Source organism: Myotis myotis, unplaced genomic scaffold (genome assembly GCF_014108235.1).
Source record: "Myotis myotis isolate mMyoMyo1 unplaced genomic scaffold, mMyoMyo1.p scaffold_m19_p_15, whole genome shotgun sequence".
Taxonomy (NCBI): Eukaryota; Metazoa; Chordata; class Mammalia; order Chiroptera; family Vespertilionidae; genus Myotis; species Myotis myotis.
The window spans coordinates 18,384,482-18,672,032 of record NW_023416319.1 but is presented as its reverse complement, the minus strand read 5'-3'; the positions used below and the strand labels follow the sequence as shown (position 1 = coordinate 18,672,032).

Genomic DNA, 287,551 nt, shown 5'->3' with positions numbered 1-287,551 from the left:
CTATTCACCCAAAGGTATTATATGGTATTATATGATTTCAGCTAAAATCATAGAAACAGAAAGCAGAACGGTGATCACCAGGGGTTGAGGGTGGGGGCCACAAGCCAAGAAATGCTGTGAACCAACAGAACTGGAAGAGGCAAGGAACAGATTCTCCTCTAGAACCTGCAGGAGGAACCAGCCCTACAGAATCTTGATTTAAACCCTATAAGACTCAGTTCGGACTTCTGGTTTCCAGAGAAGCTAAGAGAATACATTTCTGTTGTTTGAAGCCACTAAAGTCTATAGTTTGTTACCATAGCTGTAGGGAAATAATACAGAGAACTCATTATGTCATGAGTTTCCTTTACAGCCCAGCGGGATCTTCATGGAAGTGAGAGGAACAAGAATCCTTGGGGATAAACAGAGATATTCACACTCTTTGGGAAAAACGCATTTTTGGACCTGTCTTGACCATTGGGGGAATCCAGTTAAACTTTCCTTTGCCTTGGGTCTGGAAGGAGGCAAAGAGCTGACACTCCCAATCTATTTACAGTCATGCAAGAATCAACAGCTAAAATTGTCATTTTTGCAGCTTTTAAAACAATAGAGTTTGTTATTTCTTTTCTAAACGCATCAGCAGGGCCAGTGGAGAAGGTCTGGAAAGCGACAGCTAAGATTAGCTTCCAACCTCCCCACTGAGACCTTGAGTGGCTGTCAGCTCTGCAGGGAACAGCAGCAAACCCTCACGCAAATGGCCTATAAAAAAAGGCCTTGTCAGAGGCACCTTGACCTGCCAGGGCTTCTCTGGGACTCGGATTCCCAGTGGCCCTCCCAGGGTTACGCTCCCTCGCATGATGTATTTCCCCTGCCTTTTTTAGAGCTGCATTATGCTTGCTCCAGGAAACAGCCTCTTCCTTCTCATAAACACAGCCTTGGGTTCCCGACCAAGCGCCCTGCCACTCCGCAGCTCCTTGTCCATCCATCACACCTTGCTGTCACCCTGGCTGCGATTGTGGAGAACTGGTCCAATTCCAGAGGTGAACCCAGGGTGGGGAGAAGGAAGGGGAAAGCGCTGGGAGCCGCTGAGGGTCACACACACCCCAGTTCCAGCCCACTGATAAGTTGCCTGGAAACTGGCTGGCCTGCACAGTGAGCAAGCCTTTCCGATGACCCAGCGGGTGTGATGGAAATTCTTGATAAGGTCGGCACCAGAGCGGGGCTCTCAGTGTGCAGTGCTCAGGAGTCGGCTAGGACAGAGACCCTATGAAGAGCCAGGGGAGATGTAGTGAAATGTCCTGGCTCCTTGTAAACAATGTGGAAATGGCTAAGGGGGGGATTTGAAGGGTCATGATGACCCACCCCCAAGTATATGCTCCATCGCCTCTGGCGGTGCACCTGGAATTCCCATCAATGGCTTTAAAAGAGATACCACTTGTTGAGTACTTACTATGCACCATGTGCCAGGCACTATTCTTAGCACCTCACTTAGTTTTCTCCATCATCCTATCAAGTAGCTACCATTTGCCCCATTTTACAGATGAGGAAACCAAAGTACAGAAATGTTAAGTAAGTTGTCAAAGGTCACAGAGCTGCTCCTCTCCACTTTCCCTGTCTCCATCCATCTCCTGCCATGGGCTCTACCTACCATTACTTCAATGATCCCTAACTCTACAGTCATACAGATTCCTTTCAACCAAACTCAAGTCTTGGCATCTTCTCTGATGCCTCTTCCTCTTTCCCAGTGTCCAGAAAATTCACAAATTCTTTTAGTTATCCCTTGGCAAAAGCTCCCCAAATGCTTCCTCCCCCAAAGCAGGCCCTCATGTGCTCACCTCCAATTCCAGGTGAAGGAAGCAGGGACTGGTCTATGCAAAGATAATTCTTTCCCAAATATCTTTCTCAAAAGCACAGAATCCCACACCACCAATTCATCACTGTGTATAAAATATCATCCTCTCCTGCAGCCCTCTTTCAAGATGTAAAACTCCTGGGAGGAGTAATATTTGGTTGTGAAGTAAGAAGGTGAGTTAGAATCCCACCTCTGTTCTTTAGAGTGTGGCCTATAGCAAGTTCTTAACCTCATAGAACCTTGTTTTTCTGGACTGTAAGATGGAATATTAATGTCTTCCCTAGCTACCTCATAGCTAACATTGTTTTAAAGAGATATTTTTAAAAGACTGACATTATCTTCAATATTTATCATTTTTAAAGATTCCCAATAACTTTATGTAAATGGTTGTGTTGGGTCCCTAGAAAAAGAACAAGGAGCTAGCTTGTTTCTATTATTTTGCCTCAGGGATGCCCTGTAATTCTATCATGTAGTTTTGTATATAATTATACATATAGCACCACATTATTTTATATATATAATCACTTGTAATAATATCAGATTAAGGAGAGAATTGAGAAAGAGTGGTTTTACTAAAATCTGGAAAAAATGTATATAGGGTAAAATATCATTATCTTAAAATACTCAACAAAGAAAAAGAAATCAAGGAAATAAGAGAGAAAATGTTAATTTTTAAATTTAGATTGTGTGGCCGAAACTGGTTTGGCTCGGTGGATAGAGCGTCGGCTTGCGGACTGAAAGGTCCCAGGTTCGATTCCGGTCAAGGGCATGTACCTGGGTTGCGGGCACATCCCCAGTAGGAGATGTGCAGGAGGCAGCTGATCGATGTTCCTCTCTCATCGATGTTTCTAACTCTCTATCTCTCTCCCTTCCTCTCTGTAAAAAATCAATAAAATATATTTTAAAAAAAATTTAGATTGTGTGTATATGAATGTTCATTATCTACTTTGACATGGTTCAAATTTTCAAGGATTTTAATATGTTATAGACAGAAAAGTAATTAATAATATAGAAAATGTTCATCATATGTTATTAATTTTGAAAAGTGAGTTAAGGGGCAATATATGTAATATATTACCATATTTATACCCCAAAAAAGGAGAAATAGAAAATAAATTATACCATGAACAGCAAATGCCTATCAAATTGTAACTTGGTCATTGCTGGAATTATGTTTTACATCATTGAAACTACACTGTGAGTACATTTTTGACATATACCTTTCTTGAGAGACTATTTAACATAAGCATCTTATGTTCTTCAATATTTTGCCTATTTATCATTTTAAGAATCATTGTAATAGTGCATGGAAACCCTTCCCTGCTTCAAAGAGCATATAGCTCCTGATAATGACAGATTGAATCTTTGCGCTGGTGGTGGAAGCTTGTATCTTAAAATACTTTCAGGTTAATCCAGAATTTCCTCCCACCACCATTCACCCTGTTAAAATTCCACCCTCCTTCAAGGCCCAGCTCAAATCCCACCACCTCCAGGAAGCCTGCCCACCATCCCGGGAAGCCTCCTTCTTCAACCTAAAAGGTACTTGCTAGCTAGTCTGCCTCTGTTTATAGCTATTTGTGCTTGTTTCTTTTCTCCCCTGGTACACTGTAAATTTTGGGGGACAGAGACCTGTGTCTAGAGGCCCCGGAAAATACTAAGTGCTCCATAAGTAACAAGTAAATAAATTTGAAAGACTTTTTTTATTCTTTGCTTCCATATCCTGCATTACCAGTAGTGTTTGTCTATATAATTAAGTCACTTATGGGCTTTCGCCCAAATTGAAGGTTCTCAAATGGAAACACATTCTGTTTGTCCATAATTGCCACATCCAGAAATTGGTAACATGACCACCCCTGCTGTCCCCGTTAATAGATTTGATATGTGCTTTGAGGGCTGGATTAAGGAATGTTTGTGCTCTAAAAACAACAATTCATGTTTATCGGGGGCCTATTAAGTGCCAGACACCAGCGTGAGCAGTTGCATGCATCTGTGGTTTCATTCTCACAGAAATGCTATGAGAGAAAAACTATTTAGTTTGTTCATTTTACACCTGAAGAAACCGAGCCACTTGCCCAGAGTCAACCAGGCTACATACGGAGGAACTAGGACTCCCAACTCAGATCTACCTGAGTCTAGTATTCCTCACTTCCAGGCAAGGCTGCCTTCTCAGAAGAAACAAAATATAAAATCCAAATCTTGATCTCCAGCTCTCAGCTTCATATCACAAAACTAGCTGTTTTGAAAGCTAGTTTTGGAAAGAAAAGAATCGATAAAAAACAAACAAACATATCCTCGGGTGAGGATTAAAAAATGTAATAAAATAAGATAAGAGATAAGAAAGAAATCCATAGTTTTACCACCTAATAAACACTATCATTTTGTAGTACTGTCCTCCAGTCTTTTTCTGTGTGTGTATAAAAAAAATCCTCAGACAGTGTGTATGTGCTTTTAAGCTGAAGAGTCTGTTTAGTGGTAAAGACAACAGTGGCACCAATGACAAACGTCCGCTCTCCCGCAGCTTTGCCTGGGGCTTATCTTGCATCAGATGGAAACCGGGAAATATGACAAAGATAAAGTGTAATTAACAAGGAGTTGATTTCCTACACACTCCAACAGAGCTTGTGTGCAGCGGGGGTTCCTGGATGAGAAGAGGGGGTGGACGTTAATAGCACTGGTTTGTGCTCTGAGTATCATACGTTATGTCTGCAAGCTGCTGAAAGTGAAGCAAAAAGCAAAATGTAATTTACTAGAAAATGTTGAACTGTATAGCTGCATTCCTAATTGTTCAATGATGGAAGTCGTTTTTCTGGGAAAGACACCAGGCAGATGTTTCTCTCGTAGGCAGAATGATGGTCTCCAAAGATTGCCCGTCCCCTAATCCTGGGGACCTGTGAAATTGTTACCTTACGTGGCAAATTTGCACTGTGATTAAAGGTACAGACCTTGACATGGGAAAATTAGCCTGGATTACCCAGGTGAACCAACCTAATCATATGAATCCTTCATCTCCAAGCTGTAGTCAGAGAGACTTGACTACAGAAGAAGGGTCAGAGAGAGAGCCAGCAGGACAGCAGCTGAGAAGGACTGAGCCTGTCATTGCTAGCTTTGAAGACGGAGGTCAGGAACTATCAGCCAAGGGGTGTGGGCAGCCTCTAGAAGCTGGAAAAGGCAATGAAATGGATTTGCCTCTAGGGCTTCCAGAAAGGCTAACACTTTGATTTTAGCACAGTGAGACCCATGTCAGATTTCTGACCTATAGAACTGTAAGATAATAAATTTGTCTTGTTTTAAATCACTAAGTTTATGGGATTTGTTACATCAGCAATAGAAAACAAAATTTTTTTTTCTCCCTTGCCCTCTCTCTCTTCCTCTTTCTCCCTCTGTCAATTGTGTCCTTGTTAATGACTGTATGTGATTATGCTATGCTTGATTTTCCAATCCAGGCTCAGCCACTGCAGCAAGTTCCTGGACTTGCTCCAGATTCTCAGATCCACTCATCTCAAAAAGAAAACAAGAAAAGAAACAGAAACTCTAGGTGTCACTCTTTGCACTGGCTAAAGGGACTAATGGCTGAAATCTTGTCTGCCTTGTTATTATTGAGTCCCCAACACCGAGAACAGTGCTTGGTACACAGTACTAGCTCAATAAACATTTGTTGCTGGCTGGCTGATTGGCTGGCTGGGTAGATGGATGGATGGTAATTTAGAAGCTTGTATCTTACTCCTAAGCCATGTGTTGTTGCCATAGGCTGCTACTGACTCTCTGAGTCTCATCATAACCCCATCTTTCTCCAGGAAGAGGGGTGAATGCAGTGGGCCACTGGAGTAAAACTGAGGTTGAATTAACATAGGAGTAGCTGTGCGTGGCCAATGAGGACTTTGTGTAAATAAATCTTATGCGAGGCTTTGTGACATATATACAAAGCTTCCTTATTCATTCAACCAAAATTAAGAATCTACTATGTGCCCTGACCGGTTTGGCTCAGTGGATAGAGCGTCGGCCTGCGGGCTCAAGGGTCCCTGGTTCGATTCCAGTCAAGGGCATGTACCTTGGTTGCAGGCTCGATCCCCAGTGGGGAGTGTGCAGGAGGCAGCTGATCGATGTTTCTCTCGCATCGGTTTCTAACTCCCTATCCCTCTTCCTTCCTCTCTGTAAAAAATCAATAAAATATATATTTTTTTAAAAAAGAATCTACTATGTGCAGGACTCTTTGCCATGTTCTAAAGACACTAAGATAAATAGAGCACAGTTGTTGCCATTCCAAAATCGACAACCTAGGAATGGCTGTTAGCTGCCTTACAATGCAATGTGGTGAACACTCTTTTACATACAATGATTTCATTTAAATCTTAGAACAATGTTCCAGAGAATTCGGTATTATTAGTATCACTTTATGGATGAGAAAACTGAGCCTAACATACAAATGGCAAGTCAGTGGTTCATTGTCAGGCTTGGAATTAGGCTCCATCTGGCTCCAAAAGCATATAAGAACTACTCGCGTTGCATAGTAACTTACAGTTTACAAAGCACTTTTATCATACATGATTTTACTTACTCCCTCCAACAAGTGTATGAAATAGGCATTGCTGTACTCATTTTACTAAAGAGAACATTCAAACTCAATTATTTGCCCGAGGCATGAGTTTTTATGAATACAAAGACAAATGGTATTGCTAGAGTTGAAGCTCATGCCAGGTGAAAATTTGTTAGTTAGAGCTGTGTTGACTGTGCAGTCGATTATAATCACTTGCTTGATCTGGGGCCAGCACTTTCATAATCATCCTACCTGTCATGTTGGGTGTATCCTGCACATTTCTTACATTTGGAAAAGCCCCACTTTGTTCAACACTTTATATTACAATGGTGTTCATCAAGGCTCTGGGTCTAACTAATTACTTACCTTTTGCTAGTAAAATAGAAAAGACAGGTACCCAACCAATCAACATGCTACAAGCTTTTCCTCCCTTCCAACAAGACTTCTTTAGCCCTTGGTGATGGTACAAGCATCAAATCAGGCCTGGGACAAAAAGAGGCTGATGCTTATCAGGGTTACGTAAGGTTGACAGTGATGAGAGAAGGTAACTGAAAATTCCTTATGGGTAGCAATCACCTCTTTTCTCATTTCTGCATCTTTCAGAGCATCTAGCATAAGATGTGATCGATGGTATTCACTGAGTGAATGAGTGAGTGAGTGAGTGAGTGAGTGAGTGAGTAAATGAATGCAAGTTCTAAAGGTGCCAACATGGAAAAATTCTATAAATTTTCCCGGGTGCTCAGCACTTGGGAGCTCCTGAAAGCAAAAAGGAAGCCAGTGCAGAAAGCTGACATAGGACCACAGTGACATGGCTTGCCACTGGCCATGTGTTATGCCTTGACCTCACCACCAGCAAGTGTGAGGATTAAACTTGGCATTTTACTGTAATGGACTATAGACCTACCTCTGCCACTAGCAATATGGCTTTTGGCAAGTTTCTCTTTTTATATATAAAATACAGGGTCAAGGTGGGGGGAGTTAATTTCCGAAGTTTTCCCAGAGCCTCTGCCAGCATGTTGGAATCCTCCATCAAAATGTCCCATGCCAGCCCTAGCTGGTTTGGCTCAGTGGATAGAGCATCAGCCTGCGGACTGAAGGGTCCCAGGTTTGATTTTGGTCAAGGGCACATGCCTAGGTTGCAGGCTTGATGCCCAGGAGGGGACATGCAGGAGGCAGCCAATCAATGATTCTCTCACATCATTGATGTTTCTCTCTTTCCCTCTCTCTTCCTCTCTGAAATCAATAAAGATATATATATATATATATATATATATATATATATATATATATATATATAAATTTTTTTTAATGTTCCATGTCAGCTTCCGACCAAGATGTTCTCCCAGGCCCCAGCCTGCCGTGCCCACCACGTTCATGTGCACCACCTCAAAGTAGTCTCCATGGAAGAGCTTCTGCCCAGAGTTCCTCTTCTCCGTTCTACCTCCCACATCTCCAAATCATTCAAGCAGCCAACCAAAATGATGATGCTAACCAGTAGTGTCCAGATGCAGGGAGTCCCACACTTTACGTGAAAATAATCCTCGGATAATTCAGTTAAAAGCAGTTTTCTGTGTCCACCTATAGAGTAGATCTTAGAAGGGGTCCTAGAATTTTCTAACAAACACTCCTAGGTAATTCTGATACAGGTGATCCAAAGACCATTCTTTGAGATGAAGTGATCTAGACCAGTGGTTCTTAACCTGCAGTTTATGGATTTCTAAGGGAGCTGAGGATAGAATCCAGGGGTCCTTGAATTTGAAAGGGAAAAGGACATCTTTATTTTGATTAGTTCTAAGTGTAATTTAGCATTTCATTCGCTTTTAAATGCAGACAACAGCCCAGCCGGTTTAGCTCAGTGATTGAGCATTGACCCAGAAACCAAGAGGACACTGGTTGGATTCTCAGACAGGGCACATGCCTGGGTTGTGGGCTCAATCCCATGATGTTTCTCTCTCTCTATCCCTCTCCCTTTCTCTCTCTGGTTCAATTTCTGGTCAGGCACATGCCAGGGCTTTGGGCTTGGGAGTATGAAGGAGGCAGCTGATCCATGATGTTTCTCTCTCATCAATGTTTCTATCTCTCTATCCTTCACCCTTCATCTCTTTAAAAACAATAAATTAAACATATTAAAATAAATAAAGTAATTAAAAAGTGAAATAATAAAAAGAAGTACTTATATTACTATACTACTATTTTTATTTTAAAATTTTTTTTGTTAATATTCATTCAAGGATATTTTTTCCATTGATTATTAGAGTGGAAGGGAAGGAGATGGGGAGAGAGAGAAACATCTATTTGAGAGAAACACATTGATTGGTCACCTGCAACCCAGACAGATGCCCTTGACTGGGCATCAAACCCAAGACCCTTCAGTGTGTAGGCTGACACTATAACCACTGAGCAACACTGTCCAGGACTATATTACTATTTTTTTTTAAGATTTCAATAACTGCATTTCAATACCATTGTGTGTATTTTAATGCATTTAAAAATATTATTCTGGCCGAAACCGGTTTGGCTCAGTGGATAGAGCGTCGGCCTGCGGACTCAAGGGTCCCAGGTTCGATTCCGGTCAAGGGCATCTACCTGGGTTGTGGGCACATCCCCAGTGGGGGATGTGCAGGAGGCAGCTGGTCGATGTTTCTCTCTCATCGATGTTTCTAGCTCTCTATCTCTCTCCCTTCCTCTCTGTAAAAAATCAATAAAATATATTTTAAAAAATATATATTATTCTGCCCTAACCGGTTTGGCTCAGTGGATAGAGCATCGGCCTGGGGACTGAAGGGTCCCAAGTTTGATTCAGGTCAAGAGCATGTACCTTGGTTGCGGGCACATCCCCAGTAGGAGGCATGCAGGAGGCAGCTGATCGATGTTTCTCTCTCATCGATGTTTCTAACTCTCTATCCCTCTCCCTTTCTCTCTGTAAAAAAATCAATAAAATATATGAAAAAATAAAAAATAAAAATATTATTCTGAGAAGAGGTCTTGGTGGGGGGAGGTTAAAAGTCCTTGCTCTAGATAGAGCCAGGACCAAAAACAATTTCTGGAACCCTTCTGCTCCCTGTTTTTATTCTATTGTCCCTCCCCCGGAGCCAACCCTTCAGCCAGGTGGAAGTCCACTCATAAGTTACTAACTTCTCTGGGCTGAAGAAGGAACAGCTTCCCAGCACAGACGTTTCTGAAAGTGACCTTGGGAAAGGTTAGGAGAGGCTGGCTCCTCCTTCGGCTTCCCTTGGCTCGGAGAGCACGGCCTTTTGTTTTCTGATCAATCTGAGCCACTTTTCCTAGTTCAAAAGCCACTGTCTTATCACTATAAATATTGACTTGAAGGGGTAAGAAAACCACACTCCACACGAGCAGACACTTCCTGGAACAGGTCACTGGATACTCATCTGAAATGGAAACTCAGAGAGGTGGAGAGCAAGGACCCTCTAATCTGCTGAGTGCCAGCACCACCCTCCTCATTTGACTTCATAGATAGGCTGGCCCAAGAGTAAAATAGGGGAGCATTTCCTTTGGGAAGCAAAGCAACAGCAAGGCCACACAGGCTGTCCGAACCGATGGCCCCAGGTCACAGGGTGTTTGGGCAGTGCCCACCCATTACAGATCTCCTGTGCTTTGTAAACTCCCAAGTAGCTGCTGAAAGCACTATCCAGTTTACAAATGGGGAAGGAGCCTGCAACACAAGCACCCTGGCCCCTGGCACCGGCGACAGGGCTCTCCGCTAAGAGTTTATCTGTATATCCACAGCCGGAAAGAAATCAGCATTCCTGGGCTCCTGGTTTAAAGAAAATTAATGACTGGACTAGCCGAGCTCTGGGGACTCCCTACCCTCGAAGTCTTAACACCCAGGGCGGGATTTCTAGGCTGAGGGAATGCCCCACCTTCTGGCTTTGGTCAGGACAGGGATTTCTTAGAAGGTTGGGGGGGCAATCAGCGGCCATAAATCTTGGGGGACCTTCACCGTTTTACAAGGGAGTTCGCGGGGCCGCTCTTCTCCCTCTCCAGATCTATTTACAACTCCAAAATCTCCGTGTTAATGGACCTGGGATAATGGTGTTTACTTTACCGCGATAAAGAGCTCGGCTTCCTGGGAAGCCGCTGTAGAATGTCCTGGAGGTAGGGGTGCAGAAGGGCGCCCTTAAAGTGGGCGCTGCAAAAACCGGGGCACCAGGTTCTCTTCCAGGCCGGCCCCCGCCCTCCACCCGTAGGCCGGTCTGAGCAGCCCAGGCCTCGCGGGTGAGGACGGTTCCCACATAAATCACCAGCGCCAGAGTCTCGGGAAAAGGCGCATTTTTCATTGCTGGCTGCAGGGCAACTCCCGACAGCGAACGAGAAACAGAAGTTGTCTTTAGATAAACCGTTTACGGAGCGCGGGTCGTGGCTGCACGGCCCACAGAGCACAGGGCAACGGGGTCCTGGCGCTATGTCCCCCTCCCCCTCCCCCTTCCCCCTCCTGCCAGCCAAGCACCCAGCCAGAGGCCCCAAAGAAAAACCCAGATACTCCGAAGTACTGGCTCCATGATCTCCCGCCCATGGAAAGTGAGAACCAGGAGGAAAGGAGAAGAACTTCAAGGTCTGGGGAGACTGGAGAAGCGGAGTCCAAGACGAAGACTCTAGAGCCCGATTCCACATTTACGGGCTTTGTGGTCTCCAGCAAGTGACATGAATCTTCAGTTAGAAAACGGATGTAAAAAGCACTGCCTTCCTAGTCTATGTTCAAAATTAACAAGTTAAGTCAAATGCGACTTGTATAACCTGTAAAGGCAAAGTTATGAGCCAGTGGATGGGCCTAGGGAGCTCCGTGAAAGCCCTGGAATTGTTGACAAAGGGTTGCACGTGCCCATGCGCGCTCTGCGGGGAGCGGGCTCATGGCTGACATCAGTGATCCAAACAGTGGCTCCAACCCCAAAACGTTAAGAACCCCCGCGCTGATGCTGCCGTGGGACTGCAGGGTTGCAGCTCTGGCTCTCACTAGCTGCGAGACCTCGCCATGACTTAAGCCTCCTGTTTCCTCTTCTGTAAATGAGATAATAGTTCCTAGGATTGTTGTGGGAGTAAAAACGCTTAGCGTGGTGTCTGGCACTAGTAAACACGAACTAAACGTTATTTTTACGCATCGGCCCCAGCGCTGCAGCAAAGACGCGTGGCTGGTCTTTCCAGGCTGAAGGCGGCCAAGATCGCAGAAACCCTCGTTGGCCCTGGGCGCCAGCGGGTGACCCGCCTGCCCGCTGGCAGGTGGCGGCCTCTCCACTGCGCGCGGTGGGCGCACAAGTCGCGTTTCGGTCCAGAGCGCGCCGTGGGCACGCTGGTGGGTCGGGCGCTGCGGGGCCTCCCGACTTTGGGGAGCATCGCGATGGCTGGGCGGCCACCCTTTGAAGGCGGCTCTAACCCCGCCGACCGCCAGGCGCCCAGGGCTCAGCCAAAATCCGGATTTGGAGGCCGCAGCCCTACACTGTCCGCCACCGACTGGGAGAATCAAAGCGGCCGCCATCCCGGGAGCTGCAGGTCTTGTTTACTTGTTGACGTGCGCGCACCCGAGCGGGACGACCTCGAGTTTGGAATCAGCCTTGAAAGGAGAGAAGTAGGGGCCTCCCGGGAGAGGCACCTCCAGCCTCCACCCCACCGGAGGCCCGAGCTTCCTATCGCGGGCAGACACGTTTCCTTCCCTCCTGAGGTCAGAGGTCAAGCCCGGGAGAGGCCTGCTCCATCTTCCCTGCAGGCCCACCCCGCGTGGTGGCCCGGAGCCCCGTTTCCAGCCGCGCCTCCTTCCCCCTCGCCGCTCCCCATCCATTAGTGTAATCCCCTGTCCAAACACTGCGGCTGGGGCCGCCAGACGCTGGTGTAAACAGACCCAGGGGGACAATTCTAACGATATAAATAAAATAACCATTAATAGCGCAAATTATTCGATGAGCCGGAGGCCGAGCACTCGGGGCTTCAGTTTCGCTCGCGTTTGTGTACACAGCGTGGATACCACGTACTCGTCAGGTAAACCGAAGGTTCTTGCCGGGGCCAAAATATAAATCCCGCGCAGGTGAGGTCCCCGCAGGCGCGTCAACAGGGACCCTGACGCGCACGTGGCTTTGGACAGACGCACACGCCGCCCCGCCACGGCTGTTCCAGTTTACGTAATGGCCTAAGCCCAGCCCCAAACACAGCAGAACCTGAGTTAGCGGGCCCTTCTCCAAAAATTCGCGCACCTATGTGCCACCGGGCACCATCCGCTGCCTGAGCTCATACCCAGAAGGGGGAAAAGTCAGCCTCCACTAGTCCCGGATTAATACTGATAAATATTTGATAGGTTATTGTGCCAGTCACCACACTAAGTGCTTCACAGAGGTCATTTTTAATCCTCAGAGCGACCTATGAGGCAGGTACTTTTAGTATTGCCAGTTCTACAAATCAGAAAAGTAGGGCTCAGAATTGAGGAATTCGCCCTGAGATGGAGTGGAGAAAGGATTTGAACCCACCACTCTGAACCAAGCAGCGCGGTGTGCACACCCGAGGTGCAGGCACTTGCTCAGATTCCCACTGGGCTGGTGTCCAAGGTCTGGAGCCTGTTCCCAGGGACCAGGAGTGGGGGCCGGAGGCCCTCCTAGCGCTAGACCTCTGGGCTCAGACACTTGAAGCTGAATATTAGCTGGCTTGCTGGCTAGGGAGAGGTCTCCCCGGGAGCAGGTGGCCCTGGATGTTTCTCCAGCCCACCCAGAAGGTGGAGGGCAGGGTATAGCTCAAGCACCTGGAAGTGCTGCATCCATCGGTTGCCTGCTTTAGGACCTTGGACAAGTCATTTCACTTTGTGGGCCTCAAGTTTCATGGCGCTCATTTGAGAGGGGAAGAGCAGCATCTGTCTCAGGGATTTAACCATGTGCAAGTGAAACGTTTTGTTCACCCACGGGAAGTTCAGTATCATGATTAATGTTAACTCCATGGCAGGCACGTCAGAAGGCAGAACCTAGGGTGTGGCAGTACCCTCTTCTTTTTAAAGAGAAAGCTAAAAAGGACGCAGATGGGGGGACAGGGAGCAGCCCTGAGCAAATGCCCTTAGTGGGTTGGGGAGCTCTACATGGCTCCATCCCACCTCCCAGCAGTGTTTATCTTCAAGGCAGCTTCCAGTCAATCCTGTCACCTGGGCACATTCTAACATTCTTCTCCAGGACTGTGGGCTGCCACCTGGGCCCTACAGGAAGGTTTAAGGTGGGGGAGGGCTGCCGAGCTGGAATCTGCAAAAGCAGAGGGAACAGTGCCTGGGCAGATAGACCCTGCGTCGCGCTCAGCCTGGTAACGCTGGGCTGTGCAGGAAAGAGACAGGAGCGAAAAGAGGGAGCTGAATGTGGAACATAAGGAACTTAAACTCAGGCAAGTTATCTCACCTCTCTGAGCCTCAGTTTCCTCCTCTGCAAAAGGCTTACATGAACAGGGCCATAGACAAGAGCTGTTTCAAGAAGCAGAAATAATAACAATGGTGGACACTTAGGGAGGGTTGACAACACTCCTGGCACTGTTCTCTGATCTTCATAGCCATAGCAGGGAGTTTCCCAGCCCCCAGTCCTACTGGGGTCGCTTGCCAGCAGTCTGACAGTTTGTGGGAGTTGGGAGTGAGGAGGTTTTTACTCTGAGCCCATCCATGTGCTTGTAGGAAAGCCGTAAAAGGTAGCTAATGTTACCTATGTGACCACTGCTGGTGGGAGTATTATTGTTGTTATTGTTATCAGCAGTATTCTTCTATTATTGCTGTTCACGCCTCCCTGAGAGGTAGTCATCAATAACTTTTCTTTAAGGAAAAGGAAACAGGCTCAGAGAGGGAGAGTGACTTGCCTGAAGTCATACAGTGGATCTGGGACAGAGTGAAGAGATTAGAAACCATGCAAATCCAAAGGCCAGACATTCTCACCCACACCAGAAGGAAAAGGAGAAAATGAAGAGTGTGGGACATTGCACCAACGCAGGGTGGGGAGGGGGACACCATGGGCTGGCAGAGGTAAGACTGGGCAGCTGATTTATTTACATTCCAGTGTGTACACTAATTGGCCAGATCTTTATCTAAACATGATAACAATGACGTGAGGCTTCGGGGATTTGTTTACTGCAGCTAAAAATGATGCATTTGTGGGAGCGGAAAGCTGGGTCAGGGTACAGGATTTGTTTGCTAGGGCTGTGTGTGGGGGGTAGGGGAGAGTGAAGAGGAGGCTGTTGGTGGTTCCAAGAATATATCCTAAAATTCCAATGATTAAGAGAACTAGTCTTGTTTGGGGACCAAATTTTTTTCCCGAAAATTGATTGATGGTTAAATGATGCTTGGTTTTTCCCCCAAGTGAGAAAAGGAGGCACCTGGGAATCCTGCTCCCTGAGCTCTACTCAGTGGAGGAGAGGTTCAGAGCCTTCCTCGTTGTGCTTAATAACCACCCCTCATACACACCCTCAGGCCCAGCGCAAGACCATTTACTGCACGCCCCTCTGTGCTGAGGGCTCTGTAAGCCCTTTCCTTCCATCATTTCTCTAATCCTTACTGCAGGCCCATAAAGTCTGCACCGTTATTATCTCCTTTTATAGGTGAGAAAACTGCTGCTCCCCGAGGCTAAAAGACTGGCTCCAGGTTACAAGACTACAAAAGTGGCCCTGAATTAATGCTGTAGCCCTAGACAGAGGCAGGAGATGTGATTATAGAGAAAGCCACGTCTTCCCAGACCCCCACCCCAAACCCAGCCCCCCCCCACTCTGTGGGCTCTCCCTGCCGAGGAGGGTGTCACAGGTGCCAACTCTTACACACACATGCTCCTGAGGTTTGTGTACATCCATTCACAGACATGCTTCCTGGTTGCGGGTTGTGGGAAGTGTAAAACACTCATATGTGCGCACATCTGTGCTCAGCCGGTGTGTGTGGGGGGGTGGGGGTACAATACGTACACACACATACACACAGACCCCCCCCCCCCACTGTAGTAATGGGAAGAGGGGCATGTGGAGTTTTTAAAAGTAAATTGCAGAATCATTTCAATGTGGTTTTATTACTTTCAAGAACACACACAGTCATTACAACGCTGGTAATAAAGATCTATTCCCTCTTCTCTGCAGCTTAGACAGGTCCTTATGGGACCACTTTGGACAAGACTAATTGTAATGATCCCATAAACTGCCTGTATGGGTGTAGTGCATCTGATACTCATGAAAGCTAGTTTTCATCTTGGATCATATAAACATTTCTCTCCAAGCTCATGTAACGACCAGTAATTCACATTTTTGTGGAGAAAAGCGGAGGGAGGGGCTTCAGAACAGGTGTTGGCCCAGCCCTCCTGTTTTGGCCACACTCTCTGAAAAGAGCAGAGCCCTGATGGGAGTCTACGTGTAAGGGGCGTCCTGAGTGCCTTCTTCCCAGGCCTCTCTGCGTGTGCACACTGATGTGTTCACACAGGAAAGCACCTGCCTTCTCATGCAAGGAGAAAGTAAGTCCATAGAAACATGCATGCCGGGTCTGCATGCCTCTGTTGGAAACCCGTATTTATCAGAAGGTGACAGTTGCCACCAACCTCAGAAATGTGGTTGCAGATACGGGGGAAAGGAACAGAGATTGGCTGGCAGCCTACTATGAAGCTGGAGAGCCTGACTCACCGGGGAGAAGGCCAGACCCTGTCTCCTCTCCAGAGGCCAGTGACTCAGTGTCCTCTCTGGCCCCCTACCCAGCAGCTAGGAAGAGGGAAGAGATTCTAGGTGGGCCGGGAACACAACTAGACTGCTCAGTCCTTGTCTCCGCTGGCTGGTGTGAGAGCTGGGGACTTTGCTCTCCTCTCCCAAATTTGGTCCCTGCATGTTAAGGCAGCCTGAGAAACACTTCCCCAGTCGGAGTGATCTCAAGACTAAACAGTGCCCCCCCCGCCCCCACCTTTAAAGTGGGACTGGCAAGAAAGAGAAGGGGAGGCCAGGTCAGTCTGCTCTTGCCTGTGTGTGTAGTGGGGGAAGGGCTGGCCCTGGCCAGGGAGCCCCCATCTGTGTCCTCAAGGGATGCCCAGGGCCCTGTGGTCCCCTCCAGCTCCTCTGTGATCCTCTGGGGACTGCCACAATAGAAGGAAACGGAGGACCTGCTGGATCTGCCTGGAGAGGGGATTTCCACAGGGAGGGTGGCCAAGTCTGCCACCTGGAGCCCCACAGGTCCGTCAGGGTCCACAGCTGAGGCTGCTGGAGGTTGGGGGCCAGGGAGGTGGGAGAGGTCGTACAGGTTGGAGCAGGGTGCAGAGGGGCGTCCCTGTCACACACCCAAGGTGCTTGGACATTTTTATGAGCAGCTCCCAAGACAGAGTAGGCCCTGGGGTGATGTGGGGGAGAGGGGTCTGGGACTCAGGAGTGGGGCTGGGTTGTACTAGTGAGATCCCACCTTGTACAGGCCTCCAGTGCAAGGAGGGGGGATTCCCTCCATACCAAACACCAGCAGGGCCCAGGGACAAAAAAATATGAGAGCTTCAGAGTAGAGGAGTGAGAAAGGAGGGAGAAAGAAATACAATAAGGTGGGAGAAGAGAGGAGGGAGTGAAAAAATAAGGCAGAGTGAAACAGGTGGGGAGGAATGGGGACCTAGTGAGAAAGGAGGCCAGGGAGAGGAGGAGGAGGTGGTGAAGGAGAATGGAGGGGCCTGGGGTGGCGGGGAGAGAGAGTGAGGAAAAGGGGGGGATGAGGAAGAGATGAGGTGGGGGAGCCAGAGATGGGCCCAGTGAAAGAGGAAGGGGCCACAGGAGAAAGAGGCTGACTGCGAGGGGGAAGAGGAGGGACTGCCTGAGGGACTGTCCGAGGTTCTCTGGGGTCTCTGAGTACCGGGAGTCACCAAAGGTAAGGTCTTTCTCCCCCGTAGGTGGGAGTCCAGAGAGGCCGAGTGGAGTCGGAGAACCTTCAGGCAAGTTCAAGGACAGAAGCCCGGCGGCATCTTCGCGGGCTCCAGGTTAGGGTCCGGACCAAGTGCGTGGGCTCGTAGACGCGCCCTGGCTGGCACGGCGGAGTGCAGCCTGGCAACGTCACAGTCCCGCAGCCTCAAGGCCCCAGTCCTTGATCTCCGACCTGACACCGCGGCGTCTCTGCGCAATGTCGAGGCTCCCAGTGCTGGCCTGGACCCCGCTTCCCAGGTTTGTCCCGCCTTCTGCCGCAGTAGCTGTGCGCCTTGGTCTTCCCACCTCAGGTGCCTAGCCTGTGCCGACTATGGCCAGCAATCCATAGCACTTCCCTCACCCCCCGCCCCCCCCCCCAAAATAATCCCCGCGGGATCAGGCAAGCTGGGACTCCAAGGCAGTGGTCATTGTTGGGTGCCCCCCGGAGCTCCAGAGAATCAAGGGCAAATTGTCGGCTGGGTCCCAAGACCCGGGGGGTCGCCCAGGGACCAGCAAAGGTCCCGCTGCACCTTGGGAACCGCTCTTCCCCATCGGGGACCAAAGACCCGAATCCCAGGCTGAACACTGCGAAAATGAGACAAGGTGTTGCTTTAAAGAGATAAGAATGTGGCAAAAGTTTCTTTCCAAGTGCGAACGGTCTATTTCGTTCCCAAACGCTTTGAAGTTATTTGCTCTAATTTGACTCTCACGGAGATTTGAGAAAAGATTTCTATGTCAGTGGCCAAAGTGCCAGGGCTTGGGGTGGAAAGCAGACGGGGCTGAGGAGATCGCTGTAGGAAGAGTCACAAAGAAACTCTGCTTCTTGGAACTTGATGGCCACATCCCCCCACCTCCCACCCGCACCGCTCAGAGATCTGCAGAGAGCTCTGGTTTACGTGAATTTATTCGCCAAAGACTGCAGCTGCAGTTCTGAAGTCAGGCTATATTTTAAAAAGTCTATAGACATTGAAGTCTTGCTACAGGAAGTTAAACTCACACTAAAAAGAAGTTAAGGAATGCGTCCAGAATTCCAATTTAATCCCCAAGTTAAAACTTCACTGCACTCCCAAATAGTACAAATAAAACGTCTGTGTTTAGGCATCCTTTCTGTAGGCGTGGTTTTTTTTTGTTTGTTTGAAAAAATATGCATTGATTTTCATTCGACAAAGTTAGCCTTTCTAACTGGTGTGTTTTATGGGCAGAATAGAACTTGTTTTGGTGACGAAAGCTGTATTTACATTGTTATCTTAAAATGTTTTGGAGTGGAGCAAATACACATAGATGCGGACAGTCCTCTCCCCGAGAAATCGAAACTCACTTCCTCCGCAAGGGCCTGTAATTTACAAAGATTTACAGGATTACTGAACCTGGACTGGTTTTCTCCCAGGGAAGGGACGTGGTGGCTTCTTTAGAAAACTCAATTCCAGACACAAAATGGAAAAATACGGCATTTACACAAATACATGCAAAACAAGCTAAAATGACTTTTCAAAATCGCTTACAAAATTACCAAACTGAGGAAATATTTCCTCTGACAGAATTAGATCAGTTCGGTGCTTTCTGGGACTGACCTACCAAGTTGATGTTTCTTAAAAAGTAGAAAATGTATTCAACCTTCTCACAAAACACTATTGCCTCTAGATTGATCAAAAAATTTGAATAGCTTCCTAACATCCCTCCACTAAAAATCAAACCAAAACACATGCACCCATACACACCACCAACAAAATAACAAAAGCCTATTTAGTGCTGCCGCTAAAGAGGAAACTTTTTCCTTTTATTTATTTACTTATTTATTTAAGAGCCATTAAAAATAAAATTTCTAGGAGAGCGGTAAAAAATTTTAAAATTCTATGAAATATATTCTGCTGAAAGGTTATCTATCATGTGGTTTTGGCTAGCTGTGAGTTCATCACAGGAAATTTTTATGCTTTAATAGAAATATCACTTCTGACTTTGGTGCTACATTGAGATTAGAAAGCCGCAATAACTTTCAACCTTTTTATGGGTTTGGTTACAGAATTAACTGGTTATTTGAATAGTTCGAAGGTAACAACAAAAACAGTGGCATATATAACTAAAATGATCGATGATCTGCCTATATTCATATGGATATTAATGAGGCAATTTTTGTGTAGACAATAATAACTTATGGGAACACTTTAAAGTTTTCAAAGAAGCATCACATTTTTATTTGAGAACATATTTATTTTCATGGTTAGCACATGACTTTTCTCCAAAAAAGGTACAGGTTTTTTTTTTTAATCTCTTATGAACCTATATAGCACTTTCCCCTCCTAGAATTTGCCATCATTTTACTATGATCTCTAATCGCATATGGGAGGAAGGGGACTTAGACAGCTGCATAATGTGACAAGCTGACATTCACAGGCAGATACTACCCTGCCCTACACTCGATTAAAATAAAACCAAACGCTTCCATGGGTGCAGTGATATTTACTTTATCTGACAGTAATTAGCTAAACTGTCTGGAACGAAAACCTATTATTAGTTGAGCACAGCTCCAGGATTTTAAAGATCCTCGTTTCAGACAAGAGAATGCAAATGCCCCAGAACACAATCGTAACTGGATACTGCTTGGAAGCAGATTCCACATTCTGATAAGTGACTCCGGAGAACCCACGGTGGCTGTAAGGTAACTGGTGCTCTGGGGTTTTCCTCCTGGGCAGGGGTGCGCAGCTGGTGGCTACACTCTCTCCTGTCTAGGGGAGGGCTGGCTGCCGGCTGGTACAAAAAGGCAGGCCACTTATTTAGATGAGATCGGCCTGGTGAGGATCCCGGCTGGGAAATTCAACTTTCAGGGAACCAGACGCACCAAAAGCAGGGGAGGGCAGCCAGAGATGGCTGGAGCCCCTGCTTTAGACCAGATATCAGGTAGAAGTCTCCCCCGCCTCCCGTTCTCCTCCCCACCCCACCCCCGCCCTCGCCGCCATAGATCAGCCCTGCGCGGGGCTGGGTATGAGAAGAGCAAAGGGGAACAGGGCGCAGAAACCGGCTGCTAAGCCCCAGCACCTGGGCTCCCCGCTCCGGATCCTCACCAGCCTTCAGCCCATCGACTCTGAACTCGTCCCCAGGCGGCCCGCTGAGGAGCAACACGGTCAGGGGACGCAGGAGATAACCCACTCAGGCCTGGCCCAAGGGTATCTGGGTGGGTATTGGTGGCAGCGGGTGGGGAGGAGAACGGACCGAGTGGGCCTGCGGGTGGGGAGGAGACAGCCTTCTACGTGCGCAGGGAGGAGGCAACCGGACAGACTCCAGAGGGTGCGTGGCCATACCTCGTTGTTCCCTGTGCCCAGCCGCGGGATCTAAGATGGGGGTCTCAGAGATGAACTTAGGGAAAGCTTAGGAGCGAGGTGCTGCCGAGAAGCCAGAGAACGTAGCAAGGGAAAATGCAGGCTTCGGTTGGAAATTCGAGAGATAGTGTCGGTGGCTTTTGTCTTTTTTCTGTTTTCTAAATCTTGGAATTACGTAAGGAAAGCACCCAGAGAAGCGTAAAAAAAATATGAGGACCAGAGGGGAGCCAAACATTCCCCCGCGAGGCGTCTAGCCCTGGAGATGGGGGCGGAGGAGTGAAGCTGGAGCGCAGCTTCCTTCGCCTTCATCTGCCTGACTCCACAACGCACACGCTCAAGGACTCGCAGCCGGCCGTGCCGTGCACTCACCCCCACCTCTTTCTCGATCTTTGCGCCCAAGCTTTCTCGATCTGCCGCAAAACCAGGCGCATCCTCCTTTCAGCAACACCACGGCCTGGTTTGGAGACGCCGGCCCGCCTGGGGCGTCAATAGTCTGAGAATTCAGAGCTGAAAGGCACAGGGTGCCCCAGTAGCTGGGGAGCGGTCTTCCTGGCGCAAGGCCCTGCCCACAAAGCGTCCCCCCACAGCCCACGGGCCACTGGCACCTAAGAACTCCCCAGCGCACGTGGCCCGCGCGGCCGCGTCCCAGCTCCCCGAGCTCCCCAGGAGCTGACTCCCCCACCATTTCCGCTCCCTCTTGAACCGCCCCGCCTCTCCCCACCTCCCGACCGGCTGTTCTTTCTCTCCCCAGTCTTGGACACCCACTCCTCCTGCTGTTGCGGGGGAGTGAGGAGAGAAGGGGGGGGGGCTGGCAGCTCTCCACCCTCATTCCCCACTCCCATTCCATGTCTGCCACCGCCCAGGGACGTTGTCCACAGTTCCTGCGCGGTCCACCCCGCTCCTTCCAGCGGAAGCCGATCTCCCCCAATTCCACCATCTCGACTGCCAAAAAAAAAAAAAAAAAAAAAAAAAATGCTTAGGGCAGCTAAGGCCGGATGGAGCATCAAGGTTGGTTGGGAACAGATCTCTGTTCTTTCAAGGCCAGCGCTATGCAGGGTCTTTAGCTGCGCCGCGTTCCTCATGGGGCTGGGCGGAATGGCAGGCGAGCGCCTATTGTGGGGGAAGATGATCCCTACCAGCGTGGAGTGTCCTGTATCTCAGGAGACCCCCACAGATTCGCCTAGAATACACGAAGGGGGCCGCACGAGGGCGCCAGAAGGTGTGTGGGTTGGGAAAATTAGAGGCCTCCAAGGGTCAAGGCCTAGAAACTGGCCCCCAATTTCAATAGGCGGAAAGGACAGTCTCCACGGCTGGTTTTTTCGCCTCCCTTCTGAGGACAGATTCTTCATCTAGACTGTATGAAGCCACCGTGTGCGCAGTGCTCCAGCTTTGTCTCACCAGTGCAGTCAACAAACACTGCTTGACCTCTAATGTTGAATAGCAGTAATTGACATGTATTTGAGCACTTAACATGTGTGGGGCCTTCCCCTGGCTCCTGGCATGTTTTGCCTCATTTATCCCTGGCAACAACCCTGAAGAAGGTATTATTGTCTCCTTTTTGTAGACAAAGAAACTGAGGCTTAGAAACGCCCAAGGCCACACACTGACTAGGCTAGGATTCAAACCAAGAGTTGTGAGAAAACAAAGTTCAATAATAACTCCATCGTACTGTCTCTCACACACCTGCTTAGTGCAGTTGCTGCAAGACAAATACAAGGGCAAATGCAACTGGGACCCTGCCTTGGGGGGCTCATAGTCTACCTGGGTGGGGCAAGTAGGCAATATAGCTATAGTGGGAAGTAATAAGTGGCCGAATGTCCTTTACTAACACACGCTGCAAGTTCAGATTCAAGAGAGATGAGCTCCGGCCAGGCGACCAGGGGGGCACACTTTCTTGGAGGAAGTGGTATTTGAGCAGAACCTTGGAGAACACTTTTGACTCGTGGAGACAAGCGTGGGAGCGTGGGGAAGGCGTTCCAATGGGAGGGAGCAGCTTGAGCAAAGTCAATGAGGCGGGAACGGACACGTCGATCATCTATAGGTATATAAAACATTCTGCCTCCTTGGGGATCTAATGCCCGATATTTATAAGCAAGGAAGCTCTCCTGCCCCGCAGCAGCTGGAAAAATCATGCTCCTGGGCCATCCATCCTTCCTAGCGTTGGTCTGCGGACAGGAAACCTCCCAGAACTGGCGCTGGCCGGGAAGGTGCGGCCAGAAGGGGCGGGAAGTGGTGTTCGGGCACCCAAGGCGGTGCAGACTCACCAGCAGCGACTCAGACTTGGAGACTCTCTCGTAGTCCTTGTCTATTTCTGGTCGGGTCACTACTCCCCACGCAGTGGAAGTGGGGGGCGTGGTCCGCATGAGCTGGAACCAATGGGAACGGAGGCTGAGGCGAGAGCCCCGCCCCTGGCATGACGCACGAACCTCAGACACAGGCTTCACCACCGAGGGCCCAGACCCTGCAGTGGCTGTAACAAAACCCAGACTCCCAGGTCCGGCCAATGGAGCCGATTTAGACTGGAGCAGGACCGCGTCTGTCAAAAGCCCCACTCGGCAGCCGCGGTGGAGTTCAGAAGGAGAGCTGGAGCGCTGCGCTGCCTCCCCGCCCCCGCCGGGATTTATTGAGTATTTGGGCTGGAAAATTAAGTGGCCCTGATGATGTTACCAAGCCCGGTCACTTCCACCCCTTTCTCAGTCAAAGACATCTTGAACCTGGAGCAGCAGCAGCAGCAACAGCACTTCCACGGCGCCCATTTGCAAGCGGACTTGGAGCACCACTTCCACTCAGCGCCCTGCATGCTGGCCACCGCCGATGGGACGCAATTTTCTGACGGAGGGGAAGAAGATGAGGAAGAAGAAGGGGAGAAATTGTCCTACTTGAACTCACTAGCCACGGCCGACGGCCACGGGGATTCTGGGCTCTGTCCGCAGAGCTATGTCCACGCGGTCCTGCGAGACTCATGCGGCGGGCCTAAGGAACATGAAGAGGACTCCGAGGTCGTGAGGGACCGGAGCCAAAGTGAGTAGAGGGGGGAAGGAAACGCACCCGCACATCTGGAGCAATGGCGGAGCGCCCCCAGATACCTCCCAAAACCTGCCCCTTTAGCCCTTGGCTGGGGTCATGTCTCGCCCTGGTCCAGGACAACTCCGCCAAGAGCAGGTGCCTGGGGTGGAGGGAGAAGGACCAGGTGACCCCGACAACTCCTCCTCCCAGAGAGGGGTCCATGCAGCCCCTAAGGGAAGGGAAGGTCGGTGTTGCCGCCCTAATGTAGATAAGCAACGGGCCCAGCCGCTGAGTCCGGGCAAACTCACTGTATTTTTGCTCTTTCCAAGAGCTAAAGGGGCCAGGGCTTGAATCTTTCCCACCTTCCCTCTAGCATGAGACCAGTTCTCTGATGCCAGAGCAGTGGTCCCTCTTTTCAGAAAAAAAGGGGGCTCCAAGCAGGTTGTGTCCAGCATCCAGGAGACACAGGAAGTTTGCTAGAGACCAGCTGAGTGATTTCCTCTTCTCTTTACTTGGAGCTCAGCATCCTCGAACCCACAGCACCCGGCAGAGAGAGGTTGCGTGGGAACACAGTCTGTTCCGCAGAGCACTCACACCCCTGAGGCGCCGGCCTTTTTTTTAAAGAATTCTTAACGTTTTGCTTTGTGTCCCAGGCAGTGCTGCTTCCGGCCGAAGGAAAACCGCGCCAGACTTAGTCTAGGATCCTGGCGCTCCCATCGATGGGAGGTGACTCGGGCAGGGAACTCAGATAACTGAATACAACCTCCAAGGAGGTGTTTGTGTCTGAGGAGACACAGTGGAATCTCTTTCCCCAAGAGGAAATTTGATCTGGCCAAAGCCGAGGCCTGCCTCCCCTCTGACAGCTCCCCTGGGCCTAAAATCGACGTGAAGCTGTCTATATCAGTCAAATTTTCTTTCTCTCTAAGGCAGCACGGACATCATCACACAGGCATTTAGCCGTGAGCATGTAGTGCTTTAGGAGCACAAATTAGTCGTTGGGCAATGCACGAGCGTTACACTTTCTATCAGAAAGATGTCCGTGCAACTCTCGCATACCGGCTCCCAGATACCAACACGCCTCACACCTTCCACTATCTGTGACGGCGTGGAAGGCAAACAAGTTTGCAAATACTGTAGTTATTATATAGTTGCAAACGTGCATCCTGAAAATAGTCATTAGCACACTGAGCCGCACATGTAATACGGGGTAATCTCCTCTCTCGCAGATGCTCAAGTTCTAAATAAACGCCGCGCACTAACTATAACTACCCCTCCCCGTGGAACGTGCCTCGAGGGCGTTCTAGCTGTACTTGGACGGAGCCACAAACTTTCCAAAAACTCTAGACATTTACTACCGCACGCTCCGTGCAGCTACCAACAAGGGCACCGTGCTCCGGGGTCGGAGCTGCCGTGAGGTCTGGCACATCTAAGGGACGCTGATGTTTTGCTTCTTCCGCAGAAAGCTGCCCGCTGAAGAAGCCTCTGGAGGCGACGGGAGACTGTAAGGCGGCCGAGGATGGCGAGAGGCCGAAGCCACGCAGCCGCCGGAAGCCCCGGGTCCTCTTCTCGCAAGCCCAGGTCTTCGAGCTGGAGCGCAGGTTCAAGCAGCAGCGGTACCTGTCGGCGCCGGAGCGCGAGCACCTCGCCAGCAGCCTGAAGCTCACGTCCACGCAGGTGAAGATCTGGTTCCAGAATCGCAGGTACAAGTGCAAGAGACAGCGGCAGGACAAGTCCCTGGAGCTGGGCGCGCACGCGCCCCCGCCGCCGCCGCGCCGCGTGGCCGTGCCGGTGCTGGTGCGGGACGGGAAGCCGTGCGTCACGCCCGGCGCCCAAGCCTACGGGGCGCCCTACAGCGTGAGCGCGGGCGCCTACTCCTACAACGGCTTCCCCGCCTACGGCTATGGAAATTCGGCTGCGGCCGCCGCCGCCGCCGCTGCCGCCGCCGCCGCCGCCGCGGCCTACAGCGGTAGCTACGGCTGTGCGTACCCCGCCGGCGGCGGCGGCGGAGGGGGCGGCGGGGCCCCTGCGGCGGCCGCGGCTTTGCAGCCCGCCTGCAGCGCGGCCGGAGGCGGCCCCTTTGTGAACGTGAGCAACCTGGGCGGCTTCGGCGGCGGCGGCGGCGGCGGCGGCGCTCAGCCGTTGCATCAGGGTGCGGCGGCCGGGGCAGCTTGCGCGCAGGGCACCTTGCAGGGCATCCGGGCCTGGTAGGGTCAAGGCGGCGGGCGCCCCACCACAGCCTGGCGCCGCGGGACTGAGTGCGAGAAAGGCTGGATCCAAGGGCCAAGTCCCCTTGTTAAAAAACAAAAAATAACAAAACTCGTCTTGCTCACTAGAGAGCCCTGAGCGCAGCTCACATTCCGCTTGAGGAAGGGGTCTCAGGGGCGAGGAGGATGCCCAGGGCCGGTGCGGAGACCGACTCCGAGGCAGAAAGGCCGCTGGTGCCCGGGAGGACGGTGGCCCCGACCTGGCCCCGAACGGAGTGCGAGAGGCTGGGAATCTGGCTGCCGCTCGGTTCTCCCCGAGCGAGAAGCTTCTCTCCCTCGGCCTTCCCAAGGCCTCCTCACAGCGTTGGCGGAGAACCCAAAGACACACACACAAAATAGCATGAAGGAGAGACAAATGGGCGTCGTGGCTTGAGAAATCCCCAAGCCCCACGGACCTTTGGCCCCCTTTGCGGGCCCGGAGCGCCACACTACACTCGATTTTCCTTTTTCCAACCGCCTGCCCTCAGCAGAGATCCTCGGCCTGGATCTCCGGATTGTCCGGGGGGTAGAACTCTTCAAGAAAAACCAGCGAAGCGAGATAAACAGTCTGGGGGCTGAACAAATCCGGGACCTGGTGGCCCGTGGAAGGTGTCACCGGGTTCCTTTCTGTTTCGTATTCTGTATTCAGCACATATAATATATATATAAAACTATATCCACATGCCGTGTACACACCCGCTGCCATACACTACAGGAGTCAATAAACAAGGTGCAATATTTCCAAACCATTAGCCGGCTACAGACTCTGTTTAGCCCCCTACCCACCCCCCAGTGCGGAGGGATCCTTTAAACCCGGGGGCAGGGGAGGACCAGGTGAGTAAGGGAGAGCAGTATTCCTTGGGCGATCGCAGGCCTGTCGGGCCCTGCGCCAGTCCCCAGGCTGCAAGTCTGGGCTCCTCGTGGCTTTGTTCGTCAATTTCTTTTTGCTTAGTGGGGAGAATAGGTCGGAGCATCCCGGCCTTTTGAGGTCCGGGGCTTTGTAATCCCCGCCCCCACAATTTTTACCCAGATGTTTGGGCTAGTGCCTGAGTCTGCCTTGGATCGAGGCTTAGACTCTGCCCCACCTGGAGGGTCGCCCGGGGAAAGGAAACTTCCCCAGGCCCAGCCGCAGGCGGCGCGAAGGTAGCTCCTTCTTTGGCCGCCGGGGCTTACAACGCGCCCGGGAGCGCTGCGCCCCGCCGCGGCCGCGTTCTCCCCCTCGGCCGCCCTCCCTTCTCCCCCGGCGGCCGCGGCTTTATGCCGCTCCTTGTCACTTGCGGAGAATGCCTGCGCGAGGTCTGTGCTGCCACACGGCCGATTGTGAGCGTGCCAAGGCGGGTGAATGGGGAGGCCTCAGAGCGCCGCGCCATTGTGGGGCCGGGCCTCGCTGAAAGGCGGCTCCGGGCCGGGAAGGTGCGGAAAGAATGGCTTTTTATTGGAGTCCCGAACAAAAGGTGTGGTAGGAAGGCGAAGTCCCCTGCGCGAACAAAAACCCCAGCATCGGGATTGACGTCCCCCCTCCCCAACTCCCCATTGCTGCTTAGAGCGGGGGCTTTGTGCAGCAGTCTGCTCAACAGAGGGACGGAGAAATGCGCGGGGGGTTTTGTTCCCCACTTTTGTGCGCTGGGGGAGGGGGCGGCGTGGGGGGACGGAGGCTGGGCGGGCAGCAGGGAGGGCCGCGCTGATTAGGCCCGGCTGGCCGGGGCGCAGAGACGTTCAGCGGGAGTCGGCCGCCTGAATGCAGGGTCATTATTGCTACAAGTTTAGCAATTTCGCCCTTACAGGAGGGGGCGGGGGCCGCTGGGCTGCAGCGGGGCCGCGGGGCTAGGGCGCGGCAGAGACCACGGAGAGAAGCAAGAAAAAAGGTGGGGAGAAGGAGAGGGGAGGCCGGCGAGGGGATCCTCCCCAACCCGCCGCTGACCGCCCAGGCTGAGGCTCGGAGGCAACCAGAAGGGCCCAGCGGGAGGCTTGAGAGGCGGTGCCTGGGGAGCGAAGACCCTCCCTCCCCTGGCTTTTCTGGAGGCAGAAAGACCCGGGAACGCAGCGTGAGTGACTGCACGGGCTGCGGGTCAGTTAGCTCTCGGCGGCCAGTTCCCTACTTTCTGAAAAGCCGACCTGGGCCTGGGACACCGCCTCCCACCACCGCGACGCCCCAAACCTCGTCCCTAGGAGCCCTCTCTTCTGGAGCTAGTATCTTTCATGAGTTGCTTAGGGGGGAATTCTCGCTTCCTAATACGTTTCTCACTGCCTGCAGCTGCACACGACTCATTCCTCCACCCATCCATTCAACAGCATTTACTGAGCACCTAGTAAAGTATGTTCACTTGCACTGTTCTGGATGCTGAGGACAGCGAGGAAAAAAACACACACACAGTGTCCGAGGGCGTATAGAGTTTATTTTCAGGGGTGTGTGTGAGGGAGGTAGACAACAACAACAAAATGTAAAATAGTAGGTAAATTCTAAAAAGGAACTAGAACCAAGTGCTGGAGAGAGGGTTCTGGTGGCGTAGGTGGTCAAGAAAGCCTTTTAAGTTGAAGCCTGAACGACGAAAAGGAAGCCAATCCAAGCTGTGCTTTGCTGTTGCAGCCTCCATGCCTCTGCTATTCCGAGTCTCCCCTCCACCTGGAATGCCCTGCACCCCATCTGTCTAGTGAACTCTTGCTTCTCCTTCAAGGCCAGGCTTCTTTCCTGAACCACCCAAGTGTTGGTTATCACTCCCTCATCTGTGCCACCAGCGTTTTAGGTACTTTCCAATATCACAGCACAGTGGCGTGCAAAGCTTTGTTTGTCTCTCTCCCAACACGTGAGTTCCCAGTGAGGTGTGGAGGGGCAGGTTGGCATCTTTTTCCTTTGGGACAGATAACACAGTAGGAGATCATGGGGCCTGGCTCCTTTAGGGCCACCTTCCCTGGTGCTCCAGGGCCATGAGGATAGCCCCAATATGGTAGAGCTGCGGGGCCTTGGGTGCTGGCTGCAAGGGAAAGTAGGGCAGACTCTCCGCTCACTTGGGCAGAGCCAGGACAGCTGACATCCCGGCAGGAGAGGTGCAACCCCACCGACCCCAGGGGAAGATCCAGCCTTCATTACCCCTCCCTCCAGATGCTGCCTGGGGACATGGCTTCTCTAGGGAGTTGTAGTCCTTTGCTCTACACAGCTCAGAACCTGGTAATGACCTTGACACCAGTTCACAAACTTTAGGCGATGGGGAGGAGTCCAGGATAAGGAAGAAGGAGGGTGGGGACAGCATAGGGGGTGGAAAGCTGGGATGTATAGGAAAAACCCCTGGCCCTACATTTGGGAACCAGTTTGACTTCCCCTTCATTCACTAGGTGAGGAGTATGGTAGGTGATGAAGATGATGCCCGCACCTCGGGGCATCATCTTCTAAGGTGGGATTTCAATGCCTGCACACCAGGCCTTCCAAGGCTCTGAGAGCAGACACCCTGGTTCCGCTGGGTGTTTCCTAAGTAAGCAACTTTTCCTCCAACCTCATCCGTATTCTGTTGGCTGTGGCCCCTCAGGGCTCCCAGCCCCAGATACCTACCTTCCTGGTCTTGCTTCCTTCTAGCCCACGTTTATCTTCCTTCATTCTGTATCGCCTCCTGTTCTGGAAAGGAGATGTGTGACCCTCACAGAGGAAACAGCCGTTCCATGGGCTGGCTTCCCTACCGTTTGCATGTCTTGAGATACTGAAAGCCAGCCTGGACCAGCCCTTCCCCACTGGATACCCCTTCCCAGGGCCTGCAGTCTCTGAGTGTAAATAGCTCCCATCTCTTTGCTGAAAGACTTCTGTACTGCTCCTTGCTGGGGCTCCAGGGCCCTGGCCATTAGAGGGCGAGAACCCTTGACCAATGCAACTACCTCTCCCTAGGCTCCCTCTGCAAGGGGAAAGACTCTCCCAGGCCCAAACTGCTGCTTCGCTGGATTGTCCTGTACGCCAGGATGAATTGCAAAACCCAGGCAGGCTTTCTAATGAGCCATGAGATTTTGAACAGGCGAGGTAAATTGTCCCTTTGGGCTCTGGTTTCTGAGCTCTCAGATAGAGAAAAGGATGGACGATATGATTTCAGAGATTACTTTTGGCTCAGGCCTTTCTTGCTTCCCTGAATGGGTGGCTAATCCCTCCCCACCCAGTGACTGTGCCACACCAAGTTTAAGGACTGAATAGGCGCCAAGGGTGGAGGAGGTGGCATAGATTCTAGAAGGCCAGCTTTTTTTTTTTTTTTTTTCCCCTTCAGAGCCCAATCTCGAGGGGTTAAGAGGCTGGACTCTGGAGTGATGCTGCCTCCATTCTAACCTCAGCACCACCACAAACAGCGGTAGAGACCTTGGTAAGTTAGGAGCACTCTGAACCTCAGTTTCCTCCTCTGTGAAATGGGTATGCTTACAGCACCTCTCTCATAGGTTTTTAAAAATGCACACATTTTAAGCATACAGCTCAAAGAATGCTTATATAAGTAAACACTCATGTACAACTCACCTTGGCTTTGAAAATCAAATGAGATGATCCATGTAAAAGCAGCGTATCCAGCTGGTACGCATCAGGCATTGCATCAATGTTACAGGCCTGGCCTGTTGTACTGAGAAGTCCAGGACTCTATTCTGCCCGCGAGGCACCTCCAGGCCGGGGTTTGGGGGACGGCAGGCGGGAGGATTCAGAACCCCAACACTGCAGGCGCGCATCACTGGTGAGGCGGGTCAGAGTCCCTGCGGGCAAGCCAGGGGCAGGTGCTTCCTCGCCGGGTTTGTGGAAGCCAATGAAGGGCCAGGTGAAAGGAGGTTTCAGGAGAACCTCGGGTCCCCTCCACCGCGATTCTGCAGGCAGGAAAGGTGCGGGAGGGGAAACGCAGCCCCTCCCGGCGGGGCTTCTCCCCGCCCCGCTCCGGGTTCCCTGGCGCCGCCACAGCGCACTGCGGCCGCGCTCTCCCCGGGGTGGGGCCGGGTGGGGCCCGGGGGCGGGTCTTCCCGGGCCAAGGGCTCTGGCAGGAGGCGGGTGGGTTCAAAGCCTCGGTCGCAGCCTTCTCCCCCTTCCCTGCTGAGTTCAGGGCCCAAGAGGGAACTCTCCGGGCGACCTCTCCCAAGTGGACCGGGGCCCTGGACGGACGGCGGACTCCCCGCGACCAGAAGGGGTTCGCCGAGGGGGACGGAGCCTGGAACCGGCGGGAGCGGCGCAGGTGACGCGGGGCGGTCAGAGCCCGCGGGGCGGGGAGCCCACACCGGGATGGGAGCCCGCACTTGAAGAGCCAGCCGCCCTGACGGGCGCAATCCGGGCGCAGAGCCAGGCCCGGCGCGCGGCGAGGAGGCAGCACGTCCCGGGAGTGTGGGTGAGTCCACCGGCCTCGCTGGAGCCCCGGGGAGGGGGCTGCGGAGGCCGCCCGGGACTCACACCCACGGTCGCTGTATTGAAAGGTTTGCTTTGAAAACCTAGACTGCAGGTAACGTCCATCACAGCACCGTTTCTAAAGGGGCTTTTCGGAAATGTATTGAAGAAGCAGATGCAGAAAAGACGGATGAGTATACAGCTCGCTGAATCTTCATGAAGTAAACACTCCCCTGAGACCAGGTCCCAGAGCCCACAAAGTCCCCTCTCGCTCCCTCGCGTCACCACCCCACCGCTCTCCTCGCAACCACTATCCTGGCTTCTAACAGTAGCCAGATAGGTGAGATTTGCCTGGTTTGGAACATAATGTAAACGGAGTCATATCGTATGTGCTCTTCTGTGCCTGGCTTTGGGCGCTGGGAGATTTATCTGTGTTGCTGCGTGACCTTGTAGATCGTGCCCTTTCCTTACTTCACAGTATATTCCATTGTGTGACCACGCCACAATGAATTCGTCCATTCTGCTGTTGATGGGCACGTGGGTAGTTTCTAGTTTGGGTCTGTTGTGAATGGTGCTGCTACAGACATTCTAGAACAGTCTGCAGTAGAACTTTCGGCGTGGAAATGCGCTGTATCTGGGCCGTCCAGTGTGGCTCCTCTGCTAGTCATATGTGGCTCCCACAGGTCACATGTGGCTAATGTGACTGAGGAATTGGACTTTTAATTTCCTAAAATTATAAATAATTCAAATATAAAGAGCCACATGTATTGGACAGCACAATCCTGGTATGTATGTCTTTTGGTGACTGTAGTAAACATTTCTATTGACCTGCAATTGCTGTGCCATAGAGCACCAATATCAGCTTCAGTAGATCCTGCCAAGCAGTTTTCTAACATTGGCCATATCAGTTTACACTCCCACCTGCAGTAGCACCACATGCTCCACAATACTTAGTATTTTTATTTTATTTCGTTTTCATGTTAGCCACTCTGCTGAGCGTGTAATTAAAAGAAGCCTTTGCTCACTTTTAAGTACAATTATGAAAATTGCCACTTAGCCATAGTAAAGACGATGCTGATGATGGTTGGAGAGATTCTTGGGGACTGAGAGGTGTCATAGGGCTCTAAAGTTCACCACTTACCCCACCCCTGCAGTCCCGTCTCCCATCCTGTCAGCTTCTCCCCTAGGAACTGGGTTAGGGTTAGCAGGGCATAGGGAGGGGCCATGTATTTAGAGGTGACCTCCCACAGCTCCTGTTACTCTATGTCTTCTGAAAATCAGCAGCGCTCTTCTCTACTGTCACTTATTGGAATCTCCTGCCTGAGGAGATGGTGCGATTGCCTGGCAGGCTGCAGCCATGGCAGAGAAGCCAGGTTTTGTGCTGCTTTAATTTTAGTGCGTAACTTAGCTCTGCTTTGTATAAAATGGCATTAACAGCTGTTAGGTGTGCTGCCTCACTGGCTTGTTGTTGAGGAGCAAAGTAAAGGCAGCAGAGGACCTGCCTGCCGTGTGTGTGTGTGTGTGTGTGTGTGTTGCTCTGTAGACATTCTCTCTAATCCTCAGAATTACCCACGTGTGTTAGGTAATCCTTGTTTACACCTGTAGAAACTGAGGCTGAGAGATTAAGTCACTCCCCTCAAAGCCACATGGCTAGTAAACAGTTGCAGCAAGCCCGTTAGGGCTTTCCACCCAATGCCACTGAGAACATTTCTGACGTTTTCTACGTCCCTTCTCTGGGTAAACAGAGCCCTGGCTAGTGTAGATCTTAAAATTCTGGATCAAATGAGATGTCCTCTGCTAAGCCTCCCTTTGAACCCAAACTGATCTTTGATCACTTGTGTGCAGCCAATTAAGCAGGAAGTGTTTTTTATGTTGCGATACTACTGCAATTCACTTTGTGTGACATACAAGTTCTTGGAAAATTGTGTGTAAAGAACTTTTTGTTTGTGGGGAAGGAGAAAATTGAGTACATTTTTAGTTCATTCCTGAAATTTGTGGCTTTAAGTATCCCAAAGTGAATTATTTAGTAAAGTGGGGGATCCTTTTAAAATATGGATAATAACCAGCATTTGCTTTGTAAGTTTGGGTTTTTATGTAATAAACAAGGGTGAAGAGCAACTAAAATTATATACAAGATTTATCGAGATTTCCTCTTTCATTGAGAAGGGTTCTCATGTAAGTTTCACCTAGACCAGTGGCCGACAAACTGCGGCTTGCGAGCCACATGCAGCTCTTTGGCCCCTTGAGTGTGGCTCTTCCACAAAATACCACGTGCGGGTGCGCACATACAGTGCGATTGAAACTTCGTGGCCCATGCGCAGAAGTCGGTATTTTGTGGAAGAGCCACACTCAAGGGGCCAAAGAGCCGCATGTGGCTCGAGAGCCGCAGTTTGCCGACCACTGACCTAGACCATCTGGGAGGTCCACGAATTAGTTCCCTATAGATTCAGGCTTAGCTTGGGTGCATTTTAAAGTCCCTGATCACTTGGTGAGCACATTGTGGGAGGGGCTCAAGAATCAAATGGGTTATTAGATTAGATAAACTTTAAGGTCCGTTCCAGCCTTGGGGTTCTTTACATTAAATTGGTTCCATGCCTATAGATTTCATCTGTGCTGGAGGGAAGGGCCTTAGAACTCACCAAAGTTTAACTCTTTGCTGATACTAAAGCTTTTTGCAGCATCCTAGGCAAGTAACTATCCCATATCTTGTGGACACCACCTCTGGGAGAACCACTCACCTCTCCACTCCACGGTGTGAGCAAGTTTTGCCTTAGGTTCATGTGGAATCTGCCTCCTGTAACTTCCACCAGCTGGTCCTCCTATTCCCACAGATGTTTACTCCTTCTGTTTAGTTCCTCAAATATTTGAAGCCAGCCATTGATTCCTATGTAGATCTTCCCTTTTCCAGGCAAAACAGCCTCAGTTCTTTGACTGTCCTCCACCTCCTGGCCCTTCTTTAGTGGGCGTTCTCAGCCTCCCCGTTTCTTCTGTGCCTGGGCTGTTCTGGTGTATCCCCCACAGGAGGTTCCCGCTTCCTAAACATTTGAACACTTCCATCGTTAAGTATTCTTCTAAGAAGGCTGCGGCCCACTGGAAGGCTCTCCCTCATGGATCCCATGCTCCTCAATTTATGTTTTTATTCTTAATTTTCAGAGGAATAAATATCCATTCTCTCTCAAAGTAACACCTCCCCTTAAAGCAGTGGTTCTCAACCTTGGCTGCACATTAGAATCACCTGGGAATCTTTTTTAAAATCCTGATTTCTGGGCCTCATCCTCCGGAAATTCTGTTTCTTTGTTATGGGGTGGGGCCACAACATTAGTAACAAACAAACAGAATTTCCGGAGGATGAGGCCCAGAAATCAGGATTTTAAAAAGATTCCCAGGTGATCCTAATGTGCAGCCAAGGTTGAGAACCACTGCCTTAAAGCCTAGATAAAATTATTTTCTTCTAAAAACAATGCTGCTTATTTTGAGTTCTGAGGTTCCCCCCTCCCCACTCTACAATTTAATATTCTCTACCTTTCTTCTTTTCACCCTCAACATGTGGCAATCTCTCCGTATTATTTTGGGGGTCAGACTTTTGAATATTTGTCTTCACCATTGACTTTCCTTCCCCTCAGCCTGAATGATGCTTACCTCCCAAGTGGTGAATATTGATGCCAGTTGGAAGTTACCTTGCAGTCAGCTAGTTCAACTCTTTCCCTATTGCCTGATTCCCTTCTCCATCTTTCCCCAGGGGTTAAAGTCCTGCTGCTTCCCCTAATGATCTGAGATGCTATCTTTGAGATCAGATGGCTTCTCTTCAGGCTCGTGTTCTCTTCAGTATTTGGCATAATGCCTTTTTTCCTGGAAAGTCTTATTGCAGTTTTGACACCCTGTACTATCCCAATCATTTTCTTTCTTTTAAATATATTTTTATTTATTTCAAAGAGGAAGGAAGAGGGATAGAAACATTAATGATTAGAGAATCATTGACCGGCTGCCTCCTGCACGCCCCCTACTGGGGAATCAAGCTTGCAACCTGGGCAAGTGCCCTTAACCAAATCGAACCTGGGACCAGTCAGTCTGTGGACTGATGCTCTATGCACTGAACCAAACCGGCTAGGGTTCATTTTCTTTCTTAAAGAGTAGTTACTCCTCTTCCTTCTCCAGCCCCATTTAATACACCCCTCCAAGTCTGAGTGACTTTTTTACACTCTTGCTGTCCTAGAGTTTGTCATCACACACACAGTGTTAGCTATCACTTTTATACTAAGAGGCCAGAATCTACAGATTTAGCTCGGTCTCCCTCTAATGTCCTGTTTTCAAATACCTAGGGGATAATTCTGCTTCTGCCTATACCACTGTCATTTCAAGTTCATCACCATTCCCCCAAACTACTCACCTCTCAACTTCTGCCAACGGAATCACCTTTCCTTTTTCTCTTCCCTTTGGGTGGAACCAGTCAGTTAACAGAGGATTTCCCTGAGAGTCTCTCTTCACCTAGACCAGAAGGAAGGAGAGAACTAACATGGACTGAACACCTAACACATTTCAGGCACTGGACTCTGCATTGCCTGACCAGTTTAATACTGGAACCATCCTGAAAAGTAAGTGCCATCATCTCCATTTTAGAGGTTAAGAAATCAAAATTTGAGAATATAAATATCTTGCTCAAGGACATTCAGTTCTTAACTGACAGACTCTAGGGCAGTGGTTCTCAACCTTCCTCATGCCGCGACCCTTTAATACAGTTCCTCATGTTGTGGTGACCCCCAACCATAAAATTATTTTAGTTGCTACTTCATAACTGTAATTTTGCTACTGTTATGAATCGTCATGTATTTTCATTGTTACAAATTGAACATAAAGCATAGTGATTAATCACAAAAACAATATGTAATTATATATGTGTTTTCTGATGGTCTTAGGCGACCCCTGTGAAAGGGTCATGCGACCCCCAAAGGGGCCGCGACCCACAGGTCTAGGGCTACCTGATTCCAAAGCCTAGCACTTTACTAAAATGGCCTCCTAACTTGTCACCTTGGCTTGGGAAGATTGCTGATAAACGCCATTCTCATACCAGCACCAGATTCATTTTTCCCAGATGCCTCTTAATCAAAGGTACCCATGTTTTCTCAATCATACTATGGCTCCTCATTGTGCAAGAATCAAATATACTCTCAAGACCACTAATGACCCCTTATTACTGTACCTAATCAACCAAATTTCTCATTATTTTTAAATGACCTATACAATCTCCTTACTACCCCATATGAAGTCTTTCCCAGCCACCACACTCACAATGATGGCATGTCATGTTCTCTTAATATAGATGAAATGGCCTTGTCTGCAAAATTTAGCTCTTGATCCAAGTACTTTTATTGATTGTCTCATTATCTCCATCCTCCATTAGAAAATAAGTTCCTTGAGGGTAAGGATCATGTTTTATGCTTCTTTTCTATTGCCTATAGAGAAGGATATAAATGAAATCATTTAGGAAAAATGCTTAGGAAAGTATAAAGTGAAATATAAATGAAGTATGTTATTCTTAAAATTACTAATATTATAAACGTTGCCAAAGTGTATTGCCTAGTTGCTGTTGGGCACAGGTTCAGCAAACAATCAGCAGAAACTTGAGGGATTCGATAAATAAGTCAGACCCAGAGTTCCTCCTCCTCCTCCTCCTCCTCCTATTTAATCCTTAACAATATCTTCCTGCCCTCTTAGACTAAACGTGTAAAAGGAGAGACACCTACCTTGCCCACTAGACGACTGGCTTCTTAAGGACAAGGATCACTTATCTTGTCCATCCAGTTTCCCCCCCTCCCACCCCCCAGTACCTTAGTATAGTGCCCAGAACATGCTTGATGTTTGAAACATGTTTAACAAAAGGATGAACAACTGGAAATATGACTTGGAGCAGATGTTGGTGTTGTCCTACATGTCTGCTTCCTTTGGGATTCTCTTCCTGCCTCTCCATGTGAAATGAGAAAATGTCAGAGCTAGAAGGGATCAGCCCAATCTCCCATTTGAAAAATGAGGAAATGATCCCAGAGGGAACAGTGTCTGTCCCCAGGTCACCCCTCCTGTTCACGGCTTTCTGATGTCCCATCCAGTCCAGTGTTTCCCCCACGGTGTCTCACTAACTCCCTCTTTTTAATGGCCTGTCCCTCCACCTCTCCCAGCTCTGCACTCTGCATGCCCCCAATTTGTGTTTAATGTTGTGCACAGTGCTCTTGGGAATGTAAACAAAAAATACCTCCAAGGTTGTAACGGTGACTAAGTGGGAGGGACACAACCTCCACCAGAAAGTTACAATTCAGAATCTCTTCATGGCTTCTCTCCAGGGCTCAAATACCCTTTCAGAATTTCCTTAAGTCCAGAAACATAGTGAGATTTTTATAACAATAAACTGTAGTCCAGACACTTAAAGTGTCAGGAAGTGTACTGGACTTCTAGAAGGCCCACGGCAACTCTGCAGTCCCAAGTCAGTAGCTCCATTTTACAGATGAATAAACTGAGGGCTCAGAGACGTAAAACAACTTGCTTAAGGTCACTCAGCCAGCTAGTGTCACAGAAGGGGATTGAACTGATCTATTTGCCTTCTCCAGAAAATTTCTTGAGACCCACTGACTGACTTCAGTTGGATGTTCACTTTCTCTTTTATGGCTGCTCTTGGTGAGGTCTCTCCTCTAAGAACTGACTCCCTACCTTGGCTCTATCACCGGTCCCATCTGTTTAGCATCTCTGGAGCCAGAGGAATGCCCTGCCTGCGCCTTCTAGTGGTCACAGGGAGATGCACAGCTCTTTCTGACGCTGTCTCTGAGGACCTCTGTCAGCATCCTCTGGCATTGGACAGGGACCCACCGCCATGTAGATTCAGGCTTCAGAGGTGCATTTGTCTCTCAGGCTTCCCTGGGCTGAAGAAGGACCTGGATTTTCTGGGTCCCACATCCCTACTAGTTCTTTAAGGAAGACCCACCCACGCCTGACAGTAACCAAATTAGCATCAGAGAGGGACTTGGCAACAACCCCAAATTCCTCTTCAGAGAGTCAGCAAGAGCATCTGACTTGGAGTCTATATAACTGATGTCTAGTCTTAGCTTCCATAGTTCTTTGTTAATTGATACACCTCTGCCTGGTATTGTGCTAAGTTCCCAAATTTACTTACTTTGCGTGCTCTTGAGTAGATCTAATCTCTCTGAGTATCCCCTGTGCAGATCGAGCCTCCAGAGCTGCCCACAGTCTCGCAGCCTCCTTTCAGATAAGTAAGCAAACCTGCTCTGAACGGAGTCTGGGTCACACAGGACCACTGCTCTTTGGGGAAAATTAGAAAAAGGCATTGCTTCCTCCAAGTGGACATGGCTTTGCCAGGTCGTTGGCTTGGTGGGTGGATATGAGTGTCTCTTGGGCTGGCCACCCTTATTCAGTGAACAGCTCTCACAACCAAACGTGATGGCTTTGGTGCCACAAGCATCTACTCCTCTCTACTCCTGTAATAGCATGTGCTAAATGGATATGCCAACCACCTTACAGGACACCAACACAATCACTGTTTGGGGGAGAATTCGGAGGAGGGAAAGTCCAGCCCTCTGCCTGGGTTTGCTTGATTCCTTGGCTCTGGGACAAATGTTGCTGTTGTCACTACCCCTACAGCCCAAAGAAGAATTCCTCCCTTAACTGCCTGCAATTCCTACTGTAGAATGAATCCTCACGTCACTAAAAGCACAGAAGAAGACGGGTTATAGGCAGTGGTGAATTAGAGACTTACACTTTGAGGGCAGGTGTGAACAAATAACCCTGTGATGAAAGACAGCCGCCCTGGTCAGTAGCAGGGCTGATCAAGGGCATTTTTGACTCTGTTTTCTTCTGTTTCCCCTGATGCTCTTTTCTCTCTCCCCTTCTCTCCTCTCCTCACCTCCTCTCTCCTCTCCATCTTTCCTCCTCTCTTCTCTTCTGACTTGCTCCCTCTCTGTCTCTTCCTCTTGAAACCTCCACTTGTCATTCTGCCTTCCCCTCTCTCCTTTCCCCTTCCTTCTTTCTTGCCTCACTTCTCTTTTATCCACTAACTGACTTATATTATGAACTTAAAGAATATCTGATAGCTTCATACGTTCTAGTATTTGTATTTAAAAATAAGGCATCATGAGCCCGTCATAATTCCCTCATGAAAGAGCAACTATATTAAATTGCTTTTTATTTGTGTCTAAGCCATATTGTTTTTCTGTGCATCAGTGACCTTTGATTAAAGAAAAGCCCTCCCCCCTCCCCCCCCACACACAGAGTTTATACCAGAACAGGGAGGGGAGCCAGCAAGAAGGCACTCATCTGATTAGCACCACGGGGAAATCCTCAGGACACCAGCAGCGAGGAAGGCATAAGATCATGGAATGTGGAAGGTGGGCCTTCTACTCCAAGCTCCCTGCTTCATTTCCAGGCTCCCCACTCCAGAGTTTTTCTGGAGAAGGCAAATAGATCATTTCAGTGCCCCCGACAGAAAGCGGGGTGCCAGAGAAGTCACATGATTTCTCCAAAGCCACACAGCCAGCTATTTCATGGCCAGACCTTGCAAAGAACCCATTTGTATTTGTTGAACACAACAAATATCTAACATGGAGTACATAATTTGAGAACATTATAGGAGCTACAAGAGTTCGAACAGCTTAATAAGACCCAGTTACCACTTAATGGAATAACAACCTCCAGGGAGAAGATGGATCATTTAACCAACAAATGCGTACTCACTTACCGGGCGGACAGAATCAGATTCAACCCCAGTCTATAGATTACATGTCAAATTCACATTCACGCACAATAGGTCACGCTAATGGCGGGGTCAGGGATATGGCACACAGAAGATGATCTGTTTTCCTTTCAGCACTCAGCACACACACCGCAATGACATGTTGGACAACAGCTCACCGCAAGCAGCTGCTCCCATTACTGTCCGCCCTCCTGCATCCTCTAAGTACCTTCTGCAATAGCCATGTGATTCCTCTTCCAGGGTAGGTTGTGATCTGCATCGGCAGGCAGTCTCGCTGACTGGCTTTTGAGCTTCTTGAGTCCTGAATCCTAGAACCCTTTCTTCTTCTTTGTTTAATGGCGCTGATCACTTTTTGTTTAGTCTAATATATATATGGAGTAGTTACTATCACCAAGCACTGTGCTGGGCACTAAGAACAGGTACAATAAGCCAATATCATGGAGGGGGGTGATGGGGATGGCCACATTCATAAAGAACATTTCCCTCCCTTGGAGACCGGAAGGGAGAACCTGTGGGTTCACAGGGTGCTATTAGCCCAGCCAGGAGGCTCAGGACTAACTTCTGGGAGGAGGTCACATGAGAGCCAAGTTTTAGGCATGAGTAGGAGTTAGTTAGCTGAAGGAAAGAAAAGTAAAACTAGTTCTGGAAAAGGGAAGGTGAGGAGTTTGAGAGAGGGGAGGTGAAGAGAGAGCTAGGGGCAGGTTGTGCTTACTGTTGTGTTACTACAAAGTACAAAGTTTTCCCATGTTAAAACCATCTCTCGCCCTGCCCAGTGTAGCACAGTTGGTCGTGTGTTGTCCAATACACTGAAAGGTCGTCAGTTCAGTTCCAGGTCAGGGCACATATCCAGGTTTGGGGTTTGGTTCCCAGTCGGGGTACCTACAGAAGGCAACCGATCAATGTTTCTCTCTCTCTTTCTCCCTTCCTCTTTCTCTGTAATCAATAAAAAAATATATTTTTGAAAAAACACCTCTCTGTTTTGAGAAGAAATAGGTAGACATGCATAGACGTTTGTTTTGACTCTATGAACAATTTCCTTTGGCTTTAAAACTTACGTTGGATTTCATAGAAGGAATTGTGTGCAGAGGAGAGATATGGGAATTATTGTACTATCTGTTAACTTTTTCTGTAAACCTAAAAGTATATTAATTTTTAAAACCCTTCTGTTGGGTTTTAATTTAATTTATTTATTGAGGGCGCAGCCAATGTTGTCTTCATTGTCATTGAGAACATGGACCTCCATGGAGGTCATGACAAGGAGCCTTGCCTCTCTTCTCACCCTGTTTCTCCCCAGTGCTTCCTCTTCTCAGTGAAAGCACCACCATCACCCTGCTCAGACCAGCCTGCCTGATCACCCTTGTGCCCTCCGTCTCCCTCACCCCACATTAGACCATCACCGAGTTCTATAGATTGTACGCTAAGCTCTCTCTGTAATTCATCCAGTTCGTTCCATCTCCTTTTCCTCCGCTCTGGAATGAGCCACTTCATCTTTCTCCCAGCCTGGCTTTTTCAATGGCCTCTTACGTAGACATCCCAGTTGTATTCGTCTGCTTAAGCTACCAACAAAGCACCACAGACCAGGTGGCTTCAACAATAGAAACTTATTTTCTCACAATCCTGGAGACTGGGAGTCTAAGATTCTGGTGTCTGCAGGGTTCTGCGGTCTCTTCCTTGGCTTGTAGGTGGCCGTCTTCTCCCTGTATCTCCACATGGGGAGGGGGTGTGTGCATCTGTGTCCTATGCTCCTCTTGCTATGAAAGGGCACTTACAAGGCTCCCCTTAAAGACAGTGACTGTGTTGAAGTTCCCATTTTAAAAAATGGCTTGCACATAGTTGGCACTCGGTAATCCCAGTTGGGGACAGTGTATGCAGGCCTTGGTCACATGCACAATGTCACTTGTGCAGACCCTCACACCTGCCCTAACACCCTGGGGATGTTGGTTCTTCAAATGCCCATGTCACTCATAGCCTCCAGCCCTGCTCAGCCTGCTCCATTCCTGATGGCCCCTCATCCTTTGCTTGTTTTCAACCCTGGCAGAAACAAAGCAAGCCCAAAATACACCAGCCAACTGGCAAGTGATGAGTGATTAGCTGCCTAGCTCTGAAAGGCTGGAATGAGGTGGCCTTTCAGTGCTAAGTGCAGTAACCCTAGCTCTGGCTTGCTGTAATTCTAGATGGAGGTGGTCTGGGCCTGGGCGTGGACGGGGCAGCACGCACAGACCCCGGAGGTCCTCAGCTGGGCAGTGGGAAGAGAGTGCATCTCCCTGTGGTCAATTGAAAATGTGAAATTAACACTCGGATGGAGCTGAAGAAGATACACTGGATTGTGTGAGGGGATGGGTAATTCTATTTACTAAGGGAAGGCTCTCTGCAAGAGATAGGGTGGCAGGATCGGGGGGGCCCCCACTTAATCTCTTTCTTGCTCTACACTTAAGGTGAGATACCGCATATACAGGAAGATTCTCATTTCTTTTTTTTCTTCACTTAATTTCTGCCAAATATTCTACAGCTCTGTAGCTTTGAACCTCAATTTCCTCACTGATAATGTGGGGCGTCATAGCCCTCCCCTCCAAGGGTTGTAGTGAGAACCTAAAAGAGCTAAAGGATTTAAAAGAATGACTGGCTCACAGAGACATTCCCTAACCGAGGTGGTTAGCTCCTACTGAAAGCAAGCCTCTCTTTCAGGAGTAGCGGGGCAGTGGGGAAATGCAGTCCGCCCTCAGATGTCTGTGGTTTACAGTGTGATCGTAAATACTAACAAGCGTTCGTTTAAACTATGCTCTAGGGAAGGTCGGTGCCTTAATCACGAGCACACAGGCGCGATCCGCTAGTGTCTAACAAAACATTCACTGTTATTCCGAGGGCTTATTAGGCCATTATTTTCTCCCATTAGCATCAGCACATTTTAATTAGTATAATAAGTGTTTAGATCAGTTTTCACTGGGGGAAATGTGGCTTGTTAATAAACCCAGTTGGAAATGAGTTTTTATCACTAAAAGCAGGAACAGGAAAGATACACATTACAGTTATTCCCCACCCATGCAAGACAGAAAAAAAGAGCCTGCTGTGCCCTGGGTATTTTGCCTTTCTGAGTGGTACCCGAGGCTAGATGCTTACACGGTCCTGTGTCCAGCCATGGTGTCAAAGAATTTGATTTACTCCAAGCCTGAAGGTTGATCTAATCCTGTTTCTAGACTGTGGATTTCCCTCAAGCAAACCTTTCACACAAGGCTTGGTTAGAACATCTGAAAGGACAGAGCTGTGATCAGCTTTTAGAACAGATTTTGTCTATTTGCTGATAAAAGTGTGTCTAATAAGTATCCAAGATGTGGCACAATTTGATCAGAAACTTGTGTGAAGCAAAGTCGTAGGGGTATGAGGGGAGGATGGGGAGCTGCAGGCCTTCAACAGCTCATATTTGGGAACTACCTATATCTATCCAAACAACCTAATAGTTTGTACATAATTAAATTTGTTTAGGTCAATTTGCAATTTTTAAAAATATATATTTTTATTGATTTCAGAGAGGAAGGGAGAGAGAGATAGAAACATCAGTGATGAGAGAGAATCACTGATTGGCTGCCTCCCACACGCCCCTCATTGGGGATCTAGACCGCAACCCCAGGCATGTGCCCCTGACCGGAATCAAACCTGGGACCCTTTGGTCTGCAGACCAACGCGCTATCCACTGAGCCAAACCAGCTAGGGCTGCAATAGCTACTTTTAATGTATGTAGAGTTAAGGACTTTATTTACCTTACTTCATGTAATCCTTAGAACAAATCTGTGAAGCAAGTCCTATCATTATTCCAGTATATATTTTTTATTTTTAAAAATCCTCACAGGAAAATATGCCCATTGATTTTTAGAGACAAGGGAAGGAGGAGAGAGAGAGAGAAACATCAATGTGAGAAAGAACGTCGATCGGTTGCCCTTCATACATGCCCCAACTGGGGATTGAGCCCATAACCCAGGCAAGTGCCCTAACCAGGAATCAAAGCCACAATCTTTTGGTATACGGGGGGACGCTCCAGTCAGCTGAGCCACACCAGCCAGAGCTATTCCAATATTTTAATCAGGAAAATGGTGGCCCAGAGATCTTAATGCATTGTACAAGGTCACACAGCTACTAAGTAGCAGATCAGAATTTGAATCCAGGATTGGTGAACCCAGAGCCTTCGTTTAATCACTGTGTGAGACTTTCCAGTAGCACCTGGGGGTTTGAGTTTGAACAACTTTCCCCCTCAAATAGGCTCAGCCTATAGTCTGGCTCTGCTAACAGCATGCCTTCCTCATCTCAACGCCCACTTGCCAAGAAGCAGCCACCTTCAAACTGAGAGGGAGCCACCCCACACTGACGCCTCTGTCACAGATTCTGGCCACGTCCCTCTCTTGACCCCCCCCTTCTCACAGGTTTATTTTTTCCTGTTTTCCTCCCTAACATACCAGTAGACACTTAGGAGCTCTGAGTTGGAACATACAGTCCCCTGCTGGAGAATATGTAAATACACAAGGTCCAGGAGCTGGCTCTCTGGCCTTGCGTGAATGCAGCCAGGTGGGCCCTTGTGCCATATTCGCCGGCTCTGATTCCTCTGGAGTCTTTTTTCTTATTGGCCAGACCGTGCCTTCTTGTCACTTCATCCACTGGCCTGATTCTGCCCAGTGGAGTCACTGCCTGTGTCACATGACAGCCCTTTAGGCGTGTTAGGATGGAGTCATGTGTCGCTAAGCGTGCTCCCTTTGGGGTGACAATGCCTTGAGGTGAGGTGGGCTCTCTCCAGTCCCTGCCCGTCTCCCACCGGAGGCTTTGGCATCTGAAAGGCTCTGGCTTCCCAGGGATTTGTGCTGTCCTCTGGGCAAAGAGTGCTTCCTGAACAGCCCTCCAGAGTCTGAGGGGAAGCTGCGAGAGCCCTCTCCCCTTTATTATTATTTATACTAGAGGCCCAATGCATGAATTCATGCATGGGTGGGATCCAACTGGCCAGCCCCAACTGGAGCGTAGAGGGCTGATTGGGGGTGGGGCCTGCAGCTGGGAGGGGCCCCAGGCAGTTGGCGGGCCAGCCCTGCCACCTGGTCGAACTCCGGTAGAACTCCTGTTTGAGGGGACAATTTGCATTTTACCCTTTTATTATATAGGGTGGAGGTGTAAGTTAGTAATTATTTACACAGCTCTTTTTTTTCTTTTTAATCCTCGCCCAAGGATATTTTTTCCACTGATTTTTTAAGAGAGAGGGAAAGACAGAGAGAAATACAATGTGAGAGAAACACATTAACTGGTTGCCTCTTGCACATGCCCCGACTGGGGCCTGAGGTATGTGCCCTTGACCGGAATCAAACCTGGGACCTTTCAGTCCCAGGGACCCACCCCACACTGACACTCTATCCACTGAGCCAAACTGGCTAGGGCTACACAGCTCTTACTGTTTTTAAAAATTCTAATTCGGATACAATTTATATACCATAAAATTCATCGTTTTAAAGTGTACACTTCGGTGATTTTTAATATAGTCACAGTTACGCAACCATCCCTACTCCCTAATTTCAGAACATGTTCATCACCCCAAAAAGTAGCCCCATCCCCGTTAGCAGTCACGCCCATCCCCCAGTCCCCAGCCCCGCAGGCACTAATCTGCTTTTTGTCTCTAGGGATTTGCCTATTGTGGACATTTCATATAACGGAATAATACAGTATGTGGACTTTGGTTACTGACTTCTACTTCCCATAGTGTTTTCAAGGTTCATCCACGTTGCAGCATGTATCAGAATTTCCTTCTTTTCTATGAGCAAACGGTATTCCATTGTATGGACATACCACCCTTTGCTTATCCATACATCAGATGGGCATTTGGGTTGTTTCCACTTTGGGGCTGTTATGAACAACGCCGCTGTGAACATTTGTGAACAAGCTTTGGTGTGAACATGTTTGCAGTTCTCTTGAGTACACGCCTAGAGTGGGATTGCTGTTGCTTAGCTCTTGAGTGTATGTTTTGGTGCATTTCACACCGAGCCCTTTTCACCCATAAGGTTTCAGTCTGGGCTTGGGACTTGGGTGAGCAATCAGAACTTCTCTCACCAGCAGGGTGGTGGACCGAGTCAGCTAGAAAGCCCTGCCAGAATCCCACCAGCAGTTCTTTCTTCCTCTCTCCCAGGCCCTGAGGGGCTCAGTGGATTCTTCAATTCCAAGATGCTGTCTATTTGATAACAAGTCAGAGGATGGGGCAGGGGAAGTGGTGATGGGGACGTTTCTTTTGGCATTGATTGTACAATACTTCCTGATTTTAAAATATTAAATTGTTGGGGAGGAGGATTATTGCATTTTAGATTTGGGGAGATTATAGCCTTAATCAGAGTTCAACCCAGCATATTCATACAGAAGGCAAAGGAGGGTTGGCTCCACATCTTAGCAGCCATAGGCAAACCCTTATGTTAAGGCTCACAGAGAAGTGCCGACACGGAAGTGGCAGAGGGGGCTGGGCTGTGGTCCATTCATTGAACATCTCTGAATTGGCCTCTAGGGACACCCAGTGGAGAGAGAGGTTACTGAGTGTGACATCAGACAACAAAGGTTAGGGATCTGCTCCTTAATTCTCTAGACCAGTGGTCGGCAAACTCATTAGTCAACAGAGCCAAATATCAACAGTACAACGATTGAAATTTCTTTTGAGAGCCAAATTTTTTAAACTTAAACTATATAGGTAGGTACATTGTTAGGAACTTAATTAGGGTACTCCTAAGCTGGCCTTTGCTAAAAAAAGTCCTCAATCTGATTGGGGTACGTTCGCTGAGGTCGACCCCTTCCAACTCTCCCATCCACACTCCTAAGCTGGCCTTTGCTAAAAACGTCCTCAATCTGATTGGGGTACGTTCACTGAGGTCAACCCCTTCCAACTCTCCCATCCACACTTGTCTTGTATCCTTGTTTCGTCTACCACCTTTCCGAAAACCGACTTCTGCGCATGGGCCACGAAGTTTCAATCACACTGTACGTGCGCGCCCGCACGTGGTATTTTGTGGAAGAGCCACACTCAAGGAGCCAAAGAGCCGCATGTGGCTCATGAGCCACGGTCTGCCAACCACTGCTCTATACCATGAAGAGACTTAGGAGCCCCAGGTGGCAGAACCCAGAGAACTCTGGCCTCCAAGCCCAACACTGCTCCTTCCATAATGCCAGCTCCCTGGGTCTTGGTCTCCTGACCTGTACAGTCAGCAGAGTGATCCTCCCCAGCCCGATTCACTGGGTTGTTATCAGGACCAAACCAAATGAGATCATAGGGAGGGGAGCACTTTTTAAAATGAAGACTGTATGGCGGGTGATGACTTATTATGGGCCTGGATTCATTTAAACTCATTCCTCTATTCATGCCACAGATATTAATGAGTACTTATAGTTTAAAATTAACTACCTCTTAAAGTAGCTACACAACATTTTTTATTACCTATTATATAGTTTTGTTTATCCTAAATCACTCTAACTCCAAAAGCTATTCCTTAGGCCTCCCTCCTAGTACTCATGCCTACTACTCCCTGCCTGATGCTCACGCCTTCCTACAGCTTTGGTCTTTCCAGTAGTCTCCCTCTCAGGACTGTTTCAATTCATTTATGTTTTGGCTGAGGTCTCAAGGTCAAAACCACATGCAAAATGCATCATGATCTGTAAAAATCAATAAAATACTCTCTGGTTTACTTGAGTGCTTTCTCCATCCGTGCCCAGGAGACACCTTCTAACATGGTAAATCTTGCAGCCTTTGGTAAATATTTAAGACCTCAAGGTAAACGTCTTCAAAACATTCACTTCATTGACGCTTTTCACTACTGTTTGTTGGGCTCACAAATGAGACACATATCACCCCTCGATGTTCTAATGGCTTTGTAATTATTCAAATAGCAAGAAAAAAAATTTGAAAAGTTAAAGGCTCAACACAAATGTCCATCGATGGATGAATGGATAAACAAAAGGAAGCATATCCATACAATGAATATTATGCAATATCAAAAGGAATGAAATTCTAATACATGCTACAACATGGATGAACCTTGCAGACATGCTAATTGAAATAAGGACAAATATTGCATGATTCTACTTATGTGAGGTACCTAGAATACTCAAATAATTCATAGGAAAGTAAAATAGAATAGAGATTACCAAGGGCTAAGGGCAGGAGCTAATGGGGAGATAGTGTTAATGGGTATAGATTTACAGTTTGGGATGGTGAAAAAATTCTAGAGATGGATAGTGGTGATGATTGCACAACAATGTGAATGTATTTATTGTTGACCTGACTGAATTGTACACTTAAAATGGTTACAGTGGTAATTTTATGTTATGTAACTGTATGGCTTCTTTCCAGTATTTGACTATTGTGAATAAAGCCACTAAAAAAAAAGTCAAAGGCAGCGTTTAAAATGTTGTGATGTAGTAAGGGGAACGCAGGTTATGAAAGACTCACGCTCTTTTCAGCATCTGTGGTGTCATAATGGCCAAGTCTCTCCATGCATCAACATCAGGTTGAGAGAGAAGCAAACACCACGTTCTTTCTAGTCCTGTTCCAAAGCCACCCTCTGGTTTCTAATGACTGATAATGTCTATTAATGATCACAGAACTGGGCAAATTGTTGTGAATTTTACAAGCAGGTTTAACAAGTGTGGAGTGATCAGCACCATATTTGGTGTGCAATTCAATAATCTAGAAAAATAACAGAGAATCTGCTCCCATCCATCAGTCCGGTTTTATTGTACTAATGACCTTAGCTGGGATCATGGACCAGGAGGAAGCAAGATAAAAACTCAAAGGAGGGAAAATCTTGGGATTCTTTTTTTAGGATGTAATTCATACATATAAATACAATGCCTCAATGAACAACAAGAGGACTATAATTTCTATCTTAAGAAAACAAAGATAGTAAAAACTTTTGCATAATCTTCAACAAAATGCAAGTAGTGAATAGATCTGCATGGTGGGATTATGAATAATTTTGTTTTCCTTGCTTACTTCTGTCTTCTAATTTTTCTACAAAGACTTTTAATTTTGTTATTTGTATGGTACAAAAATTCCATAAAATTATTTTTGTGTGTATATCTCTGATTCTCCCTGGCCACAACAGAGAACTTGAGGCACAGATTTTCCTTTCGATGATCTTACTGTTTCTTTTCCATTATGTTCTACTAGAGGCCTGATGCATGAAATTCGTGCAAAAGTAGCCCTTCCTTCCCCCAGCTACCCACCCGCCACAGCCTGCTGGTCGGGGCCTGGGCCTCCCTCTTTGGGGTGATTGTGGAGCCCCCTGATTGATCACCCTGCAGCCAGTGGCTTGGGCCTCCCTCCTCGGGGCGATCATGTGGCGGTGGCGGGGCCCCCGACCAATCACATCGCACCCGCCTTGGCTGGCCTGGCGCCAGTGGGTGTCATAGTGTGGTCCCGGATGGTCATCTGGATGGTTTTCCACTGTTTGGCCATTTGGTCGATTTGCATATTACGCTTTTATTATATGGGATGAGTTTACATGTAGAGAGCAGATGTGGTACAAGAGTGGAGCTGTTGACCTTGGAAAAGTCACTTAATCCCTCTGAGCTTCTGTTCCTTCGCCCATTGTATAAGAATAGCAATAATAATAAAACAACAATGAAGTCTTTCTGTGTGGTGCGGAGGACTGTGGAAGCACTCAAGAAATACAGCGGATGTCACTCTTCATTACAGAAAATACTGCTGTGTACAGATCATCACAGGAGATAGGGTTGAGAGGAATAGTTTCAAAATTCTCCCCAACCCAGCCAACTGTAATGAATTGAGGCTGTCGCTGGCCCCCTCCATCAGTCCATTCTTCACCTTCTTCTCCCACTCTTAACTTCAATATCCTAGAGAGGGACCACTAGGGGGCACAATTTCACCACTTGGAAACCTGGGTCCCATTTCCCCCCAATTTCTGGCCAGTGCATTTTAAGTAGTTAAGGAAGCTTTCAGGTGAAGGGAAACTCAAGGTCACAGGCTCACCGTTCCACCCTTCTCTGGGTCTCCTCTCCCTGGCCTGCGTCCCTCCTGCCAGTCATATCTGGCACCAGCTCCCCTGGCCTGTGGTGGCAGGGTCTCGCTGTGCCTACTCAGCAGACATTGCCAGGAACTTTTCTCCCTTGTGGACTGTGCGGTTAAATGTTATTTGTTGTTTTAAATACTGCTCACGGCTGCTGTGGGGCATTCTTTGGTTTGAAGGACTTTTTTCTTTGCTTTAAGCCAGTTCAGGGTGGCTATCAAATTCAGAAACAGTCTCCCTATTTCTCTTCCACCTTCTGACTTCTTTCTAGGTGGTTTAAGATCATTCCTTTAAACATTTTTTCATTTGGGGGGGGGGATGTTCATCAAACTTTGCCCTTCTCTTTAATATTGATGGTGACACTGTAGCCAAATCTCTGTTTTGCTTCTCAGAAAACTCACAGTCTCTTCTCTTTCTGCTGCTAAGATTTCTAAAGAGGAGCGATTCTCAACCTTTGGTGTGAAAAAGAACCAAGTGGAGGATCATGTTTAAAGTGCAGATTCTACCACTTCACATCCATTAGGACAGCTGTTATGAAAATGAAAATCAGCCCTGGCCAGTCGGGCTCAGCTGTTTGGGACGTGTTCCTGGGCACCGAAGGGTCTCAATTCTGTTCCCAGTCAGGGCGCATACCCAGATGGCGGAGACAACCGATCGATGCTTCTCTCTCACATCAATGTTCTCGCTCTCCCTCTCCCTTCCTCTCTCTCTATCCTCCGGTGAGGATTAAAAAAAGAAAAGAAAATTTACAAAAGTAAACAGAAACTAAGTATTGGAGAGAATGTGGACAAATTGGAACCCTTGTGCATTCTGTGGGGAATGTAAAATAATGCTGCCGAGAAGAACAGTATGGTGATTCCTCAAAAAAGCAACAACACAGAACTGCCATTCGATCAACAATTCCACTTCTAGGTATATACCCAAAAGAACTGAAAGCAGGGACTTGAACAGATATTTTCACATCTGTGTTGACAGCAGCATTATTCACAATAGCCAAAAGGTAGAAAAACACACACAAATATCCATTGATGGATGAATGGATAAACAAAATGTGGCATCTGCAATGGAATATTATTCAGCCCTAAAAAGGAAGGAAATTCTGACATATGCTACAACATGGATGAACCTTGAGGACATTACGCTCAGTGAAATAAGCCAGCCACCAAAGGACAAGTATTTTATTATTCCACGTATCTGAGGGACCTAGAATAGTCACATACACAGAGGCAGGATGTAGAAAAGGGTGCTGTTGTTGAATGAGTACAGAGTTTTGGTTTGGGGTGATGAAAATGTTCTGGAGATGTATGGTAGTGATAGTTAAGTATAACAATGTGAATGTAGTTATTGTCACTGAATGGTCCACTTGGAAATGATCAAAATGGCAAATTGCTGTCAGGTATATTTTAGCACTAGGAAATAGTTCAAGATAATTTTTTTAAAGTGTAGATTCCAGAGTCACACACTCTAGATTCCATAGGTCTAGACCAGTGGTTCTCAACCTTCCTCATGCCACGACCCTTTAATACAATTCCTCATGTTGTGGTGACCCCCAACCATAAAATTATTTTCGTTGCTACTTCATGACTGTAATGTTGCTACTGTTATGAATCGTCATGTAAATATCTGATATGCAGGATGTATTTTCATTGTTGCAAATTGAACATAACTAAAGCATAGTGATTAATCACAAAAACAATATGTAATTATATATGTGTTTTCCTATGGTCTTAGGCGACCCCTGTGAAAGGGTCGTTCGACCCCCAAAGGGGTCGCGACCCACAGGTTGAGAACCGCTGGTCTAGACTGAAACCCAGGAATCTGCCTTTTTGAAGCTGCTGGTGTGTGCGCGTGCGTGTGTGTGTGCGTGCGTGCGTGTGTGCGTGTGTGCGCGTGTATGTGCGCGCGTGCGTGCGTGTGCGTGCGTGTGTGTGTGTGTGTGTGTGTGTGTGTGTGTGTGTGTGTGTGTGTTTTAATGGAAGTGCCTTGGAGAAACATGGCATTCTGTGGTGGTGGCTGTGTTCATGCTTCCCAAAGCCCTGCCTGAGGATTACCCACCACTGGGGCTTTAAAATACAGACCACACTTAGCAGTGAGTGACAAGCATTAGACCTCTCTGTGCCTCAGAATCCTCATCTCTGAAATAGGACTACTTACGAATCCTACCTACCTAATAGGCTCTTTGTAAAAACCGAACAGGCAATACATGCAAAATGCTTTGAAAATTTTTTCTAACACTAGTGTCAGGATCTGCTTTTTAAATGACTCTGAATATTCTCAACAGCCAAGAAGCAGTTGCATTGGGCAATTCTTTTAATGAAGCAGGGCTGGGCGTTGGCAGCATCTCTCTTTCTGCTAAGGGTTTAGTGGTGAGCATCTTATCCCATGAGAAGGAATGGCATTCTCTAAGGTGGAGGAGGGGGACATGAGACATCCCATTGAATTCTAGTGGTTTTATTTTAAGTTATTCAGAGACATTTAAAGAAATCAGAGGAATAGGATTTGTGGCAGAAGGTAAAGGAGAACTTTTACTTTTCACCCTATTTACTTCTGGATTGTTTATTTATTTTACATTGTGAGGCCCTGTATTACTTTTGTACTTAGGCAAAAAATAAATAAAAAGGTTTTCTTAGTGTTGTAAGTATTAAATGTGGCTGCCCTCTCTTATTCAAAACTGCACTGGCAGTAAAAACACAAATACTCAAAATAATGTCCTTACATAATACTATGGATGATGATACATTAATCATCAACAATTTACAAAGCATGTTCACATCCATTATCTCATTTAATCCATGGCATGGTTTTGCAAAGTAAGTAATATTTTACCCATTTAACAGCTGAGAAACTAAATGCACAATAAGTACATGCCATAATTGTCTAAGATGACTATTTCTCCTTTCTTATGGTTTGAGTGTTGTCTTTGGTTCACTTTGCTGTAGTGTTGCTGGCACTTATTCCAGTCCTGTATAAATGTATTTATAGATCATTCACTTGTGAATAAGCATCCTTTTTTGAAACTGCCTTATCTGATCCTCAATTTCCTCATTTTGAAAACAGAAACAAATATAGTACTTCTCCCATTGAGTCAGTTTAGAAGTAAATGAGTGTAAAGTGCTTAGAACAGTGCCTAACACAGAGTAAATTATTATCATTATTATTATTATTTACGATGTGACCAACTCATCTTGTTTGAGATTTTTCTGATTTCACCACTGAGAGTTCCAAGTCCTGGGAAATCCCTTAGCACTGAGAAAACTGGGGCATTTGGACTCCCTTCACCCTATCGCCATGTGCAATGTAGTGTTTCCCCCCTATCAAAACCACTCTGTTGATCAGTTCAACTTTTACAGAAGTATCACAAAATGCAATTTTTTTCCATAAACATAAAACCCATGCTCTTATCTTATTCTGACTGCCCTGCCTGAGGCTGGTAGACATTCTTTGGCCATCAGAGCTTAATCTAGGATTTCCCCTGGTTTTCACCTGAACCAAGATCAAAGAGCACCCCCACCTTCAAGAAGGAGAAGGTGTGAGGAGAAAAGATGTGAGGGGAGTCAAATGAGGGCTAGGATGACTCCAGGGCATTGGAGCCCTGGAATACTCTGCTCATGGAATAAAGAAACAGCACTCTTCCTGGGTCTGAATTGCCAGAATGTAAAAGAGCAGTTGTCTTCCTCACTCACTGGTCACTCTAACTTCAGCTCTATAATAGATTAGGGCAATATATATCACAGGGGAGGTGGTACAGCATGTATTTCTCAAATCCTGCCACTGAAGATGTGCCAACTCTGCAAAGGTATGTAGAAGGCTGAATCTAAAGGACAAAGGTGCCGGGTCCTGGTTGGTTGGAGGAGAGAAGAGAGGGTTATTTGTGTTGGGGAAATCAAGTCTTGGGCTTAATTAGACTTAGTTTAATGGTGCAACAGAGAGAGGGGCCTGGACTGAAAGTCAGAAAACGAAGTTCTTAAAAGGTTAAAGTCGGTGGTGATGTGCAGTCCGGCTAAATAGCCATCTCAGACAGTGATGAAAGAAAATTGAATTAATTTAAAGAAAGGGGGATGGAGATTGGCGATATCCATATGGAAGGGCTACACAGCACTGAGCCAAAAGGTATTGGGTTCACGACGGCATCAAAAATGTACTTAAGACAATAAAACAAGGAAGGGCATAGAACAGTGGTTCTCAACCTTCCTAATGCCGCGACCCTTTAATACAGTTCCTCATGTTGTGGTGACCCCCAATTTCACTGTTACAAATTGAACATAATTAAAGCATAGTGATTAATCACAAAAACAATATGTAATTATATACGTGTTTTCCGATGGTCTTAGGCGACCCCTGTGAAAGGGTTGTTCGACCCCCAAAGGGGTCGCGACCCACAGGATAAGAGCCGCTGGCATAGAAGAAGCAACAGGAAAGCCTAGGCTGGGCTGCTTTGGCTCAAAGGGGGCCTTGGAGACAAATTTAGGGAGTAAGCCCAGGATGAGCTGCCCCTGCCCATTGCTCCCCTGGTTGCAAGCCTCATGGGGCCCCTTAGAGGTTGAGAGATCAGTGCCTGCAGGGGAAGGAGAGGGGGTCAGGAGTGGCACAGTGTGCTCCTTGGAGGGAGAGCACTCACTGGGTCCTTGGTCCTGAGCACATTTACCTCTTTCTTGCAGATGGAAATCTTAGGGGAGGTCTCAGGGGAGGATCATAGTAGAATATTCATCAGCCTTCCAGGTGTGCTCTTTCAGGGTCCTGGTCTCCACTGATTGGTCAGGGCCAGGGCGGGGGGGGGGGGGGGGGGGCGGGGTGTCATTAGTCAATGTAGCTGTTCCTGAGGCAGCCAAGGGTCGCTTGTCTGGTTTTGCTGCTTCTCTGTACCTAGAGCTGAAATACAACTGAGGCCTAGATGTTATCTTTAGGGAGGAAAGATCATGGGCTCAACCCACATGACCAGTGTGCTATGCTAGGGGAGGATAGGTTACCCTGGGGGCAAGGTTCTTGTTTTCCCAGTTTTGCCCCTCGCTAGGCATCCAGATCCAGAGCTTTCTTCCCTTGTGAGTTTCAGTGCCTGACCCATTGACTTTGCTCTGCTCATGTCTAACAGCTCTCATCCTAGGCTGGGCTGCTTTGACTCAAAGGGGGACTTGGAGACAGGTTTAGGGGTAAGCCCGAGACAAGCTGCCACTGCCCGTTGCTCCCCTGGTTGCAAGTCTCATGGGGTCCCTTAAAGGTTGGGGGAAACGTGCCTGTGGGGGAAGGAGAAGGGAGCGGGAATGGCCTTTTATGAACTCACAGCCCCAAGCCACACACTTCTCCCAGAGCCCTGTACAACTCCAGCGGGTGCGTGTCATTCACAGAGACATGTGGATATGCCCTCTTGGAGCTGGCAATGCAGGAGGCTCCGTAGCCTCTCTGGTCCTCTGTTTCTCCCTCCATAAAATGAAGGGTTAACTTTTATGACAGTCTTTATCATTCACTTAACTTTCTTTATGGTTCCATTCTAATCACCAAACTGGGAGAAATGGGATTTGAGTGTCAGTTGAAAAAATACTATAATCTGATGCTAGTACCACCTGCATTTTTTTACTCCTTCCCTAGAGGGTAAAGTGGTAGAAACTAACAAGACTAGAAAAGAAAATCAGAAATTGCTGAAACTGGTTTGGCTCAGTGGATAGAGTGTCGGCCTGTGGACTGAAAGGTCCCAGGTTCGATTCTGGTCAAGGGCATGTGCCTGGGTTGCGGGCACATCCCCAGTAGGAGATGTGCAGGAGGCGGCTGATTGATGTTTCTCTCTCATCGATGTTTCTGACTCTCTGTCTCTCTCCCTTCCTCTCTGTAGAAAATCAATAAAATATATTAAAAAAAAAAAAGTTAAAAAAAAAAAAAGAAAATCAGAAATTGACGTGTGGAACATCTATTATTTCAGCCTCATCTGCTTCCATGCCTCTTTCTTTTGGTGAACTTAATTTTGCTTTGTGGAACCGCTCCCTTCTAATTGGATAAAGTCTGGCCAGTCCAGGCACCCCACCCTCCCCTGGCCAAAAAATGAACAAGTGACTCAAGTTCTGCCAATAGGATGCTGTCTCCTTTGAATCTGAGTCTTGAGCCAATGATGTGAAATTAAAACTAGTTAGAGCAGATCCATGCCAAAGGATATACCCTAAAGCAAGAATCAACAAACTATGGCCCTGTACCAAATCTGGCCCTCCAGCAATTTTTGTAAATAAGGTTTTATTGGGACATAGACACAATCATGTATTGTCTATGGCTACTTTCATGCCACAAAGACAAAATTGAGTAGTTATGAGAAAGACTGCCCCATAAAGCCTAAAATGTTTACTATCGGGACCTTTACAGAAAAAGTTTGCTAATTTCTGTCTAAAGGGGTTGGCCATGAAAGCGGCTCCATAGATCCCAGGAGCGATCCTGGCTCCTTCCCATTCCAAAGCCTGGGTCTCCAGGGTTTCCTTGGATTCTGTGAGTTACTCCTCATTTTTCTGAGAAATTCATTTTTTTGCTTAAGTTAGAGTGACTCGGTTCCTATTGTTACAACCAATGAAGCCTAAACTTTGGGGGATTTAAATATTGTGTTTTTTTTTTTTAATATATTTTATTGATTTTTTTACAGAGAGGAAGGGAGAGAGATAGAGAGTTAGAAACATTGATGAGAGAGAGACATCGATCAGCTGCCTCCTGCACATCTCCCACTGGGGATATGCCCGCAACCCAGGTACATGCCCTTGACCAGAATCGAACCTGGGACCTTTCAGTCTGCAGGCCAACGCTCTATCCACTGAGCCAAACCGGTTTCGGCTAAATGTTTTTTTTTTGTGTGTGTGTGTGTGTGTTTTTAATATATTTTATTGATTTTTTACAGAGAGGAAGGGAAATGAATAGAGAGTTAGGAACATTGATGAGAGAGAAACATCGACCAGCTGCCTCCTGCACACCCCCTACTGGGGATGTGCCCGCAACCAAGGTACACGCCCTTGACAGGAATCGAACCTGGGACCTTTCAGTCCGCAGGCCGACGCTCTATCCACTGAGCCAAACTGGTTACAGCGGATATAAATGTTTTTAATTTTTTAAAATTACTTATAGAAATTAGTATTTGACTTGACTTTTCTGTCTGGCTAAGTGTGACCATTTAGTGTAGCATCGATGGGAGAGGAGCCACATCCCTGTGGAGCAGCACTAGGTGGTGATGTCAATGACCCCTGCTCTTTAACCTTATGCAGGATTTTAAGAAAAATGGCCAATAATCCAAATCAAAGTCACAGTGACATCTAATATGACCACTATTCCCGTTTACCCAGGACAGGATTTGTCCAAGGCTGAGGGGTTTCCTGGGACTAAGAGGTTTGTGGATTGCAGGACTTTCCATTTTAAAAACAGTCCCAAACAAAACCAGGACAATTTGATCACTCTGAGATATTGTATGATTGATGTTAAATATATGTTGTTTTAAAAAAATCAAAACAAGAGTAGTATTTTAAAAATAAAGAGCATTTAAAAAATTATCATTGCTTTGCTTTGTTTCTAGCCACAATATTTTAAGAATTTTAAATTTTCAAGTAATGTTAAAGGAGAGCACACGATTCAGTTAAAGAGGACACAAGTTTACTATGTTTAAGGAATTCTGTTATAATGGAAATAGTACTAATTGAATCATGACATCATGGAATGAACATGGGGTTAGGAATCCGGAGTTCTACGTCCACATCCTGGCTCTGGGACAATAGCATTTTGTATGTGAACATTACTTCTGAGAAGCACGAAGTGCCACACACACAAATGCAATATGTTATAATTATTGGTGGAAGGAACAGAGAGTACAATTGCAGATAATTTCTGAAACCTCGGCCAAGAACCAGAGCCTGGTCGGTGCCGGTGATTTCAGAAATGAATCCAGTGCCGGTGCTTGTGCGAAGGAAGGAGACTGATCCTCTGGATTTGCAGAGTCCTGGAAAATACCTTTGGTGATGAAAAACATCTATTTGGACAAGGCAGCCTCCAGTAAGTAGGCGGATTACCCAGCTTCCTTCGTTCAGAACTGACTGGACTTGTTAGACGACTTCCTAACTATCAGGAAGGAAGAAGGAGGGATGTGCATGTTAAATCTAGTGCAAATATCAACTGTGCTGAGGTGGAAGATGGCAAGATGAGCTTCTGTCTACAAATGTGTAGAGGCTGGCCGGGAGTGAAAGTGGTTGGGGGCCGGGCAGATGCCTAGAGATGGGAGAAACTCCAAAATTAATTCTGAATATCTCATAGTCATGGGGGCTGTCGATGTTGGTAGTTTGGGTAGAAGGGATAGAAAAGATGAAAACCTTTCCCAGGCTAATAAGTGTAGAAATTCTCTGGAGTAGATATCTGTTGACCTAGAACCCATTACCCTTGTATAGAATTCAGGAGATCTATGAATGTGGGTGGGGGGAAAAGAGGTCTTTGTTTTTGCTAACATAAAATGAAATGTAGCATTTCCTTCACTTACAAACGTATGCAAGTGATGCTGCAGTATTAGTGAACCTGAGGCTTGTCACCAGTGGAGATCACAGATGCTTTCAAATCACATTCTTATGTTGTAGAAATATTTGTGTTCATCACTACTCTGAAATTATGATAGAAATTAGACTCACTGCTAAACTTGTTTCTTAATACACAGGAAGTACATATATTATTGCTATATTGCATCTTTTCACCTAGATTATTGTATTTCAAAGTTATCCATTTCTTTTGTAGTCCTCTATATTTTGTTTTATACATTTGAAAGTATTATTCTGAGAAGGGGTCCAGCAGTTTCACCAGATTGCTAAGGGCTCTGGCCCTGGAGCTCTGCTCTGGAGGCTGCCCTGTGGAAAGCCCAGCGCCTTCCTCCGCAGCCGGGCCCTCCGGCCCTTCAGAGACGCTTTTAAGGCAGCTCTGTAGACACATGGACAAATGTTTCAGATGCCATGATAAAGGAGTATTTCAGCATGGTTATAGCTTGGTAAAAATATTTGTTCTAGCTCTTGTACTAGTATGTGGACAAGAACTGAAAAATAATTAAGAAAAATGAAACTAGCTATGTTTACTTTTCAGGTCGTCACGGCGGGGTATTGGGAAAAGTTTTCAATTAGCAATAATCGCGCCTCGGATAAACCTCATTGGCTACGATACTGCCACTGCGCAAAGCTAGCTATGTTTACTTTTAAAGTGTTATCTCTTCAATACTACTTTTTTTTTTTTAAAGCCTGTATCATCTTTTTTACCTAAGTAATATATCTTCATTGGTGAAAAATTACAAAATGCAGTTATAAAAAAAAGAAAAATGTTCAGTCTTCCTTAACCAGTTAAAAAAAAAAAGTTAAGTGCTGCATTTTTAAAAAATGCATCATAGCATTTTTTAAAAAATGATATAGAGCTATATGCTCTGACCTGGAAAGATTCCTATTGCATATTAAGTAAAAAAGCAAGAATAATACATAAAATGGGATCCCATTTTTGTTTTTTAAAAGAGGATGTATGTACACATATGAAAATGTCTAGGAGGCCACACATCAAACAGGCATCAGTGTTAACAGTCTACGATGATGTGGTAATATTAGCCAATACCAGTTTTGTTCAAGGAAAGGAAATCCTCTAAGGAAAAGCACAATGTTGATGCTAGGATTAGCAGCTTCAGGGTGTCCCGGGTATATCCTGTGGCAGCCTATAGAGGTGGCTCCATGCGTCAGATGGCTGGTGCCTGGGAGGGGCCCCCTGGACACCCCCACGGAGCCCTTTACGGCCTGAGCCTCAGCTTTGCAGGCTGGAAGGTACTATATGGTTTAATACCCAGAAAGTGGTTTGTTTCTGGAGAAATGATTACATTTACAAGGAGCAAATGCATAAACCAGAATCCAAATGTTTTAAATTAGAATGATAACAGCTGCCTAGCAGGGTGTATGAAAACTGGACAAGAGGATGAACTCAAATCTCTTAGCAGAGAGCGTGGCATGTGGGAAGCCCTCAGTAAAAGAAAGCGATTGTTGTTAGGAGGTTTCCCCGGAGTTATCTGAAGGAAGGCGAAGCTGGCCAGTGACCATAAGTAACGGTGGAGGTTTACTTCCCCCGTGCATGTACGCTGCTGAGGGCTTTGAGCGTATCCTCTCGTTTCATGTTCACACACCCTCAGCTGTTATTCCCATTTTCCAGACGGGGGACTGGGCATAAAACAGCTAAGAAACTGCACTGTGACAGAACCAAGGTTTGACCTCACTCTGCTGACTCAGCCAGCATTGCCTTTGAGGATGACTTGGTGTGCATGAGCTTGGAGCATGGGTGTCATCTGGATGGTCTTAATGGCAGTACCATGTAGCTGTAGTGCCAGATACCTCCATATCCACTCTCTGGGTGTGGCTGGCAGTGGGTCACTAACCTTGCAGTGGGTCCAGCTAACCTCTCTCTGCCTCAGTGTCCTCGTGTGTAGAATGAAGATAATATTAGTATCTACCTCCTAGGTTGTTGTAAGGGTTAAATGCTTTTAAAATGGTGATTGGCACATAGCAAGTATTCGGTTAACGTTAGCTGTTGATGTGATTGTGTTTGTGGTTGTGAATGTTATCTACCACCAGGACTGATCAAAGTGCCCAGTTGTGGGTCTGGGCATTTTGTCCCCTACTTCACACTGAAGATATAAACACCAGTTCCTGGCGCTTCCACAGGGGGAGTGCCACTCAGCCAGAAGCCGGCTCATGGCTGGCCAGCGCAGCGGTGGTGGCGGGAGCCTTTCTCGCCTCCGTGGCAGCGTTAAGGATGCCCAACTAATGGCTTAGGCCCACTCCCCACGGGGCTCCCGGGCTGCCAGAGTGATGTCTGACTGCCAGCTTAGGCCCGATCCCCTGGGGAGTGGGCCTAAGCTGTCAGTCAGACATCCCCCAAGGTGTCCCGACTGGGAGAGGACACAGGCTGGGCTGAGAGACCCCCCCACTCCCCCAGTACATGAATTTTCATGCACCGGGCCTCTAGTGCACAAATAAAGGTGTGAACTGAATATACGTGGGTTGGCCCCACATATATGGGTATGTCCTTTTGGGCAGTAACCACTCTGAACTTAGTCCATCCAGGCTCCAGGCAGGAGCTGTGAGACGGAGGAAATCCAGTCCTTGCCCGGCTGGGACCAGGCTCTGGGGCCTCCACTGGGACCTGTCCTTGGACACCGGACTCGGATGAGCACAGTTCTTGCAATGTGCCTGCAGCAGGGCTCAGGTGTTGGGCTGAGTGTGGTCTCACACAGGCCTGTAGGGGCTGGTAAAGTGGCTAGTTCTCCCCTCAGCTGGACCTCACTGCAGGCCCAGGAAGCTGGAGGCTGTGCTGTTTTCATTCCTGGCCCTTATTCCAAGACAATGAATTTCTCCTCAGCAACAGTAATTCTTTATTATTGAAAGACAGCTGCTGACAAGAATGTTTGCATGAAAACCTTCCCTTCCATCTCCACCTTCTCACAAAGTACACGTCCACCCTCCCACTGCACCCTCAGGGTACACCCAGGCCATCATCACCATGTTAGCCATATCCAATGGCTATTGTACTATTATTGCCTTAACATTTTACTTTGAATGTACTCCTTTTTTTCTCAAATAAATTAATTTGCCAGGAACTTTATATCAGAAATACTGCTAAAATTACAGATTTAATGAGCTGTACTTTTCTTAATATACATTAAGATAAATATATATATATAAGTATTAAACATTTTTAAAGTTTTCCCATGGATCACCTAAAATCACCCTCGCTGTGTGGCCCTTGCCAGTGGTATCCCAACTCTGCCAAGGGAAACCCTGGCAAGGTTTGTAAACTCTTCGGGGGGCCCTTCCCAGTCACCCAATTTGACTTGTCTTCCCAAGACCCCTCGCCTGTGCCCTGTGGGCAGCCTCAGCAGGAAGGAGCGGGTCTGTTCCACGCTGCAGGTGGTGCCCTCTTCCACTCAAACCTGGATGTCCTTCTTTTCAGATGGAGAAAGACCCATTCTTTTTTTTTTTTTTTAATGTATTTTATTGATTTTTTTACAGAGAGGAAGGGAGAGGGATAGAGAGTTAGAAACATCGATGAGAGGGAAACATCGATGAGAGGGAAACATCGATCAGCTGCCTCCTACACACACCCTACTGGGGATGTGCCCGCAACCAAGGTACATGCCCTTGACCGGAATTGAACCTGGAACCCTTGAGTCCGCAGGCCGATGCTCTATCCACTGAGCCAAACTGGTTAGGGCACATTCTTTTATTGATCACTGATGAAACAGGGTGAGGATTCTAATTGGCTCACCTCCCTAGGGAATGATGTGGCCAGACAAGGCCCTGAAAAGGGGGGCATTAGAGAAAAATGGAGGTTGGTGGCAGCTACAGAGAGAGGATAGACATGCCCAATTGTCTGATTGGAGGAAAGATATTTGCCTCTTTTCACAAAAACAAGTGATGGATAACATTTGCCTCTTTCTCAAAGAATCTGAGGCAGAGAATGGATGTGGAAGCACAAGGGCGTTGCGGGTTCTTGCTCCATCCATTACTAGCTATATAACCTTGGGCGAATCCCTTCACCTCCCAGAACCTCCCTTTACTTCCAGTAAAGTGGGACTGGTGACATTTAGTCACACTTGTCTGATCTGCTCTCCAGGCTGGGTAAGGATTGAATGAGCAAAGGAAAGCATGAATGCTCTGCAAACCCAAAGGCAGGGTCCTCATCTATGGATGCGCTTTGGAGTAACCTGGGAAACTAAAAAACAAAACAAAAAGCAATACCAATGCTCCAAGACCCAAGTCAAGAGATTATGGTTTAATTGGTGTGGAGAGGGTATTGGGCATCTGTATTTTTAAATGTGCTTCCGGTGGTTCTGATGTGCAGCCAGTATAAGAACCACCTCCCCAGAGCTGTGTCATCCAATGTACTTGCCAGTAGCCACATGTGACTATTTAAATGTAAATTAATTAGAGTTAAATAAAATTTAAAATTTGATTCCCCAGCCACACTAGCCACATTTCAATTATGCAATAGCCACATGTGGCTAGCGGCCGCTATGTTGGACAGGGCAGATATAGAACAGTTCTATCATTACAGGGAACTCTATTGCCTCTGAGAGTGTGGTCCATGGCCCACAGCATCAGCATCACTTAGAGCTTGTAAGGAATGCATAATCGTAGGCCCATGCCCAACCTGCCAAATCAGAATCTGGATTTTATTTTATTTTTTATTATTATTATTCTTTAAATTGTTTTATTGCTTAAAGTCTTACAAAGGGTATTACATATGTCTCCTTTTTCTCCCCGCCCTTGACAATCCCCTGGCCTCCCCTACCCCCCAGTGTCTTATGTCCATTGGTTATGCTTATATGCATGCATACAAGTCCTTTGGTTGATCTCTTAACTGCCCCCTGTTGCCCCCCCTCAACCCTCCCCGGCCTTCCCGCTGTAGTTTGACAGTCTGTTTGAGGCAGCTCTGCCTCTGTATCTATTTTTGTTCGTAAGTTTATAATGGTCTTTATTATCCATGAATGAGTGAGATCATGTGGTATTTTTCCTTCATTGACTGGCTTATTTCACTAAGCATAATGCTCTCCAGTTCCATCCATGCCGTTGCAAATGGTAAGAGTTCCTTCTTTTTTACAGCAGCATAGTATTCCATCGTGTAGATCAGGGGTCTTCAAACTACGGCCCGCAGGCCACATGCAAATACAAATATTGTATTTGTTCCCGTTTTGTTTTTTACTTCAAAATAAGATATGTGCAGTGTGCATAGGAATTTGTTCATAGTTTTTTTTTTAAACTATAGTCCGGCCCTCCAACGGTCTGAGGGACAGTGAACTGGCCCCCTGTTTAAAAAGTTTGAGGACCTCTGGTGTAGATGTACCACAGTTTTCTAATCCATTCATCTACTGATGGGCACTTAGGCTGTTTCCAGATCTTAGCTATGGTGAATTGTGCTGCTATGAACATAGGGGTGCATATATCCTTTCTGATTGGTGTTTCTGGTTTCTTGGGATATATTCCTAGAAGTGGGATCACAGGGTCAAATGGGAGTTCCATTTTTAGTTTTTTGAGGAAACTCCATACTGTCTTCCATAGTGGCTGCACCAGTCTGCATTCCCACCAGCAGTGCACGAGTGTTCCCTTTTCTCCACATCCTCTCCAGCACTTGTCGTTTGTTGATTTGTTGATGATAGCCAGTCTGACAGGTGTGAGATGGTACCTCATTGTTGTTTTGATTTGCATCTCTCGGATGATTAGCGACTTTGAGCATGTTTTCATATGTCTCTTGGCTTTCTGAATGTCCTCTTTTGAAAGGTGTCTATTTAGGTCCTTTGCCCATTTTTTGATTGGATTGTTTATCTTCCTTTTGTTAAGTTGTATGAGTTCCCTATAAATTTTGGAGATTAGGCCCTTATCAGATATAACATTGGCAAATATGTTTTCCCACTGCAGTGGGCTTTCTTGTTGTTTTGTTGATGGTTTCTTTTGCTGTGCAGAAGCTTTTTATTTTGATGTAGTCCCATTTATTCATTTTCTCTTTAGTTTCAAGTGCCCTAGGAGCTGTATCAGTGAAGAAATTGCTTTGGCATATGTCTGAGATTTTGTTGCCTTTGGATTCTTCTAGAATTTTTATGGTTTCCTGTCGTACATTTAAGTCCTTTATCCATTTTGAGTTTATTTTTGTGTATGGTGTAAGTTGGTGGTCTAGTTTCATTTTCTTGCATGTATCTGTCCAATTTTCCCAACACCATTTATTGAAGAGACTATCTTGACTCCATTGTATGTTCTTGCCTCCTTTGTCAAGTATTAATTGAGCATATTGGTTCGGGCTGATTTCTGGGCTCTCTATTCTATTCCATTGATCTGTATGTCTGTTCTTGTGCCAGTACCAGGCAGTTTTGAGAACAGTGGCTTTGTAATACAGCTTGATATCTGGTATTGAGATCCCACCTACTTTGTTCTTTCTCAGGATCGCCAGAATCTGGATTTTAATGAAATTAAAATCTCTAGAGTTTTTGTTACATTTTGTCAAACACTGTTCTAAAGCATACATTCCACTCATTTGTCCTTTCAACAAATATTTATTTAATGCTTGGTATACGCCAAGTATATTCAAGTGATGAAGGGTGATTAGGGAAAAAGACAGCAATGTCTTCCATCTTAGCAGGAGGAAACAGACATTAAGCAAGAAAACCAAACTCAGAAGCAAACTTATTTCAGAGTTAAAAAAGTAATCCAAGGGAATATGCTAGCTAGAGAGTGACTCTGGGGACAGGGTGACCACTTTAAATTGGGGTGAGGGAGGGTCAGAGAGCATCTCTGAAAGGAAGAGATATTTGAGTGGAGCCTGAATGACAAGGAACTGGCCAAGAGAAGATGTGGGGGCAGTGTATTCTGGACAAAAATAACAGCAAGTAAAAATATACTTAAAGTAGGTTGCCAGATTTAGCAAGTAAAAAATACAGAATGTTCACTTAAATTTAAACTTCACCTAAACCAATACTTTTTAGTATATCCTAAATATCACATGGGACATACTTATACTAATCAAAGTTTTGCAGTTTACCTGAAATTTGAATGTAACTGGACACCCTGTATTTTATGGAGACCTTAGCTGAAAGAGGACTTGGGGGGAAGGGCAGGGGGGGAGGGGGCGCAAGCTGGAGGAGCACAGGAGGAGCAGGGCGACGGGGTGGGTAGTCAGGGAACAGGGCCCCACGGGGCAGGGTCGGAGAGAGAGCAGGGCCCAAAGCTGGGACTACACAAAGGCGAGTTTTAAACGACAAAATGGTCATGAGGGACCGTACTGACCGCGGCTGTTACTTCCCCTCGATGAAGTCATTGGCTTTACCTTCCTGCAACCCTATGGTTTCTGGGAAGGGCTTCTGGGAAGATGAACAATTGTCCGGGCTGTTATGCCTGGGCGGTGCTTGGGGAGACCTCGGGCCGCTGCTTGACCTGCCTGAGCATAGCGTGCGGTATATATTGTTTGGTCTGAGCTTTTAAGTGCTCTTTCCCTGTTTGTTTGTTTAATTCCTGTGCTTTTGTATGTGATCCCCTATAAATCTTCCTCTCCTTAAGGACTATGTTTGACAACTTCATTTCCCCCCAACTAGAGACATTTCCCCTGCTAGGGGTCAAAAAGATTAATTACCCTAAACTGAGCGTTACAGGCACCCTCCGGTTCACACATGACCCCGCAGCGCACGGCCCCTGCCATGTTAGTAGAAGAACGCAGCGAGAGCAGACCTGTGCCCAGGAGCAGTGACATCCTCGAAGCCCAACTGTATTCCTGTCGGAAAATGAACTCCTGACCCCACAGCACATGTGAGGGATCCGGCAGTAGGAGAGGCCTTGAAGAGGTCCTGTTCAGACACTTCAGTTCCCATCTGAGGAAATGAGGCGCTGGGGGGATTGTGATTTACCAAAGGTCCCCAAATCGACGGTGGGGCCGGAACCCAACCCCAAAGCTCCTAACTCCCTGTCCAGTGTTTTTTCCACCCAAGTTGGGCTTTCGGAGGGGGTGGAAGTTAGCGGGGCGGGAGGGGGTCAGGGGAATTGGGGAGGGAGGTGGGAAGGGCAGCAAAACAGCAGCTGACTCGCAAAAAGTGCTTCAACATTTCCAGAGCACTTCCCTACATCATCTCATTCAAGGCAGGTACTATTTCCATTTTGCAAGTGGGGAAGCTGCGGCTCAGAGAGGTTCCGTGACTTGTCCAAGATCACACAGCTGTTAAGTGATGGAACCAGGAGTCAAACCCAGATTCAGACTCCCTTGGTCTGTTCCCGCCATTACCTGGGAAAAGTGGACCAGGAGAGAGCAGCGTGTTGGTCACCGGTGTGGTCAGATCAAAGGCAGGCAGGTGTGAGACGGCTTGCCTGGAGCCATGTTGGGCACTTTACATGCACAATCTCCTTCAATCATCTCATTAAGTTTATGAAAGGGGTATGGCCTCCACCTTACAGTAAAACTGTGGAACTGAGGCTCAGAGAGGGTAAGTGGCCGCCCAGTTGGTTAGTGACAGAGTTAGATTTCAATCCAGATCTGTCCAGCTTGAGAGCCTCAGCGGGTCCCCACTGGGATTGGGGGGTGGGGGTGGGGGTGTCAGTGAAAGTCTGCAGAATGAAACTGGTCATGAGAGAGGCACAGAGAACATGCAGGCTAAAAGGACCAGGAAGGCTTAGGTGTATAATCAATGAACCTTTCAGGGATGGGGGAGGAGTGGAGAGAGACTCGTCCTCCTCCGTGGCTCTCCTCACCTCTGTATGCACGGAGTGTCCCGAAAGCGTTAGACCAATTCCCTCTTCTTTTTACAGTCTGTAGATTTGCGTGGGGGCTGAAATGAGGCTCCACCTGTGTTGTGGGTAGGCTCCACTCTTAGCACTTCAGTGTCCTGGCCCTCTGCTTCTCTGGCCACACCTAACAGGGACCCCTTCCCCCGGAGCCGCCCCCCTTCCAAAGACCACCAGCATTAGGCAGGAAACAGAGCTGGATTGCCTTGTTTTTACACAAGAACTTGTCCCATCTTGTCCTGCCTCTTTCCTCCCACCTCCCGGCCTCCTAATTTTGTTTCCAAAATAATTGTGAGTTTTTCCCCAGCTGAGGTTCCTGATCTGGCTACTAGTGGGGAAATTCCTACCACGCCTCCCTTATCTTTTCTAGTCAACCATCTTGGTTTTTCTGTTGGTAAAGGCAGCATCACTGACAATCTTCCCATTTGCCCCCGTACTCAATTCAGTCCCTACGCATAGTAGGTTCACAGTAAGTCTTTCTGTTCTGAACTGACAGCTCCAGGGAGTAAGAAGTGGTATTATCCTGAGGGGCTGTCATGGCTAGTGTTTCCCTTGTTTAGACATCTTTTGTAGCTAATGAATTTCTCAAGCCTGGTGTCTGGGACATTCCTCAGAAGCCTCCCCATTAGGACAGTCACTGGATGACCCTCTTGTCCTCCGCAGGAATGCTGGGAGTCAGCACATCTGTTCCAGAGGCTCAGGGCTCCCACATGGTCAGTGGAGCCTGTGCCCACCGGCCAGCTGCCACATCACTTCTTCTCCTTGCCCTCAGTAGGGGTCTGTGGTTCCCAAAATACAAATAAAAATTTAAGTCCAAAGGACTATAAAAATGTAGTCTGGAAATCTAACCAATATTAACTCCCTGCAGTAAAAGGCCAACATTTGGGGCATGTAGATGAAGGATAGATATATGGAGATAGTTTGTACTGTTTTGGTGAAAACTTACGTTCATCTGAAAATATCTATATATATAAAGCCTCAGCGACCAGAACTACCGGGACAACTGGTCACTATGATGTGCACTGACCACCAGGGTGCAGACGCTCAATGCAGGAGCGGCCCCCTGGTGGTCAGTGGGCTCCACAGCCAACCTCCCCCGGCCAACCTCCCATGGTCCCTTCCTCCAGCCGGCAGGGCCCGATGCCTGATTGGGGCCAGCCCCTGGGCTGGGATGGGGAGTCAGGGGTAGGTGGCAGTAGAGGTGGTCCCTTTCCCAGGGGGCCGAGGGATGGCTCCAACCTCCCGTGTCCCGTCCCTCCCCATGGCCAGCAGGCCCATATTGGCCAGCCGCCCGCCCGCCCGTGGTGGCAGCTCATCAGCAAGGGAAGGAGGAGGAGAGGAAGCAGGAAACCGCATGGTGGTGGGGCACCAATGATGGAAGCATCAGTGTCTGGCGTCTGTTCCTTCCACACCCGGCCCGGTGACCATCACTTTCTCTCTGGCCCAGCCCTGATTGGCCTGGCCCTGATGGGCGCTGATCCCTGGCCAGGCCTAGGGACCCCACCCATGCACGAATTTCATGCACTGGGCCCCAATCTCATAATAAAATGTTAAAGAGATAAAATATGTTTCGTGACTATGTTGAGTAAGAACATGGGGACGGTGTGGAGCAGATAGAGGCAGGGAGTGGAGTGATGAAGATAAGGGGAAGTTGGGTGGCATCTTGAATTCCCACTTAGCTATTATACCTTGAATGGGTTACTTAACCTCTTCAAGTTCTAGTCTCTTCATCTGGAGATTGGAGATGCTAATGTCTCCCTCCCTGAAATATCAGGTTAAATGAGATCATGCATGGATAGCATTTAGGACCATGCCTGAGACTTAGTAAGGGGTCAAAAAATGGTGTGGAAGAAGGCAAAAAGAGACACAGAAAGAACAAAGTCCTTACCTTATCCAATCTCAGTGATTTCTCAGTCTCTGCCATTTAGGGCTCTGAACCTCACACGAGAGACCACATTGTCATAACCAGCCACTGGCTTCAACCTGCAGTTGGCCATATGATGAAATAGGCAGGATTTGCTTCTCATAGAGTGTTTCCTGACATTCCCAACTGGTCATCTTAAAGGCCAGCAGGAAGGTGCTTATGGATCCTTCTTAGCTTGTGACCTCATCCATCCATCCATCCCTCCATCCAATAAAAACTTCAGTGGGTAAGAGTGCAGGGAACCATGAACCAAGCACTGCATTTTGCATGGGGATATAGCATGGAATGAAACTTATTCCTTGCCCTCAAGCTGCTTATGTTCCAGGAACTAGCCTTTCCCTGTGTTTTCTCTGGCTCTGTTCCTCAGCAACACCCAGCCTTAGTCACTCCTCCAGAATGCAAGATTCGTTTCCAAGTCAGGCACACACAGCCACAGAAGGCAGGGCACGCGATGAGATGTTGGCAGTTACTGGGCCTGATCATTCCGTAGCTGCAGTGCTTGGGAGTTTGGGAGGAGCAAAGGGTAGCCAGTCAGGCAAATCTGAGACTGCCTTATCTACAAACACTTTAATTCCAGTTGGCCTCCCATCACCCCCATTCCATGACCACTGTGCTTTTTTAACCTAGTCTCTCTCTTCCTTCTCTGTCTGCAATCTCTGTCTGAAATCCTTTTTTTCAAACAGCTTTCCTTTTGTAATCAAATATGCTCTCCACTCACCCACATCCCCATCCTGTCTCACCCTTACCCTGCCTCTCCAACCAACTCCACCAAGAGTTCACGCTTCCTAGCCTCATAGTTACAAATTGGTCACAAAATTAGCATTAGCAAACCTGCCCAGGTTCTATGTGGCAGTTTTTCCATTCATTTGTTTTACAGGAAAACTGGAGTAATAATCCGATCGGAGGAGGAAGCATTTCTTCATTTTTACCTTTCTTCACGTTCACAATTACTTCAGTAACCCTCTCATTTGTGAAAACTGTTTATATTGAATGTTCTCAAACATAAATTATTTTTTTCCTTTCAAACATCATTTTAATATTATTTATTGAGAACTGCCTGTATTTTAAAACCTATAAAGTCTTATATATTCTTCACAAATAAGACCTACCATAAGCCAAAAATATACAAGTAAATACAGTCTAAAGGAGAGACTACAATGAGTTCTGTACGATGAGATGCAATTTCAGAAACTATAAGATTGTGTGCCTGTGTGCGTGTGTGTGTGTGTGTGTGTGTGTGTGTGTGTGTTTGGTCAAGGGGAAAAAGATATTTTCCAATTATTTTGTGATTTTTATATCGTTAAGTCTCCATGAAGCCTAAAAATAAAAAATTTTTAAAAGAGCCGAGGCTCTGGACTCAGATATAGTTCAGGTTTTACTCTCCTTTCTACGAGGTACTTGCTTGTTGAACTGATATAAAAATGAAAAGAGATAATAGATGTAAGCTGATTAACACAGCACCTCAACAAATAGTGGCACGGACCGCTAGCTGTGTGCCTGGAAATCTGTTCCCCTCTTTTTTTAGTGACATAACTCTGATTTTTATCTGAGCCTACAGACTTCCTCGCAGCCCTGAGACCACGCCAATGAGTTCTGAGCAGAAGCATTGCCTGGGGCTTCCAGGAAGGCTTCCTGAATAGGGGAGACACTCTGGCCCTGGCCAGTGTGGCTCCATTGGTTGGGCATCATCCGGGCACTGAAAGGCTGCCGGTTTGATTCCTGGTCAGGGCACATGCCCGGATTTCAGGCTCCGTCCTGGGCGAGGGTGTGCAGGAGGCAGCCGATCCATGTTTTGCTCTCACATCACTGTCTCTCTCTCTCTCTCTCTCTCTCTCTCTCTCTCTCTCTCTCTCTCTCTCTCTCCCTCTCCCTCCCTCCCTCCCTCCTTTCCTCTCTCTCTCAAAATCAATAAAACTTATTCTTAAAAAAAAAACTAGAGGCGACACTCTTCTTCATCCTTCTGCCTGTTATTGGTCTGGCCTCTAAATGTGATGTCTGGTGCCCCAACTGCTTTTTTGGAGCATGTGGGGGCCACACCCTGGCGATGGCATTACAGAGAGCTACATTAAAGATCTTGGGTCCTTGATGAGCAGGGAGATGCCATTCTGGGTCTGGACTTCCTGAAGATTTTTTTTTTCGTAAAATATAAATTAATTGTTCTCATATTAAACCATTATTTTTCAGGTCTTAGCTTCTCAAAGTGAAGCTAATCCTAACTAATATACTATAATTATTATTGTCATCATTATTTTATTAGCCCTAGCTCACAATCCTGCTCTCGCACAGATCCCCTCTTTAGGCCATTAGGAACAGCCTACATGTACAAAGAATTTTGCCTTGGTTCTTCTAATATCTGCTGCCAACCCACTGGCACATTTAATGTGGGGGCGCCCTGCTGGCATGCATGGCATTCCCACTACATTCCCTCCATGGCTCTTCTTTCAGAATCCTCAACTGAGTGGGTGGGACTGAACCACCCCGAAAGTGGAGGATTTGGACCAGATAGAAAAGAGGTAGGAGTATTCCAGGTGGAGAAAACACTATCAAAAGGGGAAAGCAGATGGAGCGTAATTTGGGGACTAGAAGGAAAGTGACCGAGGGTTCCTGCTGAGGGTGGTAGGAGTTGGGAAGGGGGGCAGGACCCGATTATGGAGGGTCTTCAAGGCCCAGTAGAACAGTTTGGACTTGATCCTGGAGGAAATAAAAAGTCAATTCAAGTTACTGAGCAAGGCAGTGACAGAAGGCAAGTGATGTTTGCAAAAGAATTAATCTGGCTGAAGTGTGCAAAACAGATTGAAGGCAGGAAGAGCCTGGAGACAGGGAGACCAGTATAAATCTTCCACCCAGTAATCAAATGGTCAAACATTGTCAACAGACTTTGAAAGGGGCTGTAGGAAACAGCAAAGTTAAAGGATAATGTAGTGGTTTTGGTTAAACAGAGTAAGAAGACGTAAACAAAGCCTCTCCCCAGAACGACTCACCCAGAGAAAGTAGCAAACTTCCAAATGGAGAAAACCGGTTCGGTCCTTTCGGAAAACAATTGGGCACTATGGATCAAGAGCCTTATGAATGTTCACACCCTTTGACCCAGTAAGTCAACTTCTGGGAATGCTAGGGAAATAATCCAAACCATAGAAAGAAAAAAAAAAATGCGTGGAGATCTTAATCGCAGCAAATAATTAGAAACAATCTAAATGCTCAGCAGTCAGGGGTGGTTAAGCAAACTATGGCTCTGACTCAAATGTCGCCCAGGCATTAAGTCCGAGGGATAAGACGACCAGGCAGATGACACAGAAAATGCCCCTGACATTATTAGAGGAAAGCAGGCTGCAAAATACGCCCAGTGCCTATCACACAACAAACACCCCAAGTGCAGACAACACCAGACTGAAAAGTAATATTCCAACTCACTCCCAGTTGTTTCATTGAGGTGGAGGGATAACTGTTTATTTTCTCTTTAAAAATTTTCTCCAATATGCTCTTGTTACATCTATGTTTTTGAATATAGGGAATGTCAAGGAGAAGTCTTACTTTTCATTCCATTCACTCTGAATTGTTTGGCTTTTATAAAAATGTATTAAATATGTACAGCTTGTATGTTTTTTACTTTTTTTGTTGTTAATCTTCACCTGAGGATATTTTCCCATTGATTTTTAGAGAGAGTGGAAAGGAGGGGGAGAGATAGAGAGAGAGAAACATCAATGTGAGAGAGACACATTGATTGCAGCACACGCCCCAACAGGGCCGGGGACCAAGCCCCCCACTGGGGTATGTGCCCTTGACTGGAATTGAACCCAGGACCCTTCAGTCCCTGGGCCAATGTTCTATCTACTGAGCCAAACCAGCTAGGGAGCTTGTATGTTTTTAAAAAAATAAATGCTTTTTCAAAGACAAAAATAGATGCATAAACATGGGAAACCACGAGCCATGCCCTTGTCTTCATAGGCAGATACTTATATTCATCTTCTCTCTATGATGTGTGTGTTTTTTGTAAAGGTATAGGCTTTGGAGTTTAGAGGGTCTGAGTTTGTTTGTTTGTTTTCAAAATAATTTGTAATTGTAGTTGACATTTACTATTATATTAGTTTCAGGTGTACAGCATAGTGGTTAGACATGTATATAAAACTTACAAGGTGCTCCCACCAATAAGTCTAGCGCCCACCTAACACCATACATAATTATTAGAGAATTATTGCCTATAATCCCTACGCTGTACTTTATATCCCTGGGTGTGTGTGTGGCGGGGTGAGTTTAAACCCCACCTTAGCTAGCTCATCGGTGAAGCAGGGAATAATGCCTTCCTTGCGCAGTCATTGCGGAAATGCAGGGAGAGAATGCAAGGAAATCTCCCAGCACGGTGCTCTGCAGTTAGGGAGCACACAGTGAATATCAACAGCCATGGTTTTCTCTTTTCTGTCTTCTGCCTCTTGCAGGTGGGGAGCTGTGGGTTTCCGAGGTGACTGTCTGAGGGCGGAGACAGGGCCCCTGAGCAGTGTCCTCGGCCTCAGCCACCTCATGTCCCTGTGCTGCAGCCACAGGACTTTTCCCACTCCGAGCCCACTGGGCAGTTTGTGCTCCTCCATCTGCCTTCGCAGTGCCTCCCCCTCTGCCTGGACCGCACTTGAGGGGTACAATGAACTGACTGTGGAAGACAGAGTTTATTTTCATAAGGCAGTTTGATGTTTTCAGGTAATCAGTTGGCATGTATTTATTAAGAATGGTTTTGCTAGTACGTTTTCAACATTTAGGTTGGAACAGAAAGTGGCCTTGGCAGAAATCATTTTATGTCTCCCTCGACCCCAGGTTTTATGTAAGTCCCCGTTGACAACCCTGCTCAAAGCTGCACAAGTCCCTTTGGAGGATGTTATATGATTTTAAAGGGTCACTGAGATTAGGACACAGAGGAGGAAGAAGACAAGAATGGTTGGAAATCACCTAGGGCAAAGCAAATTCATGCCAAAAAAAGATTTTGGGGGAGGAGCTGAATGGTACCACTAATGTCTCCAACATCCTGCTTAATAAAACTTTCATACTCAGCCATATTCCCCAAGTTTCTCAAGGACTGCTTCAGTGGGGACCCATTCAAACTAGGTGGGGACTTATTAAAGTCCAAGGAGATGATGTGTATTGGCTCTGCGTGGTCAGCTACGCCTGCAGGCTATCAGGGATCGCAGCTCACTGCCTCTTGGGTGTCTGTCCCCAGCACACGGGGCGCTGATGCTTTGGGAACATCCTTCCTCCCCAACCCCCATCCTGGATTCTGGTCTTGAACCAAGCATGTGGCCAGCCTGGGAACAAAAACACTGTATCTGACCCTTGGACCACAGATTCTTCCCCTCCAAGACGAAGAAAGCCAAGGGGGCTGGTCACAGGAGAGGACAAAGCTGGGCCGGGGCTGTGTGCTCATCCCTCGCTGCTGCCCCTGACTCCTCTTGCCCAAGCACTGGCCCTCTCGCTCACTGGTTTCATTTTTCAGTCAGAGAGATGCTGTGACGTGAGCTGACTGAACAGAGGCAGGGACCCTGGCTTAGGTGCTGTTGAATTCCCAGCACCAGCCACCTGCTGGCTGTTTGCTGACAGTTTGATGAATCAATTAGTAACACTGCTTTCCATTCACTTCTACGCTCCCAGCTGTCCTCTCCCCAGGTCTTAGCTTCCCCTGGCAGATGGATGTTATGGCTACGCACTGCTATGTTCCAAACCATCTTTTCTTGTTACGGATTTTTAAAAGAATTATGGCTTTAAAAGAAAAAATATATAATGTTATTTAAACGCAAACAGGAAATCTGAATTCTGTTACCACAGAACTGCCTGGTTAGGGGGGAAAAAAATATATATGTTTTTGAAATAAAGAGAAAAATGGAAGAAGGAAGGGGGAAGGGAGAGAGGGAAGAAAGAAAGAAGCAGAGAAAGATTGAAAAATAAGTTTGAGTTCTGGTCCTGTGGTCCTGACTCAGTCACTCATGGCATTGTAACTTGGGCCTCAGTTTTTCCATCTGTAAAATGGGAGTTTGAACTGGATCAGTTTTTAGACAATGAGTGCATCAGAATCTCATGCAGGGAGCAGTTAATCATGCGGGTCCCTGAGCCCCATCCCCAAAGACTTTGGCTCTGGGCTGGGGGCCCGAGAACGTTCATGTTTAACAAGCCCAGCTGCAGTTGTCACAGAGTCAGGTTGGGAAAACAGGATTTGATGATCTCAGAGAGACTGTGGCTGACTCCAAGGATAAGACTCTGGAACTGGGAGGTGAACCAGTATTCCTCATCTCTTGGGGTAATAGTCAACCACTTTGGAACTTCCTTTAACTCTGGTTTAGATGGGAATGACTCATTAGTAAGTGCTGGCGGCGAGGGAATGGTACATTAGCATCTTAGAAATGAGCAGACTCTCAGGGTAGCCTTTGCCTTTCCTTGTTAGGACTTGTTAAATGGGATCAGGATTAACAGACACGGACTATAGTTACCTGTAGAGATGGGTACAGTCACTCCCATCAGGGAATATTTGTGCATTTTCTACGTACTTTCCCCTGTGAGATATCATCTGCTCCTCAAGGCATAGGCCAGTGGTTCTCAACCTTCTGGCCCTTTAAATACAGTTCCTCATGTTGGGACCCAACCATAAAATTATTTTCGTTGCTACTTCATAACTGTAATGTTGCTACTGCTATGAATTGTAATGTAAATATCTGATATGCAGGATGGTCTTAGGCGACCCCTATGAAAGGGTCGTTCGACGGCCAAAGGGGTCGCGACCCACAGGTTGAGAACCGCTGGCATAGGCTATCACTCCCATTTCACAGATGGGAAAACAGAGACACAGAGGCTTCTTGCCAGATTAGACAGTGCTCTTAATTGGCAGACACAGGGAAAGAGCTCAGATCTCCCGATTCCTAGTGTAATGCTTTTTCCAGAGCACCATGTTGCAGATAACTGCTTATTTATTAAACAAAGGCCTGAGGAATTGTTAACAGTAGGTTTCTGAAACTTTTTACTTAAACTACTGATAAAGTTCCAGTGTAGACTGAGATGACTACTCTGATGAAATCAATGATAAAAATGCTAAGAAACGCTGGGGGTACAGTTCATGCAATCCAGTCTCATGGTGATGGGGCCTATGTGTATATAATATATATTTGCATACTTGTGCTTTGGATCAGAGATTGAAAGGGATATACAAATGGTAGCAGTGACTAACCATGAGTAGCAGCATCATAGGTGGTTTTTATTTTCTTCTTTATACTTTTTATATGTTAATTATATTCATGATATTTTCCATAATGAGTCATTTTTCCTTTTTTAATCCGAAAAATATACATGTAACCTGTTTATAGATACTTCAGAGTTTCTGAGATGCTTTTACATATTTGTTATTTAATGTTATGACCGTTTTGTAAGTACTTTCAGCGGGTATTATTTTATTATCTCCAGTTGACAAAGGAAGTAAGTTCCCTAGTGTCAGACCACACAGATACAAGAGGATGGACTGGGACACAAACCGGATCTCCCAGCTGCGCTGACATTTCTTCCCCGTCTGATCCCTGTGTTTGTATGAAGCGCTTGGCCCCTCACACACTCCTTTCGTCCTGCCCTCACTTCCCCTCCCTCTGGGTAGCCTCTCCTAGTGTAAGGAACCCCAAAGTGGGTCTTTCCCTGGGTCTCCATCCTCACGGTGCTGGGAGAAGCCTGAGGCCCTCGGAGGGGCGGATGTCCTCACGTTGGTGGGTTGGATCCTTTCCCTCAAGTGGGCCTATTGAGACAGAAGCACAGGTGCCCTGCTGCAGGGCCCCAGGTGAGAGGCCAGGAGGGAGAGAAGCAAGTGTCCCTGGCAACACGGGTGAGGTTGAGCCACTCTTGCTATTAGAGGGTAATCCAGGCGCTGCCCACTGCATGAGCTGGACACTAGGTGGCCACGGTAGTGGTGCCGTGCTGTGCTTCTGTGCTGCCAGGGACTATAGATGGCTCTCTGGGTGTTGGTTTCTTTCCTCCTACAATCTGCCTATAGTCCCTGGACCACAGAACTGTGATTTTTTAAAATATATATTTTATTGATTTTTTTATAGAGAGGAAGGGAGAGGGATAGAGAGTTAGAAACATCGATGAGAGAAACATCGATCAGCTGCCTCCTGCACACTCCCCACTGGGGATGTGCCCGCAACCAAGGTACATGCCCTTGACTGGAATCGAACCTGGGACCCTTGAGTCCGCAGGCCGACGCTCTATCCACTGAGCCAAACCAGTTAGGGAAGAACTGTGATTTGAGTCAAAGTAGGAGAAGAGGGCAATGCTGGGTTAAGAGGGTGGCGTGGGAATGGGAGGGACCTGACCGGGAATGGAACCTGAGGCCTCTTGGTGCATATGACGATGCTCCAACCAACTGAGCCACACCAGTCAGGGCCTGTTTTGACGTCTTGTTCTCAGATGAACAACCTGTCAAGCCATTAGCTTGTTAAGAACAGATACAGTGCCTGATCCCCACCTGAAGCTAAGAAGCAGCCCATTTGCTTCCCACCTAGACCTCGGCTATCTAGCTCCTGCACATGGGGCCTCCCCGAATCCCTCCCTGGTGCCTTGTGTGGGGTTTGTACTTACTCCCCCTCCCCCATACCCAGCGCTTCATTGTACCTATCCCTGCGATTTGTGGAAGGCAGTCTTAGAAGCAGACGAGCCAGGTAGAAGTTAAAGCAGAGATCTCAGGATTTAGCCAAATACAACATATACCTTAAGTTCATATGTTCCAAAGGTGTGACCAGCAAGAACCATCTTGGCTCGCAATTATCCATGGAATTGTGTGGGTTATTAAATTTGAAACAAGCAGCTCATGGTCCTGGAAAATAGAGGATTTGAGGGGGAAAAGGGAAGAACACCTCAAACGGAAGAACTTGGTGCTTGCAAGGCTGTAGGTGGGTGGGGAGTGGGTTCTGAGTAGCTGGCAGGAGTATGTGCTGGACAAGGCCTAGGAAAGTGCCCCCCTGGGGATCTCCTCCTTGCTTGCTCTAATTCCAAACAACAGGCAGCGTTCTGTTTGCTCTCCCAAGACCCAATCCTGGCATGAAGAACTAATGGCGACCTTGAGGCCTCCCTGCCCTCTGTCTGCCTGTGTCTTGTGCAACCTGATGCCATGCAGATCGAATGTGTCGTCCACCTTCTGAAGCCCCCCTGAGCCAGGAGCGGGAGAAGGGGAGAGGGTGTCTGTCTTATAAAGAAGATGGGAGGTGACTGGGAGGGCTGGTTCCCTTGCCCTCGCCTCTACTTCTGTTCCTTGGACACTGTCCAGGTGGCCCAGACTCAGCGGAGTGACCCTGAACCAGCTCAGTGTCTAACCTTTGGCAAACCAATGCCAGGAATTTGATGTGTTTGGCTGAAGTGGGCAGCAGATCTAGGTCAAAGCGGTGTTTTACACTGCAGGGCTCTGTTAACACTGTGCACATGAAGTCAGAGTGGCAGTAAGGAGTAAGGATGCCCAAACTAAGGGTTCAACGAGCTGGCTGAGGGCCCGTGACTGCGTGGCTGTTGGCAGTGCCTTACCCTTCCTCAGCATCTGATTTCTCATCGATAAAATGCAGATAATAATTCCTGCCATGCCTAACACACGGGATTTTTGTGAGACTCCCAGTTGAGCTGATTTACAACACGTGATATAAAGTGATAGGGCCGAAACCGGTTTGGCTCAGTGGATAGAGCGTCAGCCTGCGGACTGAAAGGTCCCAGGTTCGATTCTGGTCAAGGGCATGTATCTGGGTTGCGGGTATATCCCCAGTAGGAGGTGTGCAGGAGGAGGTGAATCGATGTTTCTCTCTCATCAATGTTTCTAACTCTCTATCTCTCTCCCTTCCTCTCTGTAAAAAATCAATAAAATATATATATTTTTAAAAAGTGGTAGAAAGCACACAGCTCCCCATATATTTCCCTCAGACAGTGGTTGTGAAGGTCACCCAAGTAGTTAACTCAATGACCAGCACATAATAGACACTCAGTAAATTATTATAAGTAATTCTCATTGTTGCTTATAAGAATTCTAGATATGCAAGTGTGATCTTAGACCACAGAACCATATAAAATGTAAATTCTTATTTTTATCTTTTATTTTGCTGCTAGTAGGATCACACGGCCATGGGTCCCAGCCCAAGCAGATTTCTTCATCCAGGTGACATTAGTAACCCCCCTGCCATCCTCCTTGCATTTGGCAACTCCCCATTTCAGCCCTCTGCACAGCCTCTTCCTCAAACATCACTCCCATCGCACTGTCCCTCTTGAAGCACAATGTCTTTGATGGGCGTCGAACTCAGCACCCTCCAGTTTGGTCTTTGAAGCAACCTCCCTTCTCCACCCTCCGGAGCGGTCATTTATCCTCCATACCGCTGCTATTCCTTGAGTCATCACTGACAGATGGGACACTCTGGTCTCTTCTCCCTTCTTCAGACTCAACTCTTCTTCCAAATCCAAATCAACTCCTTCTTTTGGGAAACTTCCTCTGACTTAACCAGTCCACTTCACCCAGCTGTGTTGGCTCTGTTTGTATCCTCTGGTGTTGCTTTTGCCTGACTGTGACTTTCTAAATGTTCTTTGTGCCATGTGGCAGGGACCGGGTCTTCTGTTTCTTTGGATTCCTGACCAGCACTTAGTGGGATGTGCTGCACCTGGAGGCATTCTGCAGAGACTGTCCTTGACCATGAGGCCCTCGCCTCATGATCTACATGCCTAGGCCCCTCTTTCACAGCAGAAGTTCCTTGAGGAAAGGTGCCGCCCTTCAATGAAATATCCTTGTCAGATGCCAGGGTGGGTCCCTACCTCTCGCCCCACCCAGGGAAAGCTTTCAGCTGGTGCCTGCAGAGGGCAAACCCTGCATGACTCACGGTTTCCCTACTCAGGTAGAATGGTTCCAGTTCTCCAGTTAGACAGAAACCTTGCAGCCAAAAGAAACCCATGCAAGGAGTACATTGGGGCTGTGGATCAGTGTTTCTGTAGCAAACTGAGATTTTTTTTCTCCTTGTTCATTTTTCTGTGTATATCTGTGGGTAAATGCCAGGATGTAACTCCCCCAGACACCTCTGGTTTGGTTCCAGGCCTCCCTGGGAGGCCCAGAATCTAAGACATCTGATGCCATGGTGTCATTGGTGGGGAGGCGCTTAGGAAGAAAGTGCAATCCTGAGCTTGCTTCGGTGTGCAGATTTGCTCCCAAGTTTCTCTTCTCTCCTTTGGTGTCTGTTCACGTGGCATTTGTGTGTGTGTTCGGCAGTGGAGCTATAAGATAGGTAAGATCCTGTCTGCCCTGGAGAGTCTCACCATCTGATGGAACTTCTAGTCACTGGTGGGAGGCCTCCATGAAGGCCCCGGAATTCCTGCTCTTCTCTCTCCCATAAACTTTTAAAGTTCAACACCAATTTGAGAATATTTTGAAAGTATGGATTCTTTCCCTGGGGAAAAAAAAGCACACATATCCAATAGTCTGCATAAAACTCCAGGAAGTTTACAGACCCCATGAAGCCCATCCACAAACCCCCTAAGCCCCAGGTAAGGAACACTCCTGCTCTTAAAAAAAAATCAACAAGGATGAGGAGAGGAGGGGGGGGAAAGAACACCTAAAAATGGAATACAAACAGAAACAAAAGCAACTAATTCTATTTCAAATAAATAACATTACCACATCGAAGGGAGAGTAAGCAAACCAACAAATTAAAACTAATGAATATTGAATTCTAGTTAGAAAGAGTTTTTGCTACAGTGGTATGGTTTAGCAATCCTGAAATACTTTTTGTGTGCTGTTGAGTTGAGCAAATAAATAAATATACTGGGGATAATGGGAGCCAGTTCTTGCTGGTGGAGAAAAGAGTTGTAAATATAAAGAAAGGGCTCTAGCCGGGTTGGCTCAGTGGATAGAGCTTTGGCCTGTGGACTGAAGGATCCTGGGTTCAGTTCCAGTCAAGGGCACGTTCCTCGGTTGCAGGTTCCTCCCCAGCCCGGGCCCTGTTTGGGGTGCCTGCAGGAGGCAACCAATCAATGTGTTTCTCTCATATCAATGTTTCTCTCTGTCTTTCCCTTTAAAAATCAATGGAAAGCCGTAACCGGTTTGCCTCAGTGGATAGAGCATCGGCCTGCGGACTGAAAGGTCCCAGGTTCGATTCCGGTCAAGGGCATGTACCTTGGTTGCGGGCACATCTCCAGTGGGGAGTGTGCAGGAGGCAGCTGATCGATGTTTCCCTCTCATCGATGTTTCTAACTCTCTATCCCTCCCCCTTCCTCTCTGTAAAAAATCAATAAAATATATTAAAAAAAAAAATCAATGGAAAAATATCCTTGGGTGAGGATTTAAACAAAAAAGTACTTTCTCTAGAAAAAAAAATAAATGTAAAGAAAGGGAAGACTAAAATGAATCTTGGATTGGATTGGAATGGAGGTATCTATAGGAGTTCCTGGGTGTGTGTGTGTGTGTGTGTGTGTGTAGATATAGACCTGAATTAAGATATACACACTTATTTATATTTCTTAGTTCTGTTTGCTAACAGGCTCAGAAGTAGACACTCAGTCACACTGAGTACTCATGGCATCCAGATCTTGGTTTCTAAATACTGTACTATTCTCCACTAAAAGGAACCAGGGCTCCTTGGAGAAATGGCTGCTTTTAGGGCTGAGAGAGGGAAAGTACAAAATGAGCCTAGTATCTTGTTGTACCAGAGAGCAAGGAAGTGCTAAAAAGATAATGGTGATATGTCAAAAGAACAGAGGAGTCAGAAGGGGCTCCTGTTGGTCAAATCTGGTACAATCTGTAACAATAGTAATATTACCATAGAGTAGTCATAGAATAAAATAAGAATCTATGCCTCATACCAACGTAAAGAAAGAAAGAAAGGAGAGCTTTTCCTTATAGCAGATTTAATAAACTAGTAAATATAGAAGGAATAATGAAGTTAGAATATCATCATTGTGCAACTGTTATAGCAATAAATGATGTAGACAAGAATTATCAATGGGCCCAAACCGGTTTGGCTCAGTGGATAGAGAGCGTCGGCCTGCGGACTCAGGGGTCCCAGGTTCGATTCCGGTCCAGGGCATGTACCTTGGCTGCGGGCACATCCCCAGTAGGGGGCGTGCAGGAGGCAGCTGATGGATGTTTCTCGCTCATCGATGTTTCTAACTCTCTATCCATCTCCCTTCCTCTCTGTAAAAAATCAATAAAATATATTTTAAAAAAAAAAGAATTATCAATGGATGCCAAAACATGGAAGTTTGATGAAGAATAGGATATTTATATAAACTGAAAGTTCCTCCTTACAAATTATTTATTAACTACAAAAGGAAAAAGTGAACACAACCATAAACAGCTGATCAAAACTAACAATACCAATAAAGAGACAAACTGACCTCATGTGCCACCTGATGTGAAGTCCTGAGAAGGACTCAACATCATTTCTACGGTGCATCTACCCAAACTGTATAACCTGAATCTAATTATGAAGAACATCAAGCAAAACAAATTGAAGGACATTCTACTAAACAACTGGCCTGTAATCTAAAAAATAAAATAAAGTAAGTTCATGTAAGAAAAAGGAAGGCTGAGGACCTGATCTAGAATAAAGAGATATAAGTGCAATGTGTGATCTGCACTGGATGCTGGATTATCAGGGAAAATAGCTATAAAATAGGACATTATTGGAACAGTTGGTGAAATTTGAATATGAATTGTGGATCAGATAATAATTTTGTATCAATGCTACATTTCCTGATTTTGATAATTGTGGGTATATAAAAAAAGTTCTTAGAAAGTACACACTGAAGTATTTAGCAATAAAAAGGGCATAAGTAGTTCAGAAAAATGTGTGTGTGTGTGCGCGTGCGCGCGTGCACAGATATATATGAATAAAATGGTAAGCCACCTGGGGCAAAATTTTAGCAATTAGAAAATAGCAATAAATGTTTGGGGGACATTTTTATAATCATGAAATTATATACAAATTAAAAGTAGAAAAATATTTGCACTAAGTTGGAACTATCACACATTGCTGGCAGCACAAATTGATATGAGCACTTGCGGAACTCTGATAATATCTATTAAGGCTAAACATATACATCCCTAGGTCCCAGCAAGTCCACTCTTACATTTTTATTTTTTTAAATATATTTTATTGATTTCTTACAGAGAGGAAGGGAGAGAGATAGTCAGAAACATCGATAGAGAGAAACATCGATCAGCCGCCTCCTGCACATCCCCCACCAGGGATGTGCCCACAACCCAGGTACATGCCCTTGACCAGAATCGAACCTGGGACCCTTCAGTCCGCAGGCCGACACTCTATCCACTGAGCCAAACCGGTTTCGGCACATTTTTATTTTTTTAAATATTTTTATTGATTTCAAGAGTAAGGGAGAGGGAGAGAGAGATAGAAACATCGATGATGAGAGAGAATCATTGATCGGCTGCCTCCTGCACACCCCACAGTGAGGATTGAGCCCGCAACCCGGAATCAAACTGTGACCTCCTGGTTCATAGGTCAACACTCAACCATTGAACCATACCCGCCATGCTGAACTGCTAAAGACATGGGTGGTCTTGAGCAGCAGAGGGCTCCCAAACATGGAGTGGGGGTGGGGAACCTCTCTGTCCAGCATGCTTTAGAGCAGCGGTTCTCAACCTGTGGGTCGCGACCCCTTTGGGGGTTAAAGAACCCTTTCACAGGGGTTGCCTAAGACCATAGGAAAACACATATATAATTACAAATTGTTTTTGTGATTAATCACTATGCTTTAATTATGTTCAATTTGTAACAATGAAAATACATCCTGCATATCAGATATTTACATTACGATTCATAACAGTAGCAACATTACAGTTATGAAGTAGCAACGAAAATGATTTTATGGTTGGGGGTCACCACAACATGAGGAACTGTATTAAAGGGTCGCGGCATTCGGAAGGTTGAGAACCACTGCTTTAGAGTGATGTTAGGCAAAGCAGTAATGTGAAGCAAGATGACTGCTAAGAAATCATCCTACCTCTGACATTCCTGCTGGCCAGCCTCATCCCTTCCATCCTGCACCCTGCACCCTGGTCTCCAGTCGGGATCTCTTCAGCACCTGCCGAGAGGTGGCACCAAGCTGTCTCCTCATTCTGACCGTGTCCACACCCGCCCTACCTACTCTCCTCTTAGTCATTCAGCAACGCTCTTGATAATACATTACTACAAAGGTGCAGCAAGGGCTGGCTAAGCTTTTGTGCCTTTTTACAATGGAACATCGTGGTTATTCATATTGAGGTGATGGAAGAAAACTTAATAATGTGGAAAGACAGGCACCTATTATGAAGTTGTTTGCAATGTGATCTGCTTTTGGAAAATTTTAAAAAATGCATGAAAATACTAGATGTACTTGTAAACCGGGGGGGGGGGGGGGGCTGAAAGAAAATACTAGATGTACCTCAAAATGTTGTCATATTCTCTGGGTAATGGGACTAGAGGTATTTTCTTGTTAAGTGTGATTTCTAAATTGTATAAAAATTAGCATTGATCAACTTTTATTGGCTTTTATGAAAGATTTTTTTTCTACTGTTCAGCAAAGCCACCTCTTTTCTGTTAACTCTGACCTGCACTTATCTTTCTGTCCCTAAACCTCATTATTGGTTCTGTATAATCCAGTATGAAGCTATAATGTCTTGTATTATCACAAGATACTTTCATTCCTGTTTATCTTATACCTTCAATGAAGAAGTTTTCTCTGGTCAAACTGTGACTTATTTTTTCCCTTTCCCCATCACGTAGCACTATGCAGAAAGTGGCCACTTGATTGCGACTTGGTCCTGGGTCCTTAAGGCTCCACATAACTCACAGCTCTCATGGGGATGGTGCGCCCCAGGGAAGTGAGGCTTACTTATTCCTGACCCAGGTGTCCAGTCCCTGCCATTCCAGGCTGCTCAACCTATAGTCTATTCTGCCTCTATCTTCTCTAGTGACTGGGCTAATGCCCTGTCCAAAATCCAAACTGGCTGTTCTCTAGTAGCTAGAGCACAAGCAGGATTCGATGGTCACCTTTGCATTTTTTTCTCATCATTTGTGAACTGTATTAGAGCTTGGGGGTTTTAGTGACTACCATTCTTTGAGAAATTACCCATACCCATTCTTGAAAAATGGGCCTTATTGCCATAGTGCCTACTGTGGTCCGGATCCTCTGCCAGGCAGTAGCTCTGCAAAGGTGACTGATTGCAGGGAAAAGTCCAGAGAGGCATCCCCTTGTTCTCATGCTTAGTCCGTGCTGGGAGGCAGCTGTTTTACTAGCCAGCCTTCTGGACTGACCTCCGCAATGCTTTTTACTTCGTGAGTCAAACTCCAGAGACCACCGTTTAACACTATTAACATCTCTCTTTTCCATCGCTAAATCAGAAGGGTGACATAGTTTACTTAAACAAGGCTTAGAACAGGCGACCCTGATTTTTCTTGACAGTTTTATTTCAAATGCACTCAGACATGATTCTCCATAGATACTTGAAGGGCTGTCAGGTAGAAGGAGGACAAGATTTGTTCTGTAACCAAATCCTATTGATTCTACAACCCTAACGTTGCTCCAGTTTTGCTCTTTCTCCATCTCCCTTGCCACGGTCCTGGTCCAGACCACCTTGCAGCCTTGCCTGGATGGCCGCGATGGCCTCCTAACCCGTCTGCCAGCCTGTCCAGTCTTGCTCCTCTAATCCTTTCTCAGAGAGCCTCAATAATCTGTTTAAATTGTAAATCTGATCACACCACGCCTCTGCTTCAAATCCTGTAATGCTTCTGCATTGCCTTCAGGATAAACTCTAAACTCCTTAGTGTTGCTTTTAAAACCCAGTCCCTGCTTAGCTCGCTAGCAGGACGCCTCCCAGATGTCAGCTTTACCAAACCGCTTGCACACCAAACCCCCAACACTTATTCTCTTACCTCCAGATTTTGCTGAGAACATTTCCCCTCCCCTCTTCACGTAGTTAGCTTGTCTTCCAGGTGTCACCCTGATGTCACTTCCTCCAAAAGCCTACCCCAGTCATAGCCTCTACGAGCTTTGCTTACCTATAAAATAGATACCTGCACTACCTACTTCTCAGATTTTGAGCAAGATGAGATCATGAATGTTAAATTACTTGTAAAAGCCTTAAAATGAAAGATATTATTTATCATCTAATCTGCGACTTGCCGCTTGCTAATTTTAGTTTTGCAACTGCATTAGAAAACGAAGTGCCACATGGGAAGTCTGACTGCTGCAGGCAGAGCTGAGAATGAGAACAGAGAGATCTACTTTCCCTGTGTCACAACACTGCCCTCGGGAAAAGACAACAGTGGGATCAAGAGCGCCTATTTAGCCTGGCTGGCGTGGCTCAATGACTGAGCATAGACCCATGAACCAGGTCACAGTTTGATTCCTGATCAAGGCACATGCCCAGGTTGTGGGCTCGGCCCCCAGTGTGGGGGTGTGCAGGAGGCAGCCAATCAATGATTCTCTCTCATCACTGATGTTTCTATCTCTCACTCCCTCTCTGAAATCAATAAAAATATATTTTAAAAACAAAATAGGAAATCCATTAAAGCTATATAAAATAAATAAATAAAAGAGCGCCTATTTAGCTAAGCTCTGTCAAAGGCCCACTGTTCCTGCCATTAGGGAGATTCCTTGGAGCCTAATTACTAAAACAAGAGGAGTGGGACCCCAATGTTTTAAATCACCGTGAAAATCAGCAGAAACCAAACTGTACACATATGCAATAGACCTTCCTTCTGGGCCCCTTCATTGATGCTTCAAGTCAAGAATAGTTGATGCATTTCACCTCCCCTTTGGCTAGAAAAACCCAATGAAACCATTTAACTTAAACGTTTTTTATTAGGAACCAGGGGATTGAGCTGCTTATCCCTCTCTAACAGTCGAGAACAGGTCATCAGGCCCAGGATGGAGCGGTTGTCCACGTGCTGTGGTGTGCTTTGTTGCACTTGCTTAGGGCCTGGAAGGAAAGGTGGCGCATCGGAGGTTGGCAGTAACTGGTGTTAGCCAAAACACCAACAGCCTGGGGAGAGCCTTCTACTTTCCTTCCAACTCCACTCAAGGCTGGAGCATGCCAGGAGACAGAGAATGCGGCTGGAGTGGGTAGAGCACAGCAGTGTTGTCTGAACCTCCGACTTCATTCAGTGCTACTTCACTTGCCTGCCCTCCACTCTTCTTGCCGTTTAGTGATCAGGTATTTGAAGAACTCATACACAGACCATGCAATGGCTGTGGAGGGAATCTGGTAAATTACTCTAGCTTGCACCCCTCGGAAGTAGGCGGTCACACCACCTACTTGATATACCGTCCTGAAGGCACTAGCCATGCCTGTAATATGTCCTGTGAAGTTTGAGTTCAAAGCCAGGGATTCCTGGGTGTTGAGCAGTGTTTTGCAAACGTCCAGTGGGGTTGTGACAGCGGCAGCTACAGCTCCTGCACAGGCTCCGGAGACAACATGGGAGCTGGGGTTGTACCGTCTCTGGGGGTTAAAGTGCTCCTGCAGGAATTCATAGGTCATGAAGTGAATGGCTTGGAAGGGAACGTTCATGGTCAGCTGGGTGGTGTAGCTGCGGTAAAAGGCTCCGGCCCCTTCATTTTGCCACACTGCCCGTACACAGTCTGTCACCCGGTGGTAAGGTGAGTTGTACATCTGCATCCTTTGCTTGACCACTGGCAATGCCATCAATGAGAAGGAAGAAACGGCGACAACAACCAACCGGTGAGCAAGTGTCCAGATTCAGAGTCCCAGGGGAGCGGATCAGCCAATGGAATGGAGACAGAAAAAAATGTGAGCGAGCTGTCAGCCTGATATGGTTTCCCTTCTTTGAGAGAAGGGGATCTGAGAGGGTTTGCAAAAAGCCCAAAAATAATGGACCCACTTTCAGCGGGATTTCTTTAAAACCAGCTAAATAACACCTAAGATAGAGGGTTTCCTTGAAATAAGTAATTACCTCTGATTGTATCATGATTATGTGACCTTTTTGTAACTCCCGAAACAAGAAATGACTTGGTGGCAGTGAACACGGTGCATCCTCAGGTACTACGAGCACCTAATCGTACCACATGAGGATGGTTATACCTCCCACAGAAAGAAAACAGAAGTCCTAGCCAAGAGTGTGGCTTCAGTTCCCAAACATGTATCTGCTGCTCCCTCAGGTAGACATGGTATGAGCTCTGTGGATCTTCACTTTAGTTTTGGCCCTTGCACACCATGGCCTTGCCCAGACAGGCAAAGAACTGGAAGTTAAGGAACATGGCAATTATGCTATCCCTTCATATTTGCTTGAGTACCTCATCATCCAACTAAAATGCCAAGATCCAAGCCACAGTGCAGGGACTGAACTCTACAATTCACCCTTTCATTCCTATCTCAACGATCTTTATTCCAACAAGGCAGTATTTTCAAATATGAAAATCCATCTTGATCTCTTTGAAGTGAAATAATCTGCTAATCTTTCAGATGAGATCAATTGCACTACAAAGGGGACTTCCAAGAAGGCCTAGAGACAGGCCAAGTAGAGCCATATCTTTTTCCAAGGAAGCCCTAAAGATGAATTAAACTCAATGGATATGCTACCAGTCCAAGGGGCTCTTCCTAAATTCGGACATGGACGGAGCACCCTCTAGTGGTAAGACAAGGTAACGTGGCAGGAGTTCCCACCAAAACTCAGGTTTCTCAGCTTTCTTCTGCAAACCAGAAATAATAGATGCAGATGCAGGTGCCCACAAAGGGAAAGTTTGAGAAATGATTACCTTCAGCTGGATTCATGGCTGCATCATGAAGTAATGTAGCTACACACCCGGCTGCACCTGCAAAGGAGAAAACAACTGCCACATGTGAGGTCTGGAGAGGGCGACTGATTCACTGAGGCTCAGAGCGAAGGGAAGTGGCTGTGCTAAACCACAGTGGGGTGAGGGAATGCTAAGAGCCAGTTCAAAAGATGGGAACCTACTGCTCCTAAATTCCTGTTCTGAGAAATGATGATATTTGTTCCCACCAACTTAGTAAGGTCACCAATGTACTTTCCACATCTAGAATACTAAGGGCAGAAAGAATCAAAGAAAATGGCCCAGATTTTATCAATAAAGATTCCAAGAATAGGCCCTGGCCAGGTAGCTCAGTTGGTTAGAGCATTGTCCTGATACACCAAGGTTGGGTGCTCAATCCCCGATCAGGGCACATACAAGAACCAACCAATGAATGCATTAATAAGTGGAACATCAAATAGATTGTTCTCTCTCTCTCTCTCTCTCTAAAATCAATTTTTAAACTTTCTTTAAAAATGATGGTTCCAAGAATAAATTCACTTCATGCCCCAAATAGAAAGCAGATACACTGCTGCCAAGGAATGCCAGCACATCAACTGCCTCCAGAGGGGGGAGGACATGAGGGGCAGGTGCCAGATCATCACCAAAGAATCTCACCTTCTATCCCGATGCCCCTATGCAGCCCAGCCTGCCTCCAAATCCTAACATCTGTCCATCTACCTTTCTTCAAGTCCCGAACTACCATATTCCTCACCCTCTGCTCTCTACACTCATTTTGGTTTTTGGGCGATCCTCAATCTCCAGGCTGCTACTGGAGATTCCCTTACTTCCATAACTTCAACCCTCTGGTTTCTCCATACAGAAGTCCCTTGGCCCCACCCCCATTCACTTGTTGAGGTCTTGTCATGTCCTCAATGACAAAAACTGCCACTAGTCAGTTGGGATCCTGAAAAGGTGAGGCGAAGAGCTGGGGCTCCATTAGTGTCTTCCTTGGGTGGCTGGGTCACCTCCGATCCTGCCGAGGAGCAGGACACCACCCGACTACCAAGAATATACAACGGGGTAGTTCAGTGTGTGTCTCCACATTACCAGGGCATTAGCAGTTGATGCCAGGGAGATGATGAGAGGAAAGAGTCAAGCTGGTAGGTAAGGGAGGATATTGTAACCCTTTGTTGAGGTGCCCCAAAGGAGGGGTGGGGTTGAAGCGGCCGGTTGTCTGAGAACATCAGGTTTGGAAGTCCCTCCCCTATAATCTGGCCTACCCCAGCCCAAAGCTTCAGCTCCAAACCATGCTGAGACTGGAAAGCATTGATAGCAGCAAAGCCCAAAGAGTTGGGAAAATGGGGGAACCAGCACAGGAAGGCTCAATACCATTGGCAATATGGCTATTGCCCCCAGGATGGATTACATCACTCAATGTCTTTTTTAATTTTTCGTAGCAGGCAAAATAGAGGGCATGGGCAGGCCCTGCGCCTGTTGCTGTGACATTCAGCCCCCGCATGGGCCTCCACAGGCCCTCGGTTCTTATAATCCTCCAGAGAGCCTCCAACACATTGCGATAGCGGGCCGCTGGGTCGGGCTGTAGGCTCTGCATTCGGGTCTGAAATTACAGAAAGAAGAAGTGCAATGTCAGTAAGGACAAGTTCTCACTCAACCTCAACATTCAGGCTTTAGGCACTATGCAGACCTTCTTTGTGGCATCAAGCCAGTGGGCAGGAGTGATACCTGCCATCCAGTTTTGCTTGCTTCCAAATTTATATCCGATCTTTCTAACCCTTGGACCTTTCTTTTCCTACTCATTTATGACCCTAAGAACAGAATAACATTATTTTCCCCGAGAATATCACCCCTTGGTAAGTGTCCTGGAACTCCAAAGTGATTCACAGCCCCAGCAACAAATATCAAGCCTGTGTTTCAGATGTTTTTGTGCCTTAATAACTCAGGCTAAGAACTCTACAAATGGATTCTAAAGTCAAGTATTTAATGTCTGCACATACTGATGCATTTCTGAAGGTTGATTGTAGGCCTCCTTCCTGACCAAATACTACACTGATTAATGAGATGAAGATGGCTCATCTTTTGATAAAATTGAGAGTTGATAACCTGACTTTTTCACAGTGTTTGGCATTGACAGCTGGGTCTGTAAGATCAAATCTCGGCAAAAGTAGCATTCCTAATAGATACTGCTCTAACTTCCTGGGAAGAAAGTTTACCCTGAAACTATAAAGTTTGAAATCAACCTAGTCTCTAAAATTGAAGAGGCTTTCAAAATTCTAATCTAAATTGACCAAATCCCCAAACTGGTATCAGTGAATAAAATCAGTCTCCATAAAATATGATCTTTGGAACCTCCAGAGGGTTCAAAAGATTGGAATGAAAGTTTATTGTAGATACATTTTTTCTTTTAACTTCTGTTACATGTAATACCATGGACGAATCCAACAAGCATAATATTAAATGAAGTAAGTCAGACACAAGAGTGTATACTGTATGATTCCATTTACAGTATACGAGTCTGTCAATGTACCAGTAAAAAAATGTCCAAGCTTGTAGAGAATTTTTTTAAGAGGTTATTTGAGCCAAACTGACAACATATGCCAGGGAAGGGAGCAAGATCTCAAATGTTCCCAGTAGTCACTTTGTATGATATTCCTTGGCAAAGTTTTATTAAAATTTGGAAAATGAATCTTATTTGAAATACTTCCCACAGAGGAAGTTTCTCTGAAGGTTATGTCTCTCAATGAAGATCTCTTGTCTATTAATCCATTTCAAGATTAAGATGGCACAGGGACTCACAGAATATAAAATCAGTATCTAGTGCCTGGAACACAGTAGGCACCCAAAATGTGTTTGTTGAACGAATAAGTGAAAGACTTAATGAATCTTAGCTGTGTCTGCACCAGTTCAAAAAGTAGCAAATCAGCCACTAGTGAGCCAGTAGGGATAACTAAAGCCCAAGTACAGTTTAAATTCCTACTTCCATCTAATCACTGACTGAATCTGTATTTAAAAGCTTGAATCTTGCCCTAACCGGTTTGGCTCAGTGGATAGAGCGTCGGCCTGCGGACTCAAGGGTCCCAGGTTCGATTCCAGTCAAGGGCATGTACCTTGGTTGCAGGCACATCCCCAGTAGGAGGTGTGCAGGAGGCAGCTGATCGATGTTTCTCTCTCATCGATGTTTCTAGCTCTCTATCCCTCTCCCTTCCTCTCTGTAAAAAAGCAATTAAAAAAAAAAAAAAAAAAAGCTTGAACCTCCTGTTGGCCATCTGGAACCCAAGAGTAATGCCTTTTAAAAGGAAACTAACTGAATTAACAGAATCCAGATTAACAGGTCCTAGTTAGCCACAAGCAATCCACATTCCTCTATATTATTTCTCTATTTTCCTGCCTGCTACCAACAAAGAACTGGAAGCTTGAAAGCTTAATTACTGTAAGTTCAATCAAAAATACACAGTGTAACAACACATTTGTTTCCACTTCTCAAAAAAAAAAGGAACTCTAATCCAATATAGGGTTGTGCTTACTGATCTTTCACATCACCCAGGGGCATAAAACCCATCAGATGAATTATTCAGAGAGACTATACGTCTTTGTTGGCTATGGCTACTAATAGATAAGTTGGGCCCAGTGGCTTAACAATTATGTGTTTTCATATATTTGTTTGAAACTGATCTTATATAGGGAAAATGTTCAGAAATTGTACTGCTTTACTGGAGTCAATAGCATATTTAGGTAACCAGTCTACTTTTTAAAAAATATTTTTTTATTGATCTCAGAGGGATAGAAACATTAATGATAATGCATCGATTGGCTATCTCCTGTACATCCGCACTGGGGATCAAGCCTGCAACCCAGGCATGTGCCCTGACCAGGAATTGAACCATGACCTCCTGGTTCATAGGTCAATGCTCAACCACCAAGCCACACTGGCTGGCCTAGGCAAACAGTTTTGAAAGATCTGGCCTCAGAGGTAAGACCTTTGAAAGCTGGAGGTAAGCTACTCTGAATATTTTACACACATCTAAACCTAACTCACAATTCTAATTCAATGAAAGTAAGCCCTTATAAAGAGGACCCAGGCATAAGTTTGCCAATTATAAAAATGAATATATTTTTCCCAAATGTGTGGGCCAATAAATCTCAATTTTGGAAAAAGATGAAATCTCTAAAAATTAATAGCCTTCAATATAAAAATCCCGGCTTTGAAGAAAAGCCAAACAAACTATTAGGGAGATCAGTGGTTTGGTAAGACAAGCCACATGTGAGTCAGAAAGCCTGAGTTTAAGCCCCAGCTTAGCTAAATGTGTGGTCTTGGGTATGTCAACCTTTCTGAGCTTCAATATTAAACATACTACTGCAGAGTCTATAGCATAAGATTAAGAATGGCTGGCTCATAGAGCTGTTGTGAGGATTCAAAGATTTAAGGCATGTAAAAGCCATTGGTAATTTATAAGGTATTAGAAATAGGCTTTTTATTGTATTCAAATATGGTTCTCAGAAATATTAGTTCATATCTTAGAATTTACAGATCATGGCAGTGTTGTAAATTGTATGTCATTCCACAAATATGCATGGACAACTAACTGGTCCTTAACCACTAATAAATCAAGTTTAATTTAGTTTTTTGTTTTTTGTTTCATTTTTAAGGTTCTCTGTGCCCTGGCTGATGTGGCTGTTGGAGTGTCATGCCATATGCTGAAAGGTCTTGGGTTTGATTCCCAGTCAGGGCACAGATCCTGGTTACAAATTTGACCCTCAGCCTGTCCCGTCCGGGAGCATGTGGAAGGCTACTGATCGATATTTCTCTTTCACATTGATGTTTCTTTCTTTTTCTCTCTCCTCTTCCCTCCCCCCCCACCCCCCTCTCTAAAAATCAATGAAAATGTCCTCGGGTGAGGATTAGTTTCTCTGTAGCTATAATTGTATGTCCAGCTTTTAATCCATAGGCCAGGTTCAGGAACCAGCACTACTGTGAAATTCTGTGCTTTACTTGGTTCTGGAAATCTGCTTCTGAGATGCTGTATGGAAGGCTTGGGAGTCACAGTGGGTTCAAGTCATGACTGTACCACTTAAATTATATGACCTTGGACAAGTTATTTAACTTGCCTCCTTTTCTTCATCTGTAAAATATTGAAAATGGTGTCTACTTCATGAAGTTGTTTCAATGATTACATAAATAAATGAATATAAGGCATGGCAGATAGTGCTTGGCAAGTAAGAACAGTTGCCATTTATTGAATATTTATTGTTATTATTAGATGCAAGAAAATCAAATACGCCAATGTTTCCATTTCTTAATCTTTCGTCAAATGTGTATAGATATCCATTTACATCTGGAGTTTAGAAAAATGCCCCTCTAACTTATGGGAGTAGATTATTTGCTTCACTATTACAAAGCCAAAAAGTGGCACCTTGGTGACTGGTGGGTACTTTGCTAGATGGTTTTGAGAAGAGTTCTGTCTGCTTTGAGTTGCAGAGCCTATCCCTATAGAGCCTGGTACTTGCCTCCCAGAAAAGGAAAACTGGGATTTATTTGGGTTCTCAAACTATCCTATGACTATGGAAATAGTTGGCTGAATAATTACGGCCTAGCAAGGCTATGCTCACTTCCCATGGTCCCTCCCAAGGACATTTTAAGTTGACTTGACCCAGATAAGTGGCTGGGGGTACACAGAGTAGCACGGCAAGAAGCAGTGTCAGCTTTCATTTGCTAATACTATGGTTGCACTAGAGGCTCCAACACAGATAACTGCCCCTAGCCTTCAGGTACAGTTGGGTCGCTCTTCTTCACTACCACTCATTTATGGTAAAGAGGAAGAAGAGCTGCCAGGGACAAGTGAACTGTGAATGTGAAGCCTTTTCTGAAGGAAGAGGTTTGAATTTTACTTTCATGTCTGCACAAGTCTTTAACATACGTCCTGACACCAAATCCTACTGATCTCACCTAGTTCTTCCCTCTAGTCATTTAAGTCCCAGCATTAATGACAAATGAAAATGATTCTTCTAAAGTAGGTTTTGTGTTTTTGAAGACTCTTTAGCATTTTTCTTCCAGATTAAAAAATTATGTCTTTTAATGGGGGCAATGAGGCATGACTATAATGTTGTATGACTAAGTGAAAAAAAAATTCTAAAGCTTATGTAAATGAGTTCTTCAAAAATAACTGTAGTTCCCTTGGAAGGCTAGAAGTGACTCCTGGCAATGCTGTGGTTATGCAAAACATTTCTGGCACTCTTCTTCAGAAGGGGTTCCCTCAGTGGATTTCTCAGTCTAGGAGTTCATAGGTCTAGCTTTTTGGTCCCACCTTATCTTTGACCCTAGTCAGTATTACACATTTTGACCTCCCACCTTATCTGACATACTTGATTCTGAATGGTCTCAGTTACTAAAAATTCAATTCCATTTTGTCACAGGACAAAGATTTGCCCCCTCCAAATATTCTAGATTGGCATTTCTAACAGAGGAATTTGTAAAATGTTTACAACAACAATAGCATTATGTAAATACATGGAGTAAGTAGTTATAATATTTCCAAGTTAGTTACATTGCATTGTATCTTTCAAGTCATTAAATAATTTTCATTGCATTCCTTGATCTAGTTTTCATTTGATACCTAGCCTGAAACAGAGCACCCTAGACCCTGCTCTTCACTCACAGTCTAAGTATAGTGACGTTATTTTGCAGTTAGATCATATTAACTTTTGGATATACAGCACTGACAATTCAGTCATTCAGCCTAGCCTCTATTACATAAATGTCTGAATCTTTTTCATTTCAATCCAATTTACATTTCAATATTGTTAGAGCATTAACCATCTTCTTACTCCTCTCTGGTGGATTTTACTGTTTATTCCTATTCCTCCCCATTGACAAGGGCATTTAAAATTCTAATGTCCACTTTAGCCAAGGGCATTCACCCTTTCAATGGGTATGGCTCCTGTTCGGAGTTACCTTTGCAATGTACTAGAATCCTACTACCACCTCAGTGTCATCCACAAAGCTTACTAAGCCCTTTCCCCATTTCCGCATCCACATTACTAATGAAAACATGAAACGGTACTGGAACCAGGGAAAAGCAGAAGAGACAGACTGCATTTCTCAAACTGATCCCCTCCTTTCGAATATATAACATTTTCCTTATTTGAGGCAAAAGCATACATCAAAGAGCTGACAGGATATTGTGTGACTATACCCTCAACATGGAAAGGAGCCACCCGTCTCTGTCGTATTTATTTCAAGAGACGCCCCTCAAGTTTACTTCTCAATTTAGTTCTCACTTCTTTTAGCGGCTGGTACCTTAGCTCATGCACAAGAACTGTAACGAATAACCCGTTTCCCCTCTTCGCCCAGCTTTCTTCAGGAAGGACCTGACTTCTGTATCCACTAATCAGCCTGCGTAATTCCACCCAAATCATGCCCTCGAAATGAGCCCATATAATCTTCTTCACACTTACATCCTACGTCCTCTTTCTGATACCGTAATGCTTCCCTCCTAGGCCACTTTCCCCCTTTGGTCAACTCCAGATGGCTCAAGAAATACACTGTCCGCTCCATCTCTCAGCTGGGAGCTGATGTGCTCCCTGCATACAGCACACAATCCTGATCCCAGCTCAGTCTTCACGTTCAGGAAATAGGTGGGGTGTCGCGCTTGCTGCCCAGAGAAACCGAAACCTCTTTCCCACGTTACTCGCAGGCCGGCACTCTGCACAATAATCCCCAACCGCTCCCCGGCTACATGGATTAAGTAAACCTTTCATCTAGCTGAGCGGCCCCAGATTCTGATCCCTGCCCCGTCACTTTTGGGGGAGACACCGCAAGGAGCTTGTAAAAGCGCTGGACCTCCCCAGCCGCTAAGGGTCTGGTGCATGCCCGTTGGCTTCCCCTTAATCAAGTCAGGGGCGCTTAGCTGTTCTCATCCCCTCCCACCCTATTCCTGCTACATCCCAGCTGAGATCCAGGGCTTGGGCTGACGGGTTTTCGTTCCAGCGTCCCGAGTCCCGAGTCAGATCTCACTGACGGGTGCCAATGGGTCCTGGTTCCTGGCTGGGGTCAACTCCCAGCCGGGACCTTGCTTGCATGGAGCACCGGTCGAATTGTGTGCTGGTGGCAGAGCCAGGAAAGAACTCATGTCGGCTGCGGCTCTGGGCCTGGGTCCCGGCTCTGGACTGGACCCCGGGGGCGGGTCAGCCCTACGTCGGGTTCGGAGCCGGTCCGAGTCTCACCTTGACGCAGTCGATAGGGTACATCACGCAGTGCTCCAGAATCCCTGCCACGGCGCCCGCCACCATGTGCGTAGTGACAGTGGCTCCAGCCGGCAGCGCCTCGTAGTCCGGGCCGGAGTCCGGATCCTGCCGCACCGGGGGCCTGCAGGCCCCGGCCTCCCCGCCGCCGGCCCCCCGGCCCACGCCCCGCTGCAACCACCCGTCCAGCAGCGCCGACTCCCCGGGGCTCCGCCCCGGCGCAGCCGCCGGCCCCCCCGCCACACCGCCAGCACCCCTCCCCTCTAGCTCCATCCACCCGGGGCAGCCACGGCGCCCACCCTCGCCGCCGCTGCCGCCACCGCCGCCGCCGCCCCCCGGCCCCGTTGCGTCGGCCTCAGGCGCGGCCCAGCGAGCCCCTGTCCTCCCGCTCCCGCGTAGCCCCGTGGACACGCCCCCCACCCGTCATTGGTGCGGCGGCCAAACTAGCCCAGCCCCTTTGGTTACGTAGAAAACTATACCTGCGGTATTGGTGCAGGGGCCTGTCATTCTTCCGTCCGCAGGCGAGGCTCCCACCCCTTTCCCTTTGATCTTTGAAGCTTCTTGTTTATTGGCCGCTGATTGGCCGACATGTGAAACTTAAGGCTGAACTTTGAGAAGCTCAACCACCCTTGATACTTGGCCGCACCACGTCGGGATCCGATTGGCTACATGAAAGAGAGCGAAGCGCCCAGGACCCTAGAGGCCGGGTTTCTGCCTGGGACCGGCGCCCGCGGGGCTCTCGGCGCCGCGGGTCGGGTCGCCTTGGGGAGCGGTGCCAGGCCTCAAGGTCAAACCGCTGACTGCGGCCGTTACGACCCGCGCTCGAGCGCCCGCCCCAAATCCCGAGGCGCGCGGGTGCCCAGGCCGAGACCTCTGTTCCCGCGGGATCTCCGACTCGCGAGGCGGAGCCGGCCAGAGCCGGGCATCCGCTGGCAGGGCTCGCGGGTCTGTTCGGGAACCTGTTGCGACATGCGGGCGGCGGCCCTTTCGACTCCGGTCGGGCCTGGACTGCCGGCCCTGCTGGCCGCGCGCGCGCGAGCGGACTCCCGAGGGCACGGCGCTCCGCAGGCCCCACCCCGCACCCCGCGCCGAGTTTGCACCCGAAGTAGCCCAGCAAACCCCACCGTCGTTGAATGAATGAGTTCCCCGGGTGCCCGCTGGCATGGGGCCCAGCGCCTGGCGAAGAACTGGAGGCCGGGAAGAGAGATGTCGAAACAGGGCGGGACGATTTCGAAATGTCAGCAGGTGGAGAGGCCGGACTGGAAGCAGCCGCTCTAACACAGCGGGGAAAGGACAGCAACCGCGGGAAGCTCGGCCGCACGGCTGGTTGCCGAGCCGACGGCCTGATGTGACCTCCACCTGGTGTGACTCCTCCGCCTGGCGATGCTGGCATCTCTTGTGAAAAGACCGCTCCCTCTCAGGCGGGTCGGCTGGAGTCCGAGGGGCGATCACTGGCTAAAGAACGGGGCCGGCCCGCCCAGCCTCAGCACCACCTCCTGGGCCTTGACTGCACCGAACCTACAGGCTCGGTTGGTAACAAAGGCGTTTCCCCACTCCACCCTCCCGGCATCGGCAGTCTCCATTCGCCAGCCTCCACACTGCTGCCCGCTGTCTTCGCCGCCTGTTTTACTGGGCTGATGATGCAATTGTGAACTTTTCAATCTGATGATGGCTTTTCTTAGATAAGGAAGGGGTTTTCCTTTTTTCTCTCTAACACTTAACCCTTCTCTGGGCCTCCGGGTTTTTGTTTTGTGTAAAAAAAAATTTTTTAAACTCATCTATTATCTTCCTCTTAAGCAGTGGTTATTAACTTTTGAGTCTAGAACTAGAGTCTCATTGTTACCCAAAAGGTCAACTCATTGACCTTTTGGGCAACAATGAAGCTACAAATCCTCGTCTCCCCACCCGCCTCTCCCTCCCCGCAAACATCTCCTCCCACCTGTCAGGCGCGGGCAAAATTTTGCTTGTAACTTCTGAGTTTGCAGATTCTCTGAAAGTGACTTGTGGACCCCCTAAGGTCCCTTAATCTCCCATTCCCTTCTCCCTCTCCTTTGCCACAGGCATGTACCCCCTAACTTCTAAGAGACCCTATGAGATTTGCAACCAGGAGAACAATGGGCAGTGACAGCTCATCCGAGCTAACCCCTTGAACCTGTCTCTAAGGCCCCCTTTTTTCTGACTTGTCAGTGAGCCAAAGCAGCCCAGCCTCGTCTTTCCTGTCGCCTCTTCTATGCTCTTCCTTGTTTCACTGTCCTAAGTATATATTTGCTGCCAACCCTGGACCCAACACCCTTTGGCTCAGGGCCTGCTGTGTAGCCCTTCCCTTTGGATATCCCCATCCTCCAACCCCCTTTCCTTAAATTCAGTTTCCTTTACCATCTGAGAAGGCTATTTAGCTTGCCCTCACATCACCAACTTTAACCTTTCAGTGTCAACAGGCTTTACTTATGGGCTGGATGTGGGGTTGGGAGCAAGAGAGGGATTAAGAATAACTCCCAAAATTTTGGACCTGAGCATCTGGAAGAATAGAGTGGGTTTTTACTAACATAATGCATATCAAACAGTTTAATCTTTTCCAGCCTGGTAGTTGAGAGATAGTATCAAGTGTAGTCCCCCACCTCCCCCCCACACACACGTTTGATTGTGAAAATTGTCAAACATACAAAAAGTTGAAAGACTAAGTACTCATTTCATATTGATTTAATAAAAGATATTAGCTCAAACAGTTGGATGTCCAGACATAAAATGAAATGCAGGTTTGTTTTGACTCAGTGGCTTAACCATGCATGCCATTAAGAATCTAGGGAGTGGAAGGTCGGGAGAGAGGGAATTGCTCCCTCATACACTCCCTAAGAAAAGCAAATAAACTTTTTATTTGCCCTAGTAAATGTCTCTTTGCCCTGGCCAGCTTGGCTCAGTGGATAGAGCGTCAGCCTGAGGACTGAAGGGTCCCGGGTTCAATTCTGATCAGGTGCATGTACCTGATTTGCAGGCTCCAGGGCAAGTGCAGGAGGCAACTAATCTATGTTTCTCTCACATTGCTATTCCTCTCTGTCTTTCCCTCTCTCTGGGAATCAATGGAAAAATACCCTCGGGTGAGGATTAAAAAATAAAAATGATGTTGGAAAAATGAAACAGATAAATAATAAAATAATTTTTTTAATGTCTCTTTATCTGGAATTGAGCTACATGCCCACTCCTAAAAAAGAATTGTGTCCAAGGGATGGAATTTTGCCTCATATGTTAGGCCTGGCTTACATGTTCCCCTCCTAGAATCAGGGGTGGAGTCAGAATCCTCAAATGCACAAGGTACCTTCCTCACACCCAAATAAAATTAGAATGGATGCCCAGAGAAGGGGATCAATAGCTTTTTCCTCATGCCTGGCTCCCAAGTACTGGGAGCATTTTAGACAGAGTTTGCAATACTGCACCCTGCCTCCCCTGCTGGTACCCCTAAAGTACAGCCTTTCACTTATCTGAATGACTATTGATTTCCTGTGATTGTCAACTTTTCTTTCTTTTTTTCATATATCAAGCATTTCTTTTTTTTAAAATATATTTTATTGATTTTTCACAGAGAGGAAGGGAGAGGGATAGAGAATTAGAAACATCAATGAGAGAGAAACATCAATCAGCTGCCTCCTGCACACTCCGTACTGGGTATGTGCCCACAACCAAGGTACATGCCCTTGACCGGAATCGAACCTGGGACCCTGGCGTCCGCAGGCCGACGCTCCATCCACTGAGCAAAACTGGTTAGGGCTCAAGCATTTCTTATTGTACTAAATATTAGGGCTAATTTAAATTTAAACTCTTTTTTTTCCAAGTATCCTACTTGTTAATTCACCTCCCACAGTTGTCATCTTTTTGCACTGCTATGCCTTCATTCCTCACATTCCTCAAAGAACTCTAACACATGGCTGTAGTGTTATCCGCTTTGATTAAAGTTTTGGGGTCATGGAAAGGATTATACCATAACACAGAACTCAAAATTGAACTCTAGATATCTACACTTTTATTTGAAATTTCTTTGACCACATCGTCTTAGGGACTGTGGTGATTTTAAAATGTCTGCATAGTGTTTGATAGTCCTCCCTTCAAAAGGTAGAGCCTAAATACCTTCCCCTTAAATGCTGGCTGGGCGTTAGTGACTTGCTTTTAGTAAGTAATATGTGGCAGAGTGACTTTTTATTTCCATGGAGGCATTTTATTTGCACATGTGGATTGCACCCCTAGAAAAGGGATCCCAGGATTTTCCCTCCTGCGAGTTTTTGTCTTCTTTGTGGTCCATGACGCCCACCCAGGTTGTCAGTACAGTGAAACCGAACCGATGGAAAGGGAACGGGTTATTTTGTCATTTTTCTAGATCTTTGAGTTGCACATCAAATCTGGGCCTGTTCACTCCACGGTCGTTTAACTGGCTTATGTGACGTTCACCATTCTCCCAGCTCTGTGATCATCGATGACTTCAAATTCACCCGTGTAGCCATGCTTCCTCATCACGGTTAGAAAACTGACTATGACTTTGGAGCATGGCCTAGTAAGAACCTGGTATTTGCCTCTCTTTCCGCATTGTTGATGCCCTTGAGAGCAACAGCCAGGACTTCCACATGCACCATTATGGTGGCACAGAAAGATGGCAAAAGATTGATATGTGACTTCTGAGGCTAATTCAGAAAAAGCATAGAGCTTCCACCTAGTGTTTCTCTCTCTCTCTCTCTCTCTCTCTCTCTCTCTCTCTCTCTCTCTCCCTCCTCTCTCCCCCCCCCCTCCCTCCCTCGCTCAGATTGCTCTGGGAGAAGCCAGCTGTCTTGTCATAAAGACCTCAAGCTTCCCTGGGAGAATCTCATATGAAAAGGAACTGAGGTCTCCCACCTACACCCAGCATCTACTTGCCAGCCATACAATGTGCCATCTTAGAAGTATATCTTTGAGTCCCAGTTAAGACTTCATATGACTATAAACTCCAGCTGACATTGATTGCAATCTTATGCGTTTGAGCCAGCTGTTCCCAAATTCCTGACCCATGATAACCGTGAGAGACAATAATGCTTGTTGTTTTAGGCCACCAAGTTTTGGGGTAATTGGTTATGCAACTATAGACAAATAATACAGGGACTCTCTCATAGGCCCTTCTCTTTAGTTCCGTCTGCCACTACCTTGCTTGGGTCCCTTCTCTTTTCATCTCTCTTTTTTCCTTACCAGAGCTGCCCAAACCCAGTATCTAGAGGGAATGCTCAAAATTCCTGTAGTTCATTATGCAGAGTAAGTTATCTTGGTCTAAACCTTTCCCATTTAGGCTAAGCCCAGGGGATCCCACCTTCTCTGACCAAATACATTCATTGAGTTCTAAAACCTAGATATGCTGTCTTCCTACGAGGTCAACTGATAGCAGGTCCACTCAAACAGCTGCCAGCTTTTAAAATAATTAGTCTTGCCCTAAACAAGTATACATGGCACTAGCCGGTTTGGCTTAGTGGCTAGAGCAGTGGTTCTCAACCTCGGCTGCACATTAGAATCACCTGGGAATCTTTTTAAAATCTTGATTTTTGGGCCTCATCCTCCAGAAATTCTGTTTCTTTGTTATGGGGTGAGGCCACAACATTAGTAACAAAGAAACAGAATTTCCGGAGGATGAGGCCCAGAAATCAGGATTTTAAAAAGATTCCCAGGTGATTTTAATGTGCAGCCAAGGTTGATAATCACTGGGCTAGAGCATCAGCCTGTAAACTGAAGGGTCCCAGGTTCTATTCCAGTCAAGGGCACATGCCCAGGCTGTGGGCTCCATCCCCAGTAGGGGGCATGCAGGAGGCAGCTGATCAATGATTCTCATCATTGATGTTTCTATCGCTCTCTCTCCCTCTCCCTTCCTCTCTGAAATCAATAAAAATATTTTTTTCCAAAAAAGTATACATGAGCAAAGGAAAAGGCACCTGAGCTGACTGGGGGAGCTCACAGAATAGGCGATATATGAGCTGAGTTTTGAAGGCTCAGTATGATCATTACGAGTTTGTTTGATAGAGAAATGAAAGTCATTTTTATGCAGAAGTAACAGCAATTATAAAAGCTCAGAGGTGAAAAGGGCATAATTCGGAGAACTGTAAATATGGCAGGGTTGTGGGTAAGAATATTTATTGGGGTGCTTGGAAGATATTGGGAGCTAGATCATCTTAGGCATTGTAAGCCACATGTATTAGTTAGGAGTCAACAAGTAAGAATCCCCCGATTCATGTGACTTAAAAATAAGAACAATGATGAATTTACATCTCAAATAATATGTCCATACATAGGGCTGCTCCCACATTGGTTAACTTAGCAGCTTTATGATGTTATCAAGGACCCAAGTTTTTCCTGTTACTCCCAGGCCTGTCCCCCCACCATAGTTGTAAACTTTGTATTGACTTATACTCTTTTTAGGATAGAGAAAACTTTTCCAAGAAATGTCATCTCTCCTCCTCTCATTCCTTCCAACAGCTGACTCCCCTTCAGTGTCATTGGTTAGAACTGCATCAGATATCCAGGTTCAATATTTGGTGTTAGAACAGGCCATCATGATTGACTTAGACCAACCATAGTTTCTTCCCTGGGGGTGGGGTTGGAGCCTAGCTCTCTTTAATCACATAACCAAGTATAGTATTGTAGTTACTCAAATGAAATTGGGATTCTGTTAACAAGGTGAAAGAGAGATTGTTGGCTTTTTGGGTAGGCAGTCAGCAGAATCTGCCACAACATGCCAAAGGAATTTGGACTATATTCCATTGGGATGGGGAAAACATGGAAAGATTTTAAAATAGGAAGTAATACGATTATATTTCACTAGTGTATCAGAATGGAGGGATACTCAGGAGGATCATGGATCTGGAGGCAGGGCCACAAGTTAGCAGGCAACATCAAAAGATATTGGAGAGGATTTTAGACATTTTAATTAGGAACACCTAGAGAGTAATTGGATAGAATAGTGAAAGGGAGTAGATGAAAGAGATTCTAGTATGACTTGCAAATTTGTGCTTGGGTGAATCATAGGGTATTTAATCAAAGTTGGTTAAATATGAACAGAGGAGGTTTGAGTAGATAAGGTAGGTGAGAATAAAGAGACAATGAGCGCCGGGGAGGGTTGGGGGGCAGGAGGGAGGGGGGTAAGAGATCAACCAAAGGACTTGTATGCATGCATATAAGCATAACCAATGGACATAAGACACTGGGGGATAGGGGAGGTTAGGGGACTGTCAAGGGCGGGGGGGGAAAAAAAGAACACATATGTAATACCCTTTGTAATACTTTAAGCAATTAAAAAAAAAAGAAAACGTACTCAATGTATCAAAACAAAAAAACAAAACAAAACAAACAAAAAAAAAAGAGACAATGAGCTTGGTCTTGGATAATGAGGTGTCTTCAAGACATTTGAAGATAGATGAGTAAACTTGGAAGGAAGAGTGAAGACCACATTACTTAAGAGATTATGGCAGGATGGAGTGTGGAATGAAAGAAAATTGATTAGAGAAATAAGGCAATGCAGACAACTGGCACTGAGTGTGGGGACTGGTTTGGCTGATTTTGCTCAGGACTGGGTAGAGTCAAGAACTTCCTGAGAAAACTGCAAATGTAATTGTAGACAAGCCTTTAAAAAGCAGTTAAAAACATGTTTTGAAATATGGATTTCTGTAATTTGTTTCAACATGTTGACTTGACTTACGGCAAATAAGATGGAGAAATTATCTCAACGCCTTTTTTTTTTGCTTTCTAACTGGAAACCTCAGAACTCAGCTCAGTGAGCTGTTAATCAGATAAACAGTGCAGGTTTTTGTAGACTCATGCTTTACAAATGCCTGAGGGCATACGGACTTATTGAAGGAAGTACTGTCCAAACCAGTCAGACAAAAGAAAAGGAGAAAGAGTTGGGATTAAAATGCAGGTTTGGCCCTGGCCGATTTGGCTCAGTGGATAGAGTGTCGGCCTGGGGACCAAAGGCTCCTCCCCTGCCCAGACCCTGGTTCTGGCACGTGCAGAAGGCAACCAATCCATGCGTTTCTCTCACATAGATGTATCTCTGTCTTTTCCTCTCTCTTCCACTCTCTCTAAAAGATCAATAGGGCCAAAACCGGTTTGGCTCAGTGGATAGAGCGTCGGCCTGCGGACTGAAAGGTCCCGGGTTCGATTCTGGTCAAGGGCATGTACCTTGGTTGCCGGCACATCCCCAGTGGGGAGTGTGCAGGAGGCAGCTGATTGATGTTTCTCTCTCATCGATGTTTCTAGCTATCTCTCTCCCTTCCTCTCTGTAAAAAAATCAATAAAATATATTAAAAAAAAAAAGATCAATAGGAAAATATCCTTAGGTGAAGATTAACAAAAAATTAAAAATAAATAAATACTTAAAATGCAGGTTTGTTTTCTGTTTTATAATAGATGTGAATGTAAATTAGAAGCTGTTTCAATGCAACTTCAAGTTCTAAGTTAATATAGTTCACAAACTATATGAATTAAGTACTGTTTAAAGCATAAATAGAAATTCTGTTTCCATTCAAAAACACTAGAGTTGGTGGAATACTAGAGTTTGAAATATACATAAATTAGATTTAGAACCGCACAGTTGGAAGGCAACTTCAATAATAATAAAAAGAATCCAAAACATCTGTTGAGTTTTTTTCCATGTCTATCTTGTTCCAGGCACTGAACTGGGCTCTAGAATAAAAAAATACCTGATATTTGTATAATTTTGTGGTTAATCTTAACTTTATGCAACTATTTTACTCAATGTGGTTTCTGGGGGTCCAGATAAACTTGAAAAAGAGTAGGGACTGCCGAAACCGGTTTGGCTCAGTGGATAGAGCGTCGGCCTGTGGACTGGGGGTCCCAGGTTCGATTCCGGTCAAGGGCATGTACCTGGGTTGCGGGCACATCCCCAGTGGGGAGTGTGCAGGAGGCAGCTGATCGATGTTTCTCTCTCATCGATGTTTCTAACTCTCTATCCCTCTCCCTTCCTCTCTGTAAAAAATCAATAAAATATATTAAAAAAAAAAAAAGAGTAGGGACTGAGGGACCGAGAAGAACACTGAAACTGAGAATCAAGGGAGAAAGGTAAGTGAGGGAGCCAATTAGGTTGGGAGGGTAATAGAGGGAAAAAACAATACAGTTGATCCTTGAACAACAAGGGCTTAAGGGTGCCAACCCTGTGCAGTTGAAAATTCGCATATAACTTTTGATTCCCTCAAAACTTACCTACTAATAGCTTACTGTTGACCAGAAGCCTTACAGATAACATAAATAGTCCATTAACACATTTTTATATGTGTGTTATATACTGTATTCTTTTTTTTATATATATATATATTTCATTGATTTTTTACAGAGAGGAAGGGAGAGAGATAGAGAGCCAGAAACATCGATGAGAGAGAAACATCGATCAGCCGCCTCCTGCACATCTCCCACTGGGGATATGCCTGCAACCCAGGTACATGCCCTTGACCGGAATCGAACCCGGGACCTTTCAATCCGCAGGCCGACGCTCTATCCACTGAGCCAAACCGGTTTCGGCTATACTGTATTCTTATAATAAAGTAGCTAGAGGAAAGAAAATGTTACTTAACAAATTATAAGGAAAATATATTTATAGCACTGTATATATTTATTGAAAAAAAAATCCATGTATAAGTGGACCTGTGTAGGTCAAATCCATGTTGTTCAAGGGCCAACTATAATCATAATACGGAATATACAAACTGGACAACTGCCAGACTATACTAGTATATCACAATTAGAACTCTGACCCACAACCTCTGATGCAATCAGCCCAGAACTGTTGACTGATCAATGACTGTCTGCTTCCCTATTTTTTGCTCCTCCCCCTCCAACTCAGAAGCAATTAGAGAAAGCCAAATATGCTCCCCCCCCCACGTCCCCCCCCTGCCCTGCGCCACCCCGCCTCCCAACACCATTACATAAGGTGCCCTGCTTCTGGTTAGTCCGCCTCCAGCTTCCTCATGCTAATACTCTCAAATCAAAGCAAACAGGAAACCTAAACCCCCACCCTCATTTTACTTTTACTTTAGCTTCCTACTCCCCTGACACTCTTTGAGTCTCTGCCAGACACAAATGATGGTGGCTGACTGCCTTGTTATAGCAGACATGGAATAAATAGCCTCTTTTTGTTCTCATTTGGGTTGTCCTCATTTAATTCCAGTTATTCGTTCACTTATATATTAAGTGTATTTTATGTGCCAGGCAGTGCCCAACATTGAAGTGGAAGCACACACTCCCTGCCCTCAAGGATATTCTGTCCATTTGGACAGACAGACAGACACATACATATAATTGCAATTCCGTGTAGTAAGCGAAACAACAGGTATATGTAAACGGGGTGTAGGTCAAGTACGGCTTTTACAAGAGGTGAGGCTAGCTGGCCTGCTAAAAGTCAGGGAAGGACATTCAAGGCAGCTGCAGGGGTGGGGAGAGGCAGAAGGAGCAATACCAGAGAGGGCAGAACCCACAGAGGTGCTGCTGGAGCCCATTAAGGGAGGTAAGGAGCCGCGGAGATGATGCACGGGCGGGTCGTGGACCGCCATGCCTGTGCCACGTTTGTAAGGACTTGGACTTCACCCTTTCCGAGCGGCTCCCTCCTGGAAAAGAAACGGCTGTGTCAACAAGAAAGAAAAACCGCATTAAGGAAACATTACGTTTTGGCTCATGTCTGGCACACAGCAGACAATCAATTAATGTTGAATGAATGGGTATAAGCGCCTCGGTGTAGACGTCCTTGTCCCCAATTGATATGTTTTTCTCGCGGGACAAAACAACGCAGCCAAGGCATCCGTTTGGGAGGCTATAGGACAGGTTTGAGTTGGAAGAACTGTCATTCTGCTGGGCAGGGCTGGTGGACACAAAACCTCCAATAGGTTGTGGGCAAGGGATGCACTGCTGTCGCAGACACCCCGAGAGCCACCCACCCACCGAGGCCGCTCTGTCCTGGGAGCAGCCGCGGAGAAAGCAGCCGGCGGACACTTTCCGCCGCTCGGAAGGCAGAGTGAGCCGGCTGTCCGGGTGCCGGCCACACCGCTCACCTGTGCGCCCTCCGCCGGCCCCTCCGGGCGGGGCCGTGGCACGACACCCTTCCGGATTGGACGCACTCGGAATCCTGGGGCGGGCGTTAGAGGCCGAACACTCTTGGGGATTGGCTATTCCGATGGACGGACGTGCGGCCCACGAAGCTGGTTCGCCGGTGGCTCTGGCTGGGCGGAGGGCGGGTCCCTTTCCGTGGGTCCCCTGTCAGTCATTGGCTCCCTGCGGTTTCCTTGGGGACGTGGCGCCGCCGCCGGCGCAGGCCTCCTTCCGGCTGGGCTGGAGACCGTGGGCATTCGCCCGGGACCGCGCGGAGAGGTGCTGAGGAGCGGCGGGCCCCTGGACCCGTGAGTGTGAGTGCTGGAGGGCGGCGGGGCCGAGAGGGACGGGAAGCGAAGCGGGAACCCCCACCCCGCCACCCGGGGGCTGCCGGTTCCTCCCGGACACCGCTGGCCCTCGAGCACGCCCCGCTCCCAGGGAGCCGGAGAGGGTCCGCCGGGCCCCAGAACCCGAGCGGACGTGTCTGGAATGGGAGCTCGGGGAGTGGGTGGGCGCCTGGCCTCCTCCTGGAGGTCTGGTCTCGTGGGCACTGCTGGAGGTAAGCCTGAGACCCATCCAACTCTCCCCAGGCTGCAGGCTTAGGAGATGCCTGGGACAAGGAGACCGCCTTCTCAGGGCAAAAGGAAAAGGAGGTGACAGGCGTTGGGACCACTGAGGGGAACCCATGGCGAGGTAAGGCTGTCACTTCCTTCTCAGCTGGGCTCGGTGCGGGGTGGCCGGCAGGTTGAGGGGTCCTGGGAGGTGGTTACAAAGTGAAGCTCGTCCTGGGTCTGCATCTGGACTTTGCATCGGGACACATGGTTGCAAAGCTCAAAGTTTCATTCTTTTGAAGGCAGATACAATAGTTTCCAGCCCCTAACCCTCGGCCCAGGTCAGTGCTTGCTCAGCTCAGAAAGGGTTAGACTGTAATATTCTTTCAGATTTCCACTTGAGTGAGACTAGGTTAAAAAAAGATTTTTATTTTGTAATGAACCTTGAAAACAGACCGAGGTCCTTTTGAATCAATATAGAAAATGAACTGCACAGTTGAATACACTTGTCCAACCATTGTAATAATACTCTGAAGCGTTCAGAAAAGATTAACGTGGATCTGTGGATACGGGACAGTTGTCAAACAGAGTAAGTGGGGAAAGATGCAGAACAGTATATAAGGTGTAAAACAAAACAAAATGGAGATGCATACACACACACGGATGTGTTACCATATATTACATATATCTGTGCTTGTGTATACATAGAATATCCCGGAAAAATACATAGAAACTGGGTAGTAATGGTTGCCTCTGAGAGGGAAATGGTTGGATTAGGGCAAAAGACTCACTTTCCATTATATGTATACACACACACACACACACACACACACACACACACACATACACACACACATATATATATACACACACATACACACACATACACACACACACATATATTTAAATTGTTTGATTTTTTTTTACTGTGTGCATGTATTACCTATTAAAATATTTTTTTAATCAGTGGAATACATTTCCTGACTACCCAATTTTTTGGCAGCATTTTTGGTGGGAATGTCGTAGTGCTCTGATTCTTCAACGTTATGAAGTTGCTCAGGGAGACGCGATCTTTTCAATAAAATAAGATTAATTCTTTGAATTGCACCCCAAAGTGCAGACTTGGAAAAAGATCAGATACAGCTTTTCTGACTTACATGGTAGAAGCACCATGAACCCTATAGGTCCTTTTCTAAAATTTGAGACTCGAAGAACATTTAAGTTTCTGGTGTCATGAATTTTTGCATTTAGTAGGAAGGGCTTTAATCCAGTTTAAAAACTCTATTTTAGTACTCAATTGTAGAGACTTTTCTTACTCATGTTTGTCTCATTTCAGAATCAGTTTTTCCTACCTCTGCCCAGCCTCCTGGTACTTTACTGTGCCCACAGTGAGCCCATTTTCCCGTCAGCGGGTGGCATTCCTAGGACTCTTCTTCATATCCTGTCTCCTTCTACTTATGTTAATCATGGACTTTCGACATTCGGGTGCTTCATTACCACGAGATAGGCAATATGAAAGGTGAGTCAGCTTTAGATCACTTTCCTCAGCTTTGCATTGAAGTCATAAATATTTTGATAAGCTGTTTAACACATTACTACCTTTGACCTGTTAATGTAAAAAAAAAAAAAAACCATTGAAACCTGTAAAGAATTTTTGTGAGTTTATTTGAGCCAAATTGTCGACATATGTCGGGAAGCAGAACCTCAACGAATTGAGATATTGCTCCGGAGAATGGCGGGGTTACATTTGTATTTATACATTGCAATCAAAGGAGGGACATAGGTGAGTTACATGAAATTCATTGGTGATAGATTAAGGAGGAGGGATAAAGCAAAGCAGGGAAACCCCTGGGATTGGATAAAAAGTAAAATGATGGACACATACTTAGGTGGGTGCAGGATCAATTAACATGATAATGAAGGAATTTGTGGTATCTGTCCTGGTGCCCAGCACATTTGGTTGTGCCCCAGGGGCTCCAGAAAAAGGGAAGTTACAAGTTACCCAGACATTTCTAGGGTATGTTATCATAGATGCAAAAAGACAGATAGGCTCAGTTAAGGTAAAGGTTGACCTTGTCAGTGAATATACTGGCCTAGGACGTAACTGCCCACCATAACTGCTTTTAGTTAAAGTTTAATTTCAGACCATCCTTTGTGGTTACTTTAGGTCTCTGAGTTTGCAAGACTGCCATGCAGGCCTCCCCTGAGCTTATCAGGTCAGCATGTGGCCCCTTTTGTACACAGACCCTTTTGGGGAAACTGTACTTTTGTTAGTAAAATTGCATGAGACTAATTGCATAACAATCTTGACAATTTTCAGGGTTGTTTTTGTTTTTTTTAGGTTCTCTTCTTTTATTGTCCTATGACAATTTTCAATTTTGATTCAGGAATGATGATTCTGTGTTTTAACTTTGACAGGCATCTTTCCTATTTTCCTGTTTTTGTGGGCTAACTTATTAGTGCATAAATGTTTACTATTGTTATGTACTCTTGATGAATTGACCCTTTTTATTATTATTGAATGACTCTCTTTATCCTTCATTATATTCTTTGCTATGAAATCTACTAGTCTGGTATTAATGTACTTAAGCTTTCTTTTGATTAGTGTTAGCGTGACAGGTGCTTTTCCATCCTTATAGTTTTAGCCTATTTCAGTATTTATATTTCAAGTGGGCTTCTTGTAGCAGCATTTAGCTGAGTCTTGCTTTTTATCCTGTCTGACAGTGTCTGCTTTTTATTTGGGGTGTTTAAGCCATTTATATTTAATGTGATTATCAATTATGTTTAAGTTTGAGTCTATCTTGCTATTTCTTTTCTGCTTGTCATATCCGTTCTATGTTTGTTTTCCCTCTTTTTCTCCCTCTCTTCTTTTGACTTGAATATGTATTATTCCATTTTGTCTCTCTTTTTAAAATTTACTTTTATTGTTGACAGTATTACAGATGTCCCTCATTTTCCCTCCTACGCCCTTTCCACCCACCCCTGCCCCACTCCAGGCCTTCACCACACTATTGTCTGTGTCCATGGGCTCTGCATATAATGTTTTGTCTCTTGTTGGCTTCTTAGGTATAACTCTGTTTTTACTTTTTTAGTGATTACTTTAGGATTTAACCTTTATAGTATACATTTTTAACTTATCATGGTCTACCTTCAAGTAATATACCACTTTACACATATTGTAAGAATCTGCCCTTTTGGCCTTGCCCTTTGTGCTATTGTTGCCATATGTTTTACTTTATATAAGTGCCACCATATATTGTTTTTATTTTTATTTTAAATATTCAAGGTGACTCTAATGTGCAGCTGGAGTTGAGAGCCATTGTTCTAAGGTAGTGATTTTCAAGTGGTGTGCTGCAATAATTTTCTTTTCTTTTTTTAATCCTCATCTGTGGATATGTTTTCATTGATTGTTAGAGAGAGAGGAAGGGAGGGAGAGAGAAAGAGAAACATTGATCAGTTATCTCCCTTACATACTCTAACTGGGATGGTACCTGCAACCTGGGTATGTGCCCTGACTGGGAATCAAACTCTTCAGTGCCTGGGACAGTGCTCCAACCAACTGAGCCACACCTACTCGGTTGGGCACTGTAAGAATTTTTAAGGGCACTGGTCTCTTTTCCCTTAGATTGTTAAAATGAAAAAAATGACAATAGCCAACACAACAATAACTGCAGCGGTTCTCAACCTGTGGGTTGCAACCCCTTTGGGGGTCGAACGACCCTTTCACAGTGGTCGCCTAAGACCGTCAGAAAACACATATATAATTACATATTGTTTTTGTGATTAATCACTATGCTTAATTATGTTGAATTTGTAACAATGAAAATACATCCTGCATATCAGATATTTACATTACGATTCATAACAGTAGCAAAATTACAGTTATGAAGTAGCAACGAAAATAATTTTATGGTTGGGGGACACCACAACATGAGGAACTGTATTAAAGGGTTGCGGCATTAGGAAGGTTGAGAACCACTGGTCTAGTGTGAATGAATCAAAATTATACCTATTTTTTGTCACATTGGCAAAAAATATAATATATGAACCAGGTGGTTACGGTTTGATTCCCAGGCAGGGCACATGCCTGTGTGCGGCTCAATCCCCAATAGGGGGCATTCTCATCATTGATGTTTCTATTTCTCTCTCCCCCTTCCCTTCTTCTTTGAAATCAATAAAAAAATTTAAAAAAAATCTTTAAAATTTTCCTTCCGCCAAAACCGGTTTGGCTCAGTGGATAGAGCGTCGGCCTGGGGACTGGAAGGTCCCAGGTTCGATTCCGGTCAAGGGCATGTACCTGGGTTGCGGGCACACCCCCAGTGGGAGATGTGCAGGAGGCAGCTGATCGATGTTTCTAACTCTCTATCTCTCTCCCTTCCTCTCTGTAAAAAATCAATAAAATATGTTTAAAAAAAAAAAAATTTCCTTCCAGAATTTCTTTTTTTTTTTTTACGGCAGCAGCTACTGCTTAAATACAAGTGACCTCTAGCTGGTGATAAAATCATTAAGCAAATAATTAGGAATTTATGGCAACACATATCACTTTAGTTCAACAGCTTATAAAAAAATTTTAAGCTAATGTTTGTGGTTGTGATTTTTTATTATATACATATAGTCTTATTTTTTCCTACTTAAAATGTTCCTAATTTACACAATGAAAAAAAATATATATATATATTCATACACGTATATATGAAAGGCTAATATGCAAAGTGTCCCCTCCCGAGTTTGACCGGGAGACGGGAGTTCAGTCGCTTGCTATGACATGAGCTGATCACCAGGAGGCGGTATGGAATGAAGGAAGGCCCCTGCCCTGCCAGGAGCTGGAAGGCCCCGATTGGCCCTGATCGCTGGCCAGGACTTGGGACCCTACCCGTGCATGAATTTCGTGCACTGGGCCTTTAATATATATATATATATATATATATATATATATATATATATATATATATATATATATTATCAATATATATATATTGATTTCAGAGAGGAAGGGGGAGAGAGAGAAAGAGAGAGGGAGAGAGAGAGAGACATCAATGATGAGAGAGAATCATTGATTGGCTGCCTCCTGCATGCCCCCTACTAGGGATAGAGCCCGCAACCTGGGCATGTGCCCTTGACCAGAATCGAACCTGGGACTCTTCAGTCCACAGGCCAACGCTCTGTCCACTGAGCCAAACCAGCTAGGGTTATATCAGTATTTGCGATATTCCACAAAGAGTGAATAGCAGGTCCTCAAGTAAGATTGTTTTGTTCAATGTTGATGAGAAAAAAATAATTGATTCCTGGCTGGGGCCACTGTGTATAGTTTGCATGTCCTCCCCATGTCTGTGTGGGTTTTCTCTGGGTGCTTTGGTTTCCTCCCACATCCGAAGATGTGCACATGAGGTGAATTGGATGTCTAAGGAAACCTTTGGAGCAGCGGTTGCCAACCGGTGGTCCGCAGACCACTGGTGGTCTGCGAGGTCCGAAAGGTTGATGACCGCTGGTCTAAATGGTCCCAATCTGAGTGAGTGTGGGTGTGTGTGACTGTACCCTTGATGGAAGGTCCAAATGGGCTCCCGTCTTGTGCCCTCAGCTGTTGGGTGGACTCAAGCCACCTGGGACCCTGAAGTGGAATCAGCAGGTTGGAGCATGATTATCTTACTTGTTTTTATTAACCTTTCTTAAATATATGTATAGCTTACATTTATTTCAGTGTTTAATATTAGAAGTGTTTTGGGCTTTATTTAGAAGTTGGTGATGTTTTGGTGGCCAGAAACAATAGGAGCTTAACTCTTGTTTATATCAATTAGCCTATGGTACAGCTGGTTTTGCTACATATTCTTTTACTTAAAGTCATCCAAGTTTCCAAGAACCTATCCATGATGTTAAGTGAGGACTTACTGTACTTACTGGTGCCTTCATGGGAGTAAGCTTGGAAAACCTTGACCAAGAAAATATGCCCATAAGAACACTGAATTCATTCTATGGTCTTGATAAATGATGCATTGCTTTAATTAGAAATTATAATCTCTGTTACACATTCATCTTTGTATTTGAATATGTATGAAAGTAGCTAATGTTTAAAAAAATCTTTATTTTTGTATTGAAACAATGTTTTAATTCAAAAAATTTTCAGCTATTCATGGAACTTAACTTATCACTTCTGGGTGACAGCATCCCAGAACTTTATAAGCCTGTGTGTGGGTTTCCCCCTCAGTAGTTTCAAAACTGAGGAGTTGCATTTTTTTTCTTTATTATGTGCCCACCCACAGTGTGTTTGAAAGGAGAAGGGAGGTGGTTTGCATTAGAACTAGAAGTTAGGGAAAGGCAAATTTAGAGAGCAATGGGATGTCAGTAAGGATAGAATCCAGAGCTGTTTTGTTAATAGATGTTATTTTTTTAGAGCAGTTTTAGGTTCACAGCTAAATTGAGCCTTCCTTAGGAGTTTCATTTCTGCTTAAAGCAAGTCAAAAGAGGCATTGTTTTTGGTTAGAAAAAAATTTATTAACTTTAAGATATTCAGGTAAGTTGTGTTCTTATGTACAATAGAACAATTCAGAGATTAAAGGCACTAATTCACATTTATTTATTTATTTATTTATTCTCTTACTTGTCCGTTGTAGTATTTATAAGCAGAGCTTTAACATATGAATGTTCCTGGCTGCCCTGATTAAATCTTGTTAGGAGATAAAGAGTAACCTTACAAGATGCTTTTCTGGGCATGTATTACTAGCATCAGTCATGCACAGCTACTTTGGCTATAATGTCATTATATTTGATTCTGACCCTTGAACAGAATTGAAGAGTATGTGACATTCAGCAAAGAGCTGGTTGCCCCGTGCTGATGAGGGCCACTTTGCCTGACCTTTGGCGCACTACTGAGTTCTATTTGAACTCTAGGAGTGGTATAATTAGTTTTGATTTTTGTAAGCTAGGTATTGGTGTGGTCAGTTAGTGCTCTAATGCTGTTAATGTTTTCAGGCTAATGGAAGTGAAAAGCCACTGTCTTCCAGTTCTACCCTGGGTGATGTATATGTGGGTAGCTTTCTTTTCATTGACTCGGCAGTGACCAGAGGGAAGTCATGTTTCTCAAACAGAGAAAATATGTGTGTGATGGGGAGAGGGGTAAGTGTGTGATGGTCAGTCAGATCTCTGGGAAGGTGGATGGATGTGAGGGACTCCAAGGCTTTTAGGACTTTTCTCTTGGGCTTTAGTTCCCCTTCAGGGCGTAACTTAGTGCAGCGTCAGCAAAGCAGGAGGGTCCACCATTGCAAGCAATTGACCATGGTGGCTAAGTCCAGGACTGCAGATCCCAAAAAGGCCCAGCCATCCATCCACCCATGTCAGGAGCCTAGCCAGAGGAAGACCTTCAGGTACTTGATAAGCGTAAGAAGTCTTATGGGTCATAAGATGCCAGAGTTCCATAAAGAGGTGATATTACTTTCCAGAAAGGAAAATTATTCTTCAGTTACTTATTTATATGCAAGATGAGAAAAATGGAGGTTTTCTGTTGCCTGAAGCACTGATCAAAGACTCAAATGGGAAGTGTAACCTAAATGCCTCTGGTCCTATCTTTCTCCCTTGTGTTCTAGTATCAGTGGACATTTTTCTGCAAACAGGTAGATTCCGAAGGGAAAAGAAAGAAAAGCTGAATTGCACCCAAATTAGAGCTTAAAGTTGTTTATCTTGACAGGAACCAAAGAGGATGACAGGATGCTTTGGGAAGCCATTGAAACTTTCTAAAAAGGAGACCAATTGATTTTGAGTATAGCGATACAAAGACATCAGGAGTTAGTAACACAGCAATAGCTCTATATCATGAGCTCTAGGACAAGACTAATCAGCATTGATTGATACATATCAGAGAAATTCAAGAGACACTGTGATCATGTCAAGGTGCTGCGTATTAGATAACTACTCTTGAGAAACTGATAGCCGAAATGGAGAAGTAGAGCAAACATATGTGAAAGAAGCCTTAGGGGTTCATACTGCAATACAAGTTCTCAAGGGTAATAATGACACTCCACGTTTTACAACAGAAGATGGAGGCCTTTTCAGATCATGTGGCTACTACGTGAATCAGCCACTGTGGAATGGAGGCTTCTTAAGAACTGGGAAGCTTATGTCAAGAAGAGAAAGGGGAATGAACAGGTAGAGAAGCAGATGGATGTTAAGAAAGAAAAAAGAGGTCACATTAGAACATTGGTGCTCAAAGTGTTTACTAACCCTTTGAAGTCTCTGAGACAAAATTATGCAAGGGTAAAAGTCATTCAAAGTGCTAGATAACCAATGGATTTTAATGTTATGGAGTATAAAACGTTCCTAGGTAAAGTTTTAGATTCCTCATTGCAGCTAACTTAACGGTCAGTTGCAAAATAGCAGCCAGGAGCAACAAGGGCTGCTATGATAGGAAATGAATTATCTTGCCTGTTTTCTATCTGTGGTATCTTTCGAGGTCAGTATTTGCAAGAGTTCTGTAATGAACCCAGACTGCTGCCCAGCCTTCATGTGGTAGATGTGAGCTGTTCCGAGTTTATTGGTAGATCGTGAGCCCAGTTCAGCCCAGTAATTTGATTAGCCTGGGAAAGAATGTGGTGAAATGTAATCTTTAGGACTATGAACTTTCCAGTGTGTAACAGATTTTTACCACCTGTTTCATTTCCCATAACTTGTTCTCATATCAAATCCAGAAAAAAGTTCTACCTGACCCTATACTATGTAATAATTTACAACATTGTATTGAAGCTTAACTGTATCTTCTTCTCTTTCTCTTTTTTTTTGTTAATCCTCACCTGAGGATTTTTCCATTGATTTTTAGGGAGAGTGGAAGAGAGAGAGGGAGTGACAGAGAGAAACATTGATGTGAGAGATATCGATTGGTTGCCTCCTTTATGAGCCCGACCAGGGCCCGAGCCAGGGAGGAGCCTGCAACCAAGGTACCCTTGCCCGGAATTGAACCGGGGACCCTTTGGTCTGCAGGCCGATGCTCTATGCTCTATCCACTGAGCAAACCGGCTAGGGCTCTTCTCTTTTTAAAAAAATGCATTTTGCATTGTAGAATAGGAAAGGTACTCAGCTCTACTTTTTGGTTTTAGAACAGTTTTCTACATGTTCTTCTTTTTTAATCCTCATCCAAGGATATTTTTTAAAAATTTATTTTAGAGAGAGAGGAAGGGAGAGAGAGAGAGAAAGGGAGAGAGGAAGAGACATTGATGTGAGAGAGAAATATTGATCAGTTGCCTCTTGTGTGTGGCAGGACTGGGATTGAACCCACAACCTAGATATGTGCCCTGACCAGGAATCGAACCAGCAACCTTTCAGTGTATGGTATGACACCCAACCAATTGAGCAACACCAGCCAGGGCTACATGTTCGGTTTTAACAACTTTTCTTTTTTTGTCCAAAGTAAGGATTTGTGGTCTATATAGCAATATGAAATCACCAGTAAACACAGTCTAGATTGTTCTGAGCGGCATGACATGTGGCTTAGTGTTCTGATCATAGGTGGATTTACTACAAAGCTAATGATACCTACACTTCTATGAAGCTAATTATACCTCCATTTTTTAAGGTTCCTCATTTGCATACGCCCCTTTTATATTTGTAATGTTGAATCTTTTTTTTTTTTAAAGATGCCCATTCAAATTTAAAAGGCTTCTGAGACAAAATTTTAATCTACCACACAGTATATATTCTTAGCACCAAGAATAGTAATCCTTTACTGACTAATAAGCTAAAAACCATTCTCATGGGGCTCCTTTTCAAGTGAAACTTTTGAGGAGGCAGCAATATTTGTCCTTTTCAGACCCTCAGGCTCTAAGGGAACTTCATATTTTTTAGCCTTAGTGCTCATAAGTATTCACCAACTCTTAACTGTCTTTTCTTTCTGGATTTTTCAGCCCCTTGCTCCAGAGTCTTCTGTTCTTTGCTCTCCCAATGTTATGTGATAAGAGCAGTGGCGGCAGCAGCGCAGCACTGTGCTAACTGCTCCCCATGCCTGCCTCTCTGAGGGTGGAGACTCCCCTGTCCGCATCTTGCAGACGAGGAGACAGTCTGAGAGAAGTTCATTAGCTTGCTGAGGTCACGCAGCATGGCCAGTGCTGTCGCTGAGACTCAAACCTGGGTGTTGCTGGTAATAACTGTTACTGGTTTCATCTTCCTGCTCTCAGTCAGATGTCTTGGGATGAGAATCTAAGAAAATCTCAACACAAAGTACCGTCTTAGGGCCTAGAAGCTTTTATTGTTTTACAGTGTAATGTTTTATTTTTAATCTGGGTGTTAGGCACACAGGCATTCTTTTCTTCTTCTTTACATCCTATGCTACATATTTTATGAACATTCTTTTTATAGCTACAAAACGTTTAAGAGATTGTAGAAAAGAACAATTATTATTTTTATGAAATACATTTTTTTATTCATGTAATTGCAGCAATTTATTTATTTATTTTTTAATTGTAGCAATTTAAAATGCAAAGCAAAAAGTCCCATAGAAAATATCACCACCCTGCCCTGGCTAGTGTAGCTCAGTTGATTGGGCGTTGTCCCAGGCACCAAAAGTTTGCTGGTTCAATTCCCGGTCAGGGCACATGCCTGGGGTGTACGCTCAATCCCTGGTACTGGGCGTGCAGGAGGCAGCCAATTGATGTTTTCTGTCACATTGATCTCTCTCTTCCTCTCTCTCTCTCTTCTCCCTTTTCCTTCCTCTCTCTCTAAAAGTAAATAAAAATAAAAATCAGAAAACACATGTCATGTCAAGTGATACATCATTCTATAGTGTTTTTATGTTTATATACAGAAAGGATAGAAATTATTAGAATTATTTTAGTTATTTTGTGTGTCTAACAAACCGCCGCAGAAGTTAGTGGCTTATAACAACAAAAACCAGGTATTTACCTGGGCCTAGGAGCTCTTTAATGCTCTGAAGAGCTTGCCACAACCAGTTTCAGACTCCCCCAAACACGGAGGAGTCTTTTAGTTATCTAACTTCATTGGTCTCTAGGCAAACAGATGAGCAGTTGCCTCGTATACATCAGGACATATGGTCAGTATTGCTTCACTCCTTTGTTAGGACCCATAGCCCTATGCACCTGGCATATGTAGACGTTTGATGAAGATTCATGAATAATGAATTAAATGGTGGTGCCTTTTGTGGACCTGGCTTCTTCACACTGAGCTGTCTTTTTGCCCGGCTTAGGTATTTGGCTCGAGTAGGGGAGCTTGAAGCTACTGATACTGAAGACCCAAATCTAAATTATGGACTTGTTGTGGACTGTGGCAGCAGTGGCTCCCGGATTTTTGTTTATTTTTGGCCAAGACATAATGGGAACCCCCATGATTTGCTGGACATTAAACAGATGAGAGACCGCAACAGCCAACCGGTGGTTAAAAAAATCAAGCCAGGTACTAACCGGAATATATTTGTTGTCAATCTTTCTTATCTGTTACAGACTTGGGAGAGGAGAGAAGAGATACCCTTTTCTCTTGGGAGTCTGGATAATGGGTGGTATATCTCATTCATTGTCTCCCTCCCTCAATTAAATAAAAGTTTAGGACCGTAAGCAGAACCTTGTGGGGAATCAGTTTCTGAGTGCTTCTGAGTGCATGTGATCTGCTTTTTAAAGAAAGTATTTTCTATTTCTGAAGGAATCTCTGCAATGGCAGACACTCCTGAACATGCCAGTGATTACCTTCGTCCTCTGCTGAGCTTTGCTGCTGCTCATGTGCCTGTGAAGAAGCACAAGGAGACCCCCCTCTACATTCTGTGCACCGCGGGCATGAGGCTTCTTCCTGAGAGGTGAGATGCAGGGGCTGAGAAACACGGAAATGGGTGGCAGGAGAGAGGAGAGGCTGATTCCAGGCGTGTCCCCTGTGGTTTCCTGGTCTCAAGGTGGGATGTGGATTCACCACAGAGTTGACAGGTGGCACTAAAAGACTCCTTGCTCAAAAATAGGGCAGATATACCCCTGCACCCAATGATTTCACAGGAAATTGTTCACACCTTTATGTCATTTGCTTCTTTGGGATCCATATCTATCTGAGATGGCTGTAATGATTCTTAGTTTTGATTGAGGGTTTGGAGCAGTGGTGATGGTGTTAAATTTGGATCATGAGGCACCCAGAAGGAGAGCATAGTAACAGAATGGTAGTAGGAAGGTCACCTGAGGGACCGGGTACCTGGGGGCTAGTAGGATGGCTCGGGTAGGAATGTTGCTTTCTGTGTAACTTTGCCTGGCTCCCTGGTGATAGTTGGTGCTACGTGCAAAGCTCAGGCTTCATTGCTACACTGACAAGTCTTTTCAAGCCCAGCCAGATAAGTCTTTTCCACTTGACCATAGCAGTTAGGCCTGGCATCTTGCTATCTGATCCCGCTTCCCTTACTGGAAGAGGAGGAGGAAGAGGAAGAGGCAGTGGCTATACTTGGGCCAGATCCCTCTTTGTGATGTCTCCCCTTCGAGCACTTCCCTGGCCCCTCCACAGATACATGATCATGGGATGGGAGTGAGCTCCCTTAACTTAGAATTCATCCTTCTAGAATGTTCATCATCTCACAGGCATCAGGCATTTTTTCTTGGTAAACAGCAGTTCCCTTTTTCACAGTTTCATTTTGTATACTTGGCCAACAATGAAACATCAGCTATACATTTAAGGCTGCATGCTGCTTATGCCAGACATGCCAGACAATATAACATATGTCAGCGCTTCTTTCAGTAGACTATTTCCTTCTGTTGAGACATGCAGCTACTGGTTTACTATCTGGTTTGCTGTCAAGAAGCAGATAATTTTATACAGCCATTCATCAACTTGGGAGGCCTTCTAGCTCCTTATTTTCCCATCTATCTTGGTCTTTAAAAAAATTTTCTTTTTTAAACTTATTTTTAAAACCAAACTTTATTATACCTGCAATCGTACATCATTAAAGGAAATCTTTTTTTTTAAAAATATATTTTATTGATTTTTTACAGAGAGGAAGGGAGAGAGATAGAGAGTCAGAAACATCGATGAGAGAGAAACATTGATCAGCCACCTCCTGCACATCTCCCACCGGGGATGTGCCCGCAACCCAGGTACATGCCCTCGACCGGAATCGAACCTAGGACCCTTCAGTCCGCAGGCCGACGCTCTATCCACTGAGCCAAACCAGTTTCAGCTTTAAAGGAAATCTTAAAAGTAAAAAAACAGAAAACAAAACACTTACAATCATACTACTCTATCAAACTGTTTCATTTTGTCACATTCCCTTTTTCTCTGTATGTAATTTCTACAAAGTTGCAATCATACTGTGCATGCAATTTAGAATTTTTGTTTTTGACATAAGTAATATTTACATTGTTCAAAATTTTAGAAACCCAGGGAAGAGTATAGATCAGCAGTCGCCAACCTTTCGGACCTCACGGACCACCAGTAGCCCGCGGACCACCGGTTGGCGACCGCTGGTCTAGATAACACAGTAGTGCCACATCACAAGTCTGTGAATAGCCTTATTTATGTCTCACCGTGAAGGAGTGGGTAGGAGGGCCAGAGGAAAACTGACTTGGAGGTAAAACATTAGACAACCAGCAGGGCGATGGTTTGGCCACGTTTTGTGTGTCTGGAGCAAAGGAGAGGATGGCCTCATCTCCTGGCACTCTGTCAAAAAATTCTGTCCCAGCAAACCCCACTATGTTGTTTTACTTCATTTGTCTAAATGTTAACTGTCAGCGTGGAAGCTCTGAACATTAATATCTATTTTATCTTAAGAATTTTTAACGAACTTGCCTTTTCTTTTAACTTTTTTTTTGATCACCTCTTTTAATAATGCCTAACTGTATCCTGGGTTATGAAGTCATTGCTACCTCTAAAGCAACTGTAGTTATTAACGTAAGTGTAACTACCACTGCAAAAACCTGTTTTGTATTAACGATGTTTTACTAATTTGTTAGCATTTGTAAGCAGTATTCAACATGGATTTAAATCAGCTGGACTGTATTTTGAATTTATTGGCACTAGGTTTTATTTTTTTGGCAAAGGCCTGGACTAGTAGACTGTTTCACCAACCTTTTATTTTGTAATAAAAAAGCCTTTTAAAAATTATAAAGATAATACAAGGTGATACTTAAGGGGAAAAAAACCTTTTTATTATGGGAAATTTCAAACATATATAAAAGTAGAGAGAACAGTGTAATGAATCCCCATTAACCCAGCTTCAACAGTTGTTAACATTTAGCCATTAAACGTTTTTTAAAAAAACAACTTAGAAAATGAAAGTTAGTGTTTTGTTTTTTAATATAAATTGGAATCATAGCATATGTTGTTTTGTAACCCATTACAACTCAAAATATATTGGACAAATTTTCATGTCAATACATGTAGATATAAATTGACCTCATTTCTTTTAAAATCTGTATAGTATTACATTGTGTGGATGTACTGTAAATAATTTAACAAATTCCTATTGATGTAATTTAGGCTACTTCCAATTTTTCATTGTTATAAATAATGCTGCAGTATTTTTCCTCTTTATATTTTTACTAGAGGCCCGGTGCACAAAAATTGTGCACTTGGGGGGGAGGAGGGGTCCCCTCAGCCGCCTGTGCCCTCTCGCAGTCTGGGACCCCTCGGGAGATAATGACCTGCTGGCTTAGGCCTGCTCCTGGGTGGCAGAGGGCAGGCCCAATCCCTAGGTGCAGTCCCTGGTCGGGCTCAGAGCAGGGCTGATTGGGGATTTGGGGTGCCACCCCCTGTCATGCACAGAGCAGGGTGGATCAGGAGGTTGCGATGCCACCCTCAGTCACACTCAGGGTAGGGCCAATTGGGGGGTTGGGGCACCGCCCCCTGTCACACTCAAGGCAGGGTCAATGGGCAGGTTGCGGTGCCACCCCCTGTCACGCACAGAGCAGGGCCGATCAGGGGGTTGAGGAGCTCCCCCCTGTCACTCACAGAGTAGGGCCGATAGGGGAATTGGGGCACCGCCCCCTGTCACACACAGAGCAGGGCGGGTCAGGGGGTTGAGGCGCCGCACCCTGTCTTAGGGCAGGGCCAATGGGGAGGTTATGGCTCTACCCCATCACAGAGCAGGGCCCGTGGGGGGCGGTTGGGGCGCCACCCTCTATCACCCACAGAGCAGGGCAGATCAGGGGGTTGGGGCGCCGCCACTGTCACACTCAGGGCAGGGCTGATGGGAGGTTATGGCTCTACCCCATCGCACAGAGCAGGGCCTGTGGGGGGATTGGGGTGCCGCACCCTGTCACACACAGAGCAGGGCCGATCAGGGGGTTGGGGCACCGCAGCCTGTCACACACAGAGCCGCAGGGCGATCAGTGGGTTGGGGAGCTCCCCCCTATCAGGCACAGAGCAGGGCTGATCAGGGGGTTGGGACGCCTTCCCCTGTCACGAACAGAGCAGGGCGGATAGGGAGGTTGTGGCCCCGCCCCCTGTCACACACAGAGCCGCAGGGTGATCAGGGGGTTTGGGCGCTGCCCCCTGTCACGCTGATCCCAGTGCCGGGAGGCCTCGCGGCTCCGCTGATCCCGGTGCCGGGAGGCATATTACCCTTTTACTATATAGGATAGAGGCCTGGTGCACGGGTGGGGGCCGGCTGGTTTACTCTGAAGGGTGTCCTGGATCAGGGTGGGGGTCCCCACTGGGGTGCCTGGCCAGCCTGGATGAGGGGATGATGGCTGTTTGCAGCTGGTCACACACCCTTCAGGGTGGGGGTCCCCACTGGGGTGCCTGGCCAGTCTGGGTGAGGGGCTGAGGGCTGTTTTCAGGCTGGCGGGTGACTGAAGCTCCCAACCGCTCCTTTTTTTCTTTTTTCTTTTTTTATTCTGGGCCAGCTTTAGATCTGAGGCTTGGCTACAGCTCTTAGGCCTCGCCTGCTGAAAGCAGGTATCTGGTTTGTTTGGATTTTATAATCGAAACACTGTTTCAACTCCAGCTCTGAGATCCCGGCTGGCTGAAAGCAGGTTTCTGGGGTTTTGTTTAGCTTCTATATTTGTAACAATGTTTCAAACTGCAAGCTCAGAGGCCTGCAGTGGCAGGCGGGGAACGTTGGCGTCCTCCGTGACTGAAGCAAGCAAGCCTCATGTTCGCTTCAAGCTGCCAGGCTGCCAGCTGCCATCTTGGCTGGCAGTTAATTTGCATATCGCCCTGATTAGCCAATGGGAAGGGTAGCGGACTTACAGCTAATTACCATGTTTCTCTTTTATTAGATAGGATTTGATGATGTCCTTGCAATAAATTTCCAAAAGTGTAATAGGTGGGGCAAAGATTAAGGACATTAAAATTTTTGATAAGTAGTTCTGGATTGCCCATTAGAAAGGTTGTACCAGTAATTTTCATTCCAAACAGCAGTGTATGTTGCCCCTTCTTTCATAGCATGACTAAAACAAGCAAGCCCTCTTCGTTGGGTACTTAAGAAGCATAACCAATAGGGAGAGTGAAATAGCATCTCCTGTTCCCAATGTGAAATCCACGTTGCATGAGTTTTATATGTATAACAATGAATTTTTTTTAGAAACTATATTTGAAGAAACTATACTTATATTGGAAGATTATTACATTAAATTCTTCGCTTTGAAGTGCTAACAACATACTTTACTAAGTCATGCTGACAACTATCTAAGCCCATAGGATATTTTTGTAATGAGTAATTTTAAAAATACAAAATAATTGGTCTTTTTTTTTTAAAATATATTTTATTGATTTTTTACAGAGAGGAAGGGAGAGGGATAGAGAGTTAGAAACATCGATGGGAGAGAAACATCGATCAGCTGCCTCCTGCACACCGCCCACTGGGGATATGCCCGCAACCAAGGTACATGCCCTTGACCGGAATCGAACCTGGGACCCTTCAGTCCGCAGGCCGACGTTCTATCCACCGAGCCAGACCAGTCAGGGCATTGGTCTTATTTTTAACCAACATTTTTCTCTAGATTCTTATTATTACTTCTAGCTTTGTTTCTTTGCTCTTTGTCTGATAACATGATGATATAACACTAGGAAAAACTACCCTATGGATACTAGGCTTCAAATGTTAATCCCAAGTTGTTATAATCTTTGGATTTTGATCCTGATTTGGGGTTCTCAAATGATAAGATTCTATAAAGAAAAATAATTCAACAATGAAATATAGAAAAGGAGATTAAAAGTTTATTGTAAGCTTATGTGCAGGATTATGTAAAAACCTGTGGCCTGACAGTGCTGCTTGTGTGGAGAAGTGAGGCATTGTTACTGAGACTGTGCTCCACAGTGTAGCAGCTTTCTTTCATAGTAGTTAGGAGTCATGTAATTATAGCTGTTTTATAGATTGCAAAACTGTACTTCACCTTCCTGCGGTTTATGTAGCCTGTGAGAGGCATAGAACCATAGTCTCATCATCACTCTGACTTGTAACATTATATAAAGAAAATGTATTACTATTGCCTTTTAAGTCAGAGGCTATATTTTGGAGGCAGTTGAAACCTTTGGAATCAAAGGAGCTACCATAGAAAAGCACGCCTGACAAGGGATGGGGTGGATGAACAGTAAGGTCATAACAAGGCTATGAGGAAGGTCAAGATGAGGCTTTGTGAGAAGAGAATTTAACAATTAATTTTGAACTTTTTCTTCTCTCTTACAGGAAGCAGTTGGCTATCCTGGCTGACCTAGTGAAAGATTTACCACTGGAGTTTGACTTCCTCTTTTCACAGTCTCAGGCAGAAGTGATCTCTGGGAAGCAAGAAGGTACTGGGCCTTGAGGGGCACGCTGGTTCACCTCCCAGCCAACCATGACCTAGTGTTTAGGATTATTTTATATATCTGATTTTTATTTTTCTGAAAAAACTTTTCTTGATTATGCTATCTAGTTTATTTGCACACTATGCATTGGTATTTGCTTTAGAATGCTGCCCTCTAGAAGTCATAAATTTGTATCTGTTTTTACCTTTGTGCTAAGGACTATGTTTATAAGAATGTATTAGTATTTAGTGGTGATTCCAAATGGATCTTTGGTTACCTATTAGTAGTTTTGAAAACATACATACATATAGGGGTTGTACTGAGTTTGCCAAATTCAAATGTAAAGCAAATTATGAGTTTAAAAGTAAGGGGAAACTTTAATCTCAGGCACTGATCAAGATGAGTTACTTTTTTGTCATGGGCGCTCCCTTTTTCACACTTACAGTGCAGTATAGATGCTTTCCTAAAAACCCACACTGTTGGCTTTGTAGTTTTGAGGTGGAGTTGAATGTGTGTTCTCATTGTGTCCTATATGATGGATTGTATTTCATTTCTTGAAAAAGAGTTCTAGTTGCAGTCTACATAAGGGAAAAGATTTACCTTTTTCAATTTCAACATTGCGTTTTTCAGCCTTAAAATTTTCATTTGGGTCTTTTTATATTCTATTTCTTTGTTGAGACTTTCTGCCTTTCCATTCATTATAAGGCTGATTTTATTTTTTCGTATGTAGCTGTTTTAATATCTTTGTCTGATAATTCTAACACCTCTGTCATAACAGGGTTGGCATCTTTTGGCCATCTTTTCCCTTATGAGTTGAGTTTCCCTAGTTCTTTGTATGCCAAGTAATTTTATATTATATCCTGGGCATTTTGAATATTACATTATGAGAATCTGGGTCTTGTTTCACTTGTAAGAAGAATATTGATGTTTGTTTGCTTGTTTGAGCAGACAGTTTACCTAGCTTGGTTCTGGCCTCAAAGCCTGACCTGCCTTCTGTGGGCTGTGATTCTATTAGTTCATTTTCAAAGCCATGGCACTGTTACTGAATTTGTCCCATGCGTGTGTCAGGCGTTGGCCACTCTGGAACCTGGGCTTAGTCCATACAAATTGGTTGTCTAGCCCCTACCTCACTTCTCAATAACTTTGATATATTGTTTAGAGTCAGATCCATGCATGTGTAGCTTGGAGGTGAGCCCAGGAGTTCACCACTTTATTTCTTCTCTCCACGATCTCCTCAACACTTTCCAGTTCCCCAGGACTCACTATCATGGTCTTCCGGTTAGAAAACTAGAGTCCAGTTAGAAAGCTAGAGTTTTAATTTGTCCACTCTGCCATGCATTCCCATGATGTGTCTGCATCCAGGGCCAAGTGGTGGAGGACAGAGGGGAAGAAATAAGCAATAGGGATTTGCTGCAACTCTTTTTTTTAAAATATATTTTTTACAGAGAGGAAGGGAGAGGGATAGAGAGTTAGAAACATCAATGAGAGAGAAACATCAATCAGCTGCCTCCTGCACACTCCCCACTGGAGATGTGCCCACAACCAAGGTACATGCCCTTGACCGGAATCGAACCTGGGACCTTTCAGTCCACAGGCCAAAGCTCTATCCACTGAGCCAAATTGATTAAGGCTGCTGCAACTCTTAAGGCTACAGTTCCTTTGATCAAAGAGAAGGACTCACATCCTTCAGAGTTTTAGGAACCTGCCCAACATTCACCTCTGCTGCCGAAGGATTGCCCGGTGGGAGAGAACCAAATTAAGGAAAAAAAGCAGGGATTTTCCCCACTCTCCCTAAACCTTTGGAGCCCCCTCTCCTGCTCCTCAGAACAGAAAGCAAGGACTTAAAGTTCTTTCTGTCCACACTGGTGTGTACTTCGTGTTTCAATCAAGCTGCCTGTGAGTCCAGGCCAGGCAATGTAAGAGAAAAAAATGGGACGCTCATGACTGGTTTGGTGCTTCTTTAAATTCTGATCTCTGTTCCAGTGTGTCTACTGGCATTTCTTTCAGACTTCTCAGAAAGCTGCCCCCAACATTCTCTCCAGAGTTTATATTTGTATTCAGTGGGGAGGCTGGTGGAATGTGCTTACTCCATCTTGTCCAGAACAAGCATTCTAAGATTTACTTTGTGTAATATTTGTTTCTACACAGTAATCCCTATTCACTGTAGGAAATTGAGAAAATGCAAATAGTTTTAAAAGGAAAAACATCACAAGATAAAAGATTTTATATTAATACACTGAGAGTGTAAAGTAAAATACTATTAGCACTCTTTTTCCAAGAAAAGGAGAATAGAGCAGTCCTGTGTGAGAGAGGTGCACGCATGCTGTAGCCGTGGAGAACTAGCTAAGCGAGGGCTTTTCTGTTTCTCTCCTAGGGGTTTATGCATGGATTGGAATCAACTTTGTTTTGGGAAGATTCGACCATGTGGATGGTGAGTAATGTTTTCTTATGAAGTTCTTTAAGTAGGGCTGAAGGTTTAAGTCATACCCTACCAGTAGCATATAAGCACTAATGTTGAATTGTTTTTCTTTTTTTTAAACTTAAGTCGCAAAAAAAAATACATACACAAAAATCCCCCAAAACTTAAATTGTCCAACCTAATTTGCTTTCTTTTATTTCTTTTAACTTTTTAATATGGAAAGTTTCAAACTATCACAAAAGTAGAGTAAATAATGAAATGAACCTCTATGAGTCTGTTACCCAGACTCAACACTTACTAAGATTTTGCCATTTTTGTCCCCATACTTCCTCCATACAACACAAGTTTTTTTTCCTATTGGATTTTTTTAGAACAATAAACACCTTTATTACATGAGTTAAGATAGGAGGGAAGAGGATATATTTGCCCTTGTGGGCCTCATCCGAGGTTATGTTTTATATTGATTTTTTTTTTATTAAATCTTTATTGTTCAGATTATTACATTTGTTCCTCTTTTTTCCCCCCCATAACTCCCCTCCTCCCAGTTCCCACCCCACCCTCGGCCCTCACTCCCCACCCACTGTCCTCATCCATAGGTGCACGATTTTTGTCCAGTCTCTTCCTGCATCTCCCACACCCTTTTCCCCCCCAAGAATAGTCAGTCCATTCCCTTTCTGTGTCCCTGATTCTATTATAATCACCAGTTCATTCTGTTCATCAGATTATTTATTCACTTGATTCTTAGATTCACTTGTTGATAGATGCATATTTGTTGTTCATAATTTGTATCTTTACCTTTTTCTTCCTCTTCCTCTTCTTAAAGGATACCTTTCAGCATTTCATATAATCCTGGTTTGGTGGTGATGAACTCCTTTAGCTTTTCCTTATCTGTGAAGCTCTTTATCTGACCTTCAATTCTGAATGATAGCTTTGCTGGATAAAGTAATCTTGGTTGTAGGTTCTTGGCATTCATCACTTTGAATATTTCTTGCCACTCCCTTCTGGCCTGCAAAGTTTCTGTTGAGAAATCAGCTGACAGTCGTATGTGTATTCCCGTGTAGGTAACTGAGTTTCTTTCTCTTGCTGCTTTTAAGATTCTCTCTTTGCCTTCTGCTCTTGGCATTTTAATTATGATGTGTCTTGGTGTGGTCCTCTTTGGATTCCTTTTGTCTGGGGTTCTCTGCACTTCCTGGAGTTGTTCGTCTATTTCTTTCACCAGGTAGGGGAAGTTTTCTGTCATTATTTCTTCAAATAGGTTTTCAATATCTTGGTCTCTCTCATCTTCTGACATCCCTATAATTCTGATGTTGGTACGCTTGAAGCTGTCCCAGAGGCTCCTTACACTATCTTCATATTTTTGGATTCTTTTTTCATTTTGCTTTTCCGGTTGGGTGTTTTTTGCTTCTTTGCATTTCAAATTGTTGCCTTGATTCTTGCGCTCCTCTGGTCTGCTGTTGGGATTCTGTATATTATTCTTTATTTCAGTCAGTGTATGCTTAATTTCTAGTTGGTTCTTTATCATAACATCGAAGGTCTCATTAGATTTCTTGTAGATCTCATTAAGTTTATCGGCAGCTTCTAGACAGTTCTTGAGAGACCTTAAAAGTGTGGTTCTGAATTCTATATCTTCCATTGACAATTTGTCCTGTTTCTTTGTCTCCGCATTTTTTTATGCTTTCTTGGTGCACCCCCTAGTGGTCTTTGTGCGCAGTCTTGTTGTAGTTAAGCCTTGATCGTTGTAGTTAATACTGGGGGGATTTGACCTCCAGGCCAACTGGCTGTGAGAGTCAGCTGTGTCTGCAGTGGGAAAACTTCTGTCCTCTGGGGAGGTGCTAATCTGGCCTTTGCCTGAGGCTATCCAGCAAATGGCTCTGTGCAGGGCTTGGGCGGGGCGGGTTGCATGGGATCAACAGGGCGGGCGGAGGGAGCAGTTATGGCTGCTCTCAGTCCCATCCCCAGAGGCTCTGCCTCTCAGAGTCCCAGCAACCGCTGCAAACCTCGGAGAGAAAGCTGCCCTCGCATTCCGACTGATGCCAGACAGTCCCGCTTCTCCCGTTTGAGTCTGGGTCCCTAGAGACTCACCCAGAACTGGAGCTCAGGGCCTGAGCCTCCCTCCCGATTGAAAACGACAACCGCACCCTCAGCCACCAGCCCGCTCCGCGCGCACCTCCGCACCTTTGTATTTTCCGCACTGCGCCTCCTCTGAGTCTTGGTATGCTGTTCTCTTTCCTTCTAGTTGAAGAATTTCCCCTCAGCCAGCTTTCCTGTGGTTCTGGGTGATGTCCGTTCCGTCTTTTAGTTGTATTTTTGAAGTGGTTGTGCGAGGCAGCATTCTCTTTTATTGATTTGAGAGACAGAGGAAGGGAGGAAGGAGGGGGGGAGGGAGGGAGGGAGGGAGGGAGGGAGAGAGAGAGAGAGAGAGAGAGAGAGAGAGAGAGAGAGAGAGAGAAACATTGATGTGAGAGAGAAACATGGATTGGCTACCTCTCATATGTGCCCCGACTGGGGATCGAACCTGTAACCTAGGTATATGCCCTGACAGGGAGTAAACTCTCAAGCTTTTTGGTCTATGGGATGATGCTCTAACAACTGAGCCACCTGGCCAGGGCTGCCTTTCTGGGCCTGGATTTTTCTCAGAACTCCAACTTCCTGCCCTGCAGCATACAGTCATCTGCCTGGCCACACTGGTCTGGTCTTGAAATGATGCATGCAAGAAGCTTGTTCTGCTGAAACTGCTTCATGAGAAAAGTGCTGATTTTGGTATTCTTTTTCCTTTCATCAGAATTCTTTTGAATTTTCTTTGATTGTTTTTTGTTTAAAATTTATTCCTCCTCAGTCTGTTTGGCTTCCTTCTTGCAGCCCAGGGGCAGTGTACCACTGTTAGTATGGTGTGCTGTCAGTGAGCACAATGCAGTTCTTTACTTGGGGCTTGGTGTGGACCAGTTTATTGTTGGATGCATGTAGACAAGATCAGTAATCCTTGTTTGTCATGTACAACACTCGGAGCCCCAGGAGAAGTTGTTCATGTCCAGCCTCAAGGCTCAGTACTTCCTGTTGCTTCCCTGCCTGTGGACTGTGTGAGTGCGGTGGGGGCCAGTCTTAGTGTGGGGGCAGCAGGGCATCCCAGCTCATTTTTTTGCTTTTTTGTGGTAGGGCTTTCTCTTGCCCCCAGTCTTGTGGCACTTGTGCCAGTTGTTTCAAGAGCTACTCGTGGCTTCGCGCATGCAGGAAAGAACTGTCCTATTGGATTTTTAAAAGCAAACTCCAGATACATCATTATTCCTTAACTAGAGGCCCAGTGCACAATATTTATGCACTGGGGGAGGGGGACCCCTCAGCCAGGCCTGTGCCCTCTCGCAACCCAGGATTCCTTGGGGGATGTCTGCCTGCCGGCTTAGGCCGGCTCCAACCACCACCGCTGTGCTCGCCAGCCATGAGCCTGGCTTCTGGCTGAGTGATGCTCCCCCTGACCACCAGGAGCAGCTCCTGCATTGAGCGTCTGCCCCCTGGTGGTCAGTGTGCGTCATAGTGACCGGTCGTTCCTTCATTCGGTCGATTTGCATATTAGGGTTTTATTATATAGGATGTTCTTTACTATATATCTCTAACAGATAAGGAGTTGCTAAAACAAAACAAAAACATATCCACAATGCCACTTTTAAATTTAACAAAATTAACAATTCCTAGTATGTAATACCCATCTGATACCCAGGTAGAGACTTCCCTGATTGTCTCAAGAATATTTATTTGTATCTATCTTCTTCAAATCAGAATCTGAACAAGAATCACAGACTTTGTTTCACTGATATGTTTTCTTTGATCTGTAACAGTTAACCTTTTCCACATCTTTTTTTCAAATCATTCATTAAAAGCAAAACAAAACAAAAAACTAGTTGCTTGATAGAATGAATTTGCCATGTTCTAAATTTTTTTGACTGCATCTTTGTGGGGTTTTTAACATGTTTCGCATCCCCTTATATATCTTCTAACCTGGAGATTAGATATAGAACCCTTATTAGTCTCAGATTCAATTCTTTCCACAAGAATTAAGCATAGATGGTGCTTAAATGTTTCTTACTATATCACATCAGGAGTCTGGTTGTCATGTCTGGTTGTCGCACTTTTAGCCATGTTAAAACCTATCAGGTATTCATGGTTCAGGTATTGTCAGCCTGACCTAATCTGTTATAAAAGTTTCCCATTCACTTTTCACCTAATGGTTTAGTAGCCACTGATGACCTGATGCTTAGATCTGTTTTTTAACTGGAAGTTGCAAAATGAGGGTTTTGATAATTCTTTCATTCCTTCTGCATTTAACAGCTGGAATTTTCATAAAATGAAATCTTCATCAACTATTTGGTTGTCCTGAAATACAGTTCTTATGGGAAAGACAAAATAAATCCTTGGTTCTTTCTCTTTGTTTATCATATTTTTAAGTAATGAGTTAGTGTCCTAGCAGCTTCCAAAAGTAACCAGTGAAGTTTTATTTCTTCAGTATTATTATGAACTTGTGGATTTGAATGTAGTTGATGGACTATAGTGCATCACTATTTTTGGGGGTGCTCAAATTATACCATCATTGATGAGCAGGAGCACCTTTAGGTTGGCTCTAGTATCCTTTTAATATGATTGCAATCCTATATAATAAAAGTCTAATATGCTAAGTGTCTGACCATTTGACTGTTTGACCAGTTGCTATGACAGGCACTGACCACCAGGGGGCAGGTGCTCTGACTGGTAGGTTAGCTTGCTGCTGAGGTCCGGCTGATAGGGACTGGGCAAGATGGGCCGGACAAACCCTGGAGCCCTCCCACGGTCCCTCCCTGGCCCTGGTCATGCACTGGTGAGGTTCCTCAGCCTGGTCTGTGCCCTCTCACAATCTGAGACCCCTCAGGGGATGTCGGAGAGCCGGTTTCGGCCTGATCCCCATAGGCCAGGCCGAGGGACCCCACCGGTGCATGAATCCGTGCACCGGGCCTCTAGTAGTTTTCTATTTCCGGTACTGTTTGGCACACTGGGTAGTCCATGCTCATGTTACATGTTTTCTATCCTAGACCTGATATCAACCATTTTTTAAAAAGGACCCCTGTTTTCTTTTTGTGGAAAATGGTATTTAGAGGCTGTAGTCTAAATACCAGGGTGCTTATTAAGCTCCTGTGTTAACATTGCTTTCAGGCCTAGGAAGTATGTGCTTTTTAAAAAGAGAAAAACAATTCATGCGTTCATAGTGATATCTTCAATTCATATTTAAGGTTATAAGATTATTATTTAATTTCTTTGATTTTATACTTTTATCCCTTTTCTCTTATGCTGAATATTTGTTCCTAAAGATGTTAACATAATATTTATTTGTTTTATTCCATAATACATGTTTAATGGTTTTAAAATAATATCAATAATATTACCAATAAGACTATTAGAATGTGGCTTAAGATGTTTATTTGTTTCTTTTGTCATTAAGATATGCTCTACAAGGGATATATGATCAAAATACCATGTTTTAACTCACTTGAAATGATACAGTTAGATTAATTTCTTTCAGTTTGCTTTCAGTTTTTTAAGGGATTGCCTTTCCCCCCCTTTTTGACTTAATTCGGTTTTAAATTACTAGACCCTTTCTGTTCCCTTGTTTATTTTAGAATCAGATGCTGAAGCCCCGCAGGAATTGGCAGCAGGACGCAGAAGGACAGTAGGAATACTGGATATGGGAGGAGCCTCTCTCCAAATTGCTTATGAAGTTCCTACCTCAACCTCAGTCCTTCCTCCAAAACAGGTATTTTACCTTTTAGGGAAAGTCCCTGGGAATGTCAGTATTTAAAGAAGAAGAGCACTGTCTTTGGATGTAGACCAACTTGCCTGGGTACAAATATTTGTTCAGAGACTTGCGAGCTTGTGTTCTTTCTCTGAGCCTTAGTTTCCTAATATGTAGGAAGGGAACAACAACAATATCTACTTCATAAAGTTGTGAGGATGAAATACATCCATGAGTGTAAAGCACTAAGCAGACTGCCAACCACATAATAAATGTTTAATACATTTTAGCAATTATAAGTATACTGCCTGTCTCCTAAAGTTGCCTTAGAGTTAAACATGATAATGCATATACATCCCAGAGCACAGTGTTCAGTACATACTTGTTCATTAAATTTATTCCCTTGTTCATTAAATGATTACCAAATGATCATTTATTACCAATGATTTCATTCTTATATTTCTTATCCTGACTAGAATGTAAAGAATGTACGTTGAGCCCTGGCCAATGTGGGTCAGTGGTTGAGCGTCGTCCCATGCACCAAGAAGTCACTGGTTCGATTCCCAGTCAGGGTACATGCTTGGGTTGTGGACTTGATCCCCAGTAGAGGGCGTGCAGGAGGCAGCTGATAATGATTCTCTCTCATCATTAATGTTTCTATCTCTCTTTCGCTCTCCCTTCCTCTCTGAAATCAATGAAAATATAAAAATAAAAACTTAATCTTAAATGCCTAATGTATTTTTTATACCATTCACAAAATTATGCAACCAAGTGAAACTTCATATTCATTATTAGTCATAAGTAGATAGATAGAGCACCTTTTCAGTGGAGGTACAATAAAATTGAACTTTCCCAATTCCAGTGTTACAGGGAACATTAGGACTTCTTGAATAGTTTCAGAAAAGGCCATAGAATACATCTCATGATGATTTCCCAAATTCCTTAAATTTATTTTTTTCAAAGGATTTTTTTCTAACTATGAAAACAGTGCATTCCCATTTTAGAGAATTGGAAAATGAGAAAAGTACATGCAAGATAATGACATCTGTAGTATTTCTACCTTCTGTATAACTATAAATTGTGTTTTAGTCTCTAACTTGGTATTTAGCCTCCCTGATTTGTTCTTTTTTATACAGTCTTGTCACTTTATGGTTTTGTTTAAAATAATGCTATGAGGATGAAAGAATGTTACAAGAGATTTTAAAGAGTAGTCATATCAAATGAAGCCTGATGTATAACAATCTCATAGCTTTCTAGAAATCAACCTAAACTAAAATTCCCTTTTCATTGTATTACAGGAAGAGGCTGCGAAGATCCTGCTGGCTGAATTCAACCTGGGCTGTGATGTGCATCACACTGAACATGTATATAGGGTTTACGTAACCACCTTTTTGGGTTTTGGGGGCAACTTTGCCCGACAGCGCTATGAAGACCTTGTGCTGAATGAAACTCTTAACAAAAACAAGTACGTTTGACATGGGGCCTGTGCTTCTGAAATAGAATGTTGTCAGATTGCAGATATTAGAAATATTCATATCCTACTTAGATACGTCCTTGCTTTCTCCTTCCTGACCAGCCCTGCCAATGGGGTAGCATCTCGTAGAGACCCTCCGGTAGTTGAGACCCTCTGGTAGATGATCTGGGTGAGAGTGCATTCGGATCTTTGTTACATAATAGGGTTCATAAAAAAGGATTCATACAGCAGCTTATTGTGGTGACCTCTTGCTGTGTCTCACTTCAGACCTCACGGGATCGAGATTAAGTTGTTAATTTTAAATGTGCAGTATAATATAGATTCTAGCAGTTCCTTCTACATGGAAATGCTCAAGACATGCTTGTTGAATTATAGTGTAGTTGCATGTTCTGCGGGGAGTTAGGTTCAGTAGTGCGCTTAAAAGATAAAAAGCATGTGTAGGCAAAATTAACCTTTAAGTTATTCTCTTATTATTTCTAGAATGGCAGGTTTTCCTTCAGCATGGACCAGATCACTGATTTTTTTGTTTGTTTGTTTGAGTACCAGATAAAGTAGTTAGGCCATAATGTACAAACAATTGAAGGTTTCTTTCTTTTTTTTTTTTTTACAGAGTTCTTTTTTGAAAATATATTTTTATTGACTTCAGAGAGGAAAAGAGAGGGTGAGATAGAAACATCAATGGTGAGAGAGAATCAATGATAGGCTGCTTCCTGCACGCCCCCTACTGGGGATCGAACCTGCAACAAGGGCTTGTGCCCTGACCAGGAATTGAACCGTGACCTCCTGGTTCATAGGTCAACGCTCAACCACTGAGCCACGCTGGCTGGGCTACAGACTTCTTGACTTACTAGCAGCCGATCCTCCATAGAGTTACAACTGGGCCTCGGGATTGGGGAGACTCCGGTTGAGAGATGGGCTCTTGGTCGCTAGAAGATCTGTGATGAACTTGGCTGCCTGGTCGGAAAACCAAAGGTTCACCCACTGGCTGGTTGTGCAAACGATTGGTCAAATCCTCCTGTTCCCAATGTCTCAGTGACTGTAGTGATGTCTCTTCGACAGCCTGGATCGGGGCCCCGCCTCTTCCTCTTGGCTTAGTTCACTCTTCCACTGGGATCTTGGCAGGAAACAGATGGCTCATTCAAAGGAGTAATTGCAGGGATGATTAGCAAACGTGTGAACAGATTAAGGAACCCAACAAGGGGATGATGAAGCACCCAGGGACCTCCACGGCCCTCGGGAACATGGCTTTCATCTCAGCCTTTTCATATCGTTCTTCCTGTGGAGGGAGCCCATCACTGGCAGCTCCTCAGCCTGGCTCACCTGCCTCCTTCCCCTTCCAGGGGACTTGCTTGGCCACCTCATTCTTACCGCCCTGGGTGTTAGGGACCACAGTTTCCCAATTATCTGGAAAAAAAAAAAAAAAGATTTGTGTGGCTTCCAGAAGGGACAGGCAGCCTGGGAGATGTCTAGGTGCCCCTACATCCCAGAAGGCCTGGGCATTTCCGCGGCTTTGGGAACAGACCATCTGAGCTCAGAGGATCCTGGGAAACTGTGGGCCACTTGGTCTTCAAGCTGCTGATTTTGCACTTAACACTCGCGGTGCCTGGATTTCCACTTAATCTGCACGGATGCTTGTCTTTCCTCTTGATAAAAAGCTTGTGATCCCCAGATCCACAGGCGCGTGCCATTCCCCGCCCCCCCCCCCCCAGCGCCCCCCCCCCCCCTGCCCTGAGCTGTCATAGTGGCAGGTGTCCCAGTGGCTCTGGGGATGGGGTGAGAGGAAGGATCAGTGGGGCTACGGCTTAGAACAGAAATGCCTTTGCGGTTGGGGAAATTCACTGGGTTGGACGCTGAGATGAGGCAGGTGTGACCTCCCGGCCACAGGCAGGCGTGAGTGAGTGAGTGTGTGTGTGTGTGTGTGTGTGGCTCACAGGTGCTGCGGGCCCCGGGAGCCCGCTGGGGATGCTCATGGGGTCTGAGTCTCCAGCAGCTCAGCCTTGACGTTCGTCCTCTTCCCTCCTCCTGCTCAGCTCCCTCCAATGCCCTGGGCTCTGTATACGTTTCAGTTTCGCTGGAGGGCAGGCTGAAGGTTTCTTTAGCATTAAAAATTATTTTATAGTCCTAGCCGGTTTGGCTCAGTGGATAGAGTATCAGCCTGCAGACCAAAGGGTCCTGGGTTTGATTCCGGTCAGGGGAATGTATCTTGGTTGCAGGCTCCTCCCTGGCCCAGGCCCTGGTCAGGGCTCATTCAGAAGGCAACCAGTCAATGTGTTTCTCTCACATCAATGTTTCTGTCTTTCCCTCTCTCTTCCACTCTCCCTAAAAATCAATGGGAAAATATCCTCAGGTGAGGATTAACAATAACAACAAAAATAATAAATAAATAAATAAATAAATAAATAAAACATTTAAAATTATTTTATCATTCTGCACATTGAAGGAAAGCATAATAGATAGCAGTGCTTTTCACCATACAATTATTTACCCCCATTTGTTTAGCTAAGAACACTACTTTGAAAAGGTATTGATATATCCCATTTGTAGAAGTACTGGTATATGATAGTTTGTACAGCTCTAAATTATGTTGGAAGCACGTTAAAAATATTGTCTCATAAATCTTTAAAGTTTTTGTAAGTAAGAGTTCAAGAAGTTTTGGGAGAATCCTAATATCCTGGATAATTGATAAATGCATTGAAATCATCTAAACAATTATTATGAAAGTTTCACACCAGTTTTGTTTTGTTCTTCGTTAGTCACTGTGCTTCCTTTTCCATTTTCTTCCTTGTTGTTCTGCTGCTCTTTTTTTCTGCATCTGGTGTTTTCTTCCTCAGACTTAGACAGGCTGCATCGTCTTCCCACACATTGGCATTTTCTTGCCATGTACCTAAGTCATCTACTGGCAATTCAGATAAGCGATTATTCACCTTGTGTAGCTGCTAATTTACCAGAGAAACCTGTGCTTCCTGAGATGTCAAAACTTCCTGGTTCTGTCTTCTTAAAACAATTTTCTAAGTTTTCCTTATAGTTAGTGTCACATCCTTAAAATCGGTTCCAGTTGCCCAAGCATTTTGTTGTGTTGCCACTTTCCCATTCTCTTTTTCAGTCTTGATACTTGTGTGTGCATCCTCATCTCAGGAAGTCCACTCTTCATGTCTGTCTGCTTAGGAACTGATGCATAGTTAACCACAGTTGGCAGTTACTTGGTCTGCACTTAATTTTCATCCCTGCCAAGATCTACATTTTTATTTATTTATTTATTTATTTTTTATTTTTAAAATATATTTTATTGATTTTTTACAGAGAGGAAGGGAGAGAGACAGAGAGTTAGAAACATCGATGAGAGAGAAACATCGATCAGCTGCCTCCTGCACATCTCCTACTGGGGATGTGCCCGCAACCCAGGTACATGCCCTTGACCGGAATCGAACCTGGGACCTTTCAGTCCGCAGGCCGACGCTCTATCCACTGAGCCAAACCGGTTTCGGCAAGATCTACATTTTTTAAAAAAAATATTTTTATTGATTTCAGAGGAGGAGGGAGAGGGGGGAGAGAGAGAGAAACATCAATGATAAAAGAGAATCACTGATCAGCTGCCTCTACTGGCATGCCCTCTACTGGGGCAGGAGCCCACAACCCAGGCATGTGCCCTGACCTGGAATCGAACTGTGACTTCCTGGTTCATAGGTCAATGCTCAACCACTGATCCAGGCAAGATCTGCATATTAATCTCCTCAGGAATGAGAATACTGTCGCTCTTGGCAAGTATAGACTTTAGCCAGAACTGTGATGGCCCTTCCCTACCCAGCCACAGCCAGGCATGTGTACCTCACTATTGCCAGCCATTTTTTTAAAAAATTCTCACCTGAAGATATGTTTTTCATTGATTTTAGAGAGAGGAAGGGAGAGAGAAACATTGATGCAAGAGAAACATCAATTGGTTGCCCCCTGTACATGTCCCTTCAGTGTATGGGATGATGCTCCAACCAACTGAGGCACACCGGCCAGGGCACTATTGCTAGCCTTTGACACTGCACCCCTCCAGGTCCTCTCCTGAGGAAACTCCCCAGTCCCTCCCACTTCCCCTGGTTTTACTTTACACTGGGAAATACACATGTTGACTAAAAGGTTGAACAAAATTGATCACTGCCATATTTCTCTCTTTTTCCTTTTTTTTTTTTTTTTTTTTGCTAAATTGAATTTGCTTAAATTAAATGTTCATGTGACTCAACTACATGGTAATACTCCATCCTCATTTCTGGGGAGGTCATGCAAAGGGGCAACAAGGTATCCATGAAGCACATTCTTAAGCCAGGTTTCTTCAACTAGGTGTTTCTTAGAGTAGATTAGTAGTGATGTGTTTTGTTCTTGTCACTGCAATAGGTTGTTGGGCCAGAAGACAGGTCTGAGCCCTGACAGTCCATTTCTGGATCCTTGCCTGCCCGTGGGACTCACAGATGTGGTGGAGAGGAACAGCCAGGTCCTGCATGTCCGAGGAAAAGGAGACTGGTCGACTTGTGGGGCAATGCTGAGCCCCCTGCTGGCTCTCTCTAACACCAGCCAGGCCTCCCTGAATGGCATCTACCAGTCACCAATTGACTTCAACAACAGCGAGTTCTACGGTTTCTCTGAGTTTTTTTACTGCACGGAGGATGTGTTGCGCATCGGTGGCCGCTACCATGGGCCAACATTTGCCAAGGCTGCTCAGGTAAATTATAAGAAGAAAGATGACTCAGGCCACCAGTGGCTATTTATTGGATGCCTAATTTTGCTTCAGGTGCTATGCAAAGAGCTTTGCATGCATGGTTTCACTTGACTCTTTACAGGAGCCCTATGAGCTGCTATTTTATAGATGAGGAAGTGTAGTATTTAGGGGAATTAAGGAATTTGCTATGCTATACTACCTTCAATTAGTTAAGCTTAGCTTCCCAGAGTGTCCTCTCAGCCAGAGTATCACCCAGCTCCAAAATTGTTGTGGCAGCTAATAGTTTTCCTCTAACTCACCAATAGTCTTGTTTAATGTTTGTGGCCAAGTAGTGTCATCTTCAGATATTTTTCCCTATTGGGTGTTTCCAGTTGTAATGTGCTTTTGGAGATGATGTCACACAAGTGGACAAGTCCATTTTCACTTTCTTGGTTTGAGCTATTAAAAAGTTGAAGTGGTATATGGTCACTGAGAATACTAGAAAGATGTAAAAATGTACAATGATGGGGGAAGTATTCTTTAAATTTAAATTCACTTTGAACATATATAAGACTCAAGCATCCTATAGGCTTAAATCATTAGTTACCTGGACAGGTAAAAGTTCAACTAGCTTTCTGTAGTTCTTGCTTTAATTTAGATTCATCACTTTGAATTTTTGTGTACAGTTCTCTGATCTCTCTTTTATCAGAGAAATTTATGGGAAGAAGCTGTTCTCTCTTATATTTTTTATCTTTTCCTTCCTGCTTTCTTATAATTCTCTAGGGTTCTCTTCGTGGAAGACTTCCAATGGAAGAATATGTGTACTATTCTGTTCCCTAAAGGCAGTCCTTAAGAAATATTGAGGAAAACCTGGTTCATGTTTGCTTTGTCCTCTCCAGTCTCCAGGATTATCCTCATATTTCCTTTTCTTTCCCAGCGTCCAAGGCAGCCATGGGCAAACTACGGCCCGCGGGCCGGATCCGGCCCGTTTGAAATGAATAAAACTAAAAAAAAAAAGACCGTACCCTTTTATGTAATGATGTTTACTTTGAATTTATATTAGTTCACACAAACACTCCATCCATGCTTTTGTTCTGGCCCTCCAGTCCAGTTTAAGAACCCATTGTGGCCCTCGAGTCAAAAAGTTTGCCCACCCCTGGTCCAAGGGCTCCCTAACTGTCCATGGCCTGAATCTTTCTCTCATTTTAAAACTTCAGATTTTTTCCCCTTGACCACTGCTTGCCCAAGTTGGTAGTGGCTTAATATGTTCTCTTTCCCAGGTAAAAGAGATGATTTTATTTTTATTCCCTTATTCTTTTTCACTTTGACTCTTATTTTATCTTCCCAATGATACCTTCCCTGGCCACCACAGCCAAATTGCAGGCCTCCCCAATATTACCTATTTCCTTTTCCTGATTTATTTTTCCTGTGAGCATTTATGTCATTTAACACATTCTGTACGTGTACATGTGTACGTATGTATGTATAGTTACTAGAGGCCCGGTGCATGAAATTCTTGCATGGGAGGCGGTGAGGGGGGCCCCTCAGCTCGGCTTGCACTCTCTCACAATCCAGGACCCCTCAGGGGATGTCTGACTCCTGGTTTAGGCCTGATCCCGAATCGGGCCTAAACTGGCAGTCAGACAATCCCTCTCGCAAGCCGGGACTGCTAGCTCCTAAGTGCTCGCCTGCCTGCCTGATTGCCACTAACCACTCTGCCTGCCTGCCTCATTGCCTCTAACCCCTCTCCCTGCCTGCCTCATCACCCCTAACTGTTCGCCTGCCTGCCTGCCTCATCGCCCCTAACTGCTTGCCTGCCTGCCTCATTGTCCCTAACTTCTTGCCTGCCTGCCTCATCGCCCCTAACTGCTCACCTGCCTTCCCCATCGCCCCTGTTTCTGCCTCGGCCCTGCTGCTGGGGCTTCGTCCAGAATGATGTCTGGAAGGTCGTTTGGCTGTCTGGTCTTACTAGCATATTATGCTTTTATTATTATAGATTGTCTCCCGCCACTAGAATGTAAGCTTCTGAGAAATGAAGAAATTCAACAGAAATTTTTGTCTGTTGTATTTACTGCAGATCCCCTGGCATCTGTAATAGCACCTGGCACATAGTGGACATTTAGGAAATGTTAGTTTACAAACAAAGCAAAAGGAATGATTCCTTTGGGGAGAATTATCGCATGGAGGCAATGCTAGGTGTTTGACGATTCTGTTCCATCTGCTCTACCTGCTCGTGTCAGTCCTTTGTAGAGTAGAATGATGCTATCTTCGAGTTCTGATGTTGATATTTCTGGTCCTAACCTTACCCCTCTCTGAGACCTACGAGGCTTAGGAGTCATCTCAGGCTGGCTTTGTACTGGACTTGGAGGTGCTAGGAATAAAAAGGAGTATTTCTAGCCTGAGTCCTGGGACTTGCGTTGCACAGGACCTGGCACAGTGTTCAGTGAATGAATATGCCATTTATGATTTCCTTTGTCAACTAGTAGCCCACAAGCCACTTTAGAAATGGAACAGCTGTGACTGTGGGGGAAGTTTATAGAGCTTGCCTCCAATTTCATGTTGCACAATTTCTCTGTGGTCATTCCAGGACTACTGTGGCATGGCTTGGTCAGTACTAACTCAGAGATTCAAGAATGGCCTTTATTCATCACATGCAGATGAGCATCGACTCAAGTAAGTAATTTCCTTTTCCCCCTTACATGTGGCCTTAAAATGTAGATAAAGTGTAATGAAGGAGAGCAAGCAAGCAATACTAGATTGGATTTTATGTTGAAGGAGAATTTGAATATATCAGATTTTGATTTTCTGAGTGATAGGGGCCGAATAATGAGCCTATTTTAGCAAGACCAAGGGAAACCAGTGGTTACCAGAGTTCACACCAAGTGGTTTGAAATAAAAAGTGATGGCCTTTTTTTAAAAAAAAACTTTATTAAAATACAAAATATGCAGAAAAGTAGACATAACTAACATAAACCCTCATGTAACTATCACCCAGTTTCAACAAATGTCAGTTTGGTTCAGTGGTCCTCTCATTTTGTAAATATTTTAGTTTAAAATTTTAAACACATGAACAAAAATAGTACAGTGAAATTCTGTGTACCTCTCTATCACCCAGCTTCTCTACTGGCTAATCTTGTCTCATCTATTTTCCCACCCACAACTCCCTTCTTGTCATAATTGGGTTATTTTGAAGCAAATCCCAAACTTCATAATTACATATGTAGATATTACAGCATGTTATCTGAAGATAAGAACTCTTAAAAAAAAAAAAAAAGAAAGAAAAAGAAAAGAAAAACATAGCCATAATATTATTACTGCAGAAAGGTGTTCTTCACATTTGTGGTAAATGTTGTTAAAGTAGACTCAAATTTGGCTCCACCTAGCGGTGAGGAGGGTGAAGCTGGGAGAGAGAGATTTTTGACATCAGTGGGAGTATGCAAAGGAAAGTATTAGAATTGTTTTACTTCTAATGTAAAATTTTATTGATGAGTTATTTTTGTCACACAGATATCAGTGTTTTAAATCGGCTTGGATGTACCAAGTCCTTCATGAAGGATTCCACTTTCCCTATGACTACCCAAACCTGCGGACAGCCCAGCTGGTATATGACCGGGAGGTTCAGTGGACGCTGGGAGCCATTCTGTATAAAACACGATTCCTACCACTCAGGTAAGGTGGACTAACAAAGCTGGCATCTTGAGCTCAGAATAGCTTAGTTAGTGCCTCAGAATAGGTTTCTTCCCATCCAAGTACTAACCAGGCCCGACCCTGCTTAGCTTCCGAGATCAGACGAGATCGGGCGCGTTCAGGGTGGTATGGCCGTAGACAGAATAGGTTTCTTAAGCGACACCTCCCACAAACAAACAAACAAACAAGCAAGCAAACTTGCTTTATTCCTACCAGGTGGACTGCTCTTACTATGTTGAAACAGAAAGAAGGTTGAGCATTACGGGTCTAGAGTCCGTTCCTCAGCTTTGCACTTTCAGAAATTCAGTTTTATTTGTTGATCCACCACAAATCAATCTTTAGGGTTGAGCTCTCACTAACCACTTCCAAGATACTGAGAAACTAAAACGGCATTCTTAAATTACCCTGGAAAACATATCTGACCAGAAAACTGGGGTAGGCTGTCTGTCCAGAGCCATCTCTCCTAATGACCAGTGCCAGGCTAGAGATGGTGCCACTGCCTCGAAGGCTTTCGGTGGGCCCAAATTCCAGCAGAAGGTGCGAGATGCTCCGAGGGGGGAAATTTTCATCACACAATCATGGTCTGATGTCTTGCTGTTGTGAACCAGAAGGTATTTGGGATAATCTTTAGGTACTCTCTCCCTGGATTATTTCAAAACTAAAATGAATTCTTATTTTTTGATGCCTGTTTTACTAAACTCAATACTGTCAAAAGCCTTGTAGTTGATAGAAGTTAGAGAAGTGGGGAGCTGGAGAGTGTGTGCCCTCCCCGAAGGGCTGGCCTGTATCATGTAGAAGTGATGGCCCAGCATTTGCCACTTCTCATTTGTCAAGAGAAGCCAGAAGTCCAGATTTTATATGCAGTCTTTCAGTTTTGAGAGTCACATTTAAAAACAGTAACACTGCAGTTCAAACAAAACAAAAACCGATCTTTTATCTGGACCACCAGAGAAGGGCTTCTGTTCCAGACAGGCAGGCAGACCACTGCACTTAGCTTTCCATGTGTCTTAATGTTTGTCCAGATTACAATAGAATTGATCAGACGACAGCTTTCTTTAGCCATAATCTAAATTTTCAGAACGCATAGTAACCTTTAAAAAAGATTTAGACATACTCTGATTTCATATACAGTAGGTCCTCGGGTTACGTCAGAGATCCGTTCCTACGGCATGATGTAACGCGATTTTCGCTGTAGGTTGGAACCCACCTACATAAGCACCTACGTCACTCACATGGAGCACATACACAGCAGTAATGAAGTGAAACAGTAAAAAAAATTTAAACTCCTGACCTTTACTTGTGGTAAATAAATAATAAAAAACATAAAGCACATATGTACTTACGTCCAAATGATGGAACTTTTTTTTTTATAAATAAATGGGAGATGGCAACGTAACCATGAAACGAGTATGTCGAGTCCGACGTAACCCGAGGACTGCCTGTATATGTGTGTGTGTGTGTGATTTTTTTTATTTTTTTTATTTTTTTTATTTCAGAGAGGAAGGGAGAAGGGGAGAAAGAGAGAGAGAGAAACATAAATGATGAGAGAGAATCATTGATTGGTTGCCTCCATGCCCCACACTGGGGATCGAGCCACAACCCAGGCATGTGCCTTTGACCAGAATTGAACCCGGGACACTTCGGTCCACAGGCCGACGCTCTACTCACTGAGCCAAACTGGCTAGGGCTGATTTCTTGATTGGATTCAGGGACCACCCTCTTCTTGTTAGTACTTCATTTACAAACTGTTAGGTCAGAGTGTTAAGGGGCCGCGGTTAAGACTAATGTTATAAATGACCAGTCTTGCCCTACTGTTCACTTTTTTGCGTTCTGATTTTGTCCCCAGATTCTGGAAGATTTAGGGCTGTGTGGCGTCCTCTTTAGGCTTGGAAAGGAAGGTATAGAAAGAATCACACAGCAGCCCTGGGGTTGGGGGCATGCTTCAGCTTTGCTTGCTCAATGGAGCTTATATCATAGAATGTTTGCGTGGATGGAATAAATGGGCTGACATCACTGGGCCTTTTAAATCAGCATAAAGGTTTCTCTCTGAAACTAACATTTCTTTTCACCTTCAAACTGTTCCCTAGGGATCTACGGCAGGAAGGTGTCCGACAGGCCCATAGTAGCTGGTTCCGTCTCTCCTTTGTCTACAACCACTATCTCTTCTTCGCCTGTATCCTGGTGGTGCTATTGGCCATCATCCTGTACCTTCTGCGGCTACGCCGAATTCACCACCGACAGACTCGAGCCTCAGCTCCACTGAACTTGCTGTGGATTGAAGAGGTGGTGCCCATGATTGGGGTACAGGTGGGGCCTTGAGGCTGAGCAAGGACTGTGGAAGCTCAAGTACTCCAGAGTTGCTGCTCATTGAATTCCACCACTTTCTTGTAATGGCTTCGGATGCTGCTTTGCCTGACCTGGTGGATATTTTGGCATTGGAATTTCCACTTTAATTCCTCTCAATCTCCAGGTCCTCTTATCTGAGAGAAGCTGTAACTTAGTCTGTGAAGAACTAAGTAATGAGAGATTGGTGCTAACAAAGGTGACAGCCTTAGTCCAACTGAAGCACGCTTCTCCTTTATCTGAGAGATCTGGTGTGTTCCAGGGCTCTAGACTTTTCTCCCCTTGCAAAAGCATGAAGTTTGGCATTGGGCCCCCTGGACGCTGAGGTGAAACCAGGCTTGGAGCGTCTGATACAAAGCCGAAGACATTCTAGCAAGTGCAGCAGCCCCTTCTTTCTCTGTAACAGAGAGATCATTTATGTGGAGATCCACAACCCTTAATAGGGGTCCAAGATAATTTGCAGTTCAGTGGAACAGATATGAATTTCCAGGCAACCAAAATAACACTTCTTTGTTTCTTTGACAAAGAAGCCATTGAGTGTGGACCAAGGTCTCTGACAGTGTTGCTGATGTTAGTATGTGATTTTAAAAGGTTAGCACCCCTTCTAAATGAATGGATCATCAAAGATTTTGACTAAGTCTTATCTGATGTCTTGTATGACCAGGACAGAAAAATTTTCCATGTCTATGTGCCTCAGAGGCTGTTTGGGCATTAATTTTTCTTTTTGAGTCTTAAATATGCTTGTAGGATGGAGAAACTGTGATGGGTATTGGAGACCTGGGTTTGGTTTCAGGTCACTGTCCTATAGGCCTATTTAAAAAAAAATTTTTTTTTTTTTTACTGATTTTATTGGGCTGACATTGGTTAATAAAATTATTTAGGTTTCAGGTGTACAATTCTGTAATACATCAGCTGTATAGTTTGTTCACCACCCCAAGTCTCCAGGCCTATTTTTATGAGCCCGTATACAGGAAGATTCAAAAGAGTTCCTTTATTTCACTGCTAAGATCACTAAAAGCAATAGTTTGGGAAGGGATATATTTGGGTTGTTTTTATAGAAGGAAAGAACAATATCAGGATAGTGGGCAAAGGCAATAAAATCCAAGCTCTTATTTATTCATATTTTTCTGAGAAATCAAAATTTTCTCAATTTGACTCTGAGAATGTCTGAAAAGAAGCAAATTCTAAACTTTGGAATAAATAGATAAATCTGTTATTAAGCCACATGGAAACTTTCAGAACCTTTGTTAAAAGATTGCTCAGTCACAAACAGCATTTCCATTAATGAGGAGAGGGGAAAAGCCGTAATTATTGCATTTTCATCCGTGACCTCCAGGAGCTTTGCTCCTCCTGGCCTTTACGTTGCGGGAAGAGCCGTTCATGAACGTCCACCTTCTCTCACGGTGCGTTCTTTACACTCCATCCTTTCCTATGTGTAGCCTTGAATGTTCTGCCCAAGAATGTGCTCCCAGGGTTGAAGTAGCTTTCTTTTCTTTTCTTTTTTTGTCACCTTGATTTCTAAAACTAGGTAACCAGGGGAAATGGACCTTGACTTCCAAGGGGAAAAAAGTGAAAAAGATTTTTTATTTTTTTCTCCCTTTAATCCTCACCCAAGGATATACTTTTATTGATTCTTAGAGAGAACAGGAGAGACAGAGAGAAACATCAGTGTGAGAGACATTGATCAGCTGCCTTCTGCATGGGCAGTTCTAGCTGTTTAGTATGGGCTCTGACTGGAAATCGAACTTGCACCTCACCCCCACCCCCAGTGCACAGACAATACTCCAAGCAACTGAGCCGCCTGGCCAGGGCAGAAGTGAAATTCTTAAAATGTAAATTTCATACTGGAAGCAGAAGGGAATTAAATGCTTCATAAAACAGAAAAATCAAGGTAAAAAGATGACAAGTCTTGAACGGTTTTCAAATTAGATAATAATGGATCTGGCCAAGTATCTTATAGTTTCCTTTGGAAATAGATTTTTAGGACTTATATCACAGTAATTTCCATTAATTTCTAAGACTTATAAATTACCTTGATTTTCTTTGACTTATCTTTCTGTCACTGTAAGCCCTCGCCTTATGAATGCTTATAATGTCAAAATGTTTTTCTTAGCCCTTGCCTACTCAGGTAACTCTTTTCCTCTCACCTTGGTTTCCAAATACTGTTTGCATTTTTCTTGTAGATCTAGTCAGTGATCTAGTCAAAAGCTACCTAATAGGCTAACGGTGATCCCTCTCGTGTCTCAAAATGAAGTTCAAGCAGGGAGAAGGTGGTGATTAGTCCCGATTGAAAGATTTTATGAAGTTATTCTTCCTGGTTATAATAATAATAGCTACCATTTGTTAAGCCCTTAATGTGTACCAGACATTCTGTTCAGATTTTTATATATATTATTCAATCATATGGCATTCTTTCAGATTGATATTACCATGTTTTTTTTTACAGTTCAGAAACTCAGGATACTTATGTTTATAATTTTTTGACTGTAAATGTATTTCATATTCTTAATTTATTTTAATTAGTCTTTAATTAGTGTGCTATCTCCTGTACATTATTTTAATATTACAATCTCGGCTTGTCTTTATTGCCGTGAGTAAAACGTGTCAGAGTTCCATAGTATAAAATGAAGGACACATTTTTATCACGCCCTTCAGAAAAACTGAATAGATGCTCTTAGTACTGTTTCCTGTACTTCTCCCATTGCTCCCAATTAATGATCTTAAAATACATTTCATTAGCTAGAAACAGGAGCCATTTATTTCTTGCAGAGGGGCAACTATATATATTGCTTTCTTTTCATGAAATATTTTTGCTTATTGAGTCAGACAGTCTGTCTTACTTTTTAGCTGTTTCTAAAGATTTTTAAAAGGTTTCTTTTTGCATTTTTGCCTTTTGAGTAGTTCTGTGAATATAATTATGGTTTCATAAAAGTCACATTCCAGTAGTTCCTTTGAATCCTACAGACTAGTGTTTCCGATAATAGCAACAATGAGCCTGAACTGTTTTAGTACTTTTATCATCACTGGGAGAGGTCACAAATGTCAGAACCAGAGTCAGTGCTTAAAGGGGTGATGTTTTATGGCACACCCCATCCCTCTTCTCTGAATTCTTATCAATACAGCATAAGGAAAATATGAGTAACATCCATTTATATGGCATTATATTCACTTAAGTTGCAGTTAATTCTAAGGGAAATTATACCATGTTTCTCTTTGTATCTTAGTTCCTTGAATTGATTTTCCGTGGTCAAGGAAATTTTAATCAGTTTCCACTATTTTTATTTATTCTTCTGATGTCATCCAAAATATTTTGACTGTTCCCTCCTCAGTCTAAGAGCTTCCTAAATAGAAGCTCCCCGCACCCCCCCGACCCCAGCCCTATTCTTATAGTTTTGTGTTTTGCTTTTTGTCAGGAGTGGGTGGTATGATTTTGGGGAAAGAACATCAGACTTCATGAACAGCAGACTTGGATTCTAGTCCTGGCTTTGTCATTAACTAGCTCTGTTACTCCAGGCAAGTCACTTGCCCTTTCTGGTTCATTTCTCATCTGTAAAACAGGATGGCTAGACAAGATGATATGAGGTTAGTCCCAAAGGGAGAACCATAAGACATTAAATGCAGGTGAGAAGGTAGAAAAGTAGTATGGTTTCAGGAAGAGGATTTTGGTCTTTGGTTTTGAAGACTAAAAGAGCCAGTGGCCATCTACTTTATCCATTCCCCCTGACATTCCCTGGTGCGAATGGAGTATCCAACAGCTATCATTATACATCCATTTCAGGGCATGAGATTTTAAAGGGATTTTAGAGGTCTTCTGGTCAACCCCCTTGATTTTATAGATGATGAAATTGAATCCCAGAGCAGTAGTAATAGGTGCTATTACTACTATAGCAGTAGTGACAGCTGCCATGAGATGCTCAGAATCTTCCTGCAAGATTGTGTATTTCAATAGAGTCTATTCTTTATAATATTAGCTGACTGCAACTATTACTATAAACATGCCCCATCTTTGTAACTGCTTCTGATCTTCACTTGTGATCACTTTGCTCATATTTAGGAATAAAATATGAAATACTTTGCTAGGGACAGTACCAGGTTTTCACTACATCTACTCTAGCTTCTGTATTTAATACTTTAAAATTTTAGATATTTTTTAAACAATTTGCTTAATTTTGTACAGTTTTCCTTTTTTTCTTATTCCTCATCTGAGGAGATTTTCCATTGATTTTTAGAGAGAGTGGGAGGGAGAGAGAGAGTGGGAGGGAGAGAGAGAGAAACATCGATGTGAGCCATAAATTGGTTTGCCTCCTACACAAGTCCCAACCAGGGCCAGGGATCAAGACTGCAACCGAGGTACAAGCCCTTGACTGGAATGGAACCCATGGGCAGACACCCTATCCACTGAGCCAAACCAGCTAGGACTTGTGCACTTTTCTTAAGCATAGCATCCAAGCAAGTCATGTGACGGTTACAATCTAAATTATTTAAGGTATAAATGCCTATTAGATCTACCTCACTAAGGAACTTGGTTGTATTTCTTGGGCAGTTTCCAGATCCCTTACAGAAACAGAGTGCTGTTTCTCTTTGCTATCTTTAAACTTCTTTTCAATAAGGTAGAGGTAGCAGTGGATGTTTCATATTCTCCCAACGTAGTTTCTGTGTCAGAGTCCTGCCACTAGGGCCATATGTTCGCCAAACCTGTGAGGATTTTGTTGGTGTTATAAAAAGTATTTGTTAAAAAATAAGGCCTTTTTAAAATATCCTAATAGACCTCCCTTGTATTATTAATCAAGTTTTCCTTTGTTCTAATATTTATTATTTCTCAGTACTTTTATTGGAAGGACAGAGGAGAAATGTATCTGTTGACCATTTTGTATCTCTGGAGTCTGAGCAATAGAAATCCTTTTATTTGTAAAAATGAATTATTACTCATACTATAAGGGCTTTCTACTTTTAAAATGTATTCAATCATTGCTTGCCATTTTTTTTATTAAGGTAGTACATGTGTGTTCTTTTCCCCCATTGCCCCCCCCCCAACCCCCGTTCATGCCCTCACCCCTCTGGTGTCTGTGTCCATTGGTTACGCTTACATGTATGCATACAAGTCCTTTGGTTGATCTCTTCTCCCTTATCTGCACCCTCCCCTACCTTCCCTCTGAGGTTTGAGCAAAGTTGAAAAAATTTCTGAACCACAGAATGTTTGTAGCCAAGTGTGTGACTGAGGCCAGCCTGAAGTCATGTCTGCTCCTGAGCCTCTTCTGTTTTAGTGCAGCTGCTTGGACACCCTAGGTCGCCTGCCACTCCTCCACCACTCCACTCCACCTTCCTAAGCAGCCTCTCTTGCAGAGCACCTGCCAGGGTTTGGCCTGGGAAGACTACTGGTGCTGAAGGCTCTGCCTTTTATTAGCTTCATAAGAGTCTTGCTCTGCAAATAGGATCCCAAATACTTTGATTTGTCATTATGTTGTGTTTGAAATTTTTTTTCTATAGTTCCCCGTTAGTTAACTCCATGAAGTATAAGCCTTATCTCCTTCATTGTTTCTGCCTTGAGCGATGGACTCTGCAGTGTTGAAAGGCATCTTTTTTTTTTTTTTTTTTTATGATCCACAGCAGACGCTCCCTTCTCCCTTTAAAAGACCAAAGGCTGCTGTATTGCATCAATTTTGGGGGTTACTAAGATTGTATGTTTTTCTAATGCTTCACATTAAATAATAATTTTGCTGAACAGTTCTTAAAATACTCACTGATAAATACTGTTAAATCATTGTTGAGCAAACTGTGCAATGCATATTAGAGGGGAGGGCATTCTCCCTTATGCCGGGACATGGATATATGTGTTACCTATGCCAATATATAACCCACCATTCACTCCAGGGCCAGAAGGAAGGATTACTGAAGATAAATTGGTTATCCTAATATTCTGATCATCGGTGTTGGTCTTTGCAACCAGCATCACTTTAAAGCAGTAGCTAATTGTTATCCCTGTCATATGGATAGCATTTGTCACTGTTAAGTTAAAGACAGAAATATTCTGGGTTAAGAAAAGCAAGTGTTTTAAAAACTGACAGAATTGTTGAGGGACCTTTGAAAACATTATGATAAATTCATTTAATCTTGTAGGTATGTGATGACTTGTTTTGGAAGAGGTGCCTGGGACATTAATCTTTAATCATTTTCTATTCATTCATGCAATATTTGCTATGTGTCTGATACTGGGAATAATGCAAACCTAAAAATAATTCAGATAATCTCCATTCACCAGGATTGTGGCATAATAGTTATATAGCTTAATGCAACCAGATCTGTTTTTCCAAACTTATTCATCTTTAATAAAATGAAAATGAAGTAAAGTATCTGAAATTTGAACTTAATTCATTCGTTGCTCCTTTGTTGGAGGGAACTGTAGAAGCATTAGCATATGGTTCTTTGGATAGGATCATAATGCCCTCTGGTGACTATTATTAACTAAGGACAACCTTAGTGTGGGGATCAGGAGAAATGCTATGGGAACCTACCCCGGTGACTCTAGTTCCCTTTTTAAAATAATTCTGTCTAGAAGAGGTGATATCCCATTAATAGGATCAACGTGAAAAATAACAGATTTAAAAAGGAACCGTTACTGTAATCATACCTAATGACATTCTTGATCCAGTGACTTCCAGAAACAGGCAAAGAGTTTTTAAAAACCTGACCGATCTGGAAACCATTTGATATGCCAAGTTCATTCTCTTAGCAAAATCCAAGTTCTTGTGCTCTAATGAGCTCTCAAAAGCAGTTTCAGTCCTACGCAGCTGATCGATCCTTTTAGAATTATTTTGGGATTCTTCGGAGTTCGTTCATGAGCCAAAGGGCAACACTGAGCAAAGCCAAGGAGCCCGACTGGTGAGTAGCAGCCAAAGGAGTTGGAACGTACATTAGCAGAGTGCTAATGCCCAAGCCCACCTGTTAGAGAGGAAACCAGGCAGTAAGTAAAGCAACAACCACAAATTCAGAGCTGAAACAACAGCATCGACAGCCACATACACAAACCTCTCTCTCTTCTCCCATCAGAGCATTAAAAATATATTTTTAATTTCATAAGTAAGGATATTTACAATGAAGTAAATTCAAACAAAAAACCCTAAAATTTCCCTTAATTATCCTTCACCCTATCCCAGTTCCCCTCACCAAAGATAGTCACTGTTACCAGTTTCTACACATTTGTACTTTTATATAAATGTTTTTTAGAAAAACATAGTTTTGTACTTTCAAAAAATACATTGTTCTGTCCCTTGCTTTTTTTCACTTAATATATGTCTTAAGAGCTTACTATTTTAAAATGTTATATAATATCCCACAGTATACATTTACCATAGTTGTCTAACTACTTGGGTTGGTTTCCAATTTTTCACCATTGCAGCAATTCTATAATGAATTTCCTTATAGATGTAGCTCTGTGCATTAGAATATCTCTAGGGCAGGCACTAATAAGTCCATTTGCTGGGCCATGGGATTATATATTTAACATTTTAAAAGATATTGCCAAACTGCCCTCTGAAAAATACCATATAAACTCGTGCTCTCACTAAGAATGTATGAAGGTATCTATTTTCTTATACCTGTGCCAATACCTGATTATCTTTTTCTTTCTCCCCCCTCCACCCCCCCCAATCTGACAAGCACAAAATGGCAGGAATTGTTTTAATTTGCTCCTCTGTGATCATGAGTGAGGCTAAACAGCTTTTTGTATTTATTGGCCACTCATCATTCCTCTTATGAGAATTGTGTATTGATATCCTTATTTTATCTTCTGGTTATTAATCTTCTAGTCTATTTTAAGTATTGAAAATATTTTCTCTTAGCCTGTTACCTTTCCTTTTTAACCTTGTTTTGGGGACGCCCTCAGGCCAAAAAGAAGTGGTTTATACCTGTGTATATGCCAAAGCCAGCAGAGTCGCTGCTGCCATCTTGGTCCTGCGAGGAAGGGGAATTCTCCGGGACAGGAAGTAGAGCGCTGTAATGGCAGTAACTGAAGTGATTCCCTGCGAGGGGGAAAGAGTCTCATCAAGCGCCAGTGGGAAGCGCCCACCCTGCTGATTTCCGCTCACCTTCCATGTATCTCCTCCAGAACCAGTGAGTAACCACCAGGCACCTCCCTGTCCCAGGCAGGGAGCCCCCTGCAGTTCCACCTCTGGTTTCTGCTCCTCAGTCTCCTTCCCACCCCTCTTCTGGCCACTTAAATGCAGGTGTGCCCCAGGTGCCACCTAACGTTCCTGCACCTATCCCTTTATACACACTCTCTCTCGGTGATCTTATCCACCTTCCACTGTGGTGCCCCCAGGCATGGCGCTCGAATTTTAAATCATTCTTTGCACTCTTATCCCTAATTTTACACCTACAGTAATCTTGTATTTTTAAAGCAGGGCTGACCCCAGCCCATGAGGGTTATTATTTTCCTGAGCGGTGAGTAGAGGAGGTGGTGGTGGAGCCATCTGAGTCCTCTGGACTTCTTTGTGTGGATGTATTGTATCCTCTCACTCTCAACATACCTCCATCTGTTGACATATCCCATGTCTAGCTCAGCACTCATTCCAATAGCCTTATTTTTGTTGGTCATGTTTTAAGCATGCCCCCAAAGAAACTTTGGAATCTTCCTTTATCTTTCCTCACCTTCCTTTCTACAGCAATATTCTATTCCTTACAACCTCTCTCAGTTTCATCATTCTTCTTAAACCCACTCCCACCATGAAGCCTTGAACCCCATCACTCTCACTCTCACCTGCATTACTGCTATAGCACTGCTGCTTCTCACTGGTCTCCTTGTTGCTCATCTTCAATTCATCATGCCAGAGTACCAGACCAATCTTAACATGACCCATAGCAGGCCCTAAGTAAATATTACTTAAATTAAACAAAAAGTACATATGATGCTCTTGGCTCCTTGGGGGGGTCCTGGTTCAGCTCTGACAGCTATGTGATCAGCATCCACTGTCTTCACACTCTCTTCTCTACTCAGCCTTTTATCTGCTAAAATGACTCTCCTATGTGTGTGCAGGATTCAGGGAGGTTATCATTTGCTAGATGGTAAAAAGCAGATTCAAACTTTAAGAAGCTGGCAGTATCCTGAAAGCCAGAAATTGGCTGGGAGGGTGTGTGGGTAATTAGGAGAAAAACAGCACATTAGAAAACTGATACTCAGTTTCCTCTTTAAAAAAAAAAAGGAAATCTGGCGCTCACTCTATCCTCTCACTGTTGTAATCAGTGCTTCGAACACCCCAAAACCTGTGAGCACCAGCCAGACTTACCAGAATTCGGTGATCAAACTGCACCATAGTAGGGTTCTCAAAAACATTCCTCAGGATGGGAGAGAAGGTGAAAAGGTCTTCTGGGATCCAAGATTCTCCCATCTTGGGGAAGGAGTTGTAAACAAGCCCAGCATCCAGTCCTGCCACAAAAGCCCCTGTATGCCAAGGTCAATGGTATTTATTAAAATGAGAGAAAGAGGGGGCCAAATATTATTCTGACACAGAAAAAGTTTATCTGGAGAGGATTAATGGGGGAAAAAAGGGACACATGTAATACTTTCAATAATAAAGATTAAAAAAGAAAAAGTTCATTATCCCAGAGTTAGATAAAAGGAAGTGCCTTATATAAGTGTTTACAGTAGGGGTTCTCAAACAGGGAATATACATCACAGTCACCATGAGAGCTTAAAAGAAAAACAACTATAGTCTCACTTGCTCCCACCCCAAGATTCTGGCATGCCTCCCCTGGAGGAATGAACTAGAAGCTCTAGAGAGACATGCTCCTTTGAAAAAATTCCTTAGTGATTCCCCCCACTGAGAACTACTGATCTATTCTGAAAGAGTTCTTCCCCCAGATATCTGCATAATTTACTCACCTTATCAAAAGATCTCCCCAATGATCCCATAAAGACAGTACTTCCCCACCCTACCGCTATTCCATAAAGTACTTTATTTCTCTTCACAGCACTGAACACTCTGACATACTGTTTTTGTTTATCTCTTCCCCAAGTGCTCAAAAAAATGTTTATTAAATGAACAAAGAAATGGAAAAAAACCACACGCTTATAAACTAAATCCTGGATATGTTACTGGCTACTAAGCACATAAACAGGGTATTCGTGAGTTATTATTATCAAATTATTATTTTGAGTCCATTATTTATGATCAAAGAGGATTTAGGGTTGTTTAGATCATATTCTTGATTCTGTAAATGCCATTTATCAAGTCAAAATTCATTTTCTTCCACCATGAAAAGAGGGAGGGGAGGGTTGGGGAGATCACTGGTTTGATGGTTTTATTTTAAAGCAGTGCTGTCTAATGGAACTTCATGGGATGATGACAATGTGCTATATCTGCCATCCAGTATAACAGCTGCTAAGCCACATGTGGCTACTGAGCTCTTGAAATGTGGCTAATGTGACTGAGGAACTAACCCTTAAATTCTACTTAATTTTAAACAATTTAAGTTTAAATAGTCACATGAGACTAGTGGTTATTGTATTGGATAACACAGTTCAACAATGAGAGAGGAAGAGGTATGATTTAAAGAATGAGAAAGATCTGCGTTGGCCTCTTTGCCCCAATGAACTCCCTACCTTAGACCACCTTGAGGGAAGGTCTTTTGTCTGACCCATCTTGTTATATGTGTAATAATAACAATAATGTTTACATAATAATAACAGCTAATACTTAATGTAGTTTTTGCCACATGCCAGGTACTGTTGTAAGCACTTCACATATTCTACTCATATTATTATCATCCCCATTTCACAGATGAGGTCACTGAGTATGAGAGGGTCTAAAGCTCACCCAAGGTCACTGAGTTCACAGGTGGTAAAGCCAAGATTTGAGCCCTAACCCGTTTGGCTCAGTGGATAGAGTGTTGGCCTGCGGACTGAAGGGTCCCAGGTTCGATTCCAGTCAAGGGCATGTACCTTGGTTGCGGGCACATCCTCAGTAGGGGGTGTGCAGGAGGCAGCTGATCGATGTTTCCCATTAATGTTTCTAGCTCTCTATCCCTCTCCCTTCCTCTCTGTAAAAAATCAATAACATATATTAAAAAAAAAAAAAAGAGCCAGGATTTGAATCTAGGCAGTGTGGATCCAGGCAGCTGCTCAATAATTTTGTTTAACTGATTTACACAGGATTTTTGGAAGGGAGGAAAGAACAGAAACAGAGGGTAAAGATGATGGGTATGAGAAAGGCAGATGTGAAAAGGAAATACGAAATTATAGTAAGAAAGGGAAAAGCACTAGGCAGGAGACCTGAGAGTGGAATGAAAATGGGCCATCTTGAAGAGTCCTACCTGACAGAGCTGTAAGGAACACTAGGCCTGTTGTTCCGTGAGCAAATCGTCTCAACCACAGGAGCTGACGGGTTTCAGGCAACTAAATAAAAAAATCACTCAAGTTAACAGTTCTGCAGGAACTACAAGAGGCAGCAAAGATCTCCAAGGCCAAAGCCAAGTGACAATTTGAGGTCAGATATTCTCTGACCCCTAAACGAGGTTAGGTACTCCCAGCAGATATTCTCTTCTGACACACATCATGTTTTATTAAATTTATACATTTACCACCTGTCTTCTCTGCTATCCTGTAAGTTTTGTGAAGGCAGGAACTGCCATCTGTCTTATTACAGTAGCCTTGGCATTAGGTGCTCAATACGTATCTATTTCATAACTGCATGATTTGCATTGTTCAGGTGGACGGGGAGGATGCTTCACCATGGTTAAAATGATGTGGCTTAAAATATAGGACTGGATTTTCATCTTGTGTGTGATATTTAATGCTTACCAAATATAATCAGATTCAAAATTGCATAAAATGCCTAGAGTGGAGATTCTGGCATTTAATGCCTATAGTGGAGATTCTTGTGTTTTTGGTAAAGTCAAAATTTATTTTTGCTATAGCCAACTTTTGATACCAATCAGTGAGTCAGCAAATATTTATGAAGAACTTTATAAACAGGTAACCATAAAGATACAGAAAGGTGAAGTCAGAGTGCTGCCCTCAAATGCTTTGCAATCTAGTACGTGAAGAATGAGGTATCATTACTGAGATTTTTGTAGCATGATGTCAGGGCTGTCAAATAGAACTTCTGCAATGACGGACATGTTCTAGTATCTGTGCTGCCCCCAATAAGTGGATAATGAGATCTTAAACCGAGGTTAGAGCAACTTAAAATTAAATAAAACGTTAATTTTATTTAAAGGTGAAGTAAATAACAAGTTTGTTTAAAGTTAATTTTATTTAATATTAATTAATTAAAATTTAAATAGCCACATGTAGCTAGTGAGCTACTGTGTTGGACAGCATCTCCAACTATATGTTTGACTATCTCAAATCCTTTCTGTAATTAGTGGAATATAAATAAATTTTAAAAAGAGAAAAACAATTCATTGATAATTAAAAAGTCAGTAGAGACTGTTGGCAATGAGTGTGTATATGTAAGTGTGTAGGTAAGTGTGTGGTGGATATGTATAGAGGTAGGTTGGGAAGCCTGACAAGAACTGAAAGGAAAGAATGGGTTGTCAGGATGTACAGCTATCAATATAGGCAATTCATTTTAGAAATTTGGCTTTGAAAGCCAGGAGAATAGGAATTTTTCAGATGTGGATTTGCCTACTGTACCAATGTTTCAACTCCATCTGGCTTCCCTGTGGGATGACTGACAAGTGAACATCTCCCGTCCTTGTTGGGATCCAGGCCACTGGCTCCAAGTACCTACTGGATGATTCTACTTAAAAGTTCTATTGACATCTCAAAACCTACTCCATGAACAGGTTATCCAGGTCAACCATGTCTTCAATACCTAAAATACTGTTCATTAAAAAAACCCCACAAAACTAGAAAAAACTTTTAATCGGCCTACTGAGAAAATACGTGTGGCAAGATCACTAAGTTTACTGTACTGTTCGGCCTGATGAATGGCAGGTCGCCATCTAAAGAACAAACAACCCACGATGGCTCTTGTGCACCACCACAGGGCCAGCACTCGCTCTTGTTCTAGCCTCCTTGCCTCGCCATTCCCACCCCTCCAGAGTGGCTGGGATATCTCTTATTGTTGGTACTCCGTCCCACTTTTTCTAAAATTCACGTTTTCACCTTTTCCAATAGGCAATGCTGACAAAATATTCCTCTCTTATACTATTTCTCCTTTGAATGAGTTGCTCCAGCTCAAAATAACTGCACATTTTACTCTGCAGTCTCAAAGCTCTCCAGTCCCAAAGTTTAATGTTCCTCTAAGCTTTGGTTTTATCTGGTTGCTGGTAAACTGGTAGATGTCATCAAGGGAATATGTACATTTTGACATAACTTCCTAGTAGAACCGGAATTACCTGTCAGCCGTGTGTAGAACTGGCAACAATATGGACTGACTTTTACCTTGTGCTGAGGAAGCAGCAGCGAGAGCGAAGTCCACAAGCTGGCGCAATAAAGAACCAGGGCTGATCCCAGGTGGGCAGCAAGGCGGTACTGACTGACCCGAGGGATGTCATGAGAATCTGGTTTTTCTTCTAATCCACTTTTCACCATATACCATCCCAACAGGCCCTAGAACCAAAAAGAGAAGAGGCAAAGAAAACAAGGTTGAAACTGTCTATTCAACTTTACTCTCGGAGAAAGTGAGTTATCGATTATCAGGCACACTCCCTACCTGACACTTCCTTTCCATGCCCCTCCCAAATCCTCTGTATCTCAGGAATCATGACTTAACCACATTTCCACATACAGCACCATAAATATTTAACTGCTGATTAGATTATCATTTTATTGAAGTATAAGTCAAATATAGAAAAGCATACAAAAGCTTATCTGTGGGCAAAACCTTACATATATTTGATATGATTTAACATTATGTGAACCACTGAAATATGAGAATACAAAGACAGCTGTTTCTATAAAAACCAGATTGAATGTTTTGGAAAGCTTGAGAAAGCTTAAAAACAACTACTACCAAGTTAGGTGGGAATAAAAAATTATAAAAGCTTTGTGGGGGTAAAAATCAGTAAGGCTTTGCAGTCAGATTGCTTTGCAAGTATCTAAGTTCTCACTTCTCTTAAGAGAAATGAAAATAAAATGATAGTTTATGGGGGTGTAAGATCTGAGCTTGAACTCCAATCAGAGGACTAAAAAACAGGCCTTGGCTCTTCATCCTATATAACAAAAGCCCAGCGACCAAATGGCAGACCAACCAGACGACCACGGCCCCTTGCCCGGCTATCCCTGTCCCTGAGCGGCCCCCCCACCCCAATGGGGGCAGGGCCAGCCGGCAAACCGCCTGCGGCCCCTTGCCCCGGCCAGCCCTCAACACCCCTAATCACTGCCTGGCTCCCTGGTGCATGAACATTTAGTGAAAGCACAAGAAAATAATGATCAGTCCCTTCTGTCCCCAACCAGAGTCTCCAGAGGGCTGTGCTAATACTGCAGCCAAGGCGTGGAATTCTCCCTCCACAGCCCGCGGCCCCAGGAGACCTTCCAAGTTAGCCAAAAAGGCGACCAGGAGACCTTCCAAATTAGCCAAAAAGGCGACCTAAGCATTAACGGGATGGCGGCCCTTTGCTGAGGAATGTAGAGAGGCTGGGTGGGGATTTTGTGAAAATGCGGTGCCTTGCAGATTAGGTGAACTTTCAATCTCTCTTTAAAAGGGACGGCAAAGAGGACCCACAGGCTGCCAGAAGCAACAGCAAAGGGTAGGCACATTCAAAATCAGAAAAACTTTTAAACAGACATGAAGATCATATTGGGAAACTGAGGGCAGAGCACCGGGAAGATGCAAAAATCATTAAAGGGCCAACATCCATCTTGATATACGTTTGCAAACAACACATAAACAACTTCATCTCATGGCATGTGAAATGCAAAACAGTTCTGTTGTGGGTTTTCTTTTGGCATCCTTAAAGTATAATTAGATCCAGCTGGGGGAAAGCTATAGCTTCCATCATTAGACCCCATGGCTGGCCCTGCCCAATGGGCTCCCATTGGGGTGGGCCAGCCGGACCCCACCAGTGCACAAATTCGTGCACCGGGCCTCTAGTTTTAAAATAAAGGTAATGAAAGTACATGTTTAAAAGTTAAGGTATGTATTATTATTCTATGATTCCCTGCTTTTACTAACTTTTTCAAGTAACCCAAGCAAGTGTCAGTTCCAATCATATAAATACTAGAGGCCTGATGCACAAAATTCATACAAGAGCAGGCCTTCCTTCCCCTGGCTGCTGGCACCGGCTTCCCTCTGGCACCCGGGACTTGGGCTTCCCTCCAGCCGCTGGCCTGGGCTTCCCTTGCAGAGGTATGCCCTGCCCACCCACCGCAGCCTGCCGGTAGGTGGCCTGAGTCTCCCTCTGCAGGGCGATCATGGGGCAATGGCTGGGTCCCTGACCGATTGCATTGCACCCGCCTTGGCTGGCCTGGTGCCAGTGGGTGTCATAGCGTGGTCCCGGATGGTCGTTCCGCTGTTCGGCCGTTTGGTCGATTTGCATATTACGCTTTTATTATATAGGCTAGCCCTGTCACCCCCACCCTGCCAGGACAATAGAATAATGTCAAAAGGTGGAATTCTCCCACCTCTTCTAAATATATGCTCCTTGGGAAATCTTTTTTGGGCATTTCTTCCCCCTTTATGACTACCCTGGATGTCCTATCTTAATTTCTTCTGCACAGAACATTGGAAGATGAAGTATAGAGTGTGATTTGCTAGCCCTCACTTTCTTTTTTCCATACCCTATTTGCCATCTACAATTTTCTGCTTCTCTTAGAGTCTGTCCTTAGTGACATTTTTTTTCCATTTTTAAACAAATTTTCATTTTGTTTTACCCTCCCTCCCCTAGTTTCTTTCTCTCTAAAATATATTTTTATTGATTTCAGAGAGGAAGGGAGAGGGAGTGAGACAGAAACATCAATGATGAGAATCATTGATTGGCTGCCTCCTGCACGTCCCGCATTGGGATCAAGCCCACAATCCGGGCATGTGCCATGACTGGGAATTGAACCATGACTTCCTGGTTCACAGGTTGATGCTCAACCATGGAGCCAAGCCAGCCAGGCATTCCCCTCTCCCCTAGTTTCCATTAGACTTTTATTAATGTCTAATTCCTTATTATTTGCTTCTATTGCCTATATTACATCTCTTCCAACTTCCACATTTCCTTCTATTTGGATCATAATTTCACCATTTCCACGTTAAATTAACCAACTCACTTCCTCCTGATCAAATTTTGATATTTCTTTGATGTTTTGATACTCTCCCTTAGGCCCTATATACTTTGACCCAAATACTCATGTCTTTTCTAATACCCCTTTTCTTGGCTCTCAGCCTCAGAGTCATTCAATGATCTTTTCCTACCATTTATAGTATACAGTACTTTAATACCTCTCAGCTACATCTATATTTTAAAATCTCTCATCCCACAAACTGTTTCTCTTTTGGAATTTTCTTTTTTGCTTCTACAGCCATTCTACCATAGGGATCCCCGTTCCGCACAGATAGAAAAAGGGAAGAGATGAGAATCCAGGAGAGCCATGGTGGGAAAGAAACTCTAATTCTTGTGACACAAAAATATATTTGAGTGCTTACTGATTCCAGGCACTAACCTAAGTTTTTTTGTTTTTTTTTTTAATATATTTTATTGATTTTTTACAGAGAGGAAGGGGAAGGGATAGAAAGTCAGAAACATGGATGAGAGAGAAACATCCATCAGCCGCCTCCTGCACAACCCCCACTGGGGATGTGCCCACAACCAAGGTACATGCCCTTGACCGGAATCGAACCTGGGACCCTTCAGTCCGCAGGCCGACACTCTATCCACTGAGCCAAACCGGTCACGGCTAACCTAAGTTCTTTATGTGCATGATCTCATTTAATATTCATGCAACCTAAACAGTAGGTACTATTATTATCCCTATTTACAGGTAGGGGAAGCAGAGCCTACAGAGGCTAGAACTTGCCTACTACGTGGTAGAGCTGGGCCTTAAAGCCAGGCATGCTGCACTAAAATCCACATGCTCACCTATTCTGTTAAAGAATGCCAACTAGGAAGCTCTTGGAAACATCTCTTGTTTCCCAAACTTGAATAAGTCTCACCTGGAAGCATACTAAACCACAGAGGGCAAGAACACGTCCTTTCATGTTGTGGCTGAGCCAGCCCTTTCTCCAAAAGTAGGCAGCAGGCAGGATGTATGCGAGGCCTACAAGCCGACCCCACATTCGGTGTGAGTACTCCATGTACCAGATGAACTTGAATTCCGCCAGTGTCATATCATGATTTAAGCTGGGTGAAAAGGGAAGTAAAAAAATAAGCAAGAGGAAACATCCATCTCAATTTTATTTCCCAACGGAATGCAGGAACTTTTCCAGTCCTGATGCTTGATAGGTCCACCCTCCTCCTCATCAGTGGCCTCAGGATCACTCTGGAATTGGAGGTTTAGCGTAGGAAGCTCACTAAACAGAGCCAAATACCAAGAAATAATGGGATCTAATCTTCTGACACGTTTAAATGAGCAAGAGACTGAGTGGATCTCGTGGGACATTTACCTGATTTTTTATAATACTTACATTTTAAATTCTGGAAATTGCTGGTATTTTTGGAATTCTGCTTCCCATTCCTCTTGGCTTGTAGGTGGCTTCATCTCCTTTATTAAATGCCAATCTACCATTGAGAGGCCAGACTCTGTCAATCTTAGGAAAGGAAAGAAATTAGAGAGAGAGAGGGGGGGGGGGGGGGGAGAGAGAATGCTCAATGATGGATTACTCATAAATAGTTTATGGCAACAAGTGGATCTAAAGGTAAACGTTTCATTGTTTCCTGACACCTATCTCTTCTCTTACTGCTTAGAATTTTGACAGAAACAGCAAAATCAACCCTAGACCAAGGAAATTTGCCCTAAATGCATAACCAAGGAAAAGAGATTTGATATAGGGTTCTTGAGTAAATTTAAAGACAGCAAAATTCAAATCTGTCAGTTCTCGTAACAGCCTATATAACACATTCAGTATTTGAAATAAGAGCACGGGGAATGTGGAGAAAATTTGAGAACACATACATAATTAAAACCAAAGGTATTTTCACCAAAAGGAGTTAGTGTAAGTAAAAGGCTGATTTTAGGCTTGAGGCAGGAAATGCACAAGAAGAGCCTGGAATATTTTATCCAGAAAGCAAGGACTCAAAGGTTACCAGGGTCCTGTCAAAACGACTCTGGAGCCAATTTGAGAGGTTCTCACTGACTAAGGATGGGACAATTTGAGCAAAACATCACTGCAATGGATTGAAACATACCAAGTATGTTTAAACCTATGAGCTCATAGGATACTTAAAAACGCACACTTTATTGTTTACCTTTGGAGGGTACGTGGGAACCAATTTATTATTTTGAAAATTGGTAAATAAAGGAAAAGAATCAAGTGTTTATCCTACTTTTCCTATATATAATGTACCTTAGGATAACCCAATTGTTGATGAGGGAAAGTTTCTCTTTAGAGCTGAGCTACTAGAATATTACAATTTTAAACTCTAATGAAATAATGGATCTGGGCAATGATCACCAATGGTGGTTGGCATCTCTAATAGACACTAAATATTTGTAAATGTTATAATCACCTATGAAGTGTTTTGCCCCCTGTCCCAACCTGAAGCTGATCAAGCAATAACCAGTTTACAGGAAATACCGGGGACAATGGGACTTGTTAGCCACCACCACCATTGTATGCAATCAGAAAAATCCAGACTGGGAAACTCTATAGGACAAATGATTTGGGTTTCTTCAATAAAAACTGCAAATGGGGGGGTGGGGGTGGTGAGGGGGGAAGGGGAGGTATAAAGAGACCCAAGAGGCATATGAACTAATTTTGATGTATCAAACTTATTTGGGTTTAATTCAAACTAACTGTATACAAAATTTTGAGACAAATTTGAGCTCTGATTATAGGGGGAAATATACACAATGTACAGCTAACAATTAAGATCTAAACCAGTCTTTATGAAGAGCTCCTTTTAAACTGATAAGAACAGATACTACACTTGATCTTAGCCAAAAGGCGGAGAAGCGATGAAGTGCTCCTTTTAAATAAACCCTAAACTGTTCTATGTCAGGGCAAGCTATCAGTCACATTCCCTCTTTAGGCCTCAGTTTCTGCATTTGTCAAATGAAGGAGCTAGACTACATGATTCCTGGGGTCCTTTCCCCCTTGGTCATCCTGTACCTCTACTGACGACCCAAACAGCTGACAACTGCTATGAGCAAATTACTCACCTAGTTACTCCACCAAGAATAACTGCTCCAGCCACTGTTCCACTGCAGACCAGGAGCCATCGGCCCACCACCCGCTCAGCAGCCTTTGAAGGGAGGGACACTGTACCCCTTCCAGATTGTAAAGCTACTTCAGAGATGGTGCTGTACTGCCCTGGCCTCAAGGGGATCCTGATCCCACAGCTGCAACCACACTAAGGATCAAGACAGATAAATTATAACTGGAGAGAGGGAAGGACCTCGCTTCACTGCTACTCACCCTAGTCCCACTGTGCTGTGCAACATCTCCACTGCTGCTGCCCCGGTAAATCATCTCTTCACTGGATTACTGTATCCACCTTCCTACTAGTTTTCCTGCCTGTAGTCCTGGCCTCATTCCAATCCATTGCCACACTACAGGAACCTTCTGATCTCTGCATACTTCCCCCAGACTTAACTCTACACCTAGACAGGGGTTCTTTTATTTCTTCTGAGGATCTTTAAATAAGACTTCTGGGACACCCTTGTTCCCTGATAGAAAATACAGGCAGCCTGGCCAGTGCGGCTCAGTCGCTGAGCATCAACCTGTGAACCAGGAATTCCCAGTCAGGGAACATGCTTGGAATGTGGGCTTGATGCCCAGCAGGGGGCGTGCAGGAGGCAGCAGATCAATGATTCTCATCATTGATGTTTCTACCTCCCTTCCGCTCTGCAATGAATATATATGTATATATGAAAATACAGGCATACCTCGTTTTATTGTGCTTCAATTTTTGCGCTTTGCAGATAATGCGTTTATTTTACAAATTGAAGGTTTGTGGCAACCCTGCATTGAACAAATTGAAAATTTCCCAGAAAGGAGTCACCATTCTAGATGCCATTTAGAACATTTGTGATTCACAGAGAGAGGTGAAAATATCAGTATTTTGGAGTTTGGAAATTGACTCCAACCCTCATGGATGACATTGAGGGGCTCAAGTCTTCAGTGGAAGAAATAACCACAGATGTAGAAACAGCAAGAGAACTAGAATTAGAACTGAAGCCTCAAGTGTGACTCAACTGCTGTAACCTCATGATAAAACTTGAACAAACGAGAAATTGCTCCTTTTGGAGAAGGAGAAAAAGTGGTTCCTTGAGATGGACTCTACTCTTGGTGAAGATACTGTGAAGACTGTTGAAATGGCAACAAAGAACTTAGAATATCACATAAACTTAGTGCTAAAGCAGTGGCAGGGTTTGAGTGGATTGACTCCAATTTTGAAAGAAGTTCCACTGTGGGTAGAATGCTGTGACACAGCATCCCATGCTATAGAGAAAGCATTCTCATGAAAGGAAGTCCATCAATGTAGTAAACTTCATTGTTATCTTATTTTAAATAATTGCTACAGCCAACCCAACCTTCCCCCTGATCGGCCAGCAGCCATCAATAAATATCAAGGCAAGACCCTCCACAAGCAAAAAGATGACGACTCACTTAAGGCTCAGATGATGGTCGCCAGTTTTTAGCAGGAAGGTATTTCTAAATTAAGGTATGTGCATTGAATTTTTAGACAGACTGTCACTGCACACTTAACAGACGACAGTATAACGAAGATATAACTTTTATATGCACTGGGAAACCCAAAAACTCATGTAACTCGCTTATGTGACATTCGCTTTATTGCAAGGGTCTGGAACCGAACCTGCATTGCCCCCGAGGTGTGCCTGTAATGCCCACTGCCGACCTCAGTTCGGAAGCCACCTCCTCTGGCTGATATTTTCACCTCTCTCCTCTGGGAAGTGTTCCCAGGCTATCCTAGGTCCGCAACAGGTCACTCTCAGCACACTTTAGGTTCCTCCCCGTCTCCCACTCAACTGTGAGCTGTGGGACAACGGGGCCTGGTCCCTTCTCTCCTGCTTCCTTTGTTTCAAACACAGGCCCCTTACCCAACAAACCTTCATAAATGAATTATAATAACTACACTGTGCCCTCCTCCAGGGCGGTAGCCTTTTGATAGGTTCTTTTGCTTCCCAGTTCCTAACACATAGCAGTCACTCAATGCAGCAACTGTCAGTGGAGGGGAGACATCCCTGAGGGCCAAAAGACCGAATCTGGTTTCCTGCTTCTAAGTAAGTAACTTTAGACAACTTAAATTAGGCCTCAATTTCCTTCTTTGCAGAAGGGAGTTACACAGTCCTTAACCTGGTTACCTGGGGACTTTTCGCAAGAATCAAATATCTGGATAAAATGTACTGAGCTTCTACTTTGTGCTAAGTGCTTAGGTATATTAAATGTGATCCTTCCAGAAGTCTTATGAATTAAGTATTGTTGTCATCCCCATTTTTAGAGATGAGGAAACTGAGGCACAGGAAGGTTACCTAACTTGGCTAGTAACTAACACACAGCTATAAGTGGCAGGTCCAGTGCGGAACGCAGGGGCTCCGGAAACAAGGACACGCGCCTAGATCTCTAAGGAGCTACGGAAACGTGATGTGGGTCATCTACCGTCTTTCTCCCCGTGTCCGCTTCCGCTGCGGTGCGGTACCTGCTTTCGAGGTGCCGCCCTGGGACCCAGGAGTCGGAGACACGGCCCCCCCATCAAGGCCTTCAAGGGCGGAAGGAGTAATCGCTGCATATTGACGACGGGGCCCGGCCGCCACCTCCACACCCCGGCGCTCGGAGGTCTCTCCTCTCTGCCTCGGGGAAGAAGCACTTCCGAGTCACACTAAAGCGAGCTCCTCCTCCCTAGACAGCGGGGGTGAGCAGTGACTGCGCCTGCGCCGTCGACTTGGCGTTCGCGGGGGCTGCTGGGGCGTGGACGTCAGGGGCGCGCGGAGGCGCGCGCAGCGGTGAGAACGAGCTTCCCTGGTCGCGCGCACCAAAACCCGGATCCGAGTGGAAACCGTAGCCTTGCGAGGGAGGACCGTGTGGAGGATGAAGAGGCAGGGGATGCCGTCCGGGAAGACCGGTGCGGAAAGGAGCGGGGCGGGGCGGGGACGGCTCCCCTCGCTGCCGGGAGCGGGCGGGCCTGCCGGGGTTTCTGATCGGCCAGTGGATTGATCGCGATTTCCCTCGGGGTCCCCTGCGCGACGGGTTCTGCCATTCCGGCTGTACACACGTGGGAAGGGGTGCCTGCGAAGGGCGTGCAGTGAGAGCGGCCCGGCTCTGGAGCCAGAGGTGTGGGTTCGAATCCCGGGGCCCCCGTGTATCGTCGTGCGATTGTCTTCAAGTTGGTTAACTTCTCCGAGCCTCACGTTTCGCGTCGCCAGTCGAGCATCGCTGTGAGCCCAGCGCCTCCCCTGTGCTGACCGCTCCATCACCTGCGGCTGCTGCAGCGGCGGAGGGGGTTCTCCGGAGCCGCGCAGCCACCAGGGGCAGAGCTGGCGGCCCGAGTCCCGCCTTCCTCCTGTCGCCCTGGGTAGGAGGCGTGGCAGGTGCTAGGGGTTTGGCAGACCCCTCCGTGAATTCCGGGTTCCTCCAAACCAGCAGTCCTCGGATCCCCTTTCCCTCCTAAAAATTATTGAGGACCTCAAAGACCGTTTTCATATAGGTTAAATCTATTGATACTGACTGTGTTTAAAATTAAAACAAAGTTTTAAAACAGTTATTAACTAGAAAATAACCATAATAAACCCATTACATGTTAACGCAAATAACCCTTTTTCTTCCCCCCTGAAGAACTGTTTTCCTCAACAAACAAAATGGAATAGTGCCGATGTTTTGTGTTTTTGCAGACCTCTTGACTATCAGGCTTAATGGAATTCTCATGCCTGTGTTCTTATACCTGCTTCTGCGTTCAGTCTGACATGTCAGGTAGCCTCCCCAAAACTCCACTTTGTGAAATAATGAAAGTGCAAAAGGCAAATAAAATTTTAATATCATGCACTTTTTCACTGCACAGACCCTGAAAGGATCATGGAAGATTCTAAGATCCCGAGCCCCCAGAGCTAACTGACCTACTGCACTTTGAGAACTGCTCCAGACAAATACCTTTTTCTTTGATCCCCATAAGAACTTTGCTTTGCCTTACTCTGCCTTCTGTCATAGCCTTTTGCGTGCATCCCCACCCTCTCCTAGCCAAGGCCCTTTCTTGCAGGAGGCAAACGGTACCCCTGCAGCATTGTCCAGTTAGATTGGCCTGACAGCTGGTCCGGGTGGCTATCAGGAAGCTCATAGAATTAGTGCAGCTCTGGGTTAAGAGCACAGGGTGGCGCTTCACTCTTTCGCAGTTTGAGACCGATAGCCTTCTTCTAAATAAATGAGACAGTTGCAACCTGATCTTAGCAGATGGTATGTTTTTCTTTTTTTAAAAATATGTTTGTTTTTGTTTCTTTATTTCAGGGAAGGAGAGAGAGAGAGAAACATCAATGATGAGAGAGAGTCATGATGGGCTGCCTCCCGCCCACCCCCCCACTGGGGACGGAGCCCGTAACCCAGGCATGTGCCCTGACCTGGTTCGTAGGTCGATGCTCAACTACTGAGCCACTCCAGCCAGGCTAGATTGTTGGTTTTTAAATTAAAAATTGCTTTTAAAAAAATGATAAAAGCAATATTGGGTAGAAGAAAAATCAAGCAATGTAGGAAAGTAAAAACATAGTAAAGGCACTCCAAACCCCAGCACCTAGTTATAGTCATTATCAGTATGTGGTAACCATTCTTTCAGATATTGCATGAAGTATGCATTCAGAATTCTTAATTTTTAAAAGTTATGTGTTTAGCTTACAGAACAAAACGCAAAACTCTATTTTCATCATACTTTTTAGTGTAGATATGTGACTTTTCATGAATTTGTAATTATTCAGACTTCAGTAAATGTTTGCTTGACTGTTGTGGACCATGGTAGACCCTGTGCTTACTGTGGGTGATAATAAAGATTTCTCACATAAAGACCTTACTTAGGCCCTGGCCAGGTGGCTTAGCTCATTAGAGCACCCTCACAATATGCCAAGGTTGTGGGTTCGATCCCTGGTCAGGGCACATACAAGAATCAATCAATGAATGCATGAATAAGTGGAATAACAGATTGATGTTTCTCTTTCTTTCCCTCTCTCCCCTCCCCCCTCCTCCCTGTCTAAAATCAATAAGTAAGTTAAAAAATAACCTTTGTGGGGAAAAAGACCTTATTTGTGAACTTTAGATCAAGTAAGAGTGATCAGACACTTATCTACATAAATAATAACAGATAGAAAATCGTGTCTTGAAGAGATACAGTTAGTGTTTTAAAGGAGAACATATAACTTATAAAGAATGATATGAATTCAGCCCTGACCAGTTTGGCTCAGTGGATAGACAGTCGGCCTGCAGACTGAAGGGTCCCAGGTTCGATTCCAGTCAAGGGCATGTACCTTGGTTTCGGGCACATCCCCAGTAGGGGGTGTGCAGGAGGCAGCTGATAGATGTTTCTAACTCTCTATCCCTCTCCCTTCCTCTCTGTAAAAAATCAATAAAAATATATATTTTAAAAAAAGTTATATGAGTTCAAAAAAGGGAGATACAATTTCCTACTTTGGGAGATAGGAAGTATGGAAATATGGTTTGACATGAGTCTTGGAAGAGTTTAGCAGTCAAAGATGGAGCTGGGAGGACTTTGTGGATTGAGGAGATGGCATAAGCAAGAGCAGGAGTGAGGATTAGGGACAACTGGAGGCATATCGAGAAAATACCTTGTAGTTAATGAAACTAGTACTTTTTGCACACTTGGTAGTATCACTTTACATGATTTATCTTCACTACTCTGTGGTAGGTACTAAAATCTACTCTGTTGTACAGACAACTTAGACTAAGTAATTTTTCTAAAATCATACAAGTTTGGAGGGGGCCAGGATTTGAGGTCCATCTTAGCACTTAAACATATATTCCTTGTAAAGAAGTTTAAACATCTTCTGCAGGCACTCATTGAGAAGCATTGAAAGAATCTGGACCTGGAATGTGATGATGAGGTCTGTGTTTTAGGAAGATTAATTCAGCATTCAGTAAATATTGTTTTCAGTATAATTTTTTATATGTTAGTGTTCTTATTTCATAGTCCAAAGACATCAGTTTTATAATTAACATGATATTTTATTGTATTCATGGCCCCTTATATACTTATACACTTTACTATATTGGACATTTGAATTTTGTCAGCAAAATACGTATAAAATGATAGTGGTAGATGGGTCTGGAAAATAGTCCCATCATGGTATTGCATTGTTTTTCATGTATTTTAGGAACAGCAAATGGATTTCTCATGGAAGTCTGTGTTGATTCAGTGGAGTCGGCTGTAAATGCAGAAAGAGGAGGTAAGAAAAATTAGAGAATGAATGACAGTTTCTAGTCCTTTTTTAAAAAAATACGTTTTTTTTAATGATTTTTAGAGAGAGAGGAAGGGAGAGGAATAGAGATAGAAACATCGATGCGAGAAAAACATCATCAATTGGTTGCCTCCTGCATGTGCCCAACTGGGGATTAAACCTGCAACTCGGTCATGTGCCCTGACCGGGAATTGAACCAGTGACCTCTTGGATCATGGGTCAACACTCAACCACTGAGCCACACCAGCCGGGCTACAGTCCTTTTAAGAGTCTGAAAATGAATCCTGTGAACTGACCTTGGGAGCCTTTGTGATTAGGAAGGTTTCTATTAATTCTTTTGAAAACAACTAAAAAACCTGGAAAATTATGATTTTTTAGTCTTACTCCCTCGTAGTTTACATTTTGAGTTAGTGTCCACAATAGTGCTTACTCATCAACTTCATCTTTTTTATTGAACTTAGCAAAGATTTAATTTTTTTCAAATTAATTGATTTAAAGATGATTTTAGAGATTTGTTACCATTTTCATTATTAGGACTTCTAGCTTATCTTTTTTTTTTTTTTTTTTTACATTATTTTTACCTTAAGATTTCTTTTGCACTGTGAACTGCTTTAATAAGGAAGCATCTCAGGATCAGGAAATTTTTTAGTTTTTTATTATGGAAAACTTCAAACATATATAAAAATAGAGAAAATAGTATTATGAATCCGCATGTACCCATTACTTTGCTTCTCTCATTTTCAGTACATGACCAATCTTTCATCTCTTTTGAGTGTTGGAGGGTGGTGGTGGTGTCTACAAACTTTTTTGTAAAGAGCAACATAGTTTATATTTTCAGCTTTGCTGGCCACATTTGGTCTTTGTTGCATCTTTTTTTAAAAAACATTTTTTAATTAATTTATTTATTTGGGTTTTTTTTTTAGAGAGAGAGATCAATTTGTCGTTTCACTTATTTATGCATTCATTAGTTGATTTTTGTATGTGCCCTGAGTAAGGATCCAATCTGCAACGTTGGTATACCCAGACGATGCTCTAACCAACTGACTTACCAGGCCAGGACTGCATCATCTTTGTTTTTAAATATAATCCTTTGAGTCTGACCTGGGTGGCTCACTGGTTGAGCATCGACCTATGAACTAGGAGGTCACAGTTTGATTCCCAGCCAGGGCACTTGTCCAGTTTGCGGGGTCAATCCCCAGTGCAAGCAGTGCAGGAGGCAGCCAATCAGTAATTATCTCTCTGATCATTGATGTGTCTATCTCTCTCTCCCTCTTCCTTCCTCTCTGAAATCAATAAAAATATATATTTAAAACATATTCTTTGAAAATGTAAAAACCATTCTTAATTTGGCAATAAAAAACAATGAAGTACTGGTACATGCTGCAGCACAGATGAATTTTAAAAGATTATTATAAGTGGGAAAACAAATAGTAAAAATAATACCATGTAGTATATGATTCCACTTTTATGAAATGTCCAGAATAAGCAAATTTATGGGGACAGAAGTAGATTAGTGGTTGCCTAAGACTGAGGAACATGGAGAGAGAGGAAAGTGACTGCTAACGGGTGGGAGTTTTTTTAGGGGTGGGATTACAAATGTGGTAAGATTGATTATGGTAATGGTTGCAAAACTTTGTGAGTATGCTAAAAACCATTGAATTATACACTTTAAATGGGTGCATTGTATGGTATGTGAATTATATGTCAATAAAGATGTTATTTTTTTTTAACTTTTTCCACTTGCAGGCCATAACAGAAATAAACTGTGGACCTTTGGCCTGTGAGCCATAGTAGTTTGCTGACCCCTGATCTATATCACTACCTTCCCTCCTCCACCCTTAGATTATGCTGGAGCAAATATCAGACATCATGTCATTTCATCCTCAAATAATTTAGTATGTATCTTTAAAAGGACAATTTTAAAAAATAATAACCTTAGCATCACTAACATGTCTTAAAACTTTGTTTCTTAACGTCATCAAAAATACCCAGTTAGTTTTCAGATTTCTCCTATTAGCTCATACAGTTTTGTTTTGTTTTACAGTTCTTTGAGTCAAGATCCAAACATTTTATTTGTCATGTCTTTTGTCTATTTCAATGTTTCTCTTCTTTAATTCTTTTTTTCCCCTTGTAGTTTGTTAATGAAAGTGTGGTTTTCATCTTTTAGAATATTTTTGCTGACTGTATATTTAGTATCATTTAATGTGTTCCTCAGACTCTTATGTTTCCTGTAAAATTACGGTTAACCCGGAGGCTTAATCAAATTCAGATCTGAGTTTCTTATAAGTGCTTTACAGGTAACATTGTTATACTGCTCCCTGGCACATCAATTAAGAGGATAACATCTTAGTTTCTTCCATTTTGTGATATTAAGATCCATCAATGGATTCAGATATTGTCAGCTTAATTGATTCTTTATAAGGTTGCTTATTAATTTTCATCTAATAATTTTAGCAGGGTTTGCAGAATGGTGCAGTATTAAAGTTAGCATTTGTTTACATTTTATTAGTAGTATACTTCTGTAAAGAAGATTTTCCCTCATCATCTGTTTGGGCATACAAGAAAGGCAGAATAAATACTTGCTTCTTTTCCCTTATTTACTGATTTTTGAGATAATGAGTTTGTTCTCTATTCTTCAATGAATTTTTTTTATCATTATAAACCTAGATTTAGACATATTTGATGTATTTTAACACACTGTAGTTATTCTTTTTGTTGATGCTCAAAAGGTCCCGTCTTTGGCTGGTAGGGAGTAGCCTTTTCAAACTAGTTCCTGAGATCTTTTGACATAACCCATAGTCTGATAGTTCTTTAGCTTTCAGTATTTTCCTATTCTTGAGATTACCTTGAGTTAAGCTATTTAAATTAACTATGCTTTTTTAAAGCTTAGAATAATAAAGACTCTCTTGGAAAACACTGTTATTTTCTTATTAGTGAAGAGTCCAGAGTTCCACTATGATCAATCTAGAAACTTCTTCTTTTTAAAAAACATATATTTTTATTGATTTCAGAGAGGAAGGGAGAGGGAGAGGGAGAGAGATAGAAACATCAATGATGAGAGTCATTGATTGGCTGCCTCCTGCACACCCCCTAATGGGGATTTAGGCTGCAACCAGGCATGTGCCCTTGACCGGAACTGAGCCCGGGACCCTTTAGTCCGCAGGCTGATGCTCTATCCACTAAGCCAAACCAGCTAAGGCTAGAAACTTCTTTATTCTAAGTCTCTTTCTTGTACATGGAGAGACAACACTGTAATACAAAATTTTAAGAGACCTAGTTTAACTTGAGTTAACACTTAAAGTTGACTACCAGTAACATAATGTGAGTTGGAGAATATAGGTGGAATTAAAAATAGACTTTTACTTTAGTTTTATAATTTGATTTCTCTATTTCTAACACTTTTTGTTCTATATTTGGAAAAAATATTAAGTTTGCTATTTAATAAGAGTTTATTTTGGGCAGTAATTTTTGAGCAATGCTTTGTTTTAAAATTCTTTGCAGGGGTCCTCAAACTACGGCCCGCGGGCCACATGCAAATACAAATATTGTATTTGTTCCCGTTTTGTTTTTTTACTTCAAAATAAGATATGTGCAGTGTGCATAGGAATTTGTTCATAGTTTTTTTTTAAACTATAGTCTGCGGGACAGTGAACTGGCCCCCTGTTTAAAAAGTTTGAGGACCCCTGGTTTAAAGTATTACATATAGTATTACATATGTCTCCTTTTTCCCCCATTGACCTCTCCCCTGCCACACCCCCACCCCCACACCCCCCATGCCCTTACCTCCCTAGTGTCTGTTTCCATTGGTTATGCTTATATGCATGCATTCAAGTCCTTTGGTGCCTTTAAAAATATTTTTTAATTTTCAAAAAAAAATTTTTTTTTTTAATCACAGGTGCTAGTCGGATTGAATTATGTTCTGGCTTATTGGAAGGAGGAACCACACCCAGCATGGGTAAGTGTCCATTTTTTGGATTCCTGGAGACAATTGATAATTTGTTTCATGGGAATCCTTTACAATGTTACTAACATGTTAACTATGCTATGGATATTGTATTAGTTAGATATGCCTATGGTTGTAAATAAACTTGTCTATCAAAGATGTGATCAAGTCGATTTTTTAGACATTAAAAAGTTGAGATGTAGGTAGTTGCTCTTAATATTGGCTCAGTTGCTGTGCAGTAATATCAACAACCAGAGTTTTCTTTTATCTTTCCATTTTGGCATCCTCAGTTTATTGAGTTTGGTTTTCATTTCTCCCCTTCTGGTCTTTGTGTTGCTGACATACGTTTTACTTCTACATGTGTTAAAAATTGCACACTGCTTATTATTATTCTCACTGAGGCATTTTATTTGCACACATGTCGCACATCCCTAGAGAAAGAACCCCAGGCCTTTCCCTTCTGTGTGTTTTGGTCTTACTTCTTCATCATCTGTGATCATCTGTGATGCCCACTGATGTTGTCAGTACAATGAAACCAAACTGATGTGCCAGAAGCAGGTTAGTCCACCATTTTCTAGATCTTGAGTCACACATCAAATCTGGGGTTGATCACCCCACACTTGTTTAACCTGCCCGCAAGGTTCACAACAATTTTCACAACTCTGGTATTTTTTAAAGAGTCAGTTATCTGTTAGGATGTGAGGGCAGTCTGGCTGCGACATCTGTTACCCCATTGATCACCACAGGGCTGATCTGGCTGCCTGGGTGGGTGTCCCCTTCCTCCCTCACTGATCATGTGTGTCCCTCACGAAGCTGCGTGTGTGCTTGAATGAAGAGGAGAGGACCGGTCTTTGGTCAAGGGTATAGGAGTAGCTGCGCTCCCCTGCAGAACCTCCAAACAAGCTCTGGCTGCTTTTAAGATATTTTTTCTTTATTTTTGGTTTGGAGCAGTTTGATTATGATGTCCCTGAGTGTAGTTTTCTTCATGTTTCTTAGATCTGTACATTTATACTTTTTATCACATTTGGAAAATTTTCAGCTTTCAATGTCCTTCACTCCCTCTTTTAGAGACTTCAGTTACACTTATAATTGAATATTTTCAATTGATTATATTTGTTCTATAATTCACTGATGAACTGCTCTTATCTTCTTTTTCTCTCTGTTTCATTTTGTATAGATCCTGTTGCTTTGTTTTCAGGTTTACTGAACTTTTCTCTGCAATGTCTTATCACTGTTAATCCCACCTACTGTGTTTTTCATCTTACACATTTTAGTTTTCATCTCTAGAAATTTAAGTCTATAATATCTCCCATGCAGCTTCTTAACATTCTGAATGGAATAAAGTTATAATAGCTATTTTAGTGACTTGACTGCTAATTCTACCATCTGTATGAGTTCTAGGTTGGTTTTGTTTGATTGATTTATTGCCACATGATGCATCTTGTTTTCCTGCCTGATAATTTAAAAAATATATATTTTTATTGATTTCAGAGAGAGGAAAGAGAGGGAGAGAGAGATAGAAAAATCAATGATGAGCCCACAACCGGGGCATGTGCCCTTGGCTGGAATCGAACCTGGGACCCTTGAGTCCGCAGGCTGACACTCTGTCCACTGAGCCAAACCAGCCAGGGCAAGACCAGTAATATTTTATTGACTTCCTTGAGCTTCTAGCTCATATTTGTATTTTAATTAGTCTGACTCCTCTTCTTACAGGCGTCCTTCAGGTGGTGAAGCAGTGTGTCCAGATCCCAGTGTTTGTGATGATTCGGCCACGCGGAGGTGACTTTTTATATTCAGATCGTGAGGTTGAGGTGATGAAGGCTGACATTCGTCTTGCCAAGCTTTATGGTGCTGATGGTTTGGTGTTTGGGGCACTGACTGAGGATGGACACATTGACAAAGAGCTGTGCACGTCGCTTGTGGGTAAGAATTTATATCTGAGACCAAAAGGCCTCTAATGATGCTTGCATTTTAATATTTCCAATATAGAAAAGCACAGTCACAAAGCTGACTTTTCAGGCACTAGTATAAGTTAGTATAAACGATAATAAATAGTTGTTTTTTTTAGATGTTTGTGCAGGGGGTATGTGTGGCATAGTCTCCCTGACTCTTTTCGATAGATCAGGTTTTGCCACGTCCCTGAAGAATTAAAGGAAAGTTTACCTTAATTCTTTCAATTATTGCACCAAAAACCACAGAAGCTTTTGCATTTGGTGAGGATGGGGAAATGTGGAGGGGACAGAAGTAAACTATCTATATTATTAGGCCAAGTATTCTTGAAGATCCTCGGAGGATATAATGCTGCCCTTATAGTAGCCAGATTATATAATTTTTATTTAGTGCCTCTAAGAAGAATATGATCATTTTTTAAATATAAAAATCAGAGATTAATGGGAACATAGGACTTTTGAATTTGAAAGGCTGCCATTTTATTATTATTTCAGCTCCACTTAGGAGAGGAAGATATATAAAAGTCCCATCTAACATGGGGAATTCTATCTATAGTAATCAGTGATGATCTCATCATTCATGTTGTTATGTGACTTTCTTTTATAGCTATGTGCCGTCCTCTGCCAGTCACTTTCCACCGAGGTGAGTCATTTCCATTTTAGAAATTCTGTTGAATAGTGTCAGCTTTCTAATTTCACCAGACGCCACAAGCTTTGTTTGGAACACAATTCCATAGTGTTACAGTGTTACCAATTGGCTTTTTCTTCTTTTTTTAAATTTTAGAGAGAGTGGAAGTGAGAGGGGAGGGAAACATCAATGTGAGAGAGAAACAACAATCAGCTGTCTCCCACACCCACTCCTACTGGGGATCAAACCAGCAACCTGGGTATGTGCCCTGACCAGGAATTGAACCTGCAACCTTTTGGTGCTCAGTGGATGACTCTCAACCAACTGAGCCACACCAGCCAGGGCCCAATTGGTTTCTTTATACTGATCTTGGGACTAACAGTTGTAAATTTAGAAATGCAGTTTCTGGAATATATAAAGCCTTAGTTTTGAAAAGTTGTTAGAAATAGATGGTGGTGAAGAAAAATAGATGGTGGGGCCCTAGCTGGTTTGGCTCAGCGGATACAGCATCAACCTGCAGAATGAAGAGTCCCAGGTTCAATTCTGGTCAAGGGCACATGCCTGCATTGCGGGCTCGATCCCCAGTAGGGATTGTGCAGGAAGCAGCTAATCAATGATTCTCTCTCATTATTGATCTTTATCTCTCTCCCTCTCCCCTCCTCTCTGAAATTAATCTATTTACATATATATATACACACACACACACATGTATATATAGATGGTGGAGGACTATAATAGAGGGAGAGAATAAGCACTGCCTATGAGTACATATACTTGTCACAGCATTCTAAGCAACAATCCTGAGGTTCATTTTTATTAGGTTGCCTTAGGTCTTATGCAACCCCCAAAAGAAGAAATTACTGTGACCAGTGAAATGAAGTTTACTGCTTGTTAAGGTTGACAAGACTATTTCTGTATCTAGGAGTGAGGTCAGCTTCCCTAGAAGAACATTTGATTCATGGGCAGAGAGGGGGTGGATATATGAAAAAGAACTGGATTCTGTTAGGAAGGAGGAAAGAAGAAATAGATGCTGGATTGTCAATGAACAGATAGATGTTCACTACAGTGCACAAAATTGCTTTACAGTATTGATAACTTATCTATATCTACATCAGAATAATTTCTAAAATATATCTAATTTCATGTAAAAGTACTTCCTGCCTGTAAATCAGAGTTATAATTTCTATACACTTTTCTAAACATTGGAAAATGAAGGAACATTTCATTTTGCCTTCAGAGGGCGCTGCTATTGTACAAGAAAAGAAGGAAGTCTTCAGTCAGTCTTTTTTTGACTTGGTAGCATGTTTGAGAAATTGTTGAATGTTTTTCTGACCTTTTGTAGGCATTCAGAGATTAGGATAAGAGTAGATACCAGCACTTGAATCCATTTATATAAACTAGAAATAAAGCAATTATTACCTTGTTTTTCTTTAAATGGGTAATGCCACCACAAAACTTTTTTTGACATGCTATTTAGCAGTGCTTTTCATTAACTAGCAATAACTAAAAGATGTTAGGTTGCTTAAAAATCAGAACCTTGAGGCTAGTTAAAAAAAGTGTTTGAATATGGCAAGTAATTTTAATCAGTAAACATTTATCTGAAAAACATATAGTTTAAAATTTGATATTGTAAATAATTCAAAATAAACCCATCATACTGAATATATTTTTTTGTTCTTAAACTAAGAAAATCATTTCAGGCCTGGCCAGTTTTGCTTAGTGGATAGAGCATTAACCTGTGGACTGAAGGGTCCTGGGTTCAGTTCTAGTCAAGGGCACATGCCAGGTTGCAGGCTCGATCCCCAGTATAGGGGGCATGCATGAGGCAGCTGATCAATGATTCTCTCTTATCATTAATGTTCCTATCTCTCTCTCCATCTCCCTCTCTGAAATAAAATATATATATATAATATATATATATAAAATAAAATAAATACAGTTCTCTTTTTTTTTAAATCATTTCAAATTTCTGTTCTTTTCCTTTATATCACAAAACTGACTTTTTAGTCATACCTGCAGGCACTTATACTAACATATTTTATATACGTTTATTAAACTATTCAATAAGTTTAAAAAATGTTTTCATGTTCTCAAATTTTTATATAGGCTTGAGTTCCATATTTTTTTCACTCATGTGTTTTATGAGATAGTATGATAGTGTAATCACTGATGAGAAGATGCTGTCACCAAAAAGGAAAATAGTAGATTTAGCTGCTTCCATACACTTAATGATGAAAGAAAGGGTCCTAGCACCTAATTCCTCATCTATTAGAACTTCCATATCATATAGTGATGCTGAAAACCAAAGCACAAGTAATTTTTCTGTTTGAGGTTTCTAGTGCCACTTTACTCTTGGAGGAGGAGAGATGTCTTTTAGAAAGTAAGATGGGAAAGAAACCTCATGCAATCCGTGTAAACAACTGTCTTTGTACAGTGAGCCTGGGGTATGCAGGGTAAATAGATTAGTACAAGCCATTAGTCAATAACGAGGATGTGAACCAAGGTCTCTTTTAGAACTGGTGAGTAATATTTCATCCTACTTATTCAGTTTGTCTGAAGCCTCAGGCAGACTTTCCCAAAATTGAGTCACTTGCCTGTCACATTTATAATTGTACCATACCTGATTGCTTCCTGTGAAAATTTATTTAATAATTTCCTTAAAATAAATCCTAAATACATTTATTTTAAAGAGAAATTTTTTTAAGTAATGAGAAATGGAAAATTTTCACTCTGATATGCATTTAAGTAAATGCTTCTATTCAGATGTGTACCACCTAAATGATCATGCATACCATCAGTTGTATGCAGACTGTGGTGTGCTGGTAAACTGGCTCTTGGGGGGAACAACCCTGATATGTAGTATTTGTTGATTTCTGTGGTTTAAATACTCCCCCCTTGCTCTGGCCAGTGTGGCTTAGTTTGTTGAAGCATCATCCTGTATACCAAAAGGTCTAGGGTTCAATTCCCAGTCAGAGCATATACCCAGGTTGCAGGTCGTACAGGAGGGAACCAATTGATGTTTCTCTCTCTAAAATCGATAATAACATAAACTCGGGTGAGGATTTTAAAAAATACCAACACCTTAAGTGATTTCAAGCTGCCAGTGGATTAACAATCATGCTTACAAAATTTCTGAATATTTAACAATGGACTCCTGCAAGCCAGTACCAGCCAGGTCCAGCATACCACTGTGTATACTACTACATTTTAATCATGACTGTGTTACTGATATCTGTTCAAAATTCAAATCAATTTTATTTATTTCAGCCTTTGACATGGTTCACGATCCAATGGCAGCGCTAGAGACTCTGTTAACCTTGGGATTTGACCGCGTATTGACCAGTGGCTGTGACAGTTCAGCGCTAGAAGGGCTACCTCTAATAAAGCGACTCATAGATCAGGTACATGCAATTTCTTTTCTTCCTAAGACTGTTGTGGTTCTTCTGATATTCTGCTGTTTAGATGAGTTGTGAAACTAAATATTACTGACTTCAAGTTTACTCTATAGGAAAAAAAAGAAGCGTGCAATAATATATTTATATAATTCTTACTTCTTTCACATGAGCTCTTTTAGTAATCAAGGCTCTTAAAATCAGATTATAGACAATGCCTAAGGATCTTTCCTAATTTGGGTAACCAGAGCAAATTTTACTTTTTCTCTGCCATCAGCATTGCATAGTTTTAAGCCATATCTTCTCACTGACTGTCTATGTATTCTCAGGGGATCCCATATAAAATTTGAGGTAATTATCATTTTAGGTGAATTCTAAAACTAAAGCTATATTCTTCTCTCATTACTTTCTTTATATCAAGAGTAGAGGCCTGATGCATGAGATTCGTGCACTTGGGGGAGGGGGAATCCTCTCACAGCCCGGGAGCCCTCAGGGGATGTCTGACTGCACGCTTAGGCCTGCTCCCCTTAAGCCTGCAGTCAAACATCCTTAGCTCTGCTGCGGAGGCAGGAGAGGCTCCTGCCACTCGCCAGCCATGAGCCCGACTTCTGGCTGAGTGGTGCTCCCCCTGTGGTTGCGCACTGGCCACCAGGGGGCAGCTCCTGCATTGAGCATCTGCCCACTGGTGATCAGTGTGTGTCATAGCGACAGGTCATTCCATAGTTTGGTCGATTTGCATATTAGCCTTTTATTATATGGCAGCGGTTCTCAACCTGTGGGTCGCGACCCCTTTGGGGGTCGAACAACCCTTTCACGGGGATCGCCTATGACCATTGGAAAACACACATATAATTACATATTGGTTTTGTGATTAATCACTATGCTTTAATTATGTTCAATTTGTAACAATGAAAATACATCCTGCATATCAGATATTTACATTACGATTCATAACAGTAGCAAAATTACAGTTATGAAATAGCAACGAAAGTAATTTTATGGTTGGGGGGGTCACCACAACATGAGGAACTGTATTAAAGTGTCACAGCATTAGGAAGGTTGAGAACCACTGTTATATAGGATAGGAGGAAATACAATATTTTTCTCTTGTACGCCCTTGTGCGTTAATTAGCATCATTTGTAGAGCAGTCAGAAGGTGGCTTTATAATTGGGGGATGCCTATATTTTTCTGACATCAGTATAGAGGCATTCTAATTAGTGAGTATGGACTTTGAGAAGAAAGTGTTCTGGATTTGAGACTTAGGTTTGAGAGTTATTTGCTGTGTAATGTGGAGTAGATCACTAACCTTTAAACCTCTGTTTTCTCCATTGTGAAGTTGAGATAAGTTTAATACTCCTTTTATAGGATTGCTCTGAAGGTTGGTAGAGATAAGATATCTAAGGGCCTTAGCACAGGGCTTGGCATATAATATACCTTAATACATGTTAGTTTCTATTATTATTACTACTGCTATTTTTAATAATAATATTTAGTGTTCCTGGGTAGACATCGTTTGTATAGTCATGAAAATAATTTTTAGGAATTTCACATAAGAATCTGATGTGACTTTGCTAGTCTGGAACTTACTGATTTTACAAATATTTATTAAGCATATAGTAAGTACAGGGCATTTGTATTATGGTCATGACCAAGTGGTGTGCTTGCATGTGTGTGTGTGTGTGTGTGTGTGTGTGTGTGTGTGGTGAGAGCACCTGAAATCTACTCTTAGCAAATTTTAAATACAGCATTATTAACTGTAGTTATAATATTGTGGGGGAGAAACAAACTCTCCTCTACCCTCAAGGTTCTTCTGGCAGGTCTAATAATCATATAAATATGAGACAGATTAACAAGAGAAAATAATCAAATTTAATACATACATATGTATGGGAACCCCGTAAGTTCAGAGGAAGAAAGGGAGCATGAGTATATAGGACATCCTAAGTTAGGGATGCATAATGAGGGCTTCCAAGGGTCATTGCAGGATGATAAGAACAGAGGTTTAGTAAATTGAAGTTTGCCCTACCCTATGGATAGGTCAAAAGAAGTTATCTCTGATAATAGCTTATTATGGGCAAAATCTCTGTTCTTCTAATTAGGTAGAGGGGAGGGAGAGGCAGAACTTCTCTTAAGCCTGCTGCTAAACTTCAAAGTAAAGCTCAAATTAATCAGCATGCTACTGAGTCACATCTTGGAATGGCTTGTTCTGAACCCCCACAATGCTGTACATTAGATCTCCAGACTTACTCATCCTCATAACTGCAACTCTGTTTGTTTATATTTGTCTCCCTCTGCTTCTAGGTCACCTTATCCAATTCTTTAAAAATGATTCATTTCTAATGATCTGTAATGTACTTAATTGATCTTATAGTTATCATCAGGAGAACACGACCCTGATGATAACTATAAGATCAATTAAGTACATTACAGATCGTTAGAAATGAATAATTTTTATTCATTTCGACCAACATCTCCCTATTTCCTCCAGCTCCCTGCCCCTAGTATCCACCATTCTACTCTCCGCTTCTATGTATTCGACCTTTTCAGATTTCATGTGGGATCATGCTAACTTACTTCTTGAAGCAATTACCTTCAAGATATATTCTACATGTGCTGGTTAAAGCCTGCCGAGGCCTTGGGGTTAGAAAGGTCTGTGTTTAAATCCTGGCTTTGCCTCTTATCTGTAGTGACCTTGCCCTAACATCATAAACTTCATAAACTTCAGTTTCCTCCACTACAGAGTTAGCCTATTCTACCTCCTAGAATAGCTGTGGATTACTTCAGATGACAAAAAGTGTGCTTTATATGTTAAATCACTGTATAACCTTAGGCGAGCATATAGCTATCTATAAATAATCCAAAAAAAGTGATAGAACTAATTTCTTAAAAGTATCATTTTTCTGTCTTAGAAAGTTTTCACTTAGAAGAAACAGTTAAGTAATACTTTTTTCCTTCTTAAAATCATTTCACCTTTCTAGATAATATTTTGTTTTATAGATGCTTCCTTCGGTACATTTGAGAATACTAAACAGTCTGCTTCCACTTATTTCTCTAACAGTTATTACATTTTATGAAGTATCCCCTCCCTTTTACTCTTTATTACCTTGCTTAATTTTTTCCCCATTGTGCTTATTGCTACCTGAAATTTTATTATATAAATATACCTGTCTTCCTTGAACATGTAAACTCCATGAGAGTAGGAACTTGCTCTTGTTCACCATGTCAGGGAAGAAACACTTTAAAAAAACACACACACAAAAAAGACATTTTTAATTGCTTTTTAGAGCAAGAGGGAGAGGGAGAGGGAGAGAGAGAAGCATTTATGTGAGAGTGAAACACGGATAGGCTGTCTCCTGCACCCCCCTACTTCCATCCCATCATCTACCAAAGCTCAGAGTAGTGTTATCTTTCAGTAATGACTTTTCTTAAAGTGATGTGATTATTCTGTATTTATATTGTAGCCTTCTATTCTTTGTGTTCATAACAGTACAGGTTTTTAAAGTAATACAATAAATAACTGGATAGAAAGAGTTACTTTGCTGAACATCTTGCTTACCTAAGGTCCCAGAGAAACAAAAGATCTACTGAAAAGTAAACATTAATAGTAATTTTTAAAGTTTAATATACTTATGTTTCTGTTCTCACTGCCTTACTATCTCATTTAGAGAAAGATACTAAAATTTACTTGTTTATTTTTTTTTCTTGTTTCAGGCAAAAGGCAGGATTGTGGTAATGCCAGGTATTTATCTATCCATCAATTCACTAGTATAACACTGAGCTCTGATGAAGGAAGAGCAAAGGAGGCAGGGCAGTATGGGGGAAAGTTTTAGTGCATGGTGTTCAGAAAGAATATATCGTTTGATTAAATTGTTTAAGATGGCAGATCTCTGCTGGAATTTAAAACTGTAGAAGGAAGAGAACATTTTAGCAGGGATAAGCTCAGAGAAGAGCAAAAAAAGGAAGTAGATTAGATTGGGCTTTCCCCATGTTTGCGCTCCTATAGCGTAGAATGTTATGAGTGAAGATGTTTATCTCTGGTGAGGCACACCAAATTTGCTGCTACTCTGTGTTAGGGCCAAATGTCCAAGTTGTTAACAAAGTATAAACAAACATACTACCCCTGGATAGATGTAATACTCAGTTCCTGAAAATCTGATCACCAAATTCTTCCTTGTAGTCAGCACAGTTGGATCATGTGCTCCTGATGATAACTATAAGATCAGTTAAGTACATTACAGATCATTAGAAATGAATAATTTTTAAAGAATTGAATAAGGTGACCGAGAAGCAGAGGGAGACAAATATAAATATTATCTTAATTTTTCTTATTATTAAATTTCTCAAACATATAAAAGAATAGAAAAAGGCATATACTCATTTTATAGATTTAACATTTTGCGACATTTGTTTCTTCTTATCCTGAGGTATTTTTTTTTTAAAATATATTTTATTGATTTTTTACAGAGAGGAAGGGAGAGAGAGAGTTAGAAACATCGATGGGAGAGAAACATCGATCAGCTGCCTCCTGCACACCCCCCAATGGGGATGTGCCTGCAACCCAGGTACATGCCCTTGACCGGAATCGAACCTGGGACCCCTCAGTCCGCAGGCCGACGCTCTATCCACTGAGCCAAACCGGTTTCGGCATCCTGAGGTATTTTAAAGTTCAATTAAAGGCATCCTGACATTTTATCTTTATGCATCTTTAAAAAATAAGGGCATTTTACTGTAATCACAATACCATTATTATATTTATCAAAATAAACTCTAATTCTTTAATGCCATTTAATAATCAATACCCTCTTTTCTCTAGTTGCCCCCAGAATGTTTTTTTATAGCTGATATGTTCAAATCAGGATCCCATCAAAGAATAAGTATTGCACTTGGTTGTTATCTTAATATTTTTTTTAATATAGAAGTTTTTCTTGTCTTTTAAAAAAATGAAATTTAAGCCCTAACCGGTTTGGCTCGGCCGGATAGAGCGTCGGCCTGCGGACTGAAGGGTCCCGGGTTCGATTCCAGTCAAGGGCAATTACCTTGGTTGCGGGCACATCCCCAGTGGGAGGTGTGCAGGAGACAGCTGATCGATGTTTCTCTCTCTCATCATTGTTTCTAACTCTCTATCCCTCTCCCTTCTTCTCCGTAAAAAATCAATAAAATATATTTTTAAAAAATGAAATTTAAACAGTTTGGGCCACTTACCTGTAAAATGTCCTACTTTCTGGATTTATCAGATTGCTTCCTTTTGATATTGTTTAATGTGTATTTCCTAGCCACTGCACTGCCTATAAACTGGTAGCTAGATCATAAGGCTTGATTAGATTTTGTTTAAATATTTTTGGTAAGAGTACTTTGTGGGTGAGTCTGTATATATCATATTATATCACATCAGAAGGCATAGTGTGTCTGGTTGTCTCACTACCAGTGATGCCAAGACTAACTAGGGGTCAAAATGGTGATAGCCAAATAAAGGTCAACTTTTAAAAAGAGGCCGGATAAAGGGATAGCATCAGAAATTTAGGAAAGTTTTGATCAGTAGCAAGTCCCTGAAATGTGAACAGATAGAAAGCATATGTTATCTGTCAAATTGAGACCCTTTATTAAAAACACTTAACTGTTTTTAATGCATTTCCATTTAAAACAAAATGTATTTAGTCTTGACAGTTAATAACCGGGCTTAGATAATTGTTAATATTAAGGTTGCCTTTGCTTATTATATAATTTTGAAGTTATCTACTATGTGCAAGGCATGCAGAGTTACACAAGGAACTACTTCCTCAAAAGGCTTACTCTTGAGGTGAGAAGATGTTGCATACAAAAATATTTGTGATTATTTAACAAACCTTACCAAGCAAGTGATAATTATATGCTAAGTTTTGTGGTGGATATGAAAGACAGAAATGAATATGAAGTAATCATTTTACTCGAGGAGCTCACAGAATGGATCTATAAAGAAATTATTAAAATTTCACGAAAATAAGTACCAACAAGGAAAAATTCCTAGATAAGTCAAACTGAATGTCTAATGAATATTCTTCCATGTAGTCAGCACAATTGAAGCAGGTGCTCCTGACCATGGAGAAATCTAAAGATAAATAGAACGTAGTGGTTTCCCTCCAGGGATTTTCATAATGAAGCTTACAACATAATTAGGTTCGTTTCCTCACCTGCAAAGAGAGGCTATTGAACTCTTTGGTTCCAACTGTAAAGATGTGTCACTCTGTGTTTCGAAAATATACTACCTGTGTCCTAAACCGCTGATAACTGGAGCAACACAGGCTCAGGAGCCAGACATCTTGTTATGAGTTAGAAGGAAACAACATATTTGCCTTTTAATCCTTATAAGAAGCTCTGAGGAAACCCCTCTCGTGGTTGAGGCTCAATGGTTTAACGTAATTTATCTAAGGTCACATAGCTGTGAGCAGTTACAGTGGTGGAGCCAGAATTCCAGTCCAAATCCAACTTCTCAGTCTGTATCCTTTTTACTTCTTAGGGCTCAGTGATGTCACTGTGCCTCTAAGAAGAAAAAAGTTAATGAGTCCAAAAGAGGGTGTAAAGTCAAGTTACTTCAGCAACCTGAGATACAAAGTACATATTTTATCAGTCATTAAAAATATTTATTTAATACTCCTATATATTAGGAGACAAGGATATGAAGATCAGTAATTTTATATTTATAATCTGGAATCAGTTGAGAATATGATTATATACAAGCTTTTAGATACTGTTCATCAAATCAAATGAGTCATCATAAAGTACTTGACTGTGCAGTTTTTATAACGTAGATTCGGATTCTTCCGTGAAATGAAACAAGAATTTGATATTATAATGAATAAGCTGTATGATACCCGTCATTGTTCCCATTTCCAATGACATCATGGTCTTTGAATGCTGATCCAGAGAGGAAATCTTGGCGGTTCCGTTTCAGACGCATTTCTAAGGCTGTGCTTGTGTAGCCTTGTCCTCTAGCCTGGCCTCCTTTTGTTTTAATTTGATTTTTCTTTAATTGAGAGGGAGCAGGGATAGAGCGCTTGATGATTTTCCTTGCCCTAGAATAATCTCTTTATTTTTTAAAAAATACATATTTTATTGATTTTTTACAGAGAGGAAGGAAGAGGGATAGAGAGTTAGAAACATCGATCAGCTGCCTCCTGCACACTCCCCACTGGGGATTTGCCCGCTACCAAGGTACATGCCCTTGACCGGAATCGAACCTGGGACCCTTGAGTCTGCAGGCTGACGCTCTATCCACTGAGCCAAACCGGTCAGGGCAGAATAATCTCTTTAAATTTAAAGTCTGTAACATACAGCATTGTTATATAAACCAATGGATATAGAAGATTCCATCATAGGTTCTATGAACTTTTCAGTTGTTCTTCAAAATCTGTAGTTTGTATTTCATCATTCTTTTCTAACTTTATTCTAGCTTAGGAGAGAAAGAATAATTCTTGAGTTAATGAGAAACTTCAGTATGGAAATTTATTTATTAAATTTTATGCAAAGTTCTATTCTACTTTAATGTATTACTTATTTTTTCCAACAGGGGGTGGCATAACAGACAGAAATCTACAAAGAATCCTTGAGGGTTCTGGTGCTACAGAATTCCACTGTTCTGCTCGGTCTGCTAGAGATTCAGGAATGAAGTTTCGGTAAAAGTGTATTATTTGACTCATACAAGAAGGGATGGGATTAATCTTTATTTCCCCCCATAGGAAAACCTTAGTTAATGGCTTGATAAATGAATGGAATGTTGTGATTAGTACATAAGTATTGATGTGAGGGTGATCTGCCTGCAACATCTGTCACCCCATTGATTGCCAGGGTTGATTCCGCTGATCTAGCTGGCTAGGCGGGTGTCCCCTTCCTCCCTCACTGTTCCATGTGCATCCCTGCCAAAGCCATACGCGGCAGGTCGGAGAGGACCGCCTTCCCTGATAGAGGAGAGGGCCGTTCTTCGGTCACGGGTATACGCATAACTACGCTCCCCTGCTAGACCCTCCAGATAAGCTCTCAAGGTCCATTTGTAGGAGAATGTAAGGTAGTCAAGTTTCCAAGACTCCAGACACATCCAAATGAGGTGCTGCATGTGGAAGTCTCTTTAAAAACACACACAAAACAATGCAAACCGGTTCTTATCCTGCATTAAAAAAGCAGGCTCTTCTGAACATAGGTGAACCATTATTTCATTAAGTCATTGTTAAAAGTTAATAATAAACTAATTCAGTTTCTCAGCTTCAGATCAGTCAGATAGTGTGTGTGCTCCTTCACCTGTGCTTTCCTTTAGCAAACAATAACTATGGTGTAAGAATGGAAGTCATAGTTATTTTTATCTCTCCTACCTTTAATACTTAGTCTTCCTTTACCTTTGCTCTCTATTTTCAGTTATTTTGAAATTTTATCACATTAAGGAATTGAAACTATTGTGTGTGTTTTTATTATACTTGACAGGACTCCTATAATTTAATAGTTAGCAGTTGATAATTTATAAGTTGGGAAAAGTGAGATGTAAAAGAAGCAAGAGCCTTACAACTTACAGTTTAGATGCAAATAAGTTATATTGTCTGGTAGATTTGGCTACTAGATATTTCAAGTAATTAATTAATAAAAATTATGAAATATAGTAGTCCAAAGTCCTTGACTTACCCTTGTTCTAGGTCATGAAATAGCCTATAAAACAGCGGTTCTCAACCTGTGGGTGGCGACCCCTTTGGCGGTTGAACGACCCTTTCACAGGGGTCGCCTAAGACCATCCTGCATATCAGATATTTACATTACGATTCATAACAGTAGCAACATTACAGTTATGAAGTAGCAATGAAAATAATTTTATGGTTGGGTCACAACATGAGGAACTGTATTTAAAGGGCCAGAAGGTTGAGAACCACTGCATAAAATGAAGTGCCAGTATAGGAGGGCTCATTTAACAACTCATATAATTATCTGTTCCTTTATTATTTCTATTGCAGAAATCCCTCTGTTGCCATGGGAGCCTCTCTTTGTACCTCAGAATATTCTCGAAAGGTAACAGATGTGACCCAAGTAAGGACTTTGAATGCTATTGCAAAGAATAGTCTGGTTTAGCGAGACTTCTCTGAGAGACATGGATATCACAGGATGAAGGCAGAAGAATAGTTCACAATTCTCTATAACACTGCTTTAACCTTCTCTGGTCAGGACAGTCACGGTGTTTGCTTTAAGTCTCACATGGTCATGGAGAATGTTTCCAAGAAGAAAACTTGAAACAGAGCTAAAATCACTCCCTGTGCCTAATCTTGCCAACCATCTTCATTGTCATGTTTAAATCTGGTCTATGTTTCTTCCATGGACAGAAGTTTAGCCTGTTTTCATTGGAATTAATTGATGAACTGAGAAAATTCAATTGCAAGATATGAATTTAGAGTGTGACTTTAGGTACAGTTTCATAGCAGTATTTTGCATTTTCTTTTATAAAATAAAAATGTCTGTACTGTTACAGCAGTCTCTTATTTTTACTCTGAATAGAGTCTGGCAAAATCTGAAAGAGAAGATTTTTGTTTTGTTTTACCTTCATTGTCTCTTTTATTATGTATTGATTAGGTATGTTGCCCTGGGCAAGATGCTAAGGATACTGAGTAAAATGGTACAGCATAAAAGTTCCCAGACTTGGGAAGCAGGATATAAAAGTTTCCAGACTTGCCCAGCCAGTGTGGCTCAGTTGTTGAGCGTCAACCTATGAAACAGGAGGTCACAGTTCAATTCCTGGTCAGGGCACATACCCGGTTACAAGCTCGATCCCCAGTGTGGGGGTGGGCAGGAGGCAGCCAATCAATGATTCGCTCTCATCATTGATATTTCCATCTCTCTCTCTCTCTCTCTCTCGCTCTCTCTCGCTCTCTCTTCTTCTCTGAAATCAATAAAAATTGCAGCGGGAAGGCCGGGGAGGGTAGGGGGGCAGAAGGGGGGGGGGGGTAAGAGATCAACCGAAGGACTTATATGCATGCATATAAGCATAACCAATGGACATAAGACACTGGGGGGTAGGGGAGGCCAGGGGATTGTCAAGGGCGGGGGGAAAAAGGAGACATATGTAATACCCTTTGTAATACTTTAAGCAATAAAAAAAAATAATAAAATAAAATAAATAAAAATAAAAACACTGGAACACTCCTGACAGGAGTGGCTCAGTTGGTTGAGCTTTGTCCTGTGCACTGAAAGGTTGCTGACTCAATTCCCAGTCAGGGCACATGTCTGGCTTGTGGGTTTAATCCCTGATATCTCTCTCTCTCTCTCTCTCTCTCTCTCTCTCTCTCTCTATATATATATATATATATACACACACACATATATTTATATAGATATAGATAGAGACATTTAAAACTATATATATATATATACACACACATATACACATATACATATATATGTATATGTGTGTGTGTGTGTGTGTGTGTATATATATATATATATATATATATATATATATATATCCTAGGGTGAATATTTGAACACTGCACATTTTGCTCTTTGCTTGCTTCTGTTTTCAGTTTTTTTTTTATCTGGTTCTGATTTTAATATCTGTAAAATCCCATGGCTACATAGTCAAGATGTGAGTTTAAAAATATTTTTGCACTTTCTAAAATAAAGCTAACAAATATTTAAGGAAAAAAACCCCAAAAAACAAAAAACATCCCCCTATAGATTACTTGCTAATCATAAAAGTAGAAGCTTACCCTTATAATAGAGCTATCTGGTTGCTACCACCTTAACCCAGTAATAAATATTACTAGCAGCAGAGACTATATTGCTGAAGGACAGGATTTGGAAGGGGAAGAGGTCGTCTTGAGGGTATAAGCTGTGATGGAAAATTGCTGTTGGGAGGTCTCCAATGTTAGAAGAGCTAAGAGTCGGACCTTGTGGGAAGTGGCTGTAACAGTGTGATGGTTAGCCACTGCTTAAGCAAGGGTGAACTATAAACAGCTCATACGGTGGCAACCATCCCAGTTTGTTTGGAACTTTTCTGATTTTAGCATTGAAAGTCCCATATCCCGGGAAACTCCTCAGTGCCAGATGAACTGGAAAATTTTGGTTACCCTACCAGCTCAATGAAGTTATCTTTGCCTTTTTTCTTAGTCCTTTCCTCCCTGCCCTAATCTTGAAATTAGGGATTGGGAGGGAGGGGGATAGAATAACAAGGTACATGTCCCCACCCCCAATGTGTTGGTTGTGGATCTGACCTACCACCTGGAAAAAGCTGCCATATACAATGCCATCAAGCAGGTTGTGAAGCAGGTGTCTGAGGGCCCCCTCACGGGCATCCTGGGCTATACTTAGGACTAGCTGTCTCCTGCAGCTTTAACAGTGACACCCCTCTACCTTCAACGCTGGGGCAGGCATTGCCCTCAGTGCCCACTCTGTCAAACTCGTTTCCTGGTATGACAATTAATTTGGCTATAGCAACAGGGTAGTGGACCTTAGGGTTCACATGGCCTCCAAGGAGTGCCATGAGCATGCCCTTCTGGCTTTCACACTGGATGTGAAACAACTAATGGTTGGTGTTAACAAAATGGATTCCACTGAGCCACCCACAGCCAGAGAGAGAGGAGGAAATTGTTAAGGATGTCACATATAGAAATTTTTTGATATTTGCAACCGTAGTAAAACAAAGACTTATATTTTTGATGTTTATTTTATATATTTAAATGCCAGTTAACAAAGAAAAATCAACCAAAAAAACGAGTTTGCGTGTCACCTCTGACATGCGTGTCATAGGTTCGCCATCACTGCTCTAGGATGTCCACAAAATTGGTGGTACTGGTACTGTCCCCATGGGCCAAATGTAGACTGATGTTCTCAGATCTGGCATGGAGGTCACCTTAGCTTCAGTGTTACAACTGAAGTAAAGTCTGCTGAAATGCACTATTAGGCTTTGAGGGAATCTCTTCCCGGGGACAATCTGGACTTCAGTGTCGGTCAAAGGTATTCATCATGACAATGTGGCTGGTGACAGCAAAAATGACCCACCAATGGAAGCAGCTGGCTTCACAGCTCATGTAATTATCCTGAACCATCCAGGTCAAATCAGTGCCAGATGTGCACCTGTGCTAGCTTGTCTCACAGCTCATATTGCTTAAAGTTTGCTGAGCTGAAGAAGATTGATCATTATTCTGCAAAGAAGCTGGAAGATGGCCTCAAGTTTTTGAAATCTAGTGATTCCGCCATCGTTGATATGGCTTCTGGCAAGCCCATGTGTGTTGAGAGCTTCTCTGATTACCCTCCGCTGGACCATTTTGCTGTTAGTGACATGAGACAGTTGCTGTGGGTGTCATCAAAGCAGTGGACAAGAAAGCAGCTGGAGCCGGGAAAGTCACCAAGTCTGCCCAGAAAGCTCAGAAGGCTAAGTGAACATTATTAACCCAATACCTGCCCCCCGAGTCTTAATCAGTGGTGGAAGAACGGTCTCTGAACCATTTGTCTCAGTTGGCCATTAACGTTTCATAGTAAATGGCTAGTTAATGATGATAATGCATCATGAAACCTTCAGAAGGAAAGGAGAATGTTTGTGAACCATTTTGGGGTTTTTGTGTGTGGCATTTTTTCAGTCTGTAGTTTTTAAAATCAGTAATTTTAATAGAATTTTGAGACCTATTAAAACAAAGTTTAATGAGAAAAAAATGTAAAGGAAAAAATAATCTTTTTATTGTTACCACTTAAATCTAGATATCTACTCTAAGATCTTGCACAAGAAAAGAAACTCTTTTTAAGTCTATTTGTAATCATTAACTAAAAGTTTACAACTCTGTGGTTATCTTGAACATTGAACTCTTGTAGGTTTTTCAAAGTTATTGAAATTCACTTAACATTTGCTTACTAAGTAGAAATGATACAGCATATTTTCCCCTGAGTCATTGTGAACATTTCTTCCTATTGAGTTATTTCCATGTGATCAATTACTTATAGCACACACACATTGAACCATTAAGAAGAGATTTAGGAAGAAATCATTTTACATAAAGACCAGCAGAGCTAAGGCCAGAATCCAGGCTTTCTGACTCCTGTAGATCTTCTGGTCTTTCCCAGTGCAGTCTTTAAATATCCATTACATAAAAGGAAGGAATTCACAGAGCACCTCATCCTATAGAATAGGATCATCCCTGAAAACTTGCTTATTTTTGACATATTCAGATTGCATTTTCAGGACCCTAGGAGAGCTTGTGATTTAAAGAAGTCCTATGGTGTATCCTTAGGTAACGGGAATCATTACAGTAGTTTGTCTTTTGTGTAAATATTATGTTCATTAAATCATAAAATCTTCAAGATCTTCTCATCAGACCTTCTCCCCAGAATATATATTCTTTCTTCGGTGTTCAGTTTTCTTAACCTTTCTGAACCTCAGTTTCCTAACTGGTAAAATTGGAATAAAAATACCTATCTCTAAGGATTATGGGGAAGATTAAATGAGACAAAAATTTTAGAGTGCGAAACATAGGAATATATTCTTTAATTTAAGAAACCTATGTGAGGTTAACATATAATAGATATCCAGTAAATGTGAATTCTCTTAATGCCTATCAGCCATTGATAAAAATGTTGAAGGTGCTGAAGCTACCACTGACCCTTTTGGAATGCGTGTAGAGGTCTTCTTTGGGTTACATTTCTTCAGACAACTAAAGGCCTTGCTGAATTCAGGATACACTTATACCAGTTGCCAGTGTAATAATCATATCAAAAAAGATAATTCAATTAGGTTGCCTGGTTTGTTCTTAAAGTACTCATTCTGGTTCTTAATGATCACCTTCCTTTCAAAACTCCAAAATTTTTCTTCATTTAGCAAACCTTTCCAGATCTTTCCAGTAGTTAATGTCAGATTTTACCTGATTTTTAGCACCTTTATATTTAAAAAATCAAGGCATTTGCTCATTCAGTCTTATAATACTTTTCCTGTTCTCAGTGATTTAAAAGATTTCAGATAATGGTTCTGCAATTACCTCCATTAGTTCTTTCAGAACCTGTTTTGGTTTGCAGAAACTTCTCTGACATTTATGCCACCCTTGCCAGTGTATAATGTAAACAGTGAAGTGTTCAAAGATCCTGCTCTCCATTGCCCATGGAATAATCACTATTGACAGCTTGCTTGAATTAATACATATTATTTGAATACTAGAGGCCCAGTGCACAAAAATTTGTGCACTGGGTGGTGGTGGGGAATCTCTCAGCCGGCCTGCTCCCATTCACAGTCCAGGACCCCTTGGGGGATGTCCACCTGTCGACTTAGGCCCACTCCCCGGGGGATCAGGCCTAAGCTTGCAGTCAGACATCCTTCTGGCAGCCAGGGAGCCCTCGGGGGATGTCCGACTAAAGGTTTAGGCCCCCAAGGGGTCAGGTCTAAACCGTTAGTTGGACATTCTTAGTGCTGCCACGGAGGTGGGAGAGGCTCCTGCCACCACCACTGCGCTGGCCAGCCATGAGCCAGCTTCTGGCTGAGTGGCACGCCCCCTATGGAAGTGCACTGACCACCAGGGGGCAGCTTCTGCATTGAGCATCTGCCCCCTGGTGGCAGTGTGCATCATAGCAACCGGTCATTCTGCCGTTCAGTCAATGTGCATATTAGCCTTTTATTATTATCATATAGGATGTCCCTATTTCCCCCCTCTTGCCCCCTCTTCCCAGCTCTTGCCCCCCACTTCTCTCTGGCCATCACCATACTGTTGTCTGTGTCCATGGATTATGCATATATTTTCTTTGGCTAATCCCTTCTTTAAATTCACTTCTTTAAATTTGTATTTTCAGATAAGTGCTTATAATTGCACTATTATACATTTTCTATTATATCATTTAGAATTAAGATATTTTTTAATTGAACCCTTGTAAATTTTAGCACAATTTAATAAATTGTGCTAGAAGCAATTAGGAGATTTTTCATGTAATGCAGATACATTTTAATTAATATTTTATTAATTTTTAATTTTTTAATATTTTAATTTGAAATAATCTCATACATGTAAAAAAAAACTATAGAATACTACAGCATATTATATGTACCCTTCACCCAATTTCTTAGGTGTTAATAATTTAAACAACCATTATACAACTAACAAAATTTGGAATATATTTTTCTTATAATCTCTTTAATGTTACTTAATCCATTTACTTTGTTTTTGTTAATCTTCACCCAAGGATATTTTTCCATTGAATTTTAGAGAGAGTGAAGAAAAAGACAGAGACACATTGATTGGTTGCCTCCTGCACATGCTTTGATAGGGACTGGGGATCAAGCCAGCAACTGAGGTACATGCCCTTGACTGGAATCAAACCTGGGACCCTTCAGTCTACGGGCTAATGCTCTACCCACTGAGCAAAACAGGCTGCAGCTTAATTCATTTACTTTTAATCTATATGTGTCTTTATATTTAAAGTGGGTTTTGTTTTTGATTCGCCCTCATAATCTGTCTTTTAATTGGTGCATTTATGCCACTGACTTTCAGAGTGCTTACTGATAGAGTTACTGCCATATCAGGTGGCTTCTGGGGCTTCTGGGGAGGGGCTGCCCTGGATGGCAGCGCTCTGGCGGCTCGCGCTGTCCCACCCTGCCTGCAGTATGCAAATTAGCCGTCATCTTTGTTGGCAGTTAATTTGCATATCATGCTGATTAGCCAATGGGAGGTGTAGGAAGGTACGGTCAATTGCCATGTTTGTCTATTATTAGATAGGATAGGCTATACATATAAGTATAAAAATTTATATCAAAATCGAGTCACATACTGTTCTGCCAGTTGCTTTTTTTTTCCTTCATAATTGAGATTTTATTGTTTTGAGGATCAGTACACAGACATTTCAATTTGTACACAATTCTTAACATACCTACCAAAAATGTAAAGTCATGTAGTTGTGATTCTTTTCTAAACAGTTATTCCAGTGACTTTCCAGCTTAAAATTTAGAGGCTAACTTTCCTTAATAGAGTATCAAGTACCAATATCTTCAAATGTTGATATGCTGTTACATCAAAGTCCCACTTATTCACAATTTAATAGCATATATACTACATAATCAATCTTTCATAGCATATTGACAAGGTTACTAGGAAAACTGGACTGCCACACCAAAGATGTTTCAGATGCACAAAATTCTGACAGGGAGAGCCAAGATCAAGGAGTGGTTTTCTTTAGGAAACAATTCTACCAGAAACATGTGAATAGAAGTAATTTAAAATGTTCAAGACATAGCAAACGCATGACTGACTCCAAACTGCCATTTAGTATGCTTTGTATTATAGGATGTAAAAACTAGCCCCGTCTATGGAATGTTAAGCTGACACCCAAGACAATCAAAGTCTCCCGTATTCAATATCCCACTATTTTCTGGTTGTACCAAAAAATGAACAACCAGCACATGATTTTGCCTCTTTAAAAAAAGCATTTACACTTTAAACAATGGGATGAGGTGGAATTCCCTCCTTCTTAAAGATGTTTCTAGTGCTACTAAAAAACTTGCATTTACAAAATAGTTGATAAAAATATTCCTCTGGATTGTACAAGAAGGGAGACAGGGACCACCGATAAGACCTGGCATATGACATCAATCAGACTTGGCTTCTTTTCCTCCTGCTTCATCTGAGGTGGGACTCGTTTTCAGTTTCTCCGTTTTCCGCAGGTAGATCTTCAGGTTCCTGGTCAGCCACTTCCGCCTGCGTTCCCTTTGCTCCCCTTTCCCCTTTCGTTTGCACTTTTTTGCCTGCAGACTTACCCTTTCCTGCCGCCTTTTTGGGCTTCGCTTCCACTTTTGCAGGAGCGGGTTTGGCTGACAACCTGGCCGACCTCCTCTTCGGCTCCCCTTTGGCCGCCCCCTCCGCAGAGCTGACCTTCCTCTTGGGCATCGTGGCGGCGGCCCCGCACCTGCTGGGGGCCTGAGGGCCGTGGAGTGCCTAGTCAGTGGCTTGGCGAACCTGGGCTTCCTGGCCGCTGCTGCGTCTCCCACCGCCCAGGCTGCTCGCCCCGCGATGGGGGCAGTTGGGAGAACCCTGCCCGTTGCTTTTTAATTTTTTGCTTTTTTTTTTTTTTTTTTTTTAAATAGACCATATTTTAGAACAGTTTTAGGTTCACAGCAGAATTGAGCATTGAGATTTCTTACATACACCTGTGCCCACACATGATTATAATTCCTGTCAATTACTTTTGTTCCTCTTATTTGCAGGTAGACATCGCAGGGGACTTACATGTTATTTTTAGAAAGTGACCCTCCTCATGCCATACTACTCACTAGGTCTTCTCTTCAGTCCCAACGCACATCTCCGAGCATAGCCAATTTGCTGTCCCAATTACTTGCTGGATGAGCCCAGGCAATAGGCCCTCTCCCACCTGTTAAGCAGAGAGGTAGAGGATTGCCACCACTGTCAAAGAGCAGTCCCGGTACTTAGGAAGATGTCTGTATGCAGGTGCTTTTTATACAGGCGGGAGATGTTATTACACTGTTGTCAATACACAAAGGCAAAGCCTGACTTATAAAAGAGATGGAAGGAAATAAAGTATACAGATTAGGAAAAATAAGGTGTTTTTTTATTTTTATTTATTTATTTTTTTATTAAGCTGATTAGCTGGGGGGCAAAGTATGGGAAGGCCAATATCGAGTATGCTGGCTGGGTCATCATGGAAACCAATTGCAGGTATTTGTGAATTTTCTATAAAGCCTTTGGAGTTTGGCTTTGAAGCAAGGAGGACAGAGCTGTCTAATGTCTCCCCATGTGCCATTAGTATCACCACTTCAGGTAAGCCAGGTCAGTGCCAATAATTTCACTCATCAGAATTTCTCATTTCCCCTCTTTGGTCAAAATTAGCTCCTAAAGGAATGGATTCAGACATGAGGATTTCATTCCCTTTTTGAAAAAAAATCTCATCAGTTGGATGTTGAGGGGATAATGGCCATATAACATTTAATCATTCAGATATTTAACCGTGGAAGCAGGCAACAAGGATGAGAATAATCACAATCTCTAACAAACATTTGGCACCTTATTTTTATCCAGGTTTTAGTCATGCTTTCATACATTTATGTGATAAGTATGAGAAGACCATTTGATTACATGAGTAGTTTAGAATGTACATATTGAGGAACTAAAAGGTAAACATTACAAATTTCTGTCAAAATTTAGTTGACCTAATTATGGATGACAAATACCTTGGGAGTAAATAAGTCATAAAACATGATCATATGAGCCCTGGCCAGTGTGATTCAGTTGGTTGGGTGTCATTCCATGCGCTGGGAGATTGCTGGTTTGATTCCTGGTCAGGGGACATTGCCTGAGTCGTGGGCTCGAACCCAGTAGGAGGCATGCAGGAGGCAGTAGATTGATGTTCTGCTCTCACATTGATGTTTCTCTCTCTCCCTCTCCTTTCCTATGTCTCTAAAAATCAATTTTTAAATCTTAAAAACAAATAAAAGACCCAAAAAACGTAATCATATGAGAAAGTAATTGGACCACTGCTTGCTGTATGCTTTTGTCTTTCTTGATGTTCATTGGGTTCATTTAGAGACTTTAGTATGCTAATCAAAAAAGCTGACCCCTGGAGAGCAACTAAGATGGCGGCATAGGTAAACACCGGGAAATTATCGCCTCACACAACAATTGAAAATTACCGCAAAGGACTGAGCAAACATCGTCCAGAACAACAGGAAGGCTGGCTGAGTGTAAAGTCCACAACTAGAAGGAAAGAAAAGCACGCTGAGAGCCAGAGGCGCTGCGGAGGTGAAGTGCAGAGGTACGGCGGCGCGCCGGCGCGAGGAAAGGGGGTAGCACCTGAGGACGCGGCTGACTTTTTGAGTCACAAGCTCTCGACTGCTCTGAACTCCGGTTCCGGGAAGTCTCTGGGGACCCAGAACTCATACGGGGAGAGGCTGGTCTGTCCGGCAGCGAGCGAACTTGAGGGCGGCTTTCCCTCAGAGGTGCTTGCAGCCGTTACCGGGACACTGAGACGTGCGACTCCGGGCGGAGAATCGGCCATGGCTGCTTTCTCCGCCCTCTGACTCCCTGAGACCCCGCCCCACCCAGGCTGCGGCAGAGGCTTTTGCATGTGAATGTACCTAACTGCAGCCGAACCAGGCAGACCTGGAACTTCCAAGAGAAGGCCCAAGGCCCCGCAGCGGCTTGCATTGCTTCACAGCTGAGCCTCTTCGTGGCTCCTGCTGTGTGGCCTCAGGCAGAGGCTGAATTAGCACCTCCTTAGATCCAGGAGCCACTGTACCCAGTGGTCAGAGGGGGACCATCCAGACTGCAACTCCTCAGATCCATAAGGGACGCACTCAGGGAGCAGACTCAGTGAGCACCAAAGCCCCACTGAAGCAAGTCTTGCCCCAGAAGGGTGTCTTCAGCACAGAAGTTCTCCCACTTTAGACACAGCTGATTCTCACAGCCAATTGGCCTGGAGGTCAATTCCTCCCAGTGATTCTACAACAACCAAGGCACCAAGAGTGCACCAAGAGTGTCCACCCCAGGTAACTGGGGAGGCTGAGCTACTGGGCCCTACAGGACACCTGGCGCACAGGGCCACTCTATCAACACAGGGAAGCTGCCAAAATGCGGAGACAAAGAAACAGGTCACAAATGGCAGAAATGGAGGAAAGCAAACGATTGGATATAGAGTTTAAGGCCACGGTTATAAGGTTTTTCAAGAATTTTATGGAAACCGCCGATAAATTTAATGAATCCCTCAATAAGTATAGGGAGACCATGGAGGACATGAAAAAGGACCAACTAGAAATCAAGCATACACTGACTGAAATAAAGAATAATTTACAGAGATCCAGCAGCAGAAAAGAGGATCCCAAGAATCAAGTCAAAGATTTGAAATACAAAGAAACAAAAAATACCCAACCGAAAAAGAAAAAAGAAAAGAGATTCCAAAAATATGAAGATAGTGTAAGGAACCTCTGGGACAACTTCAAGCGTACCAACATCAGAATTATAGGGGTACCAGAAGGAGAGAGAGGGCAAGATATTGAAAACCTTTTTGAAGAAATAATGACAGAAAACTTCCCCTACCTGGTGAAAGAAATGGACTTACAAGTCCAGGAAGCGCAGAGAACCCCAAACAAAAGGAATCCAAGGAGGACCACACCAAGACACATCATAATTAAAATGCCAAGAGCAAAAGATAAAGAGAGAATCTTAAAAGCAGCAAGAGAAAGACAGTCAGTTACCTACAAGGGAGTACCCATACGACTGTCAGCTGATTTCTCAACAGAAACCATGCAGGCCAGAAGAGACTGGCAAGAAATATTCAAAGTGATGAATATAGCAAGAACCTGCAACCAAGATTACTTTATCCAGCAAAGCTATCATTCAGAATAGAAGGTCAGATAAAGAGCTTCACGGATAAGAAAAAGCTAAAGGAGTTCATCACCACCAAACCAGCATTATATGAAATGCTGAAAGGTATTCTTTAAGAAGAGGAAGAAGAAAAAGGAACTCTTACCATTTGCCACAGCATGGATGGAACTTGAGAGCGGATAAATACCACAGGATCTCACTCATTTGTGGAATATAATGAACAACATAAGCTGATGAACAAGGACTGATCCAGAGACGGAGAGGCATTGATTGGACTGTCGGGACTTGGAGGGAAGGTAGGGGAGGGTGGGGGTAAGGGGGAAAGATCAACCAAAGGACTTATATGCAAGCATATAGGCCTAACCAATGGACATGGACAACGGGGGGGTGAGGGCATGAGCGGGGGTGGGGGGGGTGGGGGGTAGAGGGTAACGTGGGGACAAGGACACATATGTAATATCTTAATCAATAAAAAATATATTAAAAAAATAAAAATAAAAAAAAAATAAAACAGAGAAAGGAAAAAAAAAAAAAAAAAAAAAAAGCTGACCCCTGTCTGTTATGGATTTTGTTCCTGTCTGTTTTAAGGCTCCCCTAAGATACTGTCCTTTATTAAAGTCAAAAGTTCCTATAGAGACCTATTGTATATTTTCATCATTCCCTGGTATAAGAATTCCATTTTTCAGATATTTACAACAAACAGGTAAACTTGAAAAAAACCTAGATGTTTAGAGGGAGGAAGAAGTTTCTGATATTTAGAATAATAGGAACCCATATGGGTGCACATACAAAGCAAATGTACACAGTGCATTCTATCACTGGTCAGAAGCACATGGTAGTAACTTCTCAAACTTGCAATTATAAATAACAGGAAATACCAGAATCTTCAAGACAAACAGATAAAAACAAACAAGGTTAACAAACTAGTTTTTCCTGGTATCTGCCACCTGCCAACGAATGGATTTTTATTGAAAGCCACCTGAAAACTTTAGACAATAAAAAAAAAGAAGAAATAAATAAATAAAGAAAGAAAGAAAGAAAGAAAGAAAGAACAAAGAAAGAAAGAAAGAAAGAAAGAAAGAAAGAAAGAAAGAAAGAAAGAAAGAAGAAAGAAAGAAAAAGAAAGAAAGCCAACCACCTGGCAGAAATCACCACCGATGGTCAGAGAACCAAAATCTTACATCACTGACGCCAGAGGGGAAGAATATTGAATAAATGCAAATCTGAAAATGACTTGGCTTGTAAGAGCCAAAAACTTAATCACTATCTGTACCACTTACCAGATGAGCCAGGGAAGGTGAGCTGTGGACCTGCGGGATCTAAGCTGGGACAAGGTGCCCCTTCATGCTGCATACTTTGATGGTACGTCTTAGGTGGGAAAATTCTTGATAAAATTCTCTGGGTTGTTGTGGAGATATCAACCCCTTCTGCCCGCTGCTTCCCTTAGCCATTCCAAGGATGAATGGGCTGCCTTACTCTCTGTGAAGGTGGAATTGCATGGATGGGGTTTCTGTTAGCTGTTTTTAAGTCTTCCAGAGGTGAAAGCTTCAAGGGCATAGGGAGTTTTCTCTCAGTTCTCCTAACTGTTCCCTCCCATTTTGTAGTATGAATCTCAGCAGTTGGTGAAGACCAGTGTGACAAAGAGTTGGGGACAGTGCGGTGTGACTATTTCTGGGGCTCTTTTAGTTGCCAGCCCCACACGTGGCCCTGAAAGATTCGTTAGAAGTTAGGCTGGTTTCTCCTGAGCCACTTGTGGTAGGCTTCCCCTCCTGCTCTAGTTCAGGCAGAGATGAAAGATGCTCTGGCTCTCTTCTATCTTAGAAGGTCTTGTCATTTCTGGAGTTTAGTTTAGGGGTTAGCAAACTTATTCTTTAAAGGTCATATAGTAAATATGTGGGGCTTTGTGGGTCAAGAGTCCAATTGAAGAGTCCTTATGGACAGACTGTTCATGTTGAGTTTTATAGTTAAAAAATGTAAAAACAAGGGTCAGTTGAAAACAGGGGTCAAACTGGACTTGGCTTATGGGCCAAATCACCCCCCCCCCCCCGCTTTGCCTCATTTGGGATTCTTTCTGTCTTCACTGATGGATTTTTAAACGTTTATAATTGTCATCTTTCCAGCTTGCTTCTGTTGGTATGATCAGGGGTCTGTACCAAAGCCAGTGAACTCTGATCATGCCTTTATCCTAAATCATTTTAACCCTGTTTTAGGCACACAGAAAAGGGTGGAAGTCCATCTATGGGACAATAACTGAATAAATGTCCTAATAACATTTATATATCTTTCAATATTAATAACCCAGAACATAGCCACTGGTACTAGTGGTAAATATTTTTTGTTATTTGTGAATTTAAGATAACCAGAGGTATTAAGTATACATTACTTAATACTTGGGCCAGTATTAAGTATACATTAGAATATATGTGTATGTATGTGTACATTAAAATATGTTATTTTCTTGTTAATCTCTGTAGGTACTACAGTCTGTATATACCCACAGAACCCAGAAGTGGCTTTTTTGTGTGTGTTGACAACCAAAATGGTTTCACATGATCCTCCAAATGATGGTGTTTGCCCTTTAATATGTTGGCAAGTGTGCTGCTAATTTAGAATGTCCTGATTTTAAAAGAATACTTGTTTTACTAGGGGAAGAGAGCAAGGAGGAGTTGTTGTCTAATGGGTATTGAATTTCAGTTTTGCAAGATGAAGAAGTTCTGGAGATTGGTTGCATAGCAATGTGAATATATTTAGTACTACTGAACTGTACACTTGGAAATGGTTAGGATGGTAAATTTTATGTAATGTGCTGTGTTTTTTACCACAATACAAAAATTTGCTTTAAAAATATTATTACATATATAAAACCTGATAATTATGGAAAAATCAGAACATACAGGCAAGCAAACATAAAAATCACCCATGATCCTACAGCTAAGGTTAACATTTTTTTTGCATAAATGCATAAATTCCATATGAATATGCTATTTTGTAACCTTTTTCAGCGTTTACATGATTTGTAACCATCTGTTAAGTTCTATGTTCTTAATTAAAAATCCAAAGGAGTAGGATATTTCACACTTCTATGAACTCTAAGGCCTTAAACAGAAGTGAAACTCTACGTGTAGGGGTGCATATCCTTCCATTGATGCTTCTTTCTTTATATCATGTGTCCTCTGGAGAAGTAAATTCTTCTCCACTCCTGATCTGTCAGTCAGCTCTGCTAACATCTTTCAGTAGTTCCTTTTATTTTTTAATGTATTTTTATTGATTTTAGAGAGGAAGGGAGAGGGAGAGAGAGATAGAAGCATCAATGATGAGAGAGAATCATTGATCAGCTGCATCCTGCACACGCCACACTGGGGGTTGAGCCAGCAACCCGGGCATGTGCCCTGATTGGGAATGGAACCGTGACCCCCTGATTCATAGGTCGATGCTCAACCACTGGGTCACGCCGGCTGGGCAGTAGTTCCTTTTGCATATGCCCACACCTACAGAGGCTTCTGGTGCTTGTGTGAACTGGTGAATCTGTGTCCCCGGGTCCTCTCGGTCACGTGTCTATCCACTGGGATCATGTAAACATACCTTCAAGCAAGGTTAACGATTAAATTGTTGGGATGAAAGGTCAGGAGAATTGCCTTGAGTTGTAACATCAGAATGGGAGATGACACATCACTACTCACCTTCCACCTTCTCTGAGCAAAAGAGTGAATAAGAAACAGCAGTGATCCAGGAGTCTTCATTTCGAAAGAGCTCCAGGAATCATGCTGGAGAAGTTCTGCAACTCTACTTTTTGGGTAAGAAATTACACTTATTCTCTTCTCAAACCAGAACAAGCAATAGATTAGCCTAGAGTGGCCACAAGGCAGAACCAGAAAAGTTAGATATGCAGTTGGTCTAAAGCTCAGGGTATTTTTTTTTAAATAAAAGAATGTCATAATATCGTCAGAGGATATTCTATGTGGGAGAAGTAATATATTTACTTACTTATTTTTAAATTAAAAAAAATACTTTTTTAAAAAATTCATTTCAGAGAGGAAGGAAGAGGGAGAGAGAGATAGAAACATCAATGATGAGAGAGAATCATTGATCGGCTGCCTCCTGCACACCCCACACTGGGGACAGAGCCTGCAACCCAGGCATGTGCCCTGACCAGGAATCGAACTGTGACCTCCTGGTTCATAGGTCGATGCTCAATCACTGAGCCACATCATTTGGGGAGTAATATATTTATTTTATAACATATGTTTATTATATCCCAGACTCTTTTCTTGGACAAGCTATCTTCAAAATTGCCTCTCTAAAGAGAAATAGGGAAATGGCTTCTAATTTCATCAAAGTTAAGAGTAGGAATTGTGTAATTTGTGGGGTAGGAAGAAGAAGAGAAGGTCCATGACTGAGTCCTGTTGAGATATGCTGGTGATGAAACAATAATGCTATGAACTAGAGTAACTGGCGATTAGTGATGTGGACTGGAAGTTGAAGATAAGGATGCAAATCTAGGTATCATGAGCACTGAGACAATTTTTTGAAATATTAGAGCAGAGAATTTTGAGATAAACAGTGTGAGCAACAAAAACAAATGGTTTAATGGAAGAGGGAATGAGAAGGGACCTTGGGTTTAGTAATATTAAGAAAATGTGGTCTACAAACTCCTAGCATATCATCAGAATTACCTAGAATGTTAAAGTAGTTTAAATATCTTAGCTAAGTCTTCTTGATTCTAAAGTTAGGTAACCTTATGGAGAGATAAGAAGAGCAGAAGTGAGATAGCAGAGCACCTGGGCAGCACTTCCCAGTCTTAGAAAGAGCGTGGGCCCCAAGACCAGAAACCATATACCTCAGGAAGGTGGGGCGTAATAGCCAACCCTTGAGAATTCTTTCTAAGAGTTATCTGGCAGATCATCTTGATCAGCACACCTTAACCTTTTCTTTAGAGAATCTGTTCAAACAGCCATACAAAACAACTCAAAAATATTTATTGGGAGAGAAAAATCTATTCTCACATGACTCAAATATAAGAACTAGCGCCCCCCCCCCCCCACCCCACCCTCAACTCACAAGACACTTCTCATTATTGCAGAATGCAAAGACCAGTACAGAACTTGCTGGGAATAAGCCTTCTGTTCAACAGTTTTATTGTGCTTCTGTGCTGATGCCCCCTGGGTTTCTGACATAAGCCCTTGGGCTCTAACAGAAGCTCTCTGGAGTCTAAATGTCATAGCATGACTAAGCATTCTGCCTGCCTGCATATTTGAGTGTCTGACAGTGAGTTCATTCGGTGCTAAAGACTAGAATAAGAAAACCTTTTTATATCCCAAGGAACTATTCTCCCCATTTGGAATGGAGAAAGGTCCCTCTTCTTCCCACAACTTGGCAAATGCATTGGCGAAGTTTACTCAATGACTGGTGGGAAAATTCACTGAGAATCACAGGAAGAAAGGTCTTTAAAGGTTGCATTGGCCAAGAAAGTCACTAAATGTCATTAAATTGTGAATTTGTATCAATGGAGATGAATAGAAAAATACAGCACAAGGGTCAGGCTGGATGTAGATATATAACTTAGTTAAAATTGTTTGGAAATGGGTTGGGGTAGAGGGTGTGGGCTAGGGCTGGTCTTCTGTCTTCAGACTCGTAACCAACAATCCTTACATTTTGGTCCCCCAGAATTCCTCATTGCTGGATAGCCCGGAGGCAGACCTGCCACTTTGCTTTGAACAAACTGTTCTGGTATGGATTCCCTTGGGCTTCCTTTGGCTCCTGGCCCCTTGGCAACTTCTCCATGTGTACAGATCCAGGAACAACAAATCTTCTATAACCAAACTCTACCTTGCGAAGCAGGTATGGAACCCAAGTATTTTCTAACTAATTCCTTGGTGCACCATAGACACATTTTCTTGGTGGTTTAAGTGTCTCATTCCCTGTCTTTAACCAGCCTTCCCAGGTGCTGTTGACTCAGGTAGAGACATGTTCTGTGAGCGTCCCTCTCCACCTGCCTTATGCCTCCCTGGTCCCTTGCTATATTGCTTAGTTAAGGTGATTTTGAATTTTGCAAAAGAATAGTGTCTTAGAAATCTTCTGGGGAGCGGACACCCTGAACACCAATAGTGGGTACCAAATCAGTAAAATATGTAGTTATTGTCTTTTTAGTATTTGAGAAGGGAACATGGGACTTCCTATCTTTAAGCTGTTCTATAGCAGGAGACTGTAATTCAGTTGGCACCTACAATGAGGTGAAAATGAACTATATGATGTGACCTCTGTCCTCTCGATTCAGGCAATCCAGCCATCATCGCTCATCTCCCCAAACTTGGATCTGAAATAGGGCTTTCATTCTCCCAGTCTTCCATACATCTAGATGATCACTCACAGAGAGGGAGGAAGGGTGAGTGCTTATAGTGACATGCCTGAGTATGGAAATAATGGAAAGGACAGGGCCGGCAGGAGAGAGCCCGGGAAGAATAAGGGAGGAGCCCCTCAGGAGCCAGCTGCACTGATGAATGCAGGGAGTTTCTTGTGGGAAATGAAAGGCCCTCAGTGGAGGTTGCTACCTCAGAAAACCCACCATCTTTTCACTGGTTTCCCCCCTATCCATCCTGATCTTTCAACGGGGTTTTAGAAAGGCAAATTAGACTCGGAGTGCTATGAGCATGCACACCAATGATCTCAGGCTACCTGCAGTCTAAGAAGAAGAAAAAAGGAACTTGGCCAAAGGAAGTGGGATTTGCACTGATGCTCTAAGATGGGGCTGGTGGGAGTTTTGGAGGGATCTGGATAGGAAAAGAACAGTGTCTGGGAGCCTGGGGCAGGGTCACAGTCTGCCCTGTTGTTTTGAGTGCTCAGCATAGGAACTAGCACTCATGGGGCATTTGTTGGGTGTTGGTATTAAATGCACTGTAGAGGCAAGAGAGCTTTAGACTCTGAACATCAAACAACATGCTTCGGTACTCTCGGGAATGACTCAGCTTTTGGCCAGAGCCAGCTTTTTGGTCATGAGCAAGGGCGCATCCCGAAAGGGGTCATCACATGTTTGTCTCTTTCTGTAATGCCAGGTGTATGGGGGGAAACCTCCCCAGTAAGCCAACAGAGTCACAAGCAGGTTGCACACAGAGAGGGGGGAACTGATGGGGTACAAGCCATCAGAGCCAGCACTGGCGGGAAGTATCTGTCACTGACGGCATCTGCAGGCGTTGGTCTCAAGCCAGGTGGCACCAAGTGCGGCCCATGGCACAGCCAAGCTCCGTTATTGGGTGGGGCGGTTGGAGCTCTGAGTTCTTGTAGCCCACCAGGGGTGGAAGCTCCTCTCATATTGGTGTCCAGATGGAGCCCTTATCCAAGAGTCCAGACTTGTGCTTTGGGCTCCTCCTGAAGGTGTTCCCATTACACCAATTGCCTCAGTCTTGACGTAGCACTTGAGGTAACTGTCATGGCTGGCCATGACTCCCTGTTGGATTGTCAAAGGTGTCTAAAACGTCAGTCAAGTTAGGGGGATTCTGCCATTTTCTGGAGTATCTAAGGAAAGCCTGGGTAGTGAGTAAATCGGTATCCCATCCGAATGACAGCTTTTAATTAACGTTTTAAAAAACAACTTTCTTGAGATATAATTCACATTACCATATAATTCTCCCATTTAAATACAATTCTATTTTTTAAGTATATCACAGATAGGTGCAATCATCACCACAGTCAATTTTAGAACATTTTCATTCTCTCAAAAAGAAACCCCCATCTCCTTGTCCCCCTTAGCTCTAAGTAACGGCTAATCTATTTTCTGTCTCTAGTTAGACATTCTCCTATATAATAAAGAGGTAATATGCAAATTAACCCTCATGCCCTCACAAGATGGCTGCCTATGACCAGGCCGGCAGGGGGGTTAGTGAGGGACGACCAAACGACTGAACAAGCAGGCTGTGTGGGGCGACCAGGCCGGCAGAGGGGTTAGTGAGGGGCGACCAAACGACTAAACAGCACGCTGTGTGGGGTGACCAGGTCGGCGGGGGGGGGGGGGCACGGCAGTTGGGGGTGACCAGTCCAGCAGGGGGGGCAGTTGGGAGCGATTAGGCTGGCAGGGGGGGCAATGAGAGGTGACTAGGCCAGCAGGGGGGGCAGTTAGGGGTGACCAGGCTGGCAGGGAGAGGTAGTTAGGGGCAACCAGAGCAGTAGAGGAAGGTAGTTAGGGGTGACCAGGCCGGCAGGGGGGGCAGTTAGGAGCGACCAGGCTGGCAGAAAGGGGGCAGTTGGGGGCGACCTGGCCAGCAGCAGAGGGCAGTTAGGGGCAACCAGGCAGGAAGGCAGGTGAGCGATTAGGAGCCAGCAGTCCAGGATTGTGAGACGGATGTCCGACTGACGGTTTCAGACATCCCCCAAGGGATCGAGGATTGGAGAGTGTGCAGGCTAGGCTGAGGAGACCCACCCAGGCATGAATTTTGTGCCCCAGGCCTCTAGTTTCATCTAAATGGAATCCTATGTGGTCTTTTATGATTGGCTTCTTTTACTTGCCTAGGTTTTCACGGTTCATCTATGTGGTAGCATTTATCAGCACTTCATTCCATTTTATGGCTGAATAATAGTTCACTGTTTGAATATATCACATTTTGTTTAATTTTTATAAACACAAATCTCTATGGAGAAAGAGAAAAGCAATGTATTTTCTTTTTTTCCCCGTGTAGCAAATAATCCACTTGCCCTTGCTCATGGTCTTAGGAGCTCCATTTATAATTTATACTTCACTTTTTTTGTCCTCTATTTTGAGGGTGAAGACACAGGTTAGCTTTCGCTTAAAAATTTCAAAATAATTAGTTTTTCTCTGAAAAAAGTCAGAAGTATAATTCCTCACAAAATAAAGCTTCTCTTCTACAAGTATCTTCTTAACTCACTCCTCCACTTGATCTTATCTTTCTGCTTCTTTTTCTATCTACCTTTCGGCTTTTTGTTCCTCTCCCACTTTCCTGAATGGCTGTTACTGCCATTCTTGTTTAGTCACTAGTGCAGTGTTTACCTCACCTGAAGTAAGTTCATTTGCTTGACCAAGCGGGTGAGAGACTCTGGAAATTTATTTGTTTAAAGGTGCATCCTTCCTGGAAAGGACTTGATGCATAGTTAATTGAATGAATTGAATTACAAAATGAGTGAGTGAGTGAGTGAGTGAGTGAATGAATGATGTCATAGTTCTAGAACAGAAGAGAAATCTGGTTCTGGCGGTTGGGAAAGTGCTGAGGTGTGAGAAAGATGTATAGCAAAAATGAACTTGTGTTGAGCCAATGAGACGTGGGAATCATCTTCAAGTATTTGCAAAAGTATAACACAGAAGATTGCCTAGCTTGTGCTGAAAAGTTTCAGAGAGCAAGATCAAGGTAAGTGAGTGGAAGTTGTTCCAGGGAAGTCAACTTCGGCTAAATATACAAAATAACTTGCTAATAATAATAGCTGTCCGATAATAGAATGAACGGAAATATTGGAACTGAAGTTAGACATTTGTCTGCCAGGGAAGTGGTGGAAGTTGACATTCTCTGTAGTGGGTAAAAGATTCAACCAGAGTACCTTGTCATTCAGAAAGTGCTGGGAAAAGGAGGACTGAAGAGATGGAGAGATATTACATATGGCCAAACCATTCTCCTTCCTTTCTTAATACTAATGTGAGTGTATCTCCTTAGGGAATTGAGTTTAGTAAACTCAAATTGAAGTTCCTCCAATAAATTAGAGATCAAGGGCAAAGACTATTAAGGACTTGGTAATCATTAAACTGCAAGATTTCCCTGATCCTAAATAAGCAAAGTGTGTATATGTTTCTGATTATAAAAACAATGCATGGTTATTGTAGAAAGTTTGGGAAATCGGAAGTTTGTCATCCTAAAAATCTATTGGTAATTGTATCACTCTGATATGCTCTTATTAACATTTTGGTATGTTTCCTTCCACTCTCTTAAAAAGAAAAGAAAAGAGTCTCTCACTGAATTGCATACTTTAAAATGGTTAATTTTCCACTATCTCCCAGTCCTATTTTCCAGGCCATTTAAAATTATTTTGATGGCTACCTCCATATCTGCAATTAATATACTTATACCTGTATTTCTTGATCTATTAAATATGTATATATATTTCTGCTCTCATTGACCCAATTCTCAGCTTCCTTTTTCTTTCTTCCTCTTCCTCTCAGTTTTTTAATTTTGTATGATTATTTTCAGTTCTTCTGTTGGTTACCTTTATACACTAAAAATGATCTGCCATCAATTTTAGACTCTACATCTTGTTGCCTCTTGTGTAAGATGAGAGAATCAGGGCTCCCAAATTTCTTGGATCTAGAGAACATCCTCAAATAAAAATTTCAGAAAATGTAACAGTAGATAAAATCTCTACATCTTTGCTTTCTGAAAATGTTCATCTGAATATGGAACACTAGGCTCACAAAAGAATTTTTTTTTTCATTCTGAAGATGTCACTACATTGTTCTCCTGCATCCTGAGCTATCGAATTAGGACTTCCTCATTCCTTGTTATCCTCTCTAGAAGCTTTTGTCCTCTGTATTCATTTTTTAAAATATATATTTTTATTGATTTCAGAGAGGAAGGAAGAGAGAGAGAGAGAGAGAGAGAGAGAGAGAGAGAGAGAGAGAGAGAGAGATCATTGATGAGAATCATTGATCGGCTACCTCCTGCACGCCTCACACTGGGGCTGAGCCTGCAACCCGGGCATGTGCCCTGACTGGGAATCAAACCATGACCTCCTGGTTCCTAGGTAGACGTTCAACCACTGAACCACGCCGGCCAGGCTCTCCTCTTTATTCTTGATGTCCTGAAATTTCATGAGAGGCTGTTTACGTTTGATGGGTTCTACACTCTCAACCTAAGTACTTTTGTTTTTACCTTACCCTTTTAATATATTATATACTAACTTTCATATATTACCCTTTTCATTTTCCCCTCCAATTTTGAAATTCTATTTCTCCAGGACTTTGTTGAGATCGCTGTTGGACTCTGAATTGACCATCCTTCTCAACTTGTCTCTTTTTAAATTTTCTTTTTAAAATTTCTTTTTCTCTTTCTATGCTTTGAAAAATTTCTCCAATTTTTCTTCCTGTCATGCGAAAGAGCTTTTGTTTTAGTAATCACAGATTTGACTTCTAAGAATTCTTCCTACTTTTTGAGTGTACCTCTTAAGAACGCAACAATACAAACCAACAACCTATTAATGGATGCAGTGTCTTCTCAAATCTCTCATAGGATATTAATTTTAAAATAATCATTCTTTTCTGTTCAGTTAATAATTCCTGTTTGTTTCATCCAAGAATCAGTTGTTCTGATTAATTATATTGGTTTTCTTCTTCAATAGTACTGGTTTTTCTCAACTTTCTGGTGGTTATTAGTGTTCTAATTTTTTAAATATGTTTATATGTTAATGAACATATGTGGGTGGAGTAGGTTCCTCTGCCATTATATATGTCTGCTTCCCCATCTGGCCTCTTCCTGACGGGAGGACTGTCTTTGAGCTCTGAGACTTGGATGACTATCTGGACTATGGGCTTCCCCCAAGAGCAGGATCTTGGGTGGTACCTTTCTACCCCTACTGCGTGCCCAATGAATTTACTCTGGATGAAGTTACTATGGGGCAACAATACCCCTTCTACCCACCGGGCCTTTTTCAGGGGAAGGATTCTGTTTCTTTAGAGAGTACTCCTGTTTTAGACTGTTTGGGGGTACGGGTGGTAAATAGAATTGTTGTCTGCGGATTTGCAGTGATGGGTTGGGGGTCAGGAAGAGGAGAAAGCGACTGGTGGAACTATACTAGTTCAGTACACGGAATTTCAATTAAGACTGACTTCTGTCCTGTTTCCCATTCTTACTCACCTTCAGGGCTGACTACAGAGAACAGATTTATACTGGTTAAGACTCTCTCACCTGGAAGTCATACCTGCTGGTTTAAACAGTAAAGAATTTTTCTTATATAACAAACAGTCCAGAGGTAGTGTACTCCAGGATTTGTGAACATAGCAGCTCAACAACATCAACAGGTATCTGATTGTCTTTATCTTTCTTCTGATTACTCAGCATATCAAGGCAATTGCCAAGCTAGCACCTGACTGCAGGATGGTTGCAGCAGCTCCAGGCATCACACCCATGTCAGTGTCCAGAGGCAGATAAAGAGGTCAGGTGTCCCTATGTGTCACTTTATTGAGATATAATCCACATACCATAAAAGACACCTCTTTAAATTGTGTAAATCAGAGGTTTTTTAGTATAGTCACCATTACCACTGTCCAAATTCCAGAATATTTTCATCGCTCCAAAATGAAACCCTGGGCCTATTAAGCAGTAGCACCCTGTTCTCCTCCTCCTCTCTGCCAGTCCCTGGCAATTCTAAATCTACTTTCTGTCTCTATGAATTTGTCTATCCAGGACATTTCTTATACTTGGAATTATGCAATACGTAACCTCTAGTGCAGCGGTTCTCAATCTGTAGGTCACGACCATCGGAAAACACATATAGCATATCAGATATTAACATTACGATTCGTAACAGTAGCAAAATTACAGTTAAGAAGTAGCAACGAAAATGATTTTATGGTTGGGGGTCACCACCACATGAGGAACTGTATTAAAGGGTTAAGTTGAGAACCACTGCCTAGTGTCTGATTTATTTTACTTAGCATAGGATTTTTCAAGGTTTTATACATGTTGTAGCATGAATCAGTACTTCATTTTTTTGAAAGTTTTTTTTTATTGTAATAGAATACACATAAGGTAAAATTAACCATTTTAGCCATTTTAAAGTATACAATTCAGTGGCATTAAATACATTCATAATGTTGTATAGTCATCGCTACTATCTAATTCCAGGCCTTTTTCATCACCTGAAATGGGAATCTTTTACCAATGAAACAGTTGCTTCTCATTCCCTCCTCCCCCTCTCCCTGGCAACACAAATCGGCTTTTGGTCTCTCTAAATGCCCAGTCTGGATATTTCATATATAAATGCAATCATACAGTATGTGGCCTTTTGTGTCTGTCTTCTTCCATTTAGCATTATGTTTTCAAAGTTCATCCAGGTTGTAGCTTGTATCAGTATTTCATTCCTTTTTATGGCTGAACTAGAAGCTCGATGCACGGATTCATGCACTTGTGGGGTCCCTCAGCTTGGCCTGTGCCCTCTCGCAATCCAGGACCCCTCGGTGGATGTAGTAGTGTGCAAAGTGGCATGCAGCTGGGAGGACCCCGAGCCCCTCCCGGCGCTGCGCCACTCCCGCTCATCCTGGCCTCGCTGCACCTGCCGCCACCGCCGCCACCACCACCGCTGCTTGGTAGCACTGCTATGGAGGCGGGAGGCGCCTGCACCGCCACAGCTGGGCTCGCCAGCCTTGAGCCCGGCATCTGGCACCTATTGGTCAGCTGAGCGGCCCTCCTGCTGTGGGAGTGCACTGACCAGGGGGCAGCTCCTGCATTGAGTGTCTGCCCCCTAATGGTCAGTTCACGTCATAGCAACCAGTCAAACAGTCGACCGGTCACTTAGGGGTGTGTGTGTGTGTGTGTGTGTGTGTGTGTGTGTGTGTGTGTATAATACCATTGTATGGGTATGCCGTATTTTATTTATCTAATCCTTGGTTGATGGATATTTGCATTGTTTCTATTTTTTGCCTGTTTTAAATAATGATGTTAGGAACATTTGTGTACAAGTTTTTGGGTGGACATAGGTTTTCAATTTTCTTGGGTGTATATTTAGGGATAGAATTGCTGACTCGTTTGGTAAGTTTATGGAAACTCTATATTTTGAGGAACCAACAAACTGTTTACCAAAGTGCCTGCACCGTTATATTCCTGCCAGCAATGCGTGACTTTCGAACACAGTAGTCCTTCCTTATCCTTTTCATCCCGTGGTCTCAGTCACCTGAGGTCAACCACAGTCTGAAAATAGTAAATGGAAAGTTTCATAAATAAACAATTCATACGTTTTAAATTGTATGCTGTTCTGAGGAGTGTGGTGAAACCTCTTACCATCCAGCTGTTTCGCCTGGGATGGGGATCACTCCTTTGTCTCCATGCTGTGTACACTACCCACCCGTTAGTCACTGAGTAGCCGTCTGGGCGATCAGATTGCTTATCTCAGTATTGGAGCACTTGTGGAAAGGAACCCTTGTTTTACTTAACAAAGGCACCAAGTGCAAGAATAGTGATGCTGGCAGTTCAGATCTGCCAAAGAGAAGCCATCAAGCTTATGTATATATATGAAAAAACATGGTGTATGTAGTGTTCAGTACTACCTGCAGTTTTAGGCATCCACGGTGGGTCTTGGAACATATCCCCCTGAGGATAAGGGGGGACTACTATACTCATCCTCACCAATACTTGTTATTGTCACCTTTTTGATTGTCACTATCCTAGATGTGAAGTGGTATCTCATTGTGGTTTTGATTTACATTTCCCTAATGACTAATAATGTGGAGCATCTTTTCATATGCTTTTGGCCATTTGAATACCTTCTTTGGAAAAATGTTTTATTTGAATCAACCTTTTGCCTATTTTTAGTTAGGTTATTTGTGTCTTTCTATCGTTGAGTTGTAAAGAGTTCTTTATCTCCTGGATCTATATATCACTTTGAACAGTGAAGAAAACTTTTCCCAGAAGCCCCCAAAAGCTAGTTCCCACAAGCTGTCCCCACTTCTCTTTGGCCAGAATTGTATCATATGTCCATGGCTAAAGCAGTCACAGGCCAGTGGAATGGAACCATTATCACTGGTTTTAATTCACCTCATGGGGTTGGAAATGGGTCCAACTTCCACCAAACATATGGCTGAGCTGAGCAGGGGAGGTATTTTACAATAGAGGAGCCCTGTTAGGAAGAGGAGAATGGCTGTGAGGAGGCAACTCTACCAGTCAGGGTCCCAGGAGGAAATAGATGGCTGAAGCAAAACAGGATAATATGAGGAAGTTGTATTTACAGAGGGACCTGGAGCGTAAGCAGCAAACTTACCGCTCTAGGCTTGAAGGAACAGGAGTGGAGAGTGAATCTGTTGGGGCAGATAGAAGATTCAAGCACAGCAACCAGTAACGTCAATCTTAAACCCCCCTTCACTGTTGTCTTTTCTTGTGTTCTGGGCGATGGTTTTCTCTGCCTTTACCTGTCACTGCTGACATGTATGCTTTTTGTCTTCTAAAACTTATCTGATCTACTGAGCTTACCCTTTTTCATGCACATCCTCAGTGCTATTATGCATTTATTTCTTGGGTACTTTACTACCAGTTCAAGGGGTTGGGAAGGATGGGAGATAAAGTACTAAACCTTTATCTTGGACAGGAAACTCTTGCCTTTCTCTAAATTATAATTGAACTCATTGTATATGCAATTTTGTAGTCTACTTTTTTTTAAACTTCAGATGATATAAAAAGCATTTCCCGGAGTTAACATTATTCTTCTAAAAAACTTTCATTGATTGATTTTGTGAGAGAGAGAGATAGATTTGTTGTTCCACTTATTTATGCATTCATTGGTTGATTCCTGTATGTGCCCTGACCGAGGATCAAACCCACAACCTTAGCATATCGAGACAATGCTCTAACCAACTCAGCCAGGGCTAACATTATTTTAAACATAATTCTGATCACTAAAATCATTCATCACATGAGTATACCATACAACTCTTATTTTAACAACTCTTGCAGCATTAACTCCTCCCAACAAATCTCTCCACAACTGTTTTGGGGGAATTTTTGTTTTATAAGTGTTTCACTAGTAAAAATGAGGCTCCAGGCCCAACCGGGTGTGGCTCAATGATTGAGCATCATTCTATGAACCAGGAGGTCATGATTTGACTCCCAGTCAGGGCACATGCCCAGGTTGTGGGCTCGGTCCCCAGTAGGAGGCATGCAGGAGGCAGCCAATCAATGATTCTCTCAGCATTGATGTTCCTCTCTCTCTCACTCTTTCTTCCTCTCTGAATTTAATAAAAAAATATTTTCAAAAAATGAGGCTCCAGTTAACATTCTTGTGCATAAATATTTGCCTACAATTCAGAATATTTCTTCAGAATAGATTCTTCGAAGTAAAATTACTATATCAAAGTATATGATCAGTTTAAGTCTTTTGAAACATAATGGAAACTTTTCATAATCTAGGAAGATTTTTGTGAACTTATAGTCTTAAAAGTGCATTAAAGTTCATCTTTGTACCCTTGCCAGCATTACATCATATATTTTTAACTTTACATGCAAAATGGCATCATATTGTTTTACCTTGCATTTCTATATGTACTAATACAATTGATTTTTTTGAAATTTGTTAAGAATGCCTGGCCAGAGTGGCTCAGTGGTTGAGCATCGACCTATGAACCAGGAGGTCACAGTTCAATTCCTGGTCAGAGCATATGCAGGTTCGATTCCCAGTATGGGGTGTGTAGGAGGCAGCCGATCAATTATTCTCTCATCACAGATGTTTTTATTTCTCTCCCTCTTCCTTCCTTTCTGAAATCAATAAAAATATGTTTTAAAATTTTTTTGTTAAGATTATGTTTCATTTGTGAATTGTCTATTCACATCACTTGCTCATTTTTTAAAATGGGGGCGTTAGTGTATTTAACTTCCTATCTTTTTAATAGATAATTTACAGAGGGTTACAAAATTTAAAAGGTACAAAAAAGTACATGATACTCCAGTTACTCATTCCTGTTTGAGTTGGAAACCATCAATACCATTTCCAGAGATAATTCATACTTGTACAGTAACTACCTACATATATTTTTTCACACAAATGTCAATGTCACATATATACTCTTCTGTGTCTTAAAAGTTTTTCCATTTGGCACATAAAGATCAGCTTCTTTTTATTGGCAATTTGAGATGTTGTTATTTGAGTGTACCATAATTCATGTGCCCTAATGATAGAAATCTAGGTGGTTTCTAATCTTCTACTATCATAAGCAATGCTGTAATAAATAACTTCATAGATATGAGTGTGTCTGTAGGATGAACTCCTGGAAATGAAATTACTGGGCTAAGGGTATGTGAACTCAAAATTTTTATAGATAGTATAAAGTTCCCTGCATTGAGGTTTTTCCTCTAACCAACTTTTTATTATCAAACTTTTTTATATTTGCTAATCAGATAAGTGAAAAGAGGTATGTCATAATTTGAAATTGCATTCTTTTTTTTTATTAATGAGATTAAACAACTTTTCTTATGGTTAAAAGCCTTTTGAATTCTTTTTCTTTAAATTAACCATTTATATTCTACTAGAGGCCCAATGCACGGATTCGTGCACCAGTGGGGTCCCTGGGCCTGGCCTGTGCCCTCTCTCAATCCGGGACCCCTTGGGGGATGTCAGAGAGCCAGTTTCAGCCCGATCCCCGCAGGCCCGATCCAGACAGGAGGGAGCCCGGTCCCCACAGGCCTGATCCTGTGCATTGAGCATCTGCCCCCTGGTGGTTAGTGTGCGTCATAGCGACTGGTCGACTGGTTGTTCGTTCACTTGGGCTTTTATATATATAGATATTTTGCATTGGTTGTTGGTTTGTTGGTTTTTAAAAATTGCTTTGTAAGAGTTCTTTCTAGTGTAAATTGGTCCTTTTTTTATATGGATTGCTTCATGTATTTTTAATAAATGTGTATGAGTTTAAATAGGTAAGCCCATGACAAGGACGCCTCCTTTTCCTTGGCCGGGGGGCGGTGTGCTGGTTGGTCTTCTCTTTACCTCAAGGGTGGGTGCTTTAGCTCCTACTTGCTCTATTTTACCTCCTAACTTACCTCAGAGCAAACATACATTAGCACTGCACGAGCAATTAGTTTTTCCCTAAAAAACAATGCACAGTCTCATGTGAGGAAAGCATAATACTGTGCAGCATGTCATACACTCCAGAAACAAGTAATAGCACTGTTTCTATGGTTAAAAGTGATTCGTTTCCCTCCTTGGCTGGTTTTCATTACAAAGGGCCCAGTCTCTTTGCCTGAGTCATTCTGGATGAATGAGACATGGGAATGAGTTGGGATAGATGGATGAAAGTAAGAAGAGTAGGCAAGACAGTACTAAAGACCTTTATTTTGAGAGTTAAGATGCTGGTGGACCTCCTCAGCAGAGGTAGTAATTTTCCATCCTGATGAGGGTGGGGGATCCTTTAGAACAGTACAAGTATATCATGGCTCATTAGCTCACAGGACAAATATTGATTGGCTTGTAGTCATTTTAGGATGACAGAGTTGCAATTGTTTGCAATGTTAACTTCAAAGGTTATATGAGGAAGCGGGTGGGACTAAGACCAAAGAAAGGTAATTGTGCCATTCCAATTGGAGTGGGGGATCCTCCTTTTAAATCTGTTGCCTTAGGTATCTATTGCTGTGTAACTGATTACATCAAACTTAGCAGCTTAAAAGTAAACAGTTTTTATCTCACAGTTTCTCTGCATCAGGGATCTGGTAGCAGCTTAGCTGGGTTCTGCTTCAGGGTCTCTCGGGAACTGATAGTTACTATGCTGGGACTAAGGTTATCTGAAGTTTTGCTTGTGGCTAGAGGATCTGATTCTAAGATAACTCACTCACATGTTGGCAGGTCTCAGTTCCTTACCGAGCGAACCTCCCCATAGAGCTAGAACGTCCTCATGATGGGGCAGTGAGTGATCTAAGAGATAGAACAAGGAGGAAGCCAGCTAGTCTCGAAGTCACACTGTCACTCCCACCGTATTCTACTCATTAGAAACAAACCACTAAGTTAGCTCACACTCAGGGAAAGAGGAGCTGTATGGAAGAGAGGCATATCAAAGAATTTGTGGACTTACTTTAAAACCATCACACTCAACATTCCTCAAAAACACTTAGCACACTTCGAACTCTATTCCATTGCTTGCACACATGTATCCATTCACTCCAGAAATATTTATTGGCATGTTATCTGAATCCCTGCGTACCATTTTAACCATCAGTTCCTGGAACCATTCTATTTTAAAGAATGATATCCTCCTAACAGTGGTCTTTTTTCCTTCCCAGGTGCTTGTTGGGCTTCTTCTTATTCTAGCAGCCATAGAGCTGGCCTTTGTACTCATAGAAGACTCTGGACAAGGCACGGTCCCTCCCGTTAGATATACCAATCCAAGCCTCTACCTGGGCACATGGGTAAGGCCCGTCACCACGTCTGCCCTGTTTATCTTATCTCTATTCAAAGTCATGTAGCTGGAATTTACTCTTTTGAAATGAAATAAAGTCCAATGTCATCTACCTTTTTCAAGGGACCTGTGATGAGGCAAAGCTTGATTATAATGGGGCAAAACAAATGTTAGCTTTTCATCTTCTTTTGAACACTGGTTTATAGAGTCTTCTCCTTAGGGCAAGTACTACCTTTAATGGCTAAGATATGTATCTTGTGTACTCATATTTCGCCATCTAAGGATCACATGTGAAACTCAGGTTTATTGATATGAAATAGTTTTCTTAAATGCCATAAATATTACTTTTAAATTGATTGACTATAGACTATAATCAATGGATCACTGTGTATAGCATTGTTTGTATAAACTTGATGACAGAAATTGATGTTTCTTCTACAAGCATGATTTTTGGGGGCTGCCTATCCAGTGTTTTAAAAGCAATTGAATTGATGCCATCATTTTAATTATGCCTCATAATTATTTGGACTTCCAGTCTTTCTTGAAAAATCAGGGCCTCCATTCCCACAGGGCAATGGTCAACTAGGATTGAGTAGCAGTTGCCCCCATGAAGCCAGTCATGAGCTCAGTACAGTCTCCCACACCTCACTCAGTAACATGGTCTGCCTTACCCCTGCAGGCATCTTGTTTGTTACCCCTGCTTAGAACAAACAAAGAAGGGTCTAAGAGGCGGTGTGCTGCAGCCCGCTCACAGAGCTGATTGTGTGCATCTCTTCCCAATCCTGCATCTGGGGACATTGTGCTGGAACTTGAAACCCACCACAGTGGGAGTATTTACACCATGGAAATTGGCAACTGCTTAAATCATGGCTTCTCCCCCTGCCCCCAGAATATTGGTTTACTGAGTTTAGGAAACCAACATTTAATCAATTACATCTACTAATAAGTGAGATGTTACAAGGGAAGTGTTTTTATTGACTGCTTAATCTGTGATACTATTAGGAAATCGTGATGCAGACACCTTGCACCTATCCAGCAGAATATGCCTCCATCACAGGCTGCTGCAGTGCCTGACGTTAATTTCCTTGGGTCTTGAAAAGATTTTTTCTGGCTCCCAAAGTAACTACATTAAAATGCAGATGGTTACCTTCTGCCTTCTTTGCTAACTTCCCACCCCAGTGTGGGGAATAGAGATGGGGTGCGAACGGGCGTCCCAGGGAGAGCATGGAGGCCCTGAAAAGAGAAAGCTGGGTGGTGTCAGGGAGGAAATCTACAATTTGGCATCTGTGTGCTTTCTGCCCGACCAGATTAAGTACAACAGTCTCCTCCCGTGGTCCTCCTTTCTTCCTTTGTTTTCTGACATCCCCTTTGCCTCTTTTCCTTGGCTAGTGACGATGTATTTCAGAACCTGATGTGACTGTCTCTCTAGCTCCTGGTTTTGCTGATCCAACACAGCAGGCGCTGGTGTGTGCAGAAGGACTCTTGGTTCCTGTCCCTCTTCTGGGTTCTCTCAATACTCTGTGGCACTTTCCAGTTACAGACTCTGATCCGGATGCTTTTAAAGGTAAGGAGGGAAGAGAGTGTGACACGAGAGGAAACTGCGAGGCCACTTCTCAGTCTGAGCCACGGGCATGCAGTAAGTTGAGCTCCAGGAGAGAATCATATTTAGGGGATTTGATATAGGCTTTAATCACAGATATTCACCTATGGGGGCTGTGTAGACTTCATTTGGATGAAATGTTCATTTTCTCTTTGTTTTGTTTTTCCTTTTCCCATAGGGCAACAACTCCAGTCTAGCCTACTCCTGCCTGTTCTTCATCTTCTATGCATTCCAGATCCTGATCCTGGTCCTTTCAGCATTTTCAGAAAAAGGCTCGTCAGATGTGAGACTTGAAATAGACCCACTGCATAGATTATTTTTTTGGATGGCCCCTTGATCAATATATAAGGCATCAGGGGCTAGGTGTCTAGGTCTTACACAGGTCCCCCGAGATGGCTATGTCTCTTGGAAGTCCCCCGAGCCCAGAATACAGTATAAGACCATTTTGTGACATAAGGCAATGGAAGGTGACTAGAATATGGAAATATTGACTTGGATTTTGACCTACCAGTCTTTAGCATAGACAGTTAATCCATACCTCTATGCCAGAAGGTCTGATTGTTGTTCAATTGGTGACCTTAGGGTCTCCAAATAAATGTATGTTGACCAGCCTATTTTGGTACCATATCTAGTTTCTAGATCATAGATCAGTTTCTGATTTTAGAGTCCCATGGAGTTCCTGTTTCCAATTGATTTATTTTCTGATTTTTTGTGTGTTTTGCAGAATCCATCACTCACGGCTTCATTTCTGAGTAAAATTACCTTTAGTTGGTATGACAGGTAGGAAATGCCTGGAGAATGGGTTGTCTCTATCCCCACCTCCTCAATCGTTGGAAAGTGATGGAAATCTTAATTTTTCAAAATGCCTCCTGTGGCCTCCATATCTCCTCTTCTTAGAGTCTGAGGATGTTCTGACAGATTAATTTAGTTAATTCCCTTCATTGGGCAGATTGGAAAGCTGAGGAAAAGATGGAATATATTTGCTCTTGGTAGCCGGGGGGTTCCTTGGAGAAAAGGAAGGGCTATAAGAAAAGGAGGCAGTAGAATAGGAGCAGGGGAATGTGGGGGCAGGCAGTGAGGCACAGATTTGGAGGGCAAGGGATGAATTAGTTGTCTTGGGCTCCCAGAGGACCTGGAGCAGGCATTCTTGTCCTTTGTAGTTCCATAGACTCTTTTGTCTGGTACCACCCAGGTAATGTTTTCAATGAATAAAACAAAAGACAAAGGTTATTAAGGAAAACAAATATATTGAAATATGGTTATCTAAATATTTTTTTAAAGACCAAATGTGCGATGTGGGAATCAAGTGCTTCTTGATTAATGCATTAAATTACAAGATCTAGTGATGGGTCTAACAATGACCATAGTTTCACCATAGTGATGAATGTAAATGAGCTATGAGAACATCTGTGATTTCTCCCAGGGACAAAGGCACAGGTACTCCTTTTTACAACTCTGGTTGGCTGCCTTTACTCATATTAGAAGGAAAAGCTAAATATCAGTTACAAGCTTTTAAAAATAAAGACATAATTTGTTTTCTATCCCTTTTCTCAAATCCTAGGTTGAGGAGCTCTGACCTAGGGAGACAATAGGAAGGTGGCCTCCAGATCTGCTCAGTTCCTTAAGAGTATCATGGAGGCCCCTGCCGGAGATGCCAGAGCAGCAAAGAGGCAGCCAGTGTTGAGGAGGAAGGAGCAGGAGCAGGGGGAGGTGATGCCCTTTTGGCTCTTAATTCAGTAAAGCCTCTCCCCTTCTCTTCTCTTATCTTCTACCACCTTCTGTGTCCCTTTCCTGTTCTCCTCACTCTTCTGTCAAGATTAAAGGGTCAGGAGATGGAGTAGTGGAGCAAGGGAGAAGTCTCGTTCTTCTGGCCCTCCATCCCAGAACTGGGGCGTGGGCTTTGATAGAGGCTTCCAGGAGACAGCTCTGACCCAGCCTGTAAGGTCTCAGCGTCTGACTCATCTCATTCTAGCATTGTTCTGAAAGGCTACAAGCAGCCTCTGACGCTCGAAGATGTCTGGGATGTGGATGAACAGAGTAAAACCAAGGTGCTAGTCAGCAAATTTGAAACACACATGGCCGGGGAGCTGCCGAAGGCCAGGCGGGCACTGCGGAGACGGCAGCAGAAAGCCCAGAGGAACTCTGGAACCAAGCAGCACGGGCTGAATAAGAACCAGAGTCAAAGCCAAGATGTCCTTGTCCTGGTAACTTTTCCACGAGGGTCTGTGTGAATGTGTTGTATGTCTCAGGCAAGAGGACATCCGTGTCATGGTGATTCTGTTCTCACATTTTTTACATCATTTATACTTTGCAGTGTATTTTATATTATTATTTATAGTCACAAAACTAAGAATACCTTAGTGATGGAAACATAGGGGTATGATGCACTATTTGCTTTCCTTTGGGGTATATTTGAAATTTTCTATAATAAATGTTTGTTTGTTTATTTGTTTGTTTGTTTAATCCTCACCCGAGGATATTTTTCCATTGATTTCAGAGAGAGTAGAAGAGAGAGGGAAAGATAGCAAGAAACATCAAAGTGAGAGAAACACATCGATTGGTTGCCCCTTGCACGCCCCTGACTAGGGTCGGGCCAGGGAGGAGCCTGCAACTGAAGTACATGCCCTTGACCAGAATCAAACCCGGGACCCTTCGGTCCACAGGCCAACACTCTATCCACTGAGCCAATCTGGCTAGGGCTAATAAAATGTTTTTTCAAATAGAAAGATAGAATGAAATAATACCTTAGCGTTCTAGAATTTGTACCTTAGTGGAATTTAGCATTGGCAGTTAATTCGTTGGCTTTTTTTTAAACTTGAAAATACTTACTGAGAGTCACTGTGCGTCACCAAACCTGTACAAGAAGGCGACAGGGCTCAGGGCTCTGCCCTGGAGCTGTCAGTGCAGGACAGAACCTACACTCGCAGCGCTGGGGACACTGTTGCTGTTTGGTGTTGTACCTAGGAAGAGGCTAAAAAGAAAAAGAAGAAGTCTGGGACCGCAGAAGACTTTCCTAAGTCCTGGTTGGTCAAGACCCTCTTCAAAACCTTCTATGGCATACTCCTGAAGTCATTCCTGCTGAAGCTGGTGTACGACGCGCTCACGTTTCTGAACCCACAGCTGCTGAAGTGAGTCTCAGCCCAGCGCTGTCTCGGCGCCTCCTCTACCACTCTCCCTTTTGCTCCCTGTGTCTGCAGCAGGAACTTACCGTTAAAAAAAAAATTTTTTTTATTGATATCAGAGAGGAAGAGAGAGAGAAACATCAATGGTGAGAGAGAATCATTGATCGGCTGCCTCCTGCACTCCCCCAGCTGGAGATCGACCTTGCAACCCAGGCGTGTGCCCTGACTGGGAATCAAACTGACCTCCTGGTTCATAGGTCGATGCTCAAACACTGAGCCACGCCGGCCGGGCCGTTGAATTTTCACTTTTAAAAATGCTCACAATTTTCTTCCATCGTACAGTGTTGTGTTCAGGAAGGGTGCAAGGTAGCTTTCCAAATCTAAGATATGTTCTTTAGCCTCCCTCTTTGTCATGTTTCCCTCCATTCCGACTCTCCCTTCCCTCCCCTTCTGCCCCTGGAAGCCAGATACTTGTTAGATGTTCTTTCTTGTTAAACAAAACCTCTATGGGTTGAGCCGCATCCAAGAGGTGGGCAGCATATCCCAGGAGAGCCTTGTACCTCGTGCCTGTAACCTCATTGCTCCACAGTCTCAGCCTTCCATGGGAGGTTCAGGTCAATCATGACAAGACCTGACAATCTGCCCGGATCTATGAATGAACGATCCTCCAGGGGAAGCCCTTCTAACTCATTCTGGATACATGTCCTAATTCCTTCCAGGCTTGCCTTGTCTAGGAGCAAATCGATTTGTCCCACAAGTCGATTTATACCAAGGGCTGGAGGGAGACAGGGACAAAGCTCTGTACGTCATCCATAATCCTGTCTCATAGCCCTGGGCCATCAAACCTAAGCTCTTCCTGCTCATCTTCAAACCAAAGCAAGAGCACTAGCATGATTGTGGCACCCCCTCTTCCAAGAGCATCGGGCGGTTCTGGTCACTTTGTCACCTCCAGGGGAGGGGAGGGGAGGGGAGAGTGTGGAGTGTGGAGCCCTCGGAGGCTTGGCGGCCATCACTCACTCGGTTTTGCTCTGGCAGATTGCTGATCTCCTTCGCAAATGACCGTGACGCCTATGTGTGGATTGGGTATCTCTATTCAATCCTTTTCTTCGTTGTGGCCCTCGTCCAGTCTTTCTGCCTTCAGTATTACTTTCAATTGTGCTTCACGCTGGGCGTAAATGTACGGACAACCATCATGGCCTCCGTATATAAAAAGGTAAGTGGACTGTGTTGGGCATCACCAAAGAAAGCTCCCTTAGTAAACGTGAGCACTTACTAGTATTCCAAGATGGAGGGAAATTTGGTGAAAATGATAACTGGCCTTAACTCTTGATTTTGACTAGCTATACAGCCTTATTTAATGTTTCTTTGGAAATTAAAATATGAAATGTGTGTACATCGATATAGGTATCTGGGGAGGAGGGGGAGATGCAATCCAGGGGAAAATTGGCAAGCTGTTCTCTGCCCAGGACCTGCCTTTTCAGCCTTACAAACCTCTTCTTCTTCCTACCTCTCAACAAGGTGAAAACGTCTTGGGAAAGAATTTAAAGTCAGAAAGAAGCAGGCCAAGGGCAGACTCTTAAAACCACCAACATTTAAATGCAATACTACATGAAACAGCATTCATAAGGCCTGGGCATCTATCTCAAATTGCAATTTTGCCATAAGCTAGAATGCTCTATGGACCAGGGCTTTATCCCTCTAGACCCACTTTTGCTTAGAGACTTCTTTTTCTAAATCTTTAGTGGCTGACTAACCCCTCCTCTGCCTGACTCTTTTTTTTTTTTTTTTTTTTTTTAAATATGTTCACTCTGCCTTCTGAGTTCTGCAGACCTGGGAGCTTTTCCATCTCCTTATGATGGTTTTGCTCATCTTCCCTCTGATGTGCTGCTTTTAACGTTTTAACTGTATTTTTCTTATATCCTACATACTAAGGTGAAGTCTCATTTTGTCCCTTAAAAATGAAAACAGAGTTCATTGTATCTCAATAAAGAAGAAATAAATAAAAAGAAAGAAATGGAGCTATAATAGTTATGAGCATTGACTATAAGCCCAAGGAGAGAATTCATACATGAGGAGATAGGAATGTTTGTAGGCCAGAACATCAAACAGTTGCCTTTTCTTCCTGGTATTCTTTCACCACTAGAGAGTTCCATCATTGATTTCTCCATGGTAGTCCCTGGGTTTCTCCTTTGCTTTCCTCTCTTACGACTCCAATGTGTCTTTTTATTCCCTCAGTAGATGTTGACTCGTCAAGACACCCAGACAAGTAATCCAGATGTCTTTGGGTTAAAAGTCTGATCAAGTCCTTGGAACTCCCAGAAACCCTCACACTGGCATTTGCCTCCTCACAAATCAGTGTTTTAGTCACCTTATTCCCTGTGAAGATACTAGATTTCTGCTGGTTTGCAGGCTATCCGGTCACTAACTAGGATGTCTCAGCCATTTCTACAAATGTACATTTTTACAATTGTGATCATTCATTCCCACTATTTTGATTCTTAATATATTCCAGGTTTTGCAACTGTTACAATCTAAAAGGAATTTATAAAATAGAGCTCTTAGTGAGACAAATAAATATTGCTAATAAAATAGAATTTAAAACAAACTAATTTTCTATGTTTAGCCAATGCTTCATTTATGAAATGTCAAGAGACATTTTTCACATTCATTATCAATCCATAGCCCTGTGAAATAATTGCATTATCCTTATTTTACAGAGAAATAAGGCTTAGTGCTATGCAATGCCTATAGTCACATAGCTAAGACCTGTCCCCAGACAAAGGCTATTTGGACTAAATCAATGACTTTTCCACTTCATTGAGATTTGCTGAAAAAAGAAAAGTATAGTGATTATCTTGAAGGGTAATTAGATGTTACTTTTCTTTTCCATACCGCAGGGGAAGCATAGAAGTGGACTGATTTCTCTAGAACCTTAGTAGCTTAACATTTTAGGAAATTTCCCTCTTTTTTACTGTATAACCAAGAATCCTGGTATGTTCCTAAGAAGAATGTATTGGTGGATTAAGATGACAGTAGAATTTCTAGGAGAAATATTGGGGTGAAAATCTAGGGCCACTTGTAGCCCATACACTATCTTTGTGGGAATTAGAAGAAAGCTTTCCTTCTTCCAGGAAGATGGTGACTGGTGGGCATAGTGCAAGCTGGTTTGAGAATCCACCTCTAACTCTAAAGTGCCAGGCATCCTTGTAAGTGACAGAACTATGAGGATCAGCCTTCTGATCTCTTTAACATGAGAACAAACAGGAGGCCCATACTATAAGATTCAGGTATCTAGATATTGTCTGCAAATTTCTGACAAGAAACTAGTCATTTTTCTTCTAATGTGTGAACCCCACAACTTTCCTCCCCATTCTAAGATCTCTGTCCTTCTTTGGAATGGTTGCAACCTCCTCATTAGAGTATGGCTCCAAATGACATTGCCACATCAAAAGTCTGCAAGGCCAGAATCAATACATGCTGCCTCTCTTCACCCCTCCATTCAATCCATCTTTCAATATTTGATTCCCTACCCTGTGGCATGTGATACAGTAGTGAAATGGACAGATGTAGTCCTTGTCCTCACAGAATTTATATCTGGTGGGGAAATAGAAAAAACAAAACAATTACAGCTCAGGGTGATGAATAGAATGAAAGAGGTAAGCACAAGATGTTATAAGAGTACACGGGTGGGGGTGGGGGGGGGTATCAAACCCAAGCTTGAAAGTCAGTGAAGTCTTCTCAGAATATGTTCTATCCAAGCTGACCCTAAAGAATAAATAGGAATTTTCTGAGCAAAAAAAGTGTGGGGAGGTGTGGGTTTGGAGAAGGTGAGAATAACAGGAAAGCATAGTCAAGAATGAGAGAACACGGTGTGTGAAATTTGGAGGCAAGAAGGCACAGCCCCTTGAAAATGTTGTGTCTACATGGAGCCCATCCTTTTGCCGTGTTCTCACTTCCTGAGTTCCCCCTTTTACTTCCCAGTATCCTTGGCCTTGTCCATGGGTCCCAAGTCAATCTTTATCTTTAGGCACTGAACCTATCCAACCGGGCGAGGAAGCAGTACACCGTTGGGGAAACAGTGAACCTGATGTCTGTGGATGCCCAGAAGCTCATGGACGTGACCAGCTTCATCCACCTGCTGTGGTCAAATGTTCTACAGATTGTGTTATCCATCTACTTCCTATGGATAGAGCTGGGACCCTCAGTATTAGCGGGTGTTGGGGTGATGTTGCTCCTAATCCCAGTTAATGGGGTAATCGCCACCAAGAATAAGGCTATTCAGGTAAACAAGCAGAGCACCCTATGGATATATACACTTTATTCGAAGTCTAAAGTCTTTTGCTTATGTTATTCTAACTCTTGGTGGGAGTGCGGACAGAGCAAAGCTGATGGAAGACTTTCCACCATCCCAAATGAACTTGGTTTTTTCTATCTCCCCTTTTTATGTTCTAACCGCTCTTAGGGTTTATATGCGCCATCTTCCTTCATTGTTACAGGAAGAAGCCTGATTGGATAGAGAAGAGCTGCCCAGAGACCCTGCACATAATTATCTCTTCCACCATGCTCCACTGGGCTCTTCTTAGAACAGTGATTATTGGCCCTGTTTCTTCATCATAGCAATACACACCAACCACACAGAGCACTCACAGAGTGACTCAAACTTTAAGCCTAAATCCTAGCAACCAACCTCGCTAGCACTTGGTAGGCGGTCCTTAGTGCTGCCAGAAATCATAAGTGGAGTGTGTGGACTCCATGGTGTCCATGATTTATTCATTCATTTTGCATTCATTTAGTTACAAATTATTTTGAGAATATTTATTGTACATATTGCTTTTCTGGGAACACAACAGCAAGTAGACAGGCTCTTGTTCTAGTAGAGTTTACATTCTACTTGGGGTGGAGAGTCAAGCCATAAACAAACAAAAGCAAAGAAAAAAATATCAGGTCATGACAAGTACTCTGCAGAGAATTGAATAGGGTGATGTGATAGCAAGTGAGTGGGTAGTTGTTTTAGATTACGGGGTCAGGAAAGGCCTCTGTGAGGAGGGGATATTTGAGCTGAGCTCTGAACAACACAAGCCTGACCATGAAGGAGCAAGCCTTGAGAAAAATAACCTGGGACGAGAGAATAGTTAGGCCAATGCTTTGGGGGCAGACATAAGCTTGGCACGTTCAAGGGTCAGAAAGAAGTTGGGTGTGGCAGGGGCAGAGTGGGCAAAGAGAGTGGGAGAGACACATTCCATCACTTGGCACCTCAAATTCTTGCCAGCCACAAGTACTACCAAGACCTACCATTTGCATCTACAGCAAATCTGGACCTTTTCACATGGAAGTGTGTTTTATTTTTGTTTTACTTTTTCCTGGCAGGCAAAAAATATGAATAAGAAAGACAAACGTTTGAAGATCATGAATGAGATTCTCAATGGAATCAAGGTGAGAAGCCAAGGGTATGGCTGGCCCTTCTCTGTGTGCAATGATGGCAGGTCTTGGTCTTAACAAACCTGGTAGAGGCTGTGGACTCCTGCTTCTAGGCCTGTGGGGTGTCCTGTGACATCAAAAGTCTGCAAGGCCAGAATCAATACATGCTGCCTCTCTTCACCCCTCCATTCAATCCATCTTTCAATATTTGATTCCCTACCGTGTGCCATGTGATACAGTAGTGAAATGAACAGTCTCCTGTTTCTTCTCAGGGCCTTATTTGTACCTTGATTTCTATTTATTTACCATAAGTGGTTTGTTTTGTTTTACATTACCTTGCAAATTGTTGACTGTGCACAAAAGTAGACAAAATGATACAATCAATCCCCCTGGGCATCAGCCAGCTCCAGCAATAATTGACATGACCTAACTAGCTTCATCTATAACCCCATTCTCCACTTCATGCTCTGCTGAATTATTTTAAAACAAATCTCAGATTATCTTGTTGTTTCATTAATAAATACTTTCTATATATTTCTAAAAGAAAGACTTGTTTTTTTAAAAAAATTGTATTTTTATTGATTTCAGAGAGGAAGGGAGAGGGAGAGAGAGATAGAAACATCAATGATGAGAGAGAATCATTGATCGCTGCCTCATTCATGCCCCCTGCTGGGGATTGAGCCTGCAACCCAGGGATGTTCCCTGAACTAGAATCGAACCCGGGACCTTTCAGTCCACAGGCCAACACCATATCCACTGAACCAAACTGGCTAGGGCAACTGTTGGTTAGTTTGAATAAGGATCCAAAGAATATCCACATAGGGCACTTAGTTGGTAGTGCTTTTAATCTACAACAGTGACCCCTGTCAGTCCATATTCATCCTTATTAAATGTCCTGCCATCCTTGCACCTGGAGCACTGATTTGTGGCCCAGAGAGCATGTTTTGATCCCTCAGTCAGTTTTTAAAACTCACTGAGGCTTGGGCCCTACTTCAAACCATTTAAATTAGACTCTCTAGGGGTAAGCCCCAGGCATATATTATATTTCAAAAGCTCCCTAAGTGATTCTAATATGCAGCTAAGGTTGAAAACCCATTGTCATTGCCTTGATCTATTATTTCATTAGGAGTTACCAAGGGGTGATATTTTAATTCTATTATTCCTTTGGCATTGGTTAGCTGAAATTCTATAAAAAGGAATTATCCTAAAATAAAATTTATATAGGATAGAAAGGATAAATGCTTCTTTTCTTTCCTCTATTTACCAACTTTCAAAATAATGCATTTCATCTTCCAAAGGTGACCAATGAGGTGTTTTTAAAATATATATGTTGTTTTGAATTCATGGATTTTACACCCAAAGTTCTTGAAAGTGCAATGGAGGCCCCTTCTAATGCCCTGATATGTCTCCACAAAGGGCTCTGATATGCCTTCCTGCTAATGTGGCAAAATGAACAGACCTGGTTTTGAGTTTTACCTCTATTACCAGCTAATTGGTGAGCAAGTTACTTAGCCTCTCTCAACTTGTTTCCTTAACGTAAAGAAATGAATAAAATAATTCTACAAAAGTAGGAGACTAACTCTTCCTAGTTTGCCCAGGATTTTCCAGGATTAGCACCAAAAGCCTTGTGTACTGGGCAGCTCTTAGTCCCGGGCAAACTGGGACAGTTGGTCACCCTTAGATTGTTACAAAGATTAAGTAAAATAACGTCTATAAAATGTTTGTACATAGTAGGTTGTCAACAAATATAAGCTATGTTTCTGTAACCAAACTTTATAATCTGGATTTCTGCCCCCTCCCCACATTTTGGGGGCCATGTCCTAACACCTGGGTGGATGAGACACCAGTGTCCTTTGGGGCAACAGTGTGAGCTGTGTTCTTTTCTATCCTATTAGATCCTGAAATATTTTGCCTGGGAACCTTCATTCAAAAACCAAGTCAATGACATTCGGAAGAAAGAGCTCAAGAATCTGCTCACCTTTGGGCAGATGCAGTCGATGATAATGTTCCTCTTATACTTAACTCCAGTCCTGGTGAGTGACAGTCGATGGGCGGGTCAGCTTCCTGAGGAAGAAAGTCTGTCCTAGATAGACTTCCCAGAACCTCTAGGTCGCATCAGGAAGTCCAAACTCTGCCCCCCCTGCTCAACTCCCTATACTACCTCATGCCCAACTCTAGTTTCACCTTTGTGTATAGTTTGGTGGTCTGGGGGCCCAGAGCAAGTTGCCAGGGTGTCCAGGAATGGTTTGCAAAGGAGGGCCTCTTGCTTCTCAGGGAGGCCATGTGGGTCAATAGAGGAAGAAACACTGATATAGGAGCCAAGTTCTAGTCCCAGCAATGCCATTAATTGACTTTATGACTCGGGCAAGATATTTCCTCTCGTGCTCGCTTCGACAGCACATATACTAAAATTGGAACAACACAGAGATTAACATGGCCCCTGCACAAGGATGGCATACAAATTCGTGAAGCATTCCTTTTTTTATTTTTTTAAATATATTTCTTCCTCTTCTGGGCTCAGCTTTCTCATGTGTAACATGGGATGGCTGAGATGATCCTTAAGATCCCTTCAACTCTGATCTACTGTGTTCCGGAGCCCTTTTAGGAACAAATTGTTCATGACCTTGCTTTTCCAGGTATCTGTCATCACATTTTCAGTTTATGTCCTGGTGGACAGCAATAATATTTTGGATGCAAAAAAGGCCTTCACCTCCATCACCCTCTTCAATATCCTACGCTTCCCCCTGGGTATGTTTCCCATGATGATCTCCTCGCTGCTCCAGGTAGGAACTTTCACTGCTAACTGATGGCCTCTTAGTAAAAGCCGTAGAGTCTAGAATGACCAGTCTATCATATCTCATTTCCAGCTTCTGCTGGTAAACTTTCAACCAGACAGATTTGTTTGGTCTCTGAAGAAGGATGGTTTGATCTTAGTAAAATCACAAGCTCTCTGAGCCCATTTATCTGACTATAAAGTGAGGATTCTCATCTGCCTCACAGGGAGGCCGTGCAGTCATTAACCCTGTGTACCTGGAACATTCCTAAGCCCTTTTCCCAACTTAGTTTCCACACATTTCCCCAAGGCTCCTGAGGTATTTATATAGCATCAGGGAACTATGGATCGAAGGAAGAAAAAAGACCCTCTCTCTGTATGAGCCATCTAACGGTAAGACCAAAGGCAATTTGGGAGCCTTAGCCGTCAGAAAATGAGTTTGGGGTTCAGGAGGGAGCCTCTGGGTCCTGAAAACTGAGCCTGGTCACTGGGATGGACCAGACCTCAGAGGGAAGACCACAGGGCAGGCGAGGCAGCCAGGCTGGCAGAGTGTGGTGATCTGTGTTCCTCTCAGAGGTGGCTGACTTCAGACCGCTCAGGCCAAAAAAGGCTGGGGTTTAGGAGAAGGCCTCCCTGTCCTAAATGGCATTAAGAAAAGCTGGCAGGTATGACCGATAAAGAAACAACATGCTCTTTTTGGACTGAGTTTATTACGTAGATAGTGAGAGCAAAAGCACCAGCTCCCTACGTTCCCTGTCCCACAAGATGGCACTGAGACAAAAGGGGCCAGAGGACAATGCACTTGGAGGTAGGGGGAGAGGGGGTGTTCTGTTTCTGAGGAGCTGGTCCCTGCAGCCATCAAGCAGTTTTATAGTCTGTGGTTGCACCCTAAGGAGAGGGCAAAGCAGAAAGCCTCACTTCATCAGAACCCAGGTAGTGGCGAGAAACCATCTCCTGACAGCCTCCCTGGCAGACGGGGGCGGGGGGTGGGAGGTGGGGTGTGTGTGTGAGAAACATCCTTGCAAAGCTCCCGGAAATCTTCCCAATGTCTCATGTTCCAGGGGGACCACTGGGTGTCCTGCCAACACACACATCAGTTGCAATTGAAGCTCAGCCTACGTGGTCTGTGTCACAGTGCGCCCTGGCCAGTTCCCAGACAGAGTCCCAGTAGTGGCTCCCTTAGGCCACTGAACGGGTCCTTGAGGCGCGGACTCAGTTAAAGGAGAGCACGCCAGGGGCCTAGTTGCCAGAACCAGATAGAAGTTAGCGTTTTATCTTAGAGAAAGGCGAGACAGTTTCTGGAACCAGGTACAAATTGGAGAGAGAGCAGTAGAGTTGCCTCCCTCTCCCTGCCCCCCTCCCCTCAGTTTTCTGAAGGATTGAAATAGAGCATCTTATTTATCTCTGTCCAGAAGGACGGGCTGGCTCCCAGGGTTGAGGTCAGGCCGCATCTGTAGTGCGGGTCAGGAGGTTCCAGGGGCAAGTGGCAAATTATGGGCACGAAGCCTGGCAGATTGACTGTCTCCTTCCACAACCAGGGCTGACGACAGTCACAGTCCTCTCCCTGCTTGTGCTTGTCATTGGATGTTTTACTCTTGAGATGCGTTGTGTTCCAGGCCAGTGTTTCCTTGGAACGGCTGGAGAAGTACTTGGGAGGGGATGACTTGGACACATCTGCCATTCGACATGACTCTCACTTTGGTAAATGAACTTGGAAGTTGTTTCCCAAACTTATTCACAGTGCTGGCACCAGAACTCTGAAATACAAGGGCTCAGCAGTAGCAAATCGATTGAAAGGGAGAGTGAGGGGACTTATCTTGGACCTACATTTGCATATAAGTGTACTGTTTTTACTTAATTGTGTTTTCACTTAGAACAGCTTGCTTGGCCAGATTGCTAAATAAATTTAAGCCAGCTAGCTGTTCTGAGGATAAGCAGGGAATCCTGCAAAGAATCTAGAGGGCAGAAGTCAGCGCGGAGCTGAGTCTGTGGAGGGGTAAGGTAGTCTGGAGCGAAGGAAAGCGCAGGTTTAACGGTGGGAGGGCATTCCTGGCCAGAGCGAGCAGTTGGAGTGGAATCCAGGGTAGGGAGTAGCTGGATATGTATATATTGTAGGTGGAATTTGTACCAGGAGACTAGGGGACAGGGCCTGGAAATGTACCCAGAGAGTCTGTAGGTTTGAAATCCAGGCTCAAAACAGGCCTGGGACTCCTGAATCAGAAAGGACTTGGTATACAGGCAACTTCTGGTCTACCCCAGGAGCTTTCGCTAGCATAGGAGCCCACACAGGACAGAGATCTGGGGATCTGCTGGAGGAAGCGGAGAGGGACACGTGAGGGCTAAAAGGCAGACAGGCAGGTGGGGACCTACATCTGACTAAAAGCAGGGCCTTCTTCTCAACAGACAAAGTTGTGCAGTTTTCTGAGGCCTCCTTTACCTGGGACCAGGAGACGGAAGTCACAATTCGAGAGTGAGTTGCCTCCTTTCCATCCTGATGTTCTTTACGATTCTCCTTACCTGTCCTGTGATTGGAAAATTCCATCTAACAGAACACATGGGAAGTCGAGCTGTGTGCACATGTTCAGTTAGATAGCAGTGCAGGCTCAGCCGCTGCAAGGATGAGCTGACAGCAAAGATCCTGGGCCTCTTTGCTCTTGAATGCACCTGCCAACCTGCTCTCCTGCTGTGGGACCACACACGTCCAGCTGAGAACCCTGAAGGCATTTGTTCTGCAGATTGTGGCTGCAGGCGGGCAGGTGCCCTGGGTCTCCGGGTATGGTAGAGGATATACACAAGAACATGAACTCAATTTACGTTCATTCATTCACTTAAGAATGTAATTAAGAAGCCGAGACCGGTTTGGCTCAGTGGATAGAGCGTCGGCCTGCGGACTGAGGGGTCCCAGGTTCGATTCCGGTCAGGGGCATGTGCCTGGGTTGCGGGCACATCCCCAGTGGGGGATGTGCAGGAGGCGGCTGGTCGATGTTTCTCTCTCATCGATGTTTCTGACTATCTCTCTCCCTTCCTCTCTGTAAAAAATCAATAAAAATATATTTAAAAAAAAAAAAAAGAATGTAATTAAGAACATTGGCATTCCTTCCCCAGAGTGAACAATGGGAACTTTTTCTCTAAGATTCCATTTCAGGTCTGGAGTTTTACATCTAAATAACCCATCCCTACATTCCACGCTGCAGCCGCCTTCTCTGCCCTGAGCCAACCCCTTCTGGCCACAGCATTGCATGTAATGTGTTTCTTAAGCACTACGTGTAACAGAACACCCAGCCATCCACCAGCTCAGCACACACAATACACCGGGAGCCTGAGCCGGCCGTCCTTTTTTTCTTCACAACCAGGCACCCCTTCTCATCTTCCTGCTACTGTTAGGCCTTTCCACCCTTCTTTGCTATTTCCACAGCCTTGAACATGGACTCTGGAGCTTGCCCCAGGATGTGTCAGGCCAGAAACTCCTCCCCTGAACCCTCCCAGCCTGAAAGCCTCTCTTTGCAGAGAGAAGACTGGACACAGCTCCCCCTTTGCTAATATAAGCCTAGAACAAGTTCAGCTCAATGGGCAGCTTCGGAAAGACTATGAACAAGTTTCTGAGATTCTAATATTCCAGGAATTCAAACCATAGGGCCGACACACAGAGTTTCTAGGAGTCTAGCCCAGTGTGGATGTCTCCCCAGCCAGACACAGCCATGTCTCAGGGGAGCGGGCAGCAGTCTGTGCTTTCAGCAGGTGTTCCATTGGATGCCTAGTCTCACTGAAGAGCGAAGTCTGGGAAACAATAACCTAGTCCAAGACCACTAGTTTAGAAATGAGAGTTCAGAGGACGTGACATTTCAAGATCACACAGCTGGGCAGAGACAAAGCTGGGACTTGAACCCAGGTCTCCAGGCTCCCACTGGGGTCTTGTTCAATGGCACCATGTTGGTTCTAAGAGAATCTTTCCAGTGGAAACCCAAGGTTGGCACAAACAGCTCATAGGCAAGTTGAATACACTAGGACTCACTCTCTAGGCTCTTAGAGCTTAAAAATAAATAATTAAAGAAGCACTATGGAGTCTTGTATACCAAAGACTAATTTTCCAGTCTTGAGAGAAAATCTCCAAATACCAGACTTCCCATAGAGAGTCTGAGAAGTGGCCTGAACTCCTCTTGAATAAGTCCCCTCATCTCCTTCAAATTTACTTCTCTCTTTCAGTGTGAACCTGGACATCATGCCGGGCCAGTTGGTGGCTGTGGTGGGCACTGTGGGCTCTGGGAAATCCTCCTTGATGTCAGCCATGCTGGGAGAAATGGAAAATGTCCATGGGCACATCAACATCAAGGTGAGCGGGAATGCCAAGGGGAAGACTGACTCAAATGTGGGCCACTTCGTGCTGGACGGGCGCACTGAGGACTAGAATCTGACCACCACTGCTGTCAGGTTGCTGTATAGGTAAAAGGTCTGGGAGACACATGGTCCACTTGTAAACTGTAGATGCTTTGCCTCACCTTACATACATAATCAGACTCAAGGTGGATTCCAAGAATCTGCTTATTTTTTTAAAAAAAATCCTCACCTGAGGATATTTTCCATTGATTTACAGAGGGGGGGAAAGAGAGAGGGAAAGACAGAGAGAAATATTGATGTGAGAGAAACACATCGATTGGTTGCCTCCTGCACGCGCCCAGACCGGGGAGGAGCCTGCAACCAAGGTACGTGCCCTTGACCAGAATCGAACCTGGGACCCTTAGGTCCACTGGCCGATGCTCTATCCACTGAGCCAAACCAACTAGAGCTAAGAATCTGCATTTTTAATGAGCTACCCAGGTGATTCTCATACGCATACTAAAGTTTGAAAAATGTTGAATAGAGATCTTTCCCTTCAGAGTATCGGCAGTTCTGCTATACCTATATTTGTTTCTGAAAACTTCAAGTTCCACAAAATTGTGCAATAAAAATAACAAGACTTAGGGGAAAGAGTTGTAACCGATTATTAAACTTGTATAACTTTAAGATAATAAACAATGGCAATAAAAACAGTAGCACTGCAAAGTCTGCTGGCAACTGTTCCCAGCATCACAATTAGTTCAGGGCCTCCCTTTCCTCCTTTGGGGGCACTTGTTTCCAATACAAAAATTTGATGTAAGATATAGGCATATTTATCAATTATGTTTGTTTTGTAAACCTCACCTGAGGATATTTTTCATTGATTTTAGAGAGAGAAGGAGAGAGAGAGAGAGAGAGAGAGAGAGAGAGAGAGAGAGAGAGAGAGAGAGAGATTTCTCAGCTGCCTCCCATATGCATCCCAACTGGGGATCGAACCCACAGCCTTTTTGGTGTATGGGACAACATTCAATCAACTGAGCTACCTGGCCAGGCAATTATGATGTTTTTAACAGAGAGAAAATGTTTTCATGGCATCCTCATGAGCACTCTCAGCTTCCCCAGAGAGCTACATTAAGGGGAAACTATAGGTACTTTGAGTCATTGAACCAGCCGTTACTTGCACCAAAAAGAGGCATGTCTATAGATCTGTAGCTGTTTTCCTTAAGATCTTTATATATTGCTAAGCCTTCTTTTTAATTATGAGAAAGCTCACTCCTGATTGCTTTACATTGACATGTTTGGACCTTTTTAAGAACATGTACTTTATACTGACATTATCCCCTGATTTACCAATAACTAATGAGCTAATTTGCATTAATCCACATGCAGTGTAGCAGAGCACACTCTACAGACTCTTCTCAATTACAGTTTACGTTCAGTATTATTTTGTATTAGTTTTAGATGTACAGCACAGGGCTTAGACAATCATATATTTCATAAAGAGGTCCTTCCTTATTTCAACTACCCACCTGGCACTGTACATGGTTATTACAATACTAGGGGCCCAGTGCACGAATCTGTGCGCTTTGAAAGGAACTGGGGCCATGAGGCTGCGGAGGGCACAGGCATGGGTCTTGACCCATCCTTCGCACCCCGGCCCGGCCCTCTTGCCGTGGCCCCCTGCCCCCTGCCTGCCAACAGCCCCGCTCCTGCCGCTGCTGCTTCCATGCCCTGACATCGCACCTGCTGACAGCGCGGAGTTATTGGGGCTGGTGCCAGCAGCGGGTGTGAGCAGGACCAGTGCCCTCAGCAGATGCAAGTGGTGGCTGCTGCCCCGATCACCCCTCAGGAGCAGGGGGAGGTAGAAAAGCTCTCAGGGGCGATCGGGGCCAGCAGCCACCACTTGCACCCACTGACAGCGTTGAGCAATTGGGGCTGGCGCTGGGCGCTGGCAGTGGGTGCAAATGCCTGGTGGGACTGCAGCATGTAGGAGCAAAGAATTTTCAGTAATCACCAGAGGCTCGTCCTGATGACAGTGACCAGTGCCCCGCCTTGGTCTGGCGCCCCCACTCACCTGCTCCACCATCCCACCATGTTCCGTGCACGCCCCCTGGTGGTCAATGCACGTAATAGTGACCAGTAGTTTGGTTGCTCGTTCGGTCTATTTGCATATTAGGGTTTTATATATATAGATTATTGACTATATTCTCTATGCTGTACTTTTCACCCCTGTGACTATTTTGTGTCTACCAATTTGTAGTTCTTAATCTCTTCACCTTTTCACCCAGCTCCTCCCTCCCTTTTGGCAACTATTAGTCTGATCTCTGCATCTGTGCAGCATCTACAGATTTAATTCTGTTTCTTAACTCCTTTTAGGAAGTGTTTTCTTGCTACCTCATAACTGAGTTTTTCCTCAAACACAGGCTTTTGTCAGGCTCATCTTTCTTTGGACATGATCTGCTTCATGCATCAGCCTGCACCCTAATTCCAATCTCTTAGTCCTTGCTTCCTCAGCTGCCATCTATACCAGGCCCCTGGTAGTGTTATCCCTCAGTTGCTCCTAGTAAACTCACTTGGGTCTGACTAGAACCCTGTTCTAGAGCCAGCACATGCATTCATCCTCCCATTTTCAGGATCATAGCTAGAAAATGAGAGTCTAAAAAAGAGGACTTTACATGACAAGTAAGACTTCCTTCTCGAGGGCAACTAAGATGGCGGCATAGGTAAACACCGGGAAATTATCACCTCACACAACAATTGAAAATTACCGCAAAGGACCGAGCAAACATCATCCAGAACAACAGGAAGGCTGGCTGAGTGTAAATTCCACAACTAGAAGGAAAGAAAAGCACGCTGAGAGCCAGAGGCGCTGCGGAGGTGAAGTGCAGAGGTACGGCGGCGTGCGCGCGCGAGGAAAGGGGGTGGCGCCTGAGGACGCGGCTGTCTTTTTGAATCACAAACTCCGACGGCTCTGAACTCCGGTTCCGGGAAGTCACTGGGGACCCAGGTCTCATACGGGGAGAAGCTGGTCTGTCCGGCAGCGAGCGAACTTGAGGGCGGCTTTCCCTCAGAGGTGCTTGCAGCCGTTACCGGAACACTGAGACGTGCGACTCCGGCGGAGAATCGGCCATGGCCGCTTTCTCCGCCCTCTGACTCCCTGAGACCCCGCCCCACCCAGGCTGCGGCAGAGGCTTTTGCATGTGAATGTACCTAACTGCAGCCCAGCCAGGCAGACCTGGAACTTCCAAGAGAAGGCCCAAGGCCCCGCAGCGGCTTGCATTGCTTCACAGCTGAGCCTCTTCGTGGCTCCTGCTGTGTGGCCTCAGGCAGAGGCTGAATTAGCACCTCCTTAGATCCAGGAGCCACTGTACCCAGTGGTCAGAGGGTACCAGACTGCAACTCCTCAGATCCATAAGGGACACACTCAGGGAGCAGACTCAGTGAGCACCAAAGCCCCACTGAAGCAAGTCTTGCCCCAGAAGGGTGTCTTCAGCACAGAAGTTCTCCCACTTTAGACACAGCTGATTCTCACAGCCAATTGGCCTGGAGGTCAATTCCTCCCAGTGATTCTACAACAACCAAGGCACCAAGAGTGCACCAAGAGTGTCCACCCCAGGTAACTGGGGAGGCTGAGCTACTGGGCCCTACAGGACACCTGGCGCACAGGGCCACTCTATCAACACAGGGAAGCTGCCAAAATGCGGAGACAAAGAAACAGGTCACAAATGGCAGAAATGGAGGAAAGCAAACGATTGGATATAGAGTTTAAGGCCACGGTTATAAGGTTTTTCAAGAATTTTATGGAAACCGCCGATAAATTTAATGAATCCCTCAATAAGTATAGGGAGACCATGGAGGACATGAAAAAGGACCAACTAGAAATTAAGCATACACTGACTGAAATAAAGAATAATTTACAGAGATCCAGCAGCAGAAAAGAGGATCCCAAGAATCAAGTCAAAGATTTGAAATACAAAGAAACAAAAAATACCCAACCGAAAAAGAAAAAAGAAAAGAGATTCCAAAAATATGAAGATAGTGTAAGGAACCTCTGGGACAACTTCAAGCGTACCAACATCAGAATTATAGGGGTACCAGAAGGAGAGAGAGGGCAAGATATTGAAAACTTTTTGAAGAAATAATGACAGAAAACTTCCCCTACCTGGTGAAAGAAATGGACTTACAAGTCCAGGAAGCGCAGAGAACCCCAAACAAAAGGAATCCAAGGAGGACCACACCAAGACACATCATAATTAAAATGCCAAGAGCAAAAGATAAAGAGAGAATCTTAAAAGCAGCAAGAGAAAGACAGTCAGTTACCTACAAGGGAGTACCCATACGACTGTCAGCTGATTTCTCAACAGAAACCATGCAGGCCAGAAGAGAGTGGCAAGAAATATTCAAAGTGATGAATAGCAAGAACCTGCAACCAAGATTACTTTATCCAGCAAAGCTATCATTCAGAATAGAAGGTCAGATAAAGAGCTTCACGGATAAGAAAAAGCTAAAGGAGTTCATCATCACCAAACCAGCATTATATGAAATGCTGAAAGGTATTCTTTAAGAAGAGGAAGAAGAAAAAGGAACTCTTACCATTTGCCACAGCATGGATGGAACTTGAGAGCGGATAAATACCACAGGATCTCACTTCATTTGTGGAATATAATGAACAACATAAGCTGATGAACAAGGACTGATCCAGAGACGGAGAGGCATTGATTGGACTGTCGGGACTTGGAGGGAAGGTAGGGGAGGGTGGGGGTAAGGGGGAAAGATCAACCAAAGGACTTATATGCAAGCATATAGGCCTAACCAATGGACATGGACAACGGGGGGGTGAGGGCATGAGCAGGGGTGGGGGGGGGTGGGGGGTAGAGGGTAACGTGGGGACAAGGACACATATGTAATATCTTAATCAATAAAAAAAAAAAAAAAAAAAAAGACTTCCTTCTCCATGGAGTTCCTTCTCCATGGTTTGTGAAAAAATTCAAATACATTTATAAATATCAGATGTTCAGTCAATTTGACATACATTTCTTCAAGTCTAAGTTCCATTTGTTCCTTCCGGCTCCTGCCACCCCGTCCTTCAACCCTGCATTTCTGGAGGTACAACTGTCTTCTGGTCTCATATTTCCCATCTAGGGCACGATAGCCTATGTCCCACAGCAGTCCTGGATCCAGAATGGCACCATAAAGGACAACATCCTTTTTGGATCAGAATTCGATGAAAAGAGATACCAGCAAGTTCTAGAGGCCTGTGCCCTCCTCCAAGACTTGAAAGTGCTGCCTGGGGGAGACCTGGCTGAGATTGGAGAGAAGGTACTTAGAACCTTAAAGGGTGCAGAAATATCAAAGAAAAAATGTGAGGATGGCAAAGAAGTACATAGGAGTAAAATAGCTGACCAATTTCGGTGGTCATGTTGGGAATAAACACCAGAAAACATGAGTTTGTACAATATTTTATACAAATATAGCAATCCAGAAATTTTAAATTTGGTACCTGGAAGCAAATACAGGGATTATGTACTCTGAAGGAAAGAGGAGGGTAGGACCGGAGAGGTTAAGTAACCAGTGACTGGCCCCAGGTTGATGTCATGGCGGAGGGACAGAGCCTATGTGTCCTGCCTCTACTTCTGTACATCAGCAAGGGTCAGAGAAGGGTTCTAGTAACCTGCTTTGAACAGACAGATATTTAATGTGGATTATTTCCTGATGTTATTAAATGCCTTTCTTAAAAATGGATTTTTAATGACGACTGCGTATTTTATCCATTGTATGGATAGAGAATAATTTGTTTAGAAAATCCCTGATTATTACATATGTAGGATGTTTTCATCCTCCCTCCTGTTAAAAACAAAATTAAACCAAGTGCAGTTGAAGGTCTGATTGACTTGATTATTTATGAATGAGGCAGAATCCCACCTAGCAACTCCAAGGGCACTCAAAGTGTTATACAAAAATAGAAAGAAAAAAAAAGGGTGGGGAAAGAAAGCTATTAGAAAAAAATAAATAAATAAATTATCTGGGGGCACCTGCACATCTGTTTTTGCTTGTTTGTTTTGTTTTTGTGTTTTGGGGTTTTTTGTTGTTGTTGTTTTTTGGAGGAAGAGACCAGGGAAGGGTTTCATCATGCAGAAAGCCTCTCCTTTCTGGGGCGGGGGTGGGGGTGGGGTGGGGTGGAGAAGGCCCCCAGGACAGACTACCTCCTTGGCATTGCCTAGAAAAGGTCACACGGGTTGACTAAGTGTTTCTGGGAGAGGTTGAAAGAAATTAGCTCAGGTATTACATCTAGGTTTGGTGTTCTGGGCTTTAGCACAAGTGACACCATTTGGGCCTGTGGTTCTCTCTTGAACAATCCCCATTATTAAAACTGCCTATAGCAGTCTTTGAGGACAAGGATCTTGAAATGTTAGAAGACCCGTGAAGATACAGCTCTAGAGTGATTTTGTTCATTGATTCAACACACATTTACTGAGCACCTATGTGCCAGAGACTGTTTCAAGTGCTGGAGTTACATCCATGAACAAAATAGAGAAAATCTGCCTGGTGTAACATTACATTCTTATGGGACAGGAAGCAACAAAAAATAATAAGTAAATTATACAGTAGAAAATGGTAAGTCGGGCCTGCCTTTAATTATTGGGCCCAAAGGGTTTTATTTGAATTAAAGTTGCTTTTTGTATAAAGGAACTTGAAGACTTGTAAGCCCTTAATACCTTATTGAGAAACATCTCTTTCTTACCCCTCCTCAGTAGCCTCCGTGCAGGCAGGACTGGGGCCCAGTGCTTAATAGAAATGCTTTTCTTCTTCAGGGTATAAATCTCAGTGGGGGTCAGAAGCAGCGCATCAGCCTGGCCAGAGCTGCCTATCAAAATGCAGATATCTATATTCTGGATGACCCCCTGTCGGCCGTGGATGCTCACGTGGGAAAACACATTTTCGATAAGGTCTTGGGTCCCAATGGCCTATTGAAAAGCAAGGTGAGGAATCATTTAAAGTGGCAAAGCCGTGAGGTATGTGTTTCGGGGGCACACATCTAGGTCAGCTGCAGTCCTGAAGCAGATTTCCTTATTGACCTGCCCCCCCCGGGCTGCTGAGGAGACAGTGTCAGACTGGTCTTCCAGGAGCTAAGCCCATAAGGGCTCCCATCTTGAGGTCATGGCAAATTCTAGCTTATTCTGTGGCCTGGGCATTGAGCCCATTAGGATGATTGATTATGATAGAAAGCACGTTGAGACCTGTGGTATATAGTAAGGCTGATTTGGTTTTTGTTTCCAGTTCTTGGCACAGAGCTCATAAACTTGGAATTTCCTGAGTGATACTAGGAGTGTCTTTTGTTATTCCTAGTGAGCCCCTTTAGATAAGATAGGAGTCTATGCTAATAAGTGACTTAGTATACAAGTCTGATAAGTCTAGGCTAATAAGCTCTCCCATCCCAACAGTGTCTGTGTTGTGGACAGAGACAGTGGGCTTGGGTTTTCTCTCCAGAGGCTCTCTCAACCCCATGGCCCCTGTCTGAGCTTCATTAATGATCCATGAGTGTTAGTCTTCCTTTGAGTGGAACCCCTGTGTCAGTAGTCATGTGATTTATCAATAGACAGCAATACAAGGAATGTCATATCTCACACCAGGGAGGACCTGGGCCAAAGACAAAGTTTCTTGTTACAAAATGTCACTAACATGCTGAAAGAATCTGGGCAGTTTGTTTGTTTGTTTTTAAAGGTATCTTTATTGATTTCCGAGAGGGAGGGAGAGGGAGAGAGAGATAGAACCATCTATGATGAGAGAGAATCATTGATCAGCTGCCTTCTCCACGCACTCCACAGGGGACCCGGCCTGCATCCTGGGCATGTGCCCTGACTGTGAATCAAACTCTGATCGTCTGGTTCATAAGTTGATGCTAAACCACACTGAGCCACACTGGCTGGGGTGGGCAGTTCTTATTAGCTCAGTTCGTTAGCTGATTAGCAAAAGGGGCAAATTGGTTAGCTAGTTATTTAGTTAGTTATGTCCCGGGACATTCCTAAGCCAAACTCCTGGCTACCCAAGAAGCTGGAAGAGAATGTGTGTTGTGCACACCTCATTGTCACTATAAAAAATCTCCAAGTATATACACAATGATGACAGAAATCTCTTTTTTTTTTTTTTTCAGGAGTCTCATCTTACACATGGGTCAGGTTTTAGGATGAGGTGCTGGGAAGGAAAGAGGAAGTAACAGAGGCCAGGTGGTCAGGGCCACATTTTGAAGCAAAGCCCCATAATGAATTGAGTCATCTGCTTTTCCTTCTTTAGAGTAGGACAAGGAAGGCGGCGGACACAGGGTTATCAGCACAACTTACTGTTATTTTTACAGACTCGACTCCTGGTTACACATAGCATTCACTTTCTTCCCCAAGTGGATGAGATTGTGGTTCTGGAGAATGGCACCATCTCAGAGAAGGGGTCTTACCGTGCTCTGCTAGCCAAGAAAGGACTGTTTGCTAAGAACCTGAAGACATTTGTAAAGCAGGCGGGTCCTGAAGGAGAAGCCACAGGTATGTAAGGACAACTGGAACGGGGACAGAATTTGGGTATGGCAAGGAATGGAAGTAGTGAACCAATATCTACCTCCTGAACTGCTCAGTATCCAGTGAACTAGATTTGAGTGTGAATTACCCAGAGATCCAAAATCTGTTCTTTCTGTGTTGTGTCTCTGTAAAGAAGCATGGACATAGAAACTCTATGCCTGAGCCAAACTGGAGGTTCATCCTGCTTATCTGGTCATTGGCATGTAATCAAAGGGCACACTTTGGGAGGGTGTGACTGGAATTTGGGGTGATCAGCCCTGTGGAAGAAACACCAGTGGCACAAAGGGCCCACTTTTCATGATGCCTTGCTTTAACTGCTCTAAGTCACACATCCCATATCACCCACCACCAAACCCATTAAAACAACTTCCTGGACAGCTTCATAGGCTAATACTAAGTCCTCGATAAGTGTACTGCTAAATTCTTGATAAGCTCTAACAAAGGAACCTTGACTAATACATCAAAAACCATTGGGTGTTTTGAACCAGAAAAAAACATGGTAGTTGCATAGTATAACTCACAGTATTACCACAGAAATAGCCCCTAATACCACCACCATTGGGGTCACTGGTTAGCTTCCATCAGTAATGGAGTCCTGTTCCCAAGAACCTTGGGTAGTCTTCTGCATAGTGCTGGGTGTTCTCTTCAGGTAGCAGTTATCAGCAGAAGGTCAAGATTGAGAAAGCAAGGCCTGGAGGGCGCTGGGCCATTCCGGAAGTCAGTCAGTAGAGAGAGTTACAGAGCCTGCAAGTGGGAGCATATTTAGGCTTCAAGGTCAAGACAATGATGGTTTAAAACCATCCTGGGGGCACAAGAGCAGGAAAAAGAGAAGACCAGGAAGACTGTACGCCTTGGAGGGACAAGGCAGCAACAAAGAACAGGATGGTGTGGGTGGTGGGGATCCAGAGCCAGCCCAGGAGAGTGAGGCAGGGATACCAGGAACCAGCAGAAAGAAAGGGGTCATTCCATCAACCTTTATGTGCTCCAGGGACTGGCCTGGACAAAACAAAAAGCACATGCCTGGGAGTTAAGGTCCAAGCAAAGGCCAGTGTCTGATGCCCTCTGAGTTACTGTCCTGATAACCAGTCACCCTAATCTGGACAGTTTTACTATGCCAATTAGATACTATTTTTTAAAAATATATTTTATTGATTTTTGTACAGAGAGGAAGGGAGAGGGATAGAGAGTTAGAAACATCGATGAGAGAGAAACATCGACCAGCTGCCTCCTGCACACCTCCTACTGGGGATGTGCCCGCAACCCAGGTACATGCCCTTGACCGGAATCGAACCTGGGACCTTTCAGTCCGCAGGCCGATGCTCTATCCAGTGAGCCAAACCGGTTTGGCTATATACTATTTTTGTTTTTCTATTTGCTTGAATCTGAGTTTTGTATTCTGTTATAAACCGCCATGGGTGGATGACCTCTCTGAAGAATTATATCTTTGATGTACAAAGAATACTTTTCAAAATATCTCATTACGCTTACTAGTCTTACTAAGATTTGGTTATTTTTATTAAATAAATGTTCTTTGGATTGTTGCAAGCTCTTGGCTAATTTTAGAGTTACAAAAAAGTTGATTTGGACAATTTTTTGCCAGTATTCTCATTGATGTTATGGAGGTAACAATTTCTTGAGATCCTTACTATACCATTATGTTGCCAAGGTTATGTTTACATTTTATTTTATTTTCAGGGATTTTTAAATGCTTTAAATTTATAAAAGTTTGTCAAATTATTTGAATTTCAAGAGCATTTTAAAATTTATACATACCTCTTTAGTCAATTCTGGAGATTATAATTCCTGTGTTTGTCTACTATAATCCTTGAAACTTCCTTCCTGCTCCAAAGGAACTTAGAAGCTTCTGGGAATATTTTTCTCCTTTTGACCATTTTACTTTTAGGTGGAATATTAACTCATTTCTTCTTCATCCTGTATTTCTCCATGAGTAAATATACCCAAAAATAGTATTTCTGGAGTAAAAAATTCCAGCCTATGTGTACATCTGGGATTTCTTGCTGAGCCCAGCAATATCAGAAAAGACATCTCTCTCCTTGTTCGTATGGCTGTGAGAGCTCTATGCACTCGCTCTAACCTTTGATGTGTCTCTTAGTCAATGAGGACAGTGGAGAAGAAGATGACTACGGGCTGATGACCAGTGTGGAGGAAGTCCCTCAGGATGTGGCATCCTTTACTATGAACAGAGAAAACAGCCTTCATCGAACACTTAGCCGCAGGTTGGTCATCTACTCAGCTGGCACCCATCATCCCTTCCATATTTCCACTTGATCGTTCTCTTTTTCTATGTGGATAGCGGACACCATGAACACTGCCAACTCTTCCTTTGTTTCCTTGTCTGGGGAAGAGGGTTGGGGTTGTGTGATTCTCCAAGGCCAGCTGCTCTGAAATGAATGTTGATGCAATCAGCGTGACTGACACCTGCTTTTAAGAAGACCCTCGGGATGCAGCTACATGCTCAGGAAAGCTTTCCCTCTTTCAATTTCTCAGATCTAGGTCTAGTAGCAGGCGTCTGAAGACCCTGAAAAACTCCTTGAGAACTCAGAATGTGAATACCCCGAAAGAGGAGAAAGAACTAGTGAAAGGACAAAAATTAATTGAGAAGGAATTCATACAAACTGGAAAGGTGAATACAACAGTAAAAAGTACCATTAGAGGTGATATAAGGCTTGGGATCCCAACATTTTAAAGTTTGATGACTTGAATACATATCTACAAAAGGGCTATGTCTTATGCTTGCTTTGCACGTCTTTAAATTCATCACTGAAATGTTGGCAGATACTCAGAGCTTTCCATTAAATCATATTTTCATGAAGAATGGCGTGGTTCCTGTGATTATCTTCATAGCACATTTCATGAGTGTTTGATTCCATTCTGATATGTGGAGCAAATAACAAAACTGCTTTGAGATGCAATTCTGGGAGCCAGAGAACACTAATCCATCAACCTCAGTATACAATTCAAATTAATAAAAGTTAAAATTAAGTTCTTAAATTTAAGGTCTTAACTTAAATCCAAATTCCTAAAACAAATTCCAGGCTCTGCAGTATAACTCCATTTGTCTCACTCCATTTTTCTATCTTCCCCGTTTAATTGCATGATTATTTACTTTGCATTGTATTTAAGCATTGATTATTAGCCTGGCCCAATGCACAAATGATAAGCACAGACACCAAATTGTGCTACCGGCCATCCATTTTCCCAGGGACTTCACTCCCCCTGTGATTGGTATTCTAGGTAATTCTCCACCAAAAGCCATTAGGAATTCTACTAACATTGGCATGGGGGCTTTGCAGGTCAAGTTCTCCATCTACCTGAAATACCTACAAGCAGTAGGATGGTGTTCAATTTTCTTCATCGTCTTTGCCTATGTAACCAGTTTTGTGGCTTTGATTGGATCCAATCTCTGGCTCAGTGTTTGGACCAGTGACTCTAAAACCTTCAATGCCTCCAACTACCCAGCCTCTCAGAGGGATATGAGAATTGGCGTCTATGGAGCTCTGGGATTAACACAAGGTACGTCTGATGGCTATGATAGCTATTTCTTACATAATTTCTCTGATCAATGTACTTTGCCTGGACTCAGGGAAAAAATTGCCATTATGTCCGAGGCACAAGACTTCAGGGATCCATATGCACAGCACTGACTAAACTGGTTCCATTTCTAGGTATATTTGTGCTCGTAGCAAATATCTTCAGTGTCTATGGTTTCACGCATGCATCAAACATCCTGCACAAGCAACTGCTGAACAATATCCTTCGAGCACCCATGAGTTTTTTTGACACAACACCCATAGGCCGGATTGTGAACAGGTTTGCTGGAGTAAGTATGTCAAGGGCTGTAAGGTTATGCATGTGTATGCTGGGAATCTTTCTGTTCTGACCTGGAAAGACTGCTCATGTCCCCTGGGCAACACTGTGTAGTTCCAGTTCTTTTGTCCATCAGCATGCAAATTATTTATTTGAGTACCTTGTGTGGGGTCTCAAAGATCCTATGAATACAGGACCGAATAAGTAGCTCGCCATCTAGTGAGTAAGACATCCAAGGAAATAAAGGATTGTAATAAAATGTGATAAAACCCAAATAACAACAATGTGTACAATGGTGTTCTGGGAGTATAAAAGAGTGGCAGGGAAAAGAGGTACTAGCTTAGTTTGGGTGATTGAGGGTGGCAAATGTGAGAAAAGGTGAGACTTGAGTTTAGTTATAGAAGTTAGCTAGGGAGATGGTGGGGACAGGGGATAGCTGGGTGGCAGTAGAAGCAGGATGAGAAGAATTAGTCCTTTATTACTGGACATATTATTACTTGCATTCTGATGTGACTTTGGGGAGGGAAATTAGACTCAAGAGTCATCCATTCTGTAGGATTCTCTTAGAAAACTGTTATCCCTTATCCAGTTTGGCACACTTCAGAGATAATATAGACTCAATAATTTGATACTCACTTATTACTAATCCTAGAATCAATACAATCTAAGAAACATAGGCAAGGGAAACCCAAAAATATAATCCATTCCTGTGCATATTAAATCATCCATCCATCCACCCACCCACTCATTTGCTCATTTATACCCAACATGACATAAAGGTGATGTGGTAGTAAGACCCATTCGTTATCTCTAGTTAGAACACTGACCAGGCAGGGGTCATATTCAATCTCCATCTCCTTATCCCTTTGAAGCTCTATGCTTGACAGAAGAAACAACTTTCCATTCCTCATTGGGCTGGCGGTGGGGGGGCAGTGAGGGCGGGGGGGGGGGGGTCGGGTTGCGGGAGGAGGCGGCGGTGAGAGGTGACAGGGCTTCTTCACTGGAGCCTCCAAACAAATGTTTATCGAATGGTTGTTATATGCCAGGCTCTGTTCTAGGTACTCAACAGAATTAGGCCCTGTGTAAAGTTGGAATAATTGAACTGATTTGGGTATAGGGTGGCTTACCTTGTAAGGTTCTATTAACTTAGGGTGGTTACGAATGGTTTCATAAATTTGACAAATGGAAATTTCACTGAAAATAGTAAAAACCTTTGACAAATCTATTAAAGGATGACTACCATATCTGTTTGGAATGATTTAGGAAGATAGAGAAATTACAGAAATAAGATTTGTTGTTAGCTTGAGCAGAACAGTCTATTGCAAATGAATATCATGAAATGATTACATGAAGGAATCACTGAGATCTCAGAATTGAGCAAGTTTCCTGCTGGAATCAGGGAAATCTAAAATGCCATGGGAACTCATTAATACACCATCTCGCCTAATTATGTGTTCCCAGGATATTTCCACCGTGGATGACACACTCCCCGTGTCCTTGCGCAGCTGGATTCTGTGCTTCCTGGGGATCGTGAGCACCCTGTTCATGATCTGCTTGGCCACTCCAGCCTTCATCATCATCATCATTCCTCTCGGCATAATCTATGTGTCTGTTCAGGTAGGTTTGGAAATGGCTGGGTCTCCTTTCCTCTCTACATATAAAAGCCCAGGCTCCTTCCTGAGAACCTGCTCTTTTGTCTATTGCTACTCACTCACTCCTCTCCAGCATCTTCGTCATTTACTCTTATATTGATATCCCCAGGAGCCCACAGGCCACTATCTGAAGCTGAAGTATCAGCACCAAGTAGTGTATGGGTCACAGCAGAGCTCACCTTAACTGCAGTCCCACTAGAAGCTTAACTGGGGCGTATTTATGTTTAGGTCCAAGACCACTGTGAGGTTGGCTCTGTTCCTCACCAACCTCAGATCTTTCCACCATCCTCTTCCCCTGGGCTTCTCTCATCATTCCGCTAGCCAGAGGGGAGGCTGGAGGCTTCTGTCCTATTCAGATGTAGGCTGTGGCCATCAGGGTGAAGAACATTGCTAAGAATCCTGAAACACCAATCATAAAAATATATGCACCCCTATGTTCATAGCAGCACAATAGCCAAGTGTCCATTCATAGGTGAGTGTATAAAAAAGAAGTGGTACATTTTTACCATGGAATACTATGCAGCTGTGAAAAAGAAGGATCCCTTACCCCTTAAGACAGCATGTAGGGCCCTAGCTGGTTTGGCTCAGTGAACAGAGCATCAGCCTGTGGACTGAAGGGTCCCAGGTTTGATTCCAGTCAAGGGCACATGTGCAGGTTGCGGGCTCCATCATCCCCTGTAAGGGGTGTGCAGGAGGCAGCCAATCAATGATTCTCTCTCATCATTGATGTTTCTATCTCTCTTTCCCTTTCCCTTTCTCTCTGAAATCAATAAAAATATATTTTAAAAAAAAAAAAAGACAGCATGTAGGGACCTGGAGAGCATTATGCTAAGCAAAATAAGCCAGTCACAGAAAGACAAACATCACATGATCTCACTCATATGTGGAATCTAATGGACAAAATAAACTGATGAACAAAATAGATCCAGAGACATTAAAACATGCAACAGACTGACAAATTCCAGAGGGAAGTAGATGGGTGAGAAGATATTAACCAAAGAATTTATATGTATATAGTAGAGGCCTGGTGATGAAATTTGTGCACCGGGGCAGGGGGATCCCCTCAGCCCAGCCTTCACCCTCTCCAATCTGGGACCCCTCGGGGGATGTCCGACTCCCTCTCACAATCCGGGACTGCTAGCTCCTAACCGCTCACCTGCCTGCCTGCCTGATCGCTCCTAACCCCTCTGCCTGCTTGTCTGATCGCCCCTAACCACCTCTGCCTGCCTGCCTGATCACCCCTAACTGCTCCCCTACTGGCCTGATCGCCCCTAATTGCCTCTGCCTCACCCTGCACCCGGGACCCAGGATTCCCTCCTCTGGCTGGTCGCAGGCATCTGGGACCCGTGCTTCCCTCCCTCTGGCCAGCCGCAGGTACCCAGCACCGGGCCTACCTGGTCCCCATTCCTCTCTCGTGAGCTCATTTGTGCCTGGCTGGCCCCCATTCCTCTCCCCCCCGTGTTGAGTGTCTGAGCCATTAAGACGTGACGGTGTGAGGACGTGATGACCATTTGCATATTAGCTCTTTATTATATAGGATGCATAACTCAGGGACAGACAATAGTGTAGTGAAGGCCTGGGGAGGGGGTGGGTGCGCAGTGGAGGGAGTCAGTGGGGGAAAAATAGGGGACCTCTGTAATACTTTCAACAGTAAAGATACATTTTTAAAAAGGGTGAAGAATACTGGGTCACGGTCACAAGGGAAGCGGTGCGGCATATGGGACATGATTGTGTGACTAACTCACTCATTACTTTTGGGTCCAGATATTTTATGTGGCCACTTCCCGCCAGCTGAGGCGTTTGGACTCAGTCACCAGGTCCCCACTCTACTCTTTCTTCAGTGAGACTGTGTCGGGTTTGCCTGTCATCCGTGCATTTCAGCACCAGCACCGATTTCTAAAACACAGTGAGGAGTTGATTGACACTAACCAGAAATGTGTCTATTCCTGGATTATCTCCAACAGGTGAGGCTTCCCTGGGTATTTACCCAAATGTGTGCTTTGGGGTTCTGCACGTTGGACATTAGCTGCAGGGGAACAGACATGGCCAATGATATGAAAGTCACTCTCGCCAAGCACGCCTAGTACGTAAGTAGAGACGAAAGCATGAGCTTCGCAGTCAGAGGCTGGGTCCCTGTGCCTGCTCTGCCATTTACCAGGCTAGGTGAATTGCCTCCACCTCTCTAAGGGAAGCCTCATTTTTTTTTTTCCACAATGGCTGGAACACAGCCTCTATCACAGGCGTTGGTGCAAGTCAAATGACCTCTGTGAGCATTGTGTGACCCAGGTGCTACACAAGTGTCGGGTGACCTGGGCGTTCTCTGTTTGCTTCCCTGGGAGTGAATGTGAGATTCTCCACAGGCAGGGCAACTCTCTGTAGGGTGGTGGAAAAAGAAGAAGCTGGAGAGAGGAGAGCTGGGAATTTTCAGGGAAAGCCAATGAAAAGTTCACATCCTGTGGGGTGAATTCCCGAGAAAGGTGAGCATTCTTCACTTCTCCGGCATCACTGGACCCTGGCAAAAAGTGGTAGGTCCTTGAAGGAAGATGGTTTTGTAGAGGAAGTGAAAATTCTCGAGTGCCTTCCACATTGTCTTGAGATATGAAGGGCAGGCTCGTGACCTCAGTATTAGTTGGAACATGGAGAGGTCAGGAATCTGATTGTAAAGATATTTGATTTCTTAGGTACGTTTCAAGAAGGAAACAGGCATATAGATCATTCCTATTGTATGCTCATTGTAAATATGCATCATATTTATTTGTACAATGCTAGGTTTACTGGTTCAAATTTCTTTAAATACGTTTTATTTGAAAAAGTCAATTTTTTAGAAAATATATTTTTATTGATTTCAGAGAGGACAGGAGAAGGAGAGAAAGAGAGAGAGAGAGAGAGAGAGAGAGAGAGAGAGAGAGAGAGAGAGAGAGAGATGATAAGAGAGGATTGTTGATCAGCTGCCTCCTGCATGCCCCCACTGGGGATCAGGCCCGCAGCCCAGGCATGCACCCTGACCGGGAATCAAAATGTGACCCCCTGGTTCACAGGTCAACGCTCAGCTACTGAGCCATGCCAGCTGGGCAGAAAAGTCAATTTTTATAAATTATGTCTATCTCTGTCCTATTCGGTTCTCTGCAGTTGATCATTCTATGACCAAGTCGCACCTAACCTCTCCCCACCCCACCCCCATCTTCTTCTCTACCTTTTCAAATCAGGAAATCAGACAGGATACATTGAGCCCTGCTGTGATGCTACATGTGGATTATCTCTGACATTATTTTCCTTGCCTAATCAGAAGAAATCACTTGAAACATTTGTTAAAAATGCAGGTTCCCGACCCCCATTCTAAGCCCCTTGAGTCAGAATTTCTTGGGGAAGTGTCCAAACATTTTTTTTGCATGGTTTTGTATATTTTTAACAATTGCCCCAGATGATTCTTAGGATTTGGCAAGTTTGGGAGACATTGAACCATAGGATTCCCTTAGTTTAGGAAACTCCTCTAGTATCTTTAAAATGCAACTTATTTTCTAAAATCCAACTTGAAAGACTTCAGGAACACCTGGTATAGTCAAGTCAAAGCACCTGCTAAGAACACCATTCTACCAACTTGAGCCCCCTGAGAATGTTCTAGAAACATCTATGCTGCTAGGTAAGGTAAGAAAGTGGATACCTCTCGGTAACACCCCTCTCTGGTTCTATTGTCCCACAGGTGGCTTGCAGTTCGTCTGGAGCTGGTTGGAAACCTGATTGTCTTCTTTTCATCCCTGATGATAGTTATTTTCAAAATTAACCTAAGCGGGGAAGTTGTGGGCTTTGTTCTGTCCAATGCACTCAATGTGAGTCTGAAGGTTGGGAGTTTGGTTAAATTAGTGCATTTATTCTTAAGTTGTGTCTAGAGTATGCCATGAGGTCCATGCTCTGATTCTTTTCTAGATCCAGAGGCACTGGGGAGACTGAGGTTCAAACCCTGGCTCCGTCTCTTACTAACTGTGTCACCCATGGACATGCTCTTCACGCTTTCTAAATAGGTTTCAGTGTCCTCTGAACATAAATGTTGTTGCCCTTGGGAGTTAAGAAAGCAATTTCATATGATTCAACCGAATAGTTCCTTGTCTCTTTGCTTCTTTGCTTGATTCTAGTCGAAAGAGAGAGTAACTGAGTTTCTTTTCCATAATATAGCGGTAACCAGGAAGTCTTTTGAACAAATAACTTCTATGATTGTTTTTCTTAGATTACAGAATAATTGAAGGTAATTCTAATAAAGAACAGAGAGCCCAATAAAACTATCTATTGCATCCCCAGTGTGGCTAGGGGATAAATGTTAAGATATTATTTCCTAGCACCTAAGACAGTGGTTGGCACTACAGTAAATATTCAATAAGTGAGACTCATTTAATGAGTCATTGGGCCATCTTCCATGGTATCTCTTTGAACTAATATACCAGAGGTTTTCATAGCTACCAGCACACTCTACATGGTCCTGTCTTCAGTAGAAGATAATGAGGCCCAAGGTGGTCACAGCGGGCACCCAAAAGGACCCAGTTGTTCACCAGAATGCCACTCGGTTTGTGCCACTGCTTCTTCCTCCACCCATTTCTAAGCTTAATAACCCAGGAGAGATGGGGCAAGGAATTGGAGAATTTTTGTACTGAACCAAAGCATAAGCATTCAATATCAAAAGTTTCATGTGGTTCAGCCTACACAAAGCGGTTACTCTCAGTCCCCATGACCCCGTGCTCTCCTCTCTAACCACCATTCACTCAATGGAAACACCCAGGTTTGAGTCTTTGCCTGAATGAAGCCTGCTTATGAGTAATCTGCAGATTCCCCAGCCTCTAGACTGGCCTGGATCATGACAGCCCTCTTACCGGTGGTTGGATACATCTTTGTAATGGCAGGGAGGCGCCTGGAGTTTACTCTGGTAAAGGAGGATGAGGATCCATGTGGATGTCCCACCTTGAGGGATGTGTTCTCAATGGAGCTGTTGTTAACTGAGAGCAGAGAGAAGCAGCAGCTTTTTGGAAGGCCTTTTCCTACCTTGTGTCTTTTCTTTCTTTTTTTTTTTTAAATATATTTTATTGATTTTTTACAGAGAGGAAGAGGGATAGAGAGTTAGAAACATCGATGAGAGAGAAACATCGATCAGCTGCCTCCTGCACACTCCCCACTGGGGATGTGCCCGCAACGAAGGTACATGCCCTCGACCGGAATTGAACCCGGGACCCTTGAGTCCGCAGGCCAAGGCTCTATCCACTGAGCCAAACCGGTTAGGGCTCTTTTTTTTTTTTTTTTTTTTAGCATGTTTTTATTGATTTCAGAGAGGAAGAGAGAGGGAGAGAGAGATAGAAACATCAATGATGAGAGAGAATTATCGATTGGCTGCCTCCTGCACGCCCCTCACTGGGGTTCGAGCCCGCAACCTGAACATGTGTCCTGACTGGGAATCAAACCGTGACTTCCTGATTCATAAGTCAACTCTCAACCACTGAGCCACGCTGATTGGGCCCTTGTTTCTTTTCTTATGCTTCCCCTTTTGCAGAAGGCCCACCACCCTTCCCACAAAGAACAGTAGGCTTACAGACAAGAGGGCCAAGTGTTGCCCTAACTGGTTTGGCTCAGTGGATAGAGCAACAGCCTGCGGACTGAAAGGTCCCAGGTTCAATTCCAGTCAAGGGCATGTACCTTGGTTGCGGGCATATCCCTAGTAGGGGGTGTGCAGGAGGCAGCTGATCGATGTTTCTCTCTCATCGATGTTTCTAACTCTCTATCCCTCTCCCTTCCTCTCTGTAAAAAATCAATAAAATATATTTTTTAAAAAAAGAGGGCCAAGGGTTGGTCCCACTCCACCAAAGCCAGCCCCAGTTGTAGCCCAAAGTCAGCCCAGACACCCTTTCGTGTGAGCACCACACAGTTGTCTTCCAGCCATTTGATACACTGGTCTCCATTCCTCCCCAAAGAGGTGAACATTGGTACTTTCACGCCCCTTGCTCCCTCGTAGAGCTCGGCATAATGCTGGGTGCAAAGTAGGCACTGGATTGACGTTGTGGTTTGATGAGTTACGTTGGTTTCTGAGCCTGACATGATCTTTGGTCTTCTGGTTTTTCTGTAGATCACACAAACCTTAAACTGGCTAGTGAGGATGACGTCAGAAGTCGAGACCAACATTGTGGCTGTTGAGCGAATAAATGAGTACATAAATGTGGAAAATGAGGTAAGAGGGCATGAGAGGAAGGCAAAGAAAAAGGTGTGGGTCCCTTGAGAGAGCATCTTCTCCTGGTCTAGAAGATGTGGTGTCTATAAAGGTCCTCCTAAAAGTTTCCCCTGTTCTAACTCAAATGGCCCAATTTCCTGAAACTTAGAATAGGAAATGGTTTGGGGGAAGTCAGGTCTTGGAAGGCACCACGTTGAATGGTGGCTTCACTCTGGAGGCCCACCCAGCAAACCTGTGGGATAGGGTTTCTTTGATTGAATACGGTAGGAACCTCTGGAAGTCCCAGTCTAGTTCAGTCTATTGAATGCAGATGCCCCCGGGTGGCTAGGACACGGCTACCTTTCTACTGCTCTGCGACTTGAGTCCCACGGGCGCTGTTCAGCGAGCTGGCTCCATGTAAGGCGCTTCTCCTCCTGTCTCCCCGCCAGGCACCCTGGGTGACTGAGAAGAGGCCCCCAGCAGGTTGGCCGAGCAAAGGGGAGATTCAGTTTAACAACTACCAAGTACGGTACCGGCCTGAGCTGGATCTGGTGCTGAAAGGGATCACTTGTGACATCAGGAGCCAGGAGAAGGTAGGTGGGGCTGAAGAAAGGCCTAGATGTGAGTCCTTGTGATGCAAGGACTGTTGGACACAGAGGTGGTGACCGCCCTGGCTCTGGGCTGTCATCATTTGGTGGAGTGACAGGATGGGGCACTTTCTCCTGGGGAAATGTAAGGACACAGTGCCACCACCAGAGGGCAGGATATCCACATGGGATCAATTAGACTTACTGGGCTATAAGGGCTTTCTGCTCAGTCCTGCCCTGAGGAGGGCTCATTTCCTGAAAGGGCTGGGGCAGGCAGAGGAGGTCAGGAAACACGTGGCTTGGGGGAAGAACTGGTAAGAACCACAGTGTGGAGGTTCTCCCTGTAGAGATAACAGCCTAGTTCTCCTTCCGGTTGGCAAAGTCCTGCACCCTTGTTGGGTGTCCTTGTTCCCTGAGGACTTGGGGTCTGATGTAGGGCCAGAAAATACCTGGGGACGAATGCTGAGGTCCAGGTCAGGGCCTGGTTCTCAGCTGATGGCAGGCCCAGTCCTTCCAATAGGAATTGTAGTACAGCTGCTGATGTGTCCATTTCCAACAATCACTGTGGTTCTCAGCAAGCACGTTTAGGAGGTGGGATGGAACAGCCCTCTTCTCCTCCTCTCTCCACCCGCCCCAGGCTAAATGTTTATCCACCATGAATTATATGGTGAACTAACTGCAAAGGATCTCTTTACAGATTGGTGTGGTGGGCAGGACCGGAGCTGGGAAGTCGTCCCTGACAAACAGCCTCTTCAGAATCCTAGAGGCTTCCGGTGGCCAGATCATCATTGATGGGGTAGATATTGCTTCCATTGGGCTCCACGACCTCAGAGAGAAACTGACCATCATCCCCCAGGTGAGCTCTAGAACTTACTCTGCCCCACTTGGGGGGGCGGGGGGAACAGGTACAGGAAACGTGTGCTTCAGAGAGGGAGGGAGGGAAGAGAGAGAGACACATCAACAATGAGAGAGAATCATTGATTGGCTACCTCCTGCACGCCCCCTGCTGGAGATCCAGCCCACAACCTGGGCATGTGCCCTGGTCTGGAATTGAACCGTGACCTTCTGGTTCATAGGACGACAGTCAACCACTGAGCCACACGACCTGGCTGTGCATCTTCTTCTTGATGTAGATTCAATTAGCAGTGCCATTTCTGCAGTCTACCCGGGGCCTCTGAGCTAGTTCCCGAAGACACACTGTTTCCAGAACTTAACAAAAATAAGTTCTGCGTGTTTTTGCTAATATGCTTGTGTGGCTGCCGGTATCCAGTCAGTAGGTGGCAGCAACACAACAGGAGTCAAAGAAAGCAGATGATTATTTAGCTTTTCTATAGCCCATCACGGTTTGCAAGACCCTTTGCAATCAGCATTAGCAGTTTTGCCACTGAAGCTTGAAACCATTAAGCTTTATATTCCCCATTTGATATGGTTAGCAGACAGGGGAGGGAGTTTGCTGCAGATTTCTGTCAGCAAGCCCACACTCGGTGCATCAGCAAGAAACGCTTCCCGCGGGCTTCCTCTCTGGACCCCACCAGAAAGGACTGCCCTGGGGGCCTCTGGGTGGTGTGTGGGTCCTCATTAGAGCTGGGTCCTCTGCTCACTCAGCCAGGCTTCGGGGGTGGGTTTGGTGTGTCTGGTGTTTGCTCAGTTTCATGCACTCTCTCCTCCAGCCTCTCCAAAGGCCTCATAAATTCTTCCCCCGGGACTGTGCCGCCCTCGATCCCTCCCCCTCCATACCATGAGTCTTTATTTGGGAGTGTGGGAGGTTCTTTTTACTTTTTAAAGAGGTGCTGAGGCAATTTTGGAAATTCATAAGTGCATCTCAGAATGAAAAGCAAAACAACAAAAAACAAACGAAGGATTCCTCCTACTCCTGTGCTTAGCTCCCCGCTGGCAGCCACTCTCAACCTTCAGTGGGAAACCTTACAAAAGCCTGGCCACGAACCAGCTTTCCCTCCCAGGCCCGTCCTATCCTATCCGCTTTCTCCTGGCCACAAGGACGGCTAGTCCTTTCCTGTCATTTGCCCCAGCAGCCCCTTCATCCCTTGTCTTGCAGGATCCCGTCCTGTTCTCTGGAAGCCTGAGGGTGAATCTAGACCCTTTCAACAGCTACTCAGATGAGGAGGTTTGGAAGGCCCTGGAGCTGGTTCACCTCAAATCCTTTGTGGCCAACCTGCAACTTGGCCTGTCCCACGAGCTGACAGAGGCTGGTGACAACCTAAGGTAATGTTTCCTAACCCACTTCCCGCAGGCACCGAGAGGAGTCAGGGGAAGGACTCCGTTGTTCCTTGAGCCAGAGGTGCCTGGCATCCTGGATGGGCACTCTCCAGGTCTAGTTCCGAATGCTTAAAGCGAACCGGCTGTGAAAATGACGTGAGAGAATAGGTGTGGAACTCGTGAAAACCTTGGTTAGAATGTGTGCCCTCACGAGACATTTCACAAAGTGAGCCTACAGGTCCCCGTGGGGGAGGGTTTGCTCTCAGCTGCTCACTGCAATCAGGATGGAAACGGTCCTGACGCCTGGTCCAACCCAGGAAGTCTGATTTCATGGTATGAGGTGTAGACTGGACGTGGGAGTTCCAAAGGCTCCCCGGGGGTTGCTGTGGGCCTCCCAGTTTGAGCAGCACTGGTCGAAAGGCATGCGGATGACGGGGACTGGTATCCGCAGAGTTTGGGGGGCACCTGAAACACCTTAAACCAGCAGAGAGACTCCCAGCTTCCCCGTTCTCCTCACCTCTCCAGAGATTGTCTGTATATGTTGACACTTCATACTTCTGGCCTTCACTATGTCTTTAAGAAGCTGTCCTGGCATTTTCCCTGTGAAAGTTGGGTCCCCCCCCCCCCCCACACACACACACACACTGAAGGCCAGCCCTCAGCCACAGCCCGCTGCTCAGAGGTACGCCTTGCTGCAGTCCCAGGTGCCTTCAGAATGCTGGGATGGGCATGGACCATTAACAGGTGTAGCTCATAAGAGAAGGGGTGCTCAGTAACTCGATTAGTGCATCAGCAACTCTGGCTTCACCTGTGAACTTGTTAGAAAAGCAGGCTGTTGACCTGAGTCTGCATTTTAGTAAGATCCCCAGCTGATTTTTTGTGTATATTACAGTTTGAGAAACAATGACTAGAGCATTGATTTTTAACACGTTTTATTGAATTTTAGAGAGAGAAGATGGGAGAGGGAGAGAGAGAAACATCAATGTGAGAAGCATCAATCGGCTGCCTCCTGCACGCCCCCTACTGGGGATAGAGCCTGCAACCTGGGCACGTGCCCTGACTGGCAATTCAACCAGTAACCTTTCGGTACACGGGATGATGCCCAAGCAATCGAGCCACACTGGCCAGGGCAAGGGCATTAATTCTTTTTGTTGTTAATCCTCACCTGAGGATATTTTTCCATTGATTTTTTTTTTTTTTTTGAGAGAGAGAGAGAGAGAGAGAGAGAGAGAGAGAGAGAGAGAAAGGGAGGAGGAGAGACAGAGAGCATCGATGTGAGAGAGACATGTCGATTGGTTGCCTCCCTCCTGTGCCCAGACCCGGGCTGGGGATCCAGCCTGCAACTGTGGCACATGCCCTTGGCCAGAATCAAACCCAGGACCTTTCAGTCCACAGGCTGATGGTCTGTCCATGGAACCAAACTGGCTAGGCCCGGGCAAGAGCATTGATTCTTAACCATGATGCAGACTAGAATCACTTAGTAATCTTTAAAAAAATAAAAAGCCCTAACTGGTTTGGTTCAGTGGATAGAGTGTCAGCCCTTGGACTTAAGAGTCCTGGGTTCGATTCCGATCTAGGGCATGTACCTTGGTTGCAGGCTAGATCCCCAGTAGGGAGCTTGCAGATGGCAGCTGATCGATGTTTCTCTCTCATTGACGTTTCTAACTCTCTATCCTTCTCCCTTCCTCTCTGTAAAAATCAATAAAAAATATACTAAAAAAAAATCTCAGTGCCTAGACTGCAGCCCAGACCAGCTGAATCAGGGGCCCAGGTGACACTTGTAAGCTTTGATGTAGAAGGCATCGTGTTTGCTTGTCCTCAGCAACAGAGAGAGGCACTAGCAGGATTTAAGTGGTCCTTTAGGCCTGTGAAATAAGCCATTCAAACATTCAGTCAGCAAATATACACTGAGCAGCTAGTACATGCAAGCACTGCAGACACAGAGGAAGATGACACAGACACACCCCTGGCCTCCTAGTGCTTAGAGCTTCATGGAGAAGACAGGCCTGTCTGCGTAAAGGCCAGGCAGTGAATGCTGCAGACACTGCAGACACGTGGGGCCATGTGGGACCCTCTGGCAGGGTGGGGAGGGGTGAGCTTGATACTTTCGGTTTTTAAGAACCATCCTTCTCTGTCCAGGCTGGGGGACACTTAAATAACATTCCCAGTGCCTAGATTTCAGACCTGGTTGGGAGGTGTTGAAACTAAATTCCTTTGATGAGTGATCAGAGATCGGAGATCCATCAGCTTGGAGAGAGAGACCTGCGGAGCCAAAGTGGTGCCTGGGCCTGTGACGGGAAGCCCAGCTGTACCAGGCGGGGGTTTGGTACAAGTTAAGGAAATTGCAGTTGCCTCCGTTTTTACAGAAAAAAACTGAAAGTTCATCTTGGGTGACTTCTCATCTCCTGCAGGAAATTTTCTCCGAGAATTGCAGAGCTTTTAGTCTAGCCACCCTCTGCTTAATATGCTCCCTAATGGCCACAGCAGGAAAGAGCAATTAGCGAACTACTGAATATTTCCTCCACACCATTTCCCAAAGCTGCTTTATGCGACTAAGAGGTCCAGTCTTCATTACCGGCTCTTCGCAAATTAAAGCGATTTGCATTTTACAAGCATATTCGAGTTCCACATACATTGCATCTCACACCAAGACATCATGTTCATTAGAGAGTTACGTCTCTAATCAAGGCAGAGGGCCTTGAACAAATAATTAGCTTTGAGACTAGAATTACACATTAAAATAACGAATGGATTTGCTAAGGCCACTGAGAAATGCCACTGGGGCATTCTGGCGAGATGTCACCTTATCTACTAGTAAATGGCGTCAGGTCCAACACTGCTGAAATGAACTTGGGGCATCCACCTCTTTTTTTGGAATTGTTGTTGGTGTACTGGGACATCCCGATAGCCAAATGCAAAGCACTATTCCTGGGCTAGTATTTCCCAAACTTGTCAAACATGGAATCACCTGGGGTGCTTATTAAAAATACACGTTCCCTGGCTCCTCCCCATTCTGATTGAGAGGTGTGGGGCCCACAAACGTGACATTTTAATTAAGTACGTGTGGTGGGCCTTCTAATTGATTGGCGAAGTTTGGCTGAGGCATCCTGGGGGGAGTTAGGAGTGTGGCTTTGCAAAGTCTGATCGGCCCCCACATCCCTTCCCAGGTTAGTCCTTGGTCCTTGGGCTAATGCTTGATTTCTACCATTGGCTGCAGCATTGGGCAGAAGCAGCTACTGTGCCTGGCCCGGGCTCTGCTTCGGAAATCCAAGATTCTGATCATGGATGAGGCCACCGCTGCAGTAGATCTAGAGACAGATCAGCTCATCCAGATAACCATCCGAAAGGAGTTCTCCCACTGCACGGCCATCACCATCGCCCACAGGCTGCACACCATCATGGACAGCGACAAGTGAGTGTGTGTGGGGGGGAAGGCGAGGGCAGAGTTTGATAGACCCGGCTTAACCCTTTGTCAACAGTAATAGCATCAGCCCAGCTGGTGTGGCGCAGTGGTTGAGCATTGACCTAGGAACCAGGAGGTCACACTTCGATTCCCCGTCAGGGCACATACTCGGGTTGCTGGCTCAATCCCCTGTGTGGGTCCTGCTGGAGGCAGCCAATCAATGATACTCTCCCATCATTGATGTTTCTATGTCTCTCTCCCTTCCTCTGTAAAATCAATAAAAAAAGAAAATAAATAAAATATATATATATATATATATATATATATATATATATATATATTTAAAGTAATAACATCAGCCGTGAGATTTCTTACAGCAGAAGGATTAACTACCATCATTTTATTGATGAAGAAACAGAGGCTGAGAGATTTCAAGTAATTTGCCCAAAATTATACATCAAGCTAATGAAAAAGCCAACAGGGTTAAGGAAAGTGCCTTGAGGAAAAATGGAAAACTGTGTACAACCATAACCGAGTACAGGGAGGTGGAGGTTCAGGCCATGAGTGGCAGACACTGACCACAGACCTTCCGACTGAAGGTCTCAGTGGCTACCCCTGTAAACAGCTTTCTGTTCCTCTGACGGCGACATTCAAAACGGGATAATGTCAGTCCTCTTAGACAGTGGGCAGGACAGGCTTCCTTAAACAGTGTGTGTCTTTTTTTAAAAAAAGCGGATGTACATGGACTCAGACTAAGCATATCCTTCCAGTTCAGCATACGTATGGAATTCATCCGTGTTGCTGCAGATGCTGGGGTCCCTTCGCCCACTCTGCTTTGTAGCCTGGTCTGAATGATTTTACCGTGACTTAGTGCTGGTTGTTCTTACCAACGCCAAGATTTGAGATGCTGCTTCCTAAGGCTTGCCTTTCCTTCTTTGTTTCAGGGTAATGGTCCTAGACAACGGGAAGATTGTCGAGTTTGGCAGCCCTGAAGAGCTGCTGGCAAAACCTGGCCCCTTTTATTTTATGGCCAAAGAAGCTGGCATTGAGAATGCGAACAGCACCGCCCTCTGACAGCAGGTCCCGTGGCTTAGAGAAGGACTAGAAGGATCATTCCTTATTTAATTTTATTTTGGGGAACTGTACCACACATTGAGGAGTGTGTATAAAATGTACATTTTAAAGAAGGATCAGAAGTGCATACCCGTGTCCCCACTCCCCAGGTTAAGGAAATGAGTATCACCAGCTACATCAGAATCCTCCGATGGCCCCTTTGCTAGCCTGCTGCCTACCCCAGAGATACCACTATCCTGAATTTCATAATAATTATCCCCTCGTTTTCCATTTTAGTTTTATCACTTTGTATGTATCTTTAAACAATGTGTATGTACCTTTTAAGAAACATATACAACTTCTAAGAAACGTATGCAAATGGCCTGACTCATACCGCCTGCATTCTTCTATGACTTTTCTTCAATATCACTTTTGAGAGTTAGCCACATTGATGCCCATCGTGGGGTTAGTTTGCTCTCACTGCCACAGTTTATCCATTTTAATGTTCGTCAGCAGTAGGGTTATTTCTAGGGTGGTGGTTGTTGTTTTTTTCCCGTGATGAATGCTACTATTATAAACATTCTGATATATAATTCCTGACATATATGTGCAAGACTCTTTAGGGTATAATGTAGGAATGGGGAGCATACACGTTTACATGCATATATTAGGTAACTAGAGGCCCAGTGCACAAAATTTGTTAAGGGGGGGTGGTCCCTTCAGCCCAGTCTGCACCCTGTCTAATCCGGGACCCCTCAGGGGATGTCCGACTGCTGGTTTAGGAAATAAATTGGCAGTCAGACATTCCTCTCACAATCCGGGACCACTGGCTCCTAACTGCTCATCTGCCTGCCTGCCTGCCTGATTGCCCCTAACTGCCTCCCCTGCCAGCCTGATCACCCCTAACCATCTCTGCCTGCTGGCCTGATTGCCCCCAACTGCCCCCCCCCCCACTGGCCCGGCCACCCTCAACTGCCCCCTGTGCCGGCCTGGTTGCCCCCAACCACCTCCCCCCCCCCCCGCCAGCCTGGTCACCCCCAACTGCCCCCCTCTGCTGGCCTGATCACCCTCAACTGCCCCCCCCATCAGCCTGGTAGCCCCCAACTATCCCCCCCCACCGACCTGGTCATCCCCAATTGCCCCCTTTGCTGGCCTGGTTGCCCCCAACTGGCCCCCCTGCCAGCTTGGTCACCCCACACAGCCTGCTGTTCAGTCATTTGGTCACCCCTCACTAACCCCCCTGCCATCCTGGTTGCCCCATGCAGCCTGCTGTTCAGTCGTTTGCGTGTCCCTCACTAACCCCCCTGCCGGCCTTGTTGCCCCACGCAGCCTTCCAGCCTGCTATTCGGCCGTTACTGTTACTGTGACGGCGTCCTGGACAATTTGCATATTCCTCTATTATTAGTATAGATGCCAAACTGGCAATGCCAATTTAAAACCTTTTGTCAACCTGATGAGAATGAATTGGTACCTCGGTGAGGTTTTAATTCATATTTCCCTGGTTAATACTGAGGTGTCGGTGTGAGGTCTCTGCTGGTTCTCATCCATGGCGCTTTATTTCCTTGTGTGCCTTGTGAATTTTTACAATGAGCTGCTCACTCTCTCGCATTTTATCTGTGGACATCCTCTGAGGCCTGAGCTGTCACCTGGGAGCATTTCCCAGAACTTCTCCGAATGAAATTCTCCCCTGAGGAGCCTCGAACTCTGCCGTCTGTGTGACTTCAGATCACCATCCCGTGCAGGAGCCAGCTGTGGTTCACACGTTTCCAAGGGCAGCTCCTCCCCTGGACCTTCATGGTGGGGTTTATTCCCATCACGCTTACTTTTCCCTTTTCCAATCACGGCAGCCACCAGGCCTTCCCAGTTTTATTTCTCTATCCCCATCACTTCCATCATCATTCAGGTTCTCTTTGCATCTAACCTGCACTGATGGCATAGGTATCCCTACTTCCTGTATTGTTTTTCTCAAACATAATCCACCCATGGCTACCAGTGGTCCAACATGCAAAACTGACCCCTTCATTCAACGGCAATCCAGAGTAAAATTAAAATTCCTTATTATGCTACAATGAAGCTCCCTAACATCTGATCCAATCTCATTTCTTCTAACTCTCATTTCTCACATTAAGCTCCAGCAACATTAAAATGGCTTTATTTTCACACACACACACACACACACACACACACACACACACACACACACCTTTAACAAAACTTATTTCAGAGAGGAAGGGAGAGGGAGAGATAGAAACACCAATCCTGAGAGAGAATCATTGACTGGCTGCCACCTGCACGCACCATACTGGGGTTCAAGCCCACAACCCGGGCCCTGGCTGGGAATCAAACCATGACCCTCCTGGTCCATAGGTTGATGCTCAACCACTGAGCCACGCTGGCAGGGCCACACACTCATCTTTTGATTCTAGCTTTCTGGTTATCTATCCCTTCTGCTTGGAATACCCTGGTTACCTTTAATTAAGACTCAACTAAGAGGTCATCTTCTCCAAAGAGCCTTCCCTGACTCCCTCCTCTTACACCTCCAAGCCAGCGTCAGTGCTGTAGCAGATTTTCAATCTTTACGGCAGTTCAGCATCTGAACCTCAGTTCTATGCTTGGGAACTTCCCCAACTAAAGATTCTTGGTGGGAGATCAGGGTGCAACCATGTGACTAGGTTCCATTAGTCAGATATGCCAGTGCCAAATTTTGATTCAGATGCTGGTGACACGAGGCAGGGAAATCTCTTCTGGGAAAGATGACGGCAGTTGTGACAGTCCGAGCTGTTGTCCAGCGGTGGCAGGTGGTGGTTCCAGCAGCAGGGCCCAGTGATACTGTAGTGGATGCTGAGCATCACAGCTGGATGTCTTACTCTCCCAGAATCAGTGAGCTACCTGCAATCATTTGAAAACATCCTTTCTGCTTAAGTTCCCCAGCTAACTTGCTATTACTGTATTTGTTACTTTGTCTGATAATTCTCTGCTTGGGTCTCCCTCACTAAGCTGTGAGCCTCTTTGTGGAGTGGAGAGCGGCTACAGTGTTTGGACGGGTTCCTGCCTTGGACTCATGAGAGGGCACAGTCCTCTCATTGCCACGTGCAAGTTCCAGCTTGGAAGGGAAAGCCCTCCCAGCACAATTAGAGTCAACAGCTATAGTTGTAAGCTTGAACCTATGGTCCAAACACGTGGCCCCACGTGCCTGAGTGAGGTGGGCTTGATAGAGTTCAGGTGCATGTAATTGAGTAGGATTGAAACCCACAAGAATGTTGTAAACATCTTGCTCAAGCCCTTACTTCGCCTCATGGAATCTGCTATAAAATAAAGACACGGCTTGTAGTCTGTGGCGCTGTCGCTAGTTCTCCATCAGAGAGGACAGCGTCCCACCCAGTCCCAGCTTTCATTCTCTTGCCTGTCTTTTCTCAATCCTTCACCACCCCCTCTCAAGGTCACCGAACCTGGCTGCACCGCACATAAGGCGCCCTGGGGCCGAGTATGCCATGGCCGTGCGGGCTCGCCACACTCTTGAAAGTAGGAATATTTTCTTACTCGTTTTTTCTACCTTCAGTGGCTTGAATATAGCAAGTACACACATATTTTTGAATGTTCAAAAAGGTCTTTTTAAAATTCAGTGGGAAAAATGTATGCCAAAAATGCAGCAATAGAGTTGAACAAAATAAAGTAGCTTCACAGTGACACATTGGTACAAACAGGGAGAATAAATGTGCCAATCAGACCTCAATTTTTTTTTTTTTTTGCAGGTTAGATTCATATAAGTGCCTTTTGAACTACCCTCTGCAGAAATTTGCTTCTTGTAGGTAATAGGAGAATACATTTAATCACAAATGCACTGTATTTATGTAAAATTAGCAAACAATATTGTACAAACACCGACATTTAAATCTCTAAACTTCTGCAATTTAGATTTAGTTAGCAAAGACCACATTCAACTATAAACATGAATTTAGTCTTCTACATAGATTAGGCACTAAACTGCTTTTTAAAAGCCTTCATACTATTTGAAGGTACAAGTAAACGATTGTAAAAACGCATAAATTCATTAGAAGCACTCCATTTTCGTAGGATTCCTTTTTAACTTTATATGCAAGTAATTGGTTATGCTGTAGAATTTAACTGTTACAGTGTGAAAAGCAACTAATTAGAAAAATAGAAAAAAAATTTTAATGAGTACATGTAAGGCAGTGTTTCTTTTAGGTAAAATAAGCATAAACATAAGAGTTGCAGGAAGAAAAGAAAAATGACATAAGACTAGTTTGGTTCTCACTGAATTTTAAAAATGGACTAATACAGAGCCCCTTTCTCAACTCTAACAAGGCCTTGGTCACCCTATTGGTTGGACAGTCACCTTGGTCCTTGCCATCACAGCCACTGGCTATTCCGAGCGCCCACTGGGAAGGACGGGCTCTGTGGCAGCAGCAGCCTTTGGGACATCTACCTGCTGCTTACGCCCATAGCTACTTGTTCTCTCTGGGCAACAGCTTTGTTGGTATCTCTGTAGAGACAGTCAAATGCACTGGTTGTACCTCTGGACACAGACGTCTCTCCCTGTACGTGGTGCTAACACCCTCGCCTGCTAGCTGCTTTGTTAGTTAGCCCCACGTGCTGCTAACTTGTGATCTGGTTTGCCAGGGTTTGCATCGTAAAGATACCTCCTAGTCCTATAAATGTTTGCCTGATACATTTATTAGTTAACCAATTACACATTTATTTTTATTTACATTTATCTTAAACCAATTATACTTTGGCAGGCTTTTCATTTTTCTTTGTCAAAAGGTTTAAGTTTTCTGCATGTTTGACCTTAGTGTTAATGGTTGACCAGCATCTTTATGTTTTAGCTGGACCTGGAGTAGGGATATGGCTCAATGGCCAAATCTACTGTTTTTGTCAATAAAGTTTTGGGAACACAGTCATGCTCACTTGTTTCTGTGTTATCTATGCCTGCCTTAGTGTTACAGTGGCAGAGTTGAGGAGTGGCGACAGACTGAATGGCCTGCAAAGTCTAAAATATGTACCATATCAAAGTCTAAAATATGTATATGTATATATTCTAGTGGCCCAGTGCATGAATTTGTGCACATTGAAAGGGAATTAATTAGGAGAAATATTTTAATATCACTATTTTCCCTTTCTCTATAAGTATCAGATATTAAAGAAAATTAGAAAAATGTATATGAAAGTAATATATAAATTTATTAATAAATAAACAATAACATGATATAACAAACACATGATATAAAAACAAAAACATATAAAAACATTGATACAATGACTGATAAATTGATTAAACTTATTCTAATATCTCCCTGTATACCACATTAAGAGTAAAAACATTTTCAGAGTGCTTGACTAATTTCCCTTGGGATGGGGCTCCCTCCGCTCTGCTATCTGGGTCCTGGGTGCAGGTGAATGGGATTCCTGGCTGTCAGGCCGCTGACCGCAAGCTGACCAATGGCCGATTCCCTGAGGGCCGATTCTGCTGGGGGGCAAGGCCAGCCTGGGCTTGGGGCGCAGGCGGTTTGCAGACTGGCCATACACCCGATCGGGGTGCATGTCACTGCTGGGACCATGGTGTTCTAGTCTCTGGACCTCCTGATAACTGGTTGTTTGGTCGTTCCACATTATGGCATCATGGCCACAGGCCTTTTATTAGAATAGATAATTTTTATTGATTTCAGAGAGGAAGGGAGAGGAGAGAGAGAAACATCAATGATGACAGAGAATCATTGATCAGCTGCCCCCTGCATGCCCCCTACCAGGGATCAAGCTGGCAACCCTGGGCATGTGCCCTTGACTGGAATCAAACCCGGGACCCTTCAGTCCACAGGCTGACGCTCTATCCACTGAGCCAAACCAGCTAGGGCTCACCTGGCCTCTTACAGAAAAGGTTTGCTGATCCCTGATTCCAGAAACACGGGTATAGTACGGAGTGGGTTGTTTCTATTCTCAAAAAGACAAGGGGCCTTAAAAAACGTCATGACTTCACTCCTGTGGTAAAGAAAATGGCCCCCAAAGATGTCCACCTCCTAATCCTCAAAACCCGGGGCAAAAGGGGCTTGGCCGATGTGACCGAGGATGTTGTGATGGGGCCATTATCCCGCTGGGCCCCACGCAACCACCAGGATCCTTATGGGTCAGGACGGTCAGAGTTAGAATGAAGAGAATGTGATGAGGAAGATGTGAAGATGCTGTGCTGCTGGCTTTGCGGATGGAGGGAGGCTTACAGGCAGCTTCTAGGGTAGTGGTGGCGAAGCTTTTGAGCTCGCGTGTCAGCATTTTGAAAAACCCTAACTTAACTCTGGTGCTGTGTTGCATATAGAAATTTTTTGATATCTGCAACCATAGTAAAACAAAGACTTATATTTTTGATATTTATTTTATATATTTAAATGCCATTTAACAAAGAAAAATCAACCAAAAAAATGAGTTCGCGTGTCACCTCTGACACGCGTGTCATAGGTTCACCATCACTGCTCTAGAAGCTGGGAAAGGAGACAGATTCCCCCCTGGAGCCTGCAGAAGGAATGCCCTGCTGACACCTTGACTTTTGCCTAGTGAAACAGACTTGGAACTTCTGACCTCCAGAACTGTAAGATAATAAACTTGTGTTGTTTTAGGCCACAAATTTGTGGTAATTTGTTACAGTAGCAATAGGAAACTAATACAAGACCATAAGCCCAAATAGCTCTGGTAAAATTGCTAATATTCTCCTACTGCAGTCAGTGTGACAACTGACTGATCTTCACTGAATTGCACTATTGTGTGAATCTGTCGAGGGCCACACCATCTTTTAAGCCCAGTAAAGTGGGTTGCAGTGCCGACGGCTGTCGCCCTTCTGCCAAATTGCAAAGGTCTTACTCCGATGGTCATGTTTGCAGGCAATCTGTCTTTCATCTCATCTGAGAGGCTGCAGGAAGGCCCCTGGTTAAATGAGTCACGGTGATACCTACGACTGGAGGGGGCTGGCAGGCCCGGAGTCTCGCAGTCAGCTTCCTCGGTGTCCTGGGAGGCCAGGCAGTACTTCGTGCATGGTCCTGCTCAGGCAGCTGCGGGGTCCCAGTGTGCCTGCTGCTTCCAGTGATTTTTTCCTGAATGAACGCACGGCTGCTGCCCTGTCAGAGTGCTCGCTCCCTCCCACCCCCACGCCATCAGAACTTACCCTGGGGAAGCAGGGCGTCCGCCCCTTTCTCCTTGAGGCTCAGCTCTGAGTGGTGGTAAGAAATGGACAGCTCTATGTATTGCAAAGTGTGCAGTTTGTTGTGGAAACTCCCTTCTTGATGCATGAAGATCACTGATGTTGATCTTCATGAACAATTGCAAGAAACTTCCAGGGGCTCAGTGAAATAAACCAAGGCGCAGATCGGAGATTATCCTATGAACCAGGAGGTCACGGTTCGATTCCCGGTGAGGGCACATGCTGGATTACAGGCTCAATCCCCAGTGTGGGGCGTGCAGAAGGCAGCAGAGCAATGATTCTCTCTCATCATTGATGTTTTTATCTCTCTCTCCCTCTCCCTTCCTCTCTGAAATCAATAAAAAAAAATATTTTTTTAAAACCATCACTACTGCATACTAATAAATGAGAGAATTAAAGGCCTGGGTAGTGTTTGGTGACTAGAGGTGTTAGGATGCTATATGTAGATCTCAAGTTTTCTTAGTCCTCAAGCCTAAGATTCTGCAAGTGAAACAGAATTCGGAGCACAGTGCTGTTTTTCTGGGGCCTGTGTATATTCCCAGCCCTGAAACAAAACCCATGTAAACAGCCTCAGCTTCGCAATTAATTAAAACAGGGTGACACAAAACTCAATCCTTATTAAAACCATGTCCTTCTAGAGCTCACGGTGCACAAAAATGTGCAGACATCATCCTGTTTCAGTCTGCAGTAATCTCGAGAGGCCAGAAATCTACACTTTACAGATGACCATAGATTTCCCCTAACCCCCACCCTGTTCTCCTAGGACTCTTGAATGAAAACACATCTGAAGAGCTCCTCCCAGACAGGAAAGGGAGAAGATTCATGAGAGGAAGTAAGCAGGCAAACCGGATTTGGAAATTTGCTTCAGTAACATTTCCTTCTGTCGTATCTGAAACATCTGACACCCTTTTCCTTCCTTGGTTTTCGCTAACTCCTACTTTTCTGCTAGAAAGTTCCATTTAAAAAAAATTGCCTGAATAGATGCTTCTCAAACTTTAATACACACAAACCACCTGGGACCTCGCTCAGTAGGTGGGGCCTGCATTCCTGCAAGCCCCCAGCTCCCTGTGATGGTGTTTTAAAACAAAACGCATTTTCTCATACACTTGCTTCCATCCCACGGACTTCCCTTTTGTGTGAGTCCATCATTTCTTCAATTTCATATTCTTTAAAGGAGGTTGCTTTTTTCCATTCTCAAGCTATTTTCTGCTCAAATCAGTTATCTTTCCTCCAATTATTAAATTTTCTTGCCCTCCAAATCACCCTGCTGCCATTTAGCTTTCCTAAAACAGCCAAGCCACTGACGAAGCAACAGGAGTGTATTACCACTCATCAAATCTAAATTCCTTGACTTGGACCTCAAGGCTCTCCAATTTGTTTACTACCTGTCAAGCGATGTTCTAACATTTTCCATGCACTAATTCATTCCATCTTTCCAACAACTTCATGAAATGGATAGTAGTACTATCATTACTTTAGTTTTTATATTTTTAAATGTTTTTTACTAGAGGCCTGGTGCATGAAATTCATGCACTTGCAGGGGGGAGGGGAACCCTCAGCCCGGCCTGTGCCCCCTTGCAGTCTGGGAGCCCTTTGGGGGATGTCCGACTGATGGCTTAGGCCTGCTCCCTCTGGAGAGTGGGCCTATGTTGGTAGTCAGACATCCTTAGCACTGCCACAGAGGTGGGAGAGGTTCCTGCCACCGTGGCTGCGTTCGCCAGTCGTGAGTTGGGCTTCTGGCTGAGCAGCACTCCCCCTGTGGGAATGTACTGACCACCAGGGGGCAGCTCCTGCGTTAAGTGTCTGTTCCCTGGTGGTCACTGCATGTCATAGCAACTGGTCGTTCTGTCATTTGGTCAATTTGCATATTGTCCTTTTATTATATGGGGTTGATTTTTTAGAGAGGATGGGAGAGGACATTGATGATAAACATCAATCGGTTGCCTCCTACTGGGGATCAAGCCCGCAACCCGGGCATGTGCCCTGACCGGGAATTGAACCAGCAGCCTCTTGGTGCATGGAGCAACACTCAATCTGCTGAGCCACGCCAGTCGGGCTACCACTGTTACTTTAGATGAGGAAACTGAAGCAGGGGTTAGAAAGTTGCCAAGGTCACAAAGCTCTTAAGTGTCTGAAGTCAGACAGTCTGGCTCCAGAATGAGGTGTAAAGACTCAGCTTGAGAGCCTGAGGCCCAACTTTAAATTCAGGATCCATCGGAAACTTGATGTGAGCACATCACAATGTGGATGGACCCCATTTTCCTAACCATAAAATGAAAGAGTTGACCTATACGTTTCTCTCCCACGAAGACTCCCTATTCAGCCATGATTTCTGTCCCGTAACAGTATCATGCGATTGTTTCAGTCACCCACACATCTTCAATCCCGCCTCTGCCACTGCTCCTGCTGTGTCCCCCCATCCCACCCCCAAGCTTGCCCAACCTACTGCCATATGGCCTGGTTAAGCTCTAATGCATTAGTTTCTACATCCATAATATCAGGAAAATACTAACCTCTTAGAAATTCCAGATCAGAGAATTCAGCTCCTCTGTTCTGCCAGGATCCTATATAATAAAAGCCTAATATGCCAAGCGTCCGACCATTTGGCCAGTCACTATGACACACACTGACCACCAGGGGGCAGGCACTCCGACCAGTAGGTTAGCTTGCTGCTGGGGTCAGGCTGATTGGGAGGGACTGGGCAAGATGGGCCAGACACGCCCTAGAGCCCTCCCATGATTCCTCCTCAGCCCTGATCATGCACTGGTGGGGTCCTCGGCCTGGCCTACGCCCTCTTGCAATCTGGGACCCCTCAGGGGATGTGGAGAGCCGGTTTCAGCCCGATCCCTGTAGGCCAGGCCAAGGGACCCCACCAGTGCATGAATCCATGCACTGGGCCTCTAGTTTTATAATAAAATGCCTTAAAACAGTGGTTCTCAACCTGTGGGTCGCGACCCCTTTGGGAGTCGAACGACCCTTTCACGGGGGTCGCCTAAGACCATTGGAAAACACATATATAATTACATATTGCTTTTGTGATTAATCACTATGCTTTAATTATGTTCAATTTGTAACAATGAAATTGGGGGTCACCACAACATGAGGAACTGTATGAAAGGGTGGCAGCATTAGGAAGGTTGAGAACCACTGCCTTAAAATAAGGAAACAATCACCTGCAGCATGGACATCTCTTGAGTATACAGTAATTCCATTGATATTACATTTGACAAATACATTTTGATTTGAATGTCTTGTTAGTCCTGCCCATCTCCTGGAATTTGGGCATCAGTTAATTGTCAGAAAGGTACCCTCAGAAATCAAAGAGGAAAGTTCAGGCTAAACGTGGAGGGAAATCAAGAACACACACTCATGGTCCTTAGAAACGCTTTTATTTATAAAATAACTACTCCAATAGAAACGTCTCTAAATATAAACTATTCACAAGGGGCTCACGCTGCTGCCTTCTGACCGACCCGCATGCGCCTGGACTCAGGAGCCCAGTGTCTCCTAATGCATCAGGAGGGTTCGGCCCAAGGTGCACTTGGTGGGCAGGGGCTGTAAGACTGTTCTTAATTCCCTTTGTAAGACAAATTCATAGTTTTCTGTTCCAAGGTAGGCTTCACATGGGGGCAGACCTTAAGTAAGAGCCCTGCTCAAATAGAACGTTCCGGGGAGAGTCGTCAGGTGAGGGTTAGCAAACACCTTCCTGAGGCCGGAGAAAGGGGCAACCAGGCACTTTAGAATCTTTTTGGCTTAGACTGTGATCTCTGAAACATGGAGGTTAGAGTAAAACAGAAAATGCTATTTCTAAGTCTCGGATAACCTACTTTCAGGACTGAGTATCCTAATTCAAATAAGACACGTGTTAGGCCAGCAGGTGTGGCTCAGTGGTTGAGCGTCCACCCATGAATCAGGAGGTCACGGTTCTATTCCCGTTGGGGTACATGCCCAGGTTGTGAGTTGGATCCCAAATAGGGGGCGCGCAGGAGGCAGCCAATCAATGATTCTTTCTCATCATTGATGTTTCTCTCTCTCTTTCCCTCTTCCTTCCTCTCTGAAATCAATAAAAACATATTAAAAAAAAAAAAAAAGACACGCGTTAGTTTTCTGCATCTGTGGACAGCACTGAGTTGGGTGAAGGAGAAAGGCGTCCCGTCTTCCACCGGGCTGGGCTGGTTTGGGCTCATCGCAGAGTGAATCCTTTGAACGAAAGGTTGGAACTCTGACCCTATTCTCCTTGGAAAAGTCTATCAGTTATGGGCTGCAGAGAGAGCCTGGGAGATGATCACACGGTGACTGAATAAAGTAGAACTCTCAGAACTTATAGGTGACTGCACCTATAAGAAACGAGAACCTTCAGATAAAGGGCGAAGGAAAAGAAAGACGCTAAACCTCTTCAGAAGGAGAAAGAAAGCAGTTGAATGTTGGATAACCAATCAGTGCACTAAGAAAAAGATGACACACGCTCGTGTTTTAAGGACTTTTGGAAATTGGGGTGGGCACATAGGCGTGAACGTGTGCTAGACACGAAGCTTTGAAACACCAGAATTGATACAATCTCAGCAAACTCCTTGCCACAGGCAGAGGCCTAGCCTAAAAGGGCTTCCGGAGAATTCTTTTCATCCAAGTCAATTTCTGTCAGGTGATCGTGGAGCATGGTACAACCAATGCCAACACCTTCCAATGCTATGGCACAGCTCCCAGCATACACAAGATACAGTCTTCTGCTTGGAAATTTCTCATTTCCATAGGCTGACTCAGGGCTTGCCGCTCTTCTCGTGGTCATGGAATTATTTTCAAGCTCCAGGGTTCATGACAAATTCTAGAAATTCTAGTAAGCATCAAGGTTGCGAACCCAATGGAGGAGAACAGGTGGTATCTTGTGCCCCCGTGGCATGGTTGAGCACTGGGGACAGGGCCTGTGCCTCCGGAGCGGTGCCCTCTCAGGGGACCACCAGAACCTCCAGCAGGAGGGAGCGAGGGCAGCAAGGCTGAGTGGGAAGCAGAACAGGTTCAGGTGTACTCAGCTTTGCGAATATAATTGGATGGAACATAGCCCTTCTTCCCGTTCACTTCGGCTAGCCACCATTCTGTATTTCCTGTGACATCTTTAAAGTCCAGGATCTTGAGTCTCTGGTTGGCTGACACACTCAGCTCATTTGGGTTCCGGGCCTTGAAGGTATAGACAGCAAAATAGACCTGTGGGGAGAAAAGCTGAGTCAGGCGACGGGAGACTGCCTGGAAGTCACTGTTCCTCAGCACGTCCTGCAGTGAGGCGGACGGTCTGAGCCCGCACCGTCAGTACGGCAGCCACCGCCACAGGTGGCCCTTGAGCACTTGAAATGCGGCCAGTAAGACAGAGAAACTTGCTTCTTAAAATCTTATTTCATTTTAACTAACTATATACTTTTAAGCTACATATAGCTGGTGGCTACCACAATGGACAAGACAAAGTCAAAGAAAACCAAAATTCATATCAGATCGATATCCTTAGAAAAACATGTCTCCCTCAACATGTCTAGAGAAACTGCCCAATGGTGGGTCCAGAGCTGGGATGTCCACCTGGGCCGGAGAGAAACAGGCGTGCCCCGTGCTCATCTGACGGACCGAGGAATGCGGGACGTCTGAGCTGAGAAGCGAACGAGTGGGAAACCTGGTGCTTTGGAGCCCAGAGCTTGGCAAAGACAGACACTTCCACAGCCCAGGGCACGACCGAGATCAGCAAAGGCAACCCCACGGGAGATGAGCTCACAGACAAACGCTGTAGAACAGACACGGCCACTCACCGCTGCGAGACGGAGCAAAGGCAACAAGCAGAGCTGAGAAGCTAGACGTGGCTTTAAAACGTGCAGGTTTAAATGTTCAAGATACAAAGGCTACATTCAGAGCCCCAAGACAACAGGCCATTACGCAAAACAGGAAAAACCGAAACAGAGCCAGAATTTTACTTCTAAATTCTAGAACTAAAAATATAGTATTTGAATAAAAAACTCAATAATGGGTTAAACAACAGACTTTATACAACTAAAGAATTAGTAAATCAGAAGAGTGGGGAAAGTTTTCATCGTAACACCTTGTGAATGCCCAATGACGCAGAAAAGGGGCTCAGAAACAGCCATGAAGAGCCGGCCACAGAGAGGGCCTGGGAGGTGTTGAGCTGCTCACCCAACAGCACGAGTACTTGTCTATGAGCCCATCTCCGGATCACACCCAGGCCCTGGCACCTCTGACTCGCCCCCGCCCTAAAAAAGCATTATCTGCACCCGCAACACACCTGCCACCTGTTCTGCGAGGGGAGCAGGGAGCACTCACCTGGTTGCCCAACGCCTCACTGCTCTCCAGCTCTTCGTTTTTATCTTCCAGAGACTGGGCTGTTCTTGCACATCCTTTTATGAGGTCTTTCTCCGGCCCGTTTCGCCCTGGGACGGAGCAGCCAGCCATCTCTGGATGCTGGGAGTTTCGGTAGCTCCTCAGGGTGGGCGCAGGCTGGTCGACGTCTTGGGCCAGGTCGGCGGAGTCCCAGGGCCTGGGCTGGGAGGTGGAGTGCGGGTCTGAGGGGCGGCTGGAAGGACTGCTCTCTGAACTGCCCACGTTTAAGGAAGCACTGAGAGTTGCTTGGTCAAGTTCCTTCAATGAAGATGCCTCTTGAGGCTGTTTCTGGCAAGGCCCCGACGTGAAGGCCACAGCCATGCTGCTGGGGTTGAAGGTCAAGGTGCTGTGGCTGTTCTGCCGAGGGAACCTGGGGGAGGAGCTGCTGTGCTCGGACTCGGTGGAGGAGTGGCTGCCCACAGAGGCGTCGGAGTGGCTGCGGCGGGCGTTGTAGGGCTTCAGGAAGGAGCTGTACACGAAGCCTTTGGTGACTACGGGAAGGAAAGACAGACATGAGAAGCTTGTAGCAGGAGGAGGAGGGACGAGGGACGGAGGGTCATCAGCAGAGAAGAAACCATGGTTTCAAGGTTTCCATAGTGAGAGACACAAAGTAAGATGCCCAGTGAGCAAACGGATCAGACATTCAATCCCAGGGTACAATGAGGTGGGTAGAGACGAAACGCGGTGACTGCCTGCCAGTTCGTTCTTGTTACAACCTCAGAAGAGACGAGTGATAAGGAGGCCTCGTGGAGAGTCAAGGGGAGAGAATGAAAAGGACAAGCTGGAGAATGAGCACATGAAGACAGTTTCACAGGATACCTAGATCATGGAGGAAAGGACTAAGGGACAACTTAAGGGATGTGTTCAAGTACAACAGTGTGGTACAGAGGGATCGGAATAACCACCCTCATGGGCAGAGCCCCTCAGAGATGCCTTCCCCTCTTTCCATCCACTGAATCCCCGTCTCTGGTTTAGGAATGTGGTGGGAATAGTGAGCATAGTCTAAGTGGGAAGCTGTTTCTACTGGTTGGAATCACACACACAACACATGCACAGCACATGTTCACGTTAACTAGTTGCCTAAGATGATGACAGAGAGGGCCTTCGGCTAAAACTTTAAAGTATAAATTGGGAATTGAAATCCTGAATTGACAGGAAAATGCTTTATGATATCAAGAAACAACTATCTGTCCAGGCAGGGACCCCCGTGTGAGCCCCCTCTGTCTCCATCTTCCATGCATTTCCTGTAGCTAAAACAATGCTGGCACACATTTGTTTTATCTGCTGAGAGATGGGGAGGGGCCCCCTGGGCAGACGGTGAGGGGTAGAGGATAACAGCTGATTCAGATACTGTAGGCTTCTTGCTACCACTTTATTTATCAGGATTGAGTCCATACAACCCTAAGGACAAGGGAGCCTTTTGAACAGCTTGGATCTTTACAAGGAGTTCATCTGTCCATGAATCCAGCAGGGGCACTCACCTGCTCACCACTTGGAAGGCCCCAGCCTTTGTCCTTCCTTTCCCATTTCAATCTCTATTCTTTGGTTAAGAAGGGGGAGGGATACTTTTAAAGAAAACTGAGAAATGTTAACGTTTTCACGCTGGCGATGTGAACATAGATATTTATTATATATGCTCACAGTCTATATCTGACATGCTCAGAGCCAGATGTGCTTTAGAGGTTAAATTTTTGAATTTGGGGAAGGTAAAGCACATATACAATCTCTCTATATAAAAGCCTAAGTGACCAGTTGACCGGTCGCTATGACACTCACTGACCACCAGGGGGCAGACGCTCAACACAGGAGCTGCCCCCTGGTGGTCAGTGCGCTCCCCCACTCACTGACAGCGCCAGATGCAGGGCTCACAACTGGCCGCCACAGCCTGGAGACCGCAGCGGAGCGGCCGCAAGCCTAGTGAGTGGCAGCAGCGGCAGGCCCAGTGGGGCCAGGAGGTGCAGGAGTGGCAGGCGGCGTTGCACTACCAGTTTCGGCCTGATCCCTGCAGGCCACGCCAAGGGACCCTACCAGTGCATGAAGCTGTGCACTGGGGCTCTAGTATATTTCATAATATCCCCAGCAGGGTCTGGGTTAATAGTCCATATTCAAATCCACTAACGTTTCTGTAGCAAAATAGATGGCTCTTCACACCAAAATGGATAAGTAATGATTATAAACAGCCTCACATCACTTTGGTCAGGTTTTGCCACCAAATGAATTCAGATTAGGCAGGTTTTGGCAAATGAATTTTGGGAGGGAAAGAAACAAACCTTTGCTTTTTCAAAGCTTTTCAGATTTTGATTTGTGGGGAAAGAATCATGGATCAGTATCATTCTTTGTGTTTTTCTTTTCTTTTCTTTTTTTTTAAAGCATTCTTTTTAAATTTATTTTTATTGATTTCAGAGAGGAAAGGAGAGAGAGATAGAAACATCAATGATGAGAGAGAATCATTGATTGGCTGCCTCCTGCACATCCTCTACTGGGGATTAAGCCCACAAGCCAGGCATGTGCCCTTGACTGGAATCGAACCTGGGACCCTTCAGTCCACAGACCGATGCTCTATCCACAGAGCCAAACCAGCCAGGGCTGTGTTTTTCTTTAAATTCCGTACCCCTTTCCCATGCCCCCCACCACAAAAAAAGCTATGAGCTGTTTTTAAAGTCATCCATGAATAGTCATGAGGTAAGATTGTTATGGGAGGAAAACGAAAACCTCTGTCCTACAGGTTTTGAATGCACTCACGCCTAAGGCACACTCAGAGCTCGGAGAAGGCCGCTCATTTTGTGGTTTGCTCGGAACTGGCTGCGAGGGCACAGGCCCCCTCAGGCAGCACCCGCTGCCCACAGGGCTGTGAAGCAGGGCCAGACCTTGCAAGGGAAGGAATGGAATCTCCTCAGGAATTTGTAAAAAACAAAACCAAAACTGAAGACAGGTTTTGCTTCAGGAATCACTTGGGCATTATACTCTCTAGAGATGGACAGAACTTTCAAGGTTACTTTCCCCTTTAATCAAAGACTCATATTTTTTCCTGGCCCGGACAGGATCCAGCTCCAGCCCAAAGCCCTTCCTCACTGAGAGTCACAGTAATCTGGGGTCCAGCATTCTTACCTCCATTGTCAATCAGCCAGCGGTTCGGACTGCCCATGGGGTCCTTTTTCTTGATCACGCCCACCAGGTCACCTTCCAGAAGGGAGACATCCAGGTCTTGAGCTGCATTGAAGTTCCGGTCTGCTTGGAAGAGCTTTTCTGGGGGATACCTCGCCAGAAGAGAGGCCCGGAGTTCGTCCGACTGCAGCATGTAAGTTGGCTGAAAGGCAGCACGAGAAATACCATCAACAGAAGCCCTCCCCGGCCATGATCCCAGCAGCCGGGTTTAATCCCGACACCGTCAGTCTCAGAGTGGGGACAACGACAGCCAGCTGCTCCTGCGCCTGAGTCCGTCCACGGGGCCGGGGAAGAGTGAAGGTCACTTAGGCCTCGCTTTGGTGCCTCTGTAGCTATTAAGGAAATTTAACCCACAGTCTTACTGTTACCTTGTGACAAAAACAATATGACTAAAGTGCCACCTAGACACTCAAAATACCTAATATTACTTAATATTACTGGGTCTTTGTATGAAGCCAAACAACCGAGACATTCCTCATGCTGACTTCCCCATCTATATAAACAAATAACGTTCCTAAGAACTTCTATGCATATATGCATAACCCATGGACACAGACAGCAGTACAGTAAAAGCCTTGGGGGGCGGGGGGGCGGGAGGAAGGTGCAAGGGGGTCAGTGAGGGGGAAAATAGGGACATATGTAATACTTTCAATAAAGATAAATTTTTAAAAATAAGATAAAGTAATAATAAATTTGATTCCCCCTTTTAAGCTAATCTAAATTAATGTCTATGAGATTGTATGGGCAAAAATACTGTAAACGAAGATAAGTCTTCAGTCTTTTAGATCATGACCTGATGTAATCTGGCTTAGCTTACCAAAGTTTTTAAAATATGGAAGAACTGAGTTTTAAAAAAATGTAACTGCCAATGTCACCCCAATAAACTTAATTATATATATATATTGCCTGGCTGAGCATGTCTCAGTGGTTGAACGGCTCAATTCCTGGTCAGGGCACATGCCTGGGCTTGATCCTCACGGTGGGGTGTGCAGGAGGCTGCTGATCAATTATTCTTTCTCATCATTGATGTCTCTCTCTCTCTCTCTCCTTCTCTCTTCTCTAAAATCAATAAAAATATATTTAAATATATATATATATATTAGAGGCCCAGTGCACGACATTCACGCACTGGGGGGTGGGAAGGATGTCCCTCAGCCCGGCCTGTGCCCTCTCGCAGTCCAGGACCCCTCGGGGGATGTCTGACTGCCGGCTCCTCAGGGGAGCGGGCCTAAGTGGGCAGGCCCCGAGGGGTCCTTAGTGCTGCCAGGGAGGTGGGAGAGGCTCCTGCCACTGCCACTGCGCTCACCAGCCGTGAACCTGGCTTCTGCTCCTTAGCTGCTCCTTAGCTCTGTAGTGAGCCCGGCTTCTGGCTGAGCGGCGCCCCCGTGGGAGCACACTGACCACCAGGGGGCAGCTCCTGTGTTGAGCGTCTGCCCCCTGGTGGTCAATGTACGTCATAGTGACCCGTTGTTCCACTGTTTGGTCGATTTGCATATTAGGGTTTTATTATATAGGATATCTCCAGGTAATAAAGCAGTTAGCCATGAATTGTTTGGCAGTAAATCAAATAATTACCTCTTCTGATATATGATAAAAAATAGGGAGGCCTGGCAGAATGAACATACCCTTAAATCCGTCCCCTTCATTAAATGATCAAAGTACTAAGACTACTAGCTCCTTTCACTGTAGAGACAAAAACCCAGGTGTGCTTTTCAGAGGGCGTTTGGAAGTACATACCAAGTGTGAGAAAACTACAGGTGGTCACTGTCAAGTACCAGCAGGCACCTGGTGATGCGCGATAATAGTGAGTACATGAATGGATGAGCCCATCATAGGTAAGAACTCGATAACCTTTTTGTATTTACTATAAAGTATTTAAACTCCTATTAAATTGCTAATTTGTAGAGACAGCTGAGTCCATTGATGCTAAAAATAACAATGACAACAGTGCTTACAGATTGCCAGAAAGTCTCTGAGTGCTTTACATATGTTAACTCATCTAAGCCTCATAATAACTCTCCGATGCAGTATAATTATCATCTGTGTTTTAGGGAAGAAGAAACCAAGGCACAGAGGTCAGGTACTTGCTCAAGGACGTACAGTGAGTTAACTGTCGGTGCCGGGATCTGAACCCAGGGGGTTGGGCTCCCGAGTTCACATTCTGAACAACTAGGCTGTGCGTCCGCTCTCTAGTCCCTACTCACCAGGCCCAGGAGTGGCTTTCGAGCGGACTGGCGGTCCACGGTCTTCCTCTCAAACGGCCTCTTGGTAGCCGGGAGAGTCTCTGGGAAGAAGGTGAAAACCTGGAGCTGCTGCAGAACCCTGCTGTGCTCCTCGTGGAAGACGGCAATAAGGTTTCCCTCTCTGCCGGCAACTTTAAGCAACTGGAGACCGTGGGAAGAGGAGAGATAGGGGAAAGAAGAGAACACGGATGAAAGATCCCGACTGACAGACTCGTTAAAACCAACGGGAAGCTACAGTGGAGCGGCAGTTGACTCTGTGTAAGCTACTGACACTGCAGCCGATGCCGGGGACTGAGCTGCCGGCGGGCACGTTGGCTGGCTCTGCTGGGGCTTGTTCAGGGTGGAAAGAGAACCATTCAAAAGCCAAGGGTTTAGCCCGGCCGGTGTTGCTCAGTGGTGGCCCACGCACCTAAAGGTCTCAGGTTCAATTCCCAGTTAAGGGCACGTATCTGGGTTGCAGGTTTAATCCCCGGCCCTGGTCTGGGTGCACACGGGAGGCAACCAATTTATGTGTCTCTCACATCGATGTCTCTCTCTTTACCTCCTCCCCATTCCCTCCCTGCTTTCCACTCTCTTTCTCTAAAAATCAATGAGGAAAACAAAACAAAATCAGCTGAGAATTAACAAAAAATAAATTAAAAGAAAAATTAAAAGCCACGGGCCTGGACAGTGTGCCTCAGTGGTTGAGTGTTGACCCATGAACCAAGAGGTCAAGGGTTTGATTCCTGGTCAGGGCACATGCCCCAGTTGCAGGTTTGATCCCCAGTAGGGGGCGTGCAGGAGAGCCAATTGCAGTTTCTCTCTCATCAATGTTTCTATCTCTCTCCCTCACCCTTTCACTCTCTAAAATCTATAAAAACATATTATTTTAAAAAGTCATGGACTTCACAGGCACCATCAAGGGTTAAAGAATTCTAATTCCTAATGCCGAAACCGGTTTGGCTCAGTGTATAGAGCGTCGGCTTGCGGACTGAAAGGTCCCAGGTTCGATTCCGGTCAAGGGCATGTACCTGGGTTGCGGGCACATCCCCAGTAGGAGATGTGCGGGAGGCGGCTGATCGATGTTTCTAACTCTCTATCTCTCTCCCTTTCTCTCTGTAAAATACCAATAAAATATATTAAAAAAAAAAAAAGAATTCTAATTCCTAATGGGCTTGACCTAATAACATATTTAATCTATCTATTTTGAAGAATATCTCAAACAACCCTACTGTGCACTTCCAGAAAATCACCGGGAGAACTTCAGAGATGAACTCTCCATGGTGGGGGTGGGGGTGGGGGTGGGAGTGGAGGACTGGCGGGTGGGGGATGAGGGACTCACTGAAAGCAGCGGCTTCAACTGCTCCAGAGCCTGGCGCACGAAGTCGCAGTGGGCCTCGGCGTAGCCGTGGACGCAGTTGGTGAAGAGGCCCTGGGCGTACTGGTGGAACTTGGGCAGCTCATCCAGCAGCTGCGCATTCAGGGCCTCGTAGTTGTTCCGGGCCGACTGCAGCTCCTCCAGGGTCTTCTTGTCCTTCAGCTTCTCGGCCCGCTCCGTGCAGTTGTAGAAGTCCAGCAGCTTGTCAAAGCGCTTCTGCACCAGCTTGTGGGGCCCTGTAAACATGCTTAGTAACTGATTGAGGGGGGAGATGACCAGCCGCTCCGTCCTCTCCTTCTGTAGGGACAAGAAAGGCACGTTGCTCAGTATTCCACATTTGTTATTTCCCATAATACTCTTCAGGCTGACTTTGTTATGTCCTAGACCAGGGGTGGGCAAACTTTTTGACTCGAGGGCCACAATGGGTTCTTAAACTGGACCGGAGGGCCGGAACAAAAGCATGGATGGAGTGTTTGTGTGAACTAATATAAATTCAAAGTAAACATCATTACATAAAAGGGTACGGTCTTTTTTTTTTAGTTTATTCATTTCAAACGGGCCGGATCCAGCCCGCGGGCCATAGTTTGCCCACGGCTGCCCTATACCATCTGCTGTATTCCTAGTGCACAAGCTACACCCATGCAGATCCAACTGTCCTGCTTACTCAATCCCAGATGAATATACACACTCCAAAAACTTCTTAATTTATGCCTGGCTGACGTGGTTGAGTGTCGACCTATGAACCAGGAGGTCAAGGGTTCGATTCCCAGTCAGAGCTCTTGCCTGGATTGCAGGTTCAATCCCCAGCACAGGGTGTGCAGGAGGCAGCTGAGTGTGCATATTGTCCTCAGCTCCAAGCCATCTGGACATCTCCAAGACACTATCAACCCCCACCTATTTCTTTCTACTTTGGACCAAACAAATACCACATACAGTTGATTCTTGGACAATGCAGGAGTTAGGGGTACCAACTTCCTGCACAGTAGAAAA

General features: G+C 44.4%; 8 protein-coding genes, 1 non-coding gene and 3 pseudogenes across 30 annotated transcripts in view; 6 read left to right on the top strand and 6 right to left on the bottom strand.

Annotated features, from left to right (window-relative positions):
- The first annotated feature begins 23,187 nt into the window (after positions 1-23,187).
- NKX2-3 (NK2 homeobox 3) lies at positions 23,188-25,744 on the top strand. Its single transcript, XM_036337318.1, has 2 exons — positions 23,188-23,551; positions 24,996-25,744. The coding sequence occupies exons 1-2, from the start codon at positions 23,188-23,190 to the stop codon at positions 25,742-25,744; spliced, it is 1,113 nt and encodes a 370-aa protein (XP_036193211.1).
- Positions 25,745-58,902: 33,158 nt separating this feature from the next.
- Positions 58,903-59,034, bottom strand: LOC118670390 (annotated as a pseudogene).
- Positions 59,035-86,870: 27,836 nt separating this feature from the next.
- On the bottom strand, positions 86,871-98,943 carry SLC25A28 (solute carrier family 25 member 28). 3 transcript variants are annotated; one of them, XM_036336382.1, is made up of 4 exons: positions 97,534-98,943; positions 90,188-90,416; positions 88,802-88,858; positions 86,871-87,718 (listed from the first exon to the last, which is right to left on the bottom strand). In XM_036336382.1, exons 2-4 carry the CDS (start codon positions 90,408-90,410, stop codon positions 87,201-87,203), a joined length of 798 nt encoding a protein of 265 aa, XP_036192275.1. In that variant the 5' UTR covers positions 90,411-90,416; positions 97,534-98,943; the 3' UTR covers positions 86,871-87,200. The 3 variants fall into 3 exon arrangements, with proteins under 3 accessions (XP_036192275.1, XP_036192274.1, XP_036192276.1); XM_036336381.1 differs by lacking the exon at positions 97,534-98,943 and adding an exon at positions 97,037-97,428; XM_036336383.1 differs by lacking the exon at positions 97,534-98,943 and having other exon boundaries at positions 89,474-90,331.
- Positions 98,944-108,306: 9,363 nt separating this feature from the next.
- On the top strand, positions 108,307-151,700 carry ENTPD7 (ectonucleoside triphosphate diphosphohydrolase 7). 4 transcript variants are annotated; one of them, XM_036336372.1, is made up of 13 exons: positions 108,307-108,459; positions 108,736-108,838; positions 110,033-110,215; positions 119,876-120,081; positions 120,325-120,475; positions 126,278-126,381; positions 128,750-128,806; positions 134,434-134,567; positions 135,845-136,011; positions 140,401-140,725; positions 143,289-143,374; positions 144,209-144,370; positions 146,476-151,700. In XM_036336372.1, the coding sequence occupies exons 2-13, from the start codon at positions 108,831-108,833 to the stop codon at positions 146,705-146,707; spliced, it is 1,815 nt and encodes a 604-aa protein (XP_036192265.1). In that variant the 5' UTR covers positions 108,307-108,459; positions 108,736-108,830; the 3' UTR covers positions 146,708-151,700. The 4 variants fall into 4 exon arrangements, with proteins under 4 accessions (XP_036192265.1, XP_036192267.1, XP_036192266.1 ...); XM_036336373.1 differs by having other exon boundaries at positions 108,332-108,453; XM_036336374.1 differs by lacking the exon at positions 128,750-128,806.
- Positions 151,701-152,274: 574 nt separating this feature from the next.
- On the bottom strand, positions 152,275-168,673 carry LOC118669868 (cytochrome c oxidase assembly protein COX15 homolog). Of its 4 annotated transcripts, XM_036336376.1 has the most exons (9): positions 168,479-168,670; positions 165,978-166,168; positions 164,284-164,406; positions 163,813-163,999; positions 160,116-160,283; positions 158,039-158,120; positions 156,013-156,167; positions 154,636-154,749; positions 152,275-153,670 (listed from the first exon to the last, which is right to left on the bottom strand). In XM_036336376.1, exons 1-9 carry the CDS (start codon positions 168,566-168,568, stop codon positions 153,539-153,541), a joined length of 1,242 nt encoding a protein of 413 aa, XP_036192269.1. In that variant the 5' UTR covers positions 168,569-168,670; the 3' UTR covers positions 152,275-153,538. The 4 variants fall into 4 exon arrangements, with proteins under 4 accessions (XP_036192269.1, XP_036192272.1, XP_036192270.1 ...); XM_036336379.1 differs by lacking the exon at positions 165,978-166,168 and having other exon boundaries at positions 168,479-168,628; XM_036336377.1 differs by lacking the exons at positions 152,275-153,670; positions 154,636-154,749 and adding an exon at positions 154,777-155,594 and having other exon boundaries at positions 168,479-168,673.
- CUTC (cutC copper transporter) lies at positions 154,725-191,611 on the top strand. The gene is given in 10 exon segments (XM_036336380.1): positions 154,725-154,787; positions 154,790-154,840; positions 172,143-172,214; positions 176,122-176,181; positions 177,883-178,092; positions 178,726-178,761; positions 182,014-182,147; positions 185,851-185,878; positions 189,683-189,788; positions 191,106-191,611. Coding segments are annotated over 10 exon segments (873 nt in total). The 5' UTR covers positions 154,725-154,726; the 3' UTR covers positions 191,221-191,611.
- Positions 165,620-165,775, bottom strand: LOC118670386 (annotated as a pseudogene).
- Positions 191,612-193,600: 1,989 nt separating the features above from the next.
- LOC118670310 lies at positions 193,601-194,693 on the top strand (annotated as a pseudogene).
- Positions 194,694-198,518: 3,825 nt separating this feature from the next.
- LOC118670355 (non-histone chromosomal protein HMG-14-like) lies at positions 198,519-198,997 on the bottom strand. Its single transcript, XM_036337390.1, has one exon. It carries the CDS (start codon positions 198,987-198,989, stop codon positions 198,723-198,725), a length of 267 nt encoding a protein of 88 aa, XP_036193283.1. The 5' UTR covers positions 198,990-198,997; the 3' UTR covers positions 198,519-198,722.
- A 3,982-nt stretch (positions 198,998-202,979) lies between these two features.
- ABCC2 (ATP binding cassette subfamily C member 2) lies at positions 202,980-266,610 on the top strand. 2 transcript variants are annotated; one of them, XM_036336370.1, is made up of 33 exons: positions 202,980-203,798; positions 204,911-206,230; positions 208,101-208,274; positions 221,393-221,518; positions 222,938-223,072; positions 223,287-223,391; positions 223,833-223,888; positions 225,081-225,312; positions 226,073-226,236; positions 227,266-227,443; positions 230,258-230,512; positions 231,598-231,663; positions 233,544-233,681; positions 234,285-234,431; positions 236,038-236,122; positions 236,825-236,891; positions 238,625-238,751; positions 243,878-244,054; positions 245,548-245,715; positions 247,089-247,269; positions 249,416-249,539; positions 249,811-249,946; positions 250,617-250,836; positions 250,989-251,143; positions 252,592-252,747; positions 254,547-254,746; positions 256,483-256,609; positions 258,883-258,984; positions 259,413-259,556; positions 260,248-260,406; positions 261,607-261,773; positions 264,985-265,179; positions 266,115-266,610. In XM_036336370.1, exons 2-33 carry the CDS (start codon positions 206,198-206,200, stop codon positions 266,242-266,244), a joined length of 4,629 nt encoding a protein of 1,542 aa, XP_036192263.1. In that variant the 5' UTR covers positions 202,980-203,798; positions 204,911-206,197; the 3' UTR covers positions 266,245-266,610. The 2 variants fall into 2 exon arrangements, with proteins under 2 accessions (XP_036192263.1, XP_036192264.1); XM_036336371.1 differs by lacking the exons at positions 202,980-203,798; positions 204,911-206,230; positions 208,101-208,274; ... (1 more) ...; positions 222,938-223,072; positions 223,833-223,888 and having other exon boundaries at positions 223,289-223,391.
- Positions 234,030-234,133, top strand: LOC118670410. The gene has a single exon (XR_004972310.1). It is a non-coding gene; the product is annotated as a U6 spliceosomal RNA (small nuclear RNA).
- Positions 266,611-276,799: 10,189 nt separating the features above from the next.
- Positions 276,800-287,551, bottom strand: part of LOC118669864 (dynamin binding protein) — a 96,282-nt gene continuing 85,530 nt past the window's right edge. For all 13 annotated transcript variants that reach the window (XM_036336359.1, XM_036336360.1, XM_036336367.1 and 10 more), the window contains 5 exons: positions 286,526-286,858; positions 285,166-285,345; positions 282,905-283,103; positions 279,740-280,287; positions 276,800-278,626 (listed from right to left, as the gene is read on the bottom strand). In XM_036336359.1, the coding sequence (XP_036192252.1) occupies positions 278,441-278,626; positions 279,740-280,287; positions 282,905-283,103; positions 285,166-285,345; positions 286,526-286,858 (1,446 nt within the window). In that variant the 3' untranslated portion in view covers positions 276,800-278,440. The remainder of the gene's footprint in view (positions 278,627-279,739; positions 280,288-282,904; positions 283,104-285,165; positions 285,346-286,525; positions 286,859-287,551) is intronic.

Coding starts and splice junctions, on each gene's coding strand:
- NKX2-3 (XM_036337318.1), top strand. CDS start 23,188: ATGATGTTACCAAGCCCGGTCACTTCCACCCCTTTCTCAGTCAAAGAC. Junction 23,552..24,995: donor CGTGAGGGACCGGAGCCAAA/GTGAGTAGAGGG, acceptor CTTCTTCCGCAG/AAAGCTGCCCGCTGAAGAAG.
- SLC25A28 (XM_036336381.1), bottom strand. CDS start 97,327: ATGGAGCTAGAGGGGAGGGGTGCTGGCGGTGTGGCGGGGGGGCCGGCG. Junction 90,417..97,036: donor ACCCTATCGACTGCGTCAAG/GTGAGACTCGGA, acceptor CTGTAATTTCAG/ACCCGAATGCAGAGCCTACA. Junction 88,859..90,187: donor CAATAGCCATATTGCCAATG/GTATTGAGCCTT, acceptor TCTCCTTTGCAG/GTGCAGCCGGGTGTGTAGCT.
- ENTPD7 (XM_036336372.1), top strand. Junction 128,807..134,433: donor AAGATTCGACCATGTGGATG/GTGAGTAATGTT, acceptor TGTTTATTTTAG/AATCAGATGCTGAAGCCCCG. Junction 143,375..144,208: donor GCAGATGAGCATCGACTCAA/GTAAGTAATTTC, acceptor TTTGTCACACAG/ATATCAGTGTTTTAAATCGG.
- LOC118669868 (XM_036336376.1), bottom strand. CDS start 168,568: ATGCAGCGATTACTCCTTCCGCCCTTGAAGGCCTTGATGGGGGGGCCG. Junction 160,284..163,812: donor GTGGTTTAGTATGCTTCCAG/GTGAGACTTATT, acceptor TTTTGGTTCTAG/GGCCTGTTGGGATGGTATAT. Junction 154,750..156,012: donor AGTTTGATCACCGAATTCTG/GTAAGTCTGGCT, acceptor TCCCCCTCGCAG/GGAATCACTTCAGTTACTGC.
- LOC118670355 (XM_036337390.1), bottom strand. CDS start 198,989: ATGCCCAAGAGGAAGGTCAGCTCTGCGGAGGGGGCGGCCAAAGGGGAG.
- ABCC2 (XM_036336370.1), top strand. CDS start 206,198: ATGCTGGAGAAGTTCTGCAACTCTACTTTTTGG. Junction 238,752..243,877: donor ATGGGCACATCAACATCAAG/GTGAGCGGGAAT, acceptor TTTCCCATCTAG/GGCACGATAGCCTATGTCCC. Junction 249,947..250,616: donor AATTCATACAAACTGGAAAG/GTGAATACAACA, acceptor GGGGCTTTGCAG/GTCAAGTTCTCCATCTACCT.